Genomic DNA, 268,680 nt, shown 5'->3' with positions numbered 1-268,680 from the left:
GGTTCCGGGCTCGATATACCCGGCCGGGTCATGGGTAAAGTGGGGTTTATATCCAAGAGGAATATACGGATTGACCATCGGAAATGATTTCTAAATTGAAAACAATCCAAATTTGCGTTACAATGTTGAATTGGAAGCCACCCGACGTGTAACTTGTAAGCCATAATCCCCTGCGGGTTTCTCCCACATTTGTGGGTGGCTTAAGCGTCGTTAAAATGTGTGCATGCATTATATGTAAAAGTAGTAAATTTTGCAATGAAACAGTAATGTAAGCTAATCAATGGTTATATTATTATAAAGTTACCCCACTACCTGAAACTCAAGAATTCCTTAAAAGCCATTTATCGTACTTGGATCGTTTCTTGCAGCACTTCAATTATAAAACTTGTTAACTGCTAAAAAAAGGAATTACACAAAATGCTTCCGGTAGTGGTTCTGTTTCAAACGTAGCGCATATGTTACCTAATGCAGGTTGTTCAGAGATGATCACAATTTTATTCGGATAGTTTGCATACCCACGATTTTTTTTTTGTCTGAGGCATCTAGCAAAGTTTTAGAATTGTGAAACACACTGTCTCTCTCTTCCTCTCTAGGGCATACCTGAAAAAAAAAATCGCCGTTGATAACAAAAGTTTAAGCACGTACAAGTAAATTCCATTAGTGTTCTGTATGATCGGTTTAGTCGAATGTGTGTCTGCACACACACACACAAACATGTTTGTATTTCATTCAAACCGAGGACCCCATTGTATTTTCCATTGTTCAAATCCACGTACCCTAACTTTAACAATACCCCATATAATGGAATTCTTCCGAGGACGTGGTGATTCTTTAGAAATCACAACCGAGGACCTGGAATTCTCTTGTTCAAGTCCTCGGTCAGATAGAAAAACAAACGCACACACACACACATATATATATAAATATATTTATATAATTATATATATTTATATATTTATTTATTTATATGTAATACACAGTTTAATATGTAATAAAAAATCTTTTTATTATTTTTTTGTTATTTTTTTAACAGGTAGACATCCCACTTAATTTATCCTTATCCTTATTGTATCATGAGATATAGTAGACAACATGTATTCCAACCCACCCGATTTCGATCGGTTTCAAGGAGACTTCCTCTGTCAGGCTAAAAATCCACCCAAAATAAGCGGATAAGAGTCTATCAAGAAAATAATGACCCATTAGCATGGGCTGTGCATTTGACCTGGAGTGTTGGCCTAATTTTACTTCTTTCTATATATTAATCTTCAGTAGTTCATCCGAAAACTGTCACAGAGAATCAAGTGTGAAATGAGTGATCTGTCTTTTGTATCAAATTTCAGGAAACGCTAGGTATATGAAGAGTCTTAAAGTTCTTCTTCTGAACCAAAGTCATTAAGCGAAATCATCTTCACATCGTAGACGAAACAAGTACCTTTTCATGGTTCGAATGAGAAGGGTAAGTGTTTTACCACAGTTGTGTGGGCTTCTGAGTATGTCACTGGAAAACTCCTTAACTAATTAGTTTGCTTGTAGGCTGTTGACCGCTCGTAAATCGCATTAAGTTATTCCCATATGAGTGGGTGCAAAGTAAAAACGGTATTAGGAGGTGTTACCAAACTGCAGAAGGGGGTAATGCGTGACAGCATATTTTTAACCTTCTTTTTTCTTCATCATAGACTAAGGCATAAAAACAACAACAACAACAACAGCAAGTTATGTAAATAACAAATGGCTAAAACTATACAATCATGGGATCTCCTAGAAACACGCTTGGCTTATTTACAAGAATTTACTCCATAAACGAAGATATGAAACTAAAACAAAGTAACAACACAGATCAGGGGGAGAAAATCATATTGTTTTGTGGATAAAATAACAATTTAATTTTAAGAAATGATTCATGGCTTTGTCTAAGAGACCTCTTGCGTAAACTTATTCTTTTCTTGTTTGGAATGAAATAACTGAGAACTAAGCGAATGAAAGCACATCTCATGACGTCATGGTGCGGCATCCCACCCCCGATTTATTATGTGTGTTGAGTGGAAGTCTGACGAGATGGGATATTATACGAGGGGGAAGAGGAGGGGGCGGGGTCAAGGTACTTTGCTTTCATAATTGTTAAAGTGTAAGTCCATCCGTTATAGCCCCATGTGAATACTGATAAGTGCGTGGTTTTAACGTTGCCTCTTTCATTACGTTTTATATAATACGTATTCTGTGGAGACGCGTGGAAAATGCTTTATGGGAATCTTCCCTGAGTAAGCCTAAGCCAACGCACTGTATGCTCCCTATATTCCACCCACCGGGCTGTTTCCGCTTTTCTGATCCTTTCCGGGGTATATAAAGACCGAGGAAAACCCGCAACGCTAAACTTCACGAATGGCGGCAAATTCTCTGCCTCTGGAAAGAGCTTACAAGATATACATTTCACAAACCTACCCGGCAGTCTTACCTGTATATTTATACATGGTATAGCACACCCATGACCACTGCAGTCAAAAAAGAGGAACTGGGCTGGTGGGGGAGGGGGAGGGGAAGGGAGGGAGGAGGGGTGAATGTGGTATACACTATGGTGAAGTCCTTTTTAGTTTTGCTCAGCAGGACGCCTCTAAAATTTACTTTTCTGACACGTACTACGATTTGTTTATGATGCTTTTTACTAAGAATCATAAAATAAACTGATAAAGCCCTTAACATCACTATAGTGTAAAACAGCGTGGCTTAGATCGATAACAACAAATTGATGACCACTTCGAACCAAATTTATTTAAATTTGATACCAGAATTTTTTTAAAAAACAGGTCTAAATTTCGTTCAAAATTACGAGAGAAAAATTTCATTATCTATAAAATTATCACAATAGAAATATATTTTGATATATACTGAACAGTTTTCGGCTTAGTTGCGACAGAATGATGACTCATGAAGAATTCCCTGTTTTTATCAGTCAATTTCCTACTGGGGGTGAGGGGGGTCTATACTGAGACCACAAGAGGTGAGTGAACGGCAAGAAAGGCAAAACGGATTAAAGAAAGGACATATACACACTTAAAATATGTAAACAAGTATCTTTAATATCCATCTGTTGCAAGAAAGAAACTGTCATTTGTTTTTAGCCTTCTCGTAGTTCTAATATACCATGTTAGTCTAAGTAATCGGGGGTTTGTTTACATAAAATATAATTTTCCAATAATGTAGTAAAATCATATACAACACCAGACAAATATGATATCACCTTTACTTTGAAGACATTCTCGTTTGTACGCCAGACTTCAAGCAAAAATGACGACAGATGTTCAACCATGTAGGTATCTACGAATCTCATATTACTTCCGCGTGCTCTTCCACTGTCAACTTTTAAAACTCGTGAAACATTTTATTGATCATAAAATGTCAGATTAAAATCACGAGTTGATATTGGCGAATGTTCTGCAAGTTATTACGAAAAAGGAAAGCGGTGTTAAATGCCACCACGTGGGCAAATTGTCTGTAAACAAATACACAACGAATAATTGGATAAATGTTTCATGTGACAACATATGCCATAAATTCATATTAATATCATACACGAGTAACGATTGAACGATTCGAGTAAGAATATTTCCTGCTCTTCACTGAGGAATGGAGACCTTTTCATGGTAAGATATTTTAGACAGGGTGTACCACATGCAGTGGTCAGATGAACCCTTACACGCAATCTACCGGTACATATTGAATCAGGAGGCGACAAAAGAGAGGGAACCAAAGATAAAACGAAAATTCAATGTAATACAAACTTGAACGGTGGCTTAATAGGGACCAATAGGAAAGCAAAAAATGATATAAAAAGTCAAAATTTTGAGATTTGGGGACGCTTATTTTTTCCCCTATATCCCTATTAGGCCACCGTAAACTTGTAACTTAATATCTTTGAAATAATTTTTTTGTCAACTTTTTTGCCACTTCATATATTTTCGTAATGACGGATTTAAAGAAAACAGCATTAATATTTCAAGAGTTTACTTATGGGTCAGATGACCCACATTATATATAGCAGCAGCACCAAATTAGAAGTCCTACACCCCCCCCCTCCTCATGCAGGAGGGGGACACACATTTCACTGAATGTATTGAAATAATCGATTGTTATGTTAAGCCCCCTCCCATATCCTATTACCTTTCCAAATACAGGGTGAAGTCAAGTCTCCGTCGAAAGCTATAGATGTCATCTTTTACCGATGCACCCCCTCTTCACTTGCATTTATGACAAGCCAAATGCTCAGATAATTAGATAAACAGGTTAAACCAGGATTATCGACCAACATTATCCACCTCAAAACTCAAAAATGTTTACCCTTTCGCATTACAAAAATAGCAGGATGATGACGGGTTTGTGTGTCGATTTAAAGTGGTTTTCGCTAGATAATCCAGGTTTATCCACAGATAAAAACCATGACTTTTCGACCGTCATACAGGCTGGATTATCGCCCGATAATACCCGTTTACCTATTTAAGCATTTGGCGGCTTGCCAAGTACACATTGAAGCCACTCTATATTAACTGAGAGCGCTTAGATGAAATTGTTGGGAGTCATTAACGTTATGACTGGGCCAGGTAAATCCGTCCCTGAATTCAAGTTTAATATACGGAGAAGAAATCGTTTTTAATGTTGCGGTGAGCTTAGACTAACGACTTCTATATTAACACTCATATTCAGTGACAAAACTATAGCCTTACCCTTGAATGAGCCTGGGTTGATGTGGGTCAAAAAGTTGCGACGGTGTAGCATATTTTACAATAGCAAACTATAAATATCGTAATAAACGGAATTGGGAAACCTTACGAAATTAAAGGGAAAAGAATTTGTTACTCCGATTTGACAATGTATATATGTTGTAATCTCTGGTCTATATCCTGTGTTGGGCAATAATATGGATACATGACAAGACTGCCCTCATTAATTTAAATACAGCTTTGTTGAATTAAATGAGTGTTTTGATTCGGTTGCTGCTTTAAGGTTACCATTAATTCTGTGGTCTTATTCCTCTTTAGTACATTTAATATACATTTATATACATTTATATACATTTATTGGCGAATAAGGCTGTTTATAATTTTCTTTAATACTTTTTCAGGAAGGAGGGTTGGCGTTGGATGCGGGGAGTGTGGGGGGGGGGGGGTTGGGATGGGAAGAGAGGGGATGGGGGAAGAGAAGTAACCGAGGAACTGTCAAAGCCTGCATCTCCCTACCCCTCTCCCACCCCCAACCCCTAACTCTTGCTATGTATGTATCAATAAGAAATATCTCTATACATATGTGTACCTACTTACCTAAGATAATAATAAGTGCGATATCAGGAAAAGTCCTTTCAAATTTCCGCACACAATTTTTTTTTATCGCACAGTGATAAATCTCTCAGCTAATCAGAAACAACACTAAAGATTCAAGTTATGTTTGTTTTTATATTGTGAACATAACCATGCTAATGGCAGGAACTGAATATGGTGCACGTACACAGGAAGTTAAAGATTAGACAAAAAAGAAGAAATAAAAGATATCCATTATTCAGAAAAATAAACAACTAATTTACCAAAATATCATGATTCATAGGAAGATTGAGTGTACTGCATATGACAGCGACTGATTTGAATGCCAGGGGTTCATGAAACATATAATATTCTCTTTATACGCTTGAAAGAAAATTTGGAAAGTACTTCCGGCGTTAAGTGTCTCTCTCAAAATGATAAATAGCAAGCCATGCATAGTCAAATAAGATAACAATAATAAAACCACTGTCCGTCCATAAAATAAGCGAAGGTTGTCGAGGAAGATGATGCTAGAGTTTTTTCAAGGAAGTGAAAGTGCAAACACTGATTGCTTATTTGTTTGTTTGTTATTACCGCGTATAGGCAATGCAGGTCGAATAACAAATCCTGGATCAGAAATTCCAAGAAATCTATTTGATTGTTTGCAATATAAAATGATATAAGTTTAATATTAAGAGAGTTATAACAAGTTTTGCAGTTTTGTTTTTCGAGACAGAATTCAAGGTTTTTTTTTTATATTGGTTTATAGATGAATTACAGTTAAAGAACGTACTACAAAGGTGTTGCCTTCGAGGCTTTCGTATTGCAGTATACTACCTGATATGTTCAATTTGTAAACAAAGTGTTGCATACGTAAAGAGAAATATCCTGCACACACACAAAACAATGGTGCTAACGAGGCGTATGACTTTAAAAATTATATTTTCAGCGCGCTTTTTTTTTGTGGCTGAGTTGCGCATGGGACGCGCATACAGAAGAACGGCAACAGAGTCACAGGACTTTTCTAAAAAATGTGTATAGACTACCTGTTATATAGACTGATCCGTGCATATGGTTCATGTAATCGAACAAACGCCACGAACATATCAACATTAAACTTTTATGTCAGTAATATATACCGTACCGTATTTATTGCAGACATATATATATATATATTTCAGAAGTTTAAAACATATGTTTTTAATATAGAATAGTTTTTATTTTTGATACATTTAATAGTTGTAATAGTTAACGATTTATTTTGTTATGTGAATGCCACAGTAAAGGACGTTTTGAGAGCACATTTTACCGGTATAATGTATAAATAGGGTAAGCTGCAGTGTGTGATTCTGTTTATGAAAGCATTCAAGTTACCATGATACATTGACTTTGTATAAGACACAAAGATTTTCGAATTTGTATATTAAATGAGAATTAAATCTCGCCTTTGGGTTTGCAGTGAACACATATTACTATCAAATGACCGTTCTAAAACAATATCTGTGAAAAAAATAGTCAGAAAACGTTTCCCCTGTTATTTCAGGAATTTTGCAATTGTTTTTTCATGACCATATTATAATCGTTCAAAAACGAGGGCGCTACAGAAGTAACGCGGCTGCTAGGCTATGTAAAATACAAGTCAATTTTCTCCGCAGCGCTTAATCCCTTTTTTTAACCTAATAAAAAACCCTCGATATTGTGCACGATGTTATTTTGGCGTTGTGCAGGATGTAGTCTGATTCTGAAATCTCAATCACACAATATGCACGATTTCAGAGAACGAAATTCTTTAAAACTACTTAAAACTAGCTAGCATTTGTTGTGGTTCAGGCACGCAACAACAAACAAACAAAACAAAACAGAAATATACCACTCTCGACTATCGGGGAAAAAATACAGTTTTCACATAAATAGTTAGAGCTACGCTTATAGCATCATAACCGACCTAGAAAATGAAGTAAAGTACAAAAATCCCCCCAAAAGAAATAAAATCTAGGCCTACATGCTTCGGCAATTGCAACAGCGTCGCCTTAGTTGAATGCAGAATTACAGACACACATGCACACACCCACACACATGCACACAACAATCTTAACGTGTTTTTACCAAAAGGTCATTGTAAGTAACTGAAACAAGAGACTTATACTCACTACTCATTTATTTTTTCCTTTAAATCATAGAAGTTCTATTCATGTACTAGCCTGAAGGCATATATAAAACCACGGAGAGAATAAATCTGGTTTGGTAACGATAATGTATCTCTTCCAAAACTCTGCCTGAAGATACTGACATTTAAGTCTGGCATAAAAATAGTAAATGAAATAAAGAGCCAAGTTAATGTTTCAGTATCATGAAAGATAATCATTTGTACTGTAACCAGTTAAAACTTTAGTTGTTCATTTCATTCAATGTTTGCTCAAACGTTCATTGTTACCAGATTTCGTTTCTAAATCAATCCATTGACGTCATTGAAGATAAAGGCAGTGGAAAATTTGTTTGAAACTGTGGACATTGTGAATGAAGAGCAGACAGCTGTTATACCGACCAATTTTCACCAAATTCTCAAACATTTTGGTTGCATAATAAAATAGTGAGACTTATAGGCTATATACACTGAACAAAACCATCTTCTTCACTGCCACTTCTCATTGCCATGGTCATATGATGGGTTGCAGTCTCGATGTAAGGCCGCCACTCAGAATAGATCAAGTTGTTTGATTAAGTTCGTGCCCTCAAAACTGTACCTATACTTGGCTAACTTTTCATTAAAAGTATCTTCATTGTCACGTAGTCACACAAAGAGTGAAAAGTCACTCTTTGAGATTTTCCGGGATGATCACTCTTCTTGAAGAGTGAATGCCATCTCTTCTTATATCAGAGTGAAATCCTACCAATGTCGAGTGTCGGGGTCAATGGATGGATGATATGTGGAAAGGAAGCGATAGGACAAAGAAAATGGGAGATTGACAAAAAAAGGACTTGTTTTTGTTTTAATGCTGCATGCATGAAATATTTATGTAATGCATGAAACCTTTGTATAAAATATAATCTGAGCACACCTCTGAGCTCACCTCTTTTATTTGTGAACATTTCCAATATTCAAGTCAAATTAAGACATTTTCACCAAACTGTTTTTTTCCCCCTTCTAGTGAGGGCGTAATTGTTTCGGTTATTCTTTTACTGAGTTCGTCTACTCTTTGCACTATCTTTACTTGCACAAAGTTTGAACCAAAAATGGTTTAAGTGAATAAGTGCCATATAACAGTATTGATCAATTGACGCCATTTAAGCTACAGATTTCAACATCCATGAAGGAAACCGCCCACCCACTCACGTTTTACATCTACCACCTTCCATCCACTTTCCTGTCCAATGCAATTAAGAACTGACTTTTCTCCTCTACCGGTCAAAGCGCTGATATGATTGGATGAATTCGGCATAACAATTTAACCTTACGAACTGACCCTTTTGAGGGACGAAAATGGGAAGTCCTTTTTGTTACCAACATACTAACCTTTCATCTTATGGTTAAACATTTTGCAAGACTCGCAGTAATATAGCAACTCTTTTTTTTTCTGAGGAGTTATTTAGGTAGGCCAACTATTTGACGCAAGTATATAGTTAGAAAAAAGGGAGAGAATGAAATAGGATAGTAAACCAAATGTTACTATTGCCGACAGGGTCGTTTTTTAAAAAAAAAGATATAAATGATTATTTATTTGCGTCAAGTTCGAAACAGACATCTGTAATGATTTTGTTAACATGTCCTGTGGTTATGGATTCGAAGGGGCTTCTTAAAATGTAATTGCTTTTCTTGACGCTATACCAGAGGCCGTACAACAATTCAATCCCTTGACCGCGAATTAAATTGAGTCTGTTTTTGTTTTTCCACGATCAGTTGATTAATTGCCAGTGGGAAGAGGTTTAGCATAGACCTCTAAATATTACTTATTCTACACTGAAAGGTCGTCCTGAGAATATAAATAATCCGCAATTGAAAACGGTAAGAAGATTTAAAAAAAAAAGGAAAATAGTAAACATTTAGCGCTTGCCTTAGAGCGACCAATTTATCTACGTCATCTCATAACAAATTTGACTTCTTTTACACGATTGAAAGCGTCAGTATACATTAGAATGTTTATAGATCAAAAACTAAATCCCAAGTTTGCTTTTAATCGCTGGAAGAGGTGGGATATCGGAACGTTAATCGAATGAGAAAGCTGCATTTTCAATCGTTCTAACAGTTATTCAAACTGATGTGAGGAAGGACAGAGAGGGAGAGAGATAAAGAGATGGGGTGGTGGTGGGGGGGGGGGGGTGGTTGTTTTCAATGACAACCGTATCACGTTTCCTTGGAAATAATTCAGGCACGCCGTATGGAAGGCCAAAACTCACACTATTCCAGTAACTCGTTTTACAGTCTCAAGTCTTTTTGCAGCATCAAAATGTATGAGATCTTCATGTTACTGCCATACATGTATACCATTTAATAATGTTCATACTGGCGTTCCACATATTACCACATTAAAGGGACACATATGTATATGCATATGCGCGATCCTAGACTAATACACAACGTGTTAGGAAACATATATACTACATGAAGAGTGATTATCAGCCGATACTTCACATAATATCACTTAGATAACTCAGAATTTAATACTTATGAAGGAAGAATTATCAATTCATGGTATTCGACTGTGAACGGCTGGCTAGTCAAAGTATTTGTCACGAAAATCTGTCTCACGCTGTCACGGTATACTGACCGACTAGGCTATGTAGCCTACTCATGGGTTCCATGACACAACATATAATTTACATACTACAGACAACGACAGAATAACTTTATTCGGAATACACAGTTGTTAGTAGTGAACAGGTTATACCTTGGGTAAGGAGGATGCATATACAAAAAAATGTGTTATTTTCAATAGCCTACATAGATATATTTTGTGTCTAAATGGAAAAAAAAATTAGATGAAATATATATCCTTCTTTGACTTACGATACTGGAAATGTTGTGCGGTGGTATAAACATTGCAGTGAATAGTCAACGATCGACCTGTACAGAAAGGTCACAGACAGGAACATCGCATGCGCAGATACTATTTCTGAACTAGCTTATTGCTTTTGAATATTTCAAAACTCTTTTCTTTCTTTTTTCTCCCCGTATAGCATCTATATCACGACTTGCTCGATAATCCACTTTTTATTCTGCCCATAAATATAAAATACAGCTCGATGAAAGATATAGCTACATATTTCTCAAGCGCGTTGCTGAGTATATTATCAATTGCTACCTGATACGAACTTTGTCAAATTCTTATAGTTTACGAAGCATTAACAGACAAGTCAACTAATGGAGAAAACGTGACCTGATCGCTTAGAGCCTTTGGCAAAAATGAGTGACTTTTACAAAATTCAAAAGGGAAGTTTTAGAGGTCATCAGATTATATATTGTCACCAACAGTAAGCACGCCAAAATATGTTTACAAGTTTTCAAATGTAGGTTGCCTTTGGTGTTTTCATTCTTCTGATATTACTTCAAGACTTTAAAGTGTTTTTTAAATAAAAGAATTAAAGATCCTATTTTATATCATCTGAATCCAACAACATTGTATGCCGGATTTTGGGTAACGTCACTTCTCTTCCTTTTCTGAAGTTCGATTGAGAGCCGATTCGTAAGACTAATCGATAAGTATAAAACATTTTTTTCTTACTGATGTGTGTAAGCTCAGTGGTTAACACCGGTGCCTTTCAATCACAAGGTCCCGGGTTCGAGTCACTCCCAATTAATGTATGTCGTCTAGTTACAGAGTTGTCGACAATTAACAATTCGTAATCATGGACGTTAAATATGAATGTGAGAGACTGACTTCGGTCAGCTTGCGGCTTTGATAAGCCAATTAGGCTTCTTCGGGAGTTCCTGCTTGCAGGAGGATCTAATATACATACATATACATACATATACATACTATATTGTGTACAAATGTATACACTACGTAGTAAGATGAATACATTGTGTACAGTATAGGCTTATTCGCGCAGTGCGCATGTTGGTTATAGGAGGGCCAGGCTACCAATCTTGAAGTATCTCACCGTCTGCAGTGGAGGAATACTTTAAGAGTGATAGTAAACTGCTTCTTGAAATTTGAGTATGAGTGGCGCATGATCATCTGACTTTCTATAATATTTGGGGACGAGTGGTGACCATTTTTGCCCAAGAGTCGATTGCCAGATATGCATGTCCTAATTTCAAGTTTCCGATACTCTTGAATGTAATCATTACCTTCTTAATTATCAATTCTATTTATGTTGTCTCAGAAGACCTCGTAAGAACGTTGCATACCCTAAAGACCGGGCGAGGTCTCATTAAAGTCCTCCAGTGGCGTCGAGAGCAAGGCCGGGTTCCGGCGGGGTATAATTGGTTTAATTGGAAGTCTTTCCTTTCATATAAAGTAAAAATAAATCATTATTTTCTTTACGCATTTTATCTTCGGCCACAGCTCTCCCGGGACTGTTGCCCCGACTTTATTCCCTTCGTCTCGTGAGACCTGAGGCCATCACGATAAGATAAAAAACAGACGTTCATATGGCCAAACTCGTCTTAAAATGAGGTTTGTTTCTCGAATAGAGAAATATTCCTGAAGGAATTAAACTTTCATAAATAAAAAAGAAAACATGGTTTTGAATTTTGGTTTAGAGCCATCCTCTTTATATCTCTTCTCCACCAGCACCATCCTACGATGGAAGTCTCGGACTTTATCACATGAGGTTTGCTTTTTTGTTGTTGTACTATTTTGTAAGGTTGTGAACATGGCGGATGAATATGGTGGTAACATTACCACATCGTGTTAACAACTGACTTCAGACGAAGGCCGAGAAATGAAACTACCTCATCCACCATCATGCTTGTGCTATCACTTTCACTATCACTATCACCATCACAACCAACAACCACACTATAACCATGTGTCGTTATAGCTGAGACAGAACAGATGATTAAAACGACTTCAAAACAAACATCAACATTTTGAACAAACATACAGTACAGGTACAACATCATATGTGTGAGAGTAGAATTCCACTTGATATGGGTTATGAGAGTACAAACTTGTAAATATTATCTACATTATAGATTTCCAAAATGACTCCAGTACAAGTACGAGTACAAATCTACGAGTTCGAGTATACACTTGCAAACACTTATACTAGAATATAAACAAAATATATGAATATGACAACATAGAATATGATCAAACATGGATAGCGTCTTAAATAAGCTACTGTATGGCTCCCTGATCCTTTGGTCTCTAAACTTACTGTACGTCTGTATGCCTTTGATAGACCAATACAACACTTCGTAATATATGTTCAACTAGAGTTGCAGCCTTCAAGACCGTACGCCCAATGACTTTTACTGTATATTTAGACCAATTAATTTGTACATCGTCCTGAGGGGGGGGGGGGGTGGTCTGTTTGTGTATAATTAAGAGTGCAAGCATGAATGGAAAATTGTGCTATATTCTGCAACCGTATCATATTGTTTTTCAAGCATTTCAAGAAAAATGTTGAAAAACAAAGTATATTTTTATAAACGATATCTCATCCAAGCGTTATATATTGACTTACCGTATCCCATTGGTATTATTACTATTTGTCCTTCAGAAGAGGAAGAAATTAATTGACTGAAAGACCTTCAAATCTGCAATGGATTTTATCACCGTTTCATAGAACCTTGTTTTTGTCAACATGTGAGATTTGAATATACAATTTTCTTGCACGAAGGCCGATTATTTGAACGGGGTTGTTTGATGTCGACATGCCTAATAGTGAAAATGAAATTAGAATGTATAGGAAATGAACGTACGTCGTCTTCTTGCAAAACAGCAGTGCTTCAAACTTTGTCGTTGATAGGAAATCTCTACACAGAAAATTCCCAAATGAAATAATTTATACTTGTTCTAAACATGGCGTTTTAGCCAATGTTTTTTTTTTTCCTTCAGCAAGTCCCCTCCATGGTTCAGTATTAATTCAAAGTTAATGTTAATGGGTTGAGTTTGTGTGATGGACCGTGTTCTGTAATCTTAAGTGCGGTAAATTGTTTACAACATTGAGGCTCTGACGAACATATGATAAAAAAACAATTCGAAGACCTCAAACCTTGAAAACATAACACATTTAATGTTGACAGACATGTTGTTTTAATGTTTATTTAATGTGCAAATAATAGCTTTTACCCAGAACACACAGATGATGAAACATTATAACCTGGCCTGAGAAAGGGGGGAGGGGCCATGGGAAATCCCATGGCCATGGCCCAGGTCAAATAGCGAAAGGGGCCATGGGACATCCTATGGCCCAGGTCAAATAGCGGGCTGCGGGAAATAAGGAATAACGAACAGTCTATATACTCTCATTTTCATATACACTATATAAGGAAATGCAAACAAGCATTGGTCCCGGTGACATAATGGTCCCGGGCCCCAACTTATACCTTACGATGCTTGTGAGGACAAGGAAGCGCTGAACAACTCTCAAAATTTCAATCTTTGAAACATTGTTACGGCTCATATTGCCTACAGAATATGATCTGATATTTGATAGGAAATTATAATAACATTTGCAACGTTCACGGGATGCGATGTATTCTTGCTTATTTTAATTCTGGCCTTTCAGATACATTCAAAGAATGTTGTGAAGGGTTAAATTAGCTAATTAAAAATTCAAATGAGACGTGAACTGCATTATGGTTGGCAGCTGTAACATGTTTGTCGAATTCTGAAGATGAGAGAACTTTATTTGATGTTCTAGCATATTATGGGATCTTAATGACGATCTTTATGTATTATCATGTTATGCTAGCTCGAAATATTAGATTGCTTAAAAGAGTTCCCAAAGTACCCTCGTTGTAACAACGTTCCCAAACCTTTATTTTGCAGAGGTCTTGACCTCTAAATTATTCACCATGATCTTGGAAAGGCCCAAGTGAGATGAAATACCTACACGGATGTACTAAATATTCAGTGGGTTAGTTGTTAAAAACTTGTTATGGACCCTGATTCTGAACATAGGTGACCATTATTTCACGTTCTAGAATATTTGGGGACATTTTTCTCAAGATCTCGGGATGTTCAGTGTCCATCTGTATTTGACCAAGTAAATAAGTATCACGTGCTTTCAGGCTAACGTTTGTCAATTCCATCCAGTTTTCATTCCGCACACTATTTAGTCTGTTCTAACATACCGATATGAAAAGGGACCATTTATCATACGTCAGATTATTGAAACACGTAGACAAAATTTACACAAAACCATTTTTTATTGGTAAAGTCTACTGTCAAACGTGTAGGCAGTTTTTTTCTTCTGAAATTTAGTTGTATATTGACAATTAAGAGCAACCTCTTTGACTTAGTAAGCTGTGCACATATACACGTACAAATGGCAGTGTGTATACAAGGATGTGCTATACAGGGAATCCTGCATGGTTAAAGTAATATCACATATAGGCTTTTTTAGTGTATTCAATTATTCAATTTTACAAATAAGGAGAGAGAATAAGCTATTGACATTCTTGGGTTGTGAGGGGACATTGGCTTCGGTGCCTAACAGGTGCCTAACTTGTTTTATACAAGGATGTGCTATACGGGGAATCCTGCATGGTTGCAGTAATATCACATAGGCTTTTCTGGTGTATTCAATTATTCAATTTTAGGAATAAGGAGAGAGAATATGCTATTGACATTCTTGGGTTGTGAGGGGACATTGGCGTCGGTGCCTTACAGTAGTAAAATGCTTACTTCATTGCATCTACTAGGGCATGCCAGAGACTCCTGAAAGAATAACATCAAAAACAAAAGTGTATTGTAACAACAAGTGCAACATACATTCAAAAAACCCATGTGCATGGCCGTTAAATGGATCCCATCTCCCATCTCCCCCCACTCCTTCACCCCCCCCCCCCCCAAACCACCCAACCTTTCAGTTAGAGATCTGGAATTGGATTCGATTTTGATTAGTTTCGAAATCATAGCCCTTAACACCTTTTTGGGGGAAAAGGATACAATGTGTTATGTTCATTATTAATGTTTTATTTGCACACTTTTAAAAACATGTGGCTTCAAAGTCTACATATTTTATTCTCGTGACGAGTGTCACCAAGGTGAGATAAAACATGGAAGCTCTAGGGTGCAAGCTCGACTTGGGTTCGTTCTAGAATTAATACGTTTCTAAGTATTCTTAGGGGCATCGACATGTTCTCGCTGGGGTATATAATGTCACATGCCATGGAACAGACAGTGAACCAGAAGGTATTCCAAAGTCATTTTCACACTTTCACTTTAAAGGGATGTAGTATTCGGTCTTAGACAATGAACTTCTGATATAGCTAGAAAAAAATCCATATGTTGGTTGAAAACCCTATTTCGATATCTTTTCCCAAACTCGATGTATGGTTGCCTGAATGTCACATAGCTAAAACCCTCCATTACTCTATTACGTGGACCAAAAGTAGGTGTTCTGTTATATCATGATAAATGTTCTACAAAAAGCCTTCCTTTCTTATATCAAGCTTCCTTCTTTTCGTCTTTTCTTATATCTTGAAATGTGACACATTTTGAATTTTTGTTAAGCGGCCTTTTTTCTTTCTTTTTTGTATTCAAAATTTGATCAAAGTGCACCATTCTTGTTGCAAGATTGTCAGATGCATGTTCAAAAATTAACAATTTTATCAACCAATGGACTCTAGCTACTGGAATATCCCTTTAACGTCTCCCATAACTTTTATATTTATCCTTCTACACTAACAATATGTATCTTCAAAACCGCACTCGCGAGACAGGCCTGCCTTGAAAGATTCAATGTTTGTTTTTTTATTTTTTTTTAGTCTGTGTCTTTGTAAAACCCCGACAGGCAACATCTTGCTAACCCGTTGAATGTAATTAGAAAAATAATTTGCATATGTTGGTTCGTCAATTTCACCAGTTCTGCGGAATATTTCTCAATGCCAAATGGGATTGATCACACTAAGCCAACAACCTTGAGTCCATTGTTCAATAAGCAAGTAAATTCGTCGACTAGGTACTAATTTACCTAGCATTCATCTCACGTAGAAAGCATATTAGAAATTTCAAACAGATATTGGCTGACATATCATATTGGAAATGAAACGTGGATAAGCCGATTTTACTTATAGAGTGTGACAAAAAATAATAATAATAATAATAATACGTGCATGTAACAGTTTGACAAATAATAATAATAATAATAATACGTGCATGTAACAGTTTGACAAGAGCAAGGGAAACGGAGAAACCATAAAAATATGATATGATAACCTGTTCCCTTGCTTATCAAACTGTTTTCCTTGGTGACCCCAAGTTTCCCCTTTACCATCTTCGCAACCCTCCGGTAAAGGATACGAGCACGAAAATCGGATTGTAACTGAAACCTTTGACAAACGCAAAAAATACAAAGCACATCCTCTTTATCTGCATGAATATATATCTGCTCAATGAAACTTTTACAAGTAAGTTTATTTGTATATAATGTTTCAAGTCACGACTTTATAACTGACGCGTTTTGATCAAATATTGGTCGGTGTTCCATACATTATATTGTGGGCTTTCTATAAATCAAAAGTTACAAATCATATAGCGGAAATGAAATGAAATTTGGTATCGAAACCAATCCGTCTTAAGAGTCACCTCCGGGATTCTAATTAATATCATCTTGGATAGATACCGTAATAAACCATATGTCCCCAATCGACTAAAATATGGCAAATAAGATTCAGAGAGTTAAAGCAACATTACGGTACGTCTGCAGCAAGACAATACACACGATCTATATACACCTGCATATATTTACACAAACACCGCGCCACCAATATATATATATATATATATATATATATATATATATATATATATATATATATATATATAGATATATATATATATTTATATATATATATATATATATACATATATATATATATTTATATATATATATATATATTTATATATATATATATATATATATATATATATATATTTATATATATATATATATTATATATATATATATACATATATATATATATATATTTATATATATATATATATATTTATATATATATATATATATATATATATATATATATATATATTACAAGAGTAAATCGTTCCATATTAGCTGTTCCGTGCACAATAGTTATGGGTGAATTTCGTACGGCTTGCTGCAGAGTGACTCAACTTTAGTTGCCAAACACTGCACAATACAACAGTATCATGTTTTAAGTAGACACATTTGTGATAAAGTTAGAATTCCCACCTCATATCAAACGATGCCAAAAGTTATTAGTTATATTACAATAACATAGCGATACGTACTTATGTCCTTTAATGGGATATTAAGGTACAGGCTGAAGATGATTACTAACACCAGTATTGCTTCAAATTTGTCTTCATCTTTAGGCAAACATCTCATCCTAATAGATAATGAATGGTTTGCCAAATTTGGTGATACTTTGTGTGTTTTTTTTATAATTTTATTTCCTTTTGAAATAATAAGTCCACATTGGACACTGTAACTTTTAAAGAGAAGTTGCAATTTGATGAAATTCAAAAGTACGAAGACCGTTTGACAGGTAAGCAAATATTTGAAATGAATCAGGTTTGAAGGAAAAATCAATAAGAATATTAAAATTGACAAAGAAAGCTTTATTAGAAAACACATACCATGATGACGTCACAGACTATACCTATATTGTGATTCCTTTCCTATAGTAGTGAGTGAAGACATAGCCAAAAATAATAATAAAAAATAGATCACAGGTTATCACAGGTTATATCTCGAGTGAGGGACGACGATATTGAGCCGAGTTTTCTTTTTGTTTTTCAACTAAAAGTGTGGAATAGTTTTTAACTTTTACATAAGTGTTACATCGTCGGACACTTCAACATCGCTTTAAGATGTATTGCACTGACCTGAAGTAGAATAGTCTCGTTAATTGCGGAGACTGGCGGTGGGGTACAAGAGAGGGAAAAGTGCCCCAGTACCTGGGGATCTTCAGTTTTATAAATGTCAATGCTGATTGAGTGACTTAACAGGGATACATGAAGAGCCAGGAAATTGAAAATATGTTTTACTTTCTTCCGATATAAATTCTCTTGATTTATAGTATATGGTTTTTCCTTTTGCTGTCTTGTTATTGTTGTTGTTATTTATGTAATTGGAAGGTAGGCATATACCAAGAAGACAGAGTTAGACTTGTTTATGGAATAGTCACTCGTTCTGGAGGGATCACAACAGACAAGTCTGCAAGAAATATATATATATATATATATATATATATATATATATATATATATACATATATACATATATACATATATATATATATATATATATATATATATATATATATATATATATATATATATATATATATATATATATATATATATATATATATATATATATAATTTCATATCGTTAATATAATCGGATTCACCGTTAATCGCTCAAGGTGAAATCATTGGCACAATATATTTGTCAATATCCACACTAATATGTCATCAGGATTTTTTCTTTTATTATCATATCATGTTTGAATTTACGAATAATATACATGCATGAAACAATGAAACATGCTGAGGCCAACTTGCGTTGAAAGAGATTGATCGGGATGTTTAGTATCTGTACTGGGCTTAACAAGCCAGAGTTGTAAATAATTAATATTTAAGCTTCAGGGTTTATGTATCAGGAAATCTGTCATGACATGTAAGTATAGTCTAGGGACCTACGGGAGATACGATTACAAATGATTTTTTTTTTATCAAATGAAACCATTCTTTGGCCGATACTTTCCGAAACGATGGTGAAGACCACAGAAAATAATTGTAGCCGCCCGATGAGGGACTCGAAGCCGGGACTACAAATGAATGTTCATGAACATTTCATAAACTACCATAGCAACAGAAAGCTAACCCATTTTTCTTTTCATTACAGTAAATTTCAACGATGATGTAGAATTGAACCGCTGTGAACAAACCATCGATATCTATTAACATTTCCCAATTGTCGTTTTCTTATATCAGTTCAACGGTTTTTTGTTTGTTTTTGTTTGCTGCAATGGAAGAAAAAATGAAAGAAATGTACCCAAACTACACTTTCTATCCTTTTCTATTGAGCCTCTTATGTTTCATATAAACAAAGGTTAGTATTTTAAACTTATTTTAGACCACTCACGCAAATGAAATTCAACTGTGTTCCATTCATCTATATATTTAGACTGCGCCTTAAGGTATCGAAACTGCGAGACGCGTACGATACTTTTAAGAACATTTCCTACAATTTCATCCATTTGTCGTCAAAATGCGTAAACTGTAGATGTGCCTGTTGTTAAGACATTATAAGGCTAGGTTATATTTATAAAACAAATTGAAGATGAAAAAATGACAATGGGTTAATTTTCAGGTTAAAAGTCTTAGAAAGGTATCATATTTAATGCTACTGTCTTTTTTATTCGTGTATGTAATAATAATAATAATAATCAGCAGTTATTTCTACGACGCTTAAGAGACCACAAATGTGGGAGAAACCCCGCAAGGGCTTATGGATTACTACTTATACACATCAGGATGATTCCAATTCAACATTTTAACTCAAATTTTGAATCTTTTTCAATTTAGGAAGTCATTTCAGATGGGAAAACCGTACATTGCTCTTGGATGAAAAACCCACCCTGCCGGGTATCGAACACGGAACCTCCCGAACGCTAAGCCTAATTGCTCCAACTACCACCGCCTTTATCCACTAGGTCATAGCACCGCTGTGAACAGACATAACATTATATATGTGACTGTCATTATTTAAAGAAACATTAATGTTTAACCGCGTTTACATATCACACGCATACTTGATTAAGTAAATGAGTCATTAATTCTATGTAAACACTCTTCGCTCTTACTGATGTGACATGTGTCTTGACGACGAAACATCTCGAGCGGTATTGCTTAATTATATGTTCAGTAGATTTAACTAAAATTGTTCGATCAAACGCCAATGGCTGTATGAACATAATGAACACTGCAATGATCATTTACGACCAAGGGTGGTGCTATCTTGTACTCATTGGTTCCTTGACTTCACGTTGATTATGATATAAACAAAAATCATAACTTATATTTGCTGCAAGAAAAAATATGTTTATTTCTCTTATAAATATTTACGTTGACATAATATTGACATCGTTTTAAGCTTTGACATTCCATGCAAACAAACGTCTTAACCAAAACTCATGGACGTATATCTAAATTGGAGGTAATTAAGAAAATCATTTTGAAGTCCCTCAGTCCCCTTAAGTATACTCAATAACATAATCCTGTGGTAATTTCTTCTTGGTTGTGTCTTGGTTCTGACTTTGTGTGTGTGGTTATTTTCCTTAATTAATTAATTTATATAAATATATCTATTTCTTTGTACGTTTGAGTATGTAAAAGCAAAACCAACAAATCTAAATACATTGTATTATACAGGACAATTGAAATGATGATAACAATCAAGATTGGATGGAATAGAAAGTATACGCGTCCTTTTTTCACCTTGTCTTTAATTGTTTTGTCAAGTCTCGTCTGTCTTATCTTGTCTCCTCTGTCTCCTTTGTTTTGTTTTGTCTTTTCTTGTCTGCTTTTGATTTGTTTTGTCTCGTCTGTCTTTTTTCTTATCTAGTATTGTATTGTCTCTTCTTTCGTGGTCATTTATCTTCCCGTCTCACCTTGTGTTGTATACCGTATTGCCTTGTTCAATGTTGAAGTTAGACAGCATATTCGTCTGCTGCTTGAAGCATATTCATACAAGTCGTTTATCAATATAATATATTTGGAATCTGTCATATACTGTTGAAACTGAAATGCTGATATGCAAGTGTAGCATGCTAATACTACATGGAGTTGACATGATATAAGTGTTTGGCATGCTGCAGTGTTCGTGTTGGTAATAACACGCTGATATGTTTAATCTATATCATTTCACTTGTCATCTGCATATGATTTGTAGGAGGCCTTCAAGGAATAAATATATTCAAAAGAGACAGGCGTACTAGTAAATAAATATTAACTAAGTTGTAATAATGACAACTTTATCTTTCATTCATTTTCACTTTAGCCACACGTTAAAAGGTGCATTACAATACGCCATGTAGAATAACAGATCAACTGCAGCACGGCTATGCTAAACGTATATGAAGAGTGCGGCATTATGAGATGCCGGTGTAGGCTATACATTTAACTGATATGGGATATTGTGGTTTACTAAACGTTGAACTAAACCACCATCTGTTAGTGATTAGGGTTTTCATCTTCCATAGATTGTTCTCATCACCAGCCTGGCCTCCCCTCAAAATGCAGAGAGTCTCAAATTTCTCTTCCGCAAGTATAAAGTGTCAAACTTGATTTTGCTTAAGTGGGATGAATACTTAAAGCAGTCATAGTCTATACGTGTAAGGATATTATCAAGACGATTTCACGATACTCTAACTGTGAGATATACCGGCCCTCATGATTAAGAAAGGAAATGGCTTTCGGATTCTGTTTCACATTGGCATTTAACACTTGATAGACGTAAGAAACTTGTCAACTATTGAAGTAGTTAAGAGGTGACAGGAGTTAAATAAGGATAACATAACTGACCCCATAAATCCCACACATACACTTTAACGTCAATAGTAGACATTTGGTGACGGGTGTTAAATAATTAGGTTAGATCTGGGTCAAGGAATTGCGGCTGGTAGCCAAGTCGATGATGAATCCGGAGATGAAAATGCTATAATACTTTTTGTATGTAGTATTGTCTTTGCTAGAGCGTTGGTATCCATCCATCCATCCATTAATCCATCCATCCATCCATCCATCCATCCATCCATCCATCCATCCATCCATCCATCCATCCATCCATCCATCCATCCATCCATCCATCCATCCATCCATCCATCCATCCATCCATCCATCCATCCATCCATCCATCCATCCATCCATCCATCCATCCATCCATCCATCCATCCATCCATCCATCCATCCATCCATCCATCCATCCATCCATCCATCCATCCATCCATCCATCCATCCATCCATCCATCCATCCATCCATCCATCCATCCATCCATCCATCCATCCATCCATCCATCCATCCATCCATCCATCCATCCATCCATCCATCCATCCATCCATCCATCCATCCATCCATCCATCCATCCATCCATCCATCCATCCATCCATCCATCCATCCATCCATCCATCCATCCATCCATCCATCCATCCATCCATCCATCCATCCATCCATCCATCCATCCATCCATCCATCCATCCATCCATCCATCCATCCTTCCTTCCTTCCTTCCTCAATCCATCCATCCATCCATCCATCCATCCTTCCATCCATCCATCCATCCATCCATCCATCCATCCATCTATGCATCTATCTCACCCATGAATGTGCACGAACATGTTACTTTACTTTTACTGTTAAAACAAATGAAATGTAAAATATTAAAAGAAGTAAAGGTCAAATGCATAATATCTGTAGACTGATATGTATAGACTTTGCAAAAACATTAACACCTTGTTATGATCTCCTTTAATGTTTGCTTACATTAATTATACTTTATCAATCATTATATAAGCTCTCGGTTCTAAGCAACTGCCAACGTATAAAAGAAAAGAAAAAAGAGTATTGAAACACAAAATACATTAAAGGGGCTTTTATAACAATATAATCTTTGCATCAATCAAAAAGGTTTGGCAGTGTTATTAGTATTGTAACGTTCTGTACATGAGTATCAATTTCCGATGAATTCCATAAGTATGTGCCTACAAATAGCATTACTAATTATACATACTTCAACGAACATCCGTTTTGTTGTTTTAATGAAATGTGGATTGAGGAGGGGGGGGGGGGGAGGGGGTTAAACATTTGAAGTCAAATGCATCAGTTTTCTTAAGCCGCTTATAATTTTTCACCACCCTCCCACCCCCTGCCCCTCAAAAAATGATCCGGGGCCCAGGGTTTGTAAGACAGAAATAATGTCTAACACAAATAAAAGGTTGCGAGGTTTTATGGTTAAATTTACAAGCAGTTCAGAATAATGTTGATTTCGAACTTCCTGGCAAGATATTTGTAGACTAAATTTAACATTTTATTATTTTTATTTATATTTCAATAAAAGATTAAGACATCTTGGTGATAACGAATTCAATGCATATTGCATTTAAGCTTTCAACATCGCTTTAAATATTCAAACAAGTATCCTCTTAAGATCATCCTCTCAAAATCACCCACAGACAAATTTCTTGTCAATGGATATGCTTGATACGCGTGACGTCATTACGACAGAAATATTTCCGTGATCAGCTGAAAATAAAACCCACCAAAATATGACGGGTATAAGTGATGACACGGGATGACATATATCACGCAGGTTTGCTGTTAAGGGTATTAGCTCTCGATACGTTCAGCGTACGGAGGTGAAGTGCTTGTAATCTGATGGGAATATTTCCCTTCGCCAGAAGGGATATTACTAAGAAACATTTTGTAAAACAAACGCCTTCTTTTATTTGTTTGAATAAAACACAGAACAATCACGTATACGTAGCCGCAATATTTAAGGACATAGCTGAAATGGTCATTTTGTTGGAAAAGGGGACCTGTGAAAGAGTGGAAGGGCGAGGAGGTGGGGGGGGGGTGCATTTGTCTAGTTTTGTAACGGCAAGACCAGTTTGTTATAATTATTTACATTGTTTTCTTGTACCATTGAATTGTGTGTGTTTATATATTTATACATATGACACACATCCACAGATAGTAGTATCAGACTTCGTAACAGATAACAACACGTTTGTTAATATTTTCCTATTTTCTTTCTGTTTTCCGTAAATTAATTAAGGGCTTTGAAATTTGGTAACATTTGACCCCCTTCCCGTGTTTACCTAGAATGAAACATAAACCACTGACTAAGTTCTTTCATTTGAAACTACTCTACTTTCAATATCATTTCATATCGTTTATATATTCACTACATTTAATTTTTCGGATAGAAATGTCTTTATGAATCCCCCTCCCCCATTCAAAAACAAATCTCATCTCTGCCCCCCCCCTCCCCTCCCCCAGTTGAAGTGTTATGCTGACGTCACAGTAACTTCTGCTCCGTTGCAAACGATACAGTCATATACAGACATAGTTAACTACCTTCAAACTGACCTGCATTCTAATATTGTTGTACATTTTTTAATTCATATAAATTATTAATTCCGTTCCAGACATTGTGCCATCTGGATATTCTTTAGTGTTCTTTCAAGAGAAAATTTCAAAACGATATTCCGAGGTGAATGACATCGACTTTCTCCAATGAAAACAGAAAATAAGAAACGAAATCGGGAAAAAACTTTCTGATTCTTGTAAGTCTTCATTTCTTCGAACGATGACATGATAAGTCAAAAATTTAGAAACTTTGTATCAACGAATTTTAGCCAAACTTTCATGTGTTTTTTTCCTGTCATTTTGTAAAGAGGTTGATGTGTGAAGTAGGGCAAGCTGTAACTGTTAGTTACCTATCTGGGAAGATGTCCTTTTATGAATTTCCGGCAACATTTTGAGCCATGAAAGTATAGACTATTAGTCCTCAACTGGGTAAATTACTTTGCATGTTTGGATAGTATAACATTTATAGCAGGACTCTTTTATTGCGTAAAAATATGTTGAAAATACTGACTCAGATAACTTACTATTCGTGCGAAGCGTAAATCAAATAATTTTTGTTTTGTTTGTGGCTGACATTTCAAAATATTCAAGTGATTAATCACTCCGCTGGGAGAAATTCCAGCTTAAGCTTATAAGCCTAAGTTTATGTACAGTTGTTGTGTAAGTATAGGGCTTACACAACTATTAGTTTTGACGTCGAGGCCCTTTTTCCTTGGCTACAGAACATCAATCACCATGTTGCTTTTATCAGGATTAGAAAAATATGTCGACATTCTTTCTAATTATAAATAATGCCACTTCAAATAAAGTAAAATACATAAAATAAAACAACAAAGTTTCGGAAACCGACACATATGAAACGCACTAGAATGCATTTTGACAAAACTGATTCTTTTTTAAGCCAATCCATGAAGTTCCCTCCAAGTTCAGCTAATAAATCCCAAAAGAATAATTATAAAATCTGGGTATACATATAAGAAATTAATTGTCATTGAGGAAATACACTCAATGTTTATAGTATATGGGGGTTTATCTATATTTTACACAAACACACACCCACACACGCACGCACACATATACCCACATATATATATATATATATATATATATACATATATATATATATATTTAATATATATATATATATATGAATATATTGCAATATAATATATACATGTATTGCATGTGATAGTTTATTTATAGATCACACTATGTATACACATATAACACTGTCATTTCCTATTCACACAGTAATGTACTTGTATCATAAAATACTCAATGCTATGCGTTTCCACGCATAGATATACATCTAGTTGGGTGTAAACACGTCCTTCTCTTGTATAGCCTCTACGCAAGTGGTTGCGACGGGTAGGCGCGCGCGCCGCCCTCACTGCGACCCCCACCCCTTCCTCCACAAGAAGTGAAATAAAAACATTGCCAATGTCATTTTCATTTTGTAATGATTTTTACAATCGATGACTTGTTGACGTAAGCGAAGGTACTACAAAAAAAAATCAATTATTACCAATTTCCTTTCGTCTACCTTTTCTATTTTGAAACCAGAGACAGCAAGTCAAAGTCAATGACTTATTTTAAAATCAAATGACAGCCCCAAACATGATCAAAATTAAAAAAAACCTAAATGTAACAAGAGTCAAATACCAAAAATTCAGTATACCAACTTGGGCCTTAAGTAAAAAAAGAGTTAGTGCCCCGTAAATTCAATTACTGCTCCCTTGAAGTAAAATATAATCCAATTTCAAGACCGGACGGCAAATACTTTTAATGACTTTCTTTGGTGATATACAATGTTGTTTCCCCCTTGTTTTTTTGTTTTTTTTTTATCAAATTGAAGATACTGCATAGGCTATGCCTTTCTTATACGAATAATCAATAGCACTGAGACATTGGTGTGAAATAATAGGATATATCGTCCAGAGGTGAATTAATTATTGACCGATGAAAGAGGAGCAGCCTGGTGACACTTGCAAAGCAATCATTCTTTGTGGCGTTCTGGAGAATATACTGATTCAAATTGAAACTGTCACAGGACACTGATGTAATATCATGTATAGTTATATACTGACACCGACATGTCTTGTGTCTTTGTTTGTCACTTTCATCTTTTGCTTTGTCCTTTGTTTGGATAGACTTCCAAGTTTTCCAAGACTACCTGCGGGTATATAAGAAGTTAATATAATGTACATTCCTCCAGATTTTGTGGGGAAAAAGTGGAAAAGTTGGTTGCACATTTTTTGAAGAAAGGTAATAATAATTGTTGGGTGGTTATGTGACATAACTTCATGTTGATAGCTTCAGAGGAGCAGAAGTACAAGACCATATATATATATATATATATGTCCAACTATATACAATACATTGGCTAAACCTCCATTCCTCGTATACGATAATCACAAAAGCACAATCAGACACAACAAAACCAGTTTAATCTTAAGTTTGCAATAATCCTGGGTAATTTGTCTGACCATAATAAAAGAAACTTGAAGGAAGTCGAATTGATCCTTAAAGTACGTTCACACTGTCATGGTCTCAATAGGGATATGGCTTTTCTTTCCGGGTTCATGCACTTTGAGCAGTCTGGGGCTTACGGTAGACTAACGTAATTTCAATCACTCTTTTCACACCTGACGAATGGCCAGGGTGTCCGAAAATTTGTGTAGCGTGTAGTTATATCTATTCTATTCTAAATATTATGTTGGATTTAAAGGCATCACATGTTTTGCTTATCTTTTCTACTATATATATATATATATATATATATATATATATATATAAATATGTGTGTATGTGTGGGTGTGTGCGTATATATATATTTATACGAGGACTAAAACGTTCTTCTTTATAACGACAAACAAAGAATTATTCGGCATAAATTAACATAAATTGATCGAATTTTGATACTGTTTCTATATAGCTCGAAGCAACTTTAGTGATTAATTTAAAAGTCCTTTGGGCTTTGTTTTTCTTGTATAATTATCACTTTCACATAATTGTCTGTATCAAACAGAAGTTACGTTTGGTTAGAGGGTAATTTTGATCGAATTGCGCATAAAATACATGGAAACCAGAAATACTGACGAAAATGGGATGCAAAGTTAACAATGTTTTCAACCTATATATGCCATTCAGAATATTGCTTGTTCTAGAAATACAGAAAGAGAGGAAATAACATAACATAAAATGTTGATTTCGTCTTCGAAAATTTTCTGAGGAAATGAAATCAGTTCACATAAGAAAGAGAAGCACAGGAAGTCAGAAAATAGGTACTGAAATTCAAAAACTATAGAAGTGATTATGAGGATCGAAGAATGCTGAGAAAATTACACTATATATGTTATTAATAATCAAATTAAATTAGAGATATTTTTACCTGATACATTCAGCATGAAAGTGTTGCTTTTATGTACCTCGCGACATGAAGACACTTTCTACACTCCGACGATCAGTCGCAGCTGAAACTTTTCCACTTAGTTGATGTATACAATTATACACACCATTTATAGTTCGGTATCCAGCTCTCCTGCAGGATAGTCCAACTATATTCTAAAAAAAAGGGTTTTCATAAATATCCATGGCCGGGGCGGCGGGGGTGGGGGAGGGGTGGGGGAGGAGGGCTAATTGTTATGCAACCTGTCGATACATTCTTCTAGGGCGTCAAACACTTCTATTTCTTGACTCTATATTTGGGGGAGGCGGGGAGGGGATAGTATAAATATTCGATTATATCTGTTTTACAGAACAACATACCAGTTCATTAATGTCAGTAGTCAAAATTAATTTTAAGTATCACAATAACATTTTTTTTAAATTGCTAATTTTTTGTGTCACATTTGATCCTTACTAATATGAAAACGAATAGAATTAATTTAGCAAGGGACTTTTACAATAACCTTATTCAATGTAGTATTGAACTTAAATCAATAACAACTTATTATTAGTTGAACGAACATACAAATTATAATGTAAATCATTGGATAAGCTCAAATATTAACGAAACTTGAAGAGCACTGACTTATTTTAATGTTTTGAGATTGATTTCGGGGCTAAAAGATTTTAGTCGAAAACATGAATAGAAAAGTAGTATGATGATATTAAATTTCAAGAACAATTCCACTTGTTAAATATAGAAACTGATAAAACAATATTGAGTATTTGAAGTTATTTCCCCCACCCCCCCCCCCCCTTTAGGACCACCACAAAGAACGAAGAACCGATGCAACCAAGAGCTGACATCATCGAAAAATTAATCCGTATGCTGACCTCTGCAATCCCCTAAATCCTCCTGTTTATATTTTTGCTTTTAGTAAAGTTGTTGAACGCCTATATCAAAGTCGCTGCATATTTCAAAATTCATCGTGTTACGTATACGGAAAACAAGACACTGTCATGTCATGGCTGGAGAAATTGGAGAACGAGCCATCAGATATGTCTGAAAAGAAAGTTGTTTTGCCTCAGGGAACCCATTATCTGATCTATACTGTTTACTTTATACACGGACGAAATTAAATCTAACGATCATTATCTAAGACACAAAATATGCCGATGACGCCTGCCTTATCATGCCAAATATCTAAGACTACCTTTGTCGATGATCATTTGAATTATCAACAATATGTTAATGATATAATTTCAAGATATCGATCGAAAGAACTTATTGCTCAATCCGCCCCAAATAAATCGAACTGAAGGAAATGTGGTTTGTTAACATTAACATAGAGCATGAAGGCCTCTTGTCATCTAAATCACAGAGTGTTAAAATATTACATGGATAAGAGGTTGAGAGAACATCGAAAACTGACTATATATACTTAGGAGTATGTATTGACAAAAACATGGCGTTCAATTGTCATATAACGAAGGTAGCAAGCAAAGTGTATTATATTGTATCTAGTTAAATTTGTGTCGTGTCTTAGCAAAGGTGCGAAGGTGACGTTTCGATCCTAGCAGGATCTTCTTCAGAGGCTAAATGACAAGTAACAGTAACAGAAGGGACAAATACAAGCACAGAATACAGCCAGGTTAATGAGCAGGGTGAACACAAAGAGATAGATGTAAGAGGATTTGTAGACAAGGTACGAAGGAAAATATTTTCAGCTCTATTATTATTATCTATGCTGTACCTGTTTGGTATCCCTTCATATCATCGAGAGGTACGAATAGAATGATAAAGTTTCCTAATTATACGTCACTGATATTGAATATAGCTTACCAGTCATTGAGAGAAATTATGAATGCAGCTGCTAGGAGTGAATATTAGAATGACGGCCCAAATGAGGAATGACAAAAACCACCCATTGCATGTCTAACTCACGGGTATTTTCATTAAATCCAGCAGAAACCACAGAAATCCATATATCTTGTCGAAAATTCAGAATTCAATTATTGTACAGGAATTTATCGGGCTACAATATTCCATCAAGTCTGATCATTTAGAACCTTTATAATAATTCCAGTCATTTTTTATTCATTTTATGTTAAACTTTGTAAGAATCTTACTGATACTGTTAATATACACATATATCTAAATTGTTTAATCACGTCCTGTCCCCCTTGTTTTTTATATTTGATAGGTCTTTGAACTCCTTTTCATAAATGTCTGCTGTTTTATACTGGTTTTAATAATGAAATGAAAAGATATGAAATATGAACAATATTCATGCCCACAGTTTTACTAGCCGTATTAAAACTTTAAAAATAACGTCGGCAAAACAAACGTATTTCCCTCCTTTGGAAAGTACTATATATCTGCGTTATGACCATTTTACTATTATATACCATATATACAGCTTAAATGTACTCTGTATTGGCCCCAATATGCTAGGTATTCAAATATGGTCACCTTTGGTCAAAATTCTTAAACTAGTTTTTATGACAACCTTCCAGGAAATTTTCCTCACTGGGAGATTCAGTCATCTTGTGTGGTCCTTTAAAATGTCTGAGAACAATTTGGAGAGCAAAGACCTCCAGGAAAGTACTTTTTGAAAGCTTCTAGCAATTAAAGAGTGCTATAATTTGGGGCCGATACAGACTACCTTTCAACGCAACGCAAGCGATGTAAACTTATATAGCATTTTGCCATGTGAATAGAAATTACATGTGCATGTAAATATAGACACTGGATGTGAGCAAGAATGCATACATTTACGCAAAGAAATGTAAGTCTGTGTCAAACCGTATTGTTTAGTGTTGTGTTGTGCATGATGTATAAGATATTAAAAAAAACACCTGGCCTTTATTTCCTTTGAGAATTTAGTCAAAAGTATTCTGATATTGATTTTTGTTCTTTGTTAACTCGATATTTTATTTGACTAAAAAACAACCCTAACAGAACAAAACAAGATCAAAACATAAACCATTGACAATGTTGTCAGGTGTTCTTCTAAACATTAATTATAATTATTGGACTCATATCTGGAATCTCGTGATTGATTATCTTAGCGCATTTCGTAACAAATTAATAATGAAAATGGTAGCATGTTTTTCTTGCCCCAGATACTTGAAATATATTTTCTCTTCCGTGTTTTAAGGTCAGTTCGTCTTTTAACGTTCCATTTTCAAATTCTATTTTCTTTCTTTGTTTTTTACCACTATAGAATGGAGTTCAGTGGAACGTTAACTGAATTGATTTGCTCAAATTCAATTTATGGCCAGGTCAATGTAGATGGACTAGTTTTACAATTTGCTTGGCGAAGTGACAAATTGCATATACTTGAAGAAAATAGGCCGGTTGAGTTAATAGACCAATACTTAACTACCAAAGTAGGTTATACATCCATGTGTGTATCTTAACAGCAACGTCACACTACCCCCTCCACATTCCTTTATGAGATTTAGTTTGGTCTTAATGAAACAAAACGCTATATAAGAAGAACGTCTGTTTCATAAACCGAACCAATTTCCTTCAAGCTGAAATGCCAACATCATATTACAAACAAATCTTCTACCGTCATCGATCATATGTTCGATATTTCATTGATGTTAAGATTTGCGTGTTTTATGTGTTCCATAGACGTGACGTCAGTGTTGGTTGTATTTTCTGGACCAACCCAACACAATAACAAAGAGGTAAAATCAAAAGAAGCTCCTTGATGACGTCATAGTTTGTAGATAAGAGCTTCTGAACATCTTGAACTAAGGAAGAAACAAACGAAACTTGTCCAGTCGATTTTAATACATCCGGGACATCTGCGTGATTTTTATGTATTTAGATCCTCCTGCAAGCAAGAACTTGCGAAGAAGCCTCATTGGTTTATCAAAGCCGCAAGCTGACCGAAGTCAGTCTCTTAGATCCATGTTTAACGTCCATGATTATGAATTGTCAATTGTCAACGACTCTGTAACTGGACGACATACATTAATCTTGGAATGAATCGAACTGGGGACGTTATGATATGATTGGAAGGCACCTGATTTAAGTCAATAAGTCCCTGTAGTGGGTAAATATTGCGATGAAGACAGTTTTACTCTCAATGTGGTATTTACTCTCGCCTTAGACCTAATTATTTTTTATCTTCTAGTAAGGATATAGCTTATAGCAGGATCATTTGCAGATTGTGTGCATATTTTAAATTTCTCTTTGTCTTACGCAACTTGTTATATAACCTCAATTGTTATAGCAACGTTACAGATACAACAATACTACGCTCTTATAATTCCTATGCCAAGTTCAATCCACCCTCCCCCCCCCCCCACACCCTCACCCATGACCGATACTGCAGTGGATTCAGTTTGATTGTCAATGGTGGACTGTGCCATGGATAATCATTTCTTTAGGTACCGGTATATTGCGAAACTGAGAATGGATTAATCTTCACCCCAACTTTTCCCCAGGCTTCTTAATGACGATAGGATCATGTATCGCTCCACTTATTTACAGACAGCAATGTGCAGGTCACGGACGTGATATGTATTAGACTATATGGTATGATATAGGCTACCTGTATCTGTCAATGTGTGAACCGCGGCTGTAAGATGAATCCAAACCTAACAGATCCAACCATCTTCACTCTTTGTTCAACACCCATTCGTCAATGTTTACAGTAACGAGTTAAAATCAAGTGTATTAGGTTACACTTAATGTTCTAAGGTACCGATCAATTCCCTGCATATTGTACATTATATATATTGTACATTATATAGTGTACATTGTACTTTGCATGTTGTTTATTATATATTTGGTATATTGTATGTTGTTACATGCTTGTATGCTGTGTTTTATTTTGTATGTTGTTTGTGCGTTGGATGTAATATGTTTTCTTATTTTATATTGTATGTGGTTTATTTTGTATTTTATTTTGTTTATTGTACACTAGACCATTGACCTCGAGAAAGACGTGAAAAGATGTTGATATAAATAAAGCCGACCAAGTACAAAAATTGACTACACTATTTTTAAGTTACATCAGAAAACTTCTACTCGGTGTTCACGCTCCATGAAGGAATATTCTTCATGAACTCCACATTTAGTAAATGTCTTACTAAAGAAATTATCATGTCTTATTAATTATGATTTAGCTGCATAGTCGCATAGCAGCATATTCACATATTCAAGCGTATACGTATTGTTCTTAACATTATTTTCACTATTTTCTATCTTTTCTTCATGGTAGTCTTCTGTTTTGTTAAGCCAGCATAGGCTTTTCAGAAGACTTCCATTCACATTGTAATATTTATGTGAAAAAACAAATAAATGAATGAATGAATGAATAGTGTCAAGCAGCTGTCTAAACTTATGACACTAACTCCGTCGCGCGACAGGAGTTCCGTTAATAATAAAGGTGATTATTTTGCAGTCCACAATTGATTCTTTGGTGGCACTGACATTGATTGCATCAAATAATTGTAATCATGTATACATGCACTAATGAGCTTTAACAGAGATAGCAAAACAAATATACACACACGTTCAAATTCCAATTCCCATTGAATACTGTTTAACGGCAGATACTGTAGCCCCCGCCCCAATAAAACCCCCAAACAATTATAGATTTCAAGACTTGTGCATGCTTCTCATTCTGCAGAAGCTATTGTGTTTGTCAAGCTGCCAGAGACGATGTTTATATTATAAAATAATAAGATTTGATTTGCACATCAAGGGCGGGTTTTTTTCTTCTTCACAGCACATAGTAGTTGCCCAATTCAACGTAATTACTTTGTGCTTGCAACTTGGCTCTTAAGATGTGAGTGCCATTAAAGGTATTAATTTTATGAGTAAAATTAAACATTAACTTTGATGATATTATTAGAGGTCATGTGCATATCAGAATATTCTTCGAAGTTAAATTCAAAGGAATCATCTATAGCAATGTCTGTTGCTCTTGTCCCATTTGAAAGCCAGAGGACCAAATAAAACGAATACCATTTGAGCTCAGTTGCTACTGGGAAGGTTACTTCCGTTATGACGTCACGAGCGAGAGGAGGAACGATGTTTGTTACGATTCCCTTGTAGGATATCTCTAGAATGAGAATTGGGTTGGTAGCATTGAATTCTATGTATTCCTTCTCGCTTTCGACGATATCGACGTTGCGGATAATGAACTCACTGGTGTTAACCGAAAACTCTTCACTGTTACCCGCTCCAGACGTTACGTTAATATCGGTATCGAAAGGGGACAAAAGTTTGTAAGCTACATGCCGCCAAGACCACCACTCGCCGCTGTAAAGTACAACCTGACGATCCCATCTGGAAACATCGTCGAGACAATCGATCAATGATGCACAGAAATAGTTACTATATGGAGTATTCCAGGATTGGTAGGAAAACAATACCAATACTGGCCTCGAAGCATTGATCCTTGTACCCGACATATCAGACCTGTGGCCCACATAGAGGGTCTGAAGTGCGTCAATGGTTACTTCAAGGGTATCATCGGTTGAATTTGAGGGTGGGGTTAACCGCACAATGGTATCGTCTTCTAAAGCCAATATAGCGATCTTTACAATGTCATCAAAATAATGCATCAGGACCCAGTACTCTCTGCCAATCTCATCGATACCTCTGACTCGGTAAGTATTCGAACATTGTCCATAATAGTATACCACACCACGGTATTATTGCAGTATTGTTGGACGTAGACTCTCACCGTTTCATCCGCTGAAACAACCACCGTTGTATTCAATGACATGTTACCTATGAAGTCGAGTACAGACGATACTGCGGTATCTGGAACATCAATGTAAATTCCTTCACTCGGAGCAATAGAGAAGAATATATCGTCAATATTTTGATTTAGAAACGATATGGTACCATTAGTTTCGTTATGATCGCTTCCAGTGCTAATGAAGAGTTTGGTTACCGTTGTTTTGTTTTCCGAACATGTCATTGGTAACAGTGGAAATATGTACTGAACAATGAAAGGATCTGGAAGATAAGAGAAGAAACAAATAACAACAAGTGATGCATATTAATAGCGGGGCGTGTCCGGAATTCCTAGTATGCTATACAAAAAAAATGCATGGTAGTGAGAAACGTTGCTGATGAAAACAACGACAATTCAGACACGCTGATATACACCAATAAAAAAAAAACAATTTTAGTTAGTGGTCACATGACGTGTAAGGATCAATCACGAGACAGATGTTAAACAATGAAGCTTATACTTTCACAGGTATATACGCCTCCATTAAAACTATTCTATACTTTCTAATCAAATTCTTTTAATGTCTTCAACTTGCCTTAAAAAAATTGACCAGATGAAAGCAACAACTGTTGCGTTTCAAACTTAAATTATAAGCAAACACAGAAAAAACTCCTTTTTTTCTTTTTTTCTTTCTTGGTTTAAAATTTATTTTCTGGAACAAATTCTTAAACTAGTTGTTCTTATTGTTCTTTCCCAAAGCTACAAACACAAACACTAATGATTGGACCAATGACATTTCTGTCTGAGCTGAGAGACATGCAACTTGTTTTCTTTGAATGCGAGAATGATGATGAATATATGTCCTTGAGAATAAAACCTCTTACTAACATACTAACCGACATGGGTATCCGGTGGATGATTTTCATTTTGCACCGTACAGGTAAACGTCTTTAAATCTTCAGCGAAACCTGTCCTGTGAAACACTAATGCATTGAACACGGAGGAAGAATGTGTTAATACTTGTATATTCATTACGTAAGGTGCATAGGGCATCACGTGACTGTTGTTGCTGTGTTTTGGCTATAGTCTACGCGCATGGATATTTATTCAATTTAGCGCGTTCTGGTTGCAACACTTTGTCGTCAGCAACGCATATATATATATATATATATATATATATATATATATATATATATATATATATATATATATATATATATATATATATATATATATATATATATATATATATATATATATATATATATATATATATATATATATATATATATATATATACATCGACGCAAAACATATTGTTATTTGTTGAACTAGTAGGCTACATCAACCAATGTTTAACACCACAGTTTCAACAAACTATTTAGGGTTATGTATAGATGACAGACTGACCATTTTTTCTCACATATCAAATGTTATGAGCAAAGTATATTAAATTATCTTTGTGTTAGCATAATATGTTGTGTCATTTTGTAATAAGGATGCTAATGAAAGTGTATTTAAATATGTCATTCTCTCACATCTCATTTATTCAGTGCCAGTCTGGTGTCATTTTATTTTACAAACAGATAACGATAGAATTGTAAAGTTGTTATAGTACACGTCAACGTTTCTTCACTAATATATAGATTAGCAATATTTAAAGGAAACCGTGAATGCCTCTTCTACAGCTGAATTTATAAGAATGGCTGCTTTATGATGATCAGAATCACCCCTTGTGTACTTCCTTAACTAAGAAGTCTTAACGTGCAATCGAACAGGAAGTTAAGAAATATATTTATATTTTAAAATTAAATTAAAAAATTAAATATATTTAATATTTTGCCAAAATCGGGAACACCGTTGTTTAAGAATTTCTTTGTTTGTAAAGCTGCAGTTTTTATTCAATCGAAAAACGTAATGAATTGTTATAGGTTTTACATATTTTGTAAGAACTAACATTATGTATATATTGTTTTAACATCGTATTTTATTACTCCATTTTATAATTCTTTTTAAAAATTAATACTAGAATAAATAAATTGAAATACATGAAAATTATTATCTACCATATACTAAAACAAATCAGAAAACAACCGATATCTGTAGACTATAAGCCCAAGTTTCCGACTGACGTTGACATAAGATATACCGAAACATATGTATTGTAGGCCGATTGTTGTTAATGCACTAATCGACCGTTATATATGCGGCTGCACGGTTTGTATTGGTTAGTTGGTTTCTAGCGTGGCATTATTCTGTCATCAAGTTCTTTCATATATACACATACTTCGATATCCGCATGCATAGTTGGAAAAGTTTGGGAAGCGTCCATTTTTTGGTTTGCTATCAACATGCAAACATTGCAAGTATGTGAATGAAAAGTATTATTAACTTACCCGCAGAGACGAGGAGAAAAATTGTCAGCGTTATGACCTCCATAGACCTTAGCAAGAAAGTAAACACGTAATTAAGTTTGTTCCCTGTACCTAAAGTCATTCATCAGCATAAGCATCGCTGCATGGTAATAACTGTATTATATGCAGGAAAGGATACATCCCCCACACCCCACACACCCTCCCTTCACCTCTCCCATACCTCTTTCATCCCAAATACATATAAATAACCTTTTTAGTTTTCTTTCAATATTCCACGTAGTTTAGTATACCTACATACATGCATGTGTCAATATAAGACTTAATATTTTATAAAATTACAAACGATAAATTGGTGGAGATTATTACATAAACTTGAATATATTACTTACTCAGATTGGTTCGGCCAAATCTTGCACCAAGCAGCTGGTCAAATAACAATTTTCCTCCCCCCCAAAAATCGTTTTTTTTTTGTTGTTTTCCAAAACAGTCCCGGACTTCTGTTTGATCCTTCTATATTGGTATATAGGAGAACCTGTTATCAACCCCTTGTATAAACCCCAAATGATAAACTGATGAATAATCAATGCTACTCACTAGATCTCCAGAATTTTTTTCATTATTAAGTTCTTCCCGTTATTTTCATTATCTCAAGAGCCGCTTTATATTCTTTCAGTTTACATTGTATTCTTTTGCATTTATATAAAGCGTATTGTCTCACAAAGATTCGTGAAAATAATATTATATTTTATTCTGATGTTTTTTTTCCAATCATATAAACAAAAGCTAATAACAAAAATGAAAAAGAAGAAGAATTGAATGCTTTTATTTTTGTGTCGATAGGCCTATAAGTCTGCCGTCTAAATACATCGATATTATACAAAGTCAACATTTGTCAGATTAATTAACAAAAAGTACATGTATTGAATATTTTCTTCTTTCCGTGGAGATGAGAAACAAACTTACCAGAGGAGAAGGCTTTTGATTAAGGTGTTAAGGAAGCGGATTTTTTTAGACATTATTGTATTGAAGTTGATTAGGGGATTGTCGATAAAAAAAAAATGGGGTGGGGTCGAATATACATTTGTTTAGAAATTGAACTTTGGATTTGAGGCATATATACGCAACGCTCTAACAGCTTCATTTTATTTATTTTTCTCACATTGTTCATATACATATATATGTTTTTTCACTGTTCTGGATTTTTCAACTCACTACGATTTCAATTATATATATATATATATATATATATATATATATACATATATACATATATATATATACATATATATTTATATATATATATATATATATCTATATATCTATATATATATATATATATATATATATAAAAGTGAAAGAAAGTCCACATAGCAAAGCACTTAACTTTGTTATAAGTTGATTTCATACGCTTTGAGGCTTCGTTATATCTTTTCTTGTTACGTAACTTGTTTTATTGTGTATGCTCATTTGTCAAAGATAAACAAAGCTTTTATTATCGCGATATTTTGTTTAAGATGTTTTCCACTTATATATATGATTCTGCTGTGTTCGCTGTTAGTTATTTTATCGTTAAATAAACTATATACAGTAAATGTTTATACTATCGGTTATTGATTGTATGTCTTTCAATATCCTGTAATACACTGAAGTTTATGTGCTTTGAGTTATATTCCTATTATAATATCAAACGAACTCACAAAAAGTTATATTTGAGAATACATATCACAATAAAAACCTTTTTTTTTTACACTCATAAGTCATAACAACAATGTATACAAGCTTTAGAGAACACAAAGGAAACTACATCTCCGAAGCAATAAATATTTATTAGTAAGTAATAATTCACCTCCCCCAAAATGACAATCATGTCACATTCATAGACGTGAAATAATATCAAAGTAAGAGGCTTAATTATGTTTGTGATCATTCTTCCGAAAGTGATGTTAATTATTGACATGTTTCATCATTTTCATCATTTTATCAAATACTTTTTGATGTCCATAACATCTTACGATACGGCTGTTAGCATGTGTTCATCTCTAACGATATAGAGGAGGTTCTTCAAGCAGACATGCACATGGTCTCAAGTAGTTAAAATACTAAGTATGCTTTGTAGTAGGGGCGTGCGCAAGAGGAGGGGCATTACCCTTCCAAATCCCATCCTTAGTCGTGGGGGAATGGTCTGATCTGGGGGTAGTTTGTATGCAACTTTGGAAGAATTAGATAACTACTGCGGGTGTACCACTTCCTACCCATTTATTTTTCGCTCACAAAAAGTATTTATTAGCACATTGCGTTAGGGCATAATTATCTAGACCTAATTTATCAATTAAAACATATGGGAGTCATTTTTAATGACCCTTAGGTAATACCGCCATCTTGATCCTTGGTTCTCCTATGGCCTGTTCTTGTAGGTTCAGGCTCCTACCTAAATCACTCGAGGGTGGGGTGAAATTTGACGACCCCCCCTCACCACCAGGCCCGACTTTCAAATCCTGTGCACGCCACTGTTCTGTAGGGATCGTATACTTCACAAATTCATCAATGTATACACATATTGGCTAGTATTTAAAAAGCATTCATGTCTAGATGTCTAGATACATCCAAATTCATCAATTCTATCCATTTTCAATTAATGTTTAAGGCTGCAGTCATACCATTCTAATAATCTAATGAGATGAGCCTTGGAACGTCCGCTGTACGGTAACACCAATTGAAGTATTCTAAGTCATACCTCAGTAAAATTTGTTGATATATTCACAGCATAGACCTACATAAAACAGCTTCTATCCAGAGACATATTTCATACCGATAAAAACCTGAAAGTAAAAATGAAATTTTCCAAAACGCTGTCATACATGAGAATAGAAAGTCTATCGAAATCTGCATGGTAACGAAGTTTTTTGCCAACAAGCTGCTTAAGAGGAAAAACACTGGAAATAATTCTTATGACTGATTTGATGAATTACGACAGCATAAACTGATATCATTGTCAGTATAAACTATAACTTCTTACATCATACAGCTATACATAATCCTTACCAGCTGCCACTCCTTATGTCCGAGAACATATACGCTTACAGTCTTTACGCAAGACATTCATTTATACAAAAGTGTCAGACACTTTCCTAGCGCAAATGTTGAATATACACTGATACCCAAATTGTAAATGATTATTAATACAAAAGTTCATGTCTTAATTTATACGATAAAATTTCTTCTTCAAATTCTTCTTCTTCTTCAAATTCTTCTTCTTCACATTCTTCAAATCCTTCAAATCCTTCATATCTTTCAAATCCTTCAAAATGTTCTTCATGAAACGTGTCTGTCCTTATCATGCTACCAATTACTTCACTCTTAAGTTCATCTCATGTTTGCGACTGTCGACCAGGGACGTACATTAGCGGTATCGATCGTTACTATATATAGTCGTACTCACAAGACGTTCTTTGCTAACTATTTAAAGTAATAACATAATCCAGGAGTTCATTTATTTCTAATCTATGAAGGAGGAATATAATTCTATGAATCTTTTCAGCTGAATTTTACATTCGATTCCTTCATGCTATTTTTGAGACTACAACAGTTTAAGCTATAATATCGTCACCAAAGTTTTAGTATGAAGTAAACAGCTATGACATTAAACGCACAATAACACATACTGTAACGTCATAAGTTCACATCTGTATAGGTTAGAATATATACTCAATACAGCTCAAGACATGACAACGAAAAATAAAGCGATTACGACATAGTTTCATGTCACTGTGTAACTGTTACGTCACACCCTGTTATCTTCGAGTCGAATGCATATTGCAGCAGGATTTTTAAAATATGTTCCTTTTCCATTATTGCAAACACAAAAATTTAACTTCCCCCCTGAACTTAGCCATAGCAGCAAAACAAAAGAAGAGAAAAACCTTGCGTTAACAAGGAATCAGACGTTTTATCTTATAAGTAGTTGTCTTCTCTGATAAATTGCAAGCAATTTATTTTCAAGCAATCTACAAATCCAATTTTTTGTGCCAGTTTTGTTCTATCAAGTATATATATATTATCTTCTCTATATCTGCTTGTTTACAATAATGAAAGCTGTAAAGATATTCATCTCGACGATTTTTTCCCGCTCTCTCTCCGTTTCTAGAACAAACAATCGTTCCTTCTAAAATGTCCCTCTAATGCTTTTTTATTTAGTATTTAAATGCCATTTGGAGGACTTGACGCCAGTACGATTCGAAAGACGTCAGATCTGACTAACCTAATTCCCTGGGAAACCTTAGCCAGAAGGTATCACAGTAAAGTGGTAGAAGGTCTTGTTTACTAACATAAAAAAAGAAAGAAAAAAAGCAGACGTCCAAACTGTTATATCTCGGTCATCGCTGGTAATATAAACGACCTATATATATAGGCCTACTTAAATCGACAAGATTTATGTCGGATTTTGTGGACGTGAAAGATGACCGTAACAAGGAGACAAAATAATAGGGAAGATCCCTAATTGTTAATTAATCATTTTAGTTGTTTTTCCTGTCGTGCAAATGGCCGTTAAAATGACTGATGGAAGCTGTAATAGAATGCCTTGTTCGATGTCCTCGTTCGATACGATTCGTTTTTGTACTCACCCCGCAAATTTACAAAGTTCATAAAATAATAAGGAATGATTTTAAATTGAAAGTTTTTTTTATGGTTTATTAAAGGGAGTGAAGACTCGCGCACAAAGAAACGTCTTATGCCGGTAATCTGACCTAGTTTCGAATGAAGTGTAACAGAAGTGTTAGACACCACCATCGATCCCGGAAAAGACACACACAGCTTGCTACTGTCGGTAATTAGACACTAGTGTACAGTCAGTACATACAGCTACGGTCAATACCCACAGCACAGTGTACAAACGATACAGCGATAGACATCTCAGGTCCAGCTTAAGATACCAAGGTATCACGTTACTATCTGCATTTTGTAGCGACACGAACAAAACATCACTTGCAAGCAACGGAAAGTTAACTTTTTTTGAGAGGGCGGCACGCGGTTTGAGGCGAGTCTTCAATACCTTGACCATGATAGTAGTTCTGAAATTATACTGTATGATACCATTTTATCTTTTGTTGTTTCCTGCACCATGCATGTAAAAGGAGCCGCGGTGACATAACGATGGAAACTCGTATAGACTTAATAATGGCGATCATGTTGGTCTTTTCCAGCAACATAACATTGCATTGCATATCACAGTGAAGGTAAAGTAACGTTCAAAGATAGCAAAGCGTCATAATAGTGCAGTACTACACTGCATGAATGAAAGTTTGAAAAGATAGTCTGTTAGTGTGTATTTACCAACGTGAAACATAATTAGATATGAAGTCTACAATTAGGTAAGACAAAATTACTCAGAGCTGACGACCAGAATTTTTGAACTGTTTAAAAAGACATTATTAAAATAAGTCTCATCTACAACTGTAAACTCTCGATAACATGGTTCAGTCAAAATTGACTTGCTGTATTGCGAAGCTTCAATTTCATCTTTCCAGAAGCTGTTTACCATCATCCCACTTTCTGGGTCAGTTTAACATATATGAGACATACAAAAGGAGAAACATTCGACCCAAGGATCAGGACACACTTTCTCAGTTACAACAACCTAAGACACATGGAACAGTCTAATGCATATGCATGACAACAATATAGATGAGGATACCTCGGGAGAGGTTATAATTAATTACGGAGAACAAACCACCGTTGAAATCCAATCCTTGAAATGCCCTTTTGAGAAATCACTAAAAGAGAATTGGAAACGTGATTTTCGGAAAAGGTATAGCTAACAATCTCAAAGCTAAAGACATGCCGTAGTGCATTGACCGTATTTAAGCGACGTATATAGTAAAGAAATGAGCAGACGATAAAGGAGTATACAAACCATCAACATTGGGAGTCAAATAACATTCAAGAACGATTCTTTTGTTATCAAAGGGCAGAATCTTCGGGCATTCTTCAGAAGTGATTGAAGACTGTCGAGAGATCCCAAAAATGTTTTTAAGGAAATAGGAGTAAATGAACTGATGCCAAAATTGAAAAGGGTCATGGAAAATGTAAGCTCCATCGAAGAGTTTAATCAACTTTGTCAATGTTTCCTGAAATGAAGAACAAAACGGTCTTTAAATTACAGCGCGAGGAAACAATTCCATAGTATGAGATACTTCTCCACAGTAGATATTAACCAAGCCTTCTCGGCCTTTTGGCTAAGATCATGTGTATGGTATCTGCTCTCTTTCGAGGGGAATGGTGATGCACACCCGACGTTGATCACACAGTCACAATCCCGATGCAAGGGGACTGGGGTTGAGAGCGGATCAGTCGTTCGGTAGTTTGGTTTTCGTGCCCAGGTTTTTTCCTGGGCGACTTTTTCTTAAAAAGTATATCTGTAGGAGAAATGAAGATGTGACCATCAAGTTATTCGCAGTTGTACAAAATTGACATCATTTTAAGGTTTCTTGCAGAAAGATGGCCGGTTAATTCCACGAATCTATACGAAGTTAAAGATCTTTTACCTGAACTTTGACGATGAGTAAAGTTTTGTATTGGAACTGCATGTAGTACAGCAATTCTGACGAAGATATACCGGTATGTGACAAATTTGTGGAATACGTTAGCATCCAGAAATTTCAATGTTTCACGATCACGATCTTTCAGGGGTAGGAGAATAGATAAAATAACACTATTATGATTAATATGTACCACGGGTAGGAATGCAACGTCATTCAATGAATGATTTATAAATGACGAAGCAGAAAAAATTTAATACACAAAGAATGGTCTAAATCGGAGTCTACGCCATTTTGTCAACAAGGTCAAGATGTTTGCGCAGGTCCCTGATGTAGGTTATGATGGTTGGCAGTTATTTCATCCAAATTATATAAATTAAATACAGAGAAATTCAAATCGCCATCTAAATACAATATCACGAATATTAGACTTATCTTTATAACTTTTAAAAATTAAAAATTGTTTATAAATTTCACGAATGGATTTCTGGAGTGCCACGAGTTGGTCCATACTCCATTATTGCCGAGTTGAAGGGCCCTCAACAATTTCAATCATTGAAGTTGCAATGATGAAACATCACAAGGCATCCAGAAATGTTCCTTTTAACAACATATATGAACTTGCTGGATGAAGAAGTATATGCAATGATATTTCGCCATCGAAATAAACGTTTGAGAGAAAACCAGTCTATTCTCCAATAACTTTCCATCTTCCAATATCTCTAATCAGCTGAAACTGAGGATAGAGAGTTGAGAAGGTCTCTGCTTTTCTTACGATTTCTTGTGATGAATGAGTAGAATTCCTGACTTGTACATGTCATCCTTAGAGTTTGGCAATATCTCAGCTAATGTATCTATTGATGGTTGGTTTTATCGACACCCCAAGCTATTTGCTCCAAGAACATTGATGCTATTCTGTGATTTATGTAGGACGATATACTGGATAAATTAAAGGAGAAATAAACCCTAGCTTTTGTTTTCATCCTATCTCACGTTTTGACAGATGGTCTTTCCAGTAAAAGCAATAAAAAAGCATAAAAATTCCTTCTTTTAGATGAAAAAACGATTTGAATGTAGTTCGTGTGTCGCGCCATTTTGTTTGAATTGAGCCAGTTCCCGGATTTACCGTGACGAATGCGAGCCACTTGGCGTATTTCAAGAAAAAGTAGTTGCCAATCCCTAAAATAATTAGAATTATACTTTCAACAGTAGTAATGAATAAAAACTCGATCCAAAAATATCTTTTGTCAATATTGATCTGTAAAAAATGCTTAAAAAGTGCGTAAAATTTATTATTGTAACGAGTATCAGTGGAAATATAAAATTTTGGGATCTTTTCAATGATTTGAATTTACTGTGTTTAGATTGCTTTCACTGCATACTCAGTCCTAGCGATAGCGTTACTTACATCCATCATTGCACTCCAAAAGTTAAATCATTTACTGTCGAGCAAATATCTTGAAAAAAGAAAATGGAAGCCTTGGATTGGAATCGTATCTTTTCGAACCAGAATATTCAGAGGAAGAACTGAGACATCGAGAAGAGGAGTTGTGCAAAGAATCACAGTCCGCGACTGTTGGTGATGTTGGCTCGAATTCCGTTGCTGATACGAGTACCAGTTCCGCGAGCCACTGCGAAGAATGGTGTCAGTGTGCGCTCTGTTCGCCATTGGAAAGTGAGAAGGAGATATTGTTCAGCCACCTCAGTGAAAGTTCCCTCTTTTCCGGATATTTTATTTCATCTGGAATAACGAAATATCTTCTTCCTTTTCCTCCTCCCTCTTCTCCTCTTCGGTTAACACAAACAAAGGCTTGGCATTCAGGCATTTTAACTGGCGAAATAAGCTAAACGAAACATAATGTGAATAGACTATAACTCGTATGCAAAGCTTCATTGTTTTGAAGTTACGAAGTGGCTCGCCTACGTCACTTCTGAAGCGCCCTCAATTCTCAAAATAACAAAATGGCCGTGGTTCAAAAGGGTTAAAAAAAAAAATTGGGAAATTCGCGTAAAATTCAGGAAAACATTATTTTGCTTATTTATTTCACAAATGGAATTAGAAAATTATCCCCTACCGCATGTACACTGCAAAAACCAAGAGTTTGTTTTTCCTTTAAGCGTTCAACAGATGATGAGTAATAAAAAATATATAATGGGGATATGGTATGATTGATATTACCACTTTTGCAAAAGGTTTAAAGACCAAACTATTTCGTGATGGGAGATAAATCGATCAACTTTCATTATCAACAGTTGACAGACAATTTTTATATCAGGAAAAAAATAACTTTTGCAGAAATTGATGATACACAAAATACTTCTACAAGATAAGGTTATCAATTCCGAAGCGATTTTAATTTTTAATTACCCTGCTGAGAATTCGAGATGTTAGAAACCGGTGGACACTGCAGATTAGTATGCTAACTTGATCTTGTTATTACCACTTCAGTCTATATTAACGGTGTGAAACATCAATTTGTTTTTATCATGCGACTTCAGGCAATTCATCAGTATGTTTTAAGCCTTCAGTTTATTGTGTATTTTTTACTTTTAAAAGAGATGTTTTCGGCAAAGAAAAATAAACAGTAAATAAACAAAGAGATCTCTTCAAGGTCCATAAAGTGGAATTTGACACAATTTTACACTTAATAAAAAAAGACAGCCTAAAGGTACTTGAAAATATAGTTCTCTGAGATTAGTTCACACATTCGTACGATGAAGATTTTGTTGGCCGTAAAAACAAAATTAACTCTGTGAGACGTTTTTCTCTGTTTTGGCTTGTACGAATGACAACGTTAGAAAACTTAAATAAAAGAAAATAAAAGAGTTAAGAGTTCTCCCCCATCAAGATAAGCTATGTAATTAAGTAAGATGAACAATTCAAGCCCATGTGTATATCGTGCGAGATCGGAAATTCCAAAGCAGTTGTACAATCCTGGTTTATACATTTTGTCGAGGTAGTCAATTTGTTTCCAATATACTTACAAAACGGCTTGAATTTCATTTTCACGTTCATTTGCCATGTAATAATATATGGTATGTATCAATTTAGTTTACTAAGTTACTTTAAATCTCTTGGAACAAACCTGTTAATTTCCGGCCTCCAAAATTCCAGTTATCATTTTGAATGTCAATTTCTCACACTCCGTTATGAAGACCAACATACGAAATTATTAAAAACATATTTTGTAATTTAACACTTATCGATAGGTAAGGATATTTAAAGAGTCGAGTGTTTTTATAAAACAGTAGGCGGAGCTTACATAAAAAGGAAATTGCCAATAAAAGGGGAGAAAAATGAAGATGTTTTGCAAGAATCAAATATTTTATGTAAGAATAAAATCTTTATTTCAGAAGAATAGCCTTTACGTATCAACTACAATTTGTTTTTGTTTTTCTCTACGGTCAGGTGGCAACTAAAATGCCTCAAAAAAACATTATGTTAATGAAGGCTTAACGATGTTGCAGATTAACGATAAAAACAAATATCGTTTCGAAGAAAATGTCCTGTGTGTAAATTTAAACTATTGCTGTTCTTGTAGACTGCGTAGATACAGAATCTGCGTCGAAAACTATCCAAGTGACACCAACGGGAATTAACATTGCTCAAGTTTCAATTAAAGTGCATAGCTACGGGGTAATTCTGAGTACTACTTTGTTTACTTGCAAGAGTACCATTGTCGTATAATTGCTGCAGAGATGGAAACAGTTTTAGAGAGCGATTAGCATCTGTTCAGGTGGGAATTACTCCCAGGCTTGCCAGAGTACTTTGAAGGAAATGGAATACGAGACGTTAATTCTACGTTTCCTGCCAAGTTAAATCGAGAATAAGAAGTGGACTAAAACGATATATATATATATCGCTCATATCTCTCAGTCCAATGACTGTCCACCACTATATATCTATGTAAGTTTATATATAAATATATATATATATATGTATGTATGTATATATATATATATATATATATAGAGAGAGAGAGAGAGAGAGAGAGAGAGACCCTATTTATATTATAATCAATGCAATATGCAATATTTTTAGACTGTTATATTTTTAAGTTGTAACATTTTGTTTAAGTTGTATTATTTTATGCGTTTCTGTGAAGCTGCTTTGAGATCATTCTTTTGATGTAAAGCGCTATAGAAGAATAAATTATTATTATTATACTTATAAGATCACATCAATTGTTCCCTTGCGTTTCTTTTCTCGTTTGTGTCGTTCTTTACATGTTATAGTTTAGGAAGTTTCTCCATAACAACTTAGCCACAAAATAATCAGCGAATTAATCATTTTCATAACTCTTTCAAGCCAGTATTATAAAAACACCAATCATTGATTTGAATATCAAGTATGATAAATTGCTTCCGGCAAATGGTGACTTGACAAGAACTGTATATCTGATTTGGCAACAACTGCATACAACTGAAAATTTTCGCTCCGTGTAATAATGCATGCCATGTATAACTAGCCTTAAATTCCATTGAAATATTTTGAAAAGAATATCTCCCACCTAGTGAGAAGATTATTAAAAAAAAGACAATTATAAGGAAATAACAAATGAGACGATTTAAATGACAATTAGCCCCCTGGAACGTTTTATCGAGCTATAATTGTCTATGCGTTTGCGTGTGGAAGCGGCGTTTGTTTGTGTGTTTTTAAAACAAAACATTTAATCCGTCATTGATTGTGAGTTGTTTGTTATAGAAATGAGTGACGACAAATCCCTCTTTAAGGAAAATTGTGTTTTGGATCCGCAGTCGAAAATAATTATCTGATAAAGAGGCGTCTTCAAAAATTAGGCATAAATCCGAGACATATAGCTGCATTGTATACCTGTATAAACCTGGTTATATAGATGTCCATTCATACTTAGTAAAGATTCCTAAATCCTATTGGTCCATTCAGGTCAGCTGACCGTGGTTAATCCTGTGAGTAACGCACGGTAAAATTACGGGGCATTACTTTAATAAATCTTTGGTTATATGTAACCAAAAATGTTTTGTTTTATGATTTTTCCCCCACACAAATGGTAGTGTATGAATGAACGGGGTTAATCAACGGTCTAGCGTGCGTTACTCACATGATTAATGCACTCCGGGTGTTAATGCTATCGCTGGATGCACTCGGGCTCCGCCCTCGTGCATCGCTTGCATTATCCCTCGATCGTGCATTAATCCTGTGAGTAACGCACGCTAGACCGTTGATTAACCCCTTAATCATCGTTTCTTCACGCACTCCCTGGTGTGCGTGCCCGGATACCATGCAGTGCAAAGCTAACACATAAACGACACCTTCCTTGAACGAGTAGAATTCCCTGAAGCTCACACGTGACGCGCAATGCGTCCATCACAGGTAGCTACTGTAGTACAAGGTTGTTTGTTGTTGTTTGCTGATGTTTGTTGCTGTTTTTTGTTGGTGGTGGTGGTTTTTCCTCTTTTTTTAAGGGGTGGGGTGCAAATGGTAGAGAAACACTACTTTAATAAATTGAGATATTTACTCCGCGGCGATGGAAGGTACTAAAAACACCGTAGTATATTTTTTTCTGATAAAAGGTTCCTACATTACGCCAAATCATTGCATTGCATTACGCTTCTCTATCGGTGCGTGACTAATAATCTACATTATGAAAAGGATCTTTATGATAGGAATCGTGCGGTTGAATTTTCCTTCCTTCATTCCACATTCATTTCGTCTTCGTCTTGTAAACCTTGAACATATTCAGCGATTTTCAACGATAGCGAGGGCGGATTAGGGAGAGTTATACCTACTCAGAAACTCATACATATTCATTCATCCTCGCTCAGTCACAGCGTTCCCTCTCCACACGCCTGAGATAATAACGCCAAATTATACAATTCTGTCGAGATAAGATCATAAAATGTAAAACAGTTGTTTCTTTAGGCCGATGACACGCAACTGCTTGTGGGATCAGGGTAAAGAGAAGCTTAGATTTTCTATATAGTGATAGTGCTAAACTTTAACACCGTATAAAACGCTGTGTGCATTGCTTTACAAAGTTCGTGTTACCTAGCTCTTGTTCCTTTTCTTCTCTCTGTTTTTATCAGACTGACAGAATTGTAATAATATCGGTTTCCATTACAATTGTCACAGCATGGATAAATAGCCTAGAACTCCCCACCCTCTCCCCCACCCTCCCCAGATTTTATTACACTTTCTCGTCTCTCTCGTCTTTCTCTCTCTACTGTTCAGAAATTTAGTACTTACGATATCTACTGCGGAAAAAAAACATTGTGCAAGCACGAAAAGTGTTAATTAGTCTGTTCCATCTATATTGTTCTTCTTCTGCTTTCGTCCTTTATTTTCTAATCACAGGCCTGTTATTTTTCATGCATTATCAAAATTGATCTGATAAGCATACTTAATGACAACCCATTTATCAGATTTAAGTGACATTAAATGAAAATGGCAGATGTAAAAGATATACCGCGTCATTGTCAAAATACCCTTATAATGCATATACTCTATGTCTTCAATCATGTTACGTTAGTTTATAATTATTCAAATTGTGTCCTTGTAAGTAAATCACATGATGCTGTGATGTATGTGCAAAGCTTTGGGATATTTAAAGCGAAGGTTTCTACCAAATGTTACAATTTGAGGTGATTAAATAAGAACACATGTTGTACCTATTTCGTTCCATTTTTTTTCAAATTATTCACAAGAATCGTAGATTAAGAATAAATATTCACCGATGTTGTCTAAAATTAAAAAGTGATGATTTTCTAGAAATATAGGAGGAAATAAAAAACATCTGCTATGGAAGTTGTAGTGTTTTCAGATGATATGAAATGTTAAAACGTTGTCGCTCCCGGCCACCATTTTTGTTGATTATCATTTTTCCTAGACATTTACGAATATGCCGGATGTGTTAATACTCTGCGTTACCGACGTTTACTTTTAGGGCAATCTTTAAATACGTTTTAACCCACTGAACCATCGCATCAGTCCAAAGATTGGTGATTCCCAGTGAGTCTGACACGTGGTCACTTTGATACAGTCAGCCAATTTAGTTTAGTTGACTTTTCTTCCAGTTTCGCTTAGAATTGCTAATCGAATGTTCACCTTATTTTATCGTCTGCTTGTGACAGTTGGTCGTATTCCATTATGCATGTAACCTAATGGTCGGCCTCTATAACGTTAGAAGATTCAATGTTTTGTGCCGAATGGCTTGAGAGAGACGAAAATCTACACGGATTGAAGAGTTTGAAACCGAAATCGTGAACATGTATATCACACTGTATAGGTAGGAGCTAAATATGTGAAATATCCATCATTGTTACATACAAGAAGAGAGTTGTGGTGCAATTATAGGGTATTGTATATGCAATAGGAAAGTTGAATCTTACTTTAAACAATGTTTATATATATATATATATATATATATAAATGAAAATCGTAATGAGTTGGAAAATCACGAACAGTGAAAAAACTTTCAGCCTCCACCGGGATTCGAACCACGGGCCTTCCGCTCTGTACGCGGACACCCTAACCACTAGGCTATGGACGCTGATTGTATGTCCAGAGGTTCGAAACCGGTAAGGAAGGTCGTAATTTCACTGTAGGCGTTTGACACCTGTATCGAACAATACTAGTTATATATATATATATATATATATATATATATATATATATATATATGTATATATATATATATATACATATATATATATATATATATATATATATATATATATATATATATATATATATATATAGGCTATATATATATAGGCTATATATATATATAGGCTATATATATATATAAATATATTCGAATCCGGGCCTCCCGCTTTGTATCCGGATACCCTAACCACTAGGCTATGGAAGCTGGTTGTATGTCCAGAGGTTCCAAACCGGTAAGGAAAGTCGTAATTCCACTGTAGGCGTTTGTCACCTGTATCGAACAATACTAGATATGTTTTGGTGACATATTTGCCTTACTCTAGAGATCAAACATGATGCTAACCAACTCGAAATCATTTGTGATTCCTAAAGCCGGATCTCGAAATAGATACTTTGAACAGACTTTTTTTAATGAAATGGAGGTAAACGACAAAGGCAAATGAATATATATATATATATATATATATATATATATATATAACTGAAATCGTAGGGAGTTGAAAATTCAGAACAGTGATATTTATATATAAATATATATATTTATCTATTTTTTTATTCATATATATTTCTTTATATATTAATAGATATATATACAAGTTCAACTATATATGTATTCATTTTTTGTCGTTAATTTTCCATGTCATTTCACAGAGTCTGGGCAAAGTATCTCTTTCGAAATCCGGCTTTATATATCTAAATATATATATATACATATATATATGTATATATATTTTTATACATATGGTGCAATAGTTACACTACTACCTAACTACATGCTGATGCAAAGTATCCTCCGTTACCACACGTCATTAAATACCTCCAGTAGATATCTCCGCGCTCTTTTATCACATCGCTAATAGCTTCAACAAGACAATTACCCAAAACACGCGCAGTACAGCCAAACGTTTCCTAATTGAGTTATTTACCGACCTGTACATTTTTCGTGTTTAAAAGGACCCACAACCTTATAAGGAAACAAAAAAAGATTGCATACATCTTAGAGGGTATAGTCAGTGTCAAGATTTGTCGCTGTTTTACATGATTTTTATCCTCATGGGTAATTTTACATAGCTATTAAGAACTATCTAGCCCCTTAATCACAATTTCTAGGGCAATCCCGCGCGGCGTTATTTAACTTATCAGACACACAGAGGAAAATTAGATCTCATCTCATCTTGGCTCGGGCTCCGTTCTTCAGTTCCTTCAAAGCGTTCATTTAGCTCCCACCTTCTTAGGCACGAATTATGGATGTAGGTTAAGTTGATATGCTGTTGTCCAGCATAATGTAGGCTACGGAAATAAACAGAATCCCCTCGATAGTATAAAGTGGCGTGTGTATACACAGTTGCATGAGCACAAACTGTCGTCTCCAAGAGTCGGAAATGTCAGGATGTTTAGAAGAGTGTTGTTGGGTACAGTTAAAAAAAAAACTGAAAAAGAAAAGAAAAAAAGAGATCTCTAGAGTTCTGCTTCCAACTCTTCCAACTTGTCACTCACACAATTATACCATGCTGAAGGATGACAAGTTTACAGTAAAGATGTATAGACTAAGTGGCGTCTAAGGGGACATAAAAATGTTCAAGAATCAATCACCGTATCACAATTACGAGTGGCATGGTTTATGTCAGGTTTTGTTTTTATTGTCGGATGTTGAATAATATCACACTCCGCTAGATGTCCAAGAGAAATCAAGCATGAAGCCAACAAAACACACACACACAATCTTTCATTTGCCTCATAAATTGTAAGTCATAAATCGGTGAAGGTTATATAAGAGAATACGTATGGCCTCAGCTATTGTCACTTTGAAGGTTATCAAGACATGGTTAACGAGAAATTCATATATATATTTTTTTCTCTTTAAATGTTTGAGGTTCCACCGAAAGTGATGTGGCCTTCCAAGTTTATACAGTTTTGGATAACATGTCACAGAAGTACCACTCTAAACACGAGATGGGTAATATGTTACCCATGAATCACTAGCATTGTCTGTATTAATCCAACTTAGTATGGATAAGATGTTGCCCAATATCAACAGAAAGAAAGTATAATACTTCCATTGTCCAAATATGATAAATTTGTCAAAACTGTAAACCTATCTAGTTATAGTTTACTTGGACAAACGCTTACCCACGATTGCTTATAGATCCTTCTACGTACCCAGCGTTGGGTAAAATATTTGCCCGACTTTGAAGATATTATTTCTCAAACCGCTACCCCCCCCCCCTTTATTTAGACTATAGTTTATAGCTACGAAGTTATTTCATCAGGTTATGTCATAAATTTATATATTTGTTTCTAATTTTATGGTTCGACATTTGTCATCAGGTCTCAAATTTCATCAGAATTCAATGCAATATGCATTTATTATTAACTGGAAAAATGAAGAAAGAAAGAAACCTACGTTAAGGTTGCTTATTTTTAACAATCATACTACTTTGTTTTAATTTATGGTAATTTCTCAAAACAACATTGCTATAAGCCGAATTTGATAAAGATCTTATCTAACAAATAATGTACAAAGAGAAATGGTCACGTTGGGGGGGGGGGGGGAGGGGGGAGAGAGATATTCTTTGCTGAGTATGTATTAATACTTTATTGTACTGATTAGGACTGAATCCTTTGTGTTTTTTTTTTCAATGCAGTCCTGAAGAACAATCGAGATGCTATATCTGAGTTGCTGACGTCAAAGAAAAACAAACGAGAAGAACAATCATCAATTAGAGAATTAACAAGATGTGTCTGTTACTTGGAGAAGATAACAATGATAATTTCTGCGTTGTTTGTGCCGTCTTTCTGTGTTGAGTTTTACGCAAGGCCGATTTATTCTGATTTCAGGATTAAATTGATAAAATCTAGCATAGTGGGATCTTTGCAATAATCCTTACGAAGTAGATACCCTTGTATGACAGTGTAACAATACACTAACGATCGTAAATAACAGTGTACCCGTATACAGCGAATTAATATATATATATATATATATATATATATATATATATATATATATATATATATATATATATATATATATATATATATATATATATATATATATATATATACTGTATTAATGGACTCATAAAATTGTAACAACAGCTCTGTTTGCGTGGGTGATATGCATATTTGATGTTCCTTCACCTCGCAAAGATCAAAACCTTCAGAGTTGAAAGCATCTTAATTAAAGTAACATCATAGAGCCATAACTTGGTGTTTTTTCCGCCCGAGAAAAAGACAAAACGGCAGCCTGTTCAGCAAACATATACTTCGAAGATTTAGCATCTTTCAAAACGACACAATATGATATCTTTGATAAATCACGCTAAGGTATATATGTTGCAGCTCCAGTTTTTTGACAGAACAGTAAATTTGAGTGTTATAGCTAATAGATAACGAAAATTTGATTAAATTTTTTAATTAATTTGATTTGAGGGGCTTGGCTGGGGAACGCGGGGGGTAGTCAAAAATTATATCAAAGTTTCCACACGAAAAGGTCCTAGCAAATTGTTACGTACATGGTCTGTAATGACTTGTAACGAACGGTGTAACTTCCAATGGCCATAATTTATGCTTAACGGAACGAAAAAATTAAGCTAAATTATATCAAAAGGTTAATGCTTTTCATTTTCATTTTTGAATGTCCTTCAGCAATGGGGTACAACAAGGTGAATAACCGCACCACCAGCAGGTACACGGTTTTCCAGAGCGCAGTCTTGATAATGCAAAACAACCATAGTCTGCATAGGTTAATTTCATATTAAAACCTGTTTGTGTTGTTTTTCTAGCAATATATAAGCGATTTCAATTATCATTATACAACAGACGGCATTTTCAATTTATTTATTTATTTGTTTGCCACAAAGTACAAAGTGGAGGAAGTCTTAAAAGGTTAACAATGTGGAAGACTTCCTGAAGAAAGAAAAGAAAAGAAAAGAAAAGAAAAAAAATTAAATATATATATGTGTATGAATACATGTATTCATACACATATATATATTTAATTTTTTTTCTTTATATACATAAATATAAGTACATATTAAATGTTCAATATATATATATAGTAATTACATACATAAGTATAATTTAGTTTTAGTCAGTAACTAGCTATTATTTCCTTACAAAACCACTTCTTAAAGGATGTGACTGACTTTTTACTCTTTAAATCGTTCATTAGAAGATTCCATGTTTTTGTTGCACTGTTTTGTAGGCTTAAAGTTCCAGTGGTGGTATTGTAGAGATTATAGTGGGCATGATTAGCATGCCTCGTGTTATGATTATGTACATCTCTGTTACTGGTTAAAAAATTGTCAAAGGCAGCTGGTAGTAATCCATTCCAGGTCTTGTAGGCAAATAATGCAAGCTTAACTTTAATGAGATCGTGCAATTTTAGTAAGTTGAGTTTCTTAAATAGGGGACTGGTGTACTCACGTGGGGCTGAGTGTGTTATGTGGCGAATGGCTGCCTTTTGGAGTATTATAAGATTGTTAAGGTTGGTGTTGTATGTACCAGACCAAATAATGGAGCAATAAGTGAGATGCGGGACAACCAGGGTCTGGTTATAGTGTTCTGAGTATGTTTTCCGATAGATAATATTTCAACTTAGATAATATGCCAACATTCCGTGCAATTATACTGCAAATAGTTGAAATATGGTTGCGCCAGCTAAGTTTACAATCAATATTTATACCTAAAAACTTAGTAGTATAAACTTGCTTAATTATTTTCCCATCCATACATATATCTTTATTCCAAATAAGTGTATTACGAGTATTAAAGACAATGTAATTACTTTTTTGTACATTTAGTGATAATTTGTTTGCTGAAAACCAATTACAGAATTTATTTAATTCATTTGACACGTTGGAAGATAATGTGATTATGTCGTCGCTCTCGAAGAAAATACTGGTGTCATCAGCAAAGAGAATGATTTTGGCTAGTTTGGAGACATGACAAATATCGTTAATATATAGAATAAATAACCAAGGACCTAAGACTAAACCCTGTGGTACGCCGCAACGAATTTTAGCGAGATCGGATCTAGAGGTTTTATACAAGGTATACTGATATCTGTTCGAAATATAGCTTTCAAGCCAGTTGAGAGTAGTTCCTCTAATGCCGTATGAAAATAATTTATTGATAAGGATGGTATGATCGATCGTGTCAAACGCCTTCGAAAGGTCGAGGAATACACCAATGCAATTTTTGCCATTATTAAGACTAGTATGTAAACTGTTAAGTGCATCTGCCAAAGCCAGTTCAGTAGAATGTTCGGGTCGAAAGCCGTACTGTTCTCTACAGAGAATATTATATTGGTTAAGAAAATTAAATATGCGATTGAACATAAGTCATTCTATGATTTTAGAAAAACAGGAAAGCAATGAAATCGGTCGATAATTCTCATATACATTTGAATCTCCCTTTTTATAGATTGGTATGACCTTTGCCGTTTTAAGTTTATCTGGGAATACGCCAGTGTTAAATAATAATTTACATATATGGGTCAAAGGCTTAGCAATAAAAAAAATAACATTTTTTATAATACCAGGTTTGGAATCATCATATCCTGCTGCTTTATTGGGTTTCAAGTTGGAAGTTGCAATTTTAATTAGTTCTTCTTCAGTGACTGGGAATGTGAATATTGAATGACTATTGTTATCATAGATGGTTTTATGTGATTTACCTTTGTTTTTTTTATTTTACTAGCAAGCGATGGTCCAAGATTTACATAGAAATTGTTGAAGTTATTCGCAATGATATTTTCATCACTGGTTTCTTGGTCACCATCTTTGAAAACAGCAGGATATGATGATTCTTTACGGTTATTGTGCAACATTTCATTAATAGTACGCCATGTATGGTTTGTGTTATATCTGCTCTCATTAAATTTATTGTCAAAATAGAGCTTTTTCGAAAGTCTGATTACTTGATTAAGCTTATTACGATACGTTGTATACATAGACTTGTACATAACTGTAGGAGACTTTAACTGACGTCTGTAAAGTTTGTGCTTCCTTTTAATGGAAGTCAAAATACCATTCGTAATCCATGGGTGTTTCTTTCTACGACGCTGTTTATGATTGATTTGGCGAATAGGAAAACAACTATTATAAGTTGAACTGAGATAATTAAAAAAAGTATTATAAGCAGAATTGACATCATTTTCGTTTAAAACATTATCCCAATATGTGTCCCTTATTTCAGAAGTAAACCGCTTTACGTTGTTAGTATTGTAATTACGTCTATAGATGGTGTTGTTAGATGTGATTTTCTTCCCTACCACTTTTAGAAATATCGGGAAATGGTCACTTATATCAGTGATGAGAACCCCTGAAGTAATCGTAGAATCATCGTTTGTAATGATCTATCAGGCTTGTAGTAATGCTACTAATACGAGTTGGGACAGTTATTGTAGGGATGAATCCGTTCGAATAGAGAATATTTAAAAACGTAGTTGATTTGATTGCATTCGTTAAATCCATATTATAATCTCCCATTATGTAGGTTTTACAGTTTTTATTCGAAATGATATTGAAAATATTTTCCAGATTAACATTAAACTCATCTAAAGAACCATTAGGTGGTCTGTAGACTATGCCAGTAAGAAATTTATCTTTTGAATTTATGTTAGTAGCCTCTATAAAGAGAGATTCTATAGAATTATTAAAAATTGATAGGTCGGGTCTATAAATAAAACTTATATCTTTATGTACAAATAGACAGACCCCACCGCCCCGTTTATTGTTACGATGTTTTTCAACAAGTTTGTAATTATCCAATTTTATGAGGGGAGAAAAATTATCATTGAACCAGGTTTCTGTGAATCCAATTACCGTAAAGTCATTATTTAATACAGAAATGAAAGTGTTAACATCGTCAAACTTATTGTTTAGGCTACGACTGTTGTGGTGGTACAGTGATATACCGTGATGAAGGGGCAGATTGTTATATAAGAGTCTATGTTATGGTACTTACACGAGACATTATTTTCCCTGAGGCCGTTAATATCGTTGAGTATAGGTGACGCCATTAGTGATAACATTAAAATTGGTAAGTAAGAGAATATAAATCTTATTTTGGTTCTGTTCGTTCCCTTTCCCTTGTGTGATATCGCCTGGTGGTTGTGACGTTGGGCCTGGGGATGTTCTTCCTCTGTTGCTGGTTTGTGCTATTCTTTTTTACGACTATCCAGTCTGCTCCGTCATTCGATGATAGGGTTCGCTTTATCTTTGCGCCGACTTGTTGATTTAATTCGCTCTCCGTTATCGGCTGAACTTTAGTCAGGTTAGAAGACTGCCGACTTCTCTCTTTCAGGTCACTAATACATTCCTCATCTTTATCTTTTGTTAATACCCCAGTATTCGCAGGTCTCGATTCACTTTCCTGTGCTTCATAAGTCGTTGGTTTCTCTGTGTCCTCGTAAGTCGTTGGCTTGTCAATTGGGTTCTCGATTTCTGTGTCCTCATCCATTGTTTCCGTGTCGTCCTTTTCATCGCAGTGGTAACTCGTGTGGCCCAGCTTGTTGCATTTGTAACAGAGGATTTCAGGGCAGCGGTTCCTTGATAGCCCTTGTTGACCGCACTCTCTACACGTGTATTGTGGGCACTCTCGCATTATGTGATCATCTGATAAGCAGAGATTACACACCCGTGATTGTCCATTGTGCTTTAATCTTAAGTGGGTTCCCTCTATAGTGATTGCGTACGGTAGAGACTTTACACTGTTTGGTAATTCGAGTCTAACGTATCTGATGCCATTTTCTATGTTGGGGTATAGTCTTCGTAATATTTACGTACCCATGGGGATCTTAGTCTGCATCCGTATTCTTCCAGTTTTCCGGAGATTTCATCATCGGTAATGTACATTGGGACTCCAAAAACACTTACGGTTATTATGGTCTTGGTCACTCCCATGATGTCACATACCTCATTCCCTATTTTTAATCCAGTTTCTTGAATAAGTTCTGCATCTTCTTTGTTTTTTACCGTTATGATCCACTGTCCTTGAGTCTTAACACACCCGAGAATATTTTTCTTTCCAATGTCGTTGGCCAAAGACTTCAATATGTCCGTATAGATTTAAAATTGGCATCAACAACAGGGGCGTATCCAGGGGGGGCGCAACAGGCGCGCGCCCCCCCTATTGGCCGTCACCAAAAAAAAAATAGTTTAGCAAAAAAAAATAAAAAAATTGATGACGACCTTTAAGTGAGATGTCGGTGATCGCTCACCCCCCCCCCCCTCCCGTATGCTTTATTTTTTTGTTTGCCAGAAAAAGGTTCTGGCGAAGTTCGGCGGCATAATAGTTTTAGAAACATAGATGGTAATTGTGTTTGTATTATCACTATAAACACTAAGTGACATGCCAGCCATACTAAATCGTGCATTTTGTGTCCATATTTACTGGAAATGTTGCTTATTATTAAGGTCGAAAAATGGATCACATATGGCCATGGGCGGCGATCCTGGGGGGGGGCGGAAGGGGGGATATATCCCCCATGAAAATGGGTGGAGGGGATGTAATACACCATATCCCCCCCCCCCCCCCCACCAAATGCCAGGGATAAGAATATTTTCATGCCTACATTTATGCATCATCGTTAATGTACGGCTCTTTTTTAGCTTCATTTCTCGCCTACCATAAACGCAGTGCGATCTTTTCAAATAAAGCGTCTTTATAAAGCAAGAATAGTTGACTGTAGGCTTCATTGGCCCTATAACAACAAAATGTATTATTGCGCCCACGGTATTGATATAGTACATATATGCACCCTCATAGTATTCATATAGGCCCTATAGTAGGCCTACACACGTACATGTTCCCTCGAACAGCTGAGAATCTCATGTTACCAGGGTAATGCTTAATACACGTTTCACCTGGATGCCCTAGCAATCGGTACCTAGGAATGTAACTATGTGTAATTGTGTATTGCATGTGTATAGGCCTATAATAGCCTGCATGAGGCCATTTTCTTCATCGAATAATATAAAAGAGCTCTCGAACATTCTAACGTTGCGTCACAAACAAGATTGACAGGGGCAATTTTCCCAAAATAACACCCGAAATTAAAAAAAAGGTATTTTGGATCCTGATTATGAGATATTTCGGACATGACATCCCTATTTTAAAGTTGGGTATATGCCGCTTGGAAACCTCGGGAAGTGCCGTTTCCGGCCATCTAGAGGGTTTGTTAATCCCAAAATTTTCTTGTAAGCTTCGCGCCAACTCATGGTGGCGCTACGCTTAGATAGTCAACAAGGTCATATCCCCCCCCCACTCGGAAGTACGGATCGCCGCCCATGCATATGGCACCAATTTGCATTTCAGCCCCCGAAAGCAAAAATTGCCACCCCTCCCCTTAGACCCATCCCCCAGGACGGCGATCATTCATGCCTGACCCCCCCCCCCTATTGGAAAATCCTGGATACGCCCCTGAACAAGCTTCACACTGTTGGTTTTCAACACGAAACTATTTGGCGGCATTTTCGCGGATCCGGTACTCATTTTATGAGATAAAGCCTGGCGCCAAGTGGCGCCTTGGCACTTGTATCGTTTGAAAAAAAACTTGTACAAATTATATCAATGTTATGCCAAATTCGTAATAAAATCCTCCTGTTTCACAGGATAATGTTAAATGCCTCAGAATGAGGCCAGAAAAATGCACGAAAGACAGAAAATAAGTAAATAATCGAGAGCCGTTGAAGAGATGTTTCCGCTCTGATGTCAATGCAATGCAATGTAACTGCAATATAACTGCAATTTGGAGTTTATTCGCGGTATATACGGTAATCCAACACATCTCTTTACGTATTCATGAACGTTAGAGCTTTTAAGAACTTCGACTAATATATATATATATTTTTCGTGATTGAGGTTTAGAAAGGTATTGTTTAAAAAGGTTGTGATAATGTCATAAATATTTTAATACGAAATTATTTATCGTAATACATCCGTATAGCGTTTTGCTTGTAATTTAGGGAGTCTTTTAGTAATTTATTTTCTACAAAATAGAATTCTAAAACCGATCACGTTCAACCACTGGCATTTTCCTACTAATACTCTGCACAGTACTCTTGGTGTCCTCAAAGCCAATGTTGTTCATATATGTGTACTTTTGCTTACAAATACGTTAACAATGCACTGCCTCATGTCTTTCGAAAGATTGTACACCCAAGATTTGGGTCAGATATCCCAAACATCACGAGAACAAATGTACTATTCTCTGTTACTAGACACCGCTCTAAACATGGAAAGTTTCTGCTAAACAATTACTGTTATTAAATATGGAATAATTTCCCAACTGGTATTAGACATTCGAAATCATGTGCTTGATGTAGGTATCAACTAAAGAGTTATCTAACTTCCAAGTACCTTGATTGATATTATTGTCAATTTTGCTTTGTACATTTTGTTTTTCTTTCTTACTTTGTTCTGTTATTTTCTTTCTTTTCTTTAGGGTTACTAGCTTTGATAAACATTTTATGTGTTTTTATAGTATCCTGTATATACCATTACTGTACTGTTTTTGTATGTCTATGTATATGCGAAATATATTAACTGAACTGAACGGAACTGATTTATTACAATATTAACAGAGAAAATTGAATAGTGTGTTCATTCGATACTAACCAGAGATGAACTGTTAACCTCTATATATTGATAACACAAATATCCTCAAGGTAGCAGAAAGACATTTGTGCTTGTGGATATTTTTCTAAGCGGCTTAATTTATCCTAAAACACCAGGTGGGTACTTTTAAATATGTGTTTTAAGTACAGCAAAAACAAAAATTTATACGGTATGCGCGGTAGTTTCAACGTATATGCATATTTATAAAATAAAAAAAATATTTAAAAAAATGTTAAAGCAGTCTTTATAGGTTATAGGTGGGAAATTTTAACAACTGCAGACCTATACTCAAAATAAGTTTGAAAGCTCAATGAATACATGAATTCAATTCTCTACTCAACACTTTCGTCGTCCAGAAACATCCAGAAACCATATTCAAAGTGGTATGAAACTCTTTGAAAAAAAGCAACTTGGAACATTTCATTAAATCTTGATTTCGAACAAACTTAAAGGATGAGTTTAGACACGAAAATTAATTGTGATATCTTGTAGACCTTTAATAAACCACCTTTAATCAGTTCCGAATGATATTTCTACAACAGTTTTAAATTGATGAGAAATGACCCTTTCAACCGATGAGGCTCATTAATTAAAGTGATTGGATTAATGAGTCTAATATTTTATAGTCGAGTTTTTCACATATATGCGACACAACACTCAAATGTGAAAACACGAGACAGTCAAGGCATCATGTGACATGTTTACAATGCATCCATACTATGGTATTTATACATAATTAAAAGAATTTATAAAACAATGGATTAAAATTAACATTTAGGCTTCCACTGAGAAAACAACGTCATCATCGTCAAGGTAAAGCGTTAAGGAATCATCCGAAAGATGTAAAGGAACATTTCAAAGATATAACAAACTATAAATGGTGAATAACATATAACCAGAATAAACATTTCTAGCAGTCAAATTGATCCGTTTTCTTGGACTATGATATATAAAAAAAAAGTTAAAATTCTGCCTAAGTTCATACCAAGTTCAACCCATTAATTTAAAACAAATTTGAATGGCTAATCCAATGACCTAATTTGATTCTTTTTACCGAATGAAAATCGAATCAAATACTGCTTTAAATAAGGCTCATGTATACTACACCTGAAACGAGGTAATAAACTAATACGTTTGATATTTATGAGGATTTGAAAGGTGCACAACTGTCTACAAAAGCGTACTTATGAATATCATAAATATTTTTAGTACCAAATGTGTATCTATTAAAACAGCTGCATGCCTATTTGAACGTTATTTCATTGTGAATGATTAAACAGTTTCCATACTGTGTGCATGGAAACTAATTACATAAACGTCAGAGCAAACAATATCTATAATCCTATGTTGTTTTGCTATATATATATATATATATATATATATATATATATATATATATATATATATATATATATATATATATATAATTATAATTATAATTTATTTCAGTTTTGATTTGCAGTCATCATCGTTTCTTTATCCTTGGATGTTAAGGAGGATGAGAAGGTGCCAGTTTAAGTTTATCTTAGACATTCGTTTGGTGAAATGGGAAGATTATTCGAAGAATTATGACCGCATGAAGCTTATAAAGTTCTTTTGACAAACGTTCACTTCTCCTACAGCTCAAAGTATAATCGGGCACCACATCGGCCACCACAATCGGCCACCACAATCGGGCACCACATGTATGTATGTATATTAGATCCTCCTGCAAGCAGGAATTCGCGAAGAAGCCGCATTGGCTTATCAAAGCCGCAAGCTGACCGAAGTCAGTCTCTTACATTCATATTTAACGTCCATGATTATGAATTGTTAATTGTCAACAACTCTGTAACTGGACGACATACATTAATCTGGGAGTGACTCGAACCGGGGACCTTATGATTGAAAGGCACCGGCGTTAACCACTGAGCTAACACTCCTACCTAACACTCCTAGCTATAACACTCCACTGAGCTAACACATGGAAGTCCAAACCATCATCTGTCATTTCGTGGGTACTAGGACAAGTTCGGCTGTAAACGACTAGGCTCTGCGACTCCTGAATGTGACAAATATAAGTTAAAAGTATAACATTTAATTTTGTTTTTACAAGTCAGTATAGACAAGCGAAATTGTAGGGCCTCAAACAAAGTGCTAAAACTACAGTACAATTTAAAGAATGTTTTTGTGGGGGAGGGGATGTTCTTTGAATTCATAAATGATTGATACACATATAAGTCTTTAAATTAAGCCGGGACTTGCGGGCTGACGTCGTTATTACGTTAGTGTAGAAGGTTTTTTTCAGATTTTAGCATATCCTGAGACATATCTTAAAGGTGAACATCTTGAATAAACAGACTAGTAGACTGCAGATGTATTTGGTATGATGTAGTCTCATACATACTTTATATATACTGTACTGAACTATGGTAATATCAACACAACAAGTATTTATGCCTCAAGTAATCCTTTCAAGGCTTTTGAAACATGGACTCCAACTGAAAAATCACAACAAAGGTAAATCAATCATGAAAATAATGATTGACATTAATGACGTGATGAAAGACATTCCCGTGTCTATAAAACAAAACAGTTGTGTATATACTAAATATTAATTATATTAATTAATATCATTAAATATATTTATCTTAAAACATCGACAGTTTTTATTTGTGTATTTGTGCGTGTGGGTGCGCGTGCGTGGGTGTGCTTGAAATACGTGTTTGCACAAACATGTTTTTTCTTTACACCTATTACATCAGCAGGTGAGATTTTAAATCAAGTCTAACAACATAAAAAAAAGGAAGACCACGTAACATAATCTCCCTTGGTGTTAAGACGTAAATTGCAGATAAGTCTAGCATTAACATTTCACATTACATCACTTACTATATATAGTTAAAACTATTACTACATGTTATCTTCTGTTTTTTTCTCTCTTCTTTCCTTTTAATGAAATATTTCTAACGCTAATGAGAACGGCAAGTGACATTTCAATTTCCGTATATAACAGCTTAAAAGCTATATGATACAATCCACTTCAGCACGTAGTGTCACTTAATCATTCGCTTCATGAGCCTAGTTTGCAATATTAGTACCGAGATGGTGAAGGTTTCGTGGTGTACACTACTAACTATTTTGGGTGAAAAACAACACATCGTTTCGAAGGGTATTTTAACGTCACCAATGTACATACATTGATAAAAAGTTACAAGGACCTTGTTTTGTTTTTGTGTACGTTTTTAAGCTGTGGTATATTAGCAGAAATGTAGTTTAACTTATATCTTATCCTGAAGTTGCGTGATGCAGCTTTTAAACTATTTTAGTATCTATAGTGTTTTATTAAGTAACAGTATTTGTTTCTTTCCTATAGAATCAGAAACGTGTCTCGTGAATCCATATTCGAATACTCATATTCTAGCGTTATATATTAAAATGAAATTGAAGGTTTACAGTCTTGTTTGAGACCAAGAACACCCCCCCCCCCCTACGCACACGACTTAACTCCTGGGTCATTGGTAAGTTCTCACAGCCACACACCAATGGAGATAAAGTGCCTTGCCCAAAGGACACAACGGCTCGAACCTGCAAACCTATATTATACGCCTCCTATGTACTATAGTACATGTTCCCGATCCTCCACATATGCCAATGCGAATTCTATTTTTACTCTTATATTTCTATTGTTATCTTCCTCCACCAGTCTGTTTCAAGTTATTCTGTCCTTTAAACGATATGTGACCATGTTACACCACAGTACGCAGTATCTTCCGTTGAGGTGGTTTATGCAATAAGCTGCAATAATGATTTTGCTTTCGTTCTTCAGATATAAACACTTTGTTTATATTTCAATAAATGGTGTGTAGTAAAGATGGAAAAAAAAATCATGCGATTTTATTGAATGTAAAAAATTTCCAGCTTCCAGTGAAATGACGACCGCAATATTTCTTGTATCAAAATGTTGCTTGGATTTTCTTCAGTTTTCAATTAACACGAAATTTAAAACTGTTAATAAAAGAGAAGAATATGATTCATGTGGAAAATGAACTGTTTGATACTTTCATCGTTCATAGTTTGTAAACACATTTAACTTTTGAACAACGTAAACTCGAATAGTTTCTTGTTCATAATACTCAAATGTAGTTCAAATTCAGTTAAAAGCCATGATACAGTGATTAAAAAGGATTTTTTAATAATAAAATTTTCTTTTAGCTATATATTTTCGTGTTAAGATATTATTTGAAACATATATAATAGTAAGAGTCAGAGACTAGAATATTTCACACAAAAGTCCAAAAAAAAAATTGCACATAAAAATTTCGCACAATACCGGGGGTCAAATGATTAACTTTCTCTTGTGTTACAGAATGTTCTATAGACAGAGGCAATAGGTCATATGGTTCTACAACTTTTGAGAGAAAATTATCACAGTGACACCCGTGGGAGGCTTAATCATCCCACCTCCATCCATACATGAGTGAAGAATCCGTTCCCCCTACCCCCCCCCCCGCACCCTCTCCCTTCCATCCAAATGACAAAGACTTATGCCCCTGCGTTTCGTCCTCGCCAAATATCTTGAGAGTAACGTCAGTGAGTGGCGATGTCCCTTTAATGTTGGTTGATGTATTTCGTTTCACGGTACTTTCGCGCAATTTCCGTTAAGTACACGTTTTAACACTTCAGAATATTATGTTCGTATATATGAGCAGATAAAACACTCTAGCTTGAAACCTGTTCTTCCTTGTTTTTTCTCGATTAATAGGTTGTTTTTAATTCATTAAAGTCCAATAAACCAACCATCTACTGAAAGATGGATAAGAGACATTGCTTTTATGTTCTATCAATTCATCTTAGCCCTTTCTTTCCCTCTTTATCTTCTTTTCTCAATATAACGCCAGCCAATCGAGCAAAAAAAGGGGAAAAAATTGTTGAATTGTCAGAACTCGTGATTCAATAAGGCGACTCGAAAAATGCAAATTATGGTGCCATAGCAACAGTACCTTACTCAATTGGTGACCCGCGGGGACAGACCTGGCCTGCGAAATATTTCAATCCGGCCCACGAAGAAAAGTTGACCTATAACCTTGCAGCTTTGCTGACCTCTATCCTATAGGATTGATCACCCTATCGGCCTAGCCTTGAACCAAATTTGTTGATGTTTTTTCCACGGCATTTTCATCAATTTTCATCCTTCTTATTAGCTATTAATTATTGCATGCTTTTATCATTGAAGTATAAGCAATGGATAACTTTTTGTATATATATAGATATATATATGGCATCAATGTACAAAGTTGGTTGGCATAGTGCTATACGGAAAATTCGAATTATGTTAATTGCAACACATTGCTTAAAAGGATGCATATGGTAAAATGTTCTGTATTAATTAGACCATTTGATACGTTAATAGCTTTCAAGTAGTTTCTAGTAGTAAAGTTGATATCACATGCCACGCGTATCTCCCATTATGGATACTCATGTAGACCAATTCCATTTAAAAAAACGTATGGTTGGAGATGTTCTTCTCCCTTCCAATATTCGGGTGAAATGATAAAACTCGTATGTACAAAATATCCTTCGGTGCAAGAAGTGTATTTCGAATAATTTGTCATGAAACATGACAGGAAATAAACACATACTTGTCAAATAACTACTTGGGCTCTTAAAGTTACCATTATAAAGAACAAAGGCATTAAAGTGATATATATATATATATATATATATATATATATATATATATATATATATATATATATATATATATATATATATATTCATTATAAGAGAAAACCAGAGAACTAAGAAATGACTCATAATTGACAAATAAGAATAAAGTTTTAGAAAATATATTGGAATTTTCGGACCCCTGCGACCTTCGTCAGCAATACTTGGCAGTCGAATGATATATATATATATATGTATTTTCAATTCTATTGAAAAAATGATTGACAGCTATTTGAAATATATTATGTTGACATATTCCGCACACGGATACTTTACTTACTTTGATTGCAAGTCTGAAGTATGTCTTATATCAATCTCTGTTTAAAGACATCGTTTTGAGCGAATAACGTGACAAAAGCCATTGAATTATTTCTACCAAATCTAATGGATGTTGCTCCAACTTCAGACTCTCTTGCACATTGTTTCCACCAGTAGTTTTTTTATTTATTTATTATTTTTTATGTGTAGTTTATTCAAAAGCTACCGGATATTGCTCAAGCTTGCTCAAGCTCAAGGCAATGCTCAGGTTGGGAGAATATGTATTTCCTTCACTCATGTTATATATATATACGGAGAATATGAGACAGAAATATATAGGACACTTTTTATGGACGGTGTGAGGGGAGGGGAGGGGATACATCAGGTTTTGTTTCAAGTCACTGACCAAGTAGCCTGGGACAAATTGTCTAAACCCACCCCTATACTCCTTCCTTGTCCAATACACTCTCATCGCAAGTATCATCAATAAACCCTCAGTTCCGAACAGTGGCAACTTTACAGTGTAGGCCTATTTATATGAAATACTTTCTTGGAGAAAGAATTGAAGTTTTTCGGACAATATAGAAACATAAGCAATTTAGCTCCTACACGTGAAAAATATTGACTAGTTTCTGAGTTAAAGTTAGCAAGTCACACCCATGGGCGCAGATCCTGGTGGGGACAACGGGACGCGTCCCCACCAACTTTTTTTCAGTGGTGGAGACATGATATACCGTGTCCCCACCAATTTGTCTTGACCAAACGCTGCATTTCAAATTCCCCTGTATTGAACTTTGGCGCAGTTTGAACTAGCATTGTGCAAATGACAAACTGCAGTTCTCATTTTATTATATTTATCCACAGTTGTTAAATATAGGACGGAAATCGTATTTGCGGCAGTCTATAATTGCTTTCTGGGAGAGGACCCCAGACCCATCGTATACAAAAGTCTACTTGGATCAGAGAACAGACACGCGTCCCCACCATTATTCAAGACTGATCTGCGCCAATGGTCACACCTTATAATGGTCAAAGTGAACATCGTTAGAGCAAAATCATCATAATTCTGCTGGCCTCCGTTTCTTATTAAGGCTTTACATTCTGGTATATTATAGTGTGCCACCTGTTTGGTTTAACCAATCTTTGGTCACTTCCTAGTTAGGACTGTGGCTTTGCATTTATATACACATTTTGTCCGTCGATATGTGATTATTGAAGGCGAAGAAGTAAAAGAAGCAGAAGAAAAACCCTAAAAATCACGATTCTGTAATATTAAACCATTCACAAGAGGTATAGAAACAATTTAGTAAATTGACTGAGGCCTTGATGTTGTTCCGCAGGAGTCATGTGGGGGTTATCGGAGGGATTGCCGGTCGCTGTTTATAGATTTTCGTCGGTTATGATACCTTTCGATGACATTTCCATCGAGCAACCGATATTGACGATTGGCTGTTGCATCTTTCAAGAACTTGCATGAGAAAAAATCGAAAATATCGTCATCAGCACGCAATGTGTCGGATTCGTGTTCCATTTCAAAGCCCGCTGGGGTACGTAGGTGATACTAACTTATAAGAATATAAAACGACGAATAATAAAAGGTTTCATTCCCTGAGTAGCTATATGCTTCTCATGGACTGCAGGATTTTATCACGAAGATGTAAACAAGGCTTTTAGGACAAATCTTACTTATTTCGCGGCACCTTGACTCTAACAAAGAAAGGTCGCAACTATGACATATCGTCTAGGAGAGTTGAAACGACATCGTCTTTTCTCACACCAGCTTTTCTTAGAAACTCCTCATAAAATACTTCTCATTGTATATTATGGTTAGAATTTCAATTTCAAGTAAACAACCAAAAGACGTAAAACACCGTTATACGATGCTTGTCTCAGTAATTAATTAGTATGTTGTTCAACGTCTGGTGTGCGAGAAAAGGTTTTCACGAGCGAATAGTAAAGTAAACCGTTTCTGTGTCCTCAGAAGAGTCTTTCGTTCACTAGTATTATTTCTCCTAATTTATGAAAATCGGTAATTGTTATAAATAGAATCTCCCAATTGAAATTGTATACACCGTAATTGTGCAAATTTAATAATGACTGAATCACCTGACAGTATATAATGTGCATTTGTTATATTTTCACCGAACTTTGGTCGGCTTATATGTTGTTAATGTAGGCTACAGCTGATTCGTTGTTATTCTTTACTCAAATGGCTGTTCCCATCAGTTATCGTCCTCCCCATTACACACGAATAATGAAATCTCTGTGAATAAGTCTTTCCATACAATGTTAGATCCTTTGTTATTCTAAGATGAGATATATTGCTCGAACTAGATTCTCCGATACATAATAATGTCTGTCTCGAAGTATATTTTTGATCATAGAGCGTTAACCGGTGCTGTGGCCGAGTGGATAAAGGCGTTGGCATTTGAAGCAATGTGGCTTAGCAATCGGGAGGTTCCGGGTTCGATCCCCGGCCGAGTCATAGTAAGGTGGGTTTTGCATCCAAGAGCAATCTACGGTTTTCCCATCTGAAATGACTTTCTAAATCGAAATGTTGAATTGGAAGCCATTCGACGTGTAAGTTGTAATCCATAAGCCGGCTTCTCCCACATGAGTGGTCGCTTAAGCGTCGTAAAAATAACTGATTATTATTATTATTGTGTTACTAGCCTTTTCGAGGGCCACAGCGATGACTGTTATTATAGCTACATCGTTTATTTCATCCAGTAAGGCTCTGCGTGTGCGATTGTTACTCTCGTTTAGGCCTATATCTAGATAACTGCTGGAAACAGTCATTTGAGGAAAAAAGTAACAACGAATCAATTTGTACATAAACAACCTATAAGCTGTAGTATTATGTATTTGTTAATGTTGTGTGCACCCTTGTTCGTTAATTTCACCTTGTTTATTATAACACGTTCGTAGAAACTCACAGATCTCTTTGTCCAAGTCTGTATGTTTACGAGTCGATCTCTAAACAGAACATAAGCCATGTAACCTATAAGTTTAAATATTACACTTGCGCATTATTTATCACGCGATTCATTCATTATTCAATTTGCATAATTACGCGTGTGAGTGTTACTTTCGTGTAGGCCTTGCTAGACAGTTGAGGGGAACAAAGAACTGTTGTATACTGTGTTAATACGCCCTTAATACTGTATGGTAGTACATATAGAAAGACACGTATAGTCACATCCGAGGCTCCGAATCCAACTCGTCGTACATATACAAGCTTGCTCTGTCAGGCTACAAAACTGCCATTATTTTGATAATAATATGGCTCGCCCAAAAGAATTATCCATCATCAGTTTCACGTACAAGACATGTGATTAAGTGGCGATCATTTCGTGTTTTTTTATAATGTATTTTCAAAGAATTGGCAATGCTTTAAAAAAAGCAATGCTATAGCATATTACCTCCAAGGAATAACCAGCTTTATTAGGTCGGCTAAATATACTCACCGAAACAAAGTCGTAGAAATATTATAAATATAACAATCGGATAACCAAATTCCAAGGGAGATACTCGTCTGAGAGTGACTAACCAGCCTGCTACCGATGCTAGGCATCATACTCATTTCGAGATACATTTGAGATGGCATTTTAGCAATTGAAGCAATACCTGTCTTTCCTCCAAGAATGTTAAGTATATATATATATTTAGATAATATTGCATTATTTAACTTTCTGAAGTCTTTCTTCGTTTCTGTTTCTGTATTATTATTATTAGTAGTAGTAGTAGTAGTATTATTATTATTATTATTATTATTAATATTATTATTATTATTATTATAGTGTTCCATGTTTTGTTGCAATTACGTAGAAGATCGAACCACCCAGTTGCAACTTTCAGACATACTTTGTTATTCACATGATTTTCTTGCATCTTGGGTATTTTTTGTTTCCTGCAAACTTGAACACTTTTCAAACTTTTGTCACAACTTTTCAGTCATTATAGGCTATGAATAGATCAATTACATGTCTTTGAAATGTCGGAGCAACAGACGACGAAAAAACCTAGATATTTTAGTTAACATTATAACAAACACAGAAGATTAGAGAAGTGAGAATTAACATGACGAGTCTGTTTTCAACTTGCAAAAGCCGATAGCTTTAGAGAAAAATAGAAAGGTAAAGAAATTCTTTCATCGGGGTATTCGGTGAAGGAGTAATGTGTCACGTGGGAAATTACGTGCATTGCCTTGCATTATAAGTACAGATGTGGGACAGGATATGGGAATAGTTTAGTCCATAGAGAATTACTGTCTGACAGCTTTCCTTCAAAACAAATAGGCCTACTCAAAATATTGCTGTTTGAACCTTCAATAATGACGATGATAATAGTTAGAGAACTGGCTAAAATTACCAATTTTACGAAATGAAAAAAAAAATTGGAAAAACTTTTTTTTTTCAAGCGCGGAAATTGTTCCTTAACTTTTTCTGTAGCATGCTTATTTGAAATAGAGCGCGAACAAGTTTTCACACTCCCACCAACAACACACACACACGCAATTGCGCACGCGCGCATACTTGCATATGTATAAATTATTTATGAGATTCAAACAATGTTTACTCATCCTCGATCATGCACCTATAGATAACAAATACATATAGCAGACTAAACCTAACAGGAAAACAGCATTCGATATAAATCATCCCAGTATTTTTCCTTTTAGCAGTCTAAAGTAAAAGTACATTAACAATGAAGAAGAAAGCGGAATAACCAACAACCTATGGGATTACTGTATATCAGTGAATTCATCCCCCCCCCCCCCCCCCATCCCCGCCGATTCTTTCTTGTTACTCTTACTTTTAGGTAATTAGAAAATTTCCACCAGGAAAAAAGTAGAAAATGAGAACTTTTTTACCATGTGTTTTTGGCCAATAAAGCAGCTGTCGTATTGCCCTGTTAGAACAACAGATAAGTGACTTTGACTTATTTCTTTGTTAATGATAGAGTATACACGGAAGGAAAGTTTCCTTCCATGAAATACTGCCCAAGCCATTTTATTTGTCTGTCACATGGATATTTCTCCAGGGAATTTTGAAGTCACAAAGCGGTGATAAATATCATACTGAAACACAAAACTACTCTGTAAATTAATTCGGATCGACTTTCGGCGAGAGTAAGCTGAGAAAATATACTTGAAACAATTCTTAAGTTAGGTTAATTAAAAGACTGAAGTCAACTCATTCGCCTTTAGTTTGTAGATAGATATGTGTATATGATGAATAATATATCTAATGACAAACGTGGCTTCGATTAGGATCTATCATGGTTCTAATTTCGTATGTCAGGAATTGTCTGTTTGTTCGTTTGTGATGTCATATTGGCGCCAGGGAGTTGTTTTTTTTTCTTTTGGTATTTTATTTTGAAGGTGAATATAAAACAGTGTTGGCACTGAAACCAATGTCAGTCTATAAGCTCATGATAAGAAGTTCAATATTACTGATTCAGTATTTGACGAAGAAAAATAATCATCTCTGTTACAGTAAAATAAATATTGTAGTATATAAAGAAAAAATAATAATGATAATAAATAATTCAAGCGTATGTACAGCCCGCGATTGTCATATTTAGACTTTCTCAAGTCTTCTGTCGTCTTGGGGCGTGAAGGAAATTGATCGTACGGGTATTACCATCTCATTGACTACATGGTGAAGAAGATTCTTTGGGTTTGCCGCTCTGGGCTATAGGAAGGATTGGGTGAAGTGAAGCGGTGGGAGGGAGTTCTTGCAAGTATCTATATCACATTGACCAGTAATGATGATGATCCCGTTACGTTCTCCTGCATGGCTATGAAGACTGGGAAGATGCTTAGGGGAAGGAGGGACGGACGGAGGCGTTCTTCCAAACAAGTGCATCTATATTACACTGACCTGTCATGATGGTTGAGCTTGCTTCTCCTGGTTATGTGAGTGATGGGGTGTGGAGGGTGGAGAGGGGTGGGATAGTGGGGAGGGTGGGGAGGGTGGGGAGGGTGGGGAGGGTGGGGAGGGTGGGGGAAGGTAAGGGAGTATTTCATCACAAACTATCACCTATCACATTTACCAGTGGTGATGGACGAGTTTGCCTCTCCCAATTTGACTAGAAGAATGTGGAAGATGGGTAGGCTAGTATGGGAGGGAGGAATTCCCTAAAATTATCTATATCAGACCTACTATTAGCCATTGACAACATACAACACACACTAACACAGACCGCAACACTATAGTTACTGATGTCAGATTGGAAAAATTCAGAACTCGATTCGTTTTAAATATTATTTACTGTGCGAAAATTTCCTCCCACCCCCCTTACATACCCCTCCCCGATATTTGCTTCCCAGGGGCGCAACCATGTATATACAGAATAAGATTAGATGCGCCCTGCCCACCCCGCCTCCTCCCACGCCCTTTGCTGCTCGACTGACATATTATTCCCAAACTCATAGCGTACACGTTCATAGTATACTATAACGTGTATGAGCAGTAAAGCACCTACACAGTCGAAAATGAATCAACATTGTTTCAAAATTTGCAAAATATATTAGCACCATTTTGCATCTAAGTACCTTCGAGTTTACCAAAACTTCTCAAAGGGGAGGAGTCTCCCGGTAGTTGCTCCCCTGCCTCCCACAACCCCATCGTTCTCCTCTCCGTCCCATTGCCTATCCAATCGGAACTTCTGAAGGTATTAGTCATTCCGCGCAAGCTGTTTACGAAAGTATATAATCTTTTTGGCTGATCTCCGTTGAGAAATGATTTATCATTATTTTAAATTTACCCCCGGGGATCTGAATTTATGTAAGTATACGGTGGGTTCTCCCTGGCTAAAATTAGTTTTGAGATTTTTGCTAAGCAGCTTATAGTTACCACAAGATGAAGTGAAATGGAAATTATTTACGAATTTCCAAAGGTTAATATGGAAGACGTATACGTTAAGAGTAGAAAATGGAAAAAGTAACGATGGCTAAAGGCATTTTTTGATGAAAACGGCCATAAAAAACGGCTATAAGTTATGTCTATATTCAAGTTTAAGGAGAAATATATTCATCTATAGACTATATACAGGAGCGTTCAATGACATATTACAGCTGGGGGACGTATGGAAGAACGAATTTTAGTTTTGATTTGACTTATTGCAAGAGTTAAGGAACATTAAATTGTTGTTTATGGATACCACAGTTATTCCCGGTATAGTCTTGATATTCAAGTTTTAGAAATATGTTCAAATCTATCAAATGCTCCTTTAAGGCTATAGAATTATTGATATTGACGTCCGTGCTGGCCTAAATGTTAATGTCAATCCTTTGTTTTTTTAAATTGTAATAACCCAACCAAAACATCTTCCTTTAAAATTGATATTGACAAAAGGTGTCACCCTTGGATGATATTCACCAGCACCGTTAGGCCTTGACTAATTTGTAATAAACTGTAAACAAGGCCAATCCCATAGGTATAGTTGGGCGGTGCATTAGAGCGGCTACATTTGAACCAATGAGACCTATATATAGCATCTTGGAATTCTTAGTTTCGATGCCTGACCGGCGAAAGTATAAAGTGGGTTTTTACTGCAAGAGAAATCCACGGTATTCCATTCTGAAATGGTTAACGTATATATGTGGGGCCAAATTTGTTGATTTATTTATTATTATTATTTTCATTATTAATATCATCATCGTCATCGTCATCGTCATCGTCATCGTCATCGTCATCGTCATCGTCATCGTCGTCGTCGTCATCGTCATCGTCATCGTCATCATCATCATCATCATCATCATCATCATCATCATCATCATCATCATCATCATCATCATCATCATCATCATCATCATCATCATCATCATCATCATCATCATCATCATCATCATCATCATCATCATTATTATTATTATTATAGTAATAATGAGCGGTATGGTCTGTGTATTCATGAGCCTTAGACTCGTTTAGGAGGACATTTCTCAAACCTTAAAAGTAGTCAAGCAGTACAACCTAGCATGTTCGGACTGCTTACCGCGGAACATCAGCAAATAAATAGTGTGCGTTTTATTACTCTAGTTGGAATTTCGACGGGTTCATCGTTTTACCAATCATACGATGAAAAACTTACTTGACCGTTAAATCGAATGATTGAATGCCTAAGGAGAACTGATATATATCCCAATGAGATTGAGATTTTAAAGGTCTGTCTGGCCCCGAGGTGAGCATTAACGGGGCCGACCAGACTTCAACCTTATGCATGGTTGTCGATGCCATTCTGTAGCAAATCTTTATTTATACATGCAGTATACACCAATTCGGTGACTTCGCACGTTGCAAGTAGGACTAATTTCGTTTCGAATGATTATGAGAATCGGAGAAACAAGATAGGAATTAGGTCATATTTTTGTACCTACGGCGCTCCCCCAAATACTGCCGTCAAAATGCGTATGCTGTAGGGCGCCTTTAGTCAACTATACCGTCAAGTGAGTAAAACTCCATTATACGAGCGTACGCACCTGCAATCCAACACGGATTAAAAATAATCCGATTTTCAAAAACATCTGATAATCCAGCAGAAATTAGTAAGTCGCATCAACTTCACTGCCATACCGACATCTTCTTTTCTTTAAAAGGTTTCAATTCCTGCTAATCTTCGTCTCTTTCGGTATTCATGGACTGAAGACGAGCTAGTTTTGCTCGACAGCTCTGAAAACCACCAAACAGTGCCTGTTTTACTTCCAATCACTCACTTAATTTAATATTGTTTGATCTCACTCGAGATCCAGCCGACCCAGTACAATTGATTACACGATGTATAATTTACATCAGAAAACTTATACTAGGTATTGAAACTCCATGACGGAATATTCTTCTATGACACTAACTCCGTCGCGCGACAGGAGTTGCGTTAATAATAAAGGTGACCTTTTTGAATTTGTATAACTTCTTTCACAGAGTCCATGATTGATTTTTTGGTTGCATTGACATTGATTACATCAAGTTATTGTCTTTACACAATTTGATCATGATCTTATAACTTCGTTTCGAACTAGTTTTATATTATTGATGAACATACCGCTCGAAATCTTGTATATATATATATAAATATATATATATATACATATATATATATATTTATATAAAGTATGTATATAGATATATATATATATATATTTATATAAAGTATGTATATAGATATATATATATATTTATATATATATATACATATTTATATATATATATATATATATATATATATATATATATATATATATATATTATTGATGAACATACCGCTCGAAATCTTGTATATATATATAAATATATATATATATATATATATATATATTTATATAAAGTATGTATATAGATATATATATATATATATATATATTTATATAAAGTATGTATATAGATATATATATATATTTATATATATAAATACATATTTATATATATATATATATATATATATATATATATTGTCATCCCATGCCACAGAGGTCTACTATTATCCACTGTCTTGAGTAGGGACGCATTAAAGATTTATCTGGTGTAATAGATGATATTTTTATATAAAAAGTTTAGAAATTCACGGGGTTTTCACCTAACAGTGAAGAAATTTATTCTGCTCCAAGTGTCACACGCCATGAGATTCGGGTGTGTCAACGCATTGTCTGTGACCGTTATTTCCCTTTAAACTGAAATCGCATCATATAACACCGTTTCATAAACCCATTTCGAATTTGCATGATGTAATTTCTTGTCAAGTTAACGTTTGAAACAAGAAGAAACACATATGCCTATATATATCTCATTATAGCAAATAGCATAGGAAATGTGAAGGGTATACATATTGTGTACTAACATGTTGCTCATTCTCGGCGAATTATTCGGACTTTGCACTTTGTGCATGTAAGATACACCAATGACGGTAGTTTCTAAAAATTTCTTTAATAATTCCATCAACGAAGGACTCCTTTGAATGAGCCATGTAATAAACGAGATGGATTGGAGAGTAACCATTGGTTATTCTAATTCGGTTACGTCATTCTACGCATGCTGATCCGATCAAGAATCAATAGACAGGTTGAAACAGAATAGAAATAGAAGTATATCTCGATGAAGAACGGACGATATCAATTAAGCGTATATATGCTCCAAGGTCTTTAATATTGACATGGATTCCACCCCGCACTATATATAGCGTGCATTAACGCCTAGAGAAATAGGTATTCGATATCTAAATCAAGACTGCTCTCAAGTCAAGAGTTTCCGACGTACGTATTCGATTTCCTAAGGAACATTTCATGAACATTGAAAAAAAAAAATGAAAAAAAAGAAAACTTGACTGCAGATTGGAAATTCATCCTTCAGTAATCCCAAACTTTAGAACCTCGCAACTTCTAATTCCAAATTGAACTTGTATTCCTTAGTTACGCAAATGAAATCGATCTGTCAAAAAAAAAAACAATATTTACATTTATGTATATTCATATATTTCCATGCATTCTAATAATTGAATTTTTCATGCAGGGTGTATTTTTTAATCTTTCGCGGACGGCATTTGGTTCACAGACTATTTATTAAAAGACATTGTATGCCTACATCAAATTGACTGGAAACGTCACAAAGAAAATTAACTTTGAAAAAGAATATAAAAGAAAATTTAAAAAACATTGGCTTCTGTAGAACACGATTTGAATCGGTAAACTGTGGAAGTGAGAGTCTAAAGCTCTGACAGCTCTGAGTTACCTAATTCTTCTTTGATTACAATTAATAATAATAATTTCTTTTATATGGCGATAAAATAAAATGTTTATTACTCATCAGTATTCCCCTACTGCCAAATACCGGTCCTGTGGCCGAGTGGATAAAGGAGGTAGCATTTGAAGCAATGAGGCTTAGCAATCGGAAAGGTTCCGGGTTCGATACCCTCCAGGGGTGGGCTTTTCATCCAAGAGTAATCTACGGTCAAAATTTGAGTTAAAATGTTGAATTGGAAGCTACTCGACGTGAAAGAGGTAAGCCATAAGCCCTTGCGGGTTTCTCCCACACATTCATGGTTGATTTAGCGTCGTAAAAATAACTGCTGATTATTATATATGATTATTATATTATAAATACGCCTGAAATTAAAAAAATTACCACTCACTTTTCTCAATCTCCACGTCTATCTCTCTCTGTCTTTCCCTATCTCCACCCATCTCTCTTCCTCTCTCCCTCTCATCATTTTGAGTAATAATAACACGATCAAGAAACTAAATTACGATAAATTTTCGTTATCTCTTTCTTATAATATATTACAGGGAGGAGAAAAACTGACGGACAACGAACTGAGCGTGTCAGAATTATTTTTCTGTAAAGAGTTTCTAAGAGCATGCATAACTAAGTTTTACTGTCATATTTCGATGGCTTTATTGCAGCCATTTACCGATATCTTGAGTGCGAAAGACGACGTGGAGTATAGCACTACAATCGTATTGCTATATGAAGAAATCCCTCATTTACATTCGACGTCACACCTTGCATTTCATGTTTACATTTACAAAAATTGATTTCTCTTAGACGATATGATAAGAGAATATATAGCATGCCAGGTTATGTTTCACAGGTAACCTAAGTTAATAAATACATATGCACACGCAGTCTCACCAGTACAAACATGACCAAATGATTCATTACCATTATACATAATAATCAAAACACACACATCCTGAAATATACAATATATATATATTTATATATATATATATATATATATATATATATTTATATATATATATATATATATATATATATATATATATATATCACATATAGACAAGATATACAATTTACACCATATTGCTACCCTGGGTTTCACGTACGCATAGAGCGACGATCTTCGTGTGATATATATATATATATATATATATATATATATATATATGGGTTTACAGGGGTTAACGGCGGCTTTCTGGGGTTAACGGCGGCTTATATATATATATATATATATATATATATATATAATCACTTTGTAATAAAAGGCAAGTAGTCATGCTCCGCTGTGCAAATGATAAAATATAAATAATGATCTACTGTCTATTGATCTATTGTCGAAAATTATTTCACCGATTATAGACCATGATGGTCATGATCTAATATTGAGGTTTGAAATTTATTTTGCGTAAATTTGAAGATTACATTAAACCTGTCAAAGTTAATTTCCTTCTCTTGGATTTACCGGATATTAATGTCCCATATTTAGCTAATTAACGATAAAGATTGATAGCACACGACAATGGGAGACGTTTATAGATATATGATCATTGGCAGCATATGAAAGCCAATTTATGGAATATGTCGGCTCATATCACAGGCGTACGAGATGGGAGGGGGTGGCTTAGGGAGCTCAAACGTCGGGCAAAAGTTCGGGCAGCCTCAGGACAAAAACCTGAAATTCAATTTAAAATTTAAAAAATATATTGCGAAGGTTTTAATACATGATCGCTTACACTCATTTTTTTCTCGATTCCTTCCCAAATCGTTCCCGATTTTTGCCCTAATGGTCAACAACTCTTGCCTGAATATTTCGACACATAATGAAAACGTCGCGAGATTAAAAAGATTGCCAGCCTTTTTTATATTCCAAAATTGCAGGGGACATCAGAAGGAAAGTAATATTTAATTAAGTAGGCTACATTTACAAGTTAAATTAGCTCTTTAATTTCTGGGAGTTTACTTAAAGAAGCAGAAATTGCAAACAAATTAGCACTTTTAAAAAACCTTTAGTAATTTCTATAGTATAAGATATCTTTCGCAGAATGCTTACAGTTGTACTTAATAATAATAATAATAATAAAAATAATAATAATAATAGTTGTTATTATTATTATTAATAGTAATTACAGTAATAATGTTCCACCGGGATGATTTAACTCTTCAGTGTTATTTTTAGATACTGCAGGAGATGTTTACTTATAAAATGATGTTTCGAGAGTGGTTTTAAGACGCTCTTTAAAACTTCAATATGCGTAACCGTATAACTTGGAGGCAATACTAATTGCATAAAGGTTAAGTATGAATTAAGATAATATTCTCAAGTAGATTTCATTCTATATTGTTTTTTTACTTTTATCATTATGATCACCGAAGACCTTGGTTGGTTACTTATTGATATAGAGCCTAAGGCTATTATCAATGTAATCCAGACATTAAAGCGAAATAATTCCCTTATTGAGGAAAGAGCTTTGACACAGGCCCTTTTATAGCTCGCGGTATGAAAACGCTAGTGTGAATTGATTGTAATGCTATAGAACTAGGCCCTACTGCACGTTGAGTTCACGTTTATTTGCTGTTATTCATGTTTTGTTGTTTTTGTTCTATGTGTAGTATTTTTCCTTTTTGAAGTTTTCTTTTAATTTCTCTTCTTTTTCTTGGAATGACGTCATGCAGTCGCTTTAAATTTACGACATGTGCTCCTTACATTTTTACGTTCCCCTATAATAAGGCACTCGGTATTGAGTGGTGCTTATATACTGAATCCCTTATTGGATTGTGGCTATACACAAGAAACAAATGCCGTCGAGAAATATTCAGCCTTTTCGATAGACAGAAACGCCTCTAAGCTTGAAATGTAAAACGAAGTGGTTGCTGAAAAAAAGGTCAACAAAGCTGCTTGACATTGCTCAGCATGCTACTTCATCATGTCCTTAGTCTTGTTTTATTTGCGTTTTTTCGGCGATTTTCGTACTTTGTTCTGTTTTTGGTCTCTCTTTCTATGACCTACGGAGCTTTCCGTCTTGTATACATGCATGATTTTGTCGCTCAACATTTTCAAATGTAAAAGCGTTAGACAGTCGATTATATATATAGGGCCTACGAGGTTTCTATACACGACCGAGACCCTAACTTTAAAAGCGTGCTGCTTAATGTAACGTTGTGACTACAACAAGATTATAGGTCGAGAAAACGGCTGATGGGCTGATATTAGAACATTGCGACACTGGCAAGTTTAAACATTGAATGACTGAAGTTTTGAAAGGGGTCGAACCACCTCTTCGTAGATTCGAGGTGGTAGGGAGGCGGGAGGCGGGGAGGCGGGGAGGCGGGAAGGCGGGAAAGCGGGGAGGCGGGGTGGCGGGAGGCGGGATGCGGGAGGCTGGAGGCGGGAGGCGGGGAGGCGGGAAGTGGGAGGCTAACAGGGAGGAGGAGGATGTTCCTCAAGGTTAGTGAAAGGCTTCAACTGAAAGTAGTTGATTTAACCGCGAGTGATAATGTTTGACATGTTTTAGTTTCTGCTGCACTATAACGTGTCAGTGTTTTACAAGTGCAAGGGAACAACTCTTTATTAGCCAAACATTTGCCCAAGCGATTGTTTCAATATAGAAATAAAAGGAAGATTACTGTATTTCGTAGGCAGTTTGTGCATGGCTTCATAAGAATCTAAGCATCGTTTACCGAGATTTTCATGACCTGTACTACTTCTTAAAATGATTCGTTTTTGCCTGATTTATGCAGTTAGTTAACATAAAATGTTTACAGATGGGAGGCAAAGCTAATGCATGGGTTTATTACGGATTGTATAACAAGCATCCTGCGCAGATTGCTAATCGAAATTCAGGCGAGATAGGATCTCACTTTCCTTAATGTTGCCTTGGGAACTGTAGAAAATACTCTTCTGTTATATTACTTAATCGAATGCATAAATTCCCTCTTTTTTTCCTTTTTTTTGGCACATGAATCAGACAACGCGACATTAAAACATGGTTTATCTTGTAGTATGTGTAAACCCAGCTATTTGTGTTTATCGGTCTTTGATTTCTCATACTAGACTTTGGTAGCAAGACTATAAATTTACTTTGTAAGAAAGTGTACATTTCAAATGGATCTCAATGTTTACAAATCAAATGACCGCAAAGGTTGAAATTCTTCTTCTGCTTCTTCTTCTTCTTCTTTTACGAATTTTCATTTCAGACCTATTTCTGGTCATAAGTTCCTATTTTTTATTTTTATTTTTTTTACTGAAATTTCATAATTTATGGTAAATGCTGCGGTTCATAAAGTTTACATAAAACTGTCCCATACCACCTCAACAAAACAGATAATTTGTGGTTGTTATATCATTATATGTGCGTGCAACATTTCCCTCCATACTCCCGTGTGCATTATACCTATGTACGAACTGCGGATTCGTGATCACGACGATATTCCAGCATGTCTCTATAGCTGCCAAGGAAAATATTACCCTATTACCCTATCTGAAGGAATACCCAAACAAAACAAAAGGAAAAGTCAATCTTTACACCGAATCTAACGAAAACGACTTTTCAGTAAAGCGTGAGCTAGAACCTTAATGTCCCCTTTTTTAAACATTTTATGTAAAACGACGCAGAAAGATATACGAAGGAAGCGAAAACCATCGGGCTTAAAAGGAATTCTCCTTACACTTCAAAGGGCTTTATCACCGCGACCTATTTAAAATCCAAAATCTAGAACACACGTTACATTTGATCGACAGTAAACTGGCCCGGTACATACGTATGAATAATTATTCGATGACGAAATTTCGCTTTGCATGAAGAATTCTGAAATGTGCGTTTAAGATATGTTTAGAAGCTGAACACTGTTGTGTAACGAAATGCAGTCATCCGTAATGTGTTGTTCAGTCGTCTCAAGCCGTGAAAGCCGGTGACTTTCGATCGAACGCCGATGATGACGTCGAAAAAATATAGCGATCAAATTTATCTTCCTTTACAAGAAAAAGAAAACAGGTAAAGGGCAAAAACATCTCTTCCATTACGTAAAAAAATACGTCACCAAATCACGGACAGTTCAGTTTTTCCAATTATATAAATACGCTAGTATAATTATTTCGGAAGCTCAGAAACTGGTATTTCTTCTCATCCCAAAAGGTCTAATTATATAACGGCTAAGTGCATAGCGTAATGCATCTACGACGGAATTTACCGTACGCTTCCCTGAATTGGCCACATTTTGAGTCAATTTATTTCCACAAAGTTAAACTGGGTAATTCTCAACGTGAGCACAACCGCATGCAGGACGCATAGGATTAAGATACACAACATATCGTGACATATAGCAGACGTGGTATTTGCCTTTCCATGTGACATTCATATCGCATCCCACCGCTGCCACCATATGTCGCGTCGAATTAACTTCTTGGCGGGAACATGCAAGTTAAAAATTCAGCACAGAATAACGAAGATTAACACGGGAAATGAATTACAAATATAACATATAGGATACTCTACTAAACAACTTATTAACATAACAATATGAAATATTTACAACTGTACCTGAGAACTGCCCTTACATTAATACATATATAACTTAAATGCTTGTTTCGAAGATTGTTAACATAGCCTTCTCCATATTTAACTGTTTCATTGACTAACACACACAATCGTCAAAGCATAATGCGGTCTTTATAATGCCTTGTTGTAGTTCCAACTAGGTCAAAGCTACCTGTCATTGGACGGACAGCTTACATGCTGGCTCTTCCTGGAGCCGTTAATTCTTTAAGTCAGGACCATTTCTGGAAGGCGGCTGCGTTATTCATGTGAAGTCCTAATGTGATCCATACTTGCTTTATGTCACCTATTTCCGTACTACACGTACTTCCACTTGTACACTTGTGACATCCAAGTCATTGAAACCAAATATCGTTTGATAACATTTCGACAAACTTGTTAATCTGTTGTCATTCGGAACTCATTTTTTCCTGACGGAAGGAGAACATTGGAAAGGGGCTGTGCAGGGGTATTGATACGTACTCAGTATGTAGTATGCAAACATATACAGTGGAAAATGTACGGTGTATAAGCTATGAATCTTTATTTCATAATAACTTGAAAAAAAAACATAAACGACCCACACATGGCTAAAGTTGATTTGAAACGAAATGTCACAATGTTTCTCATGAATAGTCTAGGCCTGTACACTGGTACATTTAAAGCCTTTCAGACCTATTAGACTGCATGGTCACACTCGACTGAAACATGCGCATAGCCTATATGACACATTTTATTGTCGTGACAGTACATTACAGCTTACACACTACATTGATACGATGAGGTATCTTCTCTGAGACAAATACTTTTTCTTGCCAAATGAAGACCATTGAAGATTCAATTAGTGCGACTGCCACGGTTTGTTGCCTTACACTGTCATATTTAACCATGTACCGGTACTGCCTCAGTCACAGGGGAGGTTTGTAACAGTTATTTCTAATTAGCATTTTACGTAGAGACCTTAATAACATGTTAGTTCTGTAATCCGTACAGAATAAGTGCTAGTTATAACTCCGAAGCGATTGGATGCAGGCAGGCATTGTTATATATGGAGGCTCCACCAAGATTATCTGTATACGTTTAGTCATGGAAACGCAATGATCTTGTTTAATTGGACTTGGACGGTAGAGGATATCGCGTTTAGTTACGAGTTTCGTTGCACCGATCACGGTATCTGTCGAAATGTAACGTATACATCGGTATTTCATTTCCGCTGAAATAATTTCAATTTAGAAATTTATATCAGATGGGAAAACCGTAGATTGCTCTTGGATGAAAAAACCCACCTTACTATGACTCGGCCGGGTATCGAACCTGGAACCTCCCGATAAGCCTCATTGCTTCAAATGCCACTGCCTTTATCCACTCGGCCATAGCACCGGTTGAGCTTTGATTGTCGTCATACTTTTAGTATGACGACAATCATGCTGTTTACTTTTTCCTCTTGATTTCCAGATCAAAACCAAAAAACACCAAAAAATTAACTACTTAACACACACAAAAAAACAGCTGAGTAAACATAGCCGGTGGCATTTATGTTACGCAGAAAAAACGCTTTTAAATAATGTTAAAACATACTTCAGTAAAAAATAAAATAGCGGTTTTTGTATTTCTAACATAACGTCTCCTGTAACGCTAAAGTGTATTATTACTTTTTTTTTTCATTAGTACCACCGTCTACAACGTAACAATTCCTAAACGCTACTCAACGTGCAGCACGCACGGAAATGAGAATGCCTGCACTCCAAATATACCCTGTGCTATACACATGTGGTGGCTATTGACTTCTTTATTCCTTCGATTAACCTTCCTACTTTTCTGCAAATGATAGATTAATCTATCTCGTCAACCAGTATCTACTTTAAAATTTTGATTAACAATATTTAAGCTGGTATATTTTTATTTAAAGAGTACGGCGATCGACAGTTTTTAGTCCCTTTCCGCCTACACAGTTGCACACTGTATCACAATCCGTTTATCTATTGGGCATAGTTCATTTCAAAGCTCGATCCCCCCCCCCCCATTTTTTTAGTTTAAAAGAAAAATCAATACTTCGTTTCCACGGGATTACGTCAGGAGACAGACTCCCCTTTTCAATGATATAAAATTCAAGCTGATTGGACAAAATTAAAGCTCGCAAAATTTCAGTCTCCAATGACAAGACTTGTAAGATTTTCAGAATCTTGAGATATCCTTCTATAATCACATTGCATTATAAAAACGCACAACTTGCTTGTCAAAGATTAATGTAATTGTACACGACTTTTACCGTAAATACCTCCAAAGCGACGTTCTTCTATACAAAAAGTTAGTTACGCAGGGGCGTATCCAGGGGGGGGCGCAACAGGCGCGCGCCCCCCTATTGGCCGTCACCAAAAAAAAAAAAAAGTTTAGCAAAAAAAAAAAAAAAAAAAAAAAATTGATGACGACCTTTATGTGAGATGTCGGTGATCGCTCAACCCCCCCCCCCCTCCCGTATGCTTTATTTTTTGTTTGCCAAAAAAAAGGTTCTGGCGAAGTTCGGCGGCATAATAGTTTTAGAAACATAGATGGTAATTGTGTTTGTATTATCACTATAAACACTAAATGACATGCCAGCCATACTAAATTGTGCATTTTGTGTCCATATTTACTGGAAATGTTGCTTATTATTAAGGTCGAAAAATGGATCACATATGGCCATGGGCGGCGATCCTGGGTGGAGGGGGGATATATCCCCCCATGAAAATGGGTGGAGGGGATGTAATGCACCATATCCCCCCCCCCACCAAATGCCAGGGATAAGAATATTTTCATGCCTACATTTATGCATCTTCGTTAATGTACGGCTCTTTTTTAGCTTCATTTCTCGCCTACCATAAACGCAGTGCGATCTTTTCAAATAAAGCGTCTTTATAAAGCAAAAATAGTTGACTGTAGGCTTCATTGGCCCTATAACAACAAAATGTATTATTGCGCCCACGGTATTGATATAGTACATATATGCACGCTCATAGTATTCATATAGGCCCTATAGTAGGCCTACACGCGTACATGTTCCCTCGAACAGCTGAGAATCTCATGTAACCAGGGTAATGCTTAATACACGTTTCACCTGGATGCCCTAGCAATCGGTACCTAGGAATGTAACTATGTGTAATTGTGTATTGCATGTGTATAGGCCTATAATAGCCTGCATGAGGCCATTTTCTTCATCGAATAATATAACAGAGCTCTCGAACATTCTAACGTTGCGCCTGAAACAAGATTGACAGGGGCAATTTTCCCAAAATAACACCCGAAATTAAAAAAAAAAGTATTTTGGATCCTGATTATGAGATATTTCGGACATGACATCCCTATTTTAAAGTTGGGTATATGCCGCTTGGAAACATTCGGGAAGTGCCGTTTCCGGCCATCTAGAGGGTTTGTTAATCCCAAAATTTTCTTGTACGCTTCGCGCCAACTCATGGTGGCGCTACGCTTAGATAGTCAACAAGGTCATATCCCCTCTCCCCCCCCCCCCCACTCGGAAGTACGGATCGCCGCCCATGCATATGACACCATTTTGCATTTCAGCCCTTCTTTGAAAGCAAAAATTGTACACCCCTCCCCTTAGACCCATCCCCCAGGACGGCGATCATTCATGCCTGGCGCCCCCCCTATTGGAAAATCCTGGATACGCCCCTGGTTACGTAACGTTCCATGCATGTTTTGTTGCGAAAGCATCTTCCAAATTAAAAGAAAGACAGGAAAAACCTAAGCCCGACTTTGAGTTTTATCTCAGTTGAGCTGCATTTGTGGAACATTCCATGGATGTGTGTACCAATGGGAGTTATCACTAAGTTTGTGTTGTGTTGTATAAGCCTAGTTTAGGACCGTCATGCATGTAACAATGACGCCTTAAACGGTCCAAAGTTTAATGATCATGCTATTGGCGGTAACAGAAAAGTGATGTAGTAACATTATACTAATAGGAGCTTAATGGAAGTACTCCACAATTTGTTTACATTTGTATTTACCGATACACGCGAACTAAACCTTCCGTTGATTCTCTGTTGGGACCTGATGCTGTAGGTGTTCATACCGTGTGCTATCTATTTTGCTGCAATCCAAGCACTTAAACATATTCTATCTAATTGGCAACATAAATTTTGTAGTGTCGAAAAAATGTCTTGTTTCTATCTGTTTTGTTCAGTTTATACACATTCCATGACTCGTGTAATTTATACTGACGCATTTCAAAGCCAATGAAATCGGTTGAATAACATGCTTTTAGTGTTAAGTGCTTCAATACCCCCCCCCCTCCCCTCTCCCTCCGTTTATAAAATGAAAAGAAAAAACATTTCGTATAGCCTTACCTGAGCTCTAAGTAATCCCGTGAATTGCTCCACCCGAACTTGAACAAACCTTGCTCAACTTCGTCGACGAAGTAGGAGCGATTTGGGAGTTGAAAGGAATTGTTATCAGGGAATACCTGTGGTATAGTAAATTTACCTAGATCTCTATAGTATCTTATTTTACGTATATCTTTTCTTACGTATCTACTTACTCTATATCTTACTTTATCTTATCTTACTTTACGTATATATACTTTACGTATATCTTTACGTAGTTTATATAGGGGCTTAAAATTAGTAGTTTCATCGAAAAGGTGAAGTCTAGGTTGAAATACAGGTTTTAACTGATGAAAAAGAGGAACAAATTCTGATTTATCTTTAAAATAAGGACGGCATTTCATTATCATGATTACACTATAAATCACAGGGATACTGTAAACTTCACTTCAACTTAGGTGAAATTTGAAACCCTACATTCAAATCAAGATCAAAACAAGAAAATGAACAAAAAGAAAAATAAAACATTTTTCTGTCCGTGTGTAACTATATGACAATACTCCGTTTTGTTTCAATTAATGCCCTTGGTATATTAACTGTGAACATACAACTTAGTGACGCTTTCTAGAATCGCATACAAATTTCAACAAGACTGTATGTATGCATTGGCGTAGATCCGGGAGGGGAGGGGGGGTATCCCCAACATTTGACTAGGGGTGGCCAATGTAATCACCTTCCCCCCAAATGTTATGGATATGCGTGTGACAGAAAGTACATTTTTCTCCACATGAAAAGCGATGATTAATTAAGAAACTGCTCATTTAAAATGTGTTGAAAAAGGTTACAAGATCGGGGTATGGTGATGTATGCCCCAACATTTGACTTGGGGGAGGGGGGGGGGGTTGTAAGACCCATATAGTCATCTACCCTATGTTATAGTTAGACCCTAACAAATATTATATCCTTAGAAAGCTTAAAACAAAGCGAAATACTGTAATGTACGTGGCTATATCACTTTAAGTTTTATATTGTTTTGGGCCAAATTGTTCTCATCTAATATGCTTTTCTGGGATAATTCTTCCGGTATATATATATATAATTTAAAGAAAAACGTATATCAACATATAGTGCATCTCCCTTGCCTCACATGACAATTTTCATTGGAATCGTAAGAAATTTAAAGTAAGCGCAAATAACAGTCTCCATTTCTAACAACATATACACGATTAAATGTATTTATATCGCCCACAGAGGACTTACATTTAAGATGCAAAACCACTTAGAATGTTGACATAAAAAAAAAATGCCCGTTTAGGACTGATTGATTCGAGGCACAACATAAGGAGAGACAATGTTTCCCGTTCGATCGCCATTCGTGATGTTGGCATAGGTTGTTTTAACCTCGATTCCTGTGTCATATATAGCTATAAATTGATGTTTTAGGGATATTAATATATATATATATATATATATATTAATATCCCTAATATATATATATATATATATATATATATATATATATATATATATGTTTATATATATATATACATACATATATATATATATATATATATATATATATATATATATATATCAATACGGCACTGCTCTACAAGGCCAAATAAATCCATATAAGAATACACGCCAGCTGATATATGTATCTACATGTGATGGTTTCTCCTTGCAGTGGTGTATTTCTGATATAGTTTTAAAAAAAGGGAGGGCAGTTGCTCCCTTAGTCTGCGCTACGTTTAAAGAACGTGCCAAGGTTTATATATATATTAGTCTAGAATTTCTATATTTCTCTCTCTTATTTACAAATCTTACTACCTGGTCATCATTTGGAGTTAAAAATCGCTTATAATCGTTACTAAAAATGAAAGATATGAAAGTTTACTTTGAAGTTAGCAAGTTACTCCGTCATTAGGCTTCTGTGTAATTAAGAGACGCAGAGGCTATTAATCCTTCCAAAGTTTAGCGATTAAAAGATCGTAATTTTGAGGACTTAACGCTAAAGCAGGCATTATCGAATTTCTTAAAGAACATGTTTTATGCAAGTAAGTAAAATTTTGCCCCGTTTTTACTTAATTATTCATATATTCGTATTGGGTTCTTCCGTATACGGTTTGATTCAAAAGTAAAGATGAGACGAAAATCTAATTTTAGACAGCTCTAACATATTTCTGAAGTTTTTTCGTTTGATATCTTTGTAGAGAATTTTGCGTCTGAAAACAGAGTTAAGTACACAGTAAATCTCATCTACATTTTATACGTAATCAGTACGAGTCTGTATATATATATCTATCTATATATATATATATATATATATATATATATATATATATTCATATATATATATATATATATATATATATATATAAATATATATATATATATTCATATATATATATATATATATAAATATATATATATATATACATATATACTATATAGTGCTTTGTGAAACGTGACACGACAGTACATTACACAAGCAATTGTCTCGACTGCAGGGTACACTGACATGCAATCTATATTGCGTGTTCATGACACGTTTTACTTTACTGCACATGCTGAGTGGAATCATTGGTGAGACGGGAGAAACTCTCGCTCATAAGCATGACGGTGTTGCCGAGGCAAATAATTCTTTATGGTTCTTTCGGTGTTAAAAATCATTTGCTATGATGATATGAGATATATGATATGGATATGAAACACTTTCGACTTTGTATCTAATTTAAAATAACGTTTTACGTTATTATTACTTAACCTACCCGGTTTTATCTCACAGTTTCCAATAGTTCATAATAAAAAAAACTTATTGTTCATATTTTTGTTTCACAAACTGCATATTCATTAGCTACGGTACCGTTTTATTGATCACTTGCGATTGTTCACTTTCCATTTCCATTTCCTGGAAGATATATTTTATAACAAAAATATAGTTTTAATCAAATGTTCAAGGCAAATTTAAACATTTGAAGAGCATTTTGCCACCATCATTTTGTAAACATGAGAGAAAGATTGAATGTGATTAATTTCCCATCTATCAGCTTGCACCTGGCTCCTTTTCTTTTAATCATTTATCAACGCTTCATTGGACGAGACATCTGCATATGCATGGTAGATACATCTTTAATATTCGTGTAACCACACATACGTATGTTTATAATCACTATAAGAACGAAGTGTATCATTTATATGATTATAGCATGAGTAATTCGACATGTCATTACTGGTAGAAGTGTCATTATTTTTTGTGTAGACTATAACGTATTCTCATAATTGTATTAGAATGCGTGCTATGCACATGTTCGACGATATGTAGTTCAGTGATCGATAATCAAACTATAGGTTCATGTAAAACCATTTTTATTTGGTTTCCTTTGTGTATAGATGACGGACAGGTGTGACGGAAGAAGTCGCCAAAAGAGGCATGACGTCATCGCAGTCATTATTCACGACACATAGCATACATCACAGATCCCATATTCGTACAGTGTTGAAGCTGCATTGCGGCACCGTTGAACCTGTACCTGGACAAATGGTCTGCAATCTTGTCCGTATAGCGACAGATATATTCCATAAAATCATCATGGTTGACATGAAATCAGGTACGCATGCGCTGAGAGTCTCCTATTCTGTTCGTCGCACACACATGTATTAAATTATTACTATTTTTTTTTACTATTTATTATTATTTGCGAATTACTATGTAGGCCGTTAAATGGAAAGGTGGATTCCGGTTTTTAAAATATCGATTAATTTATATTATCAGCTTTATCAATTTATGCCACATTTAATTGTTGAATGTTTAATATCCTACAAGTGTCACCTCTGCACTAACCCCTCGTCCACTGCCTCCGCCCCCCCCCCCCCCAGTGTCCCCTCCTTCTGGCAAATACAAAGTGCGTTCATTAATTGAATGATAAATCTTTTAATTTTGTTCAAAAAGCTGTGTCGTCGTCTACAACTTTGAAAACGGTACTAGGCCTATATATTATTATAGCATAGTTACCTTGCACTCAACATGTTTGACGTTCATTTTTGCCTTCATCTATTTGCTCTTTTTGTCTTAAATAGACAATTAGTTACTATGGGGTGGTAGGGCTCCTTGAAGAATTGGGTCCGTAAAAGCCGAACAGCTATAAGGCTCGAAAACACTTTCGCTATCAAGAGGGTCAGTTTTTACAAGTCTGAGAGTGATATCTCTGGCTTTGAAAATGGAAATTGCTGAGGTCATTGGTGATAGTTAATGTGTTAAGAGCCGGTGAACATTACTTTATTGCTTCCGTTTGCTTCCGTATAGGGGGGGGGGGGTCCGTGGGTGGGAATAGGTTGCTTTCTGTATGACTCAACACGTGTAATGGAATAAAAATATTTGACTTTTACGCAATTTTAGTCGGAGGTTTTCTAATAAATTTCCGGAAAAAATCGTTTGTTTCTTTTGCACTATTTGTCGAAAATATTAAATCATTACACCATTGTTGTCCCTTGTTACCCATTTTATCCGAAAGATCTTATACTTGAAGAAAAACAAAAAAACGAAATCGATAACAAACCGTCACTATCCAAAAATATTTAAATATCGTCGTAAGTATATTTGAACGAACTAAGGGGGATGGGGGAGGGGGGAATGGAGGGGGGTCACACCGTAACCTCGTGATCCATGCAGTTTGGATTTTGCTCTTGGAATGGGATTTTGGATTTCTAGCATTGAAGCATACAATACAGACCATGGCAGAACGAGTACAACACCATCCTTGAGTACGACTATTCAAGTACAACTTCACTCGGTATGACAATGAGTACAAGGTTATAGGTAAACGAGTACACTTAAGATTGCACTTATATCTATACACATTTCATGGCTACCAGTGAGGGTACAAATCCACGAGTGAGGGTCATTTTGCTAGAACATTACCCTCACTCGTGGATTTGTACCCTCACTAGTACTAGTAGCCATACTAGTAGATATGTGTATAGATATATGTGCAATATTAAGTGTACACGTTTACCTATAACCTTGTTCTCATACCGAGTGAAATTGTACTTGAATATTTATTTAGTTATTTATATAAATATGATATATATATGAAGGCCAACGTTGATAGAACATTACAAAATGTGATCAACTTATAAATATAATGAACGCTGTTTTAATAATTCCAATGAGCTATAAAAAAAAAATCGTCTCATCGACACGTTTCCCATCGTAATGTACTCATAACAGACATGAGAACAACAGATAATTTCTTTCTTTAATAATATATATTCCATGCTTTGTGCCACAAGTGCGTTGATGGGCATGCAGATATATATGTATGTGAAATGATTTATCAGCAAAGTTGTAGGGCCTACTAGCATATCAAGTGATATCAATTTATTAAATAAGAATAAATACATATAATATTTATATATATATATATATCTATATATATATATAAATGGAAATCGTAATGAGTTGGAAAATCAAGAACAGTGAAAAAACTTTCAGCCTCCACCGGGATTCGAACCACGGGCCTCCCGCTCTGTACGCGGACACCCTAACCACTAGGCTATGGACGCTGATTGTATGTCCAGAGGTTCGAAACCGGTAAGGAAGATCGTAATTCCACTGTAGGCGTTTGTCACCTATATCGAACAATACTAGTTCTGTTTTTGGTGACATATTTTGCCCTACTCTAGAGATCAAACATGATGCTATCCAACTCGAAAATCATTTGTGATTCCTAAAGCCGGATCTCGAAAGAGATACTTTGAACAGACTTTATGTTAATGCAATGGAGGTAAACGACAAAGGCAAATGAATATATATAAATGAAAATCGTAATGAGTTGGAAAATCAAGAACAGTGAAAAAACTTTCAGCCTCCACCGGGATTCGAACCACGGGCCTCCCGCTATATATATATATATATATATATATATATATATATATATATTCATATGTGGTGAAAAACATTCCAGTCTCTCAGGAGGCTTTTAACTGTTCTGGAGTTTTCAATTCATTACACTAACTTAATATACATCATGACACGACATTTGAACACACTGCAAAGGCTATACCATTAGATAAGCCTGTTAATTTAACGGAAACCGTACAAAAGATGTTTTCATTTCTTAGCAACGTTTTAAACTTCAGTGTGTGGCAAATGTTAAAACAATAATAGCGTTGAACTAAAGAATCATTAATAGCCACTGTTACCTTAGTCAACGTGATGAACTGGTCGCTATTTTTATTCAGTATATTTGTTGGTGATAGTTATAACTTGACAAATTAACATGCAAAATTGATATTGGAAGAATGTTTACCCGTCGCGCTGAGACAGATTTTATTTTTAAGAGTTTAACCAAATAATGTTTTGTTATGATAATATAATGAAGGTTGGACCTAAAACTTTGAAGGTTCAGTGGGTGGTGTGAATTTGTTTTGATTTGTGGGAACAATATCACAAAATCAACTCATAACGAAAGACGAAATGGACCCTCTATATATGCATTCTGTATCACAATTTTCAGTTATCGAATGGTATTCAACATACTACCCTTTTTAATCACTTTTATATGTTAACAAAACGGCACTTTCTAGTTACAGTTTTCATAATTTCTCACCACTATGGACAATGGAACTTTTACGTTACAAAAATAAGAAAAAGAGAATTCTCTATAGCAAAAAGGGGAACTTGTTGGAATTTACTGGGATTTCAATATATATATATATATATATATATATATATATATATATATATATATATATATATATATATATATAAATAAAAGTCGCTTTCGAGTTATTTCACAAATATGGGGGAAGATTTTACCAATAACCCCCCCCACATCCGTACCTCCCTGCCTCCGTCGTCCCTGATCCCCTCAGAACAAAGGGAAGGTGTATATGGTCAATGTTGTACAGATGGAACTGTCAACAATACACAAATTTCAACGTTTCATACTATACTTACAGAATCGCGCAGCTCAACATTTTTGGAGGCGCAAATCATTGTCACGTGACATATAGTGAGCTGGAGAAATCAAAATATTTACGTATTACTGATAGAACGTAGACGATATGATTTATCGGCAGATGCCACATGATTTAATAACTGTGAAGAAAAACACGTTTCATGTAAATGTGAGGTCACTCATGACGTCATAGTCAATCTGAATGGTTGAAAAATTATGGTATATATATTTGAAGTTTTTTTTTTAAACTTTTTCATGAGCAGCAATTCATTATATGGTACACGCTGTAAGATTTGTAACGATTTGTAGCATATTGATAATAATATCGGTGTCGAATTGCCTTCAATGATAAACAAAACAAAAACTGTTAACTTATATTTATACTTATATTTAGTTATATTCACATTTTAGGGTAAATATTTACATGAAGCTGCATTTTGTTGAAAATGGAAATCATCCCGTAAACACAAATAACTCATTCCGAATGTAGGTCTTTATTATGCACTCATAGCTCAAATACACCCAGAGACATATATCATAAAGCGATATTTGATTAATCTATTCCCCTATCCCAAGCTATATGTTGTTAAAGAAAGACAATATTCTATATCCGTGATTATTGACTCAACAGGCTAGTATATATGATATATTCTGCAGTGTCAAACAATCACTCAATTGACATCATTCGCATCGGTATGTGAATAAAATCAATCGAATTTCTAGAGATGTTTATAATAATTCATAGAATAGCAAACATGCCCAGGGTATTGCTAACAAATACAAGAAAAAGAAGACGAACATTCAATGACATTGGTGTTTGGAATTTGATTAGGCTCTGAAGTAAACGTATGGTACATTACGATTGTAGTTGTAACAGCAATGCTGATATATTTTAAGTTCTTTTCCCCCTCCTTTTTATTTCTGTTTTTTGGGGGGAGGAGGGGGTGGGGAGGAGGCTGGAAGCCATTTTCAAAAGCAATAAAGCAGCCTTCCATGTGTATTACGGCTGCATGCATATAATCTGAGTCATTTCTGTGAATAGACTCCTACATTATGTGATACTTAGCGTCTTTATAAATTAAAAAAGGCGTATAATCTCCCTCCAAAAGAAAAAAGGTTATATTTTCGTTGTTGTTTGACTCATTTTAAAATACGTCTGTGTAGAACTTGGTTGTCCACCCCTGTTGGGCAACGATCCAAGTAGCCTGCACTTTGGCGTTGGAGTAAAAGCATTTTTAAACGCTTCCCGATAACGTTGACTCATCGCTGTATAAATGATCGGATTCACAACTGAATTGAGGTACATCAGCCCTCTCGTTATGGTCGAGGTGAGGACCTCGTGACTAGTACTAAGGTAAACATTGACAGCTTCCAGTAAAGACAGAATCTCAAACGGTGCGAGAAGTAAGAAGAAGATTACGCCGTTAACGACTAACATTCTCGCGATCTGGTTCCGTAGGTGTGTGTCGCCGTCTCGTTTGACGGAAGTGTGTGACCGAAGGCGAATTATCGATCGATTGAGACCAATCACAATCTTGACGTATAGGAACGCATTCAGGAATAACGTTATGAAGAATGGCACTATCTGGACCACGTGCATCAGAGTCCTCAACCACGGTAGTTCTCTACCACACATAGCCAAGACTTCTGGTAAAGATTTAGTCAGTTCAGATCCCGACCACGTGAAACAGAGATACTCCAACCCTGTATTAGACGGCGCTATTAGACCGGCCGTGATACCGGACAACAGCCAAGCCAGAACTGTTAACCATAGAGACCACGTCCTATGTTGGAATAAGCTTTTCCCTTTAGGATAACAGACGGCGAAGAAGATTTCCGCAGACACGAGAGTGACGAAAAACAGCGATGCGAAATAAGCGGTATCCACGAGAAAGGGCAGAACGACGCAGCCCACTGGTCCGATGGGTATGTCGTCATCCACGAGGGGCGAATTGGCAAATTTCCATAATTTTTCCCCTATCGCCGAAAGCAGAAATACTATATCTGCGATCGCAAGGTTTACGAGATAACGGTTCGTCGCCGTTTTCATAGACGATTGTTTGGTGACTACATAAACGAAGGCAGCATTATCCAAGAATCCCAATAACAGTAAAATAGGTAAAATACACTGTGTGTAAAACACCATACCATTACTGTATAGAAGGAGCTCTTTCGCTTCTTCGTCGGAGATATTCATACCCCCGCCTTCACAATCGCTATCGAAATTGTAGAGTGAGTCCATCTTGATTCTCTTTGTTAAGCATTAAAGTTCATTTATTTATTTATCCTGGAAATATACGTCTTTCCGTTTTTCAATACCCTATACTATACAATATATCCATTCAACGAAAAATCAAGAAAAGAATGTCTTTACCGAACTCATTAATGAAAAATCCATGTTGATTTGTCATCTTTATATATGATTGTTGTTAAGAGTTATATTATTGTTAAGTTTGAAATTGCGAAACAGACTGAAGAAAAGGGAGAAAAACAAATCCAGATGTCCAATTTCACACGCAAGCAGTAAACAGGTTTCTGTTATGTAATCAATGTAGACATCATTACCGCACACGTCTATCTATTAAAATCACGGTAAATTCTATTTTGGTATACGATTCTCATGTTTCATGAATCCAACTATAGATCAAGTATCATTCTTGAAGAAAACACGTCATAAGTTTTGTATACATCCATGCAAGATGAATGCAAAGTTAGACAATCAAATAAACAAAAATCTCCGATACTTGATCTGATCCCCTCCAAAAAAAAATCTGCAGTGGTACATTCGAGTCGATCAGTAGTTGCTTTTGGCATTCAATCACATATAAGTGATGTATTATGCTTTTGATGTATGTAAAGATTTTATTTTTTGCCAAAGAAACACAAATCTTAGCATTTTGACAACTTCGACTTACGTAATAACGCTGCAATATCCATTTTGAATAATCTTTCCGTATATATACCAAAAAATTGTCAAAGTCACAAGGAGTTGATTAATTACAGTATTAAACAATTATAAATGCAGTTAAATCCCCTGCCTAGTATAGTGATGCTAAACACTGCTGTTCCTCGCTGGTTCGTTGATTTAAATATCAAAAAAATCATACGAATACAGAATTTATTCCAAATTCAAAAAGCCCGTCCTGTTGGAATGAGTCAAGCATATATAAGCTGTCTATTTGTGAAATCCTCCACGGCCGGTTTATTTCAAACAGTATAACGAGTCTGCGGCCGTCTATCTATGCGAACACAGAAGACAACCCAAAAATAACCCCCAATTTACCCTGAAGGTATACTTGCCATTTAAAATCCCCTTAACAACTCCAACAATTCCTACACACTTTCCAAAAGAAAGAGGCGAAGAATACTTAATTCTTTCCTGTGGTCGAAATGAAAGTGACGAAAATTCTCTAATTAAATTTATTTTTTTCTCGTCCAAACACGGTTTCTGCAGTCGTTGTAAAAACGTGCCTGATTACACAAGTTTTGCCTAGAATCTGTGGCGAAAGGAGCAAAAGTAAAAACAGATTATAGCTTCTTTTTCCAGCGACTGCCTGTCATCAAATGAATAGACTTCTCCTCGCCAAGGTTGCCCAAGTGCTAATATGTATGTATATACGTGAGCGTGTGTGTATATAGATATAGCGGTATATATATATCTATATATTCTGTTGCACACTATAAAGAGATCTGATTTTTGCAGTAATATTTTCCTCTTAAATGATGGACAGAGTATATACCATGGTACTGTACATTATTTAAATAGGAAATTCCCTGGTTCTGAAGTTGAACCAATCATAGGAGCTTTCATGAAGTGACGTAATAATTATTCACAACATTGTATTGTGTTCACACGGAATCGGGAGACAGTGTCGTCGTGAAGGCTATTACAGCCTAAAGCACTCGAGCCGAGAATTGTTACTATAGTTACCTCTTCATTTTGGGCAACGGTTGAAAAGTTGCAGCGGGATTGTTAGATTATTGAAACAGGTGCACAGTGAGAACAATTTCCTCAAACAAATATCGTTTCAATTGTTGTGTTGCATTGTAAGACGATGGCGTGCTTGCACAATCTAAGACCCCGAGAAGTTCTAAACTTAAGGGATATTCCTTATATGGAAAACTAAAAGTACTTCATACAGTTTTATGGAAAAAAAACCCACCTCAGTATATTGTATCTAAAATGAGGTGCTGTTGATTGAAAAAAAAAAACGTATACTTTGAATTGTGAAATGCTTGCACGATCTATTCTTCCCTGGAGCAGATCATAGTAGTTGGTGTTTGATGTAATAACGGTAAAGGGTCTTCTAAAGCTTTACTTTCATATTGTAATACGTTAGCTTTATGTTTGAAAACTAAAACATTTGGAATGTTTAACGATTAGCTGTCAAATCTATCTGTATTCAGACTTTCATCCAACTGCAAATGATTTTATTGAGAGATATTTTTGTCCTCTATATGAACAGGTAAGTAAACATATTATGAAGTAAAACAAAAAATTTTCAGCTGAATTGCCAATTGTCGTGACGACACTCACTCTGCTGATGCATTCACAAAATACCACTCGGACTTATTTGACAGAAAAGCAAAAATATAAGTTGGGTATATATGGTATGAGGATGTGCATGGTCATGACCCTAATGATACAGAAACTTCCCAGCACGTTTATAAAGCAAATCAATTTCGTCCACCTGAATATCCCGTTAAAGACAAGCCTTAAAAGGATATATGGCAATAAGTTACCAATGGTATAGGGTTATCTGTTGCAAAATCGTGTGAAACCTTGACCTTGATGCGAGACGTTATTCTTCATTTTGTTTTGTGTTATTACAAGGATGACGTTCGACAAAGTCGTGATACAACATAGTCCAACAACAACAACAAAGACAAAATGGAGAGCTAGTATTTTTGTTGGCTCCTATATCTATTCTGATTTCAAGATAATCAACTTTACTGAATGCAGGCTAAATATCTTGAATGTGCCGTTAAGGCTCAATTGATGATGACAGTATAGTCTTCACTGCTTACGTCGATCCATTGTTTTGCTTGTTTTTAATTCTAATAATTGGCCAAAACATGTTCTTTTAATTTCATATAAAATAAAAAGGTTCGCAAACGGTTCGAGTCACTCCAAGATTTATGTGTGTCGTCCAGTTACAGAGTTGTTGACAATTGACAATTCATAATCATGGACGTTAAATATCAATTTAAGAGACTGACTTCGGTCAACTTGTGGCTTTGATAAGCCAACGAGGCTTCTTCGCGAGTTCCTGCTTGCAGGAGGATCTAAATACGAAAGCTTTAATGAACAATTAGTAATGCATTGTAAACGTGTTATTTGAGGCAACATAAAATGTCTTATGTTGCTTCTATAGGCCTACTGAGGATTGTGTTGCAACTACGGGAAATGCCTAATGGTCTTTGTGTTAGAATATGTAGTCAACAATCCCCTTAATCGATGAGCCTGAGATGTATAAAAGATCCCACCCCCCCCCACCCCCGTGCATAATATTAAACGAAATGGTATAAATTCAACCTGGACTGGTAGCGATGTTTATTCTAACGGTCTACATCACATCAAAACTAAGTCTATTCTATACCGCATGGTTAGTGCAATATATCGGCATCAAAAGGCTGATATGGTAGTCAAAATGTCAAACAAAAAGAAACTCGAGTCTAACCTTCCGTTATTTAGATGTTTTGAGGGAATTAGTTAGTCGTATGATATGACTCACCCTTATTTTGTTTTTAGATAGAAGCAAGTTCTTATACTGTTAAAGGAAAATGGTAAATAATGTCCAAACATAATCAAACAGGGTGACTCATATACAACAGTATAAGCAGTTATACCAGGCAGCTACAGTTATATATCAAGGAGGTGTTTCTACGAAATTGATTACCAAAGTGATGGCGAACTGTAGGAATTCTGATTAAACCGAATACTTTAAAGACTGCGCCGAACCCACCTCATGTGAATATGTTGTTCCTTTCAAATATATATGAATGTAAAAAATATATATAAGAAAAAAAATATAAAATATATAAAAGATATATATATATATATATATATATATATATACCGTATATATATATATATATATATATATATATATATATATATATACACCGTGTATATATATATATATATATATATATATATATACACCGTGTATATATATATATATTATATATATATATATATTATATATTATATATATATATATATATATATATAAACATATATATATGTATATAAACAAATATATATATATAGGCCTACATATATATATATGTCTGTGTGTCTATGTGTATGAATATATATTTATATTTTTCTCAAAATGTGCCTTCCTTCAACCACTTTCTAAAAAATACACGGTTCTGAGGAACGAAGTCAAAGCAAGTTAATAAAGAATTGTAATTGGAAATTCTACGAAAACAATGCATGGCTACTGTCAAGGCTGATAAATAGTATATTTAAACTTCGGTAAATGACGAATAAATGTCTGCTTAATAGCTCCTTTAGCGGTAATTTGCCATTATCTCTTGTCATTTGGTGTTTACATGATGGTAACCCGTTCTTTTTTTTTGTCGTTTCATTCTTATATTTCTTAGACTGCCTCTCATTCATTTATCTGTGCAATGCTGACGGTGTTTTAATGTTTTCTTTTATGTGTCCCCCGTAACGCACTTTGGTGAGCCTACCTTCATAAAAACTGCTACTTGAGCCTCCTAAACATCTTTAGTGTACGTCAACATCAGAACCACTGGAGAAAGCAATTGGTTTTAACCTTTTGATATTCCTCAAACATTTGTTTGTCTCACCATGATAGAAGTGCCATTGCCTTTTCAATTCTGTAATATTGTATCCAGATAATTATGTGCAGGCGCGTAGCCAAGGGGGGGGGGGGCGAAGGGGCAGCCGCCCCCCCCCCCTTGAGCATATTTTTAAATTTTTATTAAATGTTTTTATGATATCGCTAGTATTTTCAAAAGAGAAAATGCTAAGATGCTGTTATGAAATAGTGATACCATCTCTTTGATGTTACCGAAACACTCCATCGAGACACCTTACAGGCCTCTTATGTATTTATCTAGGTCATGGATTCAGTTTTCCCACGAGAAGTTTTTAACTATCTTATTGAATCTTGGTACAGGGCCTTTTCCCAAAATAGATTCCATTATGTCTGTGGAACATTCGAGAAGGTTCTCTCACGTGGTATGGAAGTTTCCATAAGAAAGGGGATGGACTTCCAAACTCCCAACCAATCAGGGCAGATCAGTGCCAGTGCACTTATTTTTATATCGTTAGGTTAATACAGGATGGTCAGGTCATTGGCTGCCTACTGATTGTGCGCAGTGGGATTTTATGGAAGTAAGGTTTAAAAGGAAAAGGAGGCCGAAAGTTTTATCACTTCACTTCACTCCGTCAGCGCTCCGTGATCAGTTCGTCATTGCTTCGTTACTATTTCATCACTCCTAATTGTTTAATTGACGGAGTCAAGTCAAGTCAAATCATTGTAATTTAGTTTTGTTTGTAAAGAGAATCGACAGAGAAGAAATTATACCGAATCAATAATCAAATCCTATCTCGTCAAATTGTTTTTCTGTGAACTCATTGTTTTCGCCCGTTCGAGACATCTCCTGAAGAAGCATAAATACGGCATCAAGATATCCCAGTACCTTTCTATCGCGAGTCCCGATAAAGTATCACTATCGGAGGAGCCGGGCTCGTCACAATATTACAATGCAACTAACAAGGCCTAGGAAGTGCCATTTCCAGCGATCTGGGAGGCATTTTCAGCCAAAATTTTCTTGTACGCTTCGCGCCAATCATGGTGGCGCTACGCTTAGATAGTTTGCAATGCCGAATCTACAATTTCGCCCCTCCCTTGGCAAATTCCTGGCTACGCGCCTGATTATGTGAGAGACCTTGTTGAAAGGATCGCTTTACCCTAATTAATATTTTGCATATGTTATTCATACGAGTAAATAGTATAGCTTGGGAGTTTTACTACACTACTTCTAATAGGCCAACGATCAATGATTTTCTCTCTGTTTGCCGTGCAGAGTCGTTATGTCCCTAGCCGGATGAAATATATTCAGTTTTATATCACAGAACGTTTCTGACCGGAATCATGATGCAAAGGTGATTTCATTATACATCCTCATGTATTTTCATGTTATATTCCTGTCCCGTCCCGTCCCGACCCTTCCGATCCCTCCGTTACTCCTCGCACAAAATTACTTGAAGTAACTGCCAGAACCTAAACTTCTTTCATGTTGTCCAGTGATATTAAAACTCTCCACCTTTACGTTTAATCATAAACCCCCTACCCCACCCCCTACACCCCTTATCCGAAAAAAGACCTTCCATGTCCTTTAAAGTGAAAATCACTGCCTGAATTCGATGTCTGCCAGACGTTATATATTATGCTTTACATATACATATTACTATACATCACGTTATTGTTTATACTTTCTTCCGTCAGTAAATACATTATGCGCTGCCAGGATGTCATGTCTTCACCTCCAATCCCCCCCCCCCTCCCCCCCTACCTATAATCAGATAGGACAAACTCAAGGCCTACATAGCAAAGAAAGAAATAAAATATGACAAAACCATGTTTGCTAGGCTATTTCGTGAAGAAGAATACAATACCATTGAGAGATAAATAGCTTATATCAACTTCACTAATTTGATTTTTTTTAACGATATCTACAAAGTTTTTTTTTTCCAAATGGCAAACTGATTATCTCCCCTCATTCATTAACAAAGAGGGGAAATGGTGATCAACAGACGGCAATATAATTATAAACTTATTAAAATCTTTGAAAATCTTTCAGTATATATGGCCAGTGTCGTAATGACTTTTCAGGCTCCATTATTTTGGAAATCGAGAATGACTTTTCTATTAATTTCGTTCACACTCTCCTTGCGTATGACAGAAACTCATCTTATACTGTATAGCTAATGTAGTTTGTCACCATCTCGTGATAACATATTCGAGGAGTTAATTACTGTAGGCTTTAGCCCACCAACTATAAGATCCAGACGTGGCGAAAGGCCGAGGGGGTGGGGCGGGCTTTGAGCACCCCATGAATAATGAAATTGGGTAGCTTTTAATATTTTAAAATGAAAAAATATAATGTAGGCCTACTTTAACTTTGTCAGTAACATATTTTCTTGTCTTTATTAATCGTGTGAAGTTAGGGGAATGGGGCTGCTATATATAGGCCTAACTCGCTGAAGTAATTATTCAACCAAAACACAAACATCCAGTTAAAGGTGTGTAAAGTGTAATTAAATGTACAGTTATGTGCATACCGTGTACCCCACCCAAGTTCATTCGATAAAACCGAAAAAGCGAAAGGGAACGTATAGGCCTATACGTACTTTATATTATTAGTACGGTATTTAGTACGTATCTTTTCATTTTTCCCTTTTAAAATTGTCAGTTTGCCTAATTTTCGCTGACAACGGCCACCGATACCTTTCCCCTCCCACACCCGGCAATAACCCACACTCAAAAGAAGAAGGGTCCCCCTCACCCCCCCCCCATCCCGCAATTCGACCAACTTTGCGCGAAGACCTACACATTTGATTGTATATGAATAGGCCTTTGGAGGCCATAATAGGCTTTGTCAAGCATTTTTCCAAAATATACCAATTAATCACTCAAACATTCATTGGGCCACCGTCATTCAGTTATCCAGTAACTTTATTTCTAATATCCCGGCAGGTTTTAAACTGCAAAGATACTTACGGAAGATTTTCAAGGACTCTTTTATGTACACAAATCAGGCGCGTATCCAGGATTTTCTAACCCGGGGGGCGCGAATTACTATCTAAGCGGAGCGCCACCATCGGTTGGCGCGCAGCGTACAAGGAAATTTCTGGTTTTGATACCCCCCAGATCACCGGAAATAGCACTTCTCGGGCTTGAAAATGACCAACCAGATGTACACTTTTGCCTGAGAACCAAGTATTTCCCAAAAGTTTTTTCCATCCATATAACCTTTTTGAAGATTGTCACCAGTCACACATCATGTTCGACCTTATTGCATGTCCTATGGATCATTGCTTTTGTAGGTGATTCTACGTCACGGCCCACAATATCCGAAAGCCCCACTTTTCAAGGTTTTAAGCCCATTATTTGTTGAGAATTTAAAAATTCAGATTTCTCGTGAATAAAATCACTTCAAAACATACCCATAATGTTGCACAAAATTCAATCTATGGACAAGCAATATAGAAAAACCTCCTTGAACCCCTAACAGACAGGTCAAAGTTGCACGAGTAGAGGAAAGTATGATGAAGAATGTTGGTGAGGAAATTTTGGAAAATTCCGACACAGTTAATTTATTGGTGTAGAAATATTGCAACCTCTTATAATGGCTATTATAAAACTTGGTTGAAGGGAATGAAAAATAGCAGATATTTCCGATATCAGGTATATCGAAACCGAACACTACACACATAGGCGTAGGTCCCGTAGGAGGCGGTGGCTGCAGCCCCCCTCCCCCCCCCCCGCAACCAAATTTTTCCCCATCTTTTTCGGGCACCTACTGAAAGAAAAATAAATAGCAATGAATAGCTTAAAAATGATCTCCTTGGTAATTAAAATAAAGTTCTAAGCTTGGCCGACATTACTACTGTAAAAGAGAGTTTTGACATAAATGGATCTGTATGATTTTTCTCCATCTACATAAGACATTTTGTTATTTACATAGCATCCAGTGGTATACTGTGCAACTTTCACGGACCATGCGGTACACGATGCCATGCACTGTAATGACCGATGCTTGCTTATATGATATTGGCATTGATTTTTCGCGCGCGAAAAATTTTGGCTTTTTTTTCGGGCAAGTCATTACAGCCCCCAAATCCAATTGGGCTCCTACGCCTTTAACTACACACATAGACAGTTTTTGAGGCTGTTCATCGTGGAACATTCATTTCAATGCTCACTGATATGATGTTATATCTGCTCTTTGCTTTACAAATTCGAACAGGCGTGTAGCGAGTAATTGCCAAGGGAGGGGCCAAGCCTGTAGGCAAACTATCTAAGCGAAGCGCCACCATGAGTTGGCGCGAAGAGTACAAGAAAAATTTTGGCCGAAAATGCCTCCCAGATCGCTGGAAATGACACTTCCCAGGCCTTGTAAGTTGCATCTTAGCATTGTCTATTTTGAAATTACTAGCGATGTCATAAAGAAAATTTGCTCGGGGGGGGGGGGGGGCGGTCGCCCCCTTCCCGAAATGCGTCATGTACCCCGACGACTCGGTCGAGTTCAAGACCAGCCACAGTTGGTTCCATATAGCACAATTGTACAATTGTTTAAGGCGTCCATATACACACACACGTGTTATGATAGACCATATATAGTATTTATATAAATACATTAGTGAGAGAGGAAAAATGGAAACGTCAAAAATGGAGTTGTCGGTGTAAGGGGTAGGGTGAGGCGCACACCCCCTCCGTAATCCTTGATCTGTCACTGGCTATACCCTGTGTGTATTATAGGGATCAGCGCTTTAACTATGACTGTTCCTCTTTCTCTTCCCGAGGTCTTGGCTATCTTCTACTCCCTCCTTTTGTCCTTTTTCTCTCATTTTTCTTTTTCTTTTCCCTTCCTTCCTCTCCTCCTTTTCTTTTTTCCCCCTCCTTTTCCCTTTTTTCTTCTCTTTTTTTCTCTCCTCTTTTCCTTACCCGGGGGGCGCGCGCCCCCAACGCCCCCCCCCCCCTGGATACGCACCTGCAAATCATAACAATATTACACAGGGCATGAGAAAGTACATTGACCCTAGAATGACCACTCGGCAAATTATTTACGTATTCAGTACAGTATAGGCCGATATGGTTTACTATGCATTGAAGCTAGCCTAAGCTAAAGCCTTGGGTACGGTAAGTTGTGTTACGGTAACCACAGACAGCCTAACCAAGGTCTAACGTTAGGTATATTACCATTTCCCGAATCTAGCTGTGTATATTTTCATCTCTTATTCTATCAGAGTTGAATGAACGTGCATAATAAGTGGGATAACCTATCTTACGCTTTTCGGAACTTGCAAATAGCAGTCCTAATGACGTAACTATGTTAGGCTAATGGTAAGTAAACGCCTGGTGAAGTCATTTATTATTACACAACCTAACGTTAGGCCTAGCATAACAACAAGTAACATTTGGCTAGGTTAGGATTAGGCCTACATTACTTTGTAGGCCTGGCCTATGCTTACCTCGATTAATTGATGCACCTTCAAAAATTAAGAAGCAACGATACAGCAGGCAACCTAAACTTTTTGCAGCCAAGCAGAGTAACATATTTGGTGATTTTTAATCCATTTCAGGTATATGCCGATCAAATTGTTTTTTGGTTTTTTAACGCTTTAAACACCCTAACCCCCCCCCCCCCCCTTACTACTGGTTAGGAGCTCAAAATGTAAACTTTGCATAGGGCCTAGCCTAGGGCTTAACTTAGTCTAGCACCTAATGTTAGGTTATACTTATGGCCGTGGCTATTCTTACGACTAGTCGTAACAATTAATTATAAACTATTCTTACGACAAAGGCGAATTCAAGCGCAGTAAAGTAAATAAAGCAACTGCGCATGTAGTAGGGGTAACCCTAACCCTAACTTCAACCATAAACCCCAATCCTAACCCTAAGACTAACCCTAACCGATAAATTATTGTTACTCCTGGTCGTAAAAATAGTACGCCTGTCATAAAAATAGCAACTGCGCATGCGTAATCGGAAATTATTCTTACGAATAGTCTTAAGAATAGCCACTTTGTATACTTATACAGTTACTAAATAACCTGGGCTTAATATCTAAGTATTACTAGCCCAGATCATTGTAAGTCTAGGCCTAGCCTAGTTATTCTCTATCTTAGGCCTAGCCTGGCAACTACTACTAGTACTAATAAGCCTAGGCTATGTGGTCTGAATAGGGACTGAAGATGGACCTGGATAGTACTAGTAGTAGACAGGCCCAACCTTTGACTAGAAATGTAATGTATTTTTTTGTTTCATTTATTTGTTTGTCCACGTCACAGAACAATGAGTAGGTCAAATAAATAAGAATAACAGATGTGAAAGGATGTGATCTAACAACCATTGTGGGCTTAGCAAGTAGAAAACTCCCTGCAAAAGTAGAAGAAAAATGAAACCAAACAATACCAAACAAACCTCCCAAAGGTACCCCTCCCCCAATCCCTTTCCTACCAAAACACTACGCCATCCTCAAGAACACAATGGTTGCAATTAATAAAATATTTTTAAGGTATAATTTAACATGATGCCTAAAACTAAAGAGCAGCTGAAGGCTTAATTTTAAAAATTACGGGAAACTTATTAAACAACGATGGAGAGTGGTTAGTGAGACTACACTTACTACGGGAAGTTGAGCAGAAAGGTGTACGTAGATCACAATTTGGAGAATATTATTAATAGTAAGTAAATGTAAGAATATTTAGAGTAAAGAGATCATCAAGCAGTACAGTAGCACAAATTTAAAGAAGTGAATACAACGACTTGTACTATCCCGAGGGCTGAGAATGTTATGTGCCTAACTGCTCTCTTCTGAAGAATATATGTCCCAACTTGTTTAGATTGGTCTTAGAAGTACCAGACAAGCTGATGGAGCAATACAAAAGATGAGGAGGGATGATTAAGTTAATAATATTTTTTTTGAAAATATCTTATAATTTAAACAAAATACGTACACCTTTCAAAACTTGTTTAGAGATATAATTAATATGATCAGTCCAGGAGATCTTTGAATCAATGTACACCTAGAATTTTGAATTATTTACTCTCTGAAGGAGAGTACTAGCATGCAAACTGTATAAATTTCAACAATTCTTGTTCTAGCAGAACTTCAAATAGAACATGTAACTTGTTTTGTTAACATTCAAGGATAACTTATTTGCCTCAAGCCAGTCATAGAATATATCTCATTCATTGCAGACATTAGAAACTAGATTTTCTAAATTGGAGTCAAGAACAGAAGTACTGTATATATTAGTATCATCAGCAAAAAGAACATGCAAATTTGTAATAGCAACATTGAAGATACAGTATCATTCACGTAAATAATGAATAATAGTGGGCCCAAGATGGAACCCTGTAGAACCAGCATCTGATAAGATGATGTTTAGAATGCATATAGATATATACTGCCGCCTTTTGGAAAGATAGCTAGCAAACCACAAAAGAGTCAATCCCCTTATGCCATAGTGTGACAACTTTAGTAAGAAGTATATTATGATCAATGGTAACAAATGCTTTGGAAAGGTCTAAAAAGTCACTTATACAATTTTCTCAATTGCATTTGCCAGTGCAAGCTCCCTAGAGTGACCGGGCCCAAAACTGGTGTGCATTAAGGAGATTTCTGTATGCTTATTAAGGATAACATTAAGACGAGAACATGAACCTTTCCAGAATTTTTGGAAGACAAGGCAAAAATATAAATATGGCAATAATTACTATTTACTAGTTAATAAGCATCTCCCTTCTCAAAATGGGAATAACTTTAACAATCTTCAACTGATCCGGAAAAAACTCCTGAATTAAATGAAGTATTGCAAATGTGAGTAAGAGATATTTTTAGTACTTAGAGAAGAAAGGGCAACATTGGAAACTTTTGTTTCAGACACAGAAAAAAGAAACATATCATATCTTATGACTATAGGGAAAAGCCTAACATAAGCAACTTACTTAGCAACAGAGATCAATTGCAAATGAGCACTTAGGGGGGTAAGGCCAACAGAAGTACAGTAACATAATTAGTTTAGTCTGAACTTAACCTCATGGCAAGTCTCACTTTAAGGTTCAAAGGATCCTCCTGAATATGTTCATTATTTGCAGGAAAAAAACATTTACATCACAAAAAATGCAGATTCCAATCATCAAACATTAGGAATCTGTTTCAGTGATGTGGCATCTTTGATGTAGGTTTTAGTAGTATAACACTCAATACAGTACGTAGGACCTATACTACATTGCAATGAAATCCTGGAAGATGCTTAGTAGAAATAAGATATGGAAGCATGGGAACTCCCCAAATGGAAGCACTTAACTGTTTGGAAGTTGTCATTGAAAAAAAGACAGTAGCAAGCGTTACAGCAAGCAAAGGGGAGGGACTACTTGTGAAAACGAAACAGATCCGATGCACATTGCATAATTGTTCTTCAATGATTCTTGAAATGTTTTCACAGAGTGATACAATTCAACTGGATGCGATAATTCAATTTTCCATGTATGTAGAATATGTTCAGGACTCAAAAAAATGTCTCTATGGCCGATGGTTTATGTATACACAACATCAATAGCTGAATTAATATGTTCTCAGTGAGAAACAAAATGTAATCGTTATTATGATTTGTGGATATTTGGATTACCTTAATAGGATGTAGGCTGATCACAATCTCTCTGTAGTTTATTGCCATATATACATACATGTGTAAAAGTAAGTTGGCCTGACGTTTCGATCCTAGCAGGATCTTCTTCAAAGGTTTCTTTCTTGCTTCTCTCCATCCCTTGTCTACTAATCCCCTTTCATCCATCTCTTTGTGTTCACCATGCTCATTAACCTGTCTGAACTTTGTGTGTGTTTTTGCCCCTTCTGTTACTGTTACTTGTCTTTTAGCCTTTGAAGAAGATCCTGCTAGGATCAAAACGTCAGGCCAACTTACTTTTACACATTCTGCTACACAGGCTCTCTAGTGGATAAGCAGTTTGCTAACAGTTTTATTTTATTTTGATATATATACGGTAGTTATCCTCAAATACTGTCCAGAAAGATTATATCAACTTGAATAAGGAATGGATGTTTCCATGGATACATGTACTGTATATACCATATTACTTCCACAGTTTTATAGTCTTGTAAGAGAGTTGACAATTTAAATATATGCATGATATCAGGTTTCTTTTTGACACATTTCCAAATACAGTATCGTTCTTTTGTGGTAAAATTAATTATTTATATAAAAAAATGAATGTGACACAAAGTTGTGACATGCAAAAGATTGTTGAATTTTAAATGAACCTTCCAGAGAAAAGTACAGTAGTTTACAAAATGTGCCTTCCCACATTAATTACATAGTCCCAATTACTAAAGCTCTCCACCAATTTGTATTTTGTTTGAGAGTAAATTATGTGCGATGTATAACATACAGTATGTACAGTCAACTATGTCTAAAATTTTGTGTCTCCAAAAATTCTTGTATTGCTTTTAATAATTTATCCACAAGTCTAATGGAAAGGTACACAAACCAACACACGTCTTTGCTGAGCTGTTTAAATCAGAAATGCTTAAACCAAAATGTTGTGTTTAAATGTGTCCACTTCTTAACGTTCATGTTTCAAAAAGTCGCCCAATTTTTCTCCAGATCTGCACACTCACGTACTTTACACAGTATATACATGAGAAACACTACCCTATTGTTTCGAAATGACCCCTGTGACATGTGAGTTGTAATAGACATACAAAGCTGTAATATTAAGTTATTGTTTTGAAATTAATAATAATGATGCTTTTGGAAATGTCATGAGATGGATTCTAAGTCTACTGTCATTGAACATTACACTGTTCTTCCTACCTAGTATCAGTTTTCACATTGTCCTCTTTGTTCTCTTTTGTGTCCTCAGGTTGATTAGAATGTCTAGCGGAAATGAAAGTCTTATCACTACCGTGGTTCCTGGAAGACAGGACCATAACTCAAAATGGCTCAAGACAGATTTACAAGTAAGTTTTGTCCTACTGAATTTGACTTCATGGATCCATATAACTTAATTGCACTCATCTGGTCTCTTATCAGATTACCGAAAAGATCTGCTAAATTAATGGCATTATGGCGTCACACAATGACGAATATCTTCCCGATGTAACCTTTACATATTGTACTGTACCGCATAAATACAACACTCTAACCGAACAAAAATTTTCATAAGTTATTGAAGAATTCATGAGCATCTCTATCGTGGTTGAGTTTGCTTCTCCTTGAATATCCTATGACTTATCTGTGAAAATCACGTAAAATTTTGGGCCCAAATCAGTCCATTTGTCTTTCTGTAGATTGAGCAGTGTGTTCTTGCGTCATTTCTTTGAACTTTTAGGCCGTCTTCAATCGTGAAGGACTGAGCAAGTACTGGAACCAACTTGTGAAGGATGGGGAGGTCACATCTGACAAGGCAGAACTAAGGTTCAATTTATCACCAGGAAAAGGTCAGTTGTACAGAACCATATAAATCCTAAACCATTACACATTGCTTTTTGTTTCAGAAATGGTACTGTACATGTCAGTCCAGTATTCCACTTCCACATTTCCCCATGTCCCCCCACCCCCTTTCCCCCAGTTACCCATTGTTGAGTTTCCCCCTGGACCACAATGCAAACAGACTTGGCATATTAGTTACTGACTGGTTAAGTGTCATTCCAATTTGCCAGTTCAATAAAGTAGTCATTTAAAAACTGTGGGAAGCTGATGCGTTGGGGAAGGTACTCCCATGGATAGCTTCGATGAAGGATTGTTATTGAATTTCTGATGTAGCATCCTTTACCCCTTTCCCCCCCCTCACAGAAAATCTCAGCTTCTAACAGTTTGCATTCAGTTCTTCCCCTGACTGCAAAATACCCCCCCCCCCTCCGCCTCTCTCTCACATGTACATTGATTTTGCTCCCTGGACCACCTGTAAGTAGGCTCAAGTTTTCTAAAATTGACAATGGCACCTTGAACTGGAGATAACTAGGTACGGTTCCCCTTCCTTACAGCTGTAAATGTTACAGTGTTGTGTATTTCTACTGTACCTTGACTCCATACCATTGCAGTACTGACATACTGTAATAGTAGGTTAAATGGATCAGGGTATACTCGGTGCCCCGTGGTCAGGTTTCATTTCAAATTGCCAAGTTGGTTGTCAAATATGATTGATATACTGTACATTAAAAGAAAAAAACATTCCTAGAAAGAGAGAGAGATTGCCTGCACTGGTGTTGTTTGGGCATCTGGTAGATTAATTACTATTGGTTGTGCAACAAGGTAGTAATATATTTCTCAGTCACTGGGAGAGTCATTAACAAAAAGCCATTCTCTCTTCATTTAATGCTTGCTCAAGATTAACTGACATCTGATTTGAAAGCCTACAAAATCCCTGCCAGCAATGATTTGTGACTCAGTCACAAGATTTTAGAAGTCTGTAGTAATAGAGAAAATATGCGTGCCTTTTTTACGAAAACTGCAAGACGGGCCGGTATAAGGAAATGGTTAGCTGGCGAAATGTCAGTGGCGTCGGATGACAAATCTTGGAAGTAAGGTTTTACATCAGAGATTAACAACAGTCACGGTATTACTGTACTACAACTGCAAGCATCTCGTACATAAATCACAGGTTGTCCAACTCGGAAAGCAAGATTCGGCGTGTGACTGTACATCTGTGTCGTCTTAACTCAATTTGTCCATGGGTTAGATTTCCTTTGTATGATTTCTAGCTTTCTCGTGAGGTCTTCAATCGAATCTCACATTTTTCTAAAATCCATGTGGTTCATCACTGGTGTACCTGTCCCCACACAACCAGAGCATCCATAAGGCTGTTTGGTAATATTTAGTATTGTTTACACACTAAACCATCTACAGCTTTTCAACCAGCTTTGGTCTAACCCTACTTATTCCAACGCCTTACAGTATCTGTCGAGGCCAATTTTGAATCAGAACTGTAAATTTTGCATCCATTGAATTTGAGTCAGAATATTTGATCTGGTATGGCATCAAAATGCCTTGCAAAATTGTCAACTTACTATTAAAATGTATATTATAGCAGTCTCAGTACACAGAGACCATAGTATATTATAAGACGTAAACTTCAGAAACTTCCAAAATGCTACAAAAAATCTGAACACTAAAGTATTCGGTGTAAGTGCACTACAGTAAGCGGTGTGGATGTCATTGGGATTTTCCGAAGTCTTACAACCCGTTTCCATGGGAATGTATCATCTTGTAAAGACTCAAGAGTATCAAATTACAGTAATTGCTGTCTTGTAGGATGGCAGTGACTTTTTAGCGAGCACCGTTTAAATTTCTTATGTTTCTGCAAAGTATAATTTAGGTGAACAATGTTCTAGGCTAGGCTCTAGCCTAGCACAATAGGAGGCACATATTTTGCACATTGAAATTATACTACACCGCAATGGACACACTTGATCAGACATCCGATAAATGTGAACCAGGCCAGTAAAGAAGTTAATGTAAACATGTTTGAAGAAATGACAAATACTTTGGCAATCTTAAAAGATGAATAACTTAAGAATTTGCGATTATGCGCAATAATCAAACATTGCTAAGAATGAATGTTGCCCTGCAGAACAAGAGTAAACGCATGAATCTAACCAGAGCAAGTGCTTGTTGATCTTTAATTCAGCACAGTGAGTGCTAGTGTACGCATTGTGAGAACCTGTACTTTTGTGATATTTGCTGACAAACTGCTTCAATTGTGTTTTTTGATAGGTTCTAATGCTATTTTTCAAAAGCAGATTATGTGTAGTGCTAGCTTGTAGTCGAGTTGTCACAACTTAGATTTTGAGCACCATAAATCAATCTTCCAAACTATAATCAAGACTACTGGCGATTAAACGATTGCAACTATCAGCACTACCTCTCACCCCCCCCCCCCACGAGGTACCTCCCTCTCTCCGTTCTTCATGATTTTCAATCTCATTACCTGCGCAAGTCGTTTCAATATCATCTTCATATTTTCTCGACTTTGGTCTTACAGGGAGAACTAATGCCACTTGTTCTTGTGTCAATGTTGGCAGTGGACTGAATAGTTCTTGTAGCTGCATCTCCTGTCAGCAGGGGGAGGATGGAGAGAACTGCGGACCTGACCTGCTCCCATCGGTGTGCTTCCTGGAATCATGGAAATGGGGCAACCAACCAGGTATTACTTGAGCAGCATAGCTTCATCTTCCATCTGTGAAAGTTGGAAAAGGGCAAAGAAATTTATGGCAAGAACGGGATTCGAATCGGTGCCCACTTGGTTAACCGGTCCATAGGTCACTGACTCGAATCCCAATCTAGCGATAAATTTCTCTACCCTCTTTCATCGTCTCAAATTTCACCGTCGCCAGTTTTCCGTTATTGACTTACTTATATAATCGGATAGACTCGAACGGGGAAAATATAATGTTAATTTGTTAGGTTTATGTGTTAGTTTTTGTTTATAAAGCAAACCTAGCTTTATGCCACTTTCATCATGACAAGCATACTGTACACTACATAGCCTTTATTAGACTGCTTTTGCATACAGAATTGGGGCTGACACTGTTAGTGCTGTGACAATTCTTTGCAAAGTGTAGAGTTAACCCAATGAACTACTGTATGCATTCACATTCACATGATCTACTGTATGCATGACAAAAACCAATAAATAAATAGAATAAGATTAGAAAAAAAGTAAAAGAAATGAGTAAAATAAAGAAAGAAAGAAAAGGAATTTTGTTTCTAACTAGGGCAATCAACCAGGTTGTTTTAATATTTCACTGACTACTAATACCTGGAAGTAAATGAGTAATTTTGAAAATTAATCATTTTGGAAATGGGGCAATGGATTGTGAAAGGTAAAAAAAATTATCCAAAATTCTTCACTTATCTCGGGTAATTTTTTTAAACATACAGGTAGACCTGGACGACCTAATTTCTGTTCCGACAACCAAACTCAGCTCTGTAGGTTATCCAACTATTCTATTTGCATCAAATTTCAAATTGAATGACCACCAATGTCCCACCGAATTGGTGAAATAATAAATTGGTATTACCCCCCCCCTCCCCCAAAGCTTGTGGCATTCTAATCACCCATATATACTGTACGTCTCTCCTACATGTATATGAACAGTGCACTGTACCTCCTACAGTGACATAGTGTACCAGTCATCGTTATTTTGCTACATTGTTGGGTACTTTACCCAAATTTTGCACAAACGGATGACCAAATTGCACGGCCTGGTTGTCCGAGGGACAAAACCAGAAGAAGAAACAAATCCTCAAAACTTCCCTTGCTTTTTATCTGGGGCTCGGTGAGCCTTGTCTGATCAAGAACATAAAATCTTTAGAGGCCAATGAAAAAACGCTGTTTTTAAATGCGAACATTCATTTTGGAAGTGAGTTCTTTTACATTTTTTTAATATAACTGCTGTTCCAATTTTAAAACAAAAATACCCTTAATTTTAATGGAAGTAATTAAAATTCATTATCTCTAATGTGTCTGAGTACTTCTAGAATCTACTGTACATCATTTAGCAATCAACACCATTATTTAAATTTTTGTGACAAAGCAGCCCAGCTGAATGTACAGTATGTCAGACTTTTCATAATTTGTTTGTCATCAAGCTCGGTATTTCTTCCACATCATCAAAGCCAAAGTACAGCTGATAAATTGAAACATAAGTTAGTTACAGTACATTCAATTTAATGTGCAAGCATCTCAGGGTACTTGTTCAGTTTGTTTGTTGATAAACAGTCCTCAGTTTTTACTCAAAACAATTGCGGTCAAACCTCATTTATAGACAATTGTGAATGTTCGGTAGAGGAGAGGCCTCTACCGATGTTCTTCAATATTTGGTCTGTTCCAAAGCTTTTTGCCAGTAAATTTGTGATGGTTGAGGACATTACTTTGAATTTTGAAATTTTGCGCAAGATCGAACGGTACTTGCATGCAAGTACTGTACGCAAAGGCTGTCTTTAATATACTGATAACAAAACGAAGAGGATCTTCCTTCATTGGTCTTTGGAACGCATGGCAACCGAAGAACCGATTCGTTTGTGACTGCATTTTCAATATGTACGCGATAACAAGTACAGTCCTATATTGTTCACTATACACTGCATGTAGCTTCAATACAGAATGGAGTAAGCCCTACTGTATGTATATTTAGGTTGTATACTGTACATCATATATGGTTTGAAACTGAAGTCAACCTTTGAACGAGGAACCACTATAAGCAAGAATTGAATGTCTGATTCCTTGGAAACTACATAGAAGCAGTATTTTCTTGAGATGGTGCCAAAATTTAGTCATAGAGTTGTGAGCAAATAATGACAAATACTAGTATGCCTCATTAGGTTAACTTAGGTGATACTTACAACGGGGGTTATATGTGGCAATCTTCCCTAATGACAAGCTACATAATGACAGTTTGGAGTGAAAGTTGATGAGATGGAAAGCTCGGAAGTGATTTTTATCTGAAACAAGAAGACAGAAAGCGATCTTTATCTATTATGATCCAATTCAGTGGGCACTAATTTGAAAGCATGTACTGTACATTGAAAAAACACAGGTTTTAATTTAATGCATGACAGGTTAGCTTTATAGGAACTGTACATGTGAAGAACAACTTTCAGAGTAGATGAATGTTGATTTCTGGCAATTTTCCAAATTTTTGCGGGCGTTGCTAAAACGATTGATAAACGAGTTTGTCTGTGTATTTTTGTTCTTCATCACCATATGATAGTAAACCAGTTAATAATTATGGATTCATTTCAATTCTTATTATTATAGTATTACCAATTTCTTTCTATGTTCTCATTACTTGCGGGGCAAAATAATAAGGATAAAATAATTTATAATAATTACGGATAGTCTTTTTTTCCTGGTCGCCGGAGTCAAAACTTAAAGTCAATTCATTGAATTTTTTCCCATACAGTAGTAGTAGAGTATAACACGTTCCATTGGATATTGATGTGTCTATCAGGGGGGGCAAAAGGGGAGATTTTTCCGAGACAAGACCGGTTTAGATTGCTTCGTTGCCGTGCATCATCCCAGTTTATATAGGTCAATGACTGGTCCTTAAGTGATCATCTTCCCTCCTTGCAGTCAATGATTCTCGAACAGTCGAGAGTACTTAAATACCACTTTGTTTGAACCTAATCGCATTTACCAGGGAAAAAGGCCGAAATATGAGACTACTCCTGCTCTGAGTTAGGGTTTTTCCTGGCTTAACAATGAGGGTTGAATGTCTGGCTGTTTCTAGATACTGGGTTAATTTTGCTGTCGGTTTCTAGAGAGCTATGGAAGTCTAGATAGTACATAATTTTATAGTGAAGTGGGGAAGATATCTATATTTCTGTATTCATGAATTGTGGTGTGTAGTCTATGTGTCTATGTTCTGTACCTTACTGCAGAGAAATACATTTTGTTTTTCATTCTGTCCGAAATCCAATCCATTTTCTTTATTTTTTGGTCAAAATGATTGAGATTTGTTAAAATAATTACTGTGCCAGTACAGCGGGCAGCAGATTGGTTCAATTTACAGTAGTTTTGATTCAGTTAGATTTGTCTGAGCAATATGTGAGCTTATTCAATGTGAAAATTTCCATCCAGAAGATAACTGATCCAGAATCCACATAAGGTGTACCTAACATTTCACTTGACTTGGACATGTATTTTAAGAAGATCAAGATTGTGAATATTTCAATTTTTTTTATTCCTTGCCTACATTGGCAAAAGGAATCTGTGCAGTGGTGATGGTGTGTGTGGATAAAACATATGCTTTTCTGTGTATATGACAGCTCTGCTTTTAAACATGATAACTCAAAAACTTTATGGTGGCTGATCTTAATACTTAGTACGTAGATGCAACTGATTGAGTACAAGATCCCTATTTTGTGGTGGTCAGAGGTCATTTGAGGTCAACAGTCAGAAAACCTTGTTTTAAAACTCTTTAACTCTAAGAGTAAAGCATGCATGCGTGAACCTCTTGTTGAAAACATGGGCCATATTCTACTCTTCGGAAGCCAAAGGTCATTTAAGGTCAACAGGTTATGAACTTTACACTTGGTATTTAGATCCACCTTATTTGGTTTGAAAGTTACTGTCTGTGCAAAGTTAATGTTAAATGTACTCATATACTATATGTGTACTGTCAAACTGCCCAGGAATTACAGTTAAGCTTTTTAGCTCTCTGGGCCTTTAGTTGAATAGTCTCAAAAGTGTCATTTTCTACTTTCCGTTTTTTGTGGTAGGATCATTCCAAATCTTGATATTTCTTTTATCAGAGCACGAAGACCTGGAGAAGTGTAAACAGTCGTTACTCTCCGAACAAAGAGAGGCATTGCGAGAAGCGGCCATGTCTACTCTATCATCGGTCCGACTGAGACAACGATTGATCATCTTCGAGAGGTTCTTCGAAGCCTTGGCAAGACAGAGTAAAGACCATAAAGGGCATGTGGAGAAGAAACAAGAGGTTCAGAAATCAAAGTCTGCAGAAAAGAAGAAAAGGTATTTATCAAAAGGAGTAATAAAATCAAACGTAAAATTGATTTATGAAGATGGAAGAAGTGATGGAATATACTGTAAACATTGGAATGATTTAAAGATTTGTCATGAGTCGTTGGTTGTGTACGGTAGTCTTCACTTTCCTCCTTCGAAGCCCTAGTATCTTTACATTGATAAAGGTTGACTAGTAGCAGCATGTGTACATAGTTATGTACTGTAATGAACGTTTTATATAAATTCTCTCAAATCAGATATTTTAATAAACTTTGTCCATCCAATGATTAGGCCCATGAAAATGGGCAGTTATGTGCTCAGTTATGAAATTTCAAGTAATCTCGTCTATTTTGGTTCCACCATATGATAAGGAGACACATCCTTGCATGAACAACAGCTTCTGTTGTTGACTGAACCAAACCACTTCTTTGGAGTTGACGAATCCTTAATTCTGCCGTCCCATGAATTTTGACAAGCTCCAGCCTCACCGAGAATTCCTTTAAATGAGAAATCTCTGACGGACACTTCCGGGCAACTTACTCGCACTTTCCCTACAATAATTCACACATAGCGTGACCTATTCTAGCTAGCATATGGTTTTTAGAATTCATACTGTAACTAGAACATTTTAGCAAAAGTATGTTGCCCACCACTTATTTGGCAACTTTACACACATCTGGTCATCAACCAATCAGAAGGCTACTTTGGGGTATTTTCAATCAGGTCTCCTAAACTGAGTTTAAGCCGTTGGCGTCAGTAAATTTGTATCCATGCAAGTCTCCGAAATGGAATGTCCTGGACTAATCCCTGCGATTCTTATCATAATTGTAGAAAGCCTGAAGAAACCTATTGAATTTGTAGGTCTGTTACGAGTGATCCGTAAATCTGTTTTTGAACTTTTATCGGTGTTGTGTCAGTTTGGATTCACATCAGATACCAAAGATAAAGTAGTAAAAGGTTGAAACTTACCACTTTGTTACCATTGATGTGTATTTGTACTTGATGGGATGTGGTAATACCATGGAAAATATTCTTTTCTTAGACAATTGTTTTTGAACCTTATTGGAATCATTCAATTATTCGCTTATTACGTTGTATGATCCTCCTGCAAGCAGGAAATCACAGAGAAGCCTCATTGGCTTATCAAAGCCGCAAGCTGACCGAAGTCAGTCTCTTAGATTCATATTTAACGTCCATGATTATGAATTGTCAATTGTCAACAACTGTGTAACTGGAGGACATACATTAATCTTGGAGTGACTCGAACTGGGAACCTTATGATTGGAGGGCACTGGCATTAACCACTGATCTAACACTCCACTGAGCTAACACTCCACTCCACTTTATGGTCAAGCTACTGATCAGTGTGATAATATTTTTTTACATTGTTGAGTAAAAAGAGAACAGAAAGTTTGTTGCAGAATATATATCAACTTGCTTCTCTTGGTTCTTGATTACAAGTTCTCCTCAATAACCTACATATTTTTGTTTTGATCCTCATTCCAGTAGCCCTAAAAATCCAGCAGAGAAAGCGACCATGTCCCTGGCACGTGTGGGAGCCCGAACGGCACTCTCGTTTGCGTTTGCCTTCTTGCGGCGGGCCTGGCGATCCGGCGAGGACTCGGACCTCTGCTCGGAACTGCTTCAGGAGTCACTGGACGCGCTGCAGGCGCTTCCAGAGGCCACCCTCTTTGATGAGTCACATTTGAGCAAAGTTTGGTTAGAAGTAGTGGACAAGGCAACCTCGTTTCTGAAGTCGGTCGTTGTCGGGTAAGGTTTGCCTGCAATCCCAGTGCTACTTGTTTTGGGGGGCTTGTAATCTTAGATTTTAGATTGTCTGTGTGGATTTTACAGTGGTTTTTAGTGACATGTCTCATGAGACAGCTACAAAATGGTGGACAAAAATGTTATTAATAGTCTCTTTACAGAAGTTTATCCCTCTTGTGTATTGTTGCTTTACTATAAAGGTGCTTATCATAAGATGATAGCAATATATTCTTGGTGAGAATGTTCCTGGGTTTTCTAAAATATTATCTGCTTGACAACAGCAAAGTGCATCTATTTATTCAACTCAATTTAATTTGTTTATTTGTTTATCCAATCAGTGGTGCAGTGAAAATAAACATGGTGAGAAAAATCGAGTAACTGTATGTACAGAATATATATTATAATAATAGAAAACATAACATGTATGAGAGAGTACAGAAAGCAACTTAAGTATATAGACTTACTTAAAAATAACTTTTGTCGCGGATGTGAATGGTATTAACCAGAGACGAACTTTCAAAGAAATTACAGTATGCAAAGTTTCTATTTTGGAGCTAATTTAAAATAGTTTAAGGAACCGTCTTATGATTTTATTTTATTTTCGGTTTTGGCTACTTTCTCTCGCCTGCAGAGACCTGAATGCCTGTGCAAGTGCCAAAGATTCCGACACCATCCCATTCACCGATCAGCACAGGGCACTGGCCCTCTTACTGGAGCTGGCAATTCAGAGGGGTACGCTCAGTCACCTGTTGGATGCAGTCCTTCTGCTTCTCCAACTCTGGGACAATGGGGTTCAGGAGAGTGACAACCGGACCAGTCCCAGGGGTACCACAGCACCTCTTGTGCCATTGCTGAAACGGCTTCAGAACATTCCTAACCCTAAGGGGGTGCATCCACCCGACAGTACCCTGACCACCCTCTCTAACGAGGTGAGCAAAACTTTAATCCTGGGAAAATTTACGTGGACATAGTCATCCTTATCGAATCAGTTTGTTTTCGCCTCACTGTGGATAAAACTGCTACCCTTACTCTCAGAATTTAGTTTGCAAGAAAAAAAAATGTCTCCCAACTCTGGTGCTTTCATTCTCGTATGTATTGTGACTCTTGTTTTTTAACTTGCAAGTTAAGTTGCTAATAAATATCCATTTTGATGGCAAAAAAAGAAAACGAAACACGATCATGTCAGAGTTTGATGGATTGTGTAATTTTATTTGAGGTCATGTGTAGAAGAATTGGTAAAAACTTAACCAGAAATTGGTAAATCACATGCTCAACAAGCTGCTTTGGAGTGAGATTAATGACCAAATTGTAGACTTTTGGAGAGGGAGAGATAGAGAGAGAGATTCAACTTACTATGTTCTCGCGGGAACGAAGGCCCTTCCATCGTAATACCAGTAATTTCAATGACCTTTTCGATGTCATGAGCGGGATTTAGCCAAATCTCAGAGTTAATTTGTAAAACTTGACATTTGATACTGTACTGTTTTATTTGGAAAGTAGTCACTTTAAAAAAAAAAAATTCACGGACACGTCCCTTTCACTTTTATGATAGGACACAATGTTTTTGTTTTTGTGGGTGTGGATTTAGCAGACACGTTCAAACGTATAGATATGACCATCTATCACAGTGGATGTAATGTGTATTGTACTTGTGCTTACAGTCCCCAGAATGTTCACAAGTAATTGAAACGACCTTTTTCATCTCACGTTTTGTCTTCTTGCATGAAAGTTTTGAGTTAGAGTATTTTAGTCATCATTTTGACATCATTTGCTGAATTAGTTGTAGAATGCATGAAGGCATCCTGTTTTTTGATGGGATGGTATTATTTGTTTGGAAAATGGATGTAGCAAATAATAAATTAGTTTCCTCCACCCAAAAAGCCCTACTCCCCCCCCCCCCCCCGAATTTTGTTTCCTCAGTGCTCACATGGAATATTCTTAAATTTACAGTGGGCAAGGATTCACATTATAACTAATTAACTGTCTGGTTGTGTATTAGTATCTGATCCATTGTTTTTTTTTCTTCACCTATAAAAACAGGGGCAACCTGAGATGAGTAAGAACCCGACAGAATCATTTCTGAGGTACCTGAGACTACCAGAGGACGATGAAGCTTATATAGATCTACAGCAGGCGGCAGTAGTTGCTGTGGCACATCTTGACCGATTGGCTTCTCCATACATGCCTCCACCACTCACTCAGAAGGTAAAGTGCCCACTTCCATGCCCTCCCACCCCCCCCCCCCCCCCCCACCCCTTCCACCTCCTCAGTCTCTTCAAACATTTTTTTCTTCAGTGAAAATGAGTTTTACTTTACTCATAATAGTTAGGTAATATTTAGATTGTCACTTTTAACATGAAATCCTTTGCCTGTCACTTTTGAGTTTGTTTAGATGATGCAGTGTTACTGATGCAAAAAACTTGTACAAGTAACACCCAACCTGTCAGAACAAAAAAATGTGTCGTTGTGGTGTTGCTCACAAGGCTGTTTGATTGATCCTAAAAGTTATGATAGTCATTTTTGCTTCTCTGAGAAGGTTAGTTCTCTGCAAATTGCTCACTGTAATTGGATCAAAGGTATTCTCATTTTACACTAGGGTGTGACCTCTGTGAAATGGTATGCAAGGCTTAGAGCTACTTATTGGCATTCCCAAACAAAGAAGGTGGATATATGGATTAGCCTAAATAAAGAGAGGGAGATATATTTCAGATGGAAGAACACATATGTTGACTGGGGTCACTAGTTCCAGCCCCATACTTTGTATTTTGTCGTCTGGTCAGACATGATCGTTTATATTTACCGTTTCATGAAAGTTGCAACAGGTCAAAAAAAAAATGTGCAACACCCAGCTGATAAGTTTTTGACAAATTTTAATATACCGTAAGATGTGGAAAGTAGTTAGCTTAGCATGCATATATGTTTAAAGAGAGACTTACTATGTTTAGAAAACTTCTTGTGCCAAAGACTCATCTAAGGCATTGGAATGTAATTGGAATGTGTTAATGTTAAATGTTATTTTGGATAGCAGGTGGCATGACTTTAGGTTCCAATGTATTAGTAAGATAAAAAATTAAAATTAAGACTAAAATAGAAATAAAGTAAGAAGGGGATCATTCCAGTATTTTAATTTTAGTAAATGTCTCCTCAATCCATTTACCCTCTCTTTTTTCATCACACGGGATTCGTAAAAGAGTTTGATTTTTCAACTCATCATATCTTGAGTTAGGGACAAGACATTGAGATGGGGATTTCAACAAATATTTCTTTCTCCATCTGAACGTCAAATTGTCTACCTCTGTAATATGCCTCTTGCCATGTTTCTTTAGCTACACTTTATTTCCTGTGTTCTCTCATTCAACAGGGGCCACTGATTCCTTCACCTCAAGAGATCTACGGATGGGGTCTTTTGCCATTCACATCGGACAGCAGCGGGAGTAGCTCCTTCGGACGCCCAGCACAACTTGAAAAGTTCAGCAAACTGGGCGTGGTTCATATGTGTGTCTCGGAATGGTGTCTGCTCATATTGACGAGGACCGGGGACGTCTACATGCAATTTTTCAACAGCGAAGAACAGGTTTGTGGTCGATGCTTAATGTGGTACTTTGTAAGAATTGGGAAAGTCTGAGAATGGGAGAGACAGAGAGAGAGAGAGAGAGAGAGGTGGAGAGAGAGACATTTCCACAAGATCATGCCTCTCGCCAACCCACCCCTTACCCCCAATACACACACATGCATCCTCACCGAAAATTCCTCACCCCGTACACCCCTTCTTCTAAGAGACAGATCATATCATAAGATCACATAAACTATCAGTGACATCTCGGAGGTCACTGGTTGGAATACTCTTGGAACTATTTGTTAATTGTACACTTTAATACAGAGTAAATTATTCAGGGAGGCATATGAAAGAGGAAAAGGAAGAAATACTAATTCACTTACTGCTGTGATCTTCATACAGAGTCTTTACTTTGTGGAAGAGCTGTCTAGTAAAGATGTAGTCCAGGTAGCGACATACCATGAAGGCCATCATTACCTGGCCCTGACCACCGCTGGGGAGGTCTACATCTGGGGCAACGGTGACGATACTGGGTAAGCAATCAGGTCTTTAATGTCCTCTCGATGGTGTACTTCCATGTCCTTTCAATGTTGTTCATGGAGAGAAAATTTCCTAACAATGTTGGCAGGTGTGTTTACTTTGAGCCCCTGTTTTTAGGATGTCTGTTTAATATGTATTTTGTTTATTTGTCTTTATTTATGATACACGTATAAGCATCTCCCCTGGGGATGTCATTTTCCCTAGAAACGAGTACCTCGATGGTCAGCGGGTAATGACCAGGGGCAGATATCCAGGATATTATAGAAAGGGATGGAGGTGGCTGTGGTCTACTTGAAAGGGAACCCCTGTGTAGTGTGATCTGGTGTTCCTCGCACAGAAAAAAAAATCTTTGTCCAATGGTGCATTCTTAGGCATATTTAGCCTATACATTAGGTCTATAATTAAGTCGAAATGCAGTGTTTGTCCTAATGACATCTTTTGAATTTTAGAGTAGGTTGAAAAGGGATTGGTGGTCTTTACCATGCCCCACACCCCTGCCCCTGGATCTCGTCCTAACGAATCCTAGTTAGCTATTCAAAACTTGCTTGAGATCTCATTTTCTGTGAGTGGACAGGTTCTATTAGAGTTCAAGACACTCAAAGACTTTGAAAAGGCTTAATTTGTGGTTTCAGTGTGTGTTGGTTGGCAGTAGCATGTTTATTTACCATCCAAGTTGACCTTTCTTAACATGTTGTGGCATGCTATAAACTCTGAGACCCCCGCTGGATAAACAAGAAAGAAATTTCTACGTCACTCTTTAGCTCTGTGTGATTTGTGTATTTACCATGTGCTTCCATGTGGGGTTGTCGATTACTTTGATTCACACATCCGGTGTGTTAGGTACCCTGATCTGATAGGATCTATCACATTCCCCTCGTTGGACCCTTACCTTGCAGGATCACAGAGGAACCCACTCTAGTGGCCGATCTCCCAGATATGGACTCTGGTAACCTTGTGACCTCCATCTCTTGTGGTGCCGGTTACAGTGCAGTGATCACATCAAACGGACAACTATACACTTGGGGCAAAGGACTGTACGGAAGGCTAGGTCACGGTAAGGCAAAATTATCTAAAATTTCATCGATTTATGACTTGCAAGGCTACAGATGTGCTTACAGAATGTATACGATGATCGCTCCTCTCAAATTTGTTGACGTCCAAAAACTTTGGGAACAAATATCATCATAAAGTAATTGTGTTTGAATCACAAATTGATCACAGAGGTTATCTTGCCTGGTTGTCCCCTCTCTTGATTCAGCTACATTTTCCACTACTAGCCGGTTCGACTCAACATTGCCAGTGTAATATGCTCTGTACACTCTATGAAGTTTGTTTGTCCTCATAAACCACCCTCTCCCCCCCCCCCCAATAAAAAGATACGGAGTTGAAGTGTGACGTGAAACAGTCCTTATCCTCCTTGTGTCATTGACTTTGATCAACAGTTTTATAGTCTCTTTATTACACCCCTGAGATCGTGTTTTTCTCCGACTGAGACAATCAAGCGATGGCTGTTTATCTTTATCACCTGATTATTTCTAAAAGCAGACATTAACAATGCTAGGAATTGCTCTCATATTCCTTCTGATCTAGCCAATAATTCAAATTCTGTTTGATCACTGCAGATATGAAAACCCATTAGACATTGCTCTTTGAAAGCTTTTTCGGAGTACTTTACAACGACGAGCTATAAAATTGGAGGCATTACAGAAGAGCTCTTCTATAAAATGTATCCTCACATTCTCATGTCTCCTCTTGATAATAGCAATAGTCTCTTTGTTCTATCTCACAAATATCAATCTATAGATCTCTAGAGGATAAAAAAAAAAAACAACAACAGGGTGTCTTTGCAAGTGCTTATAAAGCAATTGAAGAAGCTTTTCAAACACTGCTTAAAAATTGAAAAAAAAAATGATAATGATAAGAAATAAGTGAAAAATTTGCGATAATCACTTTAAAGAGTTTTCTACTTGGTCTCTATTTGCAAGATTGAATGTCTTTTAAAGAAACTTTATGTTGTATTTACAATAGGAACAAGCGATGACCAACCTAAACCCAAACTGGTCGAGGGGTTACAAGGCGAGCAGGTGAAGCAAGTAGCGTGCGGGGGTATAAACGGTCAGACGCTCGCCCTAACGATGTCAGGTATGAAATCACTATTGTAATTTTGTCTTTTGTTCTGTTAAACTGAAAATACTTTTTTATGGATGGATGTAGTCTACCGCTAAATAAATATTTGTTTGTTTGTTTTACTTTGTTTTGTTAATGTACCCAGACTTAGTAAATGAACGTCAGATATGTAAAGCGACAGTCTTTAACAGTGTTAACATTTGCATTTCAAGTAGAAATGGGGTCCTATTTAGTTTAAATGAAATTTCAAAAGTACAATATCATATCAATTTTACTCCACATGTTTACCTTGAAAGTGAAAACAAAAAGACCGTGAAAATATTTGGCGTGTTAATGTATTTGTAAATGTAAAATAGAAATTATGTTGAGAGGCAATTAGTTTTGTCATGGATTTGTAAGAAAATATGCACAAACAGTTTTGACTGAAGCGCTTGAATGTGTTAATGTAGGGGAAAACACAATTTGGTGATTAAATTATCAATGAATGTGTTAATCTGTTTTTCTTTGGGTGGGGGGTGGGGGTGGGGGTGGTGGTGGGGAGATTGGTAACACATCTAGCCCCATATGTTTACGTCACATTTAATTAATACGTCACTACTTCAAGTGCTCGTCTCATATAAAGATCTAAATATAGGGAAGTTTGAAGCCGTAAACTAAAGAGAAAAATGATAGAATGAAGGAAAAGTTCCTTACCCTTCTTTCTCTGCTCCAGTGTAATTAAATGGAATGGAAGAAATTAGTGTAATTTCAATGTCTAATGGGCTTTACCACGTTATGGAACACGAGCAGTTGATAAAGCTTAGGCACGTGTGATGGTGTTCAGTGGGTGTGTCGTTAAATTACTTGAGACGGCTTTAGTTTATAGTCTCTTTCTCAGTAAAACTCTGTCAGATGGGACTTCATAAAACTGCTTCTTACGATTTTGTTTTCCACGTGTTTGGCTTCAACGTGGCAGACAATGTGTTTTCCAGACATGTACTCCATTGAAAACCGAGGTGATATAAAAAAGTTCGATTAATGAGGCTATTACGTCCTGGTAAGTGAGCATCTCACTTCCATCGGCCGGGAAGTACTTAGAAGTAATGGACATGTTGACAAGTTGCACACTTTCTGCTCATAGTAGTTGACATTTCATCATTGTTTTTTTTCATTTTAGGTATTGGTTAAAACTTAGTTGAGATTTATTTTGGGTTGGCCTCTGGGTGACATTTTCGATGGGATTTTAGAGTTCCGTGTGGTTTTGTCAAAAGTATGTCAACATTTTTAGAGTGAAAGACACAGTTTCAATTAGGAGAGAGCTATTTGCCCGTAGCAATGATATGAAACATTTTGTTCAAAAAGTAATAAATACATTAGAATTGAGTGGAATCATAAATTATTGATGGGGTTGTTTGGTTGCTAAAAAGAAAACAGTCCAGGTGTTGTAAACTGGTTTGTAAACATGTTAACTTACAAAGTAGAAGTCGGATGAACCCCATATGTAGTGCATGGATGCAAATTTGATGTTGAGTAGAAGAACCCCATTGTTTGCTGTGGAGGTCAAAGGTCATTTGAGGCGAACAGAGGTCAAAGTCCGAGAAACTTGTAAACCACGATAACTCAAGAACTGTAAGGTGGAAGGATGTCAACAACGAAGCTAAATACATTTGCAATGGTCAAGTTATTTGGAATTCATGTCTGATGTTCTGCTTAACTTGACTTTAGGACACATTTTCGTCAGTTGTTCATATCAATCAGGTGATTCCATATATAAACTTTATGAAAAGCAAAAATCACAAAGCCTTCTGGCAATCCGGTTTCTTTTCCCACAGGAAAAGTTTATTCTTGGGGTAATGGAGACTTTGGCAAGCTTGGCAGAGGAGGAAGCGAGGGCGGCAAAGTACCCATGGTAATGGAAAACTTGTCGGATTGCCAGATAACCAAAGTAGCCTGCGGATCTCAGTTTTCTGTTGCTCTGTCGAAAGACGGATCTGTTTGGACTTGGTAAGTCTTGGCTTCTTAGTCTCGTGAATGTGTAAAAGTAAGTTGGCCCTAAGTTTCGATCCTAGCAGGATATTCTTCGAAGGCTAAATGAAAAGTAACAGTAACAGAAGGGACAAAAACACACACAGAATACAGACAGGTTAATGAGCATGGTGAACACAAAGAGATAGATGTAAGAGGATTAGTAGACAAGGGATGGAGAGAAGAAAGAGAGAAAGAAAGAAACCAACAGGGGAAGAGGAGAGTCTCGTCGGTGGAGCCAGTGGTATTAGAAGTGCCAGTAAACCCTACAGCATCTGTATTAAGGCCATAGGTTCAGGGCATACTTTAGACATGGTGTCCTGTACAATAATATCGATGGATTTGTAGTGTACACGTTGTAGCTGTACTGTGCAGTGCAAGCTCAAGGTGCAATTAGGACATCCAGTATATACTGTAGACAAAAAGAAATAGAAGAATTAAAAAATATTATCAAAATACTTTGTCATTAAGCAGGTCTGGAGTTGCTTCCCAAAGGTACTAATACTTTGTGCCAGCCTGATAAAACAAATAACATTGAATTAACAATATAATAGATATGAAAATCTAAAGAAAAAGTCCAAAATGCTTATTTCTCTGAATTGTAATGCTACCAAACCATTTGGCGTTCCCTGTTTACAATGTAACTGTTCTGTGTTTACAAATAACTGCCTTCTAGAATGGCTTCTTTCAAATGCTATTATTCATGCATTTGTCTGTGTGAAGTATTTCCTGTTATTAATTCTTCCACGTGGGTACTATTCTAACATAGAATTCATTGATTCATTCAGGGGTATATTCACACATCTCTCGGTATTCAGTAGGTACTGTCCTTAATTCTTTTACCTTGGCAACATAGAATAACATTGATACATAACATCCATATTTTCATTGGGCGGTACATCCTTACATATGTCAGTATTAAGTATATTACCTAAATGATTAATTCTTTTACAGGGGTATATTCATAGATATCTCAGTATTTAATATACTTGCTATTAATTTTTTCCAGGGGTAAAGGAGATAACCATCGATTAGGCCACGGTAACGAAGAACATCAGAGGCATCCGAAGATGTTGGAAAAAACACTCCAGGGGAAGATGGTGGTGGACCTCTATGCCGCCAACAGTCACGTCATCGTTCTCACCGATCTGGGAGAGGTGTACTGCTGGGGACGCAACGACCAGAGACAGCTCGGGTTGGGAGAGGATGTGGGGAAGGAGGGAAAACCTGAGCCCGTCATGGTGACGCAGTTGGAGGGAAAGTCCTTCTGTGGGGTAGCTTGCGGTACTGCACAGGTGAGGAACGAGGAACAGGCTGGTCCGGGACAGAGAAAGTGTGCCATCCTTTTCTAGCAGATGACTCAATTTTGAGTTGCACCCATGAGAGATTCATCAAAGAAATACAATCAAAAGTTTGCATAGCTAAGTTGGACGTGATTCCAGTCAGTGTTTATTCGGGGACAAATTAATTTTTGTTGTTGCTATACTGGAGAAAGAAAATGACAACACTGATTTCCAAGCCCCTAGGATGCCTTTAAAGAGGTCTTCAAACATTTGTTTGATTCTCTGTGAGAAGGCTGTGCCGTTGTTCGTTGGGTTTACTGATTTGCCTACACGCCCAGTACTTTTGGGTGCAAAGGTGTTTTCCACATGGCTTCTGTGGTTTGCACAATGAACATGCAAGTAGTCCAGTGCTATGTAGTTTGATACAAATTTTGGTTTATATACAATTGAAATTATTCTGAAAAAAAGAGGCAGCAGGGTGATATTGTTGAGTTTGTTTTGGTAACTTGCGAGATGGCCCTTTTTAGGGCTTCTCTCTTCAAAATTTGTGTCTTTTGTAGTCAAATGACCCTTTTCATTTTCTTTTATCTAGAGGATGCTCATAATTACTGTATTTATGTATTTACAATTAAATGAATTGACTCTTTGCTTCTGTTTTTCAGAGCTTTGTTTGGACATCCAGTGCCAACTGGTCTGTGGGTCTGAGAGTGCCGTTCAGCGTCCACGTGGTCAGACCGACATTTGAGAGGCTGGATCAACTCCTCCAGAGAGTCTGTGACGGTCTGGAACAATCCAAAGATTGGCCGCCTCCGCAGGAGAAAGAATGCATGGCAGTGGCGGGGTTGAACTTACTACGGTTACAGGTAAAAATGCATTAAAGGTGAAGGGTCTGATGTTTAGATCCAAGAAGGTTTTACTGTTCTTGAGGCAAACTGGCAAACGTTACAGAAAGGTTCATCTAGGAAAAGTAAACACAATATTGGATACTGGAAGAGAGAGAACAGTGGAAATTGTGATGAATCACAGTGAGATGATGATTCTTTGACAGAGGTTAAACTCAGGAGAGAAATAACAAAGAGAGGGTGCTAGGTAGGGGGACAAACATTGAGAGAAGCAAACACCTAAAAACAGGCAGTAGCAGATGAGGTGGTGTGTTATATTGAATGATGCACAGGAGAGAAGTTAGGGTGAAGTGTTGAGTGAGAGTGGAGAGGGGGGGGGTGTAGGGCAGGTGGGAGGAACAATGGATTAATCAGGCATCACTAGATGTTTAAATTATAAGGTGGGAAGGTGTGATGGTTTTGAATCTGCAACCTCTTCCAACTGTTCTGAACATATGTCGGATAACTAACAATGTAATCAATGCTGCTTTTCAAAATCACCTTTCGTATACCTTCATGGAGCTGTATAATCCTGGTGAAGAAGAAAACCTATGAATTAAAATTTTAAGATTCTCTTGAATCCTTTCTTTGTCCTCTACCTCTCTTTTCATAGCTTCATGCAGCCATATGTCAGGGTGAAGATCCCACAAAGCTGGGCTTAGATTGCACCAGTCCACTCTTATCCAACCTCAAGCAGAGGATCGTTGATCTAGCCAGCAATGCCGGGGTGGTGCCGTCTGTCCAAATGGCGGCTCAGTCAGCGCTACAGACGGGGTGGTCGTTGCTACTTCCAACAGCCGAGGAGAGGGCACGCGCTCTGTCGGGCTTGTTGCCGAGTGCTGGTAAGAAGTTTTGGGGAAGATAATTAATATATAATGAGTTTGAATTTCATCTATTATAATGGGAAATTTCATCTTAAAGGCTCATATATTGAATTGAAACAATTCAGAGTTTTTTTTTCGTTTTTTGTTTGTTTTTGTATATATATATTTTTGATACAGTATGTGAAGGGTATTTTGTTGTTATGGAGAATCTTCCCTTTAAGTGCAGAAATTATATTCATGTGATTATATTATTAAAATGAAAAAGTTACTTTATTTTTCCTATTGACTTGAGCTATTATATTTGTGTTTGAGAATTTTTTCTATTACAAAAGTTAGTTTTTTTTTATGCCCTCCTCGATCAGTGTAAGCTGTAACTATTGGTCTATCTCATTGTATTTGGTCAGGAGAAGAAATATACCTGATATTATTGAAAGCTCAATCTCTCATATTTTCCTGCAGGTACTGATGACGTTTCAATGACCCCGGGTCACCGCTTCATGATGGACCTCCTGGTCGGGAGTTTGATGGCAGATGGAGGTCTTCAGTCTGCCCTCCATGCAGCCATTTGGTCGGAGATAAGGGAAATGGACAGCCAGCGGGAGAAAGAGGTTGCGGACCCGGGAGAAGATGATATGGGGGAAGACGAAGAACACGGAGAGAGAAGTAAGATACGTTTGATATTTACATGTTGCGATGCTTCATCTAACTACCTGTACAAAAAAAAAACACCATTGGAACGAAAGAAATGGTGGGGACTTGGTCACCAGCTGAGATAACAGCCTTGCTGTTTGTCTAATGTCCTTCATATGTTAACCTTCCTACTGTAATGTTATTTTTGTTTTAGTCTTGTACAAACATATGAGAAATAAATTTAAATTGAAAAAAATTGAAATTAATATTGCCTAGCAACATGGTCCTAACTTTTTACAAGTTCCGAGCAACTTTTTTTCAAATGTTAGGGTACTGTTAGGAGTAGTAATAACACACACTGGCAATATTTTATTGCCTTTTCAAGTTTTGGCTTATGCAGCAGTACAGCAGCTCCAACTAGTGTAACCTTCTTTCGTGCACTGAAAGAGTTGCTCTGTACAGCTTACATTTCTACATGCACTGTACAAACAGCTCTGTACGTCAATTTGCACCTTTATAGAGGGGTGTAGTATTCACAGCAACATGATGAAGGGATGTCTTCCTAAATCCCTACAGATAACATCATATACGTATATAATGTTTTTAAAATCTGTATCTCTTTTGGTTATAGCGCCATCAGAGGAAGATAGAGACTCCCGAGCAGATGGACGGAGAAGTCTCAGCACGGTGAAGAAGAGGAAGAAGAAGCTACAACCAGCTTCACAGGAGATCACTACCAGTATACCATTGCTTCAACTAGTACAACAACTATTAAGGTAATACCAGTGGTGTAGTCAGAAGATTAGAGATAAGGACTTTTTTGGAGGGACCAGGAATTTACATTTAAGGGATATTGCATGCATGTGCTGAATGTAAACAGTCTGCTCAGATTCGGGGATGTAGTGTGTACACAAGTCATACGAGAGGGCGCATCAGTAAGAATTTCTGTTTAGGAACGTAAAGCCTTTGGATCTTATAGTCATTTAGAAACAATAAAGCCACTAGTGTGAGCACTGGATTTCATTTCCTCAGAGTGGGAAATCTGAGTACTGTTTGTATCCCTGAGATCAAGTATGGGTACAGAACCATCTTACGGGTACACAAAAATGTACTTGAGTACAAGTTCAGGGTTGAGGACTGCAACATAATAGCATGGTTCTAGTTAATTCATTAGGCTCATGGCTAGCTGCTTAGACCACTGTTGAACCAGACAGAAATACTGTGGAGTTTTCTTTGAAATACTAGTTTTGTTTTTAGCTAATTGGCCTCAAGAGCAGTGGACTAATGTTCTGGAACTGTAAGGAGCTGTTTCTAATTCTCCCTGAATTTACCTCTTTATATTCTGAATATCCTCTAGTCATATTTGATGGATTATACTTCGCATGGTATATAATGTTTATAATATTGTCCAGAATTGATATTCATATGCCACTTTTGGCATAATATAGTATTAATTGAAACGTCCTCGATTATTCCAGAAATGCGTCAACAGTCACCTTGTCCAAATTACAAGAGTTTACCACCGAGTTTACCAAAGAAGAATCTATATTCAATGACCTCAAGGAGAGGTCAACTTCTCTTGAACTGCTGCTCAAGTTTCAGAGACTCTTGGTCAGAAGTCTATATCCGTTCCAGCAAGAGGATCTGAAAGCAGTCAGTCAAGAAATTGGTAAAATATTCATTCATTTGTTCATTCATTGAATTATCGATTCATGAATCCATCTGTACAGGCATTCATCCATCCATGCATTCATGCATCCTTTCATCCATTCATTCATCCATTCATTCATTCATCTCTTCATCCGTCTACCCATTCATCCATTAATTAATGAATTCATCTACACTCAGTAAATAAATTCTCATCAGTTTAAAGTGCTTTTTACTTAATTTATACTTTGTTTATCATTTCACTCCTCAGTTTCTCCTTTCAAATATTTTGTTTCATTCTTAAAAGTGATATTAAACTCAGAAAAGAAAAAAAATGGATTGAAATTCTTTATAATGGAATAAACCGACTTACCTTACTACCATTTGCAGATGCAGAGATGTTAGGGGTCGGGTCGTTGCTATGCAAATATGTTTCGATGCTCAGCACTCACGTGCGAAACATACTTAGCGAGGCCACCAACCTCGTTACCCAGACCCCTCAGTGCTTTGGATCTGTGTCAGAGTTAATTGCCACTGACTTGTCAGGTAATGAGAACAATATTTTTCATGTCTCTCAAATACTTATATTACAATGTCAAGCAGTCCCCCTCCCCTTCCCCACCCCCCACCTCTGTCACCCCATCACTGTTGTTCTTTCTTGTTTTTGTGCAACTTTGAGGGTCAGTTAGAAATCAAAGATGCAGCTGCTATTCAGGGCCGAGTTCATATAGTTTTCCGTTGCAAAGAGATAGATGAATATAAAAAATGACATTAGAGATATATAGATAATAAAAAAAAATGACTTTGATTGATAGTCTGTGTTGATACAGTAACATGTACTAGTGTTTACATTGGGTTTACTATTGGGTAATCTGTTCTGAATTTACTCTCCACTGGTACAAGAAATTGGCATACCTCGTGCCTTAAGTCTGACATGGAGGAGCTACATAGCAAGCAGACTTGGAGATATTTTAATTATATTTGCATTTGTAATTTCAATGCAGGAGTTTTATTACCAGAGTTGGTGACTTCTATGGTGCTACTAGACTTGGAGATGTTTGAATTATTTTTGCTTTTGTAATTTCAATGCAGGAGTTTTATTACCAGAGCTGGTGACTTCTATGGTGCTACTTGGAGATGTTTTAATTTTTTTTGCTTTTGTAATCTCAATGCAGGAGTTTTATTACCAGAGTTGGTGACTTCTATGGTGCTACTACAGATAAAGTGTCCCGGTGTCATGTTGAAGTCAAACGCTGTCCTTACGCTGGCTGGACTGATTGATGTCTTGGACTCGTTCAATCGTCAAACACCCAAGCTGGAAAGAGACGAAAGAGATGACCTGGCATGGCCGGGATTAGCAGGTAATATATCATTCACACAGTAAATCTATGGTACATGGCCAGGATTAACAGGTAATATATCATTCACACAGTAAACCTATGGTACATGGCCAGGATTAACAGGTAATATATCATTCACACAGTAAATCTATGGTACATGGCCAGGATTAACAGGTAATGGATATGGTACACTAGAAATCTATGGTACATGGCCCGGGTTAACAAGTTATATATGGTTAACAAGTAATATATCAGGTACATGGTAAATCTATGGTGCATGGCCAGGATTAATAGGTAATATATAAGGTACACCGTAAATCTATGGTACACGGCCAGGGTTAGCAGGTAATATATCATTCACAGGGTAAATCTCTGGTACATGGCCAGGGTTTACAGGTAATATATCCGGTACACGGTAAATGTATGGTACATGGCCAGGATTAGCAGGTAATATATCATTCACAGTAAATCTATGGTACATGGCCAGGATTAACAGGTAATATATCATTCACAGGGTAAATCTCTGGTACATGGCCAGGATTAACAGGTAATATATCATTCACAGGGTAAATCTCAGGTACATGGCCAGGATTAACAGGTAATATATCATAAATCTATGGTACATGGCCAGGATTAACAGTTAATATATCATAAATCTATTGTACATGGCCAGGGTTAATAAGTAATATATCAGGTACACGGTAAATCTATGATACATGGCCAGGATTAACAGGTAATATATCATAAATCTATGGTACATGGCCAGGGTTAGCAGGTAATATATCATAAATCTATGGTACATGGCCAGGGTTAGCAGGTAATATATCATTCACAGGGTAAATCTATGGTACATGGCCAGGATTAACAGGTAATATATCATAAATCTATGGTACATGGCCAGGATTAACAGGTAATATATCATTCACACAGTAAATCTATGGTACATGGCCAGGATTAACAGGTAATATATCATTCACAGGGTAAATCTCTGGTACATGGCCAGGATTAACAGGTAATATATCATTCACAGGGTAAATCTCTGGTACATGGCCAGGATTAACAGGTAATATATCATAAATCTATGGTACATGGCCAGGATTAACAGGTAATATATCATTCACAGGGTAAATCTATGGTACATGGCCAGGGTTTACAGGTAATATATCCGGTACACGGTAAATGTATGGTACATGGCCAGGGTTAATAAGGGGTTAATCAACGGTCTATCGTGCGTTACTCACAGGATTAATGCACGATCGGGGAAAAATGCAAGCGATGCACGAGGGCGGAGCCCGAGTGCATCCAGCGATAACATTAACACCCGGAGTGCATTAATCATGTGAGTAACGCACGCTAGACCGTTGATTAACCCCGTTCATTCATACACTACCATTTGTGTGGGGAAAAATCATAAAACAAAACATTTTTGGTTACATATAACCAAAGATTTATTTAAAGTGATGCCCCGTAATTTTACCGTGCGTTACTCACAGGATTAACCACGGTCAGCTGACCTGAATGGACCAATAGGATTTAGGAATCTTTACTAAGTATGAATGAACAGGTAATATATCCGGTACACGGTAACTGTATGGTACATGGCCAGCGATAACAGGTAATATATCAGGTACATGGTAAATGTATGGTACATGGCCAGGATTAGCAGGTAATGGATATGGTACACTGTAAATCTATGGTACATGGCCAGAATGAGCAGGTAATATAAATGGTACAATAGTGAATCTATGGTACATTGCCAGGGTTATGTAAGATAAACAGTTAATCTTTGGTAAGTGGCCAGGGTTAACAGATATTGAATATGGGGCATGGTAACCTAACATATGGTACATGGCCAGGACTATCATGTAATCAAGATGGTAAAGTGTGACATAGCATGGTTGGTATTAACAAGTGATATATATGTTACATGGTAAGATAGCATGGTCAGGATTAGCAGATAATATTTATGGTGTATTGGTTACAATATTTTTAGTCTAACATGTGTTTGCACTATGCTTTGTTGTTGGCACCTGTGACTGTTGATTTTGTGTTTTCCTCGCTACAGGTAAAACACCCAGCGTAAGGTCCCTATCAGAGTATTCCGAGTACCCGATCATCAGCAAAGCAGACATTGACAACCACAACAAAGATGACGGCATGTGGGTTATCATTGACGGTAAAGTCTATAACCTGGAGACATTTATGGCAAGTGCCCCGTGTGGTGTTGACACTCTGAGAGCATATGCTGGTGAGTTATCGGTGATCTACATTCTGATTTGACTGTTTATTAATCGCTGATGATAGAGTGTTTAACTTGGAGACATTTTGTGGCCAAGTGGTAATGTGTGTATCTCAGACACATTCACGACCAGGGACCTATCCGTATCAAACGTAACATATCACGTTTTCTTGACCCTCGTCCTTCTCTCAACAGGACGAGATGCAACCGAAGCTTTCCATGCCAAAGAGCATTCAGCAGACGCTTTAGCTGCCATGGAAGCAATGTGTGTCGGGCTGTGTGTTGAGGTAAAAGAACACTTGCACTTTCAAACAGTTTTTATGCTTTAGCTCTAAAAAGTATGAAAATTATTACCAGCTTTAGAAGTCACTATCACAATCTCTCATAGAGTCGGAGAGAAGTTAAAGATAGTGCAGACAATGTAGCTTGTCTGTGTTATATAAGATGAAAAAGACAAATAAGGTGAAAAAGACAAATACATATATATATATATATATATATATACAGGGTTATAGCCACGCCGGCTGGCGGCGGCCGGTGGTAACCGCCACTCACGCCTGTCGGCCAGCATTGGAAGTGAATAAACAGTCCACTGGCCGGCACAAAAAAATAGTAAAATGCTTGTGAAATACAACAAAAGTAACAAATTTATCTTTCCCTTGCCGTAAAACATGATAATAACGTCACCTTTTTCTGTTATTTACCTTAAGCGGGCCCCTGGACCCCCGGCCGTGAGATGCGAGAGCTTCTATATATATATATATATATATATTATATCAACATATACATTTATAGATACAATTGTAAAAATATATATATATATACATATATTCATAAATGTATATATACAATATAAACATATGTATGTGTGTTTGTATAATTAGAAATTATAAGTAGAAATTCATCACATTACAATAATGTATGTTACCCCTCCACGGGTAGAAGTTACATTGATATTTCACTTGTATCCTCCCCCCTCAGCCTGAACAAGATTCCTTGTCAATCAGCGAAGCCTCGGCAGCAGTGTTTCCTCTGATGGACGCGGAACGAGCCCTGGGTCTCCTGATCGGCCTTCACTCCAGTCACCAGGCACGGAGTTCGCCGCTCTCGCCGCCTGAAGTGGAGACTCAGCAGTGGCTGACGTCGCAGCTGTTCAGCGGGGGTCTACAGTTAGGGCGGAGACCCACTCTCACCCCCGACCGGGAGGAGCACAAACAGATGGCAGAGATCCACAGCGACTCGGAGCAGGACAAGCCCAAGAACGGCGATAAGGAGAAGTCGCACACGAGGATGAACCCCCCGTGGGACGCCGCCAAACCGTTCCTCCAAGGTCTGGCCGAAGGAAGGCTGCAGGATTCCAAGGTCAAGGCGTTCCTAGACATCTGCGAACGTTACTGTCGCAGTCGCCACTTTGTCCTGCCGATCGAGTTTGCACCCATGCACCCGGTGGAAGAGACGGTTCGGCTTTTAGTGGCCTGCATATTGAAGCACCACGATCTCGGCCACGTCGCCTTGGCCTTAGTGGAACATCAAGGACAGGGAGAGGGCTCACTGCTTCATCACCACAAGCACTACATTCCAAAGTCGTTGTCGGAAATCTGCAGAGTGGTGTACCAGACCCGCAGACATCTGATGAAGGTGAGTTTGGAGACGATCTGTGTAACATAAGTTTGTCTGTGTGGGAGAAATGGTTTTCACTATCCCTTTGACCTGCCAAGAATTATGCTAATGAGTACAAGATTCATGGTTTGAATATCAATGTATTTTATGGGTCTTGATTTCTATAGGATAAAATGGGTTTGAATCCGGAGAGAGGAAAGGTAGCGAAGCATTTAAATTATTTGTTGATTATTCGTCACCAGTATCGTGCTCACAGCATCTCATGATTGCCACACTGAAAAGTTGTTAATTCATAGTTTAAGCCCACCCAAGTATCCCACACCCCGCTAGGAAACTTCATAGGAAATGCATAAGGTGCTTCCTTTTGCTTATTGAAAATGCATTTTCTATAGGTTATATCCTTACATTGCAGTCTGAGTGTGATAATAGGGTGGTAGGATTTGTGTCCCCCCCCCTCCCTCTCCCCCAACTCCTGCTTGTGCCACCCTGATCAGTAGGATCGAGTGAGTCTTGCACAGATTCCACAGAGCAATCAATCACAAAAATATGATCTGGTTGGAAGTGAACTAAGATGGCATCAGAATACACCAATCCTGGAGTAATTTGAGTTATTTAGCTTAGCATAGTTGTGCACAATTTGGCCAAAAACAAAATGATTCATTAAATGGAAGATTTGTATTGCAGAGCGTCATTTGTATAACCTTGGATATTATCTCTGTAAACAAACTTCAAAACTGCTAATGTAAATCTTTACCCACTAATTTATTCGCTTGATGGATCCAGATAGTGGTACAATTGTGGTAAATGTCAGAGTGGTGCAAAGAACCATGATGACATAACCCTAAATCTGTCTTTCTTTTTTTTCTGGTTGTTTTGTGCCAACTAGACCCATCAAGAGCGAAACGTCCAGTATGAAGAACTATGCGCACCCATCGTGGAGAGATGCCAGTTTCTATTCAGAGAATTACGTCCGGCCATCGGTAATGAAGTCCAGGCTCTCAAGAGACTCAAGATACTGAACACCCCACCTCGCTGGAAGAATGCCGTCCACCAGATGATACAGACGAGCAGAACAGAGGCAGCAGCTGCTCTTGGTAAGCATGAAGCAATCCATCTCCATTCCACCCCACACTGCCCCAACCCCCATTCCTATCCCCTACCCCCCTCCAACCAGAAGAGCAACAACAACCACCATGATAAAATGTCTGTCTCATCCAAAAACCAGCGGTGCTATGGGTCTCTCCCTTTGTGTGTTTGGTAAGCATGAAGCAACCCATCCCCAACCCATTCCACCCCACCCCACCCTGCACTGCCCCAACCCCCAATTCCTAACCCCTATCCCCTACCACCCCCCACCCCCCACCCCCACCCAACCAACCAGCCATGCTATGGGTCTCTCCATTCGTGTTTGAGATAAGAGTCTGCTAGTTTCATTTGTGATCATTATCTTCATAGTTTGCAGTAGCACATTTTGAGCTGACAATATTGAACACTTAACAGGCCCATTTATGCTTAACTTTAGTCTCATACTCAACCTAAATATTTATCTGATGAGGCAAAAGCAGTTTTCGAGATAAGTTTCTCAATTATAATTTTTGTAACCTGACAACAGATCAGTTGGTAAGGGTGGACGGTTTTGCAACCCTAAGGTCACTGGTACAAGTTACAATCTAGCTGATTAATTTTCTATATTTTGGTAGAAACGTGATTAACATAGAAAACAACAAGAAATAAGCCGTAAAAAGCACAAGAGAAGCAGTATTCTATCATCTGCAAAAAGTTAACGAACCAACGTTTGGTTTTTTGCCTCGTCTCTTCTGGTAGGAGCGGTTGCAAACAGTGAGGAGGACGAGGGCAAAGATGAGAGATTGAAAGTCAAAGAATCGCCAGATGGTTCAACTACCGTTCTGTCCGACGAAGAAACCAAAGAAGTGTCTAAGAAACAGGACAGCAAAGAAGAGAAAAAATCCAGACACAAGGTGAGAAAGGTGTTTGATCAAAATGTGAACTTGACACAACAAAATCCTGGTTTGTGGTATAGGTAAGGCATCCTGCAGTTGTGAAAAGGTAGCGTGCACTGTGCCCTTTCTTCTGACACGTATGTCTCACTTTGCTCTGCATACTAGAATGAATCATTTATTAGTCATCGGTAGGTAGGTTTATAGTTTGTACTAGACTTGAAGAAGTAAATATTTCTCTTTGGTATTGAGATAAAGTTTATATATCTTTTCATAAACCACAAACCACTTTTACTATTATATTAACCATATATGATATATTCATTATATTTTGTTTCATCGCCAATTGCGTACAATGGGAAAGGAAGTCTCCTACAAAGTCTTAAAAAGACTTAACAAAGTAGGAGACTCCCTGGAACAAAAATATAAATATTGATAACAAATTCTCGAATGTGTGGTTGTGTAGCAACTTACCACTGATACAGTTTGCATTTTGCCAAACTATTATGTTTATGACTGTTCTTTTCATATGTGTACCAGGGATGTAAGTCTTCCGTATTTTTACGGAAATACGTTTTTTTTTATAAATTCCAATAAAGTTCCACAAAATTGTACAAATATCAAAGACACAAAGCGGCAAAAATGCCTGGCCCGTTGCAGCAAGCTAACTTCAATTTTCACTCATTGATCAATCAAAATACCATTTCCTGTTACACATCGCATTGCACTGTACAACATTGTGTGTGCCATGTGAACATCGTTGCGTACGTGCGAACTTCAAATCGCCATAGCTCATTTCTGTCGTTGAAAAACCTTGCCTAATTCACGTTGATTCGTAACTGCTGGTGTTCGACATAAGTTTCGGAATTAACGCTTGTGATATTTGTGAGCGGCTAAATCTACGGGATCCGCATATGATAGTCGATATTCGTGATCGCTTTCAAATGTGAAACTGTTTTTTTTTTCCGGATTTCGCTGCGACGTATTCGTTACTTGGAGCTAGCCTAACATAACGGTAGTGTGTAAGTAGTCAGAACTAGGGGTAGGATGTATTAGCGCTAATACTTTTGAGCTAGCCTAACATAACGATAGTGCGTAAGTATTCAGAGCTAGGAGTAGGATGTGTTAGGAAGGCATTCCCCTGGTTTCTCCAAATAGTTTTCCGGTTTTTTTTTTTTTGGCTGCACTTACATCCCTGGTGTACGTCTGTGTATGAGTGTTTTGACTTTCCTTTGAAGTTTTTGAGTTTCAGCTCACAACATCACCTTCTTCACTTCAGAGTAAATGTCGCTTTCGTCTTACAGGACTCATGGAGGTCAGTGGTCAGTGCCATCACAAGTGCAAGAAAGTTCAAATGGTTACGCCAGCGTATGACCGGTTCTTCGGCCCAGACCGCCCTCATGTCACAGGTGGTGGACTTTGCTATTCACGGTACCGGCATCGACATGGCAGAAATACGGACCGCACTCTACTGTCAGGTGTGGGCATGTTATTTGTATTATTCATGGAGGCACTGTTGTATTAACACAATAAAAAATATGGGCCGCACTCTACTGTCTGGTGTGGGCATGTTATTTGTATTATTCATGGAGGCACTGTTGTATTAACACAATAAAGAACGGACCGCACTCTACTGTCAGGTGTGGGCATGTTATTTGTATTATTCATGGAGGCACTGTTGTATTAACACAATAAAAAATATGGACCGCACTCTACTGTCAGGTGTGGGCATCGTTATTTGTATTATTCATGGAGGCACTGTTGTATTAACACAATAAAGAACGGACCGCACTCTACTGTCAGGTGTGGGCATGTTATTTGTATTATTCATGGAGGCACTGTTGTATTAACACAATAAAGAACGGACCGCACTCTACTGTCTGGTGTGGGCATGTTATTTGTATTATTCATGGAGGCACTGCAGTATTAACACAATAAAAAATACGGACCGCACTCTACTTTCAGGTGTGGGCATGTTATTTGTATTATTCATGGAAACACTGTTGTATTAACACAATAAAAATATGGACTGCACTCTACTGTCAGGTGTGGGCATGTTATTTGCATCATTCATGGAGGCACTGTTGTATTAACACAATAAAAGTAATAGACCGCGCTCTGTTGTAAGGTGTGGGCATGTTATTTGTATTATTCATGGAGGCACTGTTGTATTAACACAATAAATGGTCATTGTTATAGATAATAATTTCTGAGGGTGACATTAAAGATGGAATACTAGTAAAATGGTTTATAATTTAATGAGTAATAATTTTATCATTGTGGGTTTGGTTATTTTAGCAGTCACACTGTATTTTCAATTTCTTATTTCTAAAAAGGTGATTTTCATGAGCAGCTTTTGCAGAAAAGTATTCTACTAAAGACCATTGTTTTAGCCTTTCATGGTCTAGTTGTCATTCAGCTGTGTTCAATATGAAATCTGCAACAGCTGTAAAAACCTGGTCGGCTAGTGAGAACCAAATATCTCGCAACAGTGATTCACTCTGCAAACCAGCATTTTCTTTTTGTGTAAAACTGTGGAGCACAAAAGATTACATCCTGCGCAGCTTGCCTACAGGAGGCTGCAGCCCTGTCAGTGGCCTAGTTTTGACACTGTCCCATGGCTGTCTCTACGGGAGACATAAGGTCTAACCCAAGGATTAAACTTGGTTAGGCTAATTTATCTGTGCACCGGCAGCTCTAGTGCTGTGTCAGAATCGCAAGTGAAAACCCATCTATGTCGTTAGCCAACTTAAAACGTGTCAGTTTTTTTTAGTAAATCTCTATGGTTACAACTAACCATTAGACAAACTGTGGATCTGGTACACTGCAAAATGGGAAGCATGCTTCAGTATCGCAAATCGCAGTGGACGGGCACAGAAAACCCTGTTATGTACATGCCAGCTTTGTGACGGTTTAATTATTTATTGGGTTACATTACATTACAAGGAGTTACCGCTATGTTGCAATGTATGTTGAATGTTCCCACCGCTTGTAAATAATCATCCTTTGTTGTTTCAAAATTGTATCGACAGTTGGAGAGGTACGATAGTAGATTGGAAGGAGTAGAAACTATAATATCGCAGCTGAGGAAAGAACACCTTGTGTCGTCGGTTAGATACGCCATGCTGACCGGTTGGCTGGGACTCTTGGAACCAAAGAGGTAATTAACAGACAGGCTGGCTGGAAGGTCCGGCAAGGCAGTGCACATTGTCCCACATTAGGCGTGACCTCTCACAGGGCGCAACCATTTGTGGCAAAGGGCCAGGATTTAATAATGAAGGGGATGTGGCCCCGGGGTGGTTGAAGTCAACTCCCATGAAGGGTGGGGTCTAAAAATGTAGACGTCCAATTGTGCGTTGTATTTGGAGGATGAATTATGTCGATGGTTAGATCTAATCGTAAGGTTGTGCTGATTACTGCTTTGTAATTTTATGTATGTATTTGTATGTATGTATGTATGTATTTAAGATCCTCCTGCAAGCAGGAACTCGTGAAGAAGCCTCATTGGCTTATCAAAGCTGTAAGCTGACCGAAGTCAATCTCTTACATTCATATTTAATGTCCATGATTATGAATTGTCAATTGTCAACTTCTCTGTGACTAGACAACATACATTAATCTGGGAGTGACTCGAACCGGGGACCTTATGATTGAAAGGCACCGGCATTAACCACTGAGCTAACACTCCTAAGTGAAGTTGAAAAGGGGCAAGGGCGCAGGGGATACAACCCTCCACCCTGTAGATACACCCCTGCTGCATTTGTAAGAGAATATTTTGAAGCAAACCTAAAACAACTGGCTTTTAACTCTCACAGAATCCTACAGTTACTATGCGTTATACTTGGCTTCCATACATAAACCTAGGTGTAAATAGTACATAAGCGACTAACACTGTGAAAACAGCCAACCATTATACCTTTATTATTGTGTACATTACAAGCAGGACCTGATGTGGTCTTAATTTGGCAAAAAAAAACTTGTTTTGAAAAGATTATACCAACCAATCTTACCATTCTGGACAAGGATACTTTTTAACAGTTAATCCAGACCATTTACACTTTTAACTGAGGTGAACCTGATGGCAAAGTGGAATGTGATTTTGAAATGCAAGTCCACTTTAAGGCGCATTGTGGTTGTTTTTCACAAGCATCGGTCAAGTGGTTAATAAGTCGGTGGACTTGAGTCCTGGCCAGATCATTATCTTATGTCCTTGGGGGCAAGGCAATTTAAATCTAAATTGCCTCTCTCTAATCGTTTAGACAAATGGGGACTTGTAAGGTGGTAAGTTTAAAATATAGTTGCATGGTGACAGACGGTGGCAGCAACATATAGGATGACCTTTAGGGGGGATGTGCAGATTTGACACATTAAACTGCCTGGAGGAATGACTGTTTGAATTATGCAAAGAAATCAGTCCATAAGAAGGAAGGAGAGGGGCTGTTAATGATGTCCTCGAACCTCAAAAAAAAAAAAAATTATAATCTTTTTTGAAACGAGAAGAAATTGCAATTTTATCACGTTGTGAGATTCCCCATTTTTAACTTTCTTACTTCTCTCAGAAAGTTTGTGTTTGTTTGTATTAGAAACTCCACAGACGTTTTGCATAATGTTCATCTTCTCCACTGCTTCAGGTCTTCGTGGAATTGCCTCACGAATGTCGGTCACATCCCTCCATATTATAAAGTCGTCTTACAAACAAGGTTCTCCAAGCTCAACCAATGGGCCCTGGGAATGCTACGGAAGCTAGTCATGGAGGCAGACACCGCCTTATCGGAGCAGTGCAGGCTGGAGCAACCTAGCAACCAGCCACGGCAACACATCCCACACGCTCGTTTTATACTGGCACTGATAGGACTGCTGGCATCGGACAAACCAGCTAGTGGCATCAGTCAGTTGTTGAACAGTGGCATTGTTGGTCTGTTGCAGACCATACTGAGACTGACAGGTAAGACTTCCCGCCTGCCAGTGTTAACACTGCAATAAAAGTGCACCATTGAACTAATTCTATTGGCGTCGGTCAGACACTGATAGGACTGCTGGCATCAGACAAACCAGCTAGTGGCATCAGTCAGTTGTTGAACAGTGGCATTGTTGGTCTGTTGTAGACCATACTGAGACTGACAGGTAAGACTTCCCGCCTGCCAGTGTTAACACTGCAATACAAGGGCACCATTGAACTAATTCTATTGGCATCGGTCAGACACTGATAGGACTGCTGGCATCAGACAACCAGCTAGTGGCATCAATCAGTTGTTGAACAGTGGCATTGTTGGTCTGTTGCAGACCATACTGAGACTGACAGGTAAGACTTCCATCCTGCCAGTATTAACACTGCAATAATAGGGCACCAATGATACATTTCTAGGGGCATCAGTCAGTTGTTGAATTGGGGGGTGTTATTGGTCTGGTGCAGACTACACTAAGACTGACAGGTAAGACTACCCTCTTGTCAGTATTAACACTGCAATGAAAGAGCACCATTGAACTAATTCTCTTGGCATCGGTCAGACCATATTCAGGCTAACTCAATGTATGAACGAATGCTGACAATATGATACATTCTCACACACTGAGTCCTCACTTAAATGTGTGGCATATTTGCTTTCTAAATGTTTTGGCACTGGCTGTGTGCATGACGAACACAATTAAGTTCTGTGTCAATCTCCATAAAAAAGACCTTGAGCTCATTTTATTTGTTTTTACTTTTGATAGAGTTCCACCGAGAAATACCTTCAGAAACGACAGACTTTGTGGCTACGGTCTACGAAGAGACCAGGAGTAAACCACAACCTGTGTCTCTGCCGACCAGCGGACCAGAACTCGCAATATTGATGAAGGTCGGAACCAGGGTGGTGAGAGGTCAAGATTGGAAATGGGGAGATCAGGTAAGTTGAATATTAAAGTACAGTAGAACCCCCATTATCCAAACTGGTCGGGACCTGAGGTAGTTCGCATAATCGAAAAAGTTCGGATAATCAAAGTTTCATCAGTTAACTGAGTTCCGACCGTAAGGCACACCTATGTAGTGGGATGTTATGCCTTCTAAATGATGGTATGTAGTATTTTCTATGTTTATGAATTGATTTTTTGACGATTGTATTCAGAATTTTTAATATAAAAAAGCATGTGTGTGTACTTTTCTAATCAATATGAAGCAATTTCGATTTGAATGGTTCCCTATTCATCAACATTTAATTCAATGAGCTCATTTGTCATAAACTTCCTTGTCACAACCGCTGATTAGGGGATATCTTGAAAGTTAATAAATCTAAAAATGATGCAACCACTGCAAAGTAAATTATCCCGGCATTGTAAGAAAGTGTGAAGATTGTATAATCTGTAATTGCTACTCATACAGTGAGCTTTTCACACTATCATGGAAAAATTTGGCCGCAGCTGGAATTTCGACTGGTGTATAAATCTTCGTGGGGAGTAAAAAGGTGTCAATGGCTCATATCCAGTATCACAAGGCCATAGCCAGCAAGCTAGGCACACAAGCGCTAGCCTAATGAACATATATTGTTGTGAATGTGTGATTGGAAAATAACAACTCTTTTGTAGAGCAGTAACAATCTTGATGCAAATTTCAATCAGACATTTTTGTAGTAGGCTAGTAGGTGATAATCTATTTGGCATCCAGACTTTTCTTAATAACGGATGACTGGTTCGGAAAATCGGGCGTTGGGATAAATGGGTTTGGATAATCGAGGTTCTACCGTCCAGTTAAATGTTTAAAGGTGAAACAGTCATAGTCATATTAAAAATTTTAAAGTACTGTAGCTGGTTTCAGTTTATATTTGTAGCATCTTCGCTCAAATTACAAGTGCAATGTAGAAACTCTGTAAAGCATAAACATCTGCAGATAATCAAAGTAGCAAAATCAAGAAACAAAACCAATAGCAATATTATTAACTGGTTCAGTTTAACTGGATGGCTCTTTTGATTGTTAACAGCCCACTCTCATTGATGAGACCATCATCGTTTTTACTTTAATTAATTAATTTTAATTTTATTACTATTATTAAATTCACCTAATGGTAAGTTTGATATGTACCTCATCTACCTTTAAAACTTGGAAGAAATTCACCCCCGCCCCCCATCTTCCACAGGACGGACCCCCGCCTAGTGAAGGGCGTGTCATAGGCGAGCTGGGAGAGGACGGTTGGATCCGGGTCCAGTGGGATACAGGTAGCACCAACTCCTACAGGATGGGGAAGGAAGGAAAGTATGATCTGAAATTAGCCGGACCACCCCCAGTCATGGAACAAATAGACGACGAGAAGGACTGTGTGATCAATCCAGGTGTGTGATCGGAATTAACGAGATATTGTTGGCATCTTTAGGTCAAAAGTGGAGTGTTAGCTCAGTGGTTAATGCTGGTGCCTTCCAATCATAAGGTCCCCTGTTCGAGTCACTCTAAGATTAATGTATGTCGTCCAGTTACAGAGTTGTTGACAATTCATAAAGCTCATAGCATTTTGTATCACAAAGATATGATTTTTTTTTTAAGTTTGGTGATATTTTGTACGTGTTAGCGGTAAAAACAGCATATGGGACGATGTCATCAGGGCCATGGAGGTGAAAATGTAGCTAATTTTTCCTACAAAGAAAGAAAGAAAAAGGAAATATAGCAGGTTGATATAAATTCTAACTACAGACAGTGTTTGGTAGCTAACCAAACATTCTAGCTGTATTAGGTGTCAACGATGACAGCCTAAGTATAAGGAACATCAGCCTTGTTGATGTATGTATATATGTAAGTATGTATGTATGTTGTTGTATGTATGTATGCAAGTATGTATGTTGATATTACAGACAACCTGCTGTGATTGACTGCCGGGATATATTGGAGGGTTAAGACAGCCAAACTAGGATACTTTCGATTAATCACAGCGTGAGATGGAGAAAGATATTCAGATGATGTTTTCAACTTCAGTCATGCATTTTTTTTTCCTCTTCAATATGAGATTGCAAGTTGAAATGAAAATGGGGTCTTTTAGGTAGAGAGAGAGAGAGGGAGAGAAAAAAAAGAGATAATTTAAATCCACAAACGTTGCTTGGGGAACGTCTAAGTTGTCTTCTATCGGAATACTTTTCGATTGAGATGAAAATGGGTCCTTAGGGGGGTTATGGCGATGGCTTTAAGATGTGCTAAGAGATTACAAGACCTGCAATGTGGTTGTACTTTAGAGAAAGTTGTCATAGATGAACCGATAAAGAGAGAAAAAAGTAATTTTCTGAAATGGTCCACTTTGGGTTGAGTGTCCTGGGAGTGGGGCCGGGGGAGGTGAAAGGGTTAAAGATTAGTTAAATTGATCAAAAATCTCTAACCTGATAAGAGTTAATAAAGAGAGAGGAGGATCAGAACTCATTTCAAGCAAGATTGTCTAAGGAGATTTTATAACCCTTACAAAATTATTGAACTTTTCAAACCTAATCTTTTATAGGTAGACTTGTCAGATTTGGAACTGAAGATGTCTTGAAGTTAGCTCACTTTGTTATCAGTGTGTTTCTTCTAAGTTTGTTTTCCTCAAATTTTTTGACTCCATATTTTTAACAGTGATAAAATCCTGGAAATCCTAGGCGTGAAATCCTCGATAAGTCATGATTTTCTTTGAATCATTTTGTGTTTTGTCTTGTTTTATGGTGACAAATCATGAATAAGAGATACCGACTTCTAGCAAGACAGGGAAATTGCGTCAAAATGCCTCGAGGTAGATTTTGCAAGGGTTATATAGGTTATAAAGGTATTGCTCTTGAGGTCAAATAGATGGTTCACAAATTTGAAAGAGTGTTGGGTAACTGTCGACATTTACACAGACAACCACTCTCTTCGTTCGTAGAAGGTATGTCCAGACTGATAAAAGGTTTGTCACGTCTTGACTTGAGGCAATCTGGGAAAATTGACAAGACAGTATCCTGCAATATTTATCATTTAAACTTTGTTGTCTTTGTCATCTAAGAGGAAATTAAAAAGTTGGGGTTTCCCCCTCTTTCTGAACCTGGGAAACTTTTTCTTTGATTCATCAGGTGAGAAGGTTCGGATCTTAGAGAACTCCTCGCTCAACGAATTGATCGACGATAGCTGTTCGGGACTGCTGAAGCTTCTGGCCATCAACTGTGCGTTGAAGATGGACGGCATCCAGACCGATGCGGTGCAGGTGCTGTGTGGATTCCTGAGGACCGTGATACATTGTAGCAGACAACACCACACAGGTATATAAATAAATACCATATATTAAAGTGCTGTTACCATGAAATAAAACATGCTCAAGAGCACTGTACAAAAGAACCAATACCAGGAATATAAAATTACCAAACTTAAGAAAACCTAAAAGTAATAACAACAGCATAAAAGTAAAAAATGATATAAGACAGGGTTAAAAACCACAATAAAGAACATAAAAATATAAATATACATAAAAATGGTCACAGTAATGTGAATAAAACAACGAATAAAATTAATGCCCATACTCAAGCCTAGACAGGTAGACACAGTCAGCATTGTAATAGGAGTACAACAAGCATGAGTATAAATAAGTACTAGTGGAATCATCCTTGTAATGAGTACAAGGTTCTAAACAAGAGTATATGAGTACAAATGAGTAATTTTAAAGTACCCAAACAATGAGTACGAGTACACATGCGTAAGGAGCCAGTAAGGTCCCTACGTTAAGAGTACCACCTCACTGAAAGTCTGGGCACAGCAACCCTCTAGTTCGGAAAACGTATGGGAGTGTAGAATAACACTGTCTGCTTGAAAAGTTCCTCCTTTATTCTTGTATGTTATTTTCATCTTGCAAGAGTAAAAATTTTGATATCTTGGAATATTTTAGATCCCAACTACTCTTGAGTAAACCAGGATATGTAAAGTTTTCACTGCCCAATATTAAGTTGTGAACATTTGAAAAGGTGTTATGCAATGAGAACTGGTATTTTCTTTTATCCATATGATAGTAGTGTTTGAGAAGCGTATTGCTATAATTTAACTTTTGCAGTTGAATATGATCACTTTCATTGCGACAGCCGCTGCTTGCATTGGGTCAACAATTTTAGTGGAATTATGTCATATTTACTCAAAAGACGATGTCAAGTTATGAAGCTAGGACCCCTAGATTTTTCTACCACATGATGATTAATAAGGGAGAAATTGACTGCTTTAATGTGATTCTCAATATTTTGCAATGCACACACTCTTTGTTATATTAACATATATACAAAAACATACCTCATTATTTGATATGAAACTTGACATTATAGTCCATCTCACAAACTATATGGGCGTGTGGTTTCCATGGCGGGCACCATTGTATATTAGGCACCGTGATAAAAGTGGGATGCTGGGGGGGGGCTGCAGCGTCCTGCAGCTAGGCTGCATATCGTACCGTGAGGATTCACACAGTAGGCGCTGCCAAGATGGCCTCCGTTGTTTTTCATTTATTCAACCGATAGCCTGCAGCTGCTACAGCTATACTAACACAATGCGGAACTACCAACACACAAAATCAAATCTAACGTTTCATTTCTTCACCGTTTCAGAGAATCTGTCGAAACCGTCTCAACTGGTCACCAAAGCACTGCACAGCCAGTGGGCCTGCCTGGGCTTCGTCCGTAGCATCGCCAATCACTCCACCGTGTGCAAAGCTCTGAGCAACGCACAGTGGATCGATCTTCTGCTAGACTTCCTGAAAGCCGAGGACATAGGAGCCGAGACAGTCAGTCGACAGGTGAGAATGAAAATTTACAGATGACCTTTGACCTTTTGTCGTGAAAATCACTGCTGAAATGAAGGTTGTCTATCAAGCTAGTGACCAGAAGAAAAAGTAAGAAAAGGTTAAACAAGAAAACAACTGAAAGAGACTTAGCGTCTATAACTATTTACGAGATCGGAGTGGACAATCTTCATATCAGGACTGTCTTGACTACTAGGCTGTTGATAAGGCTACTGCAAAAACTTAGGTCCTAATCTTTATTATCACAGTTAACTAGTTATTAATGCTATAACTTCAATTAAATGATCAGATATCAATGTTAGCCTCCTCCATCCTCTACATTTTTGCTGACAGATTCAAGCGCTCAGACTCCTGCGGTCTGTCCTCTCCATGTGGACATCATCTGAAGGGTCGGAGAGAATGTCATCTTTAACAGCTCGCCTCTTCAAACTCCTAGGAGACATCTTACTAGCCTGCTCATCTGACCTGTCACCACAGAGCAATGGTAAGGAAGGAAGCAGTGTGATTTAATTGTAAAAAGATGATACCCTTTGGGGGCAGCTTGTGTAGTTCCATCTTTGTCAAAGGTCGAGGACCAGCAACGAGCAATAATCTCAAGAAATAACATTGTGAATCATAGATAATCATGACTCATACGGTGAATAATTCCAAAGGACTGATGATATTTCACTATAAATACAAGCCAGTGTAGATGACTGTATTAATTTAGTTTAAAGACTTAATATTTCTAGCATGACCTTTGGAGGCAAAATGATAGAGTTTGAGGAAGAAAACACACAAACAGACATATAGACAGACAGGGTCACTAGTAAGTTGAACATAAATGTGTATTTGACATGTGTTTGGTGTTTGGACCTTTAAACCTAACTCTGTGAGCAATTATAAAATTAAATGACACCACTTTAATATAAATATATGAGTTGTTAGAAAATGAGTAGCAATGAAATTCAGTTCTTTTTTAACTCTGTGACAATCATCTGTATGTTTTGGCCTGCATCCTATCAGTTCTATGCAGCTTAATTCAGATTTGACAGATTGATGCATTTTTTTTTAGTATTACTCACAGATGTTGCCTAAAGGATGGAAGGTCCGTGTTCACTTAGCCAAATTGCCAATCGCAATTATACTGTTCGGTTCGGCTGTATTTTTCTCTTTTTTCTTAACCTTTTTCTGATGCAATCATATTATTTACTCATCCAATTTTCTTCATAAATTTAAAAACCATAAATATTGTTAACACGACTGTCGGTAAAAGTAACCGAATCAAAGTTATCCTTGTTTTTTTACTGCAAAGTCTGTGAATTGTGCATTCTTTTTTAAAAAGATTCTGGGAAGAAGAGCAAGAGGAACACACACAGCAAGGTCTCGCTGACCGCCTCGTTCACGACCACCGTAGCCGAGGAGTTTATATCCCTGATCTGTACCATCCACTGCCACCGGTATTGGAACCCGCACATCAACGACTACATCAACAGGCAACTGGCGTTGGCTAACTCGACCGACGAGTGGGAACAAGATGTAAGATAGATTAGTAATGCAAGGATGTTAATTAATCAGATAATATTCAAGTTATTAATTATAGATGATAGTTAATCGTTTAGATGAGAGGAGAGACAAACAGGGATTTAATGTGATCACAAAAACCTCATTTATTGACCTGCATTTGAAATTTCCCATCCAGTTGTACGTTTTGTGATAAATATTATCTTTTTTTCTCCTCTAATTTTGTACCTTGAATGTTAGAGTTGTAATCAAGCCGGACAACTTCAACCGATGTGACTTATGTTTCCATGGGGATATATCATTATTTTATTTTACCCGCTGTAAACAACCAAGGAGGTGCTCCCATTAAACTCAGCGTATATTAAAGGCCCTGTGTTACTGGGAGTCTTTTCAACGAATGGTTACAGTAAGAGTATAATGATTAACCAAACCAGATTTGACTTATTTACATTAATGTGTTTTCCTACCAAAGAAGAACAAGAAAGATAAGTAAATTATTGACATTGTTCTGTTACCCCTAGAAAATGTTTTGTTTTATTGCTCAAGAAATGGAAGAGGTATGCACCCACCCACAGTACATGACTTCAAGCTTGTCTCATAACATTTCATCCTCTCTCTCCCCCCTCTCCCCCCCCCCCCTTCTGCCCTCAGACTAACCAGGAAGACAAGTTTGGCAGTATATTGGCTTCCCTTGCTGTGATTGGTCGACTGGACACCCGGATCAGGCTTGGTGGCCAGGTGATGCACAAGGAGCACGGTCAAGGAACCATCGCCCATATTGCATCCAGCGGCCAGATAACCGTACAATTCACTCAACAGCTGGTCAAGAGAATCTGCCGATTGTCCAGCTTGAGTCCTGTAAGATATTTTGGATTTTTTGAAAGTTCATTCATTCTGCTCCCAAATTGTAGCATTCTAAAAATTGCAACGTTAAGTAGTTTTCTCCTCCAAATTAGAATGATTACAGATATTGAGGAGGGGTTAGATTAATCTTTTTTTTAAGATGGTGTGATTTGTTAAACATTCCTCTGCCCATCCACCCCCTCCCCTAACCCCTTCCTTCCCCCATCTCATGGTTACAACACAGTTCTTTGGGGCACACACTATGAAGGAGTCAATATGAACTTTATTCCCCCACAGATCCAAGATATTTTACACACCTCTCCCAATTCACACCCCCTCTGCTTCCATCCCTCATTACAACACAGTTTCTCCCCCCATGCTATCAAGGAGTCAAGACCAATTTTTATGTTTTTATTGCATTACAGGTAAAGGAGGTGCCGTTCACTGTCACAAAGTTATTACTTACACCAGAAGTCCTTGCCGCCTGGAGTAGCCTCATCAGCAAGGCTAGCTCAGGGGTGCTATCTCTAGGGTCAGCCAAAGGGGTCAACGGTCGTGACGGTAGCAACCTTAATGGCACAGTCAGAGAAACAGGTTTGTATGCTTCTTGCAAATTCTCTCCAAGTCTTATATAAATAAACAGAGGAAAAGTGACCGGGAAATTATAAACTAAAAATTTGAGAAAAAACAAAGATATTATATAAGAAAAAAATTAAATTTTCAAATTGGGCCCCGAGTCTCTTGTTACACTTGAGAGTTATTACCAAAGATACCTATTGTGCAAGATTAGAAATGTTGTAGTTTTTGAGATTCTCGCAATTCTTTCCAAGTCTGATATACATAAACAGTGGAAGAGTGAGCGGGAAATTATAAATTAGGCATTTGAGAAGAGCAAAGATATTTTAGAAGAAAAACATTAAACTTTCAAATCGGGCCTGAGCCTTGTTACACTCGAGAGTTATTACCAAAGATACCGAAGAAAACATTTGTATTTTGAGATTCGGACAACACCATGACACTGTGTTACAATGACACTGTAATTACCTAGCATGGTGAATTTCATAGTTAATCCTTTCTTTCGTTAAATTTCGGCACAAGAGTTTATTTAAAGTGATAATTACACAAGTAGGAGAATCTTCACATATTCATTGCTTGTGAAAGGATAAAAATAGTCGTGCAAGAAAGCAAGAAGATTTACTGAGTAAATTTTATTAATTTTAACGTTCAATCTATTTTTTTGTTTCTTTCGATTTGGTAAAAGATATGTCAAATATTGATCATAGGACAACAGATCTAGTCAGACCATCTTGAAGTTGAACAATATTTCTTATTTAAATTTTTTTGTCTATAAAGAAAAACAACTATTTATTGATTGATTGATTGACTGACTGACTGATTTATTTATTTATTGACTTATTTATTTATTTATTTATTTATTGACTTATTTATTGACTGATTTATTGACTAATTCATTTATTCATTGCACCATGGGTGTTCTCCACAGGAGATATCGATATGGTGTTGCTACGGCAACAACAGGTTCGTCTGGGTCTGCTCCAAGCTACCAGAGTCCTGTTCGGTCAGCAGGCCAATCTCCGACAGCTTCTCTCTCTACTGGTCGTCGTGGAGACCCCAATGACGTCCGAGGAATCCAGCAGTCCCGACGAACCCCAGGAGACAATAACACTGCTGCAGAAGTTAATGGGCGTGGCCACTCAGCCATCTCGGATCAAGGCCATGTTCAGCAAGACTGAGATGGAGGTCAGTTTGTGGTGTTGTTTGTAACAGCCTGATATATGAACATATTAATACTAAAGCCAGTATAGTGCGAGGTATATAATAGGGTGGGTCAAATAAGGTCGCATTTCGAGCAATAACTTGTAAATATAGCTGTGGATACAAGTTTAAAAAATGCCAGAGATGGTAAGAATTTGCTTATCTGGAGTCAATCCATAAGTTTCTCATAGAAAATGGTCTTTCATGTTTTTCAAAAAATTATCCAAAATGAGGTAAGCTGTTACTTGGAGTGTCATTTAACACAAAGTGTAATTAAAGGTTCAAAAGTAATGTGAGTTTCCCCACAAGGTTATGTGGTGGTAGATCGTTTCTAGGACTTCCAATTGATTTGAAAACCGTAGTTAGTCTTCAGTTGATATTTAGCTAGATATTTGTTTATGAATTAAAACATGCCAGGTGTCCCTGGAAATCGTTTGCTTGTTGCTCAATTTTTGGTCCCCCCTTCCCTCCTCAAGAAAGGCTTAATCGTTGTCGAACAATTCCCAGTAGAGAATTGAGGTAATGATCACCACCAACTTAGATTGCATCACTCTCTTGATCGAGCACAGGACCCCTCCCTAATTCCCCCTTCATTCCCACACCCCCTGTCTTCTTAACAAACTTACTTTCTAATTTTTTGAAAGTGGATTGATTAGGATTAAATTCAGAATAAATCCACATGAACAATTTTACAGTACCTTCTCTTTTCCTTGATTTACAGGATGCCGCCTTAGCCTTGAGTCTGACCTTGGTAGCCAGCGCCCATCAGGCGACTCAGATCTCTACCTCACCGGTGGAGGAGAGCAAACCGTCTTCGAGCGTGGTGGTATCTCCAAACACCGTCGAACCGAAGGCTCCAGTCGCGCAGCAGAAGAAAACTAGGCGTCACCTGTCGTTTGAGTCGAGACCCTCTCCCCTAGTCTCTCAGATCATGGAGATGGGATTCCAGCGTAAGGCCATCGAGTTTGCTATCAAAGCTCAGGGTAGGTCGTGTCGAAGTTGCTTGAAGCATTTGAAGTACAGTAGCTATTGGAGCAATGTATCGATCAGTATCTTGTGCGAAACAAGATTGTTGAGGACCTGCAGATTTGACCCTATTCCCATCAACCAACAATGCGTTCTGTTGACTTAAAACATACATTTCAAGTAAATTCAAATGTTATTTGCATTGAACTCAAGTGTTACTTTGGCTTCCATGTAACTTAGGCCAGTGGCGTAGCCACCCAAATTTGCTTTTTGCTACAGTCTGCCCCCTCAAATGGGGGGCAGACTGTAGCACAAAGGGCGTATTCATACCTCAGGGCTCATGTTCATACTTCATATAAGGTCAGAACTTGGTAATCAGACCGAGATATTACACATTTTGGGCCTTCACCATACCCACATACGGAGACCGTTGATCAATATCGTCCTACAGAATAAGCGCCAATAATTTGGCCGGTTCTATAACCATTACAAACTAGCACTAGCAACCCATGTGTATTTTTAGCGACCAATGATGCCACTCCTGGAGAAGTTTCACTGCACGTATAGGCCCTGGCGTAGTGAAACCTGTTTTTGTGGAATTCTGGGCATGTAGTGAAATTGAGTAGCTAATTTATTCATTGTATCCTTTTCATAATGTGCAGAAATATTTATTCATTTACACACGCTGCATTACTGTTATTTGTTAATCCATAGGCCCCTATAGCGTATTTTGAAACGAGGTGCCCATTAATACATGTATTTCTTGGTAATTCCTACCATCATCCATCACAGGTTATCCCCCTTAAGAAAAATCTTGCCCCCCTAACAATAGAATGCTGGCTGCGCCACTGACTTAGGCTACATTTTTGTTATGAATAAGCTTCTTCATTACAAAGTGTGTCAGAATGGAGAGGAAGTGTCTATTTATCTCTAAGTAGCTGTTTGTTGTTAATAGATGTCATCCCACAGATTATAACAAATTTTTGTGTTTAGTTTTCTTTGATGGTTCGAAGCCCCCAAACATTTAACCTTTGGGATTTTATCTTTTTAATTTTGGATGTTACCAACAGGTGGTAGCGGACCAGTGGGTACATCGAGGGGAGAGTCCATCGTGGCTTGGTTGGTGGACCACCCAGACGCCCAGGTACCAGATACCTCAGACACTGAGAGCACTGGTACCTTTGAATATTCAGAAGAAGGAGAGGATGATGACGACGATGAAGATGATGATGAATTTGAAGATTTGGAAGGAGAATTTGAACAGGTAAGGGAACAATAGAAATAAAACAATAGCAGGAACAATAGCAGGTCAGCGTAGGTGGGTGATCTTTTTCAGACAGAGAAAAACTGAAAATTTGAAAATGTAGGAAAAACATAACAGCAGGTCGTTGCTGGTGGCAAATTTGAACAGGCAGAGAAAAGCAATCATTTGAAGTATAGGCTGAGGATATTAACATGCAGGGTAAAGACAAGGCAGCTTAGGTTTACTAATTTAGCAGACTACTTATAACATATTGCTGTAATAGGCTGCAGACTTTCATGCAGTTTGTCAAGTAAGTCAGAAAAATCTGTCAAATGCTTTAACTATCAAGTAAACAAGGTCTCTGCATTCAATCTCAGTTTAATCATGGTGAAAGTCATTGATTTTAAAGTGAAAGTTGGTTGACAAGTATTTTCATTGGTCTTCATTGGTTTGTTGCTCTTGACTTCTCTGTCTTTACCAGCTGGCGGCAGAGGGTGCCGCTCTCAAGAAGAGAAGCGATTTCCATAGCAACGACGAGTACGCCATGTTTGTTCGAGATCACATCAAATGCGGAATGACCATCAAATGCTGCAGGACGTACGAGGAGGTACAGGAAGGAGATATTGGACGAGTTATTAAGGTAAGACCAAAATGTTTTGATTGGTAGCCCCAAAAAAATAATAATTATAGAAAATCTTGAACTAAATTACTTCAAAAGATGCAAAATATCCCATTTTGCAACTAAGCACCCCTCCCCCCTCCCCCCTCCCCCCCCATATAAAAATTTCTCAAAATGGAGGAAGATATCATTTCCTGTAAAACCCATTCCCAGGCCACAACACTTGCCACAGGAAGGTGGCCAAGTTGATCAAGTTGAAAATTGTGGTCACCAAGCAAAAAAGCACTTGAATACTAGGGTCCTGTGACATTTTTGAATTCCAACACTATAGCAGTTACTCAACAGAGTCCAAATGTAATGTGTTATTTCCCCACCCCCCCCACTTTCCCCTTGAAGAATGTGGTATAGTACAGCTTTTAAAAAGTCAATCGCCATTATTGTATTTATATTGCATATAGTTTATTTTGTAATAATTGTACTTTATTTTGCTCTCCAAAATTCCACATCAGTTGGATCGTGATGGCTTACACGACCTAAACGTTCAAGGCGAGTGGCAGATCAAGGGTGGCACCTACTGGGTACGCTACATCCACGTGGAGTTGCTCGGGTTTACCCCTCAGTGTGCCCCCGATTCAAACATCAAGGTCGGGGACAGAGTGAGGGTCAGGAGGTCGGTGGTGTCGCCCAAATATAAGTGGGGTTCGGTGACGCACCAGAGCATTGGTACAGTTACTGGTGAGTCATTGCTCCTAAGTTCCATGTTTGTTTGCTTTTATTGTGTTTGCTGCTTGTTCGTCTCATTAGTTGTTTCTTTCTTGGTGGGCCCACTCTGTTTTGATTTAGTTCGGGTTGTGTATTCTTTTAATGTCAGTAGTGTTGGACCCTTGGCTGGTGGTCCGCATGTGGCTCATTAGAATCTGTTCTATTTCCTGGAATGCCTCTATTTAAACAAACAATTTAATACTTAGGTTTTTGTGGGGTAAACTACTAAACAAATTAATTTGTTCAGGTAAAAATATCCTATCAGTTGTTCTTGTTTTCACAGAGCTAAATACTCAATATCTTAGTTTTTCAAAATGAACTAAATTATAAATTGGATGGCCAGATGACATGAAGTGTAAGTTTTAAGCCATGTGGATGTGGCCCCTTATATAGCATGGTATAATAACTGCCTTCCAGTACAACATTCTTCTCTCACAGTCGCTCTCTAACAATGCACACGGTACAATCTTCATACCTGCTTTTGCACCCTGTTTATTTTGCCTCTTGAAAGACATTCTTCGAAAGATCATGTTGTTCTGCTTCCGTCTTCAGGACTTTGGTCTCGTAAAACTGATTAAACCGAAAAGACATTTGACATTCAACTGTTTTAATTTATTTACAGGCTTCAGTGCCAACGGCAAAGATGTAACAGTGAACTTCACTCAGCAGCCTCATTGGACGGGATTGGTCTCCGAGATGGAACTGGTACCCACCAGTCACCCTGGTGTCATGTGAGTAAACCACTGGTGGATTGAACCAGCATTGTACCCACCTTGATGTCCAAACATTTGAAAAATAGTACCCCAATGTTAGCTAGCTCTCAGACGCACTCACCATACATTTCATAACAATAAGAAAAAGGAAATAAAATTGGACCAGTCCCTAGGTATTGTATCTGTAGGAGATCTGTTGAAACCCTGCACAATTCTGGCATCCTGGTTAGCAAATAGTCATCTTTCACTTTTTGTGTTCCGTGGGTCGAAGATCACATTTTGTTTTCATCTATTGACAGGTGTGATGGGTGTGGGATGGACCCGTTAACAGGGCCACGATACAAATGTAGGTCTTGCGCCGACTTCAACTTCTGCGAAGAGTGCTTCAGAAATAAAAGGAGTCATCGCCACTTGTTTCTCAGAATTGCAGAGCCTGGTGAGTTGTTTATCTGTCAATAGTAGAGAGAGGAAATTGTTAACAAACCCATCGTTTTACAAATAGAATAAAGGAAACCGTGTTTGCAGGGAAAGGTTCATTGATAAGAAGACCTGATATTTAGGTTGTAGCAGAATGTTTTATCAATGGCAAGCTAATTCAACTTACATGCGGATTAAGAAAGGTGTTTGTATTTATGGGGAGGTGGGAAGGAGGGAGGACAATGGTGAACTTAGGATATGGAAATTATTAAAATGGAGCATCCAAAAGTTTGAGCAGAGACAAACTTAACAAAGCTGAATGTGTTGAACAGTAGGTTCACTGTTTCTCAATTATATATCATGAATAGATAGATGCCTCGAATAATCCTGAGTGTATGTGTCACTTTAGTTGTTTGCTTCAGAACAAATATCAGAAATATGCACGCCGGTACAATATACTTCCTAGCAGATATACCTATAATTATAGCCTAATCTTCATATGAATCTCTGGGCTGGAGTTGCAGTTGTCATCAAGTAAGCACCGGATTGTGGTACCAGTCTGGGCATAAGAACTTGCTAGGATTTATTCTGAATACAGTGCTGTCTACCACAAGTTATAAAATCAAAGGAATCTAACAAAACGGATAACTATTGGAAATGACCAGGCCTGACAAGAGGGAATCAGGAGAAGGGGGGGGGGGTTGCTGCAGCATCATGACCCAGGGTCAATAAAGAGGGGCTGAGGAGCTATAGGATAAAAAATGCACTTGTCATTCTCATAGTATGGTTATGGCAAACATAAGACTTAAAAAAAATTATGTAAATTGTCCCTGGGGCCTGACCTGCTTTTCGACTCTGCAGAAATGAACTTCACGTATTACTAGCTAAGTGTGTTATTAATTAATGAATTAATTTAATGCTTGAATAACTTGTCTGGTTTAGGCACCAACCCTTTCTCTGTGGGTCGTCCAGGGAGGACGAAGAAGAAGTCTGCCACTTACGGTGCTTTAATAGACGACTGGTCAAGGTGCGTCCGTAATCTGACCGTCTCGTCAAAGGAAGGCAACGCCTCCCGTCTGATCGATGGAGATTCTCTGACATGCTGGCAGTCCCAGGGATCTCAAGGAAAGGTCAGAGTGAGGGCTTTGTTCTTTTGATTTATGAAATTTGTCACACAAAACAAAGCTGTCAAAACTGAAAGTGCATGCAGAAACATTTTTGATCCGTCAGCGAGTGCAGGATATTACTCTACAAGAGAACGCAAGCACCAAAAGGAATTAACGTCTTCATCACGTCAAAAGTGAACAGAAAGTATACCGTGAACTCTTTGAAATTACTTTGTCATTAATATTAAAAAACAGATATTTTTTTCCCCCTCTTGACTTTGATCGGACCATTAAAGGTAATCTGCATTGCCCTTCTTAATACCGTTGACATTCGGTGAGGTATCGTGAACCATTAATTCCTCAAATAAGTCATAATGCAGTTGGGGTGACACTTCGGGTGATACCCTTTCGCCAGATAATAGTGGTGAATTAACCAGTATACAGTTGATTATTTGATGCATGTTTATTTGCCCCAATTTCTGTTAGCCACGGACAGCAGCTCTGTAGACTTATAAAAGCATTTTTGGTGTATCCTTTGACCCAATCATCATCATTTCTTGAGAGGTTGTTTGTAAGCCCAATTATCCCATCATTATATGAGTATCATAGTAGTCTCACTTTTGTCCTGTCCATACAGCATTGGATCAGACTAGAGATTCAACCGGACATCCTGATCCACCGACTGCGGATCACAGTGGATCCCAACGACAGCAGCTACCAGCCATCGGAGGTGGTAGTGTACGGGGGAGACAACATCACCTGTCTGAGAGAACTGAAGACCATTCATATAGGGCCAGATGACTCTTTGGTGACCTTGCTACAAGACATGCATGAGGTAGGTTACTCTAGGGTGCATGGGGTAGATAACTGTAGGGTGCATGAGGTAGGTTACTCTAGGGTGCATGAGGTAGGTAACTCTAGGGTGCATGGGTAGGTAACTGGAGGGTCATGAGGTAGGTAACTCTAGGGTGCATGAGGTAGGTATAATAGGGTGGTGTGGTAGGTAATTGTAGGGTGCATTAGATAGGTAACTCTTGGGTGATGAGGTAGGTAACTGTAGCATCAAGAGGTAGGTAACTGTAGGGTGCATGGGTAGGTTACTCTAGGGTAAATGTAGGGTGAATGAGGTAGGTAACTCTAGGGTGCATGAGGTAGATAACTCTAGGGTGCATGGGTAACTTCAGGACTCATGAGGTAATTTTGGCTCGGAGGAGATAGCACTTGAACTTGGTTGAGTATATTGTGTAACCCTAAGGGTTTGTGAGTTAACTGGAGAATGCACAAAGTGACTATGAGGCATATGACTATATATAGAATAGCATGTGAGAGAGCTAGTGTGTTAGGGAACTCTAAAAGTGCATGATGTAACAGACTCTTAATGTGGACGAGGTAACCTTAGGACTCACAAGGTAATTTTCGCTTGCAGGATATATCACTTGAAGTGTGTTGTGGGAGTTGACTCTGGAGTGCATTAGGTAACCCTGAGTTTTGTGAGCTCACCCAAGGGTGCACGAGGCTAACTCTAGGGCATATTAGGTTAATCATGAGTATTAGAGGGAACTAGCATATTAGTGTTCCTACTATCATGGAAATCATGGAAAAGCTGTGAAGATTCGAAAGTAATGATTTCTAGCTCTCGGCAACTTATGAAAGATTCTCAAGATGCTAAAAATCATAGTTAAGAAAAATTTGAACTTTCTCAAACAGTATGTTCATCCTTTTAATTGTGATTTTGTCTGCAGTATTTCCGAATCCTTGACTTGAACATCAAGAAGTGTAAGAGCAGCGGCATAGACTGCAAGGTTCACAGTCTCTCCGTGGTGGGCAGGCTGCGCCCGAACGACGACGAAATGGCCGCGTCCATCTCCTTCCTAGCCTCGGAGAGCGAAGAAGACGACGAGCGTCTCAGAGCCAGGTCGCAGTTGACCGGGAGGACCGGGGCCGACGTCACAGGCCGTGACATCCAGACTAAAGTATTCGTGTGGGGTCTCAACGATAAGGATCAGCTAGGAGGGCCAAAGGGGTCAAAGGTCAGTATGGTTTGTCCTCTCTAAAAAACTAAGTAGAGCCATAGGTTAGTTCATGAGATTTTTGCATTCTTGTGATTTTATTTATGATGTAAAAGTTTCACACATGGAGCACAGATAATGTTGTTTATCACGATAACGCCGTGACAGTCTGTGTGAATGAAACCGTGAAGAAAGCGTGTACTGAATTTGAATGTCACAGTTTTTCGGTGAGGAGTCAAAAAACTGACAAATCAAACATCAAATGAAATGTCGAGTGAAATATTTACCTCCACGCCTATAGCACTTTCATAGCACAGGAGATAGTGTAAACCGGCCTTGCAAGTAAGGACTGGAGAGGAAGAAGAAGATGTTGTCATTAATTGAGAGGTTACTCACTATTGTAATGATTGGAGACATTGACAAGAAGAGATATTTTACAGCTGCTATAGTAATGACTTGATTGAATGGACATTTGGGAAGTGGAATAAGAGATGCATAATCACTTAATTTCCATGATATACTTCCTGCATACAGATCAAGACGCCTGTGTTGAATTCCTACCTTTCCACCCTGAGATGCGTCCAAGTGGCGGGAGGGTCAAAGAGTCTCTTTGTTGGTAAGTTTCCGTTGTTAATTCACTCGTCGTCGTCCAATCGGGAGATGCTTGACAAAATGTCTTTGTGGCGTGAGACATCCGCACATTGTCTTCCTGTTGTAAGACACTTCACATGTTGCATTCCCATTGTGAATCTATACCTATGTGGTTTATACTATACATACATGGTCATCTTAATAACGTACAGAAATAAACTGACGACCCTTATTGCACCGTTTCACAGTTACTGCCGACGGAAAGGTTTTTGCCTGCGGAGAAGGCACCAACGGACGTTTGGGACTGGGATCATCTGCTAACGTGTGCGTTCCTAGGCAACTCATGTCTCTGAGTCAAACTCACGTTAAAAAGATCGCCGTCCATTCAGGTAAGTCAAACACTCTGGCTCTACACACTGTAGTCATACACAAGAATCATGTATGACCTGAGAACATAGGATTTATTTTATTTTTATAAAACACTGATTAATGAGGTCTGATAGAATAGGACATAATCACAAGGAACACTTGCCAAGCAGTTATGTTTGAGGGTGATTTTGACGTAGTGCCAGCAAGGAAAGAGGGAAATATTCAGACCCCAACAGAAAGGAACTAGGAAGTATCTGATAGGTCTGTCAGGGGGGGAGGGGGGGGGGAATGGGTCGATGGAGGAGAAATTGGGAGGGAAAGAAGAAGAAAGAGGACATATTTTTGTCTTTAAACTTCAGAACCAGTAGGAATGCTCTTCAGCTCACGTTTTCAACATTTCAGATTGCTGAAGTTTATTTTGTAGATTCAGATTTCGGTCTGTCATATGTTTGCATGGCTTTCATGCTTTTTTATTTGTTAAATCCTCTCTGGTAGGCGGTCGTCATGCCATGGCTTTGACCTCTGATGGAAGAGTCTATGCGTGGGGAGAAGGAGACGATGGCAAACTCGGACATTTTAGCCGAATGTAAGTAATTGCAGAACACGGATTGGATTAAATTGAGATTTCAATCGATCCATGTTTTCGACCAGTGAAACATATTTTTCATTGTGTCAGAGGAGTAAACTCACCACCCACTGTTTTTACCACTCTGTCGTTTAGACTAAATTCTCTGTTTGTTTTTAAAAGGCAATTTGTGATCTCATTAGTAGTCATTAGCAGGAGAAGCCAGAGTTAACCTCCGAGTAGATAGATATGTTTGTGGAAAAGCAGAACGGCTTGTATTTTATACCTCATGGGTGGAGGTGAATTCATTCTAACAATCTAGCTCATTTTGGAATTCTTTTACAAATTGGAATGTCATTTCAGAAATCCATGGATTGTTCCTTGGTTATAAAAAAACCCACACCTTACAGTAACTTGGTAGTATTGCATTGCTTGTATGGTGTATGAAGTTGACAACAGTGGGAACCATTCCCTGTGGTGTCATAAATCAGGGTTTGTCTAGCATGGGCTATTAAAAGCACACTTGTAAATTCATTGGTTGTATTCAGTAATGCTACCGATATGAATAACAACCCTGAGTAAATGTGATAACCGATAAGCTTTTGTATCATGATAAAAATGGATGACCTACTCTTTTCTTAGTTTCAAGTCAGGAAGATAATTTGAGCCAAATCTGAAATGATTTATAAATGGGATATAGTATTTATTGTTTAAGAACACATCTTCAGTCATTTAACTTGTAAAACTGAAATAGACTTATTGTACAGCTTATTCTTCTCAGACAGCTTTAATACTTAACTGATGGATTTGCCTCTACCTTTGGAAGGGGAAGTTTTAAATATATTCTGTTCCTTATCATTGTTTAAGGTATTGAATACAAATTACTCAAAGTAGAACTGTTTAGTACCTGCAGAGCAGATGGATATTTTACATAGATCTTGACAAATTTCCTGGCTCAAAGTACTTCCATATTTTTCAAGTTTTTTCAATTTTTTCAATTTTTTCAATTTTTTTTTTTAACTTAAGAGTGGATTTAGAGACAAAAGTGTAATAGTCTTATGAGAATTGCTCTTTGCTTTTGACAGGAACTGTGACAAGCCAAGACTGGTCGAGGCCTTGAAAACCAAGAGAATCCGAGACATTGCTTGTGGTAGCTCACACAGCGCAGCGGTTACGTGTAGTGGGGAGATGTACACCTGGGGCCTAGGGGAGTATGGTAGGCTGGGTCACGGAGATAACCACACACAGCTTAGACCTAAGCAGGTAACCTATGAACCACTCTTTATTTTCAGTACACACAAATAATTCTCATTTTTTTAATTCACCTCCACTCACAAAACAAGTAAGGTCATAGGGTGTTGTGTGTCATCATTTTCAAAATGTTCAGAACATGCATGTATTTATCAGTAGTTTTTAAATATTTTTTGAAAAAGTTGTTTCAACTTCTTTTTTGATCCAAAGTTTTGTCGTTATTATTCGTGTAATTATTAGAAAATCGTTATCCTTTATTACAGCCATCATTAGAGGTATAATTTATATATATCCCTGGTAACTTGTAAGCAAAAAATAAAAGACAAAAAATAATAACAGAAAACTGACTAGAAAAGCAAAATATTTTGTCAGTTTTTTCAACTCTGCGTCAGCTTTCATTTGCATTTTGAAGTTGAAGCTAAATTTCTGCATTAGATTAAAACTAATAGATTAGAAAGCAACACATGCACTGTGTCCAGCAATGTTTTTGACATACATCCTGTATTTAAAGTATCCTGGTTGGATCAGAACATTCTTCCAATGTTAAAGGGGTTCCGTGGGCGTCATTATAAAAGGGTTTTGAAAACCTTGCTAGCCGGTGGTCATTTATGTGCCGGTCGCCACTTTACCCAACAGTGATCTATATCATAAACATTTAATAAGTAAACCAGAGCTTATTATAAAGTTAAGTTTTACGCTGCATAAGCAATAAATACCCGCAAGGCTTCAGTGGCTTCAATCATCAGTGGAATGAGAAGTCATTTCACACTTGGCACTGATAATTTTTAAGATTTTAGAATATTGAGGCACAGGCAAAGTTATCGTCATCCAGTAACATCTCTGATTTATAATCCATCCCACCAATAGATCAAAGCCCTGAGCGGTCACAGAGTAGTTCTGGTTGCCTGTGGCAGCCGAGATGCTCAGACACTGGCCTTGACTGATGAAGGAATGCTCTTCTCGTGGGGCGACGGCGACTTTGGCAAGCTGGGCCGAGGAGGTAGCGAAGGGTGTAGCATCCCTCACAACGTTGAGAGGCTGAACGGGCAAGGGGTCATCCAGATAGAGTGCGGAGCTCAGTTTTCATTGGCACTGACCAAGAGCGGTCTTGTTTGGACTTGGTGAGGGTCAAAACTATTTACTTTTCATCACATTTTCTTCTCTTGCTCATCAGTTTTATCCATAGATGGAAGCAACAACAAAGGCTTCTTTGTTTTTCTGCTCAAGGTTGCAAGAAGACCAAAGGTTTACATTTAGTGTAACCCCTCGTGAAAATTTAACCTTTTTTTTTCTCATCTGGATTGCTCTCAGTTTACCAAAAGATATGGACGTTTAGGACAGAATGTATTCGGTAATTGGTATTACTGTCAGTATTTCCGTATCAGACTTTTTTCTGAATTCAAAACAGTTTTGAAACAGTTTTCAAAGTGACGAGTTTGATGCTGAATTTCTGTCATAAATTTCTGCTATATTTAATGTAATATTTTTACTTTGCAATATTGTGGCTGGATTAGTTACAGCAGTAAGTATTTAGTTTTTGAATGTAAATATTGCAGGGTTGTCCTATTTTAGCTAGCAATCTATTTACTCTCCTTCAGAGGTATTAAAGGGAAGTATTTTACAATAGACTGAAACAAAGACCACATAGAGGTTTACTATTCATTAATACAGATATCTACCAGTCTCCATGGTGAAGGTAGAATGCTGAGTCACAGACAGAGGAATCATCAAATCGTTTATATACTATTAATAGCTGCCTTTCAGCTAGCATCCACAAGCACTGCTGCAGGGCCATTAGAAGGAGTTACGGACACCAGGCAGTGTTACAACAGGCATTAGCTTTTTCCGCGAATTCGCGGAATATCCATGATTCCTTTTCTACCACAAAAACTATTATCCTAACACACTGTAGCATACGCAAACTGGAGCCTATACCGCAATTTTTGCAAAGTTCCGTGATTTTTTTCTTACCCCAGGCTCATCCCTGTACAACAAATATGTAAGGAAGGCTTTAATAAGGGAGCCTGCAAATGTATTTGCTCTCTTAAAACTCAGCCACCAATCTCTTTCATTCTACAGGGGTAAAGGAGACTACTTCAGACTAGGCCATGGCTCAGATAACCATGTCAGGAAGCCTCAGATTGTTGAAGGTTTGAAGGACAAGAAGGTAATCCATGTGGCTGTCGGGGCTCTGCACTGCCTAGCAGTGACAGATCAGGGCCAGGTCTATGCGTGGGGTGACAACGATCATGGCCAACAGGTGAGATACCAACCTTAGGAGGCTTTGAATATGAAACAGTGGCCCACAGCTGAGTCCATATATATATAAACTATATACCAACCTTAGGAGGCTTTGAATATGAAACAGTGGCCCACAGATGAGTCCATATATATAAACCATATTCCAACCTTAGGAGGCTCTGAACGTGAAACAGTTGCCCACAGTCCATATATATATATATAAACCATATTCCAACCTTAGGAGGCTCTGAATGTGAAACAGTGGCCCACAGTCCATATATATATATAAACCATATAGTTCTAGCTAGATTTTAAAATATGAAATTCAGAAAATCCCATGGTGCAAAACATGATACAGAGAAAACAAAGTCAACAGAGAATCTCAACTTCTTGTCCTGGTATTCATAAATGTTTTCTATCGAAAAGAGGTGGAAGGAAGGTGTGGGGCCGTGAGAGGGGGGGGGGAATGCACTGACCAATACTCTGTAATCTTGTGATAAACCAGCATATGTTTTTTTTTTGTTCCACTATTCTTAAAGAAGTCTGCATAACCCAGACGTAGGTACACGATTACATCAAGACGTGTTGGTTTGAAGCTTCAATGAATTATAAACGTATTTTTGAAATATCTCACTTCTCTAAACAGCAGGACATAACTAAGATTTGCCATTTCTCATTCTATGCTTATCAGACACGTTAAATTCCACTATACTTTTCTTGGCTCACGCTTTCAAGAGTGCCAAATACGTTTAACTTTTTTCCTCTTCAAGGGTAATGGGACCGTCACTGTCAACAAGAAACCAGCCTTGGTCCAGGGCTTAGATGTGGTACGGATCACCAGAGTAGCATGCGGGTCCTCTCACAGCGTCGCTTGGGCCACTACAGATGTCTCGGTACCTGCTATGTATGAGCCCGTCCTCTTCACCTCCCCTAGAGATCCCTTAGGAGCAGCCGAACTCGGTGAGTGATCCAATCAGAGAGTAATATTAATGTAATATAAAGATCATAAACAGTGATAGGAATCAAAGATTAATCTAACGACCACAAAATGTAAAAACTCAAAGAGGAAAGGTGTGCGAAAGGGTAACACAATGACAATGACAATGTCTAGCCTGTATCGGGGGCCGCACAATATTTGTATTCCAAAAGTCACCGGTCAGAATCAATCTTCAAGATGAAATGTCTTGCCCCATTTTCTGATTTTTTGATTTCATTTTTTATTTTATTGTATGCTCCTAGTGAATCTTCTGTTCCGTTTTTCATTTGCCGTTAAGCGTAGTTTGAAAAGAGGGAATGAATTATTGACGAGATCTTTACAGTACATTCAAAATCTGTGTATTATTTCCCAATCAAATTTATTTTGTTCATGATTTGTTTTTTTTTTATATTTCTTAAAAAAATATTATGAAAAACAGATGATCTTGTCTAATATCTAATTTTGCATATTCTGACAGCTTATAAAAAGTAAGTTCTTTTGTCTGATTTCATCCTTAGGCGTTTCCGGAGAGCCAGGCCAAGATTTCCCAGAAGTGACCGGCTCAAATAACACTCAGAAGCAGAGACCCACTCTCTCAAAAGTGGTACTATCTCTGGAATCAAACACCTTGAAGCAAAAAGCATTGGGTCAAATATTGAATGCTTTACAAATTGTATATGCAAGGTAAGGGTTAAGTTTAACAAGACTCCAAGCAGCAACTTGCATTACATGACCAATTCCTGGCAATGTTTACTCCACGTTTGATGTGGAATACTTACAACGAGATCATTTATTAATTGAGTTATGAAATCATCTTATTCTACACTCTCAGTGTTCCACACCCTCGCTAGGACCTGTCCCTTAACTATTCTTCATTGTGAAGGAAATATGCATAGAAAGTGTGTTTCTCTCATTCTCCTTTAAATTAACCCTAACACTGTGATGATAAAGTGGGAAATCTACTTCAAGAAATGAATATTCATTAGTTTGGGAACAGAAATGAATATTCATTAGTTGGGGGAACAAATGAATGCATTTGTTCAGAAAGGTTTGGTCACTCAAGTACTTTTATTTGCATATAAGTATTACTCATACATGACAAGTAAATCAGAAATTTTCAAAAGTGTTTGGTTTTTCCCTTTCTTCCAAGTTGAAGGAAGAAACTTGTTATGATTCGAATGAAACTTGTTATGACTCATCAAGCTGACAAATTATCTTGTGTCCCGCACGGTATGAAAAAATGTACCGTCATTCACACACAGAGTACATTTCACGAGGGTCAGCTGGGCTTAATACTTCTAGCATGGCAGTCACTAGTACAGGACCTTCCTTGATCTATCGAATGTGCATATCATTCATATAAAGTCAAGTTTTCACTTTGATATCCATTCCCTCTGCAGAGACGCTGTGGTGGTATCCCTCCTCTCGTCGACGAAAGTAGAAATCTCCAAATCCGGTGCAACATCTAGTGCAACCACCCCAGGGGAGAGCCCCTGCTCCACCCTGACGAGCCCCTCGGAGTATTCCCCTTTCCTCACAGCGGTGGAAGATACGGGGGCGATGGGGGACCAGGATCGGGAACAGTCCCCTTCCTCTAATGAAATCGGAGGCTATCACTCTTTGTCCGGTTCGGGACCGGCGTCGATCGTCGCAGAGACAATCACCACCGCAGAACAGGTCAGTACCGCTATCATCTTCTAAGCTTCACCCCATTTTCATCCCATCCTCATGTAAGCTTCAAGTGATTATCAAATATCTTGCAAAGAAGAGCAAACAGACAGATTGACCCATTGCCAGCAAGGTTGTCGTTGGTTTTGAAGATGCATTTCAGTGCGAAATTAACAAAACCTAAGGAGTTATTCATATAGATCAATGATATTGAGAGAGAGTACTTTATAAAAATCATTATGTCACCCATCCTCCCATACCTCACAAGATGTAATGACCGACCATTTAAAAACATTATATATGTATATATATATATTCACAGGTCACACGTCCGGAGAATGGCGGAGAATGTACTCTGACTCCAAACCTGGATGAATTTTCTAGTCGATTGAAGCCAGACGATGCTAGAGTCTTGGTAGACCTTCTGAAGCTGGCCGTCGCTGGTAGATCAGGTGACCACGGTCAAAGGGCTGTTAGTGACACACTGACCGCGATGGCAAAGGCATACCCACAGGTATGAATTTATAAACCTCAATGTTAACACATTTTGTATAACATTTTAATCAATTGAATGTGCTGTGGTATTTGTCAAGAAAGGGGAATTTCTTATATTTCAGTTGGTTCTCTTAAAAAAAATTCCAGTGACCTTTAAGAAAATTAATTGACAAGTGTCTGTTGTTTATATCATTCTAGCATGAGATGTTCATAATTTTGCTAATAAGGTAGATAACAGCCTATCGTCCGATTAATAAGCAAATTAATTTCTCGTAAAAAATGACTTCAGGTCGCAGACATGCTGCTGGATCTGTGCGTCGCAGAGCTCGAGGATGTCGCCGCGGACACAAAGTCTGGACATTCCGCCGTCCAACCAGCTGTCCAGGAAAGCCCTCACCCTTACGCGGATGACACGTCCCTGAGCGGACACGTCCACATTGCGGGCGCGGAGGCCCTGAGGGTAGAATTTGACCGGCAGTGCTCCACAGAACGCCGCCACGACCCTCTGACAATCATGGATGGCGCAGGGCGTACGGTGGTGATCAGATCTGGCAGGGAGTGGTCGGACTGGATGACCGAACTGAGAATCGTCGGGGACGAACTCAAGTGGAAGTTCACCAGCGACGGATCTGTAAACGGTTGGGGTTGGCGGTTTACGGTGTTCCCCATAATGCCCGCTGCCGCTCCTAAGGACCTCCTGTCCGATCGATCCGTGCTGCTGAGACCCTCCATCGATCTGGTGACATGTCTGCTGGAGTTCAGGTTAGAATCCAGCACGGACAAGAAGATCTTACCAAGGCTGGCCTCGGCTTTAGCCGCTTGTGCACAGTTGAGCTCTTTGGGTAAGTGCAAGAAGTATTCAAAGGCCAGACCAATGTATGTATTTTTATTTTAGATCCTCCTGCAAGCAGGAACTCGCGAAGAAGCCTCATTGGCTTATCAAAGCCGCAAGCTGACCGAAGTCAGTCTCTTACATTCATATTTAACGTCCATGATTATGAATTGTCAATTGTCAATAAATCTGTAACTGGACGACATACATTAAACTTGGAGTGACTCGAACCGGGACCTTATGATTGGAAGTCGGGAATAAAGGACCTTATGATTGGAAGGCACCAATAAATTATTCATACAGACATTGTTAAATGTTGGAAAGGCAAATCAGTGTTTCTGTTATAATAATTGACATCATCTTGGTGTCATCTATTTCACCATATAAATAATTCTCTTTCTTGTCTATATTGCCCAACTATTTTTTGCTTATTGACTTATTGTTATTGACCTCTGACTCATATCTGTATTCCCAGCTGCATGCCAAAGAGTCTGGGCTCTCCAACGATTGAGAAAACTAATTGCCACAGAATTTGAGGGTAACCTGGACATTGATGTACGTAGTGATGCGATACCAGAAAGCCCAACGTCATTTCCTGTGAGTAGATCTGATGAATAGGGAGGCCAGGGGGGCTGAAGACTTGGTAGACAAGTAGGGGGGTGGGACCCAAGAAAGTATGGTGCTGGCAACAACAGCATGGGATAAAGAATTATAGTGTATTCTCATTTTCATAATGTAACAAATTAAAGTGAAGGGTAAAAAGTGGAGGGGGGGGGCAATGTTGGCATAATTATTACTGAGGGCTGACCTTGCTATCAATCCCTCTGTAAGTAATGACGTCACTTGCAAGAGAAGGGTAAACAACATCCTAGAATTAAATGTCACAACAGAAATTTTCAAAGCATGCTGTCGCTATGAAACAAAATAAACAAACAAACATCTCTTATATGACACTTATCATTAAAGATGTACTTTAGTCTAGCCTACTACTAGTCTAAGATAAGGCTGTTCTTATCTATGAACTGTATTAAATAAAGATAATTATCAGCTAGGGTCACCTGTTTGGGTAAGAAGGATGTCTGTCAGGGTTTATTTTTTCAGACATTTTGCTGCAGTTAAATTTGATTGAATCTGGTGGCAAGTAGTGATGCTCAAACGCAAGTGGCCACTCAAAGTGGAACTTCAAATTGGCTTTCATGGTGAAGGTATTATCGTTGAGGGTAAAAATTGATGGGATTTCATTGAAGTATTGTTTGTGCTTATCTCATCTGGAAACAGCCGGAAGACGATTTAAACAAATGATAACCCAGTGACCAGATTCTTTCGTTGTTGGCATATCAAAATGATATTTCTTCCTTTAGAAAGATTATTAAATGTAGGATATTTGTGCAAGAATTTCTGTCTAAATGACGTGCCTGTTTGTGATTTATGTTCCCTCAGGGATTTAGTGGCAGTGCCCTCTCTGCACTCATCAAGGGTCTACCAGATGCCCTTCAGAGGCAGTATGAGTACGAAGACCCCATCGTGAGAGGAGGGAAGCATCTCCTTCACAGCCCATTCTTCAAGGTGAGTCAGAAAAGCTTAAAAATCTTCCATTTATCACATTTTCCTTTTCCAGGATGTCAGGTAAATGTAGTTTTTCTTAATGAAGCCATATCAAAGGCCATTGAGAGTGGATATCCTTGTCTGTAATTAAAGGAACATTTGTAACCAGTTTTATTAGTTTTGTGCGGTAGATATGAATCATGCGTTAAATAATCGTGACGTCATTTAAAAGTTAGAGAGCCGGCTGGAGATGAATGTGCTACCGGAGTTAAGCTCCGCAGAGGAGTACAACAACACAGACAGAGAGGTACCAATGCAGGGCGGTGCTGTCACGTAAGGAGGAAACAAGATGGAGGGGATTGGGAAGGATAAAATCAACAAGTGTGGATGGACGATGAGGTGTGGTGAAGAAAAGGCTACATAACATTTTTTGCAGTAGGTATTTGAAGCAGTTTGTTAAAACAGTATTTTTTTTCTGTCTCTATAATCTCGTCCTTAAAATAGGTACTGGTGGCATTAGCGGGAGACTTACAACTGGACGTCAAGCCGCCGTGTACGGACGCCCACCGGTGGCTCTGGTTCAGGCGTTACTGCCTGGCGTCCAGGGTGGCCAAGGCGCTGGAGAAGAGAGACCGTCTGCCCGCAAACTTCTGCGAGGAGGTGATGAAGAAGATCACGGACATCAGCATCAGTGAAGAGGAGATGAGCAGAGACCACCAGAATCACAACCTCTTCAAGCGAGAGCAAGACGAACAGATCCTCCTCTGGATGAACAGGTAAAAAACAGAGCGAGGCGTGTGATACCGTCAAAAGGAATGAGAATATCGTAAATTACAGTGACGGTGAAACGAACATGGAACGTAACGCCCCGATCATGTTATATGCGTTTGTAAATTGAAGACATTAGAAGAGAGAAGACATTGATGTTCCAACAGAGCACATTATGTTCATTAATTGTCCATTATGAAGACATTAAGAGAAAATGAAATGTTCCATTTAGGTGATGTTTTGTTCATTTCACTGTCGCATAATTGACCATCAGTGGAAGTTGTAACGGTCGCCATCATCGTCAAGGAGTTTTTGACAGTCAAGCACTATATTTTTAATCTAACTTATCAGTAATAAATTTAAATACAAATTTATAGATATTAGTTATCGTTTGTAAAACTAGCCTATCGTTACTCCCTTCTTCGCTCTGTCTACAGACGTCCAGATGACTGGACCCTCTCGTGGGGAGGCAGCGGTACGATCTACGGGTGGGGTCATAACCACAGAGGTCAGCTTGGGGGCATTGAGGGGGCAAAGGTCAAAGTGCCAACAGCCATCGAATCACTGACAGCACTCAGACCGGTGCAGATCGTCGGCGGAGAGCAAACACTGTTTGCGGTCACTGCGGATGGCAAAGTAAATCCATTTTTTTTTCTCCCTGTTATTATTTCTCTGTTTGCTATGATTTGCATATTTATACACTCTTTTCACAAATATTCCTTTCATATTTGTTTCTTCGTTGTTCAATTGGAAGAAAGGAGGAGGTCCTGGCGCCACTGAGGTAATATTTTGTTTAGGGCACACATGAATATTATTAAGAAGCGATTACTCCTGCCTTGATGGAGAGGCAGTGATGCTCTATGTTTTTTAGAAATGTTATTGCTTTTAAAGGAAATAATGTATCTGGTACCCTGCTATTAATTGAACCAAAGATCACTTTTCTTTTTCCATTTTCATCTTAGAGGGGAGGGGAGGGGAGTGGGAAGGCATACTGTTTTATGTGAATACTGTAAAATTACTTTCAGCTCATTTTGGGAAAGGAGTTTTGAGTTCCATCTCTATTGTCTGGTTGTTTCAAACGACTCTCACTTGAAATACTTCTCCAGCTCCTTGAAATACGGTTATATTCAATCAGATAATAAGAGGTTTGACTGCTGCAGCAAAAATAATAATGCCAAAAAATTGAAGATTTAAGGAATTATTTACTGAGCAATAAACACCAATTTAGATATTTGTAGAAATCATGCAAAAGATGATTTTTACTATATTTTCATCCACCGTTTCATCGTTAATTTCGACAGGTATATGCAACGGGCTACGGAGCCAGCGGTAGGTTGGGCATCGGAATCACCGATTCCGTGGCAACTCCGACCATGCTGGAGTCCATCCAGCACGTCCACATCAAGAAAGTTGCCGTCAATTCTGGAGGGAAACATGCCCTGGCGCTCTCTGGCGAAGGAGAAGTCTACTCTTGGGGAGAAGGGGAAGATGGTAAACTCGGTCATGGAAATAGAACGTAAGATACGAACGTGTCTTTTGATGTCTTTTGATGTCTTCTCTGTTCTGTTTTTAATCGTATGTATTGAGGGAAGACATGTCAACAGAATGTAGACAGCCTGTGTGACTTTGGGAGAAGACGGTTTATAAATGTGACAACATTCAACCCTATATTGGACTATATCACTTTAATGTTTAATACAAGGATAACGTTTCAGTAACACAGAGTACAGCTATTGCAACAGGACACAGAGTTTCTTGTTTCAGCCCAATTTTTTTGGGGGGACGGGGGGAGGGTCGGGGTCAAAGTTTGTGTCAGACCACTTCCACCAATAAAAATGTCTGGCATCCATGTTTCAAAGACTCTGACGGTCATGGCCAGTAAAGTACAAAGTGGTTTGAAGAGGTTAACTTTTTTTGGAATGGATTAGCTCATTTCTTGTGTGACCATTTTGAGACCCCCCCAGTACCACACCCACCAGCGCAAGCCCAGCAGACATCCAGTTTTTGATATTGTGGTCCATACCAGGCAAAGTGATACACTTAAAAATTGGGTACCTCTTCAGCCATGGTAATCAACCGGGATTCCGTCTATATCTCATAGACTATGATGATGACAGACATGCTGAAGGCCAAATTGGTGTCTCCCTTTAACCCCCAAGGATATCACTCTGATATTCCTATGTTTAATAATAATAATATTTGCTTTTTATATAGCGCTTTATACCAGTGATAGGTCGCAAAGCGCTTTACAGACTTTATATTACCCCTGGTCAATGATAACCTGTCCCAGAGACAATCCCTCCAGTCGGCAGCAGTTATATACTGCGCCCAATGACAAGTTGCCTCACAGGTACCCATTTAACCCCTGGGTGGAGAGAGGCAAGTGAGATAAAGCATCTTGCCCAAGGACACAACGTAATGAACTAGGCAGGAATCTGACCAGCAATCCTTGGATCACGAGTCGGACTCCTTAGCCAATTGGCCACCACGCTCTCTCATTCAGCTTGGCTTGGCTCTCAATACTACTGTGCACCCTTTTTAATTATTTCAACCTTTCTTCTCTCTGTTCTTGCAACCTACATTATAACAGGCAATGCGAGAGGCCTCGTGTCATCGAGAGTCTAAGAGGTAAAGAGATCGTAGACGTGGCGTGCGGTGGCGCCCACAGCGCTGCCATCACATCCAGTGGAGAGTTGTACAGCTGGGGCAAGGGACGCTACGGCAGACTAGGACACGGTGACTCTGATGATCAGCTTAGACCCAAACTGGTAAGGGAGAGGGGGCGCTGTTATAAAAATGGAATGGATACTATGTCAAAAACAATGAAATCATGATACTGAACCAGATTTTCTCTCTTAACATTAATCTAAGGTGTTACTAATGATCCATCGGCAAGAGAACACTCTACGTAAGCCGGTGTTTATCCGCCGTCATCTCAAGAATCGTGTTTCAAATGAGCCTCTGTTGGATTCCTAACACTTGGAAAATAAACACTAAGCTAAAAAGTAAATGACAAGTTTCCTATTCAGAGCATCATTCTAAGAGACAAATGTATTTTTTTAATGGGAATATTCAGCTTCACTACATCTGAGTTTTGATTGAGTTTTTATATAATGGATGATTTTTAGTTTGATAAGACCTCGGGCAGATTCGTCTGATTTGAAAAGTGGTTTAACTTAGCATGTCGTTTATATAAATTATTATCCAACGGCACAAGTCAACACTATAGTTAATAAATTATGATTCATTTAATTTAGGTGGATGCTCTGAAATTATGATTCATTTAATTTAGGTTGATGCTCTGAAATTATGATTCATTAATTTAGGTGGATGCTCTGAAAGGCCACCGTGTCATAGACGTTGCCTGCGGAAGCGGGGACGCTCAGACCGTTTGCATCACGGATGATGACAACGTCTGGTCTTGGGGAGACGGTGACTATGGGAAACTCGGAAGAGGGGGAAGCGATGGGTGTAAGGTACCTCAGAAGGTGGACGCTCTGGCCAACAATGGTGTCATTAAGGTGGAATGCGGGTCACAGTTTTCTATCGCGTTAACCAAGTCTGGTCATGTGTACACGTGGTAGGTGTTCAACTCACGATCTGTTTTAATTCATGTCTAGTGGAAACAACAGGCTTGAGATGATTAAACTTAAAAGGTCAAAGTAACACAGCTGTTTTAATAGGAGATCATAGACTTTCATTTGGGATTAAGTTTCATTTATGTATACCTATTTCTGAAACTATAGGATTTAATGGCAGAAATTCCTATTTATAGAATCGAAAGTGACGCATCAATTTTTGTCAGACATTCTAAGACTGCCACTGGAGATGATCCAATCAAGAGGATCAAAGTGGCACATCTATATTAATGAGACATTACAGACATTGAGAGGTTATAGACATTTTACGAGGATCAAAAAACCCTTTTAATAGGATCAAAGTGGCCCATCAATATCTATGAGTCAACATAGACTGCCACTGGAGCTTTCAGAAGGATCTAATTAAGTGACACATTAATATTAATGAGGCATGTTAAGACTAACTGACATTCATCCTGATTTAATTATTAAAAGATTAAAATAAAGGATATCATTTTGGATCAAAGTCTGTGTGTCTGTCTGTGAAAACAATATTTTCATGATACCTTTCTAATCCATTTAACATGATCCTCCGTATTTTGCATCAGGGGTAAAGGTGACTACCACAGATTAGGTCACGGATCAGATGACCATGTGAGAAGGCCAAGGAAAGTAGCGGCTCTGCAAGATAAGAAGGTGATCTGTGTAGCCACAGGATCATTACACTGTGTGGCTTGTACAAGTAAAGGTGAGTAGTAGCAGTCCTATAACATAAGGAGGTGATCTTTATAAAGGAATGCTAAGGCTTGAAGTATATGCTGAACTAATAACTAGCTCAGGAATTTACACCAAATTCATGTTTTGCTCTCTTTTAAGTTTTAATTTCTTTATTTTTTTACTTTCAGGTGAAGTCTATGCCTGGGGTGACAATGATGAGGGTCAGTTAGGGGATGGAACAACTAATGCTATTCAAAGACCAAGGGTTGTGGCTTCATTGCAGGGTGAGAATAGCAAAATAAATTATATTTTCATCCTTTCACCATTCATATTCAAATTTGTGTCAAGACTTTTGAAGTACTAGTTTAATAGATTAACCTCTCTCTCAGATGTGGTACGTAGCCTTTAGACAAGGTTGTCCATGAAATTTACGACCAATGCAATGAGCCTATCATCAGGCCAACCCTCTCAGTCTATCGTATGCTACTGCAGCTTGTGCATAACCTGAGGATGCTTTCTAAGTTAAAATTCTCGTTGAAAATTGAAATAACTATAGCAGATCTTTAGATCTATGCAGCACTTCACAGAAGAATTCTGTGTGTTGAAGGAAAATATCATGCAAACCAAAATAGATATTAAGAAAAAAAAAACCCACCCAGCCTGGGAATTTTCCATTTTTAGTAAATATTCAGATATAATTTATTTTGATAATTTTGCTCGGAAGTCATCTTATTAACTAGTGTGATGTGGAAATCTTTTACACCCTGCCTTGACCCAGTAACCAAATGCTTTCTTTTGTAATATTTTTCTTTCTTGTACAGACAAGAAGATAACTAACGTGGCGTGTGGTTCGGCGCACACTGTGGCTTGGTCCACCAGTAAACCCATCCACGCCGGTAGGCTCCCATCTAAGATTCCCATGGAGTACAACCTCCTCAAGGACATTCCCATCCACGTCATCAGAAACCGCCTCGTGCTCCTCCACCACTTCTCGGAGCTCTTCTGCCCGTCCATTCCAATGTTTGACCTCCACGAGAAACCGGAGAGCGGCGGTTACTCCATGGGTACCCTCGCCGGAATCGATGCCCTTAGAGGTCTTCTGGTATCCAGTGGCAAGGTTATTTACCAACAATTTTTAACATGAGTAGACATGAGCTTTTTTCCGCAAATTCGCGGAATATCCGTGATTTCTTTTCTACCTAGGGGACAAAAACTATTATCCCAGCACACTGTAGCATACGCAAACTGGAGCCTATACCGCAATTTTTGCAAAGTTCCGTGATTTTTTTTTTACCCTTGGCTCATCCCTGCATGAGAATGTTTCTTTTAGTTTCAACTTTATCTCACTTATTATTTGAACTTTGATATTTTGTTTTGTGCACATGTTGTACTGAATTTAACATATGTAGTCAGTTGCAGTTTTTTTGCAACATCTTCTAAACTTTGGATAAAATTCTACTTTCAAGTGTCCACTGGTTGCACAGGTCTCATCTTAATGTGATTTCTAGTTATTCCGCCTATCAAACATGTAGGTTTATTTTATAAAGTTTAATATTTTTCTCAGTGAGGTTTCAGTATTCTTTGCATGTTAAATATGACTTTTGTCGTTTTGTGGATTTCTTTCCTATTTCGAGATATACATTATTATAAAATTCATATTAATCTTTCATTTATATAATTGTAACAAGTAGAGTACCCTAGCTTAATAGCCAAATAATATGGGAATTGCAAACAGTTGTATTAACTGATTATCAATCTTACCAAAAAGCAAACAATTCTCATCAGAAGATGAAACAATTCCTGGCCATTTCATGAGAAATTACAAGCATGAAAAAGTTGCAAACAAATGGTTAATACTTATCATAATATCCCCTCAGTCATTAATTCCATTCTTGTGGTTGAAGTGAAAAATATACATTTCTCCACTCGTCTCATGCAACTGTCATGTTTTTGGAATGATCATTTCATAATCACCACTGCACAATCTTTCTTTTCAATTGTTTCATAATATTGTATATTCTTGGTATGCAGGAAGCAGCATTCCGAAAGGTGGTCCAAGCCACCATGGTCCGGGACCGCCAACACGGGCCTGTGATAGAGCTAAACCGTATTCAAGTCAAACGATCTCGGAGCAAAGGGGGCCTAGCTGGTCCAGATGGAACCAAGTCAGTATTCGGTCAGACCTGTGCCAAGCTGATGCAGTTTGGCTCTGACAACCTCTTGTTACCTCACAGAGTCTGGAAAGTCAAATTCATAGGTGAGGTTTACCGAGGCAACTGTGCAATTGAGCTCATACTGCTACATAACGATTCCATCTAGAAGGTTGATTTCTCAAGAGAAGCCCTGGCCAACCTCAGACAACCTCATTTAACCTCACAGAACGTCATGTTGCCTCATTATGATAGATTTACTTATAGAAGATTTCTTTCACTGTCTGATTCTGTTTTTCATCTCAAGAGCTGTTACTATTTATCTTTATAACCAGTTATAAAAAATTATCTCATTTCAATTTCTTTAATTCTGTTATAGTGTCGATCGTGTCCACATATTACAGTTTAAAATCCAGGAGATTCACATCTTATAATTACACAGGTGGAAAGAAATATGTTTCTCTGTCACCAATCTGTATGCCTACGATGGCAACTTCTTGTTTACAGATTGATAACTCCAAAGTCATAACTGAAAGTAGGCAAAGGGGTCTCTCCGGCATTTCTAACCAAGGATGGTGTCATATAGGTCCTAATGTCTATTTGACCTTTACTGTGTACAGATCTCTGAATCTTTCTTAGAAAAAACAAGTTAAAAAAAAAAAAATTCTTTTCTTTTTGAAAAAATTGGATAAAAGTTTCAAAGATATCTTCAATTATTATGAACAGATTTGTTTGTACTTGTCATGATGAACTCACAATATGGTCATGCATGCTACAGCGTGGTGATTCCATACTTATGGTACTCAAACTCATAGAACAGCTGGTCAAGTCTGGTGGAACTAGATAGGACCGGTTTAACAGCCCCCTCCATTGGTTCTGTTCGCAGTTAGGGGGCTCCCATTATTAGCACAGGTTCAAAATTCACAGTTAAGTTATAGATTAGCTCCATATCATGGATCTTGTTGATCTTATTGATCTTGTTGTTTCGTCTCATCTTGTTGATGTTGTTTCGTATCATCTTGTTGATCTTATTGATCTTGTTGTTTCGTCTCATCTTGTTGATGTTGTTTCGTATCATCTTGTTGATCTTTTCGATCTTGTTGTTTCGTCTCATCTTGTTGATCTCGTTGTTTCGTATTATCTTGTTGATCTTATTGATCTCGTTGTTTCGTCTCATCTTGTTGATCTTGTTGATCTCGTTGTTTCGTCTCACAGGAGAGAGTGTAGATGACTGTGGTGGAGGGTACAGCGAGTCCATAGCTGAAATGTGCGACGAGCTACAGAATGGGTCCACCCCCCTCCTGATCCTCACCCCTAACGGGAGAGACGAATCTGGAGCCAACAGGGACTGCTTCTTACTGAATCCATCAGCGGTCTCCCCCACCCATCAGAATATGTTCCGATTCTTAGGTAAGATCTACCACCACAGTAGACAGTGTGTAATGTTAGTCTAGCATGTGTCTGGATGTTACCCAGACATGTCTTTTTCCTTTTTCTCTCTTCTATCTTGTTTTTGGATTTGCAAAAATTTGTAAACATTGTCTGTCGGTGGGTTTCAGGTAGATCCTACAGTATAGTCTACATGTATAATCTGTAGGTGAAATCTATATCTCTGTGTTGAGTTTGCCATCAGTCTACACATCTACACTACAATTTACAGCACAGAAATAGAAATTGTCAGTAGTAAGAGTCCTTTAACTGTTCTGAACTTACAAGATATATGACTTCTCAGCTTCAAATCTGGTACCATTTTTATGTAGTTACCCTTAAAACATAATTTATCCCACAAAAGAGGAGGGAAATCCATCAACTTCTACCCCTCTTGCATGCTATAAGGACATGTCCTTCCTTCTTCAGACCTGTACAACTGTGGTAATACCCAATAGTGTGATAGGATAGAGTGTATAGGAGTAGTGTGTGGACCCACCACCATCAAAGAAGGTGTGACGTTTTTTGCCTGGGAGAGGTTACAAGATGATGTAGAAACCAATAATCATCATTAATTATGTAAATAGACAAACCTTTATTGTGAATAGTCTTAACAAGTTGCTTCAGTATGAGGTTGTTGAGTCGAGTCATCGACTCAAGCAAATGTATTATCTCCTACGGTGACTTGAGTCCTGGTTTTCGTTTATACCACAACACTGGTAACTGTGAATCTGTGGTCCATTTCTTCTGATTTAAATGTGCAAATTCCTGCTATTCAAATGACGGTGTAGCGATGCAATAGAATGGACAATCATATCGTTTCTGACTTCATTTTCCTGTCAATTTTTTACAGGAGTCCTGATCGGCATTGCCATACGTACGGGTAGTCCCCTGAGCCTGTCTCTGGCCGAACCTGTCTGGAAACAGCTCGCCGATATGCCCCTGACAGTCGCTGACCTCACAGAGGTCGACAAAGACTATGTACCAGGTAAAGGAGATCATTCCACACACTGGTAGGGTAGATTTGATGGATGAGCTAGCTGTATACACTGACAACTTCATTGTTGTTTGAGTAACTTGTACTCATTATACAGATGCCCCCAGTCTTGTCAGAAACTGTAATACAGAAATATGTGTACCATATAGCTTTAGAGAAATATTGTATTTGTCAATATGGTGTGATTCTTTAATGTCCAAGTTCCATGTATCTGATTATAAACAAGTCCTTACGGTCCTTATCAATTGATTAAATGTGACCTACAGTATTACTATTCGTCACTATAAAAATATAAACGTTCATCTGTTTTTATCTGATGACAGGATTAATGTGCATCAGAGACATGGATGCTGAGGCCTTTGCACAGATGGAGATGCCGTACAGCACACCCAGCGTCACTGGTCACGACGTGCCGCTGAGCATGAAACACTCGCAGATAACACTAGAGAACAGAGTAGAGTACGTCAGAGCTGCTCTTAACCACAGGTTAGTGAACAGGTTGTTCGTCAGGTCTGGAGTTCCTGTAAATCTATCATTCTTCACCTGGGGTGTGCGGGGGGGGGGGGTGTTTCATAACATAGTTTTGGGTCTGCAACACCAATTGGCTCCTCAGGGGTACCGCGGAAGAAAGTTGGTTCCATATTGGATCCATCCCAAAAACTTGCTGACTTTTATACGCTTTCATTACAGTCAAAACAAGTCTAAAAGTGCCACCTCGGGTAAAGAAAATCTACATTTTCTTGACCTCAGCCATGGTGGGTCTGAGGTAATTTGTGATACTTCTATTATCTGGGAGTTTGTGAACATGAATTTGTTGTACCTGGGGATCTGTGGATGATTAAAAGGTCAAGGAACATTCCTGTAGATTGCATGTGCGCAACCATCTCTTTTTGTACTCAGCGGGGCAGCTAAGCATGTTGAATCGTCCATGGGAGGGGTCTTTGATAATATTTTTGGTAAAATGGAGCCTGGGTGCTTAGATGCAAAATACTGCTATAGTTTGACATTTTTGAAACACTGTTGAAGAATGTTTTACTGTTTAGGTTGTACGGCAAAAATATGTTATATGTTTATGTACTGAACACTAGGATGTCTTGTAATATTCTGCCAGTTGGGGGGGGTGGGGGGGTCGGGCTCACCAGACTTTTTGTCTGCATGTTGGCACCACAGGTGAGGCCAGTTAATAACGAAGAGGCCAGTAAGTAAGTATAGTTAGTCATCTCAAAGAATCTGATTTGAATCACTACAAACCATCCTTAGTTTTATAAATCCTACAGGCATGAGACTCTTCCGCGGAAACGCGGATTTCCGGTTTTTTTTTTTTCATTTTCGCGTTTTTTCTCGTAATTCGCGTTTTTTATTATTTTTTATTTTTTTTTATTTATTTTTTTTTTTTGTGCCGAACATGCTGGACTGTGAAGGGAAGGAACACCGAATTTGACCAGTGGTGGAATCAAGTAGCACAAAGCAAGCAAAAAAGCCTTTTTTTTGGTTCAAAAAAGCTAATGGATAAATTATACAAGCAGAAATTCCACAATTTTTGGGCGAGTTACGTGATGTGATAGATTCCATCTAGAGTCCACCATTTTGCATCTAAGTCCTCCTTACCTGACAAAAAATTTCTAAAGGGGAGGGGGACACCCCCTCCCTTAAACCCCTCCCCCAGGATGGCGATCGATAAATTTCAGATTTTTTTTCCCCGGCTCAGTCTCATCCCTGATCCTAAAAATCAACATTTAATTGACTTTGATTTTCACCATCTTTTTGACCACTTCTTTCTCGTCAACCAGACTCCTTGAGTTTGACGAACAGGTTCAGTGGGTCAGGGAGGGGATGGCTCGAGTCATCTCTGTTCCTCTCTTGTCCCTGTTCACTGGCGCTGAGCTGGAAACGATGGTTAGTGGAAAATACACATTTGCTACTTCTTTGCTAATATTAGTATTTTAATATGCAAACATTTCTCACTTTTGTTTATGCTCTCATTTTCTTGCCTATATTATGAATTGGTTTATGATCTCAGGAGTCTCAAATACCCGTTAGAATTGATGGCAGGGACCACATCTGCAATGGTTCTGTAGAAACATTACTGGATTGATCAAAGTGAGGCATTCTTTGGTTGGTTTCATCAAGTCAACGTCAACACTCAATAATTTATTATTAACAGTACTTGGCATTGATTCTGCAACCAAAGTTTTTCAACAATTGTTCTTGCCACTTTCAAGCATAAAAGCATTATACAATGCTGGCTTTTTTATTTTTTTTGGGGGGGGGGGGGTGTTGAAGGTTGTCATTCCTTGTTGCAAACATTCTGTCCTGGTTTCTAGTTCTTAGTGTGATCCCCTGAAGATGAATGAAACTAGGAACACTGCCTTGAAATATTAATATAACAGAGATTGAAAATTAATATTGATAACGTTGCTGTGAAAGTATCACTCAGTTGGGAATTTTTTTGCTAAACTGTACTTCCATGTCCAGCTATAAAGCATTGGTACTGACAGTACAAGCATTATGAATATTATGTTTGTATCAGATGACAGTTAGGAACTGTTCATACTGTCAGTACGAGTGCAGTGAAACATGATATGAGGGGACAGTATGGGGTGGTATTACTGTAGCATTGGAATCAGATAAAGAAAGGTTAGGAACTGTTCATACTGTCAGTACGAGTGCTTTGAAACATGATATGAGGGGACAGTATGGGGTGGTATTAGCATTGGAATCAGATAAAGATAGGTTAGGAACTGTTCATACTGTCAGTACGAGTGCTTTGAAACATGATATGATGGGACAGTATAGGGTGGTATTAGCATTGGAATCAGATAAAGATAGGTTAGGAACTGTTCGTACTCTCAGTACGAGTGCATTGAAACATGATATGAGAGGGCAGTATAAAGTGGTATTAGTAGTATGAGAAAATGTGTCCCAACTTGCTGAGAAGTATTAATTGTAGTGTGATAAAATAGCTTGGTAAAAGGCTTTGCTCAGACTTGTGTGACCCTTTCTTTTAATGTGATCATGGTGTCCTCAACATTCATACCATTTAACTGTTTACATGTTTTGCTTCACTTTTCTCATAGGTGTGCGGAAGTCCAGATATTCCACTCCATCTGCTGAAGTCTGTTGCCACGTACAAAGGCGTGGATGCTATGGCACCCCTCGTCCAGTGGTTCTGGGGTATCATGGAGGAATTTACCAATACGGAGAAGTCTCTCTTTCTAAGATTTGTTTGGGGTAGGACGAGGTTACCAAGAACCATCGCAGACTTTAGAGGAAGAGATTTTGTACTACAGGTAATTGAATTGTTCATACTGTCAGTACGAGTGCTTTGAAACACGATATGAGGGGACAGTATGGAGTGGTATTAGCATTGGAATCCGTTAATGATGAGGAACTGTTCATAATGAACGCCTATTCATAAATATTTTATATTTATACTGGATTAAAATAAATCGAAATCAAAATAAATCGAAATGTCAGTACGAGTGCTTTGAAACACGATAGGTGGGTACAGTATAGGGTGGTATTAGCATTGGAATCTGTTAATGGTGAGGAACTGTTCATACTGTCAGTACGAGTGCTTTGAAACACGATAGGAGGGGACAGTATGGAGTGGTATTAGCATTGGAATCAGATAAAGAATCTCAGACTTCAGAGGAAGAGAATTTGGACTACTGGTAATGGAATGATCTTGGTTACTTGCCATAGGCAGGCAAGTAACCTATGCAGTCAACTTGGCTTGTCTGTGTGTGTGCCTTGTGTATGTGTGTGTGACACCCCAGCTTGTTAACCACGATATCTAAAGATCGGAACCTCTGCAGTTCTCATATGTGCATGTGGCTTCCCTATAATTAGTACAAGAGTCCTGTTGTTGGGGTGGAAGTCAAAGGTCATTTGGGGGTCATCAGAGGGCAAAAATGGGAAAATCTCAAATAGATCTTATTAGATTAACTATTATAAAGATGCAAATTCAGCTCTTTGTTGTTAGAGTGAGGCTGCCAAATAAATTACCAACAACAAACAATGTCCCTATTTCTTTCATCGTTGTGGTATTTTGTCTAAAGTTTGCCAGTCATCAAACCATGTAAGCACTGACCCTGTTTAGATTTATACTGCTCTCCATCTGTGGTTTGAACTTCAGCCAGGGTTAGCTTGCATACTACTCTTGTGCTGCATATATGTAATGTATTTAAAGGGCAAGAAACCACTGGTAGGGGTTTCCCCTCTGGTATAAATTTTAATTTACTTTAAAATCAAATGTTTGAACAATTTTACTTTTAGTTTCAAGAAGTGGGGACGAAATGTGCTATCATTCCAGTATAGTGTTCATAGCATATATTTTGAATAAATTCTTTTCCATTCAGATATAGTTCAATCGACCTCTTGTGTGAAATTCATCTTCTTCAGACATTTCCCTTTTAATTATTTTGATGAAAGCATGCAGAGGAACCCGTTAGATAGTATGAAGGTTATCAGTATTGCCCCCAATTATGCTAAGGGGGTCAGATAATGGTCACTCTATTCAAAGTTTAATTTGAGGTCAATACTGACAACCTTTAGATATAAAAGGAAACGGTCACATGTATCTCCTCTCGCTTCCCCATTCCAACTGCTGTTTAATTAAATTCTACTAAGTAGGACTGCTGTCTTACAGGGACAATTGATTCCATAATGCAGTCAGAAGACAACAATACCTATTGTCTTCCTTTGTCTTTGTATTGTTATAGGTCTTGGACAAGTACAATCCACCTGATTACTTCCTGCCGGAGTCCTACACCTGTTTCTTTCTCCTCAAACTGCCACGGTACTCGTCTAAAGACATCTTACGCGAGAAATTGAAGTACGCCATCTACTTCTGCAAGTCCATCGACACCGACGATTATGCCCGGATAGCTCTGACTGGAGAAGCGGCTGGTGGAGAGTCTACGGAAGACGATAGCGAAGAGGAGGAAATCGACTCCATCGATTTCGACTCCGATATCCGACCAGAAGAGTGAAGTCAATCGTCACCAGAAGGGAAATATTTTTACAGATGGTTTGAAATGTTAAGCACTGTACATTCTGGACTTGTTCTAAAAAGACCATTTGACCAGCAGGTCTATTTGAGAACTACATCCTAAGGGTCATATAAGTCTGAGAAATGTAACGCAAGCTCTTATAAACCATTTCCAATCCTGGATGAGTTACTTTCTGTTAGTGCCAGATTATATAAGATAATGCAATGATGACATCACATAATCCAAAAACCTAGGCAGAAATCCAAATTGACTGATATCTTTGAACCGAGGAAAAACACTGTTGACATTCGGACCGATGCTTGAACGTTAAAAGAGATCTCAGATTGGTCTTGGAAATGTCTAAGAATTTTTTTGCTGGCCCAGAGGTTGATTTGAAATGTCATCATAGAGCACAGACAAAAAAAAATGTTACATTAGTTTGCTGTGCTTCTGCTGCTGTGTTCTATAAGTCGAAAATGAAGTTTTCTTTGGAATTCAAGAAGTGGTATAGTTGACAGTCTGTTGTCGATTCATGATGTCATTGTCCTCCTTGTCTAACTTCTAGTACCAGAGCTGTACATGAAATATAGAAAGTCTTTCACAAATCTAAGGAAGGTGTGCTCTATACAACGTTGAAAAAGTCTGAAGTCAAGTTCTATATATCAAAGGAAAAACATCAGAGATCAATACAGAGGAAGGAAAAAAGACCAAAAACATTAGATAATAATATGTGCATTAATATGCAGTTGAATTGTTTTTTTCTCTTATTCTTTTAAAGAATGCCAAGTGGACATTACTTTATTGTTTATTCTAGTTTTTCTTTCAATAATTTTTTTTGTTTGTTTACAGTTAAATTTTGTTACGTGTCTGAAATTTGAAAATTAGAAGTGGCCAACAAAATGGCGTAGTGTCAACCGTAGAGGTTTTCTCGTCTTGTTGTTATACTTAAAAGGTATGCTGTATTGGCCTAAAATATGCTAGATATTCAAATACGGTCACCTTTGGTCAAAATTCTTAAACTGTTTTTATTACAACCTTCGAGGAAACTTTCTGTACTAGGACATTCAATCATCTTGTGTGTTCCCTTAAAAAATGTCTGAGAACAATTTGGAGAGTAAAGACCTCCAGGAAAGTACTTTTTTAAAAACTTCTAGCAATTGTAGCATTCTATAATTTGGGGCCTATACTGGCCTTTAATATACATACATGCATAATACATGGGCACTGTCATGATAGGTTTGTGTTTGTGCTTCATGCATGACTCCAATGCAGGAATTTATAACTTGCATCAGTTATTTGATAATCTCATAGTAAAGAAATTACTTGACAATTGTCACATTTCTGTATAATTTGGTTTTCAAACTTTTAAAAAAATGTTACTTAAAATGTGTTAAGAAATATCGAAACTGCTTCATTGATTATGAAGTGAGTTCCTCTGTTTTGAACTAATTTTAATCTATTGTTTTATAAGCAATTAAAAAAACAAGTCTCTGACTACATAATTTAAGTTTGGAATTCACAGAAGAGCATCAGAAGGTCGAATCTGTTGCCGAACGTCCTCGGTAAATCATTTGGTAAAGCCGTCTTTTCTTTGGGGTAACAATGTTACTGGAGACCACACAAGAGTCTCGTATTAGTTTTCTCGTGCTGTTGTATGGTCTTACTTACAAACTGACAATGTGTTATCTATACTATTTGGTTGAAGTACAATATAAAAAAAAGAAACGCAGAATCTCATAATCTGTTTGATTTTAATAGTAGAATATAACAGTGATTTTGTGGATTGTTGTTACTAACACCCAGTGGTGGTTTTGTTTACCATAAATATTCCTGTCAACAGTTGCGATGGACTCCTCGCCAAATGTCAATAACGCTGGTACCGGTTGTTTCTTCATCATTAGCATCGAGATATCCAGATGAAAACTGGATGATCATGCTAGGTATAATGTTTTATATTATAGTGATGTTATAGTTGCTTGATGTGTTTAATAAACTTCTACAAATGTCTCCCCTCTTTTGGGGCAGCAGTTTTAGACCGTCTGTTCGAGCCTGGTCATAATTTTGCAACTATCTTTTTGTGTTCACAAGTTTTTCACGGTGACATAAACTGCAAGGCAGGCAGGAGGCCATTAAATGATTTCATTGGCCACTTTAAATGAAGCTTACTTGCACAGTTATTTTGTACATGCTGGCATGAGTGGTCATTATAACCAGAGTAGGAATAGCAATTTCTGGATAGAAATGTTGAATATTCATTAGCTTAATGATTAGTTCATCACACCTCTTGTTTATCTGCTATTCCAGTTTTCTATATTTACATTTTGTGTATCCTGCCAACTAAGTGATGTTCTTAAATCTTACTCAGTATTCAGTTTAAAGTCCCTTACACGATGGGGAAGTAAAGAGGAATAAGTGCTGTAAGATATTTGTGTGCAACCTACATCTGTTTTATTATTAAGTTTTTACGTATCTGTTTATATTACTTAGTTGTTATGTGCAATTTTCCTAACAAAGGTTACTATAACTACTTGTTGTATTTTTTTTTATTCCGCTTACAAAGGAACTTACATAAGCTTTACATTTATACAAAATGGGCATAATATTTCCATACTTTGAATACAGAGAGAAATGCTCTCTGTTAAGAAAATGTTATATCCTTCATAGGAAGGAATGTGATATCCTTTATGTTTATTCATTAGAATGCCGAAATTTGCATATAGTGTACTTAATATCATGTTGATTTGTTAATACCAAATTGTAAGTTCATCAATTAAAAGAAAGTGGACAATGGTTTATGTCAGCTTTGATAATGTACATAATGTATCCCCTGATTGTCATGAGAACCAATTACGTTTGAAAAAGTCATCAAACATTGGTATCTGTTTCACTATATTGAGAACCATCTCAGATGGGCTATACTATAGTAGGAACAATGAATTCTTTGTAAATACCCTAGATAGGAATATTCACATTCTTACGGATTCTATGTCCTCCAAGAATAGGTGAATGTTTCATCCTATATTTGTTTCCCTTTATATATGTGTGATGTGTGTTTTCCAGGCTGTTGTGTTTTCTAAATATGTGGGCAAAACATTCAAATTTAAGAACTGCCAGTTGAAAAGAAAAAGAAAAACAAGTACAAATATTAGTTGTATAAAGCTAGCATTACGTATCTTCTTACGGCCAAAGAGGAGGTCTAGTTTGTTAACTCAGTTTATGTTGTACTAGTTTTAATAAATATTGAATCCGGGGAGACAACCGTTTGTCTTCCCTCGGACTGGGATTCTATCAGAAAAGATATGGTATTCTCGTTGGTTTACACATGCTACCGACTTCTGCATTTTTTACTCTAAGTTTTTATTTCAGAGGTTTTCTTTGCTTGTAGTTTTAATCTGCCAGATTGTGTTCAATGTATTAAATGGTCAAAATACAGAAATGAATAATGCAAACAAAATTTGCAAGTGGTGATCTTCATGGATTCTTTAAGCATGTTTGCGTGTGGTTGTTACATGGCAAACGTTGCTCAAGTAGAGAGCCTGACGAACATCCATCTCACAAGAAGGTAAATTAGTGATCACTGTACAGCGTGTGTAACCGTGGGGGAAGAACCTGTGCTATCTTGATGAAGCACAGTTTTGTATAGACTGGCCCCCAAAGCTGTTACTACTGGCTTTGTTACACACAATCATATGGCACAATTAATTTTTACTTAGTAGTTTTTGTAACAATCATATAAAAAGATGATATTACGTCTTATGATATATTATGAAATATATCTGTTAGTCTGTGGGATCTGTAGTACACTTGTGCGGGACTGAAGGTTATCAACAGAGCTGATGTTGTGACACGAAAAATCCTTCATCAAGCCAGAGTATTGTTCAAGTGACGATAACCTCAGCCCCAAATCAGTATTTTTTTATATTATTGTTACAACAGGGTGGGACATCAACTCTCTGTGTATGTTTGTTTATAGTGTTAACTATGTAAAGATTACATAACAGTGTGTTAACTATGTAAAGGTTACATTACAGTGTGTTAACTATGTAAAGATTAACTATGTAAATGTTACATTACAGTGTGTTAACTATGTAAAGGTTACATTACAGTGTGTTAACTATGTAAAGATCACATTACAGTGTGTTAACTATGTAAAGATAACATTACAGTGTGTGCATACTTCATTTTTATGTCAAATGTCACAAGATGAAGTGCTGTATGCGGTTTTCTTGAAAGGTTCAGTTTGTGGCGGCAATATAAAGAAATAATATTAAAAAAAAGCCTCTGTATAAACGTATAGGTTAATTATAATAATAATACATTTATTTGTTGTAAACTATGTTTTTTATGAATTTGTGTTGTGGTTTATCATGATTTCTCGGAAGTCAGATTAGTGTGTCACTTTAAAGCAATTCATGTTTCACTTTTAGATGCAAACAGTATAGATGATGATGATGATGATATGCGAATGTGCTGTTGATTGCAATATTTGTCAGAGCTTGCAAATATAATATTGACAATTCACACAGAAAGAAGTGATCCACTTTGTTACAATTGTTTTTATCTCACTTCTCGTCTTATCTTTTCATCAATTAAAGCCAGCATAAACTTAACAAATGCAAAGCAAAATTGATACGGCAAGTTGTTTCCACATTTGTGAAAAGATTTCCTCATAATACAATCAATTACTAGGCCCGAAATTGGCTCCACTCACATTTTGTATAAAATATCTCTCAGTTTTTTTCTCAATTTTCGAATCAAGATCCTCTGCTACTTTCATTACACTTACAAACTTGATTTACTAATGGTAACAACAAGCTAAGAAGCCTATCACAACAACTGTTGTACACATAAGGTAGCCATATTTTGTCCAGAAAATCCTGCGAAATGATATTGATGTTGATCTCCCCCTCATGTTGATATCAAGGATCAGTTCCTGATACTGTTGGTTTAAAAGGAGGGGCTTGAATTTTGAGGACCTCATTGTTTTTGGTGATACTATGTTTCAATGATGATGGCCAAATGCGCCAGTTTAGAAGCACTTTATCCAGAAAACAAATATTTTGTCCAAGATAAAAAAAAAATCCAATGCCAAAAGAACTTGGAAGGTAACTAGAAGTCACATTACTAATCACTAGGTGCAAAAAGATGTTTATGTGTGAATTACCAGCTGTGAAACTTATTGAATGATTTATGGTCCCCAATAAATCGGGAACATCTGGTCACCTTAGATCAACCATCCATCATATCCATGGGTGCAATGTGTGACCTTTTCCAGCACTTGACCTTCTGGATCAAACCTCGTAGCCATGGTTTCACTTCGCAAGACATTTGCGAATTGTTGAATTCAGCGGGATCTTACATTCTTCAGACTGGAGTTGGGTCCTTTTGAATGTATTGTGTTTTATTACTCATCAACCAATCAAAGATGAACTGTTCCATCTTGTCGCCATGAACAGTCTTGTCTGGCATTTCCAGGGTGAGCACACTGCCAATTACTTCCTGTCATGGAAAAACAATAAGAACAAACAAAGGCATTGTACTACTTGGTTTTAGTCTAAAATTCAGTGCAAAACTGCACTTTTAATTAATAATCAAACAGCCTAGCACAGAGACAACAGTGTTATATCCTGCATGGCGATGCTGTGAGATGGCTTTGACGTTACAATTACCAATTTCTTTCAAATCCTGAATGGTGTAAGTTCAGCTGAAATTCCATCCATCCATTTTCCCATTGCCCCCCCCTTCCCCAGGCCCAACTCCCCTTCCCCTTTACAATCTTTTAATTTGACCAGCCATCTCATAATGTAACCTATCATATGGATAAATTGTTGCTGCAACCATGATACCATAGGAGGTGCATAGTTCTGTCATTCTGCAATGCTTGTACTAAAATCAGAACATAGCAAAAAGTAAACAAAATAATGTATATTAAGAAATAAAAAAACTATGTTGCTATTTCAGAACAGCTCTGTGACTATGTACTTTTCCCTGAGGACAATAGCAACAACGAGTGCAGTCAACCTAAGAAAAAGATAAGCAATTGAAAACTTGTCCAAACCTGACAGAACTTGACAAGAAACACATGATCATTTCAACATAAAAGTTTCACAGTGTTGCATAAGCTTGCAGTGTGTAATGCAGTCCAGCAATATGTCTATAATATACTTGGTTTAACCTACCAATCCATGTGGTTTTGCTGCGATAGTATGAAGAAGGCTGTCCCAATCATTCGATTTGCTAAATGTATAAAATAAAAATGATGGAAAATTGAAATAAATTCATGTAGATTGACTAGCATGATATTCCCAAGGTGAATTGAATTTTTAATATTTATGTAGAAATGAGTGAAACCTAAACTGCACCTTGAGTAGTTACCAATATATTGTATTTACAAAGTGCTTTAATAGAAGCTGTAGTCCTTGTAGCTACCAAGACGGGGTGAGGGGGGGTGAGGGGGAGGGGGGCCAGACGTCCTGTAAAATTCAGTACCCCTCCCCCCGTCGATCCACCGTCCGCCATCTGGCATTTCCTTTCACCAGATGGACAAATGTCCTGCATTTCTCTTAAAAAAAGATTTTATAGCATAACTTAACTAGCAATTGACTTTTGACATTGTGGGGTATTCTTTGTCAAAATATTATTAAAACTCTACAAAATACATGTACTTTATGGCTTCCATTTTCAAATGTACAATTCAGTATATCCGCATTTAGTACTATTGCAGACAGTTTCACTGTTACAGTTAATGATGTGCTCAGCTCCATTTTAACTGCTTTTTGGAATTGTACTTACTGTGTGCATTACCAAGTCTTAACGTTCTGCAATATTTAAACCTTCAGAATTTCCCGCAAGCAAGCTGGCATGAACCATGTGTATCATGACTGCCATCTCATATTCTTCTCCTCCAGTTTTTTTTTTTATCCGTACTCCATTTTGATGTCATGTCAGTGGCTACCCTAAGCTAAGATTCTATCATGATATATATGACTTCAGAGCCATTTGAATATTAATACTGTGAGTGGCAACAAACAGTACCAAAGAAGGCCTCACCTGGCTAAAAAATTATTTTGGTTTTTACAAGACATCAGTAATTGCCCTCTTAAAATTCTTGCATCGATTAATATATCTGAATAAGAAAGCAGAAAAAATATATATATTTCAAATCCATGATACCTGCAGAGGAATAGCACTGTCAAAACCTGGACTGCATGGTATCGTTTAAACAGTACACAGTCCATCTCTACGTAGCTTTACCGTAATCAAAATGTCCATCTTATCCACATTCTCTCAAGGGATGTGGTAGAGAGGTGGACAAAGAAAGCGATATTCTTTCAGTCACATATTTAGTTTCGAAGACACTTTTAAATAGACAAATGTTGACACATTTATTGAGGATTACTACACATGTGTTTGGGTGTGATAAGCTGGATGAAGAGTCTGAAGATACCAAGAATTGAAACTTAATAAAAATCATCATAATCAATGAGACTTATATAGCGCCAAAACAGTAGACAAAAGTCACTGCTCAAGGTGCATTACAAAGAAAGCAAAATAATTTACAAAAGAACAAGTGAAAAAGATGGGTTTTAAGAAGACTTTTGAATGTAGAAAGTTTAGAGCAATGTGATCGAATGTGATCTGGTAACTTGTTCCATAGATAAGAGCCAGAGTATTCAAAGCTTCTATAACCATAGGTGACTGAGATAACTCACAGAGATAATAAAAATCACCATAATTCAACTTACCAGTATCAGAGGTTGAAACCCATTCTAGGGAAGTGTCCATCTTAGTCAATAATTTACAGGTCATTTTCAGTGTTGCACATTTACTCGTAACCTTGCAAAAAAGAAAATGAATAGGGGTATGTTAAAACTAAATGCATACATGTAGCAGACAGATTCTCACTTCTGATAGAAATGGCCAAGAAAATATGGAGGGTACTAAAGGCAGAGATGCCAACCTCTTGACACAAAAAAACAGACTGAATATCCTAAAAAATCAGATTTTTGAGAGAAATATCAGATTTTCACAAAAACTCAACACTACCACTGGCCCGTTGGCCCCGGGCCAGTAAAATGTTTTACTGGTAAGAACGGGCAAGTAAAATGTTTGCTTTTTCAATAACATCTAATGAGAAAATTGTAAAGCATCTGTAATAATTCTTATGATGCGAAAAGGGTGTTTAAATGCATAATGAGAATAATGATACAGCCAAATTGCTTGCATATTTTGGGCCAATGAGAATTTGGTTCAAGCCAGAAGTAGAAGTGACAAAAAAATTACTGTATAGACTTGCATTTTACTCATGGAAATATAAGCCACATTCCTGTTAACTGACATTATAAACCAATTAAAAGAGTGTCAGATATTTCAAATAATCAAATATGAATTGCAGCATGTAGCAAGATTATTGATCAACTATTAAAAACAATAAAAAATAAATAAATAAATAAAAAGTTGTATTTTCAAGAGGCGAATCGTATTATCGTATTTCACTTTTTTTATCGTACTAAATACGATAAAATCGTACTGACATCTCTGTAAAGGGTCAACTTGATAAAGGGTTAAAGAGCAAGACTAAAATTAATGGGAACACATTCTTGCAGAGAGCATTTCTTCCAATTAATGTTTGTTCAAGCAAAAGTTAGTGGAGCAGGGCTGCAAATTTATGTTACTAAATTTTAAGAAATAAACCTATTATGCCACACACCAGATGATGAACTTGGAAAAATTTCACACTGAAGATCGGAAAGTTTCAACCTGTTGAAAGGCTTCCCTAATAAACAAAATTTAACGTTTGCTTCCCTCGGAGACCCTTGTTTTACTTTTTTTACTCACTTCTACAAAGTCATCAACCCCTATTAGGCCATCTTGAAGGTCTGCTGAATGATGTCTCTCTTGAGACACAGTTGGCAATATCTGATGATATAACTGGGATGGCAAATGGCTGTTCTCTAGTAAGATCTGTTGAGGGGAAAGTGAAACAAGGGGAAAAGAAATCAAAGAAGTAGTACTTACTACTGGGTGAGAATACATTAATATCATCATTTATTTTAATATCAAGTGTTAGAATTCCTACAAAAATTAGAAGCTTCAAAATGCTATGGTTCAAGTAACCAGACAGTGCTATAGTATTTAAAATCCTGTACAAATAGTAGTTCAAAGTGTATGTATTAAGACTTCACAATCAATCATTTATCAAGTAAAAGGATGTAAAATTAACAAGGAAATTTTACCTTCAGCAGTAATTTCTTTGAACACTTTAAATCTTCAGCAGCTACTTCTCGTTGTCCCAGGTGCTCCTGAGACGTTTCATGAATTCTTTTCACCACTCTTTTTAACTTTTCAAGAAATTCAGGCTTTTGATAAACCTTTGAGTACAGCTGTTGAGTTAATATACATTGGGAGAGAAATTTTGCATTTCTATTTTTAAATGTTTATTTTCACTGACCTTCTTCAATTTCTGACGGAATATTTACAAAATTTTCATAAATAGTCAATTAACAGTAACAAACAAATTAAAACAAACAAAATTGCATACGACAAGAGGAGTAACCATCCCAAGAAAGGCACCTGCCACAGATGCAATATATGCCAAGCCTAGTTGTAATACTAGACCTAGCCTATACCTACCTTACTTCTTAGCTATCATTTTGGTTTATAATGTAATATCACATCATACCAAATCAGCGAAAGATAGGCAAACCCATTACTCTAATTAGCCTACCCACCTGTTCGGCGTATTCTGCCCATCGCACGGCCCTCTTGAATGCTGCTTCATCCCATTGGCTAACAGCTTCACACCTGGCAGCTTCCAATAACTTCAAAAATGTTTGGATATTTAGTATTATATCTTGATTCATCCAGAATTTTAGTTGTTGTTCATTCTTATGGTTAGTTCAAAACTTTTTGGATCAAACATTGGACAGGAATTTAAACTTTGGCGGAAAAACGTCGGAAATAACAACTTTCGACCAGACCAAATACAGAGTGGTGCTAGCAGCTATATTGTTCGGCTAAACCTTCCCCGGCCTGATTATAGTAACTCCCCGGCAGGGGCAGAACATATTTCCTAAAATAAATACTGACCATTTGGGAGGGGTAAATAAATATTTCGGGCTTGGTTTTGAATTACTGGCTACTGCCACAGTGCCACGGATTTGATTAGGCTACCCTAGAAAAGTTAGCTATTATTTTGATTGATCGCGAGTTATTACATACTTGAATAATTTCTACCCAACGAATCAATGTATGGCTATTCATATCCAGTATTTCTAACATTTTATTTTGACGAAGCTAAAATCTCGACCGATTACACAAACATTGACATCTATGAAGTTCACCATATCTGGACCCCACGCAGATAGCGGAAATCGTTCTCGTTGACAGGTCAATAAATTGAATCACCACCCCCCCCCCCCCAAGATGAAATCCAGGCTACGCGCTTGCTCCATAACCATCGATGGATCTCATATTCCGAAAATTGTATCACACAAAGCAGTGATTACTTGCACACATTTGGAAGATGTCGTGCTAATTGAAAACAAATGAGAGCTTTTATATCAATTTTGCCATCATAACAAACCATTGGCTATTATTGTGGCGTGTCAGTTAAACTTACGCGCTATTTTGCACACTGCGACAACTGATATGAGGTGACCGCCAAATAACGATAAAATTACCACATAACGGTTTTGAAGTCGTATTAGACTCGTTCACCCTCGTCGACAAAGGTAAACTATTACGTAATTGTTAGGGAAACCGAGTATGTCGGAACGTTTCAAGGCTCTGATTGGACAATGTGTTGTACGTCTTATTCGGGTGAAAACAAGGCCAGTCATGGCAGGTTTTGGCGCGACATTTCATTTATTGCGCGCCACAATCATTGCAGGCGCCGACTGTTGAACAAGGAACTCACTACGCCCAATCCAGAGTCGTCACTACTCGAGAAGAATATTTTTTCCAGTTATTCTGATTGAATAGTATCTTCAAATTATCTTAAAATGCACGGAATGCATGTTGTCAAGAGAGGTAATCATTATCGTCATACAATGTGCGAAATTTTCGCCTACATTAAGAATTTCTGACTGATTCACAAAAGAAAGTTAACTTTGTCTGAAAATTTTCACTACAGTCATGCATAAACGTTTGGCTAGGCCTAGGCTAACTAAGAACGAACAAGAAAATTAGCCTTGTTAGCCGTAGGGTACAATTGAAGGTTAACCTAAGTAAGATTTGCCCAACCTAGGCCCTACATAGATTTACCTAACACTTGGTCCTAATTTTGTTGGCTGCTTTTTCTTTCTTTTTTGGCTACGTCAATGCTAATATCATAATAACTTAAAAAGTCATGCTGATATACGTAGTATAAGTTTAGATTTGGAAGTTGTGGGCAAAGAAATTCAGTTGACTGTCACCAGTATTTTCCCACAGCAATGTAGTATGTCAAGGCTCTTGCTTCAAATTTTATCAAGGCTAGTACTAATTAAGTCACTGGCTAACAACTGTTTCTCTACATTGTTTTGGCAGATGGACGCTCAGAGAGGGTCATGTTTGATAAAATCACTAGCCGGATCCAGAAGCTGGTGTATGGGCTGAATGATAACTTTGTTGATCCAGTGAGTAACATCTACAAGCTTGAAAGAATGTTTGAGTAATAACTTATAATGCTGAATGTTCTTATGTAACTTGTACTGTTTTGAAAGATGCATCTAATTACAGGAGCTGTTTTCAATGAAAGAGAAACATAATGCAAGATTGAATGTTGCTGAAATTAGTATTCACTGTTTACATATGATGTGTCAGGTAACTGGTGTTTGAATTTCTAAGTTTTGTACTTGAGGCAATCCGGCGTGATATGGTGATATCTCTAAAACTTCAAAAAAATTCACTACAATTTTCTTTAAGTTATGAAATCTTCACCTCTTTTGTCTATATATAGGCACAGATCACAATGAAAGTGATAAATGGTATCTACCATGGGGTCACCACAGTTGAACTGGATACCTTGGCGGCTGAGACTGCGGCTACCATGACAACCAAGCATCCAGACTATGCAATCTTAGCAGCCAGAATAGCTGTGTCTAACCTGCACAAAGAAACCAAGAAAACTTTCAGTGGTAAGAATTTGTTTCAATTTGTACAGACGAACTCTGGACAACCACATAAATGTTACATGAAGAATAAGTCATCCCTCTGACATTAGGACTTGGCAGGTCAGTTGAAAGAAGGTTCTGAGGGGTGATCAAACAAAAACATGGATTGATGGTCACAAAATTCAATGAAAGCCCCCCCCCCCACCCCAGTGAAGCACTTATATGACATCGTTGTGAATACTCAGGACTTTTACCTTCTGGTGTACAAGATAAGAAACTGACAAAAGTATTTATGAAAGGTCTGGTTGGCTTTTGAAATTGTTTGGTTCTTATAGTATAGTTTTTTTCTTGTATGTGTAAGTTTAATATTTTGAACATATCTGAAAGAAAACAAATTTTCATGTGTTGGAAACACTCCAGTGGCAAATTTTGTGGCCTGGGAAAGGAGCCTACTAGGAGGAGATATCACCCACCCCCCCCCCCCTAAGAAGGGTCCTCAATGTCCAGTTTGTCTACCAGGAGTGTAAAGGGCACACACACCAACTTGACATGATATGGTTGGGCTATAATGCAAGATTGAGAAATTATGAATTCCTGGGATTCACTCATCTCAACTCTCTTATTTTACAGTTGTAATGGAAGATTTGTTCACATACGTCAACCCACGCAACAATAAGCCATCTCCTATGTTATCCAAAGAGACTTTTGACATCATAAAGGCAAATGCTAATGTGAGTACTTCTCCCTTATTATGCTCTTATACAAGTTTCTGTGTTAATTCCTACATTGCAAGAAGGTTTCCTAAGTTTAAAATGACTAATATTTAGCTTACCCACACCAAATTCAGTGAATAATTTCATTTTGAAAGTTTCAGAGTTCGCAAGTTTTCTGTGTTAATTCCTACATTTGCAAGAAGGTTTCCTTTGTTTAAATTACTAATATTTAGCTTACCCACACTAAATTCAGGGAATATTGTAGTGTAGCAGCTTTTAAGGTTCTGAAATTTGTCCCCTAAAGATAAACCAAGTTTCTTAAATATATACAAACATTGCTAGATAGATCTTTGCACTTGTGTCTAGGATCTTGGGATGCGTTACTGGATAAAGTTTTCCCAGGGATGTGATTTCAAGTCGTTTCATGTAACTACAGAAGCAAAGAATGACCACTTATTTAAAATTAACTGCAACCCATTTCTACAAATTTCAATTTGCCTGTGAACATGGTCTGCCATATAAGTTGTTTATTTGCAAGTGCTATGACTAAATTTCATACCTTTCCTGATTCTAACAGAGATTGAATTCTGCCATCATCTATGACAGGGACTACAGTTACAATTTCTTTGGATTCAAGGTAAATAGCTCTTTTAAGGTCCAAATGTAAAGTGCAGCTAGGCACTTGTCTGCCGTTATGCTTGTAAAAGTCATCAGAAAAATCATTAAAAGAGTAGTTCCAACTTAATTTGCATGAAAATTGGCAGGATTATTAATTGCCATGAAATATATGGATGCTCTTCAATGAGTCTTCACATTGTACGAGAAACAGGTGTGCCAATAAATATCTAGTTCCAAGGGTATTGCATTTTCTGGCTGGTTACCATGGAGATACAACAAGCTGATTTAATTACATCCTATGCTGCTTGAATTTTAGATTTTGAAGAAATTCCAATTTGCAAACTGGCTGTACTTTTTCTTCTCTGCAGACTCTGGAAAGATCCTACCTTCTCAAGATCAATGGCAAAAGTAAGTGTTCACAGGCAGAACTGAAAAATTCCATTTTATTTTAAAAGGCTGGAGGGGGGGGGGGGGGAGGATAGGCACCTCAATTAGGGAGTAAAGTCCAGGCTTACGGCGGGCAGCTGCGCCCGGCAGTTCTGAAAGCCCCCCAGCACAAACATTATTTTTAAACATTTTCGTCCAGCACTTTCTTGATGATTAATTTAGCAAAATATAGGTGAATAGTTGGCACAGAAGTTAGCACCAGAATATGAAGAAGATATCACCATTTGCCATCTAAGCATACTTCATCTGCAAAAATTTCCAAACAGTACAGGGAGCCCCCCACTCCTGAGACCCCTCCCCCAGGATTTGGATCACACTACCGCACAGACCCGCCCAGCACTCAAATAGTCCTTACCAGTTCCTAGCATATTTGACCCAATACTATTATTGACCTTCACAACAATAGCTCCTGTGAAGTTTATATTCATCACCATCTTTGCCCCTTTTCCTCCCCAGCTGCCGAACGCCCTCAGCACATGTTGATGAGAGTTTCCGTCGGTATCCATGGCAATGATATTGACTCTGTGATTGAGGTGAGCAGACTCAGCAGAGCTATGTTTTAAACTTTACTGCTCGGCATTCACAGGGTACCTGTTGTGCCCGTGTGGAGTGAATGAATTGTTTTGGTTCATCTTGTAAAATTTACCAATTTCCTTTTTTTAAATTTAGATTTGTTAATAAAATTCTAGTAAAATGCTTGTGTGATAATTTACTACAACAGCATAATATGCCGTATCTCAAGATTAACGTAATTAGTTTCAACACCATTACAGAATGTCTTTACTCCACCTTTGTGTTAGGATTTTGTTGGTATTTGACTAGAGTATTAGAACCTATCTGTGCCATGCAATATTAATTCACAAATTGTCAATTCTCATTCCCATCACTCTGTAAATATGTAACTCATTTTAATGCATATATTTTGTTTTTATTATCAGACCTACAACCTTCTGTCCGAGAAGTGGTTCACCCATGCTTCACCTACCCTCTTCAACGCTGGGACCAACAGACCACAACTTTCCAGGTAGGGAATTTGGAAAATGTCATGAAAGACAACAAAATTTTGTCGCCATTTTGCATAGCAACTTTGATAATGTTCAGCATAAAAGATTTTAAATGAAAGATTCTGGTCAAAATGTGCTGTAGCAAATTTGATCATTTTCCTCCCCCAAATAGCAAGCAAAGTTAAGTTGTTCCTTAGATTGTGCCTCAAGCTTCTGTTTTTCATGGTTATTTATTAAAGACCAATTATTTGGCAGCCAGGGTGTTGTCTTAGCTTCCATGACGGCTACTCAATGCAATCCACACATCGAACCACTCTCTCATTGTAACACAACAATTTAATTCTACAATACTTTTATCATAAACATTGGGATGATTAATCTTGAAATTCAGTTTTCTTAATAAACTTTCTACTTTTGGTCTTTTTTCAGCTGTTTTCTGCTGTCCATGCAGGATGACAGTATAGATGGTATTTACGAGACCTTAAAGCAGTGTGCCTTGATATCTAAGACTGCTGGAGGCATTGGCTTGAATGTACACTGTATCAGAGCTTCTGGAAGCTACATTGCTGGGGTGAGTAAATCGAGAATTCTTTCATTTCCCTGTCAAAAAGTTTGTTCTGCCGACTTTTAGCTTGTTCGTCCCAGATTTCCTCCCAGATGTATGGTGCAATCGAACTAGACGAGATTGTGTGCTATCGTAAGTAAAGTCCCTTTTCGGACAAGCGAATGTGATGAACGAACAAGTACTACAACTTTTCATAAGCTGAAAAACCGATGGAGTATCAGTTCAAAGATTTTTAGTTTGACTCTTGGTATGTAGATGTAGGTCTAACTAGTGTTTACACTGGTCCACAAATCGGGAATCGAGTACCCGAGAGCTGTTACCCGTCGGGTATGAAATAATGGAATGAATAAATAATAATTGTGAGAATTCTTTCAATTTCTTCCACATGGTAGCCTAACACCACACTAAGTCAATGGGGAAATCTAGCCTAACCATCTGTTTATTAGCTGAAATTTTGACGCAGTTATCAGATATCCATGGAATACTTTCGTTATTGCTGTTATCTTCGACCACATAGTAGCCTAACACCACACTAAGTCAATGGGAAAAATCTTGCCTAACCAAGTCAAAAACAAAAAAACACTTAATTTGCATAGGATTCGGGTAGTAAATTAGGAACCCAGTAGTATCGTCAGGCGGGTACCCAGATACCGCGTGCAAACACTAGGTCCAAACTTATAAAACTTTTTTTGAAGAATTATGCACTTTGAATGCTGTCATCAACAGTTTTCCTGTCATATTTTGGTTTTTTAATTGCAAGTGTTGTTTTTCAAATGGTAGTGAAATAGCATGTATTTAAACTTTGTGTAAACTGTATATATTGCTTTACCAGTTCTTTTCCAGCAACAGAAATACATGAGTTAACTTTGAACTCTTGTATCTTTTATTTCACAGACGAATGGTAACTCCAATGGTCTGCTTCCCATGTTACGAGTATACAACAATACAGCCCGTTACGTGGATCAAGGTGGTAATAAGGTAAGTTAATTATATATGACGTCCATCAGTTTGTGAACGTGGCCTTAAGTAACCCATAGCAACCATAGGAAATTATCATAGTTCCCTCCATGATTGCCATTTACCTCTTCCCCCCACCCCCCCCCCCCCCCCCAACTCCCTGTCTCGATTTACAAAAGCTAATGACTATTAAAGGAAAAGATTTTACAATTATTTTTGATAACGCAGACAAAACTCCCAGCCATGGTCCAGCTTTCACTTGTGTAATGTTTACAGATTTGCAGTCAAGCCAGACCTGATCGACAGTTCGAAATTCAACCAAATATTTCTTTCCTTTCACAGAGACCTGGTGCTTTCGCAATTTACTTGGAGCCGTGGCATGCGGACGTCTACGAATTTTTGGATTGCAAGAAGAATCACGGCAAGGAAGAACAAAGAGCCAGGGACCTCTTTTACGCCCTATGGATTCCGGACCTCTTCATGAAGAGAGTCGAACAGAATGGCGATTGGACCCTCATGTGCCCCCATGAATGCCCAGGACTACCTGATGTTTGGGGGGAAGAGTTTGAGACGTTGTATGAAAGGTTAGTCGCTAAATTTGAGCTCTACGTCACATGCCATCATACTGGTGGATCACATCAATGTTGTTTGATTTAATAAAGTGTGTCGTGTCTTGTTTTCCCCTTACTAACTTGATTGAGTTTTCAGGTTAGCAAGTTTATCATCCCAATTTTTTTTTTTAAGTATGGCTATTGGTTTATACATCATCACTCACCATGGTTAACATTAATAAAAAAAAACATATGCATTCAAATTATACTAAATATCAATTCTTTCCTTTACTTTTTTATTAAGTTATGAAAAGGAAGGGAGAGGGAGGAAGACCATCAAGGCACAGCATCTGTGGTATCAGATTCTGGAAGCACAAACGGAGACTGGAACGCCGTACATGCTCTACAAGGATGCTTGTAACAGGAAGAGCAACCAGAAGAACCTTGGTACAATCAAGTGCAGCAACCTCTGTACAGAGATTGTAGAGTACACTTCACCTGAAGAGGTAAAAGTCTTAATATTTGCACACTTATTAGATATTAGAAATACATTAATCATTTGTGAAGTTAGTTCATGCAGTGATGGGAATATTCTGGAAATTGGTATCTGTACTCTCATGTGATTAAAACAAGTGTTTGCTGCAATAAGTTTCACAATTAGGCAGCCTAATGTTATTCCCTAATGTGCATAATGAACTGTTACTATGTGGCATAGAAATTTATATATATATATATAATTAATATATATTATATATATGTGTGCTCTTTTATATACCTTGTTGCTTTGTCCTTATGAACCCCTGAACTTTATATACCACATTTAGTATTTTCTAAATGTCAAAACATGTCCAATAGTGTTTTTACATTTTGCTTGTGCTTTTTGTGTTTTCGTTTCAGGTCGCAGTCTGCAACCTTGCTTCCATTGCACTTCCCATGTACGTGAGGTCAGACAAAACGTTCGACTTCAAGAAACTAGCGGAAGTGACGAAGGTCATCACCAAGAACCTAAACAGGATCATCGACATCAACTACTACCCAGTCCCAGAGGTGAGAATTGAACGTTCAAATTTGTTCATATTAACTTACAGTGAAAGATGCTGCAGTAGGTGGTAATGTGTTTTCTTGATATATACAGAAACTGAGCCAAATCTCTATCATAGAGATTTGCAAATAGCATGAATATTCTTCCGATGTTTCGGGTACTTCAGTGGGAGCGTACAAAAATATACTTTTCACCATATTTTTCATTGCAGACTACTTGGTGCAATGGTTTAATGAAAACAAAGATCGGGATGGCTTGACTAGTTGTCAATGTATTACTTGCACTTTTAAAACTTGTAATGTCCAAGTTAATTAATCACTCACAATATCCAATAATGATGGCTGATTTATGGCATTCACATTGGATTGTATTACAGATGTTATGCAGCAGTAAGAAAACTAATGATTTTGTTAAGAATAAAACAGGTATAATTATTTAAGGTAATGCTGGCATGTCAAAGTTTTGACCAACAAAAATTGTTGTTGCAAGGAACTTCCCAAATTTGTCCTTGCCTTCAGTGCAACCTTCACATGACGGTGTGTGTGAGAGTCGTTTTCCATGTACGACGTAAATACTGTCCTATAGTGTTATCACAGAAAGTGCAAAACTTACTTTTGATGAGTAATGTACCGTTATTCTTTTGGGTATTCTAAAATAGTTTGGGTTTCCCAATTTACATACACATACAAGCCCATGCGTACAAAAGCAGAAATATTTCCAGTAGCATCGTAGAGAATTTAATGTTTGTTGTTAAGTAATCATTTTGTGCTTTGAGGTAACCTTCAAATTTTAGTTTTGGGTAGTCCAGCATCAGATGAGGGAAGATAATTTGATGAGTTTTCATGTTGCTAAGAACTGATCTCTGACAGTGTAAATTCTATAGTTCAGTTTTTGGATGCATTCTATAACACTTAAAATCTACCTGATTTTAAATTTTGCCTTGTCTTCAGGCTAAGGTGTCCAACATGAGGCATCGTCCCATCGGCATCGGAGTTCAAGGGCTTGCCGACGCTTTCATTCTGATGAGGTTTCCATTTGAGAGTCCAGAAGCCCAGAAACTCAATATTGAGATCTTTGAAACCATCTACTATGCCGCCCTTGAAACAAGCTGTGAGTTGGCACAACAAGATGGACCCTATAAGACCTACGAAGGCAGTCCCACAAGCCAAGGGGTGAGAACTTAAGTGAAATAAGCTTGTAAATCTGTCGCTGGGGCAAAAGTGATCAAAAGTATAGAGGGTTATTAACAAATTAAAGGGGGCAATCGTATGGACAACCTGATACCTTGAGCGTAGTTTTTTTTTTTCCAAACAGCAAATTCAGACGTCAAAAAAATAAATGTAAGAATGGAAAATAAAGTGAAGACGAAAGGGAAAAAACATGTAAATTTATGCAGATATTGCCACCTCATAGTGAATGCTTTTTAACAGTCATCATTCTAAAATACTAGCCAGACATAGTGACAAAATGCACGTCATTTGACAACAACAAAATTAAGTAGTTGGTGCCCAGCGGGCTGCAAGGGTCTTCTGAAGTTACTCATCGCATAGGATGACGGCCAAGATTACCGCAGTGAATTTTCGTTGTCCAAAACAAAATTTCTAATCACATTGGGATGATTAGAAGACAGTTTCTAAATGAGCCCTGATGTATTTTGCTGTTTGAAAAGGTCAACATGCATTTGGACATTCTGGTAATTATTTTTTTCTGTTCTGCTTCTCTTTTGGCCTCTGCCCTTTAATACAGCAACTGCAATTTGACTTGTGGGATGTAACACCAACAGACCTCTGTGACTGGAAGTCCCTGAAAGCAAAGATAGCAAAGCACGGCCTGCGTAACAGTCTCCTGTTAGCCCCAATGCCAACAGCCTCCACGGCCCAGATCCTGGGAAACAATGAGTCCATAGAGCCGTACACCAGTAACATCTACACCAGAAGAGTTCTTTCGGGAGAATTCCAGGTGAATATATATCGCGATGTATTCAGTGTTCGACTTATGGCCAAAAAATTGCATAGCAACAAATTTCGACAATTGCTATACAATATATTTGTTGCATAGCAGTTCCCCAATATTGAATAGCAGTTTTGAAATTACCACAAAACGGACCAAATGTTGGCGATCAATGTCTTAAGTAGAAAATGTTTGTTTATTATTATTATTTATACTAGTGTTGCTACGATAATCGTTTTCAATATCGGTATCGGCCGATATTTGCAATATCGGCAGCATATCGGTATCGGTAAAATTTTGCCTAATTGCCGATAACAGCAAACCGATATTGAACTTTTCTTTTTAACAGCAGAGCTACCTGTACTTATTTATACTTGCAATGATTTGTTAATCTGCCCAAGACGATCCATTTCTTTAGCGTCAGTTAAACTCAGATTCATTTTCGATTAATATCCATGGAAACCTGACTCTCCGTAACATCTAAAAACACGTCTACGGTGCGCGAATATAACCAATGACCTTCGTGAACCTTGGCCTACACACAGCATTAGTGCAGCATTTATACACTGTACTAACCATTCATTTCCTCAAAGGCCTCCGTGAAAACCTTGAACATGATGCATACAGTAACTGCACAGTTCAGCAGTGTTGGAAAACCTTGTTCAATTTCCCGCGAACACACTGCCGATTTCCCGCCGGTGTTCGCCTGCCTAGCACGCGTAACGTGCGAGCATAAAGGCGTGGTGTCCAGGGGCCCGTCTTAGGGCTATGGTGGGGTCATGGGGTAGAACCCCTCGTGGGGATCCTGGGGGCGAAAGCCCCCGAAAATTGTTGTCATTTTTTGCGATGTCTGGCGATGAAAAAATTCGCAGTTGAGGATGCAAAATACTGACAACTTTTTTAATTTAAATTGTCACAAAACTGATGAAAATTTTAAAATGACAAGTTAAAGTAGCTATATTATGTTATAAAATGAAAAGAGATGAAATCTGTCTTTCAATCTTTAAAAAGTGCAACTTACAAAACTTCCGATATTATGAAACAAACAACGTTCAGCAAAGCCCCGTTTCTAGACTGCCTAACAATGAATAGCGTGCACTATGCGTACATTTTTACAACTGCAGTGTTTAACCCTATACCCAACTACTGTACCACGGTACATGTGCTGCGAATTTGCCCAGGTACCTTCCCAACAACTGTGAGCTCATCCCCTGTGTAACACCTGTTTGTTAACATTTTTTTGGCACGTTGCCAGGGAACCTTTTAGTTACGTGAGATCCGTAACCGCCGAGGTGGTTAGGCTATTTGCTTTACACTTAACTATAGTAGGATATTATTTTTTCAGGTTTTTTTTTCGCTATACGGTCAAGTGAATAAGTTGTACATTGAGTATAAACTCAATAAATTATAACTTCTACATTGTGATCGACAGTTCGTAAGTTAAGGTTTGAGTGTTTGCTCCCAAATCTGACTAGGAATTTGTATCGCACAAATCGGCACAATGTGCGATGCTGATTTGGAAACGTCTCGCAAGTTTGTCGTTTTGGATCGCATTTTGCGATGCGATACCGGAAAAATCGAACACTGGATGTATTCTAACCGCATTTTCGCCCCTGACTAGAAAAATTTTTGTTGTTATCTACTGTACTTCTTGCTATCTTCAACTGGTATACGAGTCACACAAGCAAGAAGAATCAGTTACCGATATACAGAGCTAGGGCTTAACTAATATTTCAATATAAATGGTATAAGTTGGCTATTTTTGTATCAACGATTTTTCCTTTGTTGACACTAGCGAATTCCTGTATTTTCCTATCCTTTTAATTACAAAATAAGACGTCATATTGCACTTATTTGTTAATATTTTTAAACTCAGATACACTCTTGGATCCACAAAGCAAGCTTTTTTAATAAATTTGATTTTTAAAAGAGACCTCATTTTCTTTTACAGGTGGTCAACCATCATCTGCTGAAAGATTTGACTGAGAGCGGCCTCTGGTCTGATGACATGAAGAACTTGCTGATAGCAAACAATGGATCCATCCAGGTAAGTTCCTTCAACCCTATTGTTTTAGAGAGTCCTGACATTTGCAGGTGAATGTTACCATGACAACACTTGTATTGAAACCGTTATACCGGTGCTGTGGCCGAGTAGAATAAGGCGGTGGCATTTGAAGCAATGAGGCTTAGCAATCGTGAGGTTCGGGAGTTTGATCCCTGGTTGGGGCATAGTTAGGTGGGTTTTTCATCCCAAGAACAATCTATGGTTTTCCCATCTCAAAATGACTTCGAAATTGACAAAATTCCAAAAATTTAAAACATTGAATTGGAAGCCTCCCGACACATAAGTTGTAATCCAGAAGCCCTTGCAAGCTTCTCCCACATTTGTGGTCGCTCTAACAGTCGTAAAGATCACTGCCAGATTATGTAGTTTGTATTCTGTGAGACTGTATAAATTGCATTGCATTGAACATAAATGTATGTATAAATATGTATACATATAGACACATTGCAATGAACACAAAAAAACTGACCGAAAATGATGAAACCAACCTACTCTGTTACTTTCTTTATATTTTTACTCTGTTTTCTTCAGAACATCGAAGGTATCCCCAGAGATATTAAAGCCCTTTACAAGACTGTCTGGGAAATTTCACAGAAGACTATAATCAAGATGGCCGCAGATCGTGGCGCTTACATTGATCAAAGCCAATCTCTGAATGTCCACATTGCTGAACCAAACTATGGAAAATTGACATCCATGCACTTCTACGCATGGAAAACTGTAAGTCTGAGATCGGACAGTAATTTTTTTTAAATTCCCTCTTTTATATTAGTTATTGTTCTGTTAATGTATTTATGACTCCTCTTTATAAATTTTACATCTATACAGAACATCTATACTGGAATGAATAAATGAAATGAGTTACGTCTTTGTTAAGGATCGGGACATGTCAAATACTTTTGAATTTCACTTGATTGCGCCCCGTGTCATTGTTAAAACATCAAAGGTTGTGTGAAACTTAGAGGATATATTTATTATATTTATGAAAACTGCTTTTTTCCTCTGAAAAATATTCTTGCACTATTGAAAAGGGTAGTCTAGTGGGTGGAGTTGATTTGCTTAGCAAAATTGCTAAAAGGTTTGCACTGCAAAGAATTGTTTTTCAGAAAATAGTTGATATTTGATTAATGCATCTGGCAACAGCAAAATGAGTGATGTCATCAGGGCAATTGAGCTTGACATGTCTTTTTCTCTTCATACAATTTCAATCATTAATACATTGTAAAATTATTTAAAAAAAGTAAATTCTACAAAAAGATTTTCACTTTGATGAAATTCTAGCTACAGTGAAACATTGACAGCTTATAGAGCAGCCAAACCAAAATGTATGAGGATTCAATGATAAATTCAACAAGAATATTATAAAAGCCTAACTTTTTAAAAGAACATCTGCATGTATGATAGCACAGACCGCCTACTGTGATTAACTTCCAGGAGAAAGGTTATAAAGCCAATTACATGAGTTGACAGTCCATCAATTAAGGGCCAAGATATTGAGATGGGGTTTATTTATCTAAAAGAAGAATTTTTTGTTCTCTTCAAAATAAGTATTACAATTGTATGTATGCCTTTTGCAAATATGTCATCATATTTCTTTTGCCTCGAACAGGGCCTGAAGACCGGCATGTACTACCTGAGAACCAGGCCAGCGGCAGACCCAATCAAATTCACTCTCGACAAACAAAAGGCACAACAGGCGACCACGACAACCGCAGCCAACCCAGTTTCCGAGTCCGATAAGGCGGCCAACGAGGCCGCCATGCTCTGCTCAATAGAGAATAAAGAAGCCTGTTTGAGTTGTAGCGGCTGAGGTTTGAGAGAGAGGTGAACTTTTCCATCTGAAAGGACAAGATGATGCAATGGCCCAGTTTGTGATAAGAATGTCTAGGCCCGCCCACACTCAGTTTATGTATGTTGTGTTGAAGATTTTTTGAAAACTACGGACGAATGGATGGGTTTTTTTTCTTGCTTTTTTCTCAACTTGTGGTGGCAGTTTCTGCAGTAGTAATTTCGGTTAAGAGCCAACGGTAGGATGTATGTTTGCGAGATTGAACTCTGCCAAAAAATAATTGACGCAGAAAATCGTTTTGAATGCTCTCTGTTAAATCTCCCAAATTATCTCGGTAATAAGATTAATATCTTTGACTCATTACTTAAATTCTTAAGTAGATGGGCTAATCCAGAGATGGTATTTGGATGGGTCGGTCTGCGATGTGTTTGTATTTTAATGTGTCCTACTTGGATTTCTTCTATAACCTTTCCTGTTTGCCATCAAAAGGGTGGTACAGTTTATATTTTGTAGCACCTTTGAAATAAATTAAAGAAAATGGGGCTTCATAGAAATATTTTTGAATGAAGAAACTTTCACTACATGTTACGACAGTTGGAGGAATAGTTTTGCCATTATTAGATTAAAAATCAGCAACTTAACTATGCAGTTAAACATTCTATCAAGAGTTCTTATTGATGTAACCGTTTGTAAGAAATTTACATTTCTTCCAAATGTAAGAAATTTTGCAAGAATTGTTTGGATATTTCCTTGTTGCTGATTCAGTGTAGAAAATGGTTAGGTTCCTCTCAGTATAATGTATCATATATAGAATAATTTAAGGCCCTACTCAGCCAACATTTGTAAAAAACAATTGGTTAAAAAATCCATATAAATGGAAAAATGTTGGTACAGTATTGTCAATTGGTTATCAAACGATGATCTCTACAATGAAGCCAACCAAACACCTTGGTCATCCATAGTCGCACATAGAAGATTGAGATTTTTCGGTGATGTAGCAAGACTCCAGGAGGGACGCTCCAGCAAAGGTTACTTTAAGAGAAGCATTGAGACATACTGCTAAACCAGTAGGAAGGCCCGTGACTACCTTGCTTGGAAAAATAAAGTCGCAATTTAAGGACGTTAACATTAACAATTTCGAGGAAGCAATAAACCTTCGCAAGATCGTGCAAGATCGTGATACTTGGCGGAGGTTAATCACTGAGCATGCCGGATAGACGAGACTCAACTTACTACTACTACTACTACTTGTCTGGTGATGAAAATGTATACAGAAACTGGAGTCATTTGTTCCCAAAGTGATAGAAAACATTTATTAAATTTATGTGAATGTTTTTCTTAAAAGTATGAACAATTCCTCATTCACCATCCATACACAAGATTTTCAGTGTAACTGTTAGAATTACCTAATGCTCAAGTTTACCCCAAATTATTATTTTTTCTCTCAATCCAGAGTTTGGTAGCTCTTTGGTGAATTGAAATCAGATGACAATGAAGATATATATGAACTTCATTTAAAAATATTCAATTGAATTTTCAACTGTTCTACAGATTCTATTGAGGAACTTAATGATTTTAAGGAATGTTACACCACAACTTGAGAAAGCTATGACAAAATTGTAATTATGAATAACACAGTTGTAGTTATCCTAATGTAAACATACTGTATATGGAGAGTAAATAAAGAAAGCCTAACCAGTCAAGCTCCAATTTCATGGCTTGTCAGATCTAACTTGGCTATCTATTATAACGGAGAGCCGTTTTCATTATCGAGAGCTATCCGAATGTCAAAATTCCACAATCAAAACATCTTCCATTCTTTGTCCATTGCAAACTTGGTGTATAATATTTAGTTTTTCAATGCTGCCTTTTTGGGATATTTGTATAGTATTTACTATTTTTTTCTCCCCCCCCCCTCTACTTTTTTCATTTTTTGTATTGTTAAATATTGATTAGCAGTCTTGAAATGTATGTTTGGTTGTAATATATTATCCTTTCTCTCTTGAAGAGATGGGCTTGATACCAAACTAATAAATTAATAATGACTGCAAAGTAATTGACCTGTTTTCTTTTGCCTGTTTCTTTGTTGCCGTTGGGTTTGAGCGACTCTAAAGTTGGGTAGTGAAATTTCTGATGGTTAGCCAGATGATGGAAGATTTATTTAGTTTTCAGAGCTCGTGGACAGATTAAATATTTTTTCTGTTATCAAGTCCATTGTCCTTGTTAGCTTTCATACATTCTGTACCTCAATTGGGGGGGGGGGGGTGTATGTATGCCTCATGGCACCAACTTGGGACACTTGAAATCCCTCAGTGAGGTAATCTACTTTTAGTGATTGCAATGTTGGTGTAAAGATAACATTGCTTTTGGTTTCCGGCATATTAGGGGGGTAATTACACTACTGTAGACCATTAACTCTATGAAGGCATCCATTGATTGTTATTACATTCCATTTTCAAGCAAAAGTCCAAATTTATATTACACTAAAGACAAGATAATGAAAACCAAAAATCAAAGTAGTTTCTTGCTTAGCAAGTATAAAGATGACCATATAAAACAGCAAGTGCTTCTCCCTTCTTTATTTTCTTTGATAGGTGTCCAGAGTTTGTAACGTTTCATTCAAACTGTTGATTCTGAACTGCAAGTAATGAGCAGAACCGTCGAGTATAAACAAATTCTGAAATTGTAGATTTGAACTCTTCACATAGAAACAGTCAAAAGACTTTTAACCCATACCTTTATATCAAACAGCAAAGGGTTTTTGTTAGCAATGTGAAAGCTTATGGCATACATGAACAGAAAATGTTAACGTCCTTTACTAGCATTCAAATACACGGGGCATATATAAGAAAATCTGCTTGGTGTAAAGATAACATTGCTTTTGGTTTCCGGCATATTAGGGGGGTAATTACACTACTGTAGACCATTAACTCTATGAAGGCATCCATTGATTGTTATTACATACATTCAGTTTTCAAGCAAAAGTCCAAATTTATATTACACTAAAGACAAGATAATGAAAACCAAAAATCAAAGTAGTTTCTTGCTTAGCAAGTATAAAGATGACCATATAAAACAGCAAGTGCTTCTCCATTCTTTATTTTCTTTGATAGGTGTCTAGAGTTTGTAACGTTTTGTTCAAACTGTCAATGTCGATTCTGAACTGCAAGTAATGAGCAGAACCGCCGGGTATAAACAAATTTTGAAATTGTAGATTTGAACTACTCACATAGAAGCAATCAAAGACTTAACCCATACCTCTATTCAAACACTGACAAACAGCAAAGGGTTTTGTTAGCAATGTGAAAACTAATGGCATACATGAACACAAAATATTAACGTCCTGTAAGCCATGTACTCAAATGCACAGGGCAAATACAAGGAAATCTGCTTTTCCGGATGCCCATCCCTCTCCCCCAATAATGTTCACGGCAATTATTCTTAATGTGGGCTTGTTGCTGCCCATAAGCAACAATTCTCAACATGACTGAACAGAGGTCTGCCACCCCTCCCCTATCAATATATGTCTGAATCACTGTACTAAACATCTAGCCTAGCCATATGCAAACCAAGACGTGACAATTTCTAACGTCAGTACCACTGTACACACACCACACTGCTTCAAAGCATTCGAACTGGCAGTATGAATTTTTAGATGCAATACTAGTAAAATTATTTCCCATTTTGTAAGGCAAATAAACTTTCTTTATGCTGTTAATTACAACCACAGCAGTTGTTTCTACATCAATGTTGTTTCTATCGTTAACTCTTGAATCATCTGTCACTATGCAACAAGACATAACTGGAAACAGCCTGGTTTACCAAACCATGGTTTACCACACCATGGTTAACCACACCATGGTTTACCGCATCATGGTTTACAGCATCATGGTTTACCACACCATGGGTATCTAAGATGACAGAGATCGACACGTCAATAATTCACCTTGCAGTCTATTGTGGTGGTTCTTCAACGTAACAGAATCACTTTGAGAATAAATAGTGTTTCTTCAAAGTAGGACGTTTTTCACGTCCACCAGCACAGACGTTCAGACGCCAACGGATTTGATATGTCAGCCGTGTCACGTACAACTCTCTAAATACCTCAAAAATGATATTTCTTTTTCCAAGTTCATAATCTTGAGTGTCCTTCCATCTAATCGTTCAACGGAGAATCGGTCATTCGAAGTATCTGAACGTATTGGATGCAATCTTCCATTTTCCTTGCTGCGATGTCAGCACAAAGTTTTCGTTGAAAGGGAATGTTTTATTACCTTGAAAGCGGACCTTGCCTCCAGCGACAACCATTATTGAAGTTTGTCCGTTCGTAACTGAATCTAGAGGGCAGATATAGAGATATGGTATAGTCTCAAAGGCTGTAAATTGGGAAGTCTTGAATACAAGATCCAGAATTGGAAGGAAAGATATTAAGAAAGTATACAACAAAAATCTCAAATGTATGAGAACCTCCGCTCTACACATCTTGTCATAACCTAAGTGGATAGATATTACAAATAGAAATGCTGGTTGCAGTTTCCTGCTGTTCATCCATTCCCTTGGATCATAAGTTGGGTGAAAGATTTAGAAATCCAGTGCATGTTTATATTTGGTATTTCAATGCCAAAAATCCTTTTGTTAATTCAAATGTCTCTTCTTAATTTTTTTTTTTTTTAAAACAAAAAAGCTAAGAAAGACAAATTTCAAAATAAAACATTTTGCAAAATTTCTCTATAATTATAAACAAAAAATTTCTTCTCTTTTTGTGGAGAGCATTATAATATTTTGTTAATTGCAATAATGAAATTTCTCTGATGTCCATAAATTTAAACTCACCTAGAATTGGATGGCAATCCAGAAGATCAATGGTATGCTCACTCACAGGTAGATTCTCTAAAAATTCCACTATTTTCTTGGATCCTTCCACTAAATTTCCATTCCAAACCATTGTAGCTGTTTCCATGTAAAGTTTGTCTAATACCTGTGAACAGGCCAAAAGAAATAAAATATATGCTGAATATGAAATATCATCAAATGTCATTAATACTGAAGTTGCGTCAGTTGGAAGAAGAAGTATCTTGTAATACTAGAATGGATGGTAGAAATAGTCCTAAAAATACATGCAATGTCTATGTCGTTATTATCTATTCACTTTTTAAATACCTTCTATATACCCTTGGATAACTTCAGAAAGTAAAAAAAATACAAGCTTTATATGAAGAAGCACAGTGAATGTAAAATCTGATTTATCTGATTGTATTTTTACAAAGAGCAATAGGTTATAATTCCAGTGGTCATTTTACTCATTTTCCAAATTGAATTAATGATAAGCACTTTGTTTATCTAATATTCTTTTTTTTTAAGGATTTACTTAATGAGAGTCTAACAAATGTGCATGGAAAACATGTCAGTAATTGTTATTGAATCGATTGACTGTATACGGTTGAAGTATACTGTCGATTCAAATACTAAGCAGAAATCAACTATGTACATAACTTCATAGTCTTGTGCTCATCTAGCCACACGATTAGTATAAAGACATTTAATTGACATCAGGAAAGGAAAAAAAAACACAAAGATGGTGCTAACAATATTTTTCAGTGCATGAAATCTCAAGGTTATCAAATAAGTTTACAAACCGTTCTTCTCTTGTCAAACGACTCATAGAATAGCTTTTGGAATTCTTCTGCAGCAGAGCAGGCTTGATCAAGCTTCAAGATGGAATCCTGGAAAAACGATAATGTATATATTCTTAAGAGAGAACTATCTTTCCTTCTCACAAGCTGGAAGACTGTACAGAGATAAACCTATGTGATATGCTTACTCCAACCTCTGCTACAGTACCTCAGTTTTCACACGCAATTAAACACATCTGCAATGGAGTTACTGTACAGGGTTACGTTGGTGAACACTTGTAAGAATAAATGATGGACAGTCCTTGTACCCAGGTTGCTAATTGAAAGAGATTTTAAATTGAACTACTGTACAATGAAGCACAGAATTACACATGTATGACTATGAGCAGATCATGTAACAAGGCTGGCTCATAGTCAGTGACCTCATGTCACTGTTGTGAAAAAAATTGAGCAATGTAATGCATAATCATGTCTGGATAAACAATCAAAGTCTTCAAAACAATCGTTCAATGTGTCATTCAGATTTGAAACAGTGCATGGTTATGTTATATCAAAATTACAAATAATGTAACATATTTGGGTAATTATGCATTTGATAGGCCTTGGTCTTGGTCTTGGTGTAATACTGCACAAATCGCCCCTGATGTGGCTGTTGACGTGCAGTCCTCCAAGCTGGCTAATGATGCTGCTGACTTCCCAGCATTAACTTGAAGGAGGCGGTGTTTGGTGCTGATTTTAGATCAGGTGGGAGTGCGTTCCACTGAGGAATGGTGCGAGGATAAAGCGAATATTTATAACAGTTCTTTTGAGCTTGAGGAACTTTATAATTCAAACTGTGAGATTGACGTGTAGTTGGTTTTTCTTTGTCTTCAAGAAGGTTATTTATGTTGCTTGGGATCAGGCCATGAGTCTCTTTGTATATGGTAACAAGTCGTGCTTTGGATCTTCTGTTTTCAAGAGTATCCCAGTTGAGATCTTTTAACATGTCTGTGACACTACTAAAGCGACTATACTCATTTTTGACGAACCTGGCAGCTCGTCGTTGAACTTTTTCCAAGGATTCTGTGTGGATTTTCTGATGAGGGTCCCAGATTACACTGGCACAAACCACATAACCTAATTTAGAGACTAGTGCTACTAACTGCAATACTCAGACCTATTTATTTCATGTACGTTACTCTTCAGCCTAGTTTTTACGGAGAGTTCAGAAATTGGAATTTGCACAGAGCGAGTAGGGGAGTTCAACAAGTTTATGCTGGACAACAGAATATTAAAACGGTGAGTTTCATTTGACCTATACACTAGGCCTTGAAACAGAGCTCCCAAGTGACCTGCAGTTTGCAGGTTGGAGTAATTATAGAATACAGGGCCACTCGATGATACTATCTGAGCATCCGGATGCGCGGATGCTTAGTCTCACCCCAGTACGTATGTGAGTATAAAATGTCAAAGTCCCAGTTCTTTCTTTTTGAGTGGATGCGTGGATGCGGAGTGTCCTTTCCTAGTACTTCTGTGGTGGAATTTTAGAGGGCGTCACACATGTACGGATGCCTTTTAAGAACGACACACTATTGATGTGGAATATCTTCGTACATACGGGACTTTCAGTATTGGAAATACGTGATGGTATATGTCGAAACTTTTCGAAAATTGTAAGTCCATTCCTAGTACTCCCGGGGTGGATGCGCGGATGCGCGGATGCGGAGTCAAAATGAAATACGTGATGGTGTATCGTATATGGGGAAACTTTCGAAAATTATCTAAGTCCTTTCCTAGTACTCCCGGGGTGGATGCGCGGATGCGCGGATGCGGAGTCAAAATGAAATACGTGATGGAATTTTAGAGGGCGTCATACTGTACGTGTACGGACATGTACAGACACACCGCGCATCCGCGCATCCGGATGCTGGGAAGAGTTACTGAATGGCCCTGTATTCTATAATTGTACCTGCAGGTTTGACCCGCAATTTGACACCTTGACCTGCGCAAGCCTCTGAAAAAACCTGCCTTTTGATTATCCTCCAGCCTACAAAACTAAAAAGAAGTTGCACCGAAATATAACTCCCAATTAGCAATCATCAATTTTTTTTCTACTCCTTCAGATCCACAGTAAGTCTGTAATTTGCTACCAAAATCACTCCTCGTTAAACAACTTCTGCAATTTGCAAATTTGCAAATTGCTTTAAGTCAACTAGAGGCACAGTAGCCCATAGCAGTTACAGTACATTGCAGTTCGTGCAAGTAGTACTCACGGTACGTATACCTGAAAATGAAACACAATTTGGCTTCCGCCATTACTCTGCTAAAGTAACGACGAGATCACCTCCAAGACGCCAATAAGTACTGCTTTTAATGCAAAAATACTGTATTACATACCGCAGACATGATTTTCTCTCGTATAATCTCAAACTGGAAAAACTAACATTTACAACACGACCTAAGGAGTCAAATTAATTAATTTGACGCGCAGGAGGAGGTAGTATAGTCCTATTATTCTCCCGTGTCGACAATTAAGAGACATGGGGAAAAAGAGAATGCCCAGTGCTTTAGACCTACAGATAATTATAATCGGGCCATCCGCGTTGAATTTTTACACATTATCAAACTTAACATTTCAAAGCAATTTTTTTTGGGCGGGGGGGGGGTGCATAATTCCTGATGTTAATGGTCGTTCATTGAACTCTATTTGACATTTCACTTCGCCAAGCCTTATGGGAAAGGTAAGGCCACTACAGTCCTGAGGACCCGATTCACTCATAGAAAGGTATTTCCATTTCATAAAGGAAAAGGGAAGGCAGCACGCTTTGTAACTCGTGATTTCCGTAGGCAATCCAGCGTCACTGAGATCTTGAAGACTTTGAAGTGGGAACCTCTCACAGAAAGAAGGAAAAGGGCCAGACTTATGCTCTTTTACCAAATTATTAATGGCAGTCCCAAACGAGACTAATCCCTTCTTGAAACCAGGGAGGCTTGGCCGCTATAACAAATTCCACATAACCATCGTGCTTTTCAGTATAGTTTCTATCCTAGGACCATAAAAGACTTGAATTCACAATCCTTGGTCGTTAAAGAGGGCCCTGGTCTTGAGGTGTTTAAGACAAGATTGCCCACGCATTGTTATTAGCACTGCTGCGCTGCGCACCAACATTCTCTTTGTGATACCCGAGAGGGGTTTTAACGAGTATCTAACAGAAGCAGAAGCAGAATAATTGTTAATAACGTCAAAACTTCTGTTGACAAATGTCCCCGAGACCCATCACCGTGCAATTCACGGTGATGGAATAGGCCTATCTGATTTCAGTAGATCAACAGATTAAATCTTGCGAAACCATTCTTTATGCGGGTATAGCCTATATGCACGTCAGTACAGACGTCAATATTGACATGCATATTCTGTATAGGCTATGTGATGTGGAAACTACGTACGTTTCTCTAACACACATCATACCGCAACCGAACATTGAAAATTAGTTTCATTGACTGTTTTCTCTTTGATTTTGTCGTCAACAAGGAGCTATCCATGAAAGTAAGACTTCACTAAGGTAGGTTGTCGTATCCATGTTAGAATGTCGGCTGCCACGAGACTATTACAAGGGGTTTTAACTTATTTTAGCCTCTGAAGAAGATCCTGCTATATAGGATCGAAACGTAAGGCCAACTTAATTTTATACATTCTCTTACACAGGCTAATTAGTGGATGAGCAGTTTGCTAACAGTTTTTTTTTTTATTAGGATTTTAACTTTTCACCTAAAGAAATTCTGCTAAATGTGACTTCGCGTACCATCAAATGCTTAACTCTTTTCATTATCAGTGTTTATCATGGCAATGCGCTGTAATGGAACACTTCAAAAGTTACTAAACTTGCGAAACTATGAGTATACATGCACTAAGTAGGGCTGCTATATTCAGTTACTTATATTTGGTATCTGACAAAATATAGAGGAAAACATTGTATTATGGCTAGGACCGTAAATATGAAAGGATCGAAGGGGTAAGTGAAAATAATTATATATTAAAATGAAAAGCAAGTTATACATTTTTGGTTCTTTAGATTGCATCATGTTGAATTGGGAGAAGGGACGTGTTTGAACTTGAAATAGGCATGCATTTCCAGTTTATATATAGGGTCAACGGGAATTTGATATGCCTGAAGGGGAGGGGATGGGGCGGGCGTGCGTGCGTGCGTGTCCTGTGCCGACTCTTTGCCTTCCCATGATTCCATTCCTTCTATTTTCTTTTAAAGGTATGCATCTAATATGTGAATTATAATAATAATAATAATAATATTGTTGACGATGATGATGACGATGATGATGATGATGATGATGATGATGATGATGATGATGATGATGATGATGATGATGATGATGATGATGATGATGATGATGATGATGATGATGATGATGATGATGATGATGATGATGATGATGATGATGATGATGATGATGATGATGACGATGATGACGATGATGACGATGATGACGATGATGACGACGATGATGACGATGACGATGATGATGATGACGATGACGATGATGACGATGATGACGATGATGACGATGACGATGACGATGATGACGATGACGATGACGATGACGATGACGATGACGATGACGATGACGATGACGATGACGATGACGATGATGATGATGATGATGATGATGATGATGATGATGATGATGATGATGATGATAATGACGACGGGGTGCAATACATATCCACCTTCATATACATGGGGCGTCTCCACAACCCCACCCTCTCCAACTCTGAAATTGTTTGGGCACTTGTATTACCTATACCAATGTATAAATCTGATCGTAATAAGATGCATATAGTCTAGGGGAATTGTTTAGCACGCCTTGCGCGTGTCTATTCCTTACATTTCACCAATGTTTTCTGATTCAGAACTGTTTCGGCGGTAGTAACTTCAAAACCGCCAACCCCCTCCTCATTGATTATCCTAGACTGTCGACCTCTCATAACAGTCTTGAGCTACATTCCAATATTCTGGTTCAAATTTCTCATTCCACAGACTGGAATTTTTAACGAGGTATATCTGCGAACAGAAAGTTCCCCGTTGGCTCTTATTTTGAAATGAACCAACACCCATCGCAACCTGATGAGAATCAATCCACTGTGGGCGCGAGATACAACTCTGCGACGGAATGGATGTCATTTTTCACTCAAAGAACTGGCTTAATCTGGGCTGCTGGTGCCGGTATCACACAGGCGGCTCAACTTATCGCCACTGAAGCAGTGGTCCACATGGTACACCCAATGCAAGCTCTGTTTATTCGGAGTTGTTTCCTTCTCGTTTTCGTTCTATTTATTTCGTGGAACGAAAGTCAAAGATATACCGCTTGGGATCTTGTAATAAACATATCATTCGGTTTGTTTGATGCGGCTGCTGTATTCGCAGCGGTAACCGCGATGTCGTTTATCTCCGCTGCCGACGCGGGAGTGATTCTTTTCAATCAACCGATACCATCCTCGATAGCAGCCTGCGTCTTGCTCGGTGAATCTTTCGATTGGTTAGACGGTGTTCTCACAGTTATAAACTGTATCGGATTAGTTTGCATATGTAAGACAACAATGGCCGACCAAGGTGCAGCCTACAGTGTGGATACTGCCGTGACCGGGCACGCGTTGCTAGGGATATTATCCTCCGCCGTTGGTCTAGGGTTTAATACATTGGTATTAATCGCTGCCCGTTCTCTAGCCCACCGAGATACAGAGGACCCATGTTTGGTTTCTTTCATGGCCGGGTGTAACGGTTTGGTTATTTCATCGGTATATCTCACACTAACAAGTTCATGGCAGTTGCCAGAGACAAACCAAGCGATATGTTATTGTATTCTGTTAGGTGTGGTAACAATATTGTGCTTTTATTTATACATGAATGCCGTTAAGATGGAGAATGTTCTGATAGTAGCCATCGCTATTTCACTCTGTATTCCACTAAATTTCATGTTTGAATTTATTTTCAAAGGCCGTACTGTCTTCTTAGTTACTTTACTCGGTGTAGTCTTCACTGTTGGATCAACAGTGTTACTATATATCAAGACTTTCCTAACATCAAGACAAGAAACTGCTGAAAATAACTAGAGGTTCCATTAACTTGTATTTTGCACATCAGAAAAAAAAAATTCCAAAAAACAAACTTTTCAGCGTACCTTGAACCACTCTCAAATACTATGTGCAAATCTGAACACTTGGAAAATCCTGAAACAAGAGATGGCCTAAAGTTAAATACTTATTCGCTTATGGGTTAATCTGACCAGACTGCCTCGGTCTATGCATTCCGGCTTTACTACACATCCCAGTTTAGGACTATTTGAATGTTTGTCAACAAAAGGGCACTTTTGAGATACATTTTGTCCTCACTTTTTTTAACACTGGGAACTTTAAATCCCATTTGTGTATGTACTATTTACAACAAAACTACAAAATCCCTCCTCTTTAATTAAATAAATCAAAAACTGTTTTAATTACAAAAATTGAGACAGGTTACTTTCTATTATTATAAAGGGGCACTTTTAATTTATGAAAGGGGCACTATTGAAATCTTCCACAAAAGTGAGAGTAAGTCCCCCCCCCCCCTTTCCCCATCAAATCCTTCGCCCCAGCCACAGATTTGATGACAACTGAAATACATACAGGAGTTTGGTTACTTTCTAGGTTCTCCATGCACATTCCATCATACTAATTTTGAGTTCCAAGATCATTTAAATATAAATATATCATTTTCTAGTATGTTTCAACGTTTCTTGTCAACGAGAATTTGAAGCCTTTATATGGCAGCCTGCAATTAACAGTAAAATTGAATGTTTAAGCCCCTACCCCTATAGCTACCAATGATGTTGACCTTGTAAATACCATCCCACGATATTCTCTCCAACGGCAAATACATAGCATTTGGTCTGCAGATTTAATTATAACTTCTGAAATCAGATGGTCTCAATTTCTATAATTGCAGGCCATATATACATATCTAATATTGATTTTGTCTTATTTATATATACTTTTCGTCAATTTGTTAACTTTTCATTGTAAATTCTCTCTCAGTAATATGAGAGAAGAAGATGTGTAAATAAACCAGCATGATCGTCAACTCAAATTGAACTGTTTAATTGTCTTGTAATTGACGTACACTCCCAACCTTCAGGTATAGGCTTCTTAACCTATCACAACCACTGGCGTAAGAAGGTATTTTTGTCATGGGGGCTGATGCATGATGGATTGTGATCGCCGTCCTGGGGGAGGGGTCTTAAAAATTTCCAATGGGGAGGGGCAGCCCTCCCCGTTTGAAAATTTTTGATCAATTAGAGGCCATCAGATGCTGTTTAGTGCCACAAATGTCTGAATTTGTAATTAAATTTTCTCATATTTCCTGATTTACTTTACTCATCTTGCGTGGAGTTGCCAACGTGTACGTGCTATACGTGATATGCATGAACTACGGAGTAGCGGCGATGGTGCATGTACTATGTCAGTATGTATGCCTGACCTATACCGACGGTATGCTCAAACGCTAGCGAATTTCCGGCGGAGATAGTGATTCCCAATAATCGCAGTATACTAAAAAGTCTGAACAATGGTGAAAGACTACGTTCTGAATTTCAGAAAATAGTAGGCCTACAAAAATGAAAGGGGTTTTTACCCTCGACGACTGGTGGGGGGGGGGGCGGAAGCATACTTCCGCCCCCATGTTTTCAGGTGGGGGCTGTCCCTCTCCCAGCCCCTCCCCGCTTCCTACGCCCTTGGTCACAACCCGGCAACACCCAAGGAAAGATATGTACCTTGTAGAAGTATGAATACCCTCTCCCTGACCCCACGACGGGTGACCCATCGCCACCATCCCGTAACCCCACAATATGTTATTCTGAATTTGATGCCATTGTGGAATGGAATATATTTAGTCATCACAGCTTGAAAAGGACCTACATCTTGAAATAAGAGATTGTAGTCAGCTTCCGTCATCGAGTAGGCATACAACGCTAAAACTTAATGCGATCCGTTTATACAAGATTAGAGCAGTGTCCGTGTATCCCCTCCTTCTCACCCAACCCCATGCCCCCCCCCCCCATCCCCACCGACCCCTCGCGGCATCTTTTACCTCTTCCGCTAGAAACGGCCGGTAGATTGTGCATGTATGACATTTATATTTCCTTCGGGGTACAGCTTTTATCTAAATGCATAATACTAGGTAAAATTTACCGTTTTTGTTTCCCTCATTCACAGCTGATTCTTATTCAACGTTATACAGATTGCTCCTACATATAAATGGCGTATACTGTATCAGACTAAAATTAATTAGTTTACACATATATACCTGCACTTATATATTCGAAAACCTTCACACTCATTGCTCCCATCCGCGCGTGAAAAAAATAATATATACATATATATATATAGTTATATAGTTATAGTTATATATATATAGTTATATATATAGTTATGTAGCCTATATTTTTCAGAGCCCCATATCTTTTATTGTATCGCTTGGCCAGCCATGCATCTATTTAGCGACAGAAGAAGAAAACGTAAACAAATGAAAACGTTCTAGGAACGGATTGAGTTACAAAATTAACGATTTTTCATCAGTATTTCTGCTGTGTATTCTGTACCACAATTCCAGTCCTTGAATATTAAATTAAAAGAATGTCACTTACTCATTTTTAATTTAAGTATATTGGTACAGTATATCCATTACATATATCATTTTTATTTATTTTTATATAATATATTTTTATGATTGCTTTATTATTATTTATTTTTTAATGAATAATCAATTTCATACTTCAATACGAGTTTACTCCAAATTATATAAACGATTACATTTACGTCATAAAAAAATAACAGTTCTTCTAAGAAAAATCACACATAATCAAACAGAAGTAATGGGAAAAAACTCACGTATCTCGAAAGCTCTTTTACACTGCATGAGTTCAAATTTACTTTTATTTGTACTAGAATATCGATGTTGTGTGTTCTTTTGTACACTTATTGTAAATTTAAATTTATAGCAATAATCATCTACGACAGAAATACACTTAACAAGTTAACACTGAATATGAAATGCTTCATGCATAAAATAAAAAAAAAATTGTATGGGTGAGCTACATAAACACCAAAACCAAGTTAAAATATCTTTCTTTGAGAAGAATTGATTATTAAATAACATAGCATCAGCCCCTTAAATAAAAGAGGGTACAACACTACCCACCCCCTCCCCCCCCCCCCCCCGAACAGATGTTTTATACTCTCAAACTGAAAATCACAAAAGGTGCAGTTATTTTCTCATGGTATGAACTTGAAGCTTATTGGTCCCAAATATTCTATATAAAACTCTGAATTGAAAATATTGGATTTTTGATTCAGAAACTGTAGCCCAGGGTATACTGTAAAACCTATTCCAGTCTTCAGTCGTCAATTTTTCGGAAACATTAGCCATTCATTTACGAATAGCGGTAGGTGTCTAAAAGACTTTATCCACATACCGAGAATAAACACATTGGGAAATAGAGTTGGAATGTATGACCTTACCAAGCCAAGAAACATTACGAATTGGGGAAATTACAGTTCTGACCATAATCTCGACGCCAGTCCAAATGAATCGCCTTCATTAATCCTGTATAGATAGTTAAAAGAAACCTTAGAAGATTACATTTAATAAGAAAATTGTGAAAGGTTAAAGGTCTGACTCATCCTCTTATCAAACACAGTCGTCCGTATGGAAAGCCATTTTAACATTTAATCGGGAATTTTAGATATCTGAAATTGTTTCTTATTTCAGATATCTGAAATTGAATTCGAGATATCTTAAATAGATTTCGAGATATCTGAAATTCTAATTCAGATATCTGAAATTGAATTCGAGATATCTGAAATTGAATTCGAGATATCTAAAATAGATTTCGAGATATCTGAAATTCTAATTCAGATATCCGAAAATGAATTCGAGATATCTGAAATTCTATTTCAGATATCTTAAATTTAATTCGAGATATCTGAAATTGAATTCGAGATATCTGAAATTGAATTCAAGATATCTGCAATTCTAATTCGAGATATCTGAAATTGAATTCGAGATATCTGCAATTGAATTCGAGATATCTGAAATGCATATGCATAAATTTCCGATTAAATGTTAAAATGGCACGTATGGAAAGCCATTTTAACATTTAATCGGGAAATTTCAGATATCTGTAATTGAATTCGAGATATCTGAAATTGAATTCGAGATATCTAAAATTCTATTTCAGATATCTGAAATTGAATTCGAGATATCTGAAATTGAATTCGAGATATCTGAAAATGAATTCGAGATATCTGAAATTTTATTTCAGATATCTGAAATTGAATTCGAGATATCTGAAATTGAATTCGAGATATCCAAAATTCTATTTCAGATATCTGAAATTGAATTCGAGATATCCGAAATTGAATTCGAGATATCTGAAATTGAATTCGAGATATCTCGAATTCAATTTCAGATATCTGAAATTCCTTGGTATTTCGAGATATCTGAAATTGATTTTAAGATATCTGCAATTATTTGTAGATATCTTAAATAAATTGGAGATATCTGTAATTTAATTTGAGATATCTGAAATTATTTCGAGATATCTGAAATTCCTTATTAAATGTTAAAACGGCTTTCCATACGTCCGTGCTTACTGCATTGCCTAAGCAGAATAAATACTAATAATGAACGTATTGTGGGCGATTCCATTAGTTTTGTACAAGAGCTTTGCCAGCAGTTTACTTTCGCACTCGCCAGAGGGGTGGGGTGGGATGGTGTGTTCAAAGATGAAAGAGGGACTTCCTCACACCACAAAGGCTGGCTACGTGCCTGCGCAAAGCATTACGTCAGAGAATGACTATATGTACTTTAAGAAAAAATTATTATTGTCATCTTCTTTAATGAGGGTAGTCCTGCTCAGTGCAGAAGCACTGCTTTCCAGAGAAGCCCTCAAAAACTACTACTGATAATACTGATAATATCAACGGCTTCCGTGGAATAGAATACCGGTACTGGACGGGAAAAGACACTGAGAAATAGTGTGTTAGAATATCATTCACAGAAACGTTGTTAACCCTTCATCGGCAGTGCTGGTCATCTATAATGCCTATATATCTCTATAGATAGAGAGAAAAACAACTGTGATATTTCTATGGCTAAAGCAGATGTTTCGTAATCGTACTGTGTGTTTGTGCGTGTTTGAGATATAGGTTAGAGTTAATAGACACTGTAAAAGACTATACCATAGTATTCAGCAAACACCGTAATAACGACGGTTTTAGATATTACTGCAAAATTCAGGAAATATGACCAAAAACATGAGGTGAGTGTAATAATAGTGAGTCTTAATATTTGGTTTCATGCCTCTTTTTTCTTCTCTTCTCTTCCTTTTTTTTTATTTTTATTGATTTATTGATTTTTTTAAAAAACTTTTCGTCGTTTCTGTACAACTCGTTTTAACAAGTAATATATAACAAACTGGGGGGAAATAGACTAGATGTGTACGTACTGTGTTAAGATATTACAAAAGTCCTGTACTTATCTAGGAATTCCAAAAGAACGTTGTGTGACCCTGGGCTCGTTGTAGTGGACTCCCATGTTGGATGGGGGGGGGGGGGTAGCAAGGGTTTTGGAGGGTCCTCCATTAGATCAATAAAAATATGACGTGAAATGGTACATTCTGAGACATATTTAGGGTTTATAATTAGGTATACACGACATTTTTGGTTAAATATCTACTCTAATATTTGTTTCCGTGGAGGTTGCCAAGGAGTGTACAATGTAGATAAAGCTGGGATTTGCGGCATTTTTTTTATCCGTACCTGATAAAGTTGATCTATTTTCGATGATTTGTTACAAAAACAAAATTATTATAATTATGTTATGAAAATTACAATTTACTATCAATATGACAGAGAATGCGTGTAAATGCTTACATATTTAAAGTATATAGGCTATATAGGCCAGAACGACTCGATACCGCCATGCCAAGAATATAATTAATCGCGCTGTTAATCAACATTTTCTGTTTGCACCTATCGGGGTTGAACGGCTGTGTACTGTCCTCTTCAGGGTTTTTAGAAATGTTACCGAATAAAAAAAAACTCAGTGCCGGGGTACGGAGTTCGTTACATCAGCAGGCCTACACGGTTGATATCGATAAGCTATACATACAAATACCAGAATGGAAAACAGGAAAGAGGTCTCTCTACCAACTCAAGTTGGCTGGATAGTTCAGCTCATAGTTAATCACTGTAGGGTATGTACCTCATAGGTTACTGGTTCGAATCTCGTTATTCTAGCAAAAACTTTCAAATAGTAAAATTCGGCTGTCTTCGCCGACACCGTGGTCCCATCTCAATGTCAACGTACTATAATACGATGGCTACACGAAGGCATTGCGAGGGCGTCACGTAGTCGTGTTGCCTTCCTAAGACAATCGGGCAGCTTCTTGTTTCCTTCGTATGGCACCGATGATCACACGAAGTTAAAACAAAGATGACACGATTTGACAAGATGCCCTCACGATGTCCTTACGAAGGGCAACATGGACACACGAATTCAACACGAAAATGAACCTTCGCAAGGTCTTTCGGCAATTTTCGGCTCACGAAGTTGCTGCCGGACATGGGCGGCGATCCGTACTTCCGAGTGGGGGGGATATGACCTTGTTGACTATCTAAGCGTAGCGCCACCATGAGTTGGCGCGAAGCGTACAAGAAAATTTTGGGATTTACAAACCCTCTAGATGGCCGGAAACGGCACTTCCCGAGGTTTGCAAGCGGCATATACCCAACTTTAAAATAGGGATATCATGTCCGAAATATCTCATAATCAGGATCCAAAATACTTTTTTTTTTTAATTTCGGGTGTTATTTTGGGAAAATTGCCCCTGTCAATCTTGTTTCAGGCGGCTACGTTAGAATGTTCGAGAGCTCTTTTATATTATTCGATGAAGAAAATGGCCTCATGCAGGCTATTACATAAGATAGCGAGGATAGTGTTGCAAGGAAGCAGAGGTTGTTTAGGTTGAGTTAAGCAGAGGTTGAATTGATATAGTGAATTGTGAAAGGAAGCAGTGGAGTTATGTGGAGATACTGTATGTGGAGTTTGAAAAATAAAGGAAGAAAAGCAACGAATGACACTGTGTTGAACTTATTACCCCACACTACGTAACATGGTGGCAGCGGTTTAAAAGAAGAAATACCTCGGTGTTTGCCCACTACCATTGTGATAAATCCGCTACCAGCAAAAAGTCAATGAGACTCAAAAAGATATATATATATATCGTTTACTAATGTGTTAGTCATGCAGACGATTGTTTATTCAAAAGAAATTATGTAACACAGGAATCTTGGGCGAAATGGATGGATGGTCATCGTTTCAGGAACATCTAAAGAAGCAAGATCCCGAGGGTATGTAACAACATCATACAACCGCATAGTGGTGGAGCTTATTGTACGACGGAGATTATTCAACGCCCAATTATGGAAGCGGAGTTGTCCATGTAAAAACACGCTGTTACATAAACATGCATTTGCGTTTATCAAGGTGGAAGAAGTCATTGTTTGGTGGCAGAGAAGAAGGAGAAACCAAAATATAGAAAACAGACAGCAACCAACTGTGAGAGCTGAGTAACTTGTATGGAGTCATTTTTGAGGAGTTCTTCTTGGACACTTTCTGGCTGAAACTGCGGTGGAGAATCTGAAAGAGGTCACACATACATTAAGGTTGTAAATTGTTGTATATTTATTTATAATTGCTATTTTCATATTCTCCATTTAAGGGTGCATCATGTATAATTTAAGATCAGAGAAAAATGAAGTGAAAATGAACACAACAGATAAAAAGGAAGACGAAACTTGTCCACCAGGGATACCTGAAGGTCTTCCAAAAGAAATGTGGATTGACTACTTACTAGAGATGCGTAAGGTAGAAGCACAAATTGAAATAGAAAAGTCCAAACAAGATCATGAACTGAACAAGGCTAAAGTAGAGGCAGATAAAGAAGTAAAACTAAAGCAACTTCAGATAGAGAACGAAACTGCCAAAGTTCAAGCGAACCCAACTTCAGTGGCAAGTGGTGAAAGTGTAAATTTGATGAAGGTGCCTCGTCTGCATGAAAATGAAGATGTCGATGTATATCTTAGAGGTTTTGAAATGTTAGCAGAAACAAACAAGTGGGATAAATCACAGTGGGCAATATTTTTGATCCCAAATTTATCTGGTAAGGCTAAGGAAGCCTATGTGAACCTCCCTATAACAGAGTCTCAGAATTATGATACGATAAAAGCTGCCATACTAGCCAAATACCATGTAAATGCAGAAACTTACAGAGTCAAATTTAGAAACACCACAAAAAGAAGAGATCAAACTGTGTCAGGGTGGGTTAATGACTTGAATCACCATTTAAATGGTTGGATAAGATTCTCAGATGTAGAAGAAAAGGATGTTGAAGCTGTAAAAGAACTATTAGTTGTCGAGCAAGCAATTAGTTGCCTCCCTACTGATTTAGGCATCCACCTGAGGGATAGGCAAATTAAGACCAGTAAAGATCTGGCCCATGAGGCAGACAGATATATAATAAACAGAGGTGGGGATGAATATTGGAGTCAAGTAGCAAAATGGGAGAGGCAAAGATACGGAAGGGGACTCCAAAGAGAGGGACCACAGTTAAATGCCAATGCCACTGCATTCAAACCCAGTATAGTTTGTTTCAAATGTGGTAAGGCAGGTCACATTAGCAAATTTTGTAGACAAGAGGCAGCATTAACAGAAGTCTCTAGGAGATGCTTTACTTGTGGCCAGACAGGCCATCTTTGTAATGCTTGTCCTCAAAGGGCCCCAAGCCAGGACACTAGGCACAGAGATGCAGATTCAAGAAGAGTTTATAATTGTGCACCAGATCAGGTAGACGATGTAGCTGCCATTAGGCTAGAAAAGTGCATGCTGGATGGTAAGGTAGAAGGCCAAAACATAAAGATTCTAAGAGACTCAGCATGCACGCAATCTGCCATAAAAGCGGATTTAGTCCCGGGTAGATGCTATCTAAATGGTAAATGGATAACAGTATCAGGTGTGGGAGGGACAGTTGAAGTCCCATTGGCCGAAGTGGAACTAAACTGTGAGCTGATAACTGGCAAAGTAAGAGTAGCTGTTATTGAAGGTTTGCAGAAAGATTTTCTTCTTGGTCATGATTTAGATTCTCATTGTGGGGAAGCCATTAGAAGAGACATCTGTGTATTAACCAGAGCTCAAGCACGGAATGAAGTAGAAGAGTTTAAACAGGGTGAAAGAGAACTAAGAGAGTATGTTGAGCAACGGTCAAAAGAACATGTTGACAAGGTAAAAGATAAAATAGAAGAAACAAATGAGATGGAACAAGGAGAAAAACCGGTTGCCTTAGAACCTGTCAGTGCTGGGATAACCAAAATAGTTTCAATTAATAAGGAAAGGCTAATAGCTATGCAAAACTCAGATGCCTCTCTACAAGGGATAAGAGATAGGATAGTTCAGTCAGAAGAAGTAGGCACGCATAGAGTTTGCTTCTTTACCAAAGATGGGTTATTACTGAGGAAGTGGCAAAGAGCCCAGAATAAAGGCCCTGAGGGTGACTTAGATAAGGTACAAGTAACGGAACAGATTGTAGTACCAAAGGAATGTAGAAAAGATATTCTTGAAATGGCGCATGATAACGCAGGACACATGGGAGTTACTAAAACGAAGGATAGAGTGTTAATGCATTTCTATTGGCCGGGAATCTTTCAAGACATATCACATTACTGTAGAACATGTAAAGTATGTCAGAAATTGGATAAAGGCAAACAAATTCGCAAGTATCCATTACTACCCATGCCAATTATTGATACACCTTTCCAACGTATAGGTATAGACATAGTTGGCCCAATGATAAGGACTAGGAAAAGGAATATGTACCTGCTCACCATTGTGGATTATGCCACCAGGTATCCTGAGGCTATCCCCTTGTCCAACATCAGAGCAGAAACAGTTGTGGATGCCCTGATACAGGTTTTCGCTAGGATAGGTTTACCCAGGGAAATTGTTCATGACCAAGGGACAAACTTCATGTCGAAGGTTATGAAATCGATTTGCAGTAGACTCAATATTACCCAAATCGCAACCTCAGCGAGGCACCAACAAACAAATGGTATGACAGAACGTTTTCATGGTACTCTCAAAAACATGATGAGGTCCTTGACGGAGGATCAAATGAAACATTGGGATGAGTACATACCTTCATTTTTATTCGCTTACAGGGAAGTCCCATGTGCTACCACAGGATATGCTCCCTTTGAATTGCTGTATGGTAGAAAAATTAGAGGTCCACTGAGCATTCTTAAAGATATGTGGGTATCATCTGATAGTGATCCCAATGATGTGGTAACACACTTGCTGAGTATGCGCAAACGCATCCCGAAACTATTGCAAGATGCTAATGAGAACACAAGGAAAAGCCAAAAGAAAATGAAAAAGAATTATGACAAGAATGCCACCCCCAGGGAATTTAAGGCAGGTGAAAGGGTATTGGTATTTCTTCCAGAGGGGCCTTCAAAGTTTGACAACAAGTGGCAGGGACCGTATGTTGTGAAAAGACGGATAAATCGGGTGAATTATGAAATTGAGTTGCCTGATAAATGTAAGTCTAAGAGGGTTGTACATGTTAACTTGTGCAAAATTTGGTATAACAGAGAGCAAGAAACCCAAATCTCTAAATGTGTATATGTAACTGGTGTGGTACATGAAATCAGTAGTGAAACTTCAGGCATGGTGGACAGTGGAAAAACAGATGAAGGTGAAGAATTTGGGTGGTTAGATGATAACTTGGGTCCGTCATTGGTGCAAACTCAAACATGGCGAGATGTAGAAATCAATAAAGAGTTGTCATACAAGCAGAGAGGGGAAGTTATGGAAGTAATACATGCTTATAGTTATGTATTCTCTGACCTCCCAGGTAGAACACACTTAGTCAAACATCACATCCAACTTCACACAAAATCACCTATTAGACAACAGGCCTACAGGGTACCACATGCTCTTAGAGATCGTGTAAAACAGGAACTGGACAGCATGTTAAAGCTAGGGATAATAGAACCTACCATTAGCTCATATGCCTCACCAATAGTCATTGTATCCAAATCAGACGAGACATTACGTTTGTGCACAGACTTTAGAAAGCTGAATAAAAATTCAGTCTTTGACCCATATTCTATGCCCAGGATTGATGAAATCCTAGATGAAATAGCTGGTGCCCACTATATAAGTACTTTTGATCTGACAAAGGGTTTTTACCAGGTCCCAATAGACAGAGAGTCGAGGGATAAAACTTCCTTTGTGACGCCATTTGGCCAATATAGGTACACAGTATTGCCATTTGGTCTTCAAAACAGCAGCAGTGTTTTCCAGAGACTTATGGACTGTGTACTTAAGGGTTGTGAGAGTTTCTCCAGGGCGTACATTGATGACATTTGTATATTTAGCAAGAGTTGGTCAGAACATATCGCACATCTACAGGCAGTTCTCCATAAGTTAGAGGAGGCTGGCCTAAAAGCGAAACCCAAGAAGTGCAAGTTTGCTTTCCATCAGATAGCCTATTTAGGTCACAAGATTGGTGGTGGAGTTGTTACTCCAATTTGGGATATTGTAGAAGGGGTTCAGAATTTTCCCCAGCCCCTCACCAAGAGAAATGTTAGGGCCTTCTTAGGACTTACAGGATACTATAGAAAATTTGTTCCAAATTTTGCTAAGCTGGCAAAACCACTAACAGACCTAACTAGAAAGGACTTGCCTAATGCTGTCCACTGGGATCAAGCATGCGAGCAGGCTTTTCAGTCTTTGAAGGACAAACTTACCAGCCAGCCAATTCTTTATGCCCCAGACTTCAACAAAACATTTGTTGTACAAACCGATGCCTCAAATTTTGGAATTGGGGCTGTTCTCAGTCAGACAGGTAAGGATGGGAAAGAACATCCCGTTGCTTACATCAGTCGTAAATTGTCAGTAAGAGAACAAAGATTTAGCGTACCCGAAAAAGAAGCCCTGGCAATCATTTGGGCTGTCGCTAAACTGAAGTACTATCTGATTGGTGTCAGATTCAAAATTTTCACAGACCACCAAGCTCTGAAATGGCTGGAGAAAACCAAAGGCTCAAATAATAGGCTGTTGAGATGGTCATTGGCTTTACAGCAATTCAGTTTTGATGTGCAGTACAGGAGGGGGTGTTCTAATGGCAATGCTGATGGTCTCAGCAGAATGTAAAGTCTATTACCTTTCGAGTGTATTGAGTGTGTATAACTTCACATACTGTGTATATATTGTGTAAATTGTGTACTTTGTCAGTAATTTCAAATTATTTCAGTTATTTCAGATTAACTCCAAGGCTATATACCTTTCGAGTGTATTGAGTGTGTATAACTTCACATACTGTGCATATATTGTGTAAATTGTGTACTTTGTCAGTAATTTCAAGTTATTTCAGTTATTTCAGTTATTTCAGATTAATTCCAAGGCTATATACCTTTCGAGTGTATTGAGTGTGTATAACTTCACATACTGTGTATATATTGTGAAAATTGTGTACTTTGTCAGTAATTTCAAATTATTTCAGTTATTTCAGATTAACTACGAGGCTATACCTTTCGAGTGTATTGAGTGTGTATAACTTCATATACTGTGTATATTGTGTATATCATGTACGCTGTCAGTAAATTCAATTGTATTTGTAGTAGAGGTTGTTGTTGAGTGGATTAACTTTCACTCTTGTAAAAAGTGTATGTAAACGATGGTACAGGGTTTGGTTGGATTTGTTTTGTGTACATAGGGTTCGTAAGGATTAAGTTTTAAGGTAAAAGAAGACTGACACAGTCTTTCGGGGAGGAGGGGCATGTTGTGAAGTCTATAAGTAAGGATAGGAAAGCTGCTTATGTCCTAGGGATAGCTTAAGGGGATTACAAAGCTGGGATTACTTAGACATGTAAAGACTTGCTAATAGGATTAAAGGATAGAGCTAGAGATGAGGAGAGGGGTTACGGGCAGTTGGACTGTGGCTTTTGTAAGGTGAGGAGCCAAGGTATTAGGAGAGGAGAAAAGGAGAGAAGCGTAAGGGAGTGTGGGAAGATAGCGAGGATAGTGTTGCAAGGAAGCAGAGGTTGTTTAGGTTGAGTTAAGCAGAGGTTGAATTGATATAGTGAATTGTGAAAGGAAGCAGTGGAGTTATGTGGAGATACTGTATGTGGAGTTTGAAAAATAAAGGAAGAAAAGCAACGAATGACACTGTGTTGAACTTATTACCCCACACTACGTAACATAGGCCTATACACATGCAATACACAATTACACATAGTTACATTCCTAGGTACCGATTAATAGGGCATCCAGGTGAAACGTGTATTAAGCATTACCCTTGTAACATGAGATTCTCAGCTGTTCGAGGGAACATGTAGGCATACTATAGTGTAGGCCTACTATAGGGCCTATATGAATACTATGAGGGTGCATATATGTACTATATCAATACCGTGGGCGCAATAATACATTTTGTTGTTATAGGGCCAATGAAGCTCACAGTCAACTATTCTTGCTTTATAAAGACGGTTTATTTGAAAAGATCGCACAGCGTTTATGGTAGGCGAGAAATGAAGCTAAAAAGAGCCGTACATTCACGATGATACATAAATGTAGGCATGAAAAAAATTCTTATCCCTGGCATTTGGTGGGGGGGATATGGTGTATTACATCCCCTCCACCCATTTTCATGGGGGGATATATCCCCCCTTCCCCCCCAGGATCGCCGCCCATGCTGCCGGAGCCTGAGAAACTCCACCGGCGGTCATACGATGGCTTAAGATGCCCTCATGCATGGAATGGCCCGATGTTTTTTTACGATCAGAGCCGAATTTGAACATTTCCTTTTTTATCATGTGTCCATCTGGTGTCAATTTCGGGACAGTGTGACGCAGGCATTATTCCCTATAGATACATATGTTCCCAGTCAATTATCCATTGTCGAAAAAACGTCCTAACATGACCCAAACAACAGTGCTTGTGGTGCTCAGTTTATCAACATTGTCTTTCTTTGCTTTTCTTTTTATGTGAAAAAATAAAAATAAATCAAATTACAGATTGAAGGTGATTTAAAGCATTTTAGAAATTCTTTGGTCAAATGTGGAGATATAACTCCGAGCGATTAGCCGGAAGATTTTTGGGTTCAGTATATATATCAGGGGCGGATCCAGGGGGGGCCCGGGGGGCCCGGGCCCCCCCTTTTTGAAAATCTTGATTTTTTTTTTTTTTTTTTTTTTTTTTTTTTTTTTACCGCGTTCGAGGGAAAGTGCCCCATGCGTGATCAGTGGCGTAGCTACGGGGGGCCTGAAATTGCAGACATGAGATCCATATTTTCAGGCTATAGGTACATGCTGCTTAGAATACTCGGGAAGTGCCGTTTCCGGCCATCTGGGGGGTTTGTAAAGCCAAAAATTTTCTTGTACGCTCCGCGCCAACCGATGATGGCGCTCCGCTTAGATAGTCTTACATTCAGGCGCGGCTGGACCAGTCAGACCCCCCCCCCTGTCACAAATCCTGCAGCCGCCCCTGATATGTCATTGAATATTCCACAAAAACAACTTTTTATGTCCACGAAACTGTCGAAACATGATTTTCACTACTGGTAGAGATATAAAATATTGGGAATTCTGAATTTCCTGCAAACATGCGGCTGTGCCTGTTCAATACTCACTACTGTATCGCCTTAAAAAATGATGAGTGGAAATAGTTTCTCCAGGACCGTATCGTATCGTGGGTATCGAGTGCGTCTGATATACGAACGTACGTAGTACGTACGTACGTACGTACGTCTATGATGATATGCACTGTACTGTACTGATAAAAACATAGGTGAATTTCACTCCATGGGAGTGATCACTGAGCACATTCCGGTATAAGAGTGAATTTCCACTCCATTGGAGTAAATCTTAACTCCTAATAGAGTTATATTCACTCATATTAGGAGTGAGGGTTAACTCCAATAGAGTTAAATTTCACTCTTAATTTGAAGTGCGCCGAGTGATCACTCCAATGGAATGAAATCCACTCATTTGTTTTTAGAGTGTTGCTAGATATATGAAGAAGAAAATTACATACCAATACATGTTATCGGTCATCGATTGGCACAAAAACCCAGATTCTGATGACAGCTGCCTCAAGAAACCCAATAAATGGCCTAATAAGCACCGAGCCATCAATGTGGACCATTACCGAAACATCGATGCGTGTTAGTCTTCCACCCCCTTCCTCTAATGCTATTTAAGTCCACATGTGGGCATATCCTGCAAATCTACCGGTAGCCCACAGGAGTTTGAGTTGGGAGAAAGGCCTTGACAGCTTGAAACGACAAATGATGCCAACTTCCCTCAAGTTAAAAGTCTGGCTGAGATGGCAAGGCCAGTCAGCATGAAAGAGAAAAAACTTTTTTTGCATTTCTGTCACCAAAGTTGCACATCTTTTTGGTTGCTATTTTGCCTCACAGGTGCCATCTCCTGCGATCTGGGGGGTGCTGAAATCTCAAATTTTCTCTGTACGCTCCGCGCCAACCAAGGTGGCGCTCCGCTTAGATAGTAAACTCCGCCCCCCACAAGAAAGAACAGCCCCCCCATGCCCCCCCACTCAAAAAATCCTAGCTACGCCACTGTGCGTGTAATTTTTTGTAAATAAATTTGCAAAAAGAGTACACCATCATTCTGATAAAGTGAAGGTGAGAGGGGCACTCTGACTGCATCAATAGTCTCCATCTGGAAGGGGGCATCCAAGATGAAATGGCCTGGAGTAGCCTGGTAAAAAGTAGTTTGCATCACCACCTACTCCCCAAAGACGTAAATCCCAGCTCATTGCTCGAAATTGCAAATATATGCCCGGCAAACCATGAATACATGATTTATTGGAAATAAATTTTACTCCAAACTTTCACGAAAAGTAGCACCAGATTGCACCGAGGACCTCCATATTTTGTGAAATTTTCCCAATGGGGAGGGGGGCACCCAATCCCCTTAGACCCCTCCCCCAGGACGACGATTAGGCATTTCCCATCTGGGCCCCCCCTTCGGCGAAATCCTGGATCCGCCACTGTATATGCTAAATGTGCTCCTCTTCAAGCTCAAAATCTATACTACGGTCATTATATATATATAACTTGGCATCGTGACATTGCAGCTGCATGGCGACACCCTCAGCTATATATCATTATATTGGGTATACAGGATATGTCACTTGTAAACGTATAATAATATATTCTTCAGAGGGATTAGAAAGTGACCAATTTAGTGTGTAAGTCAATGGAACGATTAATTGTGGTAAAGACATCCTAATAAATGCACTAATCAATATACATTATGGTAATCGTAGGGCATGCAATCACTGTGAACCACTGAAACTTCACGATGTATTATCTGGCGTTTGCGGGATTTTGAACCCACACACCCATTGATTTAGGTAGCGGTCTGGAACTTTATAAGAGGAACAGGGGAGATTAAAGGATTATATAAAGGAGGTGGTGCTGCCATAGGGTCATTTAAAACGACTCCAATTACTAGAAAGGAAAATGGGGCCCTCTCGCAGATTTTTTTTTTTTAATTCAGAGGTCAAAGGGTGCATTTTAGGCATATTTGGACAATAAGTTAAATCTATATAAGTTACTTTAAGGGCAAGATTGTGCTAATAAATACCTATGTGAGGTTGAAAAAGGAGGGGTGGGTGGGATGGGTGTGACCCCGTAAGTAGTGGTCTAATTCTCCCCCGGTTGAATGGGGGGGGGGGATGCTCCGACTGAACCATTTTCCGCCGACTGACAATGGGAGGGCATGTCCCCGCCTCACTCCGGTCCGTCCCACCATTCTGAACACGTTAGACCTTTTGATTACTTATATAGCAATGGATTATCTTAAATTGCATGCATGTTGTACTGATGTACTGTTGTACAGATGTTGTCTATATACGCTGTCCGACGTTCTCAATCGTGTGCAAAAGTACGTAAACTCACAATCGCATAAGTCAAATGACCGAAAAATTATAAACATAATTTTTTTTTTTTTTTAAATCACAAAACAATCTCTCTTTGTTATTGTAGGAAAGAAAGCGATTCTGCCGCCGCTTCTGGTGGAGGACTCGGTGACCCGGTGGAGGAATTTTCCGGCGACGGTGACGCACTGCTCAGTAGACCTAACCCTACCGAAAATTACGGCGGCGGATATTGGCGGCATGATACAAAGATAGGAAAATTAGAATTATTTATTTCAAGATTATCGTTAATTCTGTTGACACCAGGGATAATTTGGGCTATTCTTACGGGAATACTTCAAAGCTTCCAAATGATTTTTTTTTTGTGCTAAACTTGCAGGAATTATAATCCCGATGCAGATCCTACTCGTTCGTAGCGTGTCTTTGCTATCTCTCGCGCCGTTTATATCCTGGGATAGGGACAGCTCTTACAATCGTCTTGATCTCGCTGCTAACATTCTGTACGGCTTTTGCGACGCCGTTGGAATATCTCTTACCAGAGTGGCGATGACAATAATGAGCACCTCAGACGCCTCTGCTTTATTATTTAACGTACCCTTTACCCGCGGCATTCGTGGCATGGATATTGCTCGGAGAAAGGTTCGACTTATACGATGGCGCTCTTGCTCTAATCAATTCTGTTGGCCTGATTTTGATCTGTAAAGGTTCTCTCGCCAGAGGTTCGAAAGACGACATGACCACGTCATCGACAGTTCTTGGATTACTATACTTTCTTATCTGGGATTATTCTGTTTTGTCCCAGCTCCCATTGCTGCTCGCTTCTTAACTCATAGGTCGACCGGGGACCCATTCCTATTTTTAATTCTTGCGCGGGGGGGGGGGGGGGAGGGGTGTCTTGGAACAATCATTTCGATAGCGACTTTATTTTTTAGTGATGCCTGGAGTTAAACTAAAATCAGAAAACATGGAAGAAGCAATACTTTACGTTCTGTTATTAGCGATTGTAACTATCTTAACTTTTGTAACATACGGTAAAGCTCTTGTTAAAGCCCTTGTCGTGACAGTAGCTTTAACCATTTGTATTACCAATAACGTATGTTTACGATGTACTGTTCAATGGGATTACCCTTATATGGGTAACTTTTCTCGGTGTTATCTTCACGGTGGGTTCTACATTGCTTCTTACCTGTAAACTAATATATGGATTACCTTAGCCTGAGTCACACACACACACACAAACACACACACACATATATATATATATATATATATATACATATATACAACTCATTACGATTTTCATTTATATACATATATACATATATATCTATATATATATATATATATATATATATATATATATATATCTATATATATATATATATATATATATATATATATATATATATATATGTATATATATATATATATATATATATATATATATATATATATATTTAATATATATATCTCTCAATGATCCCAATTAATAATAGCAGAGAGTGTTCAAATTACTAGAGTAGCAATAATATCACACGGTATACAATATATATGTTTACATATTTGCTACTCCGAGTTTCACGCACGTTTACACGGCGATCCTTGGGCAAATATGATCTAATACACTATGCACTAAACATACTAATTATATTCTTTTTCGCACGGTTTAGTGATTTACAGTTGCCATGACGACACAACGATATCAGCCCTGATATCTCCTATTGATCCGAGAATTTAGATCTTTCCTTCAAAACACAGATAACAAGCCCCAGATTTGCGCTGGTATGTTCAATATATTTATATAGATTTCTTTATTCCATTACAAATTACAAAATTTATAAATAGGACACATATTAATGATGATACACAAATGACGTAAAATGTACAATCATGAAAGCATAACAATAAGGAATAAGATGGAGGATTTAGAAGGTTTTTATGTGTAAAATTGTCTAAAGATTTCCCATCTGATTGAATAGTAAACCTTTTTTTTTTTTGTTCTTTTCAGATCCCATATAGCCTATATATGGTTTGATAGCTTAGTTTTGTTTACATATTCCTTATTTTTAAATGAAACCCTAATACACACTCCCACTCACCCACAGACACTGCAAACGCAAAGACAAAGAACAAAGGATAAAGGACTGGACAACCACAACAATGACAATCACAACACAGCACACACACGCACACACCCAGGTGTGTTTTATATTCAGACCGAGGACCCCATTATTTTTCCATTGTTCAAATCCACGTACCCTAACTTTAACAATACCCCATAACAATAGAATTCTGTCGAGGACATGGTGATTCTTTAGAAATCACAACCGAGGACCTGGAACTCTTTTGTTCAAGTCCTCGGTCAGAATACAAAACAAGTACACACAACACAACCACAGCACAGCAGAGCACATGACAACACAGAAACAAACGTAAACATGAACGCAAATAGAAACGCGATGATACGCACAAAATAATAAATAAAAAACACTCACGCGAACAAGAAACTAACGCACACAGCAAAAACAAATGATTTTTTGTTTTGTTCTTTGGAAAGCTAAATCGTATAAATGGAAGTAAAATTAAATTCGCCATTTCTAGTATGTGATGGCTAAACAGATTTGACGAAATCCTCTGCAAACTGATGGAATATTGAAAAAAAAAAGAAATTGGCAATTGATTGTCAATATATTCTCTATACTGCAGTTAAAAACCTCATTGATTTTGTTGAATATATTTTAAATGACCTTTGACACCATATCAATATATAATCTCATTACCATAATTCATAAAAGTGTTAACTTTCATCCCCAACAGTTCTTAATATTTCATAAATTTAGTCGTCTGTATATCTTCAGCTATCAGCGGTCTCTTTTCGGTATAATTTGTGAATCTGCAGGGTCGAAGCTGACAATATTTATTCCCAGGTAAGCTGGCATATTAGTTCCAAAATAAGATATAAAAAAATGATTCATAAATATTTGAAATGATGACGCAGAGATTTAATTGACTTTATTGATCCACGTCCATATTTCATATCTTCTAAACATTCATATTACCAAACCAATATCTCTATTCCCATAGCGAAAGAAAAGTATGAAAAATTAATCGTCTCGAAAATTAAAGACCCCCAGTGGATCTTGACGAATTAGTTATATGAAGCTTGGTAGAAATATTCGATCGATAGTTTCTACATAAACCGCTAAATTTATCATCGCAATCTCGACGACAAATTTATTGTTACTCTTCCACAAATTCATATCGCTTATATGAAGTATTGCGGGTTGGCGTTATGTAGTCATTAGTAGCGTACTCTGTTAATTTCAATTATGTATTGAAAATTTAGGTTTGGACTCAATTATTGCTATAAAGATATTTTAGGCCATCGACGCGTTCAGCCATTTTGTTTGACTAATCAGGCTAAAAAAAAATCAGTTTCTTTCACCAATCAATCAATCAAACAACCAATCAGTCAATCAAGTAATCAATTGACCAATTAACCATGTTTATTTGTTTTGTGTTAATGATAAATCATATACCACGCACACAGGTGTACGTTAACTTTTTCTCCTTCCATTTTGGAAAAAAAAAATTAAACGAGGAATCATGTTCTTGTTCAGTAAGCCTTACATCTGGACTCTGACTATGTGATCATGATGCCATTCGGAAGGATAGAAAATTCAAATGATTTTCGATCCAATAAGCAAAACAGCCCGAATAGGCTAACTTGATAACATCGTTCATTGTCGAGGAAAAACCCAGCAAACCTGAGTTGTACAGCGTACATATGAAAGCAGAGCTTACAAGCGTTTCCGTCTGAGAGTTCACATTGTTAAGCAACAGCGCCACACCTTACGATCATTTTGTCACAGGCCAAAATAGAGAGGATTAATATGCTCAAAACCACGGTTGTGATTTTGGTGAATTTGGACTCTCCTTGCGGCCTGTTCCTACTGCTGCATCAGAGCAGTACTCGTATTGTCAGTATGAATATCATGCTTCAATCAGATGAAGGTTAAGAACTGTTTGTACTGTCAATACCAGTGCTTTGAGAGCATGATATTGGTGTACAGTTAAGAGAGGTATTAGCATTAGGAAATTGTACCTCACTGGCTGGGACTATTTATGTAAGATTATGAATAATTCATGACTTTCCCCTCACTGTACTATGAAAAGAAATTTGCGTACTGCACTGAATCTTAAACTATGGGAACTAAGAGAAGAAAATGATAACGCGACTTTTTTGGCGGGAAATATGTAGAAGAAAGTAATACAAATTCTCGCTGACGTCTGAACGTGAGTGACAACTTGTTTACTTTCCATCATATTTGGGTTGCATTGCTGATAACCTTAACCACAGCGATAAGGCAATCCCGACACAAAGGTGGGGTTGGAAATAATCAGGGGAAAAAGCAAGCGCTTGAACAGGTGTAAAGATAATAATGTGAGCCTTATATAGCAACTTACAAAATCAGTATTAACGGCGCTATCAGGAAAATAAAAGGATTGTTTTACATGCTGTAGAAAATACACTGTCACTCCCGTAGATAACAAAAGCCTTAAAACAGATAACATACGTCAATGCGTTCAAACGTTGAGAAATATCAGATAGTATTGGCCCGAAATTAAATTGAAAGCTTAAAGAGTTACAAGTTCGCAGTTCAGATTGGGTGCGTTATATTCAAACCACATGAACAATTTGAGTCTTTGAAAGTAATAATAAAATTTAAAACAAATATGATAAGTGTGCAACAGTTATTGCAAACTTAAAAGGACTAACACATCCATCGTGGAACTTGTATAATTGTCTAAATCGTTCGGCTAAAACCACACCTTCATAGCGTTTTTTATCGCGAATTAAGGAATCTCTCAAATTTTGTGATATTTTGAATAAATGCATCTGGCAACACCAGAATGGATGATGTCATCAGTACACCTCAAATGAGAATGTCTTTGTTTTTTCTTTAAAATTTGTCAATCAATTTTATCCACAGAGGAAAATAAAATTTCTTACAAAACAAGATAACGCACATTTTGATGAAATTTTAAGTATACAGAGAACTTTGACAGTTAAGCAAACATTCCCATGATGTATCAGGTTTCAAGGATAAATCAACAAGAAGATTATAATAGCCTAAGTAAGTCATTCGAAGAGCAATGATTTGCCCAGATGACGTCACAGCTCCCTCTACCCAGTGTGATTCAAGTCCCTGGAGTAGTGGAAGGAATCACCCAGTCAATCAATCATATCTCGAGTTAGGGGCAAAAAGTTATTTTTTCAACTCACAGTATGGGATATTTATATCTTCAATATCAGTTTCACATTGTTTGTAACCAAAAAATTCTTTAAATTTTCATTGAAAATAAGATCAACTCTTACAATGATATCACAGAGTCATTAGTTTTTGACCTTTAACCTTTTTGTAACACCCCACACCACCCCATCCAAAACACCTCACCCACAACCATTAAACTCCTTATGGAATTCCTATAGTGCAGAGTTCCAAGAAAAAAATGGCGATCCAATTCACACCAAATTATATAAGGGTAAAAGTAATAATTTCATCCACATATTTTTGACTGTACAATTGACATAGTATACCGTATGATACACTGCGTCAACACGTAAATATTCACTGTAAGCCTATATGTGCAGGTAATGCAGTTACTTTAAGTTGTCAACCCACGTTTTCTAACTTATCAACGATACCAATATCTTCAAGATAAATCGTAGAAATCCACCCCACTTCATGTTTTTCATTTATATTTCTGCCCAAATTAATTAAGCTGGACTAATTTTTCGCGAAAAAAAAGAGAAAAAAATATCTGTCTGTTAGCTTTATACCTTGACTGATTTGAACGTACTGTATTTCACCCTATCCCTGAAACGGATACGACAGATTTTACTTCCTTTCCGATGATACTGGGCTGCCTTGCTGATAATTTTTATTTCGAACATCTCTCAAATGCCAAAATTATTTTTTTTTTCAAAGAAAGTAGATATCACATTTTGTTCACGTTGTCGTAATGAAGACAGGTGTTTCGAAAGAACATTTCTATTGTTGAATAAGATTTTTTGGTTATGTCTCATGACAGACATATACGGTATATTAAAGTATGAAACAAAATAAAAGTAATTAAATAAAAATCTCCCCCCCCCCCCCTCCCTTTCCAGCAAAATACAACACAACCCGGTATCACAATTATAACAGCAAGATAGTAACATGCAAAGAGTTGGAGAATGGACCTTTTCGTGGGAAGGCCGTAATGCACCCGGAGCAGTGCTCTAATTATTTTCTGGATACCAAAAAAAAAAAAAACATTTGCCTCCCCCACCCGCCCGCCCCCACCCACCCGCCGAAACCCTTTGCGAAATGTCAGCTGTACATCAGAACTACCTAACTACCTATACGCACATTTCATAGGCAAAAATAATCTTTTACAAGGGTTGGGATAGTCCAAATGATTTGCTTTTTGAAATATGGAATTCAAACACATTTTAGGCATCCTAGTAAACTTTTCATTCAATTCCTTCATATCCATTTCGAGGTACCAACATTTAAACTTGATATGTTTTTGGTTTAAATTTACATACAATAACTAAAAAAAAAAAAAAAAAACTTGGACTTCATTTCAATATGAATACACTACAGTAATTTGTTATATTGTTATAACTTCACAGCCTCTTAGGTAAAAGTTTAATCCAATACCATCCCTGGTCCAAAGGAGAGGTAAATATATAAATGAAAATAGAATATTTTGTTATTCGCTTAAAAGAAACAATGTATCATTAGGTATATTATCATGAAAGGCCTACACCGATATAGAGTACCGGTATACATATCAAACGATTTCTTCTATCATTTACAAAGCCAGTATATAAACTACTATATTCATTCTACACTATAGGGAGAAGTGTTTGGCCTAAATTTTAACGATTTGGTTTTAATCAGGCAAAACTAATTATTAGGCCTACATAAATGTAAGCTTTTAAATTAATTAATATTAATAAGAAGATTATTATGTAATGTCAAATCTGGGATATTTTTTCCCTCTTTTCCTGCCATTTTCACGTCTCTCTTTGCAACTAGTGAGGTCACCGACCGATTGGTTGCACACCTTTTAATATAATAATATAAGACCATCCAACACGTGTTATATCAATTTCATCTCACACATGTAAAATTGATTGTCAATTTAAAGTCATCACCCGGAGGGCGGTAGGGTCCTCTATTGTTATCGAGTTGTCTACGTCAAGCTGGGTGGTTGGCTAAGTCACTGATACCCATGGTATCAATCATCTCATCTGGTGAACGTCTACCAGTTAGACTCACAAAGCCAGTCGTTTCTTTATTATAAAATCATACACTTGTAAAATCCGTGAAACGTCGATAGAAAACCATTTTGGTGAATATAAATAAATATATATATATATATTATAAATTATATTGTATATTAAATTAATTATCATAAAGCCATCTGATTATTTAACTACGCTAGTATTGTACGTAATTCGGTTAATAGAACTTCAAGGAAGTTTCTTTTGTTCATGATGTCCTTTTAAAGTTAGATAAAAGTCTCCAGAAATGATTGTCATCTTAAAACGTTTCCCAATTAAAAAGAAAAGGAAAGGGAAAGGATTTCACATTCCAATAATCAAGTATACAATCGGCATAGCTGAAATGGACAGCCCTGAAACAGAACTTTATCTGTTAACCTCCCAAAATGCCTTGTAACTTCCTCACTAATGGAATCATATTGTCTACAACTTATCTCTCTAAGACACTCTCAGTAATACCTTTAGATACAATTATGCCAATAAATGAATTTCAAAACTTTGAGACAAGATAGAAGTCCCAGATTAAATTATAACACGCCAAATCTTGTAACAGTCGAAATACTTAGCCCCTTGAAATTCCTTCTATCCTGCCCTGAAGCCACTTAGGCCTGAAGTATCGAGGTTATGCCATAGAAATGCCATTCCTCGTTATTGGGGACATTATCACACAACAGAATGACGAGTAAGAGGTGGAGAGAGAGAGAGAGAGAGAATGCAGTGAACGAACGACTTGGAATGGTAACTTTTATGTCGTTATGTCGTGAATACCTGGAAATTTACCTTATAATGTTACACAGGGGAGAATGGAGATATGCAGTTAAAATAATTGAACAGTTTGTTTTGTATGAAATAAAGTTATTGTGGTTGCAACTATCACCCCTTTTTCATGATTAGTCGTAACAAAATGCTTGTCATTTGTCGATCGCTAAAACAAGCAAATCAAAATAAAATAATGAGTTACCTTATTAATTTAAATATATATATATATATATATATATATATATATATATATATATATATATATATATATATATATATATATATATATATATATATATATATATATATACGTGTAAGGTTTTCGCTAAAGGAAACACAAATAAGAGGGGAAAAGAAACACGTGATTCGTAAGCCTTTGTTTCTTATCAAATCCTTTTTTTTTAATTGAAATACTCTCATTATAATTTGCAACTACGCATTTCGTTTTATTAGTAGAATTACCCCACCATTTTTAGGAGAGGACATCACTATACGAGGCAATGTAAACCTTTATAAATACACGGGTTTGCACTTCTGTAAGTCCTTTCATGTTCATGTTCAGCGATATGTTAAAGAACGGTTATTAAAATGCAAACTGCACTGACATAAGTGCAACCTGCACTGACAAAGTTGCATTTAAATTATCTGTCTAATGTCGCTGGATTTTAGGTCAACTGCTTCAAGATGATCAATTACAGCCATAGAGTCAGATTCACATGAAATTGATTCCGATGGAAGAGGTTTATATGCGATGTGGGAGGGGAGAGTGAGGGGGTAGGGAGGGGAGCAGGAGGAGGATTACCTCTTAAGTGTAGGCACTTTGCATAAACAGGATAGGCTATACATTATATAGAGCTAGCTATATTTGTATGAATATGAAGGCAAGGTTAGGGACGGTGTGGATGCGTGGAACAATCGCAAAACGGTCCATATCTTAGCGTCGCAACCGTCGCTATAGTTACCACCATGTAGCGCTATACACGAAGACGTTCCATCGAATTTATCCACATATTTCAGTTTGAGATGATATGACATTTTCCATTATTTAGATCAGTGGTCCCAAACCTAAGGATAAATTACCCATGGGGTGATGAGTCGATAGCATGGAGATGGGGGGGGGGGGGGGGCAATATTGTAGAAACTGAAGGTTGATTTATTAGTTGAGCCCTATTTTGTTGTTATTGAATTAAGCAAAAAGCTGCGATTGGGAGACCTTTACTGGGGAATAAGCTAACAGTCGGGATTCAAAACTGAGCTCCTCATTCGTTATTCAGTTAGATAGTATCGTGTTTAATGAGCATTTACGTAGATGGGGGGGGGGGGTGGTGGTAGTGGACCACAGGCGAGAGTGCGTTTGGGATATCGGTATATAGCAGAAAGGTTGACATCATTGGCTCAGATAATGAAAGATAGGAATTCGGAGAGTTTATCGCCGTTCTCAATAAGAACATCACGAAACACTATTAGTTTACCAATACCGTCGAATCGCGTCCTATTGATCGAAGGGTGTCGAACGTCTGTTTGATACGTCTTTCAAAATTGACTGAGTTAGTCGCTTTCATGTGGATTCGCGTCACATTGCGTTTTATATCGGTCGAAAATGTACAGTTAGTTTGAGTGACAATCTTTCATTTCTCTATCACCCTGTGTGACGTCACCATCACCAAATTTATGAATTTCATATTTCGTGTCAGTTTTTACGAGTCCTACCCTCCAGTCTGCCAGTCTTGTCCCTCTCCTCGCGCCTTACTGTTCCTTATAGAAGATGACAATACTGAAATACATTATTTCCACATTAAGTGTCTCATCTGTAGATGACTTTTTACCCCTCCCCCCCCCAAAAAAAGAAGCAGAAAATAACGACAACGTAAACGTTAATTTATTTATCAGACTTTTCTTGTTTACAGACTTCCCTGGCGGTGGATGCCGGGGTCTCTTTGCATGATTTATCGCTCTTAAGTATACGTTAACATGGCAGTCAACTTCCCACGCGACAAGTGAGGGAATCAAATTTGACAAAATGTGAATAAAGAAACATTAAAGCAACTCGCTAAGTCTTGCTATAGATGATTTGCAACCGGATTTTTTCCCCTCAACGTTCGCCTAAATTTTCTTCACAAGTTTGGCTGTCACTACATATAACTCATCAAGTTCCTTTCAACTTCCCCGCCCCTCCCTAATAGACTAATATTTATAAGCGATTTCCATAAATAATTATATTCGGAAAATAAAATTACAGACTGCATGGTCGTGTTTTGAAATGATCAATATACTCACACTTTAACTTACTTAATTACTAACAAGTACAAAAGACAAGTAACTTTCGTCGGCGACAAAAATGTGACAATTTTAGATTCTTTGCTCTATAGTATCATTTTTGGTTACTTGACGGGAATATTTGGTAGAGGTGAGGTGAAAAGCTAAGACTTTTTTTGGAGATGCAGAAAGGGTTTGACTTGCTTTAATCGACATACAAACCAAAAACCATTCATAATAACTCTTAACGTACAGTAAAGTGTACAGTTACTATGGTTATGTGTACAAACGTTTACTACACAATCAATGTTTTTCGCGGTTACCATGGAGACGTGAATAACTGGAGAACTGTGTTAACAATTATACAGGTAAACAAAAACGTTTACAATTACTTTATCTGTTCCTTGTTTACTTCCTTTTAGTGTTGTGTGGTCCATGCAGCTTGTAAACATTAGGAAGAATGGGGAGGGGAGGGGGGGGGGGAGTAGAAATGCAAGAATGATAAACAGGCAATATGCAATAAGTAATTTACTGTTTTCAAATAGGGCCTTTCACCAATCATTCGATAAATCTTCCAATCTTCATCTACCCTGTACGGGTTTTCATAATACCTGCACCCAAAATGCCAGAACGATGGAAAAAAGTGGAAGTCACAAATATCAATTCTAGACATATGAATGCTGTGTGTGTAATGTCTGAGCATTTATACTTTTGATATATCTAATCGTTCAATTTATCTTAAAGTTAAAGATCTTAAAATGAACAATGTTCGACGGTTGTAATATACGGATGATAGGTAATAGTCTAGTATATATATATATATGTTTGTCTAGACGTATCCTAGTTTGAAAGATGCTAAAATCTCGATATTTGTGACATTTGCCTGTATCACCGGTTATAATTTACAACATCAGTTAAGTTTAGGCTAGTCGCCTTCTGTACTGCAGTGCATATAATAGTAATTGAATGCCAATCCATGTTATATTATAAATTTATCATGCAATATATTCAGTATTAAACTTTGCTAAATCTCTGGAATGCCCCTTAATGGCTAAAATGATGATGACTTCAGCTCCTCAGTGTAGAACTAAATATTACAAATAATCAATTGTGTTATATTTTTAAATACAAGAAAGAAAACATATTGTCTTTTATAGTCATACACACAACAGCGTATAAACCCTTCTGTGACTTTCAAATCATTTGTAATTCCTTAATACACATGTTTACAGAGGCTATTAATTCGTTTGCTTCCTATTCAAGGTTTGTACTGCATGTGAGGAACTGACGTAATCATAGGTGTGTAAGACTATAACTTGTATAAGTAGTTTAGTCACTTTTGTGAGAATCAAAAGCTTATAACGGTTCAAGTACGAGCTGGACCGATAACAGTAGTTGTAGCTTTCTACAACATATAGAAATATTCAATAACGGATGTGCTGAAAATTGATCGTTTAACATAACTATAGGAGCCACATGTAGAATCCCAAGAAAATTATCGCTTTATCAATTATTAGTAGCTTATGATACTTTTTCTTTTCGTTACTTTATTTATTTGATCGATACTGATCATTATTTAGGGAGGCCGTCATTTCATCCCGTATGTGATGTCATCTTGAATGGAAGTTCTCCTCGGGTTAGTTATCGTAGGTTATAATGGTTCTTATAATACCGTACAATCTTTAAGCCCCCATGATATACACACACATATATATACCAGTGTACGTCTGTACATTCTATATACTTATAATATATAGTATACGTACCGAATGATATACGACACTTAAAAGGATGAATCCCATAAATTATGATGATTCACTGCTGTAACCTAAACTTTAGTCACCTCCCTGTGATCCTGAGGTTTGTGGTGAGGACGACCTATATACACTCAGGGTCCCGGGTAATTAGGTCATCGCTTTCATCCACCTTAACTATATACTACACATTGTAAACTGACCCGCATGTAGGCCCCATATACAAGCCTATATTTGGTCCATTTCAAATATTTTACTGCATGGGGAGCTGATTCATGCAGGGTAATCGAGGTAATGTTACATGTCAACGCAAATCATTAATGATCTAAAAACAGAAAGAAAAAAAGTTCCACATTGTATGTAGTCAACCTCTCCACAGAGACATATATATAGGAGGTCTAAAAATGGCTTTAACCGCCTGACTTTCGTACCCTATCACATCACATACCGGTATCCCATATCACTGCATGTACTGCCCATATCACACACCGCGGTTTACCACGTACAGGACAGATATCTGCAATGATGCATTACCTTCGAAGCAAACAGTGCATTTAAGTGTGGACATGTGTTGTTACACTTACACCAATATCTGTCAAAAATGTACCCGGTTACCCCAACTGCATCCGAATAAAAGAAATGTTGAGATTTACAAAGGCTTCGTGGTAGCCACTGTTTCTCGCCCCCTTTTTTAGAGTTGCTATAGCAACCATCCATTTCAATCTTATATCTCTGTCTGTCAGCACCGCTAACTTGAACTGTCAGCCTACGGAGTGACAAGATGCATTTCTACATTGTGATCTTAATCTGACAAAATATTGTGCCGATGTCAACCAGAAAAAAGATTTCGACATGATATCTCAAATTAAGCCCAGAAGTCTCCTTTGGCAATTTCCGGATGGGGTTCACAGGGTAGATGGGGGTGTAGGTAGAAGGGGTGGGGTGGTGAAGGGATGGGGTGATAGATATCCCCACTGTATACATGAAGTATATGATATCTAAAAAAAAAATAATAATGGTTTCGAAATTTACGAAAGGTTTTTTCCGAAATTTCAAAAAGTGTAATATTTCTCTGTTTATTTTTTTGGTGTATGGCAGAATATATTTCTATACAAATTGGGTCATATGCTGTTATGTTTATCGATTTTGTACTCTAATACAGTCTTGCAGTGAGACCGTACTCCGGCGAACACGTATACTAGCATAGTTATCTGTTTTTGTACTCGCCAATAAACAGGTCATTTCTACTCGTATACTCACTCATACTCGGGCATTTCGAAAATCTTTAGTGTAGATACTAGTGTGAGAGTCTTGTACTCCGGCGTAATTAATAAAAGTTGAACCCTCCCAGGCTTACACCTGTACGCATGAGGGGAGGGAAGGGTGGGGGATGGGAGGGGGAAGGGGAAGGGAGGTAGAGGGCAGAGGGGGAAGAATATCTATTTGAAGAGTTACCCTAAACATTTAACATATTCACCGCTTAATGAGAATGTTGATATAGATCATATTTTAAATGTTGAATACATATATAGGCATACGCATAGCCTATGTTTACAAGGAGTTAGATACTTGTTTGTATCTCAAATCACACTCTCTACTGATTTCTTTTCAACAATCTTCTCGGCGTGGAATGTATTATAGGGGGAAAAAACAGTCTTTGAGTGTCGTAAGTACAAGTAGGATGTATTCATATCTGGAAGTCGGAGGTAGATGTGGTGGTATATCAGATGGTATGGGTCATGATATTCATTGTTTCTTGACTGGGAATACGAAAAGCTCTAACTTAGCACGGTTTGCCAACATGAAATTAAAATATGCCTATATACGAACTAATGATTTTACGAAACAAATATTGAGTACCGTTAAGTTGAGTATTAAGTACTGAGTTGAGTACTAATATTGATTACCGTTGAATTGAGTACTAAGTACTGAGTTGAGTACTAATATTGAGTACCGGTTATACATTTGGTACCACAGTAGAAGTAAATAATGTACGCCTGCGCGTTATTCATATTTTATTCATAGCAATATTACCTAATAGGCCTATCTGAGCTTTGCAACGTATCTAAGTTTGACTCAGTGTCTCATAGTCAGATGACATACGTAAATCGTGACACGAAAGTAGGTCTCAAATTGTTAATAACTTTCTTTGAACTAGCTGTATTCCGGTCGACAATTTTATTATGGACATCAATAACGTATTATATCATAAAACGTAGAAACAAATGACAAAAGTTGGTTACAGATGATAAGGATCAAGGAGACCCTCTTAAAGGGGTTGTTCTGTCGATTCGAACCATAATGTTTTGATACCTCGTATTACATTCGATCTCGAACACAGCCGCGTGGTAATGAAGACAACATTTTGAGGTAAACCCTGATATATAGAAAGGTATAGTATAGTCTGAATGTATGACAGTTATGAAATGATTATAAGATTATGTCGGTCTGCATGTTAGGGGCGCAAGTCATAAACTTATCGTTAAATCCGTGTAAATTGATTCTTTTGATTTATAAGGTGTAAAAAGGGAGCATCATTGTTATGAAGGTTAAGGCTATTGAGTTTATATATACTAAAAGGTTACATTGATGATTCAATATTGAAAAATATTTAACATTAGTTTAACATTGAATGTCTTCGTGGCTCTAAGTGGTATCTTGGCAATATTGTACTTGAAGGATGGTATATATCAGGACTATATAACTGTAATGTAACTTATACTGTATAATATAAGTTTGCACACACCGCACCGTGTGTATACCCGGTTAATCACACCGTGTGTATATCCGGTTAATCACAATACACATGGATGCAGGTATACGATGTTTTATATGCTCGAGACTTATAGTGAAGGTAGTCTTTTGTTTCAGGGATTTTACTTATGGTCACAAGACGGGCGCGACCTATTTTCAATCTGTAAATAATAACCAGTATACACATTCCAAATCCGTGTCGTTATTCGGTCTACTCCTCACCCCCCCCCCTCCCCACCCGACTACGCTATGATGCCGAACATGCCAACCTAAGGGCGGCTGTTATCATTATTAAAATCCAACTCACCTGTGACACTCATGTCATTCATGTTCAAGGCATATACGTTATTTGAAAATCCTCACTCTAAAAGAAATTCTGGTCCCAGCGCCGCACCCCCACCCTAGCCCCCTCCCCGCCCTCCCTCACTGATGCCTGGGCAATCATCTTTGCCGACGGTGCCAGTTAAGATCCCACACAATCTTGCACAACCGTGTTTCTACGCGCGAGTGTCATTCGAAAACGTAAGGGAAGGGATTTCAAATGAATTTCGGTATTTTTGCCCCGTTCCACTTTCTAGGATCAAATTAAAGTTAACTTGACGGACAAGCTATATTGAGATTGCTTACGACATATGTGAATTGATTGTGTTGAAAGGGATGATAAAACTGCAAGTTGGAATCTCTAGAGATGTTATAAACCTGATGCTATAGGTTTGTGTTCCAGCCACTTCTCAATCACGCAACCTCGAAAAAAAAGCAAACCGTTACAAAGCCGGGATCTCTTTACGATGTTTATTGAGGCTAAGTATTTAGTGATCGATGGAAAACTGATGACTTGACTTGAACTTCTAACGGCGTGAATTCCTAAATTTGCTTAGCCTATATAAATAAGTATGAGTATGATGATATGAGTAGATTTTTTTTTAAAAGTTTGTTGATATTTCACACAAGTGGAAACCTAACTTTGCAATCGACAGCAAACGCGATTACTTTAGCTTAACTTGATCGGATTACCGAGAAAACCGAAGTATATCATTTATCAGTGATAACTGCAAAACTGGTTCATCAGAAACATCGCAGGGAGGGAATGTCGACGTGTGTGACGTCATAGATGCCGAGACATATCTACGTGTTGGTAATGTAACGACACACATATCTATATATACTGTATATATAGGTTGTGCTGCGTGGGGGTTTGTCGTCACGGTAACCCTTAAAGGGTTAGTATGCTGGTTGCCGTCATGTTCCCCGCATAATTCACCATAAAGTCAATGTGGTCTTGGTTCAACTGACTCCAAGATTCGTAAGACTGGACAGATATCAGCTCCCGGAGCTCTGCCGTATAATTTTGCTCGAGGATGTCATGAACGGAACACTTGAATTGAAAGGGAACCGGTGGTCATCAAGTTATCTTTTGTGGCGTAATTTGAATACATTTACGAACACCATTACCTTTCAAAATAATTGTTATCTATTATCTACTAAGTCACATAGGGCAGCTGGGAGTGGTGGGGTTTGATGGGTGGGTCGGGGTGGGGTGGGGTGGGGTGGATACTACAGCACTTTCGAACTAAGTCCGTACCACTAAGCCACAGTGATGCTACTGGTGTCTATGTATAGGCTATTATATATAGGCTCTCTATAACTGTCAATGAGAACGTAATACTCACGTGTTTACGATTGTAGAGAGAGCACACCCCTGATGGTGCATTTGAATATGACAATGTCACATGTGACAGAATTACCACTTATCGGGGCAGGCCAAGCCATAGTTATGAAATGAATGGGTAGCAAGGGGTATGACAGTTATATAATAAATTGGTAAAGATCAACACATATATATACATGTGTGTGAGTGTGCACATGTGTGTGTGCATATATAATCTACATTAACGGCCTGCCCCCACTCCCCCTTTAAAAGCCTACAGTTTGACTGAACATAAACTGGATAAGATTTACTCGCCATCGGTACGTCTCACCAAATGTCAGAACAGACGGGGTATTAATCTCTTTGAGGGATACCTTGAACCCTTTGTTATGGGTGGTTGTAGCGATCACCTACATATCATACTAGCTAATAACGCCTTGGGGAGAGATGCTCACTGGATTTAGAAAGCTAACGTGTTGTCCCTTGTGTATCAGCGACTCGTTATATACTTGACATAATCAGTCATAAAAATATAAGCCTATATATACAGTTTAAAGGAAATAAAGGCACTTTGTACGTCAGAGGTGGTCCGTCGTGGCGTCATAGGCCTATTACGTGATCAAAATCAGATCGAGACAGACATGACCTTCAAATGGTACAAAAATTGTTCGACTTTATCAAATTTAAGATTGGTTAGTGGTCTTAACTTTAAACTCATTTTGCGGTCCATGTTTTCGGCGTCCCGTAATTCTTAGATTTGGTTATCCTAACATTGTAAGAGCTAATCAAAAGGTTCTCTTTCATCCTCGCAATGATTCCTAGGCATTGAGAAAGGTTGAACCAGACAAAGCATTCTATACGTGATAGCGTCAGGGTGGGGGGGGGGTGGGAGGGGGAGGTACGGGGTACCATACCACCCAAATACTTCTCACAGCGGTGACTCTCGCATAGACTCTTGCTTCAGAGCACTCGTATTGTCAGTACGAGCAGTATGAATACCATGTTTCTATCAGATCAAGGTTAGGAACTGATTGTACTGTCAATACCAGTGCTTGGAGAGCATGATATTGGAGTACAGTTTAGAGAGGTATAAGCGTTAGGAAATTGTCCCAACAGGCTGGCTGACGTATCCCCCTTTAACATGAATATTCATGAATGCAAGTTTAAAGCTGAGAACTCAAAATCCAGCCTAGTCACCGACGCCGCTTGCTTGACCCGTCATTTACGTACATGCTTCATTGATTTTCCGTTTCATGAATTTCACCGCCATGTCAGAACGCTCAGTGAAACTAAGGTATAAAATCTTGCATTTGTCTGAATCGTGAATATTCAGTAGAATCGTGAATATTCAGTATCAATATGTTGCAATGCTGACTATATTGTATTACAACTCTTAGTTTAGTTTTAAGTGTTTTCGTCTTATTTGCGGGTGTTTTTCCTTCAAAATATATGTAAAAATCTTTCTATTCAGTATGGTCCTATTTTTATCATATACTTTTCGAGACAATTTTCCCAAGCAAGATAGCAAATGGGCACGAAAAACCAGTGGCGTAGGAAGGTACTTTTGAGTGGGGGGGGGCTGAAGACTGATGGCCGGCCTGGGGGAGGGGTCTAAGGGGAGGGGGTGTCCCCCTCCCCTTTGGAATTTTTTTGCATTTCCAGGTGGCCTCAGATGCAATTTGGTGCAATATAGCACACTTCAACACCCACTCCATTTTGTAAACTTAATTTTGTATTTTCACCTGGCCTTAGATGCAATTTGGTGCTCCAAATGAGATTTTTTTCTCATTTGGAAATAAAAAAGGGGTTTCCTGACCTGCGAACCGGGGGGGGGGGCGGAATGATACTTCCGCCCCTCCACATTTTTCACTGGGGGGCTGGCGCCCCCCAGCCCCCCCCCCCCCCCGGTTCCTACGCCCTTGCGAAAAACCTAACAAATTTACTGAGTCACTCTCAACTCCAGTCCACTTGCATTGATACTGTGACTTTGTGATCATCGTCAAATCTATATCACGAATACTGTAGAAAGGGAATATATGCTTCACACGATCTTAGCAAGAAGGCCAAGAATGTGTTTAGATCTTATAGTTGCTTATAACCGCTCGACGCTGTATACATCTAATAAGCACACACATTGTCAAAGGAATGTTTGTTGTTGTTTTTAATTAAAGGTTGTGTCAGAAGCTTTTCATAATTTAACATTCAAAAGCAATTGGCAACAGTTTTCAAATAAGTACGCTGTGAAAAACCAATTTGTAAACAATAGCCATTGAGTCTAAACATCTGAGGAATTGTCGACTGCGTCTCGTCAAACCAATTAACTGTATGTCATGTATTATTCCAAATTATTTAAATTTTTAATTAGATTAAAATGATTAAAAGCAACGAAAATGAGTCACCAATAATAATTCTAGCTTGCTTTATAAATTTCGAGTTTGACAGGGCTCATTGGCTATTGCTGACCTTTATTTACAAAAATTGTAACCTTTAACACTAAATATTGGAAAAAAGTTTCTATTTTATTCGCCTTCTCCTCTGTTTTCTTCGTGGTAAGTTGGAAAATCCAGAACAGTGAAAAAACTTCCAGTCTCCACAGGGATTCTCTCCACAGGGATTCGAACCCATACCTCCCGCTTTATATGCGGACACCCTAACAACTAGGCTATGGTCGCTGATTGTATGTCCAGAGGTTCGAAACCGGTAAGGAAGGATATATATATATATATATATATATATATATATATATATATATATATATATATATATATATATATATATATATATATATATACACATATATATATATATATATATATATATATATATAACAATGCCACCATTTTGTTTTTGTATATCGTGTAAATTTATGTTATGATCGAGGCTATAAATAGAAATGAACAGAAACTGGTAATCGATCTATGGCCCGTCGTTTAGTTAAATATGGTCTATGCATACGTTAATGACTATAATAATGCATTTCTTGTTGTTCAAATTATTCCAAGGTAGGCCTATACAGATTAAACTGGGTATATTTGTTGACAGAAAATGTAAGAATTATTCCACACCGTTTGTTTGAAACCCCATCGGAACAGAGTTTATCTCTCAAGATGTAGGATTATGTTTGAATGTCACCAATTTCGGACTGGCTAAGCCCTCCCATACATCAAGTGGATCACAGTAGGTGGTCTGTGTCATTCTTCAAAAGCAGGTTACTTTCCTTCGATGGCCTTTCTTCTTGATTTATCGTTCAAAGTATGTCGCACTTGAGATTTTAACTTAGCTGTCAATGTTCTCTCTTTTTATAATTTCATCATAATATAACTGCCTTGTTATTTCTCTCTCTGTGGATAATGTTAAAATATATAATAAAAACATTTTCATCTCAATTTGTCATGATGACATCATTTATTCTGGTGTTGCCAGATGCAATATATCACCAACAGTTAAAATAAATAAATAGGTATTACCCAAAGTGCAAAAATTAATAATAATTTTGTCAAGCATATCAACTTCAACCGCCGGAAGATCTCTTTCAGAAATCAATGAAGTGTAAATGTAATTCTGCCGGTAACAAATAGTCCAATTTCACGTTATCATTCAATCGTACCGGCATAGTTGACCATTTTGGTTCAATTTGTAGCATATTCTTTGACGCAATACATGATGACCGTTTGAAAACTGTCGGGTGGGCCGAGAAGTATAAGGTACCAATTCAAGAAAACTACACGCAAAACGCAGGCACACTTTTACAGCCAATAGACCTTAAGGTTTCAGATGACGTCACTGCACCGCGTCACAGCATGGTTGCACATCATTTATCTCTGTGGACATCTTGTCTCGCGACCACACGAGGCGATAAGTCAAACCACTGGTTTTATTCTGATATCTTTATGTGGTTTTGGAGTAATGTCAAAACCCATTATTACCTATCCCCGTGAGAAACAGCAACTTTGAAACGGCGTGAAAAGTAGACTACCCTGGTAGGATAAAATTTAGTTGAACTTCATTTTGCCTGTTCCCGAGGTTGCGGGTTAGGATTAGAACGAGAGATTTGAATTGATGTCTATGTTTTTGTAGTAATGAAATGTTGTCTGATTTCAAAGTTATTAGCATATCATTGGTGTATTTTATTATCTTTCATAAGTTCCTACATTGTGAGTAGTCACTTAATTCATTCCGTTTAATAATCTTTATTTCAGCTTGATATTAAATGCATATAAAAATAGGTTAAAATCAGTCAAAATTAATTTCGTATGTAAAGCACAATGGATAGCTTCATGCTTTCAAGTTCTTTGCATAAACACGACTTTGGGTTAGTTTCAGTGACGTGCGCAGGATTTCGAAGGTTGGGAGGGGGGGGGGGGAATTCAAAATTCCCCCGACTGATTTAGGTACATGGGCCTGAAACTTTATGGGATGGCCAGAGGTGAATCAAAGATTTTACAAAGGAGGGGGTTCCTGCTCTGAGGTTAGTGATTAGTAGATTTCCCTTTTAGGGTGTCTGGTGGTCAGCCCTCCCACCCAGAAAAATAAATATTTACACTATAGCAAGTGCGTTCTGAAGCATATTTATATACTAACAAATTAGGTCTTTATAAGCTCTATAAGAGCAGGGACATGTGCTAATAAATACTTTATATAAGGTTGGAAAAAGGGATGTGTCCCCGTAGTCGTGGCTTAATGTAAAAATCCCCCGATTGACGGTGGGGGGGGGGGCGTTGCCAACAAGCCCCCCCCCCCCCTTGGCGCACGCTACTAGTCTGCCTTGTACATATAAATGCGGTAGCGAGAAAATATGTTACATCAGGAAAGGTTGTCGTCAAACCTATATAGGCAATTAAATAATTGACCTGTAATCGTCAGAACTTAAATTAAATAATAATACTTTAAACGAGGCTGATGTAGACCAGGGTTATGATCTCTTTGAAATTATGCTCTCCGTTGTATGATTTGATAAATAATTAAATTACTTAATTAGACCTACACGCATATGTCTATATTTTTTCTGTTATCTATTGATTTTACAAATTTTCATTTCATTTTGATTGCGTATCTTCTTTTCCTGTTCTTACCCCGTTTGTCTTATTCTTAATCTTCTCTACTATTTTATGTCTTTCTATAAACTCCTTATTTTTCACTCAGTTATTTTTCCATCTTTTATTTAATTCTACCTGATTTCATCTCTACTATGTTTCTATTTCTGTCTGTCGGTATAAGTCATTAAATATCCGCTTTGTATATCAGGGTTAAAAGATAAGCTCTGCGGGCTTGCCGCGTTATCTTCAATTAACATCAAATCTAAATAAAATATGACTGCAAAACGTATATCGATCCAATAAGGCCGTATATACATAGTATGCACGTTAAGAGATATACGAAACCATATACTTCAACTTTTTTGTGTGATTCGTTATTAGTTATTAGATAGGGGTGTACAGTGTGTATAATTTATACCTTGTAAGTCGCTAACCTGCAGTAGTCATGCCCCCCCCCCCCTCTCCAAGATGTGGTTGGTTAGGGCCATACCTACACATTCAGTTTTTCTTCTCAAAATCTTTAATAGACTCGAATTTAACAAAGACAAGCTATCGTATATGAATCAGAACAAACAACTGTTTCGTTACCACAAGCAACGGTCTATATTGACCCAAAAACTCACTAAGCGTTAGCCCAGTCTGGACCGGTACTGAAACCCTACAAGTGACATCCTTAACCAAATCTTTTACCAAATCTACCTTCCCTCCCCCCTCTCCATCCCCTCCCCTCCCAAGTCCCATCCTACCCTCACCCCCTCCCCACCCTACTCCATGTCAACCCATAATAAACACCATCACATTGCACATGTATATAAAGCTATCACGAAGTTCCCGTCTCTCCTTGAAACCAGTATAACAAAAGTGCAATAGTCTTTTAATTATTCTGAAAGTACGCAGCTCTTCTCACCTTCATTTTTGCTCAAGTCTCCTCCTCTCATAAAGCTTATAGATGGGATCTACTTGCTTGTGACAAGCGTTTTGTTACTCAATAATAATTAATTTATCACTGTACATGCGGTTTCGTCACCTATTAAAAGGCAAAACAAAAACAAAAGGAAAGAAAGAACGAAAGAAAACACAACTACACTTTCCGTTATAGGTAGATGTTAATACTAATTTTCAATTCTTAATTGATGGGTTATTCTCAGCTTTTTAGAAATTCTGACCTTGAGACGTGTCGATAACATTTCAGCCGGATTTTGGTCAGACTTAAAGGAGATACCAGCCTAACACATCATTATTGATCTAAGGGATATATAGATATAATTATCTTATATAAACAACTCCCCAAACAGATATAAGAACAAATCTTATTCCATTTAGGAGATATCATCACGAATTTAAAGTTTCTTCCCATGCAAGGCTACAGACCGCTTTGATCTAGTCTAAATATGGCGTCAGCAAGCCACATGTGCTTCAGTTTTGTTATGATTTTCTTTAATATTATTGTTGTTGTGATGATGATGATGATGATGATCATGATGATCATGATCATGATGATGATCATGATCACGATGGCGTCATCGTCATCGTCTATCGTCATCGTCATGATCATGATCATGATCATGATCATCATGATCATCGTCATCGTCATCGTCATCATCATCGTCGTCTTCATCATGATCATGATCATGATCCTGATCATCATGATCAGCATCATGATGATCATGATGATGACGATGATCATGATGATGATGATCATCATCATGATGATCATGATCATCTTCATCGTCATCGGCATCTTCATCGTCATCATCATCATCATCATCATCATCATCATCATCATCATCATCATCATCATCATCATCATCATCATCATCATCATCATCATCATCATCATCATCATCATCATCATCATCATCATCATCATCATCATCATCATCATCATCATCATCATCATCATCATCATCATCATCATCATCATCATCATCATCGTGATCATCATCATCATCATCATCATCATCATCATCATCATCATCATCATCATCATCATCGTGATCATCATCATCATCATCATCATCATCATCATCATCATCATCATCATCATCATCATCATCATCATCATCATCATCATCATCATCATCATCATCATCATCATCATCATCATCATCGCCATCGGCATCTTCATCGTCATCATCATCATCATCATCATCATCATCGTGATCATCATCATCATCATCATTATTATGACTTTTTTTTGTGGCTATGTTTATTTATGGAAATGGGTTTTACATATGTTGAATCTAATCTATGGAGGCATAAGCTGGTTGCATATCATAATGATGGCATTAGTTTCAGGGTCGAAAACTGTTAAGATCCCACCTTACAAAAAAGTATGAAAGAAAAACCAAGAGAAGGTAAAAGGGTTTCAAATCCTTGTGACATGCCCTTAGCTCTCTTGGGGGAATTGATCTTCACAACGGTCTCTGTTATTGATAAGGATGGGTTTGTGTGTTCTTTCAGTATAGCCTATGTTAGGTGGATAATATGGACTTGTGCAACAATGTGTACCAATTTAAGAATGGTTATGAGTACGACGACATAAACAGGAATGAGCATATTGAATCCCTCCACTATCCATGAACACCCCCTCCCCCTCCCTCCCTCCCTTCCTCCCTCCTCCCCTCCCCCCACACTCTTTTATGATATGTCACCACTCTATAAGTCGGAGTTAGGTCTTTATTAAAAAGGATTACATAATTGTTTAATGTATCAACATGGCGCGTTGATTATAACCTCGTAAACTCGGTTCGTGATGAAAGCATCGCACTTCTTCCACGGTGAACTGTTTCGACAGTGGCATATATACCCACACGATCCCAATCGAAGCTGACGTCATTTGTACTCTTTCCAAATAAACATACTCAAACCGACAGTTTATCTTTTACTGGCATTCTCGGAACAGGGGAATAAATCTATGGACGCACGAAGAGGCCATGCAACCAGTAGCATCAAAATGCAGAAATTGTACATTGTCTTCGAACTATAAAGGCTATACCCTTGTATAATCCTCAAACACAATGTTAAATTCTTATAGTTTGATGGTAGCTCAAGAATAAATATTTTATTCATTAGACGCAAGCGTATGAAGGAGCTCTTTGAAAATTGTCGACATATTCCCTCTAAGCTTTATCCAAGTGGTTAGCCAAAATGATGCCCACTTCAATTATATGTATCAACTGAATGGAGCAAGGTATATTTTTTTTTAAATGACGGAGAATTAAGGCACTTTTTGACATCAGAAGGTTATATGTGTGCAGAGAAAGAAATAAAAAAATGTGGTGTTTTTTTTTACGAACGCAAGAATCACAAACATTAATATCACCTTACTCGTTAAAGGGTGTGAAGACTCGCGCAAAAAGAAACGTCTAATGCCGGTAATCTGACCTAGTTTCGAATGAAGTGTAACAGAAGTGTTAGACACCACCATCGATCCCGGAAAATACACACACACAGCTTGCTACCGTCGGTAATTAGACACTAGTGTACAGTCAGTACATACAGCTGCGGTCAATACCCACAGCACAGTGTATAAACGATACAGCGATGGACATCTCAGGTCCAGCTATAGATAACAAGGTATCACGTTTCATTACTGTCTGCATTTTGTAGCGACACGAACAAAACGTCACTTGCAAGCAACGGAAAGTTTACTTTTTCAGATGGCCGCACGCGGTTTGGGGCGAGTCTTCAATGCCTTTATCTAAGTCTTCACCTACTGTAACTACAACCTACCCTGGAAAAGTCTCACATCTGCAGTAGCTAAATGGGACAGAAGATGTTCTATAGTTGCTCTTTCTTGGTAACTTATTTTGTCGAGAAGGGTTTCCTATATACTCTATCGTCAGGAGGAAGCGGATACACTGCCCATGTTCAACCTCCCTCGTAAGGAGAAATAAAAGATGTATTACATATAAGAAGTTGCAGAAATATTATCGTCAGAATTTGCTGTATAGGTTGGTACGAACCTAGCAGTAATGCAGTGTAAATATCTATATGTTCATATGCATGTCTACTCATTTTCACAACATTTACGGTAATTATTAATTTATAACTTTTTTTTACTTTTGATCAAGATCACGTGTCGAGCCTAAAAGTTAGAGAACCTTTTCATGTTATCGTTGTTGCTGTTGATGTGTTGTTGTTTTTATTCATGCGAGAGATCCCGGACCGATTCCCGGATAGGCCCCTCAATTATGTTACGTAACTACCAGCTAGCCATAACTTGAGATTTGACCACAAGAAGCAGCCTCGAATATAAAAAAAAAGAGATGAGAGGTGGATATTGGTTTACTGAATTATAATTATGAAATCAAATAGATTAACAAGAATGACTATTTTTAACTTAAATTACTTGCATATGAGCGGCCGCTGGACGAAGCAGATGAGAAAAGGGTGTAGTTTCTGGTAGATCGGAAAGAGAGAGCGCGGTTTTGGTTTATCGAGTAGCCTAAACGTGGAGAGATAAGTTAGACCAGGCGAAAGATGGGTAGGCCCTATAACCGGCTGGTTCTTGTAAAAGTTTGTTGACAGTAAGTTAACCACGGTAGAGGCTCTGTCCGCAGTATATACACAGGTGAGCTAAAAGAGTTACACGTGATGATTGTCGACACGGAAACATGTATTAAAGCACGTGTTACGGGACACACCACAGGTAAAAAGGTCACAAGGGGGTATAGATGTGATAGGAAGTTGGTGCTGTGCCTGGTGCCGTCGGTTAGCATGGTACCGCAAAGTTTGTTATGTTCTTTTCAATGACGGTAACTTGACTGACCATGAAATCAGAA

At 37.4% G+C, this 268,680-nt stretch overlaps 7 protein-coding genes and 1 long non-coding RNA gene across 11 annotated transcripts; 4 read left to right on the top strand and 4 right to left on the bottom strand.

Moving 5' to 3' along the window:
- Window positions 1-77,362: 77,362 nt before the first annotated feature.
- On the bottom strand, window positions 77,363-88,502 carry LOC139979568 (uncharacterized). The gene is made up of 3 exons (XR_011797215.1): window positions 88,396-88,502; window positions 78,587-78,728; window positions 77,363-78,215 (listed from the first exon to the last, which is right to left on the bottom strand). It is a non-coding gene; the product is annotated as an uncharacterized lncRNA (long non-coding RNA).
- Window positions 88,503-93,619: 5,117 nt separating this feature from the next.
- On the bottom strand, window positions 93,620-99,024 carry LOC139979562 (neuromedin-U receptor 2-like). Its single transcript, XM_071990500.1, has one exon. The coding sequence runs from the start codon at window positions 97,573-97,575 to the stop codon at window positions 96,451-96,453; it is 1,125 nt and encodes a 374-aa protein (XP_071846601.1). The 5' UTR covers window positions 97,576-99,024; the 3' UTR covers window positions 93,620-96,450.
- Window positions 99,025-107,245: 8,221 nt separating this feature from the next.
- On the top strand, window positions 107,246-194,403 carry LOC139979554 (E3 ubiquitin-protein ligase HERC2-like). 2 transcript variants are annotated; one of them, XM_071990481.1, is made up of 75 exons: window positions 107,246-107,443; window positions 111,989-112,085; window positions 112,457-112,565; window positions 115,109-115,270; window positions 119,383-119,605; window positions 121,103-121,366; window positions 121,995-122,292; window positions 123,404-123,568; window positions 124,725-124,937; window positions 125,322-125,452; window positions 126,356-126,513; window positions 127,488-127,601; window positions 129,398-129,569; window positions 130,600-130,885; window positions 131,536-131,736; window positions 132,368-132,596; window positions 133,038-133,241; window positions 133,840-133,984; window positions 134,687-134,877; window positions 135,246-135,401; window positions 136,031-136,216; window positions 138,261-138,443; window positions 138,630-138,721; window positions 139,416-140,072; window positions 140,941-141,148; window positions 141,879-142,033; window positions 143,317-143,490; window positions 145,045-145,172; window positions 146,644-146,957; window positions 147,725-147,897; window positions 149,122-149,314; window positions 151,043-151,228; window positions 152,552-152,739; window positions 153,079-153,229; window positions 154,070-154,263; window positions 154,900-155,106; window positions 155,517-155,685; window positions 156,596-156,852; window positions 157,589-157,850; window positions 158,904-159,097; window positions 159,558-159,716; window positions 160,205-160,430; window positions 161,080-161,188; window positions 161,470-161,606; window positions 162,530-162,717; window positions 163,331-163,528; window positions 164,436-164,723; window positions 165,237-165,318; window positions 165,542-165,682; window positions 166,158-166,248; window positions 167,313-167,490; window positions 168,346-168,599; window positions 169,558-169,738; window positions 170,490-170,679; window positions 171,214-171,379; window positions 172,096-172,372; window positions 172,686-172,877; window positions 173,148-173,700; window positions 174,166-174,287; window positions 175,131-175,256; window positions 175,740-176,011; window positions 176,441-176,639; window positions 177,305-177,519; window positions 178,594-178,771; window positions 179,330-179,583; window positions 180,190-180,329; window positions 180,487-180,582; window positions 181,120-181,415; window positions 182,330-182,555; window positions 183,664-183,858; window positions 184,730-184,864; window positions 185,197-185,359; window positions 186,664-186,769; window positions 187,951-188,163; window positions 189,598-194,403. In XM_071990481.1, exons 2-75 carry the CDS (start codon window positions 111,999-112,001, stop codon window positions 189,865-189,867), a joined length of 14,595 nt encoding a protein of 4,864 aa, XP_071846582.1. In that variant the 5' UTR covers window positions 107,246-107,443; window positions 111,989-111,998; the 3' UTR covers window positions 189,868-194,403. The 2 variants fall into 2 exon arrangements, 1 of the variants encoding a protein (XP_071846582.1); XR_011797209.1 differs by lacking the exons at window positions 107,246-107,443; window positions 111,989-112,085; window positions 112,457-112,565; ... (11 more) ...; window positions 131,536-131,736; window positions 132,368-132,596 and having other exon boundaries at window positions 133,039-133,241; window positions 189,598-193,886; window positions 193,962-194,403.
- On the bottom strand, window positions 191,938-200,220 carry LOC139979564 (uncharacterized). Of its 2 annotated transcripts, XR_011797211.1 has the most exons (8): window positions 199,599-200,220; window positions 199,104-199,250; window positions 198,706-198,831; window positions 197,613-197,703; window positions 196,918-196,993; window positions 196,047-196,104; window positions 194,027-195,366; window positions 191,938-193,921 (listed from the first exon to the last, which is right to left on the bottom strand). XR_011797211.1 is itself a non-coding variant. In XM_071990503.1 (7 exons), the coding sequence occupies exons 1-7, from the start codon at window positions 199,728-199,730 to the stop codon at window positions 195,232-195,234; spliced, it is 765 nt and encodes a 254-aa protein (XP_071846604.1). In that variant the 5' UTR covers window positions 199,731-200,220; the 3' UTR covers window positions 191,938-195,231. The 2 variants fall into 2 exon arrangements, 1 of the variants encoding a protein (XP_071846604.1); XM_071990503.1 differs by having other exon boundaries at window positions 191,938-195,366.
- Window positions 200,221-200,702: 482 nt separating this feature from the next.
- On the top strand, window positions 200,703-215,719 carry LOC139979555 (ribonucleoside-diphosphate reductase large subunit-like). The gene is made up of 18 exons (XM_071990483.1): window positions 200,703-200,898; window positions 201,397-201,485; window positions 201,809-201,986; window positions 202,593-202,693; window positions 203,253-203,312; window positions 203,662-203,701; window positions 204,197-204,273; window positions 204,679-204,764; window positions 205,174-205,315; window positions 206,204-206,287; window positions 206,609-206,850; window positions 207,122-207,323; window positions 207,715-207,864; window positions 208,810-209,031; window positions 209,606-209,818; window positions 211,761-211,856; window positions 212,406-212,594; window positions 213,484-215,719. Exons 1-18 carry the CDS (start codon window positions 200,871-200,873, stop codon window positions 213,682-213,684), a joined length of 2,400 nt encoding a protein of 799 aa, XP_071846584.1. The 5' UTR covers window positions 200,703-200,870; the 3' UTR covers window positions 213,685-215,719.
- Window positions 215,573-221,784, bottom strand: LOC139979566 (NTF2-related export protein 1-like). Its single transcript, XM_071990504.1, has 4 exons — window positions 221,673-221,784; window positions 219,300-219,386; window positions 218,497-218,641; window positions 215,573-218,000 (listed from the first exon to the last, which is right to left on the bottom strand). The coding sequence occupies exons 1-4, from the start codon at window positions 221,679-221,681 to the stop codon at window positions 217,843-217,845; spliced, it is 399 nt and encodes a 132-aa protein (XP_071846605.1). The 5' UTR covers window positions 221,682-221,784; the 3' UTR covers window positions 215,573-217,842.
- A 614-nt stretch (window positions 221,785-222,398) lies between these two features.
- LOC139979563 (solute carrier family 35 member G1-like) lies at window positions 222,399-225,695 on the top strand. 2 transcript variants are annotated; one of them, XM_071990501.1, is made up of 2 exons: window positions 222,399-222,838; window positions 224,330-225,695. In XM_071990501.1, exon 2 carries the CDS (start codon window positions 224,392-224,394, stop codon window positions 225,400-225,402), a length of 1,011 nt encoding a protein of 336 aa, XP_071846602.1. In that variant the 5' UTR covers window positions 222,399-222,838; window positions 224,330-224,391; the 3' UTR covers window positions 225,403-225,695. The 2 variants fall into 2 exon arrangements, with proteins under 2 accessions (XP_071846602.1, XP_071846603.1); XM_071990502.1 differs by having other exon boundaries at window positions 222,399-222,944.
- A 7,421-nt stretch (window positions 225,696-233,116) lies between these two features.
- LOC139980094 (uncharacterized) lies at window positions 233,117-237,598 on the top strand. Its single transcript, XM_071991471.1, has one exon. It carries the CDS (start codon window positions 233,117-233,119, stop codon window positions 237,596-237,598), a length of 4,482 nt encoding a protein of 1,493 aa, XP_071847572.1.
- Window positions 237,599-268,680: the final 31,082 nt, after the last annotated feature.

The sequence above is a fragment of the Apostichopus japonicus genome, chromosome 14, assembly GCF_037975245.1.
Source record: "Apostichopus japonicus isolate 1M-3 chromosome 14, ASM3797524v1, whole genome shotgun sequence".
Lineage (NCBI taxonomy): Eukaryota > Metazoa > Echinodermata > Holothuroidea > Aspidochirotida > Stichopodidae > Apostichopus > Apostichopus japonicus.
Note: the sequence above shows the minus strand (reverse complement) of the source record. Positions and strands in the feature narration are given on the sequence as shown.

What these genes read in the sequence shown, in the direction of transcription:
- LOC139980094 (XM_071991471.1), top strand. Translation starts at nt 233,117, where the DNA reads ATGTATAATTTAAGATCAGAGAAAAATGAAGTGAAAATGAACACAACA.
- LOC139979564 (XM_071990503.1), bottom strand. Translation starts at nt 199,730, where the DNA reads ATGAATCAAGATATAATACTAAATATCCAAACATTTTTGAAGTTATTG. An exon ending in CAAAATAATTTTTTAGCCAG is followed by an intron (nt 196,105 to 196,917) that starts GTGAGGCCTTCT and finishes TTATACATTTAG; the next exon opens with CAAATCGAATGATTGGGACA. An exon ending in CAGCAAAACCACATGGATTG is followed by an intron (nt 195,367 to 196,046) that starts GTAGGTTAAACC and finishes TTTCCATGACAG; the next exon opens with GAAGTAATTGGCAGTGTGCT.
- LOC139979562 (XM_071990500.1), bottom strand. Translation starts at nt 97,575, where the DNA reads ATGGACTCACTCTACAATTTCGATAGCGATTGTGAAGGCGGGGGTATG.
- LOC139979554 (XM_071990481.1), top strand. Translation starts at nt 111,999, where the DNA reads ATGTCTAGCGGAAATGAAAGTCTTATCACTACCGTGGTTCCTGGAAGA. An exon ending in TGCACAGTTGAGCTCTTTGG is followed by an intron (nt 173,701 to 174,165) that starts GTAAGTGCAAGA and finishes CTGTATTCCCAG; the next exon opens with CTGCATGCCAAAGAGTCTGG. An exon ending in TTCACAGCCCATTCTTCAAG is followed by an intron (nt 175,257 to 175,739) that starts GTGAGTCAGAAA and finishes TCCTTAAAATAG; the next exon opens with GTACTGGTGGCATTAGCGGG.
- LOC139979566 (XM_071990504.1), bottom strand. An exon ending in CGTTTGACAAGAGAAGAACG is followed by an intron (nt 218,642 to 219,299) that starts GTTTGTAAACTT and finishes GCCTGTTCACAG; the next exon opens with GTATTAGACAAACTTTACAT. An exon ending in GGATTGCCATCCAATTCTAG is followed by an intron (nt 218,001 to 218,496) that starts GTGAGTTTAAAT and finishes TCTGCCCTCTAG; the next exon opens with ATTCAGTTACGAACGGACAA.
- LOC139979555 (XM_071990483.1), top strand. Translation starts at nt 200,871, where the DNA reads ATGCACGGAATGCATGTTGTCAAGAGAG. An exon ending in AATGCATGTTGTCAAGAGAG is followed by an intron (nt 200,899 to 201,396) that starts GTAATCATTATC and finishes TTGTTTTGGCAG; the next exon opens with ATGGACGCTCAGAGAGGGTC. An exon ending in TGGATCAAGGTGGTAATAAG is followed by an intron (nt 206,288 to 206,608) that starts GTAAGTTAATTA and finishes TTCCTTTCACAG; the next exon opens with AGACCTGGTGCTTTCGCAAT.
- LOC139979563 (XM_071990501.1), top strand. Translation starts at nt 224,392, where the DNA reads ATGAACCAACACCCATCGCAACCTGATGAGAATCAATCCACTGTGGGC.